At 38.6% G+C, this 248,436-nt stretch overlaps 5 protein-coding genes across 32 annotated transcripts; 3 read left to right on the forward strand and 2 right to left on the reverse strand.

The window, feature by feature from the left end:
• The first annotated feature begins 6,717 nt into the window (after window positions 1-6,717).
• On the forward strand, window positions 6,718-161,927 carry pitpnm2 (phosphatidylinositol transfer protein membrane associated 2). 15 transcript variants are annotated; one of them, XM_031896451.1, is made up of 29 exons: window positions 6,719-7,171; window positions 26,464-26,550; window positions 26,992-27,111; window positions 78,524-78,708; window positions 98,887-99,101; window positions 101,508-101,629; window positions 104,965-105,198; window positions 115,048-115,377; window positions 119,264-119,359; window positions 120,587-120,691; window positions 122,966-123,033; window positions 127,604-127,696; window positions 131,516-131,760; window positions 133,273-133,462; window positions 136,132-136,251; window positions 137,355-137,566; window positions 138,735-138,910; window positions 143,817-143,987; window positions 145,339-145,488; window positions 149,308-149,472; window positions 151,966-152,169; window positions 153,974-154,122; window positions 154,288-154,404; window positions 154,728-154,844; window positions 157,225-157,373; window positions 157,728-157,877; window positions 157,962-158,145; window positions 159,686-159,814; window positions 160,714-161,927. In XM_031896451.1, exons 4-29 carry the CDS (start codon window positions 78,631-78,633, stop codon window positions 161,050-161,052), a joined length of 4,308 nt encoding a protein of 1,435 aa, XP_031752311.1. In that variant the 5' UTR covers window positions 6,719-7,171; window positions 26,464-26,550; window positions 26,992-27,111; window positions 78,524-78,630; the 3' UTR covers window positions 161,053-161,927.
• Window positions 161,928-167,403: 5,476 nt separating this feature from the next.
• Window positions 167,404-174,604, reverse strand: arl6ip4 (ADP ribosylation factor like GTPase 6 interacting protein 4). 2 transcript variants are annotated; one of them, NM_001114257.1, is made up of 6 exons: window positions 174,399-174,499; window positions 173,714-173,894; window positions 172,533-172,859; window positions 172,179-172,296; window positions 169,376-169,445; window positions 167,404-168,234 (listed from the first exon to the last, which is right to left on the reverse strand). In NM_001114257.1, exons 2-6 carry the CDS (start codon window positions 173,892-173,894, stop codon window positions 168,181-168,183), a joined length of 750 nt encoding a protein of 249 aa, NP_001107729.1. In that variant the 5' UTR covers window positions 174,399-174,499; the 3' UTR covers window positions 167,404-168,180. The 2 variants fall into 2 exon arrangements, with proteins under 2 accessions (NP_001107729.1, XP_012809947.1); XM_012954493.3 differs by having other exon boundaries at window positions 167,797-168,234; window positions 174,399-174,604.
• Window positions 174,605-177,129: 2,525 nt separating this feature from the next.
• Window positions 177,130-187,722, reverse strand: ogfod2 (2-oxoglutarate and iron dependent oxygenase domain containing 2). 7 transcript variants are annotated; one of them, XM_012964515.3, is made up of 8 exons: window positions 187,447-187,664; window positions 186,557-186,613; window positions 182,300-182,410; window positions 181,873-181,988; window positions 181,474-181,573; window positions 180,076-180,200; window positions 178,524-178,781; window positions 177,130-177,687 (listed from the first exon to the last, which is right to left on the reverse strand). In XM_012964515.3, exons 4-8 carry the CDS (start codon window positions 181,981-181,983, stop codon window positions 177,415-177,417), a joined length of 867 nt encoding a protein of 288 aa, XP_012819969.1. In that variant the 5' UTR covers window positions 181,984-181,988; window positions 182,300-182,410; window positions 186,557-186,613; window positions 187,447-187,664; the 3' UTR covers window positions 177,130-177,414. The 7 variants fall into 7 exon arrangements, with proteins under 7 accessions (XP_012819969.1, XP_012819960.1, XP_017949602.1 ...); XM_012964506.3 differs by lacking the exons at window positions 182,300-182,410; window positions 187,447-187,664 and adding an exon at window positions 187,689-187,722; XM_018094113.2 differs by lacking the exon at window positions 181,873-181,988 and having other exon boundaries at window positions 187,492-187,665.
• Window positions 187,723-187,795: 73 nt separating this feature from the next.
• Window positions 187,796-203,893, forward strand: gin1 (gypsy retrotransposon integrase 1). 4 transcript variants are annotated; one of them, XM_012955720.3, is made up of 9 exons: window positions 187,799-188,244; window positions 190,079-190,272; window positions 192,432-192,543; window positions 193,974-194,112; window positions 194,614-194,668; window positions 196,341-196,595; window positions 198,728-198,838; window positions 199,979-200,227; window positions 203,485-203,893. In XM_012955720.3, the coding sequence occupies exons 1-8, from the start codon at window positions 188,079-188,081 to the stop codon at window positions 200,195-200,197; spliced, it is 1,251 nt and encodes a 416-aa protein (XP_012811174.1). In that variant the 5' UTR covers window positions 187,799-188,078; the 3' UTR covers window positions 200,198-200,227; window positions 203,485-203,893.
• A 2,858-nt stretch (window positions 203,894-206,751) lies between these two features.
• abcb9 (ATP binding cassette subfamily B member 9) lies at window positions 206,752-234,392 on the forward strand. 4 transcript variants are annotated; one of them, XM_002935185.5, is made up of 12 exons: window positions 206,752-206,900; window positions 211,154-211,825; window positions 212,962-213,076; window positions 214,003-214,133; window positions 215,603-215,808; window positions 217,630-217,827; window positions 223,585-223,713; window positions 226,273-226,461; window positions 228,052-228,225; window positions 228,839-228,998; window positions 231,064-231,200; window positions 233,939-234,392. In XM_002935185.5, the coding sequence occupies exons 2-12, from the start codon at window positions 211,213-211,215 to the stop codon at window positions 234,242-234,244; spliced, it is 2,358 nt and encodes a 785-aa protein (XP_002935231.2). In that variant the 5' UTR covers window positions 206,752-206,900; window positions 211,154-211,212; the 3' UTR covers window positions 234,245-234,392. The 4 variants fall into 4 exon arrangements, with proteins under 4 accessions (XP_002935231.2, XP_004910575.1, XP_004910576.1 ...); XM_004910518.4 differs by lacking the exon at window positions 206,752-206,900 and adding an exon at window positions 206,907-207,360; XM_004910519.4 differs by lacking the exon at window positions 206,752-206,900 and adding an exon at window positions 206,907-207,068.
• Window positions 234,393-248,436: the final 14,044 nt, after the last annotated feature.

Raw genomic sequence — 248,436 nt, forward strand, 5'->3', positions numbered from 1 at the left:
TAGTTACTTTTATACAGTTTCATTTTTTGGTGTTACTGTTCCTTTAAGGTCAGGACTATGACTTGGCTATTCCAGAACATTCATTTTATTCTTTTTCAACCATTCTTTGGTAGAACAACTTATGTGTTTAGGATAGTTGTCTTGCTGCATTACCCACTGTCTCTTGAGATTCAGTTCACAAACAGATGTCTTGGCATTTTCCTTTAGAATTCTTTGATACAGTTCAGAATTCATAGTTCCATCAATGATGGCAAGCCGTCCAGGCCCAGATGCAGCAAAACAGGCCCAAATCAGAACACTCCCACCACCATGTTTCACAGTTGGGATTAGGTTCTTATGCTGGAATGCATTTTATTTTCTCTAAATGTAACGCTTCTTATTTAAGCCAAAAAGTTCTATATTGGCTTCATCCGTCCACAAAACATTCTTCCAGCATCCTTCCTGTTTGTGCACATGATTTTTAGTAAAATGTAGAAAGTGAGAAATATTTTGGGGGATGAGCAGTGGCTTGCTTCTTGCTACTCTGATATACACGCCATTGCTGTTCAGTGTTTTCCAGATGGTGACTCATGAACATCAACATTCACCAATGTGAGACAGGCCTTCAGTTGCTGAGAGGTTATCCTGGGATCCTTTGTAACCTCTGAGCCTATTAGACACCTTTCAGTCCAAGTTACAATTCCTCAGTTTTTACACAATCTGTCTGACTGTTGATTGGTGGAGTTCAAACTCTTTAGAGATAGTCTTGTAACCTTTTTCAGTTTTATGGCTAATAACTCTTTTTCTGAGGTCCTCAGACAACTCCTTTGTTTGAGCCATACACATCCACAAATGAGTTGTGTGTGTGAGCAGGCTTTGTTGGATCCCCATTCTTTAAATAAAACAGGGTCTCTCACTCAAATCTGAATGTCAATCTATTGGCTGAAAACACCAGACTCTGATTTACTTACTTTTGCCACACACACAGATATGTTATTGGAACATTTTTTTTTCAATAAATACATGACCAAATAAAATAATTTTTGCTTTGTTTGCTTAACTAGGTTTTCTTTATCTACTTTTAGGACTTGTTTGAAAATCAGATGATGTTTTAGGGACCTGTTGTCCAGATTACTTGGGACCTGAAGGTTTCCAGATAAGGAGTCTTTCAGTAATTTGGATCACCTGACTGTAAAGGTGGCCATACACAGGCCAATTGGTCCTTCAGATCGATTCAGCAGCTTATCTGCCCATGTATGGGCACCAACCTCCCCGACTGACATCTGACCTGAAATCGGGCGGATCTCAATTGGGTAGGTTTGATTTTTCCATTGGAAATCGATCGAATTAGCCCGATATCGCCCACCCATAGGTGGGCATATCGGGAGAAGATCCGCTCGCTTGGCAACCTCACCAAAATAGGATTGTTTTGCCACCAATATGGATTCCTGCAGCTTAGTTACTATGAAGTACAAGGTACTGTTTTATTATTACAGAGAAAAAATGTAAAAAAGTTTGTTTTATTAAAGGAGAAGGAAAGGTAAAAACTAAGTACAGGTAAGCTTTATCAGAAAGGTCTATGTAAATACAGCCATAAGCACTCACAGAAATGCTGCACTCTCCTCTATCAAAAGAAACACATGATTTCTTGTCTCTTTTTTTGTAATCAAGATGTTCCAGTGTCTGACTTCTTCTCTCAGAAACATCCTAACTTCCCATGGCTAGAGTCTGCACAGTTCTCTCCTCTCTCCCCTCTTCTGCTCCCCCCTCCCACTAGAATGCTAAGAACTCCCTCCCCCCTCCCTTAGGAAAGTGTGATCTCAGCTATAAAGGCTAGAGCTGCAGGCAGGAAGCTGCTTCAAATGGCTGCTGGTTTCTTTAGCAAACAGAGAAAGCTTCTAAAGCTGTTTACTCTGGTATGGGAATGGTTTCTGCAGAATAAATATATTGTTCTAGCTGGCACAAACGTGGCAAATCAATTAGCATTAAAATGCAAAAATGACTTTCCTTCTCCTTTAAATAAGACATGCCGTTCCTATACTTTGAAACTTAATATAATAGGTTTTGGATAATATATCCCCATAAATAAATTCTACATCTAAAAGCTGGTGAGTTCTTTTAAAGGTCAATGGGAGTTGTATTTTCACATTTTAAGCTATTTTTTACTTTGAGATGAATTTGAAATTTGACTCATTGAAAATGAAAGGTAGAAAGTGATTTCAGTGCATTCCAGTTGTTCTTTAGTGATGAAGTTGTTAGGTTTTCTTATAAATAAGAGCACATTATAGATCTAGCCTATCTGCTATTGTACAGTTACCACTACCCAGATGCCCTCATGGCCAAGTATTGACCCATCTAATATTTGTAAAGGTACATTTTGTCAGGCATGCCCATCCTGCAATTCATTAGATGTTGCTGAATTTTTTGTCTATCTTTAAATGGCAAAAGTCAGGGGATGCTAAAAGTTACAGAACAGCTACAGCAGAGTTGTCCATACAGAGTTCATTAGGCTGGGTACAGTTACCCATGGGATTTTATTGCCTAAATCTGACCAGTTGTTTAGTATATTCTTTATATGAAATAATAATTATAATCTGGTCCTATATAATATATTTTATTTATATATATATATACTTGGCTCTTTGCATTGAAAACGCTGGACCACACTTTGTTTTGGGTAGCAAGCTAAAGGCCTAAGGATAGGCTAAGGCAGGGATCCACAACCTTTCTTACTCTTGAGCCACAATATAAAAAGACTTGGGGAGCAACACAAGCATCATAAAAGTTCATGGAAGTGCCAAATAAGGGCTAAGATTGGCTATTAGGCAGCCTCTATGCACACTATCAGCTTACAGGAGCCCATATTTTGTAGTAAATCTTGTTTTTATTCAACCTAAACTTGCCCCCAAGTCAGGAATTCAAAAATAACTACCTGGTTTGGTTAGGTGAGCAACTTGTTGCCCCCGAGCCACTGGTTAGGGATCACTGAGTTAAGGCATAAGGAAGAAAGCAGAAGCCAGAGGGCTGACCTAACCATAGAGAGAGAGATTTACTGATTCATCAAAATGACCCTTGAGTCTTTAACCTGATGGAATAATGGAATTCTTTAGTATCTTTTCATTTACAGTAGGAAACATGTCTATCTTATGATAATTATTAACTTTAGGCATTGTAACAGACAAAAAGTAATTGGTCATCTAAGAACTCTGAAGGTACATTTGGCCTGTGGATATCATGCCATTGATGGCAGAATGGATGGATTCCATACAAGGTGCCATACATATGCATGTTCAAATCTATCTGAACAGCAGAAAGTGAAGAGGAGCAGCATAGTTGTTGTTCCTTTTTAATTAAACTTTGGCTGACTGACAAAACTTTTTTGTCATGACCAATAATTGTTGGTTCTAACTAGTATAATTTTTTGGGTAATTCATCACTTTCATAAAGAGGGTTTCTAAAGACATTCTGGAGACATTGTTTTTCAAGACTGTGCTAGTTCCTTAGCTCTAATTACAAGAGAATTAGTTGCCTTGATGCATTCTTGCTCATAAAATCCAGTTAATTCTACAGAAACTTCACCTTGATAAATGTTTATTCCATAATTAATCTCTTACTAGTAACTGAAAAGCATGAAACATCCATAAAGGTTCCCCCAGCAGGAAACCCAGTGAAAGGTAGGTGGGTGTTTGCCAACAGGTCTCTCTGGCAGTACTTGGTGAGGCAAATTATCTGGGAACCGATCTGTAGTAGTGGATTCCACTGCCTCAGGAAGGATATTTGTACAGCTCTCAGTTTCCATTTGACCCATTAACATGGCCTTTAGTATAAGTTAAGGAGGCCTAGGAGACTCAAACTCTAGCTGGAACTGCCAATATCTAACCAGTCTCCTGGATGAAGGACAACTTTAATCAATGCCAAAAACTCCATCTTGAAGGCCTGGTGTCTCAGGAACTTAACATTCAAAACTGGCTTTGCCTGAAATTCTTTGAACAGTAGCAGTTACCCAAACCCCTTGAAAATGGAATAATCTTGCTCCTACAAAAGAGGAAGAGTAGAGCAGAGTGACCATCCAGGGCTGGTTGGCACCAGGATCATCTCATCTTTTTGAGAAAAATTCTGACAGCTTTTTGGAAAGGTCATAAAAACATCTGGTTTAAGGGAAAGTGCTTTTTCCTTTTGTTGATTTAGAGATTCTGTTGTGTTCCTTCTACGCAAGGAGTTTTTAGCAGCTGTGTAGTAAAGACCTTGCCCAAAGTCCTCTGCACACTGCAGCCCCTAAAGCTAAAGACCGGGTTGACCAGTGTTACTAGACAGTCTAGCAGCAGAGGCATCAGCTGAATGAGGGGTGCCCCAGATTTCCTCTCTATAGGAACAACCCTATGGGGTGTGTTTATTAACATTAGAGACAAACTTTACTGGTGATGTTGCCCATAGCAACCAGTCAGATCTTTGCTTGTAGGTGACCGTTCATATTTAATTGCTATAGACAACATTGCTGGTGGTTTGCCTCTAATGTTAATAAATCTGCCCCGTATGTATTAATTCTTTCATATCCACATGAATAGGAAAATGAGAGGCTTTCTTATTTGCCAGCTCATTGGTCTACCCTTCTGCTGGCCAGTCTGCCTGCGGTAGATGCTCCTGTTCATTTTGTATCTTGATCTGATCTCTGTTAAAAACTTTGGCCTGTTCCTGACCCTGCTTGATCACTGTCTGACCTGACTCCTTGCATGGCCTTGGAGCTACATTAACCATTGCTGTGCTGTGCCTTTGACTTTACCCTGCCTTATTTTGCCTCTACTTAGTACATGCCAGTACCTTAACTTTGCCTTCAAAAAAGTATTCCCTGTACCTGCCTTGCCTGTTTTCCAGTACAGGTTCCTCCTTTTTCTTCTATTCAAACCCTAAAAGGAACCAGGAAGCCATGGTTGTGCTTAGAAGGCTAATTGTGGTAGTACAGTACTGTTGATTCTTTGGCTTTTGATAAGCATGCCCAGGCAACACAGTTGCCATAATGAACTAGGCTGATGAGTGAAAAGAAGGGGCTGTACGAGTTAAAAAAAGAAAAAGAGATACGGGTAAACTCCACAAGCACTTTTGTTGGACAGTGTGGGTCAAAATAAATAAGGACTAATACAAAAAATGATGTTTAAACTACATGTAAACTTTTGCCTCACAACACACCTGTCAGAAGGGAATACTGCATGCTGCTCCTTCATTTGACGAGATTAAAACTGAAATAAATTGACTGTCGAATGTAGACACATGAACAAAAGAAAGCATCTGACTTTATCTGATCTGACATTACATTACAGCCTATGGAGATAAGACTTTGTAGGATCCTTCAAAATCTCATGCTATTGTGTGGTGTTGTATGGTGGATCAGATTAAATCTGAAAATGTGATCAAAAGCACACACAGAGTTTAGCCCTTAATGATACAAACTCTCGAACTGCCCTTTGCTGTGCCCAGGCTGGAACATAAGAAAGAGGCTGACAGGAACCAGAAAGGGAGGGTTTATAGCTTGGGAAAAGGAATCCTTCTGTCCAGGCTGCTGGAGCAGAGGGGAATACCCATCATTATTTTACTATCCATGTTAATGAAGGATGGCTACTGACCTGCTCCTCAACTCCTCTCCCATTCCCTCCTCACACACTCGCATTCACAAGGGCTGCCCCCCTTTTCTGGAATTCACTCCCACAAACTGTCAGACTTTCTCCTAATCTCTCTGCCTTCAAGAGATCTCTAAAAACACATTTATTTAGAGAAGCTTACCCTAATCTAGTTTAACATACCCTCAGTGTGCTGCTAAAAGCAATACCCTGTGCCACACCTCTCACAACTCTGGTCATGCCCATTCCCACATCTTGTGTCTCAACCCCTTCTCCTTGTAGATTGTAAGCTCTTTTGGGCAGGGCCCTCTTCACCTCTTGTATCTGTTATTGATTGCTTTATATGTTACTCTGTATGTCCAATGTATGAAACCCACTTATTGTACAGCCCTGCGGAATATGTTGGCGCTTTATAAATAAATGTTAATAATAATAATAATAATAATAATAGGAAACAGCAAGTGAGCAAATACAAGGGTACCAGTATTTCTTACAAGCTTTGACATTATAAGACTTTACTAATCCAGTAAATAATAGAAGAGCTGAATAAAATAGAAAATGACTGAATATTTTTGCAAATCACATATATAGGCAATCTAACCTTAGCTTGCTCTGGAACTATAACCATTTATTTGCACCTACTCACAGTCATAATATGTTATAGCATCCCTGTGAGTGTGCCAGTTTGGCATTAGCCTTAAATACCCTAGTGGCACTTGTGTCACATGTTGGATTGGAAATTTCAGCTACTTGCCCCATATTCACACATCTGTGTTTACTGAGGTTATATATAGAAAATTCATTTTTTCTGGGTGTTGCCTGCAAATACCCTAGCGCCTCTGCTGCTGCACCTTGCTCCCAAGCTGAATGCAAAGCTTTACTTGGAAGCCTAGCATCACCCATGTGGGGGACACAAACTTTTTGCCACCTCCAATGCTTTGCTGTAGCCCATGGAACAAATAGTCACTGTGCGTCTGAGCTCGTTTGAGGCATAGGCTTCCCACAATTGTATCTCCAAAACCCAGAAACGGCAGGTAAGTAGAGGATTTATAACGCACTTGCAGTGCCAGGGTACCATCAAAGGGTGGTGTTTAGAGCGACCAATTCTTCTGTGCAGTACCGGCGTTCCGCCAGCAGGTGTCAATGTGACATTGCGCTTATCGTCCGTGTCCTCTCAACCCCTCCCTGTTGTCAGTGAGGGAATGTGATGCGGGCTCAGTGTCAGCGCTGTGGGCCAGGCTTCTCTATTCATACCGAAGCTGTCAAACCAGTCTCTTTCTTGCACCGAGCAAATCCCACATTCCCTGCCGAATATCTACGGCAAAAAGGCGCCCGGTTGCGGGAGGTCGGGAGGAGGCGAAGACCAACGTGAAGAAGCAGCGACACGTCTAGTGCAATGCGAGACTTGCCCGGGATCTCCCGGCGTGCGATGTGCCAGGCCGGCTGTGCCTAGCTACGGGATGGGGTGCAGCGATCTCCCGGTGCTGTCCGAGCAGCCCTGCCAGCTGTGCCCGCTCTAGGCCTCTTTGTGCTGCTGCAGGAAGAAAGGGAGGGGGAGCAGCTTGCAGTGGCGAGCAGAGGTAGGTGGCACACTGCGCCCTATCAATATACATCTCATGCACCCACTGCTGCTTCACTTCCAGTGCATCGCACGTCTCCACCTGCTGCCGCTGCCAGCATCCTGCCATAGCCACTGAGGATGCTGGGAGTTGTAGTTTAGCAGTTGCTTGAGAACAGAAGCTATATGCTACCTGGTATCGTTTGGGCTTCGTTTTCAGATGTATGAGTGATGGGTCTGCCAGCCATCCTTTCTGTGTCCATGTAGACTCCATGCTTGGATTGCATACAGTTTATAGTAGGAGGACCTGTTGTTACATGCATGTTACTGGTATTCCTTTTGTGTTGCACATCTGTAGTCTGTCTGCAACATGATTTGTCTGGAGCAGCTGTGTGTATATAGAATATATAGAATAAATGCTGCCTTTATCAGGATTGTCCCTCATACAAATGCAACCTGTTGTGAATATAGATCACCTCTGGTATGGGGGTAGGGATGTAGGCACTTCATCCACTACTTATACAATCCACTATACTACTAGGGGCCTCGGGGCTAATGAGTAATGCGTATGAATGTGTGTGCCTAGGACTAAATTATACTGTTATATATATATATATATATATGTGAGCTTGCAGAAGCCTACTGCCTGTTAGCCTTTCCACCCACATTCCATTGCCTAGAGCTGAGTCCATACATTACATTATTACACAGAGCTGCATAACTCTCCTCCTTATGTTATGCACAACTCAAACCTATTTGCTACCTGCAATGTTACAGTCATTCAGAATTGAACAGCAAGCAGCAATGCATTTGAGTAGAAATCCTGAAAGAGTTAAATGGCCAGGGATGGCAGCAACAGGGAGAACAGCCCGAAGTGCATTGTGCAAACCCATAGTAATGCATTTTCCAAGCCTGTCTACATTGTATGCTGTTAAGTGCTACGGCCTCATTCATCAATGTATACAGGAAAAAAATTCTGTTAATGTGTGATTTGCTAAGATTTTTCCTCTTGACTGTTACAGAGGCTTTAAGAAAGGGGAGAACCATTTCTACATTGGGTTCTTGTTTGCAACCCATTTTACCCACCTGTAACTCAAACAAGATGGTTAAATTGTAGGCTCTGCAGGACAACGACTCACTAATTGGCAAATAAATCCTAGAGAAGAAAATGTAATATTTACTTAGATGGTGGTATTGCAATTAGTACTGTCCGTTTTCCATCCATTCATTCTGGTAATATTAAAGGAACAGTAACACCAAAAAATGAAAGAGCTTTAAAGTAATAAAAATATAATGCACTGTTGCCCTGCACTGGTAAAACTGGGGTGTTTGCTACAGTAACACTACTATAATTTATATAATAAGGTGCTGTGTAGCCACGGGGGCAGCCATTCAAACTGGAAAAAAGGCACAGGTTACATAGCAGATAACAGATAAGTTCTGTAGAATACAATAGTGTTTTACCTGTTATCTGCTATTTGCCTGTGCCTTTTCTCCTTTGAATGGCTGCCCCCATGGCTACATAGCAGCTTATTTATATAAATTATAGTAGACTTTCTGAAGTAAACACACAACTTTTACCAGTGCAGGGCAGCAGCACATTATATTTTAGTTACTTTTATACACTTTCATTTTTTGGTGTTACTGTTCCTTTAACTGAAATTTGGCTAAACATTAGAACTTCCAAGATTGCGGAAAATAAATGATTGTCCCAAACAGGAGCAGGGGGTATTCTAGTAATCTCACTGGAAAGGCTTACTTTTGTAAAAGGGTATAATGCTCAGATTTAGCAGAGCACTGGGATTTTCACTGCTCTATATATGAAATATGATTGTTAGGATGCAGTTTGTTCCACTTCTGCAGAAAGGGGGAAGAAAAAGTAGTCATTACCTTCCTGCTGAGTTGGCTATAATATATACATAGGTAGCCTGTGTCTCTCCTTTCAGAGGATGCTGAGGATTGAAAGGCTGCCGGTTGCCCAGTCTTGCCATAATATATTAATAAATAACAAGGATGTATACAGTCCAAAGGAAAACTGCTTGCCTGAGGCATCTGTATTTACAATTTAGGTTTTATGTACTATGTACTTTTTTGTATTATTATGTGTGTGCTTGTGCCTTGTTTCTCCCCTGCTCTCCTGCGCCAGTGATAGAATAAGTACAGGTATGGGCCCTGTAATCCAGAATGTCGGGACCTGGGGTAAAAAATTGGATCACTATACTTTAAGTCTACTACAAAAACATCTAAAGGGATTCTGGCATGATTTTTATGGTGTATTTTTTTTCTAAATTACACTATTTACATAGCAAATAATTTACATAGCAAATAATTTTCTTTACCACTTTTATTCTTGAACCAACAAGAATAAAAGTGGTAAAATTAATTCAGTTGTAAAATAGGTGTGTAGGCAGCCATCTCAGTGCATTGTGCCTGAGTCTGAGCTTTCAGAAGGAGCCAGTGCTACACATTAGAACTGCTTTCGGGTAACCTATTGTTTCTCCTACTCCCATGTAACTGGAGGAGTCCCAAGCCAGACTTTGATTTCTTACTACTGAGTGCTATTCTGATATCTACTGGGAGCTGCTATCTTGCTACCTTCCCACTCCAACTTGCAGCTCAGCAGTAAAGTGTGACTGATGTTTATCAGAGCACAAGTCACATGGCTGTGGCACCCTGGGAAATGAAGAATATGGCTAGCCCCATGTGAAATTTCAAAATTAAATATAAATAATCTGTTTGTGCTTTTAAAAACAAATTTAAATGCTGGATTCTGCTGGAGATGTGCTATTAACTGATGGATTAAAAAAAAAAAACATGACAGTATTCCTTTAAATATTAAATAAACCCAATGGGATTGCTTTAATATTACAGAGAAAAACATTTTTAAAAATATAAATTATTTGATTAAAATAGAGGCTATGGGACATGGCCTTTCTGTAATTCAGAGCTTTCTGGATAGTGGGTTTCCAGGTAATAGATCACATACCTGTACCTATGCCGTAAGGTTCTCCATTATTAATCCTGCATATTCTGGATCTTCCAATTCCCTGTTCCTTATTTATTTCTCTGGCTCTTGGAGATATAAACACCTTTCCATATAAAGGGTAGTTCAACTTAAGTTAACTTTTAGCATGTTATAGAATGGTCTATTTTTAGCAGTTTTTTTATTGGTTGTTCCTCTTTCCTGCTTCCAGTTTAAAAATGCAATATGGTTGTTAAGGGTCATTGACCCCTCTGGTCAAAAATCTATTACACTGTGAGGCTACAGTTTTAATGATTACTTTATATAATTTATCATTCTGTTCAGTTATCCTTCCATTTATATCTCTTGTTATTGCTTTTGCAAATGTAATGATATAGTTCCCTGGGGTATCAATTGGAGTTATACAAGAGCCTGTATATGTAGCTGTACTTTGATTATTGCAATTTACCACTAAGTACCGTATATACTCGAGTATAAGCCGATCCGAATATAAGCCGAGGTACCTAATTTTACCTAAGAAAACTGGAAAAACGTATTGACTCAAGTATAAGCCTAGGGTGGGAAATGCAGCAGCTACTGCTAAGTTTCATCAAAATAAATACCTATAAAATTACATTAAATGAGGCATCAGTGGGGTATATGTTTTTAAATATTTATTTCAAATAAAAACTGTAAACTAGCTTTTATCAACAATGATACCTTAAGAGTACTCAGCAACCAAGCTAAAACACAAAGAGTTAAAATCCTTCAAAACTATATATAGTTTATATAGAATATAAAGTGAAATGTCTAGTGCAGAATGGGACAGGTGAGGATGGTAGATGAAGATAAATTTGGGAGCGGGCCAGGGCACTGGAGGGTCTGGTTTCGGGTGGCCTAATTTGCACACAAAGGACAGAGGGTGCTAGTTTGGAGGGACCCATGGCACCCGACTCGAGTATAAGCCGAGGGTGACTTTTTCAGCACATTTTGGGTGCTGAAAAACTAGGCTTATACTTGAGTATATACAGTAATAAAAAACACTTAGTTTGGCCGGCTGCAGTACCCCATAACAACCAATCAGCAGGCAGTATGTATTGGTCACATGTTTAAAAGCAAACATCTTATTGGTTGCTATGGGTTACTGCCCCTGGGCAGACATAGTGCCTTTTAATACATATGGGTGTAAATTGGCAAACAAGATATGGAAATGTCTGGTAGTCAGTCCCTTACAGCTTTTTGTTTAATGGTACATAAAGCCAGCCATACATGGCAAGATGTTCTTAAAGGCAAAGTTGCCAAGCAAGCAAATCTTCATAAGGAAGCTGCATTCTCATGGCATTTACCACAAGAGGAAATGGCATCTATTGGCCAACAGTGCTTACATGTGGTTTGGTTTATACCACAGTAAATAAAATAATTATTTATAGATATTGTTTCCTAATTTATAGCTCTATTTCCTTATTGGGTATGTGACCTATATCATGCTAAACGCTATTATCATTTATAATAATTATTATTTATATTGTTTACCTCACTATCTGTGCCAGTTTGGTGCCCTTATAAGTAAGAAAACAAAGGGGCAGCCACTAGATCTGTTCAAATTTGTCAAACTGCTGTTTTGTTTATAGGGATATCATTCTATAAGTGTACGGAACATGCATAGTCACTTATCTTTCTATTTTATCCTCTGCTTCTTCCTCCTCTCTAGAAATTTCTGCCCCTGGAATGATATTTTATTAAGCTTATGGGAAATGCAAAAAATGCAAAAGCGTATTTAATACACTCATCTAGTCATCTAGAATAGAGCAACTTCAGATCTTTTTTCTTGTAATTTGATAATGGCATTGCAGCCGTGCATGTACATTCGGCAAAATAAGCGGCTTTCTAGCCATCTGAGTGCTGAAGCAAATGCTATTGCTGCACTACATTGCCGATCGAGCCCGTTCGCAGTGGAATGACTCATTCGTTGTAATGTAAAAGTGACCAAGGCTTCGCAGAGTGGTTATTTTTAGCCTGGAAAAAAAAGACCACCGTTTAGAAGAGCCTGCCTTGATTTCAATTATATTCCCTTCTACCCATAAACTGCATTAATGGATGCATGTGCAGATGTGAAGCGATTGGGGCCACAGCACCTCTTTGCTCGCTGTCATATGCTATCATTCAAACTGTCAGCTCACACAAACGCAACAATAGCATTTTGCCATCCCTGTGTATGGCCAGTCCTAAAATAGTCGTGGATTCGGCCCATGGGCCTGTTGTTCTGATGCCTTGGATGGTCAGCCAGTGTCTGCCTATCATAAATTGTGTATATCACAAAACTGCCTTTTATGTGGCTCAGTACCTTATATACCATTCTGCAAACATATGGAACCTTTCCCATAAATAATCCTCATCACTGCTTGTAAAGCAAATGATGTAGTCGGCTTATGTTGATGAGTCCAGCATGTCTAATGCACATAAGGTTTCAAGTAATCCATCCCAGTGTACGTCATACAAAAAATTAAATAAGCCACTATAGCCATTATCAGCTGTTTCTAAGAGAAAATATTACAAATTTTCCATGGCGCTCCTATGATGTGACCAGAGCCTGAGATGATTCATAATGGAGATCTAACGAGATAGGGAAGCTCAATTTACAGTATTTACCTTTTATATTTTCATAGGATATGTCTTGTGCTGTGGTTTGTGTTACTGTGCTTAGGCAAAGTGGCTTTGGATGGGATCTGAAGTAACCCTCAGGTTTTTTTTCAACAGTATGTGCATGTCACAAACATGCACATACTCACATCTCACATCTTGCAACAAACAGCCCCTGCCCATGTGGCATGGCCTTCAGAGCAGGGGTAGTAAATGTACGCCATGGCAGTTAAAGGACTTTTCCCAGCTTCCCCCACCATTTAAAAATGGAGCTGTAGCTCTATGACAGCTGGATTTGCACAGTTTCATACACAGAACACTGCGCATGGTTTGTTGTATGCTTTTTTTTTTATCCTATGGGGGTGCTTTGCATTTCCCGCAGTCATGCAATACATCTCAGTCCCCTTAAATTCTGGTAAACCTCTACTGCCACCACTAATATGTATAGAAGTTGGCACAATTACTTTACTCAGGGTAAGAGGGTAAAAAAATCAAACTAATCAGCCTATATCTATGCAGTACAATACTTAGTGGTGCTGGTATACCAAGCTCCATCTTTCTTTTTCCCTAAGAGCAGCTTCACTGATGATCTATCCTTTCACTGGCTCATCCTCGCTCATGGGGTCCTACTCAATTTTTCTGGACACATACCCACCCTTCTTTATTAGGGGGTTGCAAGTAAGAGATGTATACTTCTCCCTTGCCTCAGGGGATGGGGGTTTACACATTCCTGAAATATTTACTAGTACAGGAATGTCAAACTATAATTACAGCAAGGACTGAATTAAGTGGGGAAAATTAGACCCACATTCATTAAAATGCAATTTTAATTTTGGAGTCAACTAATATCATTAATGACTTATATGTTTAAAAATTTAGATTTGTATATTTTGCTGCAGTTTAACCTGAGTTTCAAAGAAAATTCCCAAAGGAAGTCATAACAGTTGCACAATAATGTACAACCAATACAAGAAAACAAGAAATCAAGAATGCATAAAAAAAACCACGTTCAGCATACAGTTACCAAATTGACCAAGGGCTGCAAAGTAGGCAAGAGAATACAACATTCAGCCTCAGAACCGCTTTTCTGTACTTAGGGCTGCCACAATTTGTGGAAAAAACCGGGCTTGACAATATTTATAATATTATCCTTTGTTTCTCTTCTATTAATAACATTGGCATCAGACATTACCTATATCTAACCCATACTGCAGCCTATGACAGTCCATTTCTATTAGCTTAATATTGCATTGTATGTATTTTTTCTGAGGAAGGGTTGAGGATAAATACAACATGTCACTTTTCAAGAGCTTTTTCGATCTCCCAGAAATATTGAATGGTTTTCCTAATAAACCCTGGAAAATGTCCAATCCAAGGATTTTTCAATTATTCTGGATAGTGTTCACTCAGCCCAGACAGCTCTGGCAAAGATTTCTTATTGCAAAATTAGCAAATATATCAAGGCAGTCTGGCTGCTCTGTGCATGCATCTATTACAGTGTATGTCGTAAAACAAGAATCTCTACATGGGGGACACACTGGAAACAAATTATTTTATGAATTCAAATTATGCAGCTTCAAGCAAAAATAAGGAAAAGGAAAATAAAAATAGAAATAAAACTGGTATATGTAGAGGTATGGGAACTGTTATTCAGAATGCATGGGACCTGGGTTTTTCCGGATAAGGGTTCTTTCTATAGTTTGGATCACCATACAAGTCTAATTAAAAATAATTTAAACATTATAAAAACTCAGTAGGATTGTTTTGCCTCCATTGAGGATTAATTATATATTAGGATCAAGTACAAAGCACTGTTTTATTATTACAAAGAAAAATTAAATACATTTAATTATTTAATTCATAGAGCCTATAAGAGATGGCCTTTCCATAGTTTGCAGCTTTTTGCATAATGGGTTCTTTGTTCAAGATTCACTGTTTAAAGGAGAAATAACTGATTTCAAAGAAAAATCTTTATATCTATGGCAATTAATCAAATTTGACCAGATCAAGTGCGGCCATGCTGAAGGTTTTTATTGTCCTGTAGGTAATAAGCATTTAATACATTGACCTCCTATTCTGATCCTAAAGCAAGGGTATTGATAGAGTTCTGCCTTTGGTACTATAATAGTCTGTACTTTTCTGGGAGGCACTTTTCTAGAGTTTGGAACATTGTTGTCAGCCACAGGAACATTCGTGAGGTTGGGTATTGATGTTGGGAGAAAGGTGTTTGGTTGGCTTAAGTTCAGGCCCCCTTCCCCAAACTGTTGCATCAAGATAGGAATTATGGAATTGTCAATAATGTCACTGTAGACTGCAGCCGTATAGTTTTTCAGTGGAACCATGGACATGTAAATCAACTCAGACCATTATTCCTCCTCCACCAAACTTTACTGTCAGCATTATGCATTCAGGCAAGTAATACTCTATTGGCATCAGCCAAACCTGACTTTTCTGTCAGACTGCCAGATGGTGAAATGCCATTTATCACTACAGAGACCATGTTTCCATTGCTCCAGAGTGCAGTGACCTTTACAGCACTCCAGCCAACACCTGGCATTGCACATGATGATGCTAGGTTTGTTTGCCTCTAAACACCCATAAACACCACATTCCCTATGTGCCGATATTGCTTCTGGAGAGTTTGGAACTCAGCAGTAACTGTTCTGAGGAGATCATTTAAGATGGATTATATTAAAATATAAATTACTTGGCATTCATAGTTTTAGTAATGTAAGAGTTTTTGTGGTTTAAGAAATCAGAATGTTAATATGTTTATAAATGTGCCTTTGAGTGTCAGTATGTGGCTAAAAATGTCTGGATACATTCTGTTAAATACTGTAGCTACACTTTATGCATTCTGATATAATTTTCTGGTTATTACATATTATGAAAGCAATGTTTCTCTACTCTATGAAGGTGTTCATAATATGAGTTCTTCTTTATACAGGCCGTGAGTAGCATTTATGGCTTATTTAATAGCGGTTCTTACTTTTCCCCTTAAGCAGCTCATTAAAGTAGGGTGACCAGATCCCTCGAAAATTCAGGGAATTGTCTAAAGAATCCAGCTGTCAGGCCTGATTGCAGGTTAATGTAATACAATCAGTGCTGCCCAGCAACATTTATTTATTAGATGTGTCCCTGAAGTTTCAAGTGATCTGGCAACCTTACATTAAAGGGGACCTGTCACCCTAAGAAATAATTCCAAAACCTTTTCTATCATGTTAGCTGAGCAAGATAAACTTTACTTACACTATATAAATTATTTAAATTTTTGTTTTCTTCAGTCTTCACAATCGCAGCTAGCAGACAGGTGCCATTTTGTGGACACACTGTTATTAAGGCAAGCTTTTTATCACCCCAAAATCTTGTGACTACACAAATATAGACTGTGAGAAGGGAGGTGGAAGTGATGTATGGAAAGTGAAAGTTATTGCCTGCCGCACCTTTATGTCTGACAGTTCAGATTAAATAAATTAAAAACAGGTATGTATTTTTTAAATTAAAAAAAAAAAAATTTTGTTGTTATTATATTTAATTTATAAAGGACTTTTATTATAAAGCTTTTTATGTGTGGCGAGAGGTTCCCTTTATTAGGCCAGTACTTTGAAGAAGTCTGGTATGTCTTTCACGGAACATAAAAGTAAAGGGGTAATTTTGAGTGAATCATCTGCTTTACATATGGGACAATGACAGATGTAGCTGTCACCTCTCCTGTGGATGACAATGCATTAGAAAATACCTTGTAATTCTAAAGGTTTTAAAAAACACTTCACGTTCAGTGATCCATCTAAATTGCTGGAAAATGGCTTCTTCCACATTTTCCCACAGTCTCCTGCAGATGTTTTTATTTTCTATGGGCGACAAATCTCTACATTTGTTGTAGCTCTAAAGATTTGTTTCTAAATTGTATAAGCACAGAAGGATGTAGTGATTATTTTTTCCCTAAGGAAAGGAACATTGTTATAGCATTTGCTTTCAGTTCACCTATAGAAGCAATAAGACGTATTCATGAAACCATGATTCCCCGGGACCAAAATAAAAACACTGTAAAACTATAATGTATATTATTCTACTAATTATTTCTTTAACTAAAAAGAAAATACACATGTGTTGTTTAAAGGACCACCATGTAGAGCAGCACTGTTTACTAAACTGAAGGAAAAGCCCAGGCCTTGGACACACCTTGAGATGTTATGAAACTGTTGAGAATCTGCTCACTGACAACATGAAGGAAGTGCTGTGTTTTTAAAAGTGTCAAGAACAGGTGATCTGCGTGATATACGTGACATTTAGGGTATGAGAAGCGCACAGCTATGCATTCCATATTCTGTTACTATGCAGATGTATGAAAAATGTATCCAATGGTTTACTTTTATCAACAGACGTATTTGGAGAGTTCAGTATTTCTTACTAAGGGTTTGCAGGTTGTGGCAGTCCTTGATTCCAGTTGATCAATAGTCTGTCAAAGTGGTGACTCCTGAGGGTTCTGTATGCCGGAGGAATTTCCCCTTTTAATAGAAGAGTTACAGCTTAAATATATATTTCCATTGCACCAAATGACACAAATTGCAGTAAAATTGTTATGACCTGTGGTGCATTGATGGATGCTCTTTCACTTTGCAAATGAGGCTAAAACATCCTCCTGCTCCAGATGCTGCCTGTGTGTTTGCTGCTTCTGTACAGCACGCTTTGGACTATTGACTCTTGTCTTTTATGACATTACTGACTCTTATCAGTCATTTAATTCACTGGTTTGTTCCATAAAGTTTTATGCTTGAATGGATGTGTTAATGCTGGCTACTATCTTATCTGTTTTAATTGCTCCCTACTACCGTACAAATGGCCTGAAGTAAGTACATGTCTTGCCAAGTATGTCATTTCTAGTTGAACTTCATTAATTAAATTTACATGTATATATATTTTAAAAAAATCAGATGGCTAAATATTAAACAGATTTAGCTGGAATATTATGTGGTTAATTATGTGGTTAATTTTTCTAATATAAATATGAGTGCATTTGGAACAGTTCTGAACTACCTCCATTTGTCTGGCTCTGGCTACATCAATTACCCCTGCTCCAATTGATTTTTGCAAGGGAATGGTGGTTATTTACTAACATTCCAATCAATTAGAAATGTATATTTACATTTTATTTTCCAGAAGGAGGAGCAGCTCCAAAGATCTACTCCGTATTGATTATGGGTTCAATTCTTTACATCAGCCCAGGATGCTGGGTCTCAAGCCTTTGAGCTGGAGCACTATCCATCTGTAGTATAAAGTAGCAAGGCTTTCTTTTATTCTGTAACCCAGGGGTTCTGTAAAGAGCTGGGGGTGCCAAAATGTTAGGCAGCCCAGTGAAATAAATAGCTCAGAATTTTCCTCAGGCTGCCCGTGGAATCTGAGCGCTGCATCACCATTTTACTGAATGATTTATTTTACTGGGGGGGGGGGGCTTACTCTTTTATTCTGTAACCCAGTCACGTTCTAAGTAACACTGGGGCTGTGAGAACCTAGCAAGTGCAATGTGGCTACATTTGTGTTATATTCACTTATTCTTGTGTTTGTGCTCTAGTCTGCAAATGCATGTGTATGCTCCGAATGCTAACAGTATTTAAGTGTCTTTGCTTGACTAAGTTGTCTTGGGAAGTGCAGACAGTGTGCACCCTCATGTGATTTAGCAGCAATCAAACATTTGGCACAATTTTAAGGGGAAGTTTAACTTTATATATGTTGGCTTCTTTAGAATAAAACCAACATTTTAAACATATGTCCAATATAAATTTATTGGCAGAAATATAAGGTATTTGTGTCCTGGGGCATTTCTGGGGCTGCTGCTGCCCTTTCTTATCTGGTCTGAGTTTGCCTCTTCAGTGTCAGAGTGGGTCATGGGGGGCTGCATCACTAGCGCAGGGAGTGCTGTTGCACCCTCTGCATTATAAGGCTCTCAAAGTGAGAGGTGGTTATCTGTTATACTAATTATCTTACTGAAACAAAATCATCCATACCAGCTAGGCATAGGTACTGAGACACCAAACATAATGTTTGTAGTGCAGAGTTCATTCATGGTGGCACTCATATTGCTTCCCATTACCCCACTGATCACTGCCAGCAGCAGCAGCATGAAGAATCTGCCTGTGTTCTTGCTAGTTGCAAGCATATCAGGCCTCCGTCCAGGCAGTGCTATTTAAAGACTGCTCATTAGAGCTGTGCCTTCCTACTCCGGAAAGGTTATTCTATACCATATTTCCTGCAAAGCCAGATGCTGCTCACCCTCTCTTTCAATTATAGCTATTTTGCTTTTGCCTAAGAAAAAAACTAAGCATTCCGAACCAGGGTAAAAATGTATCATCTTTTAACTACTTCTCTAAGGTAATATTTAACTGCTTCAAATCTGCTTGTGAATATTTTAGAATATTTATAGCAGTGAACCTGCCTATAATTAAAACAAACTCTACAAAGCATAAATGCCACTATGTTTTGTGGCACCTTGATGTAGGAGTTTCTTGAATTTGAATTGCCTTTGACACAAGTTACACTTGCATATCTTGTTTAATATTTTATTTCTGATGTCATTAAATGTATTAAAAAAAAACCCTTTTCATTATGGATAGAGTGATGAGCTCCAAACAGGGGCAACTGCTATGAGCCTTGCACACAGTGATGCCCTGCAGAACAGCAATTTGGACTGAAAATAGGAGATTCTGGGGCACGGGGTGGAGGAGCAGTTAGTGTTGGGGACAGTCACCCCTTGGAAGGGACTGTGGCTGTGGGATAGCAGGTATAGTAGGGAGAGATGGTGCCTATAGTAGCAGTGGGGATAATAGCCTCTGGGAAGGGATTGAGGCTGTTGGATAACAGGTATAGTAGGGAGATATGGTGCTTATAGTAGCAGTGAAATGTCAGAGACACTGCACATGCTCAATATACTCTTGGCAAAAAAATAGTTTGCCTGTCATAGAAGCTGATGCTGTTGGGCTGATTACTAAATTCTCATGCATATTGCACTGGTTACTAAGCTGATGTGTAATAATCTAAATGACTAAACAGCTATGTATTGTATATGCATTCTATATATACAGTATATTGTGAGTGGGTCCCTAAGCTCAATAACTGATAGCAGCACAGAGCATGTGCAGTGAATCGACAGACAAGATGGGAATCCATAGGGGGTATCTAAGGGGGCACAGTTTTTCATTGCTAAAGTGCTGTGATTGCCTTGGGCTGGTACAGAACCCCAAAACACTACTCAATTCTTGTTTGTTAAACTTTAGTTCCCTTTTAACTTTTCTTAGTAACAGTGTTGTGGCTTAAAACATGGAAGTATGAAACATGGTAAAACCCACTTATTTCTGCCCCCTGCGAAATAGTTCTTCATGGTCTGCACAGAGTTAAACCCTATCACACGTAGCAGACACTTTATTTTTAACTGGTAATATCAGTAGGTCAGATACTTTAATAGCTGACTTTCTATTCCCACGTGTGAGAAACAGACTCAAAACGCATGTAGAAAATATTGGTGTCTGGTTATTTATAGACTCAATTTGTATTGCTGGAGAGGGAGTTACAGAGGAGAAAAAAACATCCATCTTGTTTGCACTGAGGTCATCAGTAGTGTTGGGGCGGCAAAGCTGCGCAGAATTATCCAGGGGCCTCTTCCAGAATAAATGTTCTATTCCCTTACTCTCCGTATAGCGTACTTGTCAAGGAGATGTGTGTCTTATTATTAGCAAGCTGTCTTCGTATTTTCCCTATATAAATATATTGGTTCAAAACATACACATACAAAAACAAAGAAAAGATTGAGAAAAAAATAAATCATATTTTCTTCCTTCTGAGAAGCAGCCAGATGGCTGCAAGCATTGGCGTTAGCACAGAGCTAAAAGGGATGAGAAGCCAGCTCAGTGAAATGACTTTGTGGGTTGCTGCAACAGATGTTCATTCAAATAAGGGTCAAGAAAGGCAAGTATATCTGTCAGCAGGCAGAAAACTGGCTTGGCTTAACTAAGGTAAAAGTTGGGGTTTTGTTGTGGTCTGTCTATTAGAATTGCAACCAAAATAACATTTATTTTGTTAGTAATATATGTAACTGTGCTTTGTATGTGTTGCAGGCTTTAATAAGGATTCTAGTCTTTGGGCATTGGTATTTATCATTGGCCCCTTATTTTTCAGCCAGATATTTGTAAGGTAGGCCCATCGAAGGGCCCTTTAAATTGGCAGATAAGCTGCCAAAATGATCTGAGGGATCCAAATCAGCAGCTTAAATCTGTCCTTGTATGGCCACCTTAAAGGAAGGGGACCAAATGCATCACACATCAGCAGGCACCGCCATGTATAAAAGTAACATTTATTGAGTTATGTCTTGATTTTCAGTGACTACAAACCTCTGTGTAAAAATCCTGGCATAAGTAAGCAGCTGCTTGAAAATGCTATGGGGAAAATATGACCTTCATGCTTTGCGTTTTTAAATAATTTTTTTTCCAGAGTGACATCCACTCGTACTTACTTGAAGCTTGAATTTTCCCATTGCCTTTAATGGATTACACGAGGGTTGAAGTGGTGTAAAATAATTGCATCAAATGCGTCTTTCTGGCAATGTAAAATAAACACACCTTGATAGATTCGCCATTTATTTTACACAGCTGTTTACACCATTTTTTTCGGTGTCAGTTGTTTTAACAGCATGATAAATAGGCCCCTAAGTGTTAAATTGTTCTGTTTGCAAGTCATTAAATAGGAATTAATTTAAAGGGATGGGTTTCTTGGCATCTGCAGCATCTCAGGCTTCTCGAGCATTTCATTTGGAAATAAAGGGATACAGTTTTTTCTAGCTGATGGACCCAAACCCCATCCATTTTGTAGGTAGCTTTGCCCTTACATAGAAGTTCAGGCCTCTGAGGTTTGACTGTGCAAAATGTTTTTGTATGAGAAGTAGTAAGCTTTTTTTTTATTTTTTACTTAAAGGAAAGTTTTTCAGCAGCAGCTGAATGTCCAATTCTCTTATCTAAATGTAGTTTATCACACACATTCTCAGCTGCACAAACATCCAACATAAACACAACACAAGTGTAATGAAAGAGCAGAAAAGCACTACAGACTTGATTCAGTTAGTGACAAAGCCCTGCAACATGTGTTGAGTACATACAATTGAGCAGTCTGCTCTAAAAATAGTTTAACCGTTATGGTCAGCGAGAATTATTTATTAAAGTTCTATTTGTGTACTTTACACTGTTTCTGCTGACTCCTTTTGTCTTCTAGCCACGGGAAAACTGCTTTCCTTCGCATTTCCTTACTCCCTTTTCACCCTTACTTACATAATAGTTGTAATATACGGTAGTTGTATAATTGTATAGTAATAGCTGTCCCATGGAGTACCTGGAACGTATATAGTATATAGTGTCAACATATTTTGCATTAAAGAGATTATTTCTGCATAGGTAGAACTTAAAATCTGCGGTCCCTGCCACATTTATGCATGCTATGGTCAGTTTTGTCAGGAGCCAGTAAAGCTCCCTGAATGTTTTTGGAATGTAGGAAGAAACCAGAGTGCCTAGAGGAAGCCCACGCAGACATTAAAGAACAAACAAAATCCTTGGCCTGGCTGATAATCAAAACCTCAAGACCCCGATGCTACAAGGTAGCAATGCTTTCCAGTCTGTCCGTGAAATCATGTAATATCATCATGGAATGGAATCATCATGGAATATTTTGTAACCATACTATATAAACTAGTGCAACATGTTTCCAAATTTTATTTTGAAAAGTTCATTTTGAAACACAATATGCACAACAATTAATCTAGGGTTTGTTTATTACAATTAGTGGAGCCATTTTTGCCCTTTTTTCCAGCAAGACAGAGCCAGAATAGGAGACCGAATAAGGTGGAAGTGTTTGTGAGCATTTTGTGTATATAGAGTTTCCAAAGGAATTCATGCATCTTCTCACCTCTGTTCTCTTCTCTGGGTCACTTAGAAAAGGGGCAGTGTAGTGTTTTATGTAGAGGCAAACCTGCATAAAAAAGTAAAAAGATTTTGCAAAAGAGATTGTGTGCTGGCAGAGCATATGGAGTGCCCTCTCCAAAAAAACTAAATCCGTTATCCGTTATTTGGAAACCAGTTATCCAGAAAGTTCTGAATTATGGAAAGGCCATCTTCCATTTTAATACAATAATTCACATATTTAAAAATTATTTTCTTTTTCTCTGTAACAATGAAACAGTACCTTGAGATATAATTAATCCTTATTGGTAGCAAAACAATCCTGTTGGGTGTAAATGATGTTTAAATGATGTTTAATTAGATTTAAGGTATGGATATCCAGTTATGCAGACAGCCCTTATCCAGAAAACCCAAGGTCCTGAGCATTCTGGATAACAGGTCACATACCTATAGTAGATCAATCCATGGTGTGGTAGAGATTGGGGACATTGTTGGAATAGTAGGGCAGGGGTCAGCACATGTTATATTAGGGCATCCTTCTGACTTGTTGTTTCCTGTGGTCTCATGACCTTCCTACCCCCAGGCATCTTGCTCAGGAAGAACAACTGAGTGTTACTAATGGAAGATACTGTTAAAAAAACAGAATGTGACTGAAGAGAATAAACAACAAGCCCTGTGTAAAACATATCAGTTCTGTATAAATAAAGGATAATTGGTGTAAATAAAGGCGTTTTTATTCATGCTTAATATGCTATAATTGAGGTAGCATTCATTTACATACTCATACACACATTTCCCTTACCCACAGGAAGGAGGATACTGATATACGGATGAGGATACTGGTTAAGTTTGTGTTTAAATGTCATTTTGGTTTATTTATTAAAGAAACTACAAGCATTTTTAAATAATTTAAAGTTTAAACAGAAGACAAAAAAATGAAAACAATGTTATAATAGCTCAGTTATTGCACTAGTAAAAACAACTATACCCTGGCAGAATCTGATCTGCTAGGAATGACTTTTGTTGCATTCTGGATAAGGAAGTATAGAGAAAAGAACTTTGAGCCCCTGCAGCCTTCTAGACAGTTCTTATATGGTATCAAATTTAAGAACATATTGTTTTAGCTTGGAAGAAAAAAATAGGGAGGAATCTGGTTATAAGAAATATTTTCATTTTTAGCCATCCAAACAATCCTTTACTACATTTTTCATTAACGCTTTTCTCTTCTTTACTGTGTAAAGATTGGCATGAAGTTTGGCTTGTGACATGATAAGCAGATGCTTTATGGCGCATCTTTGGTTACACCAATGTGTGGAAATGTTCCTATATATAGCAGAGGAATGTTACAAATTCCCCTCTATGTAGTAGTGAGCTGTATTTTTAGTGCTAATCTTTTTGAAAGGGAAACTGTCACCATTATAAATATATTTCACTAATCTCTAGTGGATGTTTCATGAATCTGTTTTACAAATAGTGTTTGTTTTTATTTTCCATTACAGTTGTCTATGGATTTTATATATATATATATATATATATATATATATATATATATAATCAGGAAGCTTATTAATAAATAATTTATAGTTTAAAACCTATAAGAAAAAATGTAAAAACTAATTGTAAAAGAATTATGAAATATTGCCTGCAGTTTAAAATGTGTGTTTATACCAGTGAGAGTTTCCCTTTAAATTGGAAACACATAACCCTCCAAGGGGATCTCATTATCATTACTATCATTAAGGGAGCCATTTACTAAGGGTTTTTTTTTTTCCGATTCAGATTTTTAGCGCTAAAAGTTGCAATAAAAAAATGGCTAAAAATCTGAATCCGACAATTTTTCAGCTATAACTTGCTAAGATCATGTAGAAGTCTATGGCAGATGTCCCTTCCTTGGAGGATAGTTCTTTTACTTTGAAACCTTAGAGGATTTTTGATGCTGTTTTTTTTGTGCAACAATTCACAATGTCATAGTTTTAATGTGACAATTCATAATTATTATGACTTTTCTGCAACTTTTCCTGCGTGGACTTTTTCATTTCAGATTCTTTAGTAAATGCCAGACATTCGTGGAAACAAGTTTATTCGAATTTTAAAATAAAACAATGAGAAATGTTAGAGCTTTAGCAAAAAGCTTTTTTGTGCTAAAGCTAGTAGTTGACCTTTAAGTCAAGTATATTATATAATATCAAATTCTTGGCAAGTTTTCAATTGGTCTTCATTTTTTTTTTCATTTTGTATAGTTTTTGAATTTGCCGCCTTCTTCTTTCCAGCTTTCAGGGGAGGGACACTCACCCCTGCAGCTAAAAAACTATTGTTACTTTTTTATTACCTGTCTTTATATTCAGGCCCTCTCCTATTCATATTCCAGTCTCCCATTTAAACCACTGCCTGGTTGCTAGGATTTAAATCCTATCAACCAGATAGGTGCTGAAATTCCAAGCTAGAGAGTTGAGCAAGAAGCTGAATATTTCAAAAACCACAAATAAAAAATGAAGACCAATAGCAAATAGTCTCAGAAGAAGGTGAACAACCCATTTAACAACATTTTGCACATCTTGTGCCATTTTTATTATTGAACAAGGTTAATGTAATACATTCTCATATATTTTGCAATGGCTAGTGCTGTATCTGCTCTTCAGGAAATAATTATTGGCCATTATATTTTTATGTATGTTGATAGGTGTGAACACCACCTGATCCCTATTTATCACCGCTTTAACTGATGCAGGCTCATTTTATCAGTAATAAGAATCATGCTAGTACTTCTAGCTAACCCTCACCATCATATTTCTTTAAAAAATTCTTAGCCCACCCACTAGCCCAGTGCTATATACAGGTCTGGCACTCAAACATGCTGATCTTAATCTGTAGGGACAGCGGAATTCATCATGTTGGAGTATTGGGTCTGTAAGTAATCATTGGTAATCATTGGTACGAAACGCGCAAGGCTTCTTTTGTTCTTTTATAAATGTATTAAATAAATTTTATATATTTTTTACTTATAATATGGCTGCTTTTTGATATATACTTTTGGGAAATCAGAGTGCCTGCCAACATTTTTTGCTATGTGATTTTCTCTGTAAGTATTGATTGGAGGGTGGGATTCAAAATAATTACCTGCATTGTGAAGGATCATTTGTAGGAACATATAATTTAAAACTAAAGCTAATGTATTAGAGCATAGATTTTCTTTTCAAGAAACTTCTTCCTCTTCTACTTTTTCAGTTCAAGTCTTGGAGAGCCAACTTTTCTTATGTGTCTCTTTGACTTACAAGTGTTACAGATCTCTGAAAACATAGGCGTTTAGCCATTTAGCCATAGTTCAAATATATTTTTACCACAAATCTGACCTGGTCTTTGTGATGTATCTAGGAAAACAAATAGACTTACTCCCTCTGATCTTTCCCTTATTGGCCCCTCTTTCTAGTCCCACAGAATTACTGGAATAATTATTTCCTAAATTACAGTTCCTGAAGCAAAATGTTAGCATGTGCTGGCTAACAATGCCTTGATTTAACATGTATATGAAGTCCTGTACATTTTTGGTGTTACTAGCTTTTAAAGCATGGCATAGGATGCAACATGGCTGCTCCTTTTTATATTATAAAATGACAAATGCAGAAATCTTACTCTGCAGAGTAACCTATGCTCATATATTTAAGTGAATATATAGAGAGTCCTGCTTATAACCAGGGCATGTATATCCTATAAATTCAGCCAAAATTATTTTACCAGGCAACAACAGCACTCTAATGTATTTCAATTACTTTTCCTCAGGATGAAGCATGACGGTAATGTGAGTCAGCGCTCATGTTTGTGATTCCTTCATGTATTCTCAGCATTGAAAGAACAAGAATCGATCAGGTAAATGCTCATTAAGTCACTGGTGCCATTAATTGTTTTTTTAAAGCGGTTAGTGTTCTATTCTGAAGATTGGGAGCGATCTGAGAGTAGTAGATGGTTTCCTGTTTCCTTTGTACCCTATACTCTATCATCCTTTTGCAGCTGGACATATTCCTTAAGCAGATTATATCTATTTTGTGTGCTATTTCTAGATATCCCCATGCTGCGGCCGGCAGAGACTGTTATTGGCCATTTACTTGCAGAGTATTTTTAGTGAATTTCGCAATAAATAACTTTAATCCAATTTTGCTGTGTTGTAACCTGTTTGGACTATAAGGAAAGTTACATTAGTAATAATTCTCATTTTGTTAATGGCTTCGTCTTATGAGTTATGAGGGTTATGGCTTTGTGGTGAAACCAGATCTATTTTTATTATTGATATTATGCTTGTTCATATTGCAGTTGCTGAACTCCAGCGAACAAATCCTGTAGAGCAAAGGTTGAGGCTGCCCCTAGGGGTGAGGCTCAAAGTAGTTCAAGGGGCATCCAACCGAAAGGTCATTTTTTAACTAAAACTTAAAGGTCAGTGCTTTTATTCAGCTATAAAATACATCTGAAAACCCAGCCCGAAGATCACTACCATGTGTACCTTAAAAAAAACAAAAAAACATTTTGATAACTATATATACTTTTTTCTAAACATTTTCTTTTTTTAAGTACACATTCAGAACAAGAAGAAATGTGAGACAGAATATGTCATGGAAGATGGAATATTGGTACTAAAGGGTTAAACGACAGGGATTAAAGATATCTGAGAGGTGTCGTTATTTTCCTTCATTAATTACCAAAGTGTGAGTCACACCTCAGTGCTAAAACCCTCACTTAACAGACTTTTCGTTCTAAAAATAGTGACTCTCGTGTTCAAGCCTCGAGGCTTTTTCTCTTTGTAAAAGTGTTACTGGTGGGTGCAAGAGTTTTAATAGCACCCTTTTAGCACTAGCACCATAAATCACAATGGGCCTTACTTAGCAAGTACTAACTGCAGGGCATATTTAAAGAGCTACCATTATCATTTCTTACTTTTTAACCTTATCTTTTAGTTAAAAAAAACTAGTGAAACAAGTGTGTTTATTTTGTTAGGGAACTCCTCTGCAATTAGTATAGATATTGTTATACATAGTTTATATATGTAAGTGTATAGATAGGTCATTATGAGTGTGTGTATATATGTGAACTGGGGTTTGTTAGGAGGGGTTGGACTTGGTGGACTTTGCTATTTTTTTAACCTAGCTTAACTAGGTAACTATGCATGTGCTTTATCATCAGTTTTGTTGTTTCTGTGGGACACACTACACTAGCTACTTGTAGCCTTTGTAGCCTATGTTCTTAGCCCATTAAGAAACCATAAAACATATTAATATGTCACTATTTAGCCAGTTATTGCTTCATCTGCAGAGTAGCTGTTACAACAAATGTGAATGATTGACTGTACAGGGGCAGTTTGCATGATGGTGGGAAGCAGCAGGCCAAGCTTTAGGATCAATGGATGGTTTAATAAAAGTGAAATAAGCTTGAATGTCAGGTTTAGACACTGCTGATGGATATATAGGCAACTGTCCAGCCTAGATGCTTCTTGTTATCCTAGCATAAGTCAAGGGATATTATACATGTGTCTGCCAAGCAGTTTGGACCTACCACTTTCAATTTAGTCTATTAGGTCTGAGTTGCAAAGTCTTCACTGAGTAGTTATCTATTTTTTTTATTTTTTTTCTTAGCATAGTAAAGCAACTGCAGATAGCACAATCTAGAATGAGAGCGTATATTTGGGAAGGCAAGATTCTCATTAAGAAACTGTGACACTTCCCCCCAGAATCTCTGTATCACATGAAACAGAGTGCCTACATCACTTCTGCACTTGGGACATTGATTGGACACATTTTCATAAATTTTGGCCAGGTGATAGGGGGCTAAGTACACTCTATTTCTGTAACCAGTTTTAGGTCATTAGACCACATCTCAAGCACAGAAATATCACTCTACCATTTAATCTTGGTTTTCTCTTGAGGAGAGGGTCATTATATATTTTTAGTGAACTTTTTGTATTGGGGTCTAACCCTCATAACAAGTGTTACACTTCCATAAAAAAATGTTCCATATAAAACAGTGTACTATTTACATTTACAACAACAAAATTCTAAATAGTGGGTTGTTTGTTTGCTGTGCTATAATGTCTGCTGCCCAATCTGCTCAAAATACCTTTTGGACACCATTGAATTAGGTTTATTCTACTGTCAGACACCTTTATCCCTTTTTACAAAACTGCTTTCCTGTAAGAAAGTAATTATTTTCAGAAATGAAAATGTGTTGGCTACTCTAAAGCATATATACACTTCTTACTTCTTGATATGATTCTACAGGTTTTCTTAGATTTGGATGGCTGTATCATGACATTTAGGGCATGATTTATGAACCCTGGAGCATATGTGTTCATGTAGTCACTTGCAGAATCTGTGAGTGAGTTCCTGAATTTACAAGTTGTAAGGATACTTGTCTGTTTTTCATCCATTTCAGCAGCAAGCCAAAGCAACTGATTGCAGAAACTCACAGTTTTTGCAAGCGATTGCACAAGGGTTCATATATCGGGCCCTTAGTTCAGTGTGCAGCTTTCTTACCACAGGAATGATATCTTCATTACTTCCAAGGAACAGAAACTTGTTTTAACAAGCTTTTAGGGTAAATATAAGAAAATATCAATTTGTAGCATTTTGTATAGAATCAAACATGACAAGCCTAAGTTGTTTTTGGGTGGAGTTCCCCTTTAATTTGTGTCCTCTGAGAAAAAGGTTAAGAAACACAGAGAATAGTGGTGTCACCAGGTGTTGGTGAAATGGGAGCCTGGGGTGGCAACTACGTCGACCACGGTCCACCAGTCGATCCCCCGTGGATTTCTGTTGGACAGTCGATCGCGACCGCAAAAAGTGTGGCCACCCCTGGAGTAAACCAATTGCTTACTACTCATGGAAGAAATGATTCTTTACTGTTGGTTGTTATTTCAGTAAGGTGCAGCTTGTTCGATTCTGTGTCCATTTCTGGACATACACTCCTACAACTTAAGTTATAAATTTAACAATAGCTGATCCTTTTGTGTTTTTTTTATCCGACGTGCGTTGTTCTCATTTTCTTTGCAAAGACATTTTCTATGCTGCTGTGTTCTTTTCGGTAGGTGCAGCCATCTAATAGATGTTATTTTAGGCATGGGATACAAATTATTTTATGCAAATTATTCTATATTTGTAAGATGGTTTATATTACTTTATCCTGTTTTGCCTTTGCAAGTTGACTTGACTCATGATAAGTAAACATACTCAGCTGAGGTGAAAAGTATTGTATTGTGCTTGCAGTATTTTGTCTACCTTTTTTTTTTAGGAAAATGTAAAGCTGTTTATTGCAGGGGCTTCCTGTACATCTGTTTTTATATGAATAAGTTCTGGCTGCCACCTGCTTGGTTTTGACCCAAACAGTTCGGTTTTTCTAAAGGCTGTTCAGTTCTTAGCTCTCTATATGGGGTTCAGCCTTGTAAAACCCAAACAATAATCTGGCCAGTAACCACCTCTTTTGTCATAGCCTTGCCTCCAAAACACACAAACCTGCCATCAACAGCTTTATCTGCCCCATTTATAGCTAGGTATCCATGAGAATTATTGGAAGGCTGATTGCCAAATTCTATGCCCTCTCCTGAGACAGAATGCTGTTGGTTGTGCAGAGAAAATTAGATTTATTGGACCTGGATTTAGGGCTGTGCCCTGAAACACCTGTATGCAGAATACTACTTTCTGTGTACATAGGAAGCCAAAGAGGCATACAAGGCATCATTTACATGACTAATCCCACAGTTGTTCAAGAAAACATTATCTTTTCCTTTCTTGTGTCATAACAGGTTTATATGTACCGTATAGCAAGTTGCGAGTTAAAGGGGTGGTTCACCTTTAAACCAACTTTTAGTATGTTATAGAATGGCTAATTCTAAGCAACTTTTCCATTTTCATTCAAACATGAAATAAATCCAATAGTTTTTCCACCAATATGGATTCGCATGACTTAGTTACCATCAAGTACAAGGTACTGTTTTATTATTACAGATAAAAAGGAAATCATTTTTAGAAATTAGAATTATTTGCTTAAAATGTTCTCTATGGGAGATGTCCTTCCTGGGTTTTCTAGATAACAGCATCTTTGTAAAAATATATTAGACATCAATAATACAGGCATGGGATCTAAGTTATTACCTAAATATATTGCGCGCATTATTATTTATTTGTAGATCTTGTATAATATGTGTTATATTTAGTGCTGGGATTATAGCAGTAGTCCATTTCTCAGGACTATAATGTACTGCATTGTGGACAGCAATACAAGGTACTTTAAAGGGGAAGTAAAGGTAAAATCACTGGGGGTGCCAAAATGTTAGACACCCCCCAGTGATTGTAATTGCTTAGCTTATACCTCGGGTTGGTGCCCCTGTTAGGAGAAAACAGCACGAGGGCGGGTTAGTTGCAGTCCAAAGATCTGAGGCAAATAGTGAGAAGGCTTGTTGACAAGAGGTGTATTTCTATTAGAGGGGTGCAAGTGATGGGCTTGGCTGTTGCCTTTCTTAAGATTATAAGGCTCTAAAGATCAAAATAGTTTAAAGGATAGGAGAAAAAGAGTGATGTGGGAGGTCATTAGAAAGATTTCTCAAAAACAGACAAAAGGGAATATGTTTGTGTGCAGAAAAAGAGACTCCTGCTACTGCATTAAAAAAGAACTAAGCTTAAATAAAGGCATAGGGCAGAAATGTTGCACATTATGTTTTGGGTTTCTGTACCAGCCCAAGTCAACCATGGCCCTTTAGTAGGGAAGATCTGTGCCTCTGAAGATGCCCCCAGTAGCTCTGTGCTGTTGTCAGTTACTGAGTTTAAGGACCAACTCTGTATAATGTTACAATATAAGGCTGATTAGTAAATAATACAGAATATTAGTACATGGCAGCTCAGATACCAGAGAAATGAACATGATAATGTAATAATCAGCTCTGTAGTATCAGTTTATATGAAGGGCCATTTTTATTTTCTGCTTGATAATTTGTGACAACCCCTAAGCTTAGCTTCTCAACTGCTGCCCAAAGCGCACTGAGCATGTGAGTGTCATTGACACCTCTAACAAGATGGGGGGCTCCCGTGACAACTGTGAAAGCCTGGATCTTTAGCCTGGTGCATTACATTAAATACATTATATAAAATGTAATTTCTAGCCATATTCATTTTTAGGGGTTCTTCTTAAAGGACAGATGGAAGGGATGACAGGCCAATGTGCAGTAGCCTGCAGGGCATAATTCTACAGCAGTCAGTTTGGGAGTAAATTAGTTGCTATGTTAGCAGTAGCAGAGCAGAGACAATATCTTAGCTATGTTTTTGAAGAAGCAGTATGTTTTATTTTGTGTTTTAGTGAGACTAGATTTAAAAAAAAAACTAAAGGCTAAAATTAATCAAATTAAACTGGCAATTTTTCTATTAGTGGTTAGTGATGTCACTAGTGATGTAATTTATGTAAAAATGGAAACTTTGTTTCTTTGCTGGAATGTAGCAGGCTTCTAGAACAGAAGTTCCAGCGTGTATTGTGGTTAGGGCTGGCATGAAACCAGAATTTAACACAAATTAGAGGATATCAAGTTAATTTTCCACTTGTAGGCAAATTAGAGTTCTGATTTTGTTTAGTCTGTGGCCAAAGTTTTTGGACACGTGTATGTTGTTCAGCTGTGAGAATAGGTTTTTCTAGAAATTCAGTATATAAACTAAAAATAGTTTGACCCTGGTGCCAGAGCCAGGTAAAGTAGTATTGGTGCCCAAAAGTCTTTTTACATAGGTGTTTTTGTTGACTAAATTTGCTCCATTGCCTTTAGTGTTTAACAAGAGGCAGTTTAAATTAATTGTGTGACTTTCATTAATCTTTCAGCATGTTCAGCTACATACTTATATGTGTGTGTGTGTGTATATATTTATTAGATTTTTTTTTTATTTGTAATGATTAAACATTTTTTCTGGCTGTGACTTTCTCCATACATTCAGGCTCCAATAACCTTTACCTTGCTGTAGAAATCCTTGGAAAATATATAGTATGTGTGTATAGAATTATTAGATAGTTACCTTTGTGTTTAGATATGTGTTGATAAATGTATTCATCTTATGAATCCCACTCCTGATTTGAACACATCATAATGTTTGTGTAGATTCCAAACAGTGATAAGCACAAAGTGCTGTTTACTTAAGTAAAGGAGCAAGAAATTATTTTTAAGACGCTTAAGCCTCTTAATTGTGCCTCAGAAATGAGCCTGTGAAAGGGAGGGTTGTTGATGTGTTTGTCCTAATTGCCTGCTGAATAATTCACACGTACCTTTGTATCCCTGCTGTAAATTATCCATAAAGCCATAGCTTTCTCCTGGCCTCTGCGCACATCGTATTGTTGTGTAGGAGCAAGGAGAGCAGGCTGGTATTGACACAGGTGCCCTTATTAGATGAAAGAGGGAAATTCGCCAACACGCCAGGCTTTTTTATGCTCCTGATTGAAGCTGGAACATGTTCATCAAACAAAAAACATGCTGTAAGTATGTAACGGTTCCTTTTCTCACACTGAGTGTCGTTAAAACTGTGCTCCCCGTGGATTCCTGGTGTGCTCACTGTGGATTCCTGGTTATGAAATAACCAGCATTTATTTTTAAGGTTTGAGAAGAGGGCTGCCTGGCAATGTAATAAGGTTAGGGTTAGGGTCCACATTTGAGGGTGGAGGGGATAATATTACTTGTAAATGTCCAGTTTTGTGTACTATTGTCTGCTGGGGTCTAGCCTACTTTCTAAGCCTTTGGGAGGTTCACAGCATAGGCAAAAAGTACTTTGTTCCTGTTAAAAGAATAGTAACTCCAACAATGTTTAATATCAAGCAACCATTGTTTAAAGTAATGCCTATAATGTACTGTTGGCCTAGCCTGGTAAAAATTTTGTTCAGAAACGCTACTATGGTTCATATAAATACGCTGCTGGGTAGCCATTCAATCTAATGAAGAAACTATGTTTAGGTTACATAAAAAGTTCTGTAGAATACAACAGGAATACAAGCCGGACTTGGATTTCTTATTATTGAGTGCTATTCTTCATATAGATTGTAAGCTCTACGGGGCAGGGACCTCCATCCTCTTGTGTCTGACTCTTAACTTATTGCAATTGTATCTTTTATTTATTTGTGCTTATTGTAATACTTTGTATTTATCTATTTTAATACCCCTGTTTATATTAATGTATTCTACTGTACAGCGATGCGTACATAAGTAGCGCTTTATAAATAAAGTTATACATACATACATACATACATACTGCAGTCATTGGAGGTTATTGAATACAACTGCCAGAATCCCCCTGACATCCTTTGGGTAATTTGCCAGATACAGTCCAACATCAAATGGAGCCCTGCCCCAGAAGTACTGATTTCTTTTATACAGGTCATGAACCTCAGAGTTTACTTTTTAAATTTTAGATTTTAAAGAAGGCGGTACATTGTGTCTTATAATTAACACTTTCAATGACCCAAGTGTCATCACTAAACACTATTTAGAACTGAATGACATCCACCATAACAATATAATACACAAGAGCCAATGAATATCTTGCAAATTATATCCTTATATATGGCGTTTAGTGATATCATCGTGCTTAATGAAACTTGTGTATTATAAAAAATTGTATACCCCCTGTATTAAGATTTTAGAAATCATCTTGGAGTCCCATTAACTGTTTAACATTTATATGGTCAAGGAAATGCTCTGTGACTTATACAAATGATAACTGCTCCACAATTTATGTCTTTATATTTTTTAATGTAAATTCCTACTCCTCCAAGGTATCCCTCTGATGTTGGGGGCCCAGGGCAAGAATCCTCTTTGCCCTACCCTAAAACTGTCCAGTTGGTCCTGTTTATATTATATCGTCAGAGGCTTTTTTTTCTGTGTTTTGAGCTTGGCCTAGAAAATTAGCTTTGTTGCCCAAAGCATGGATGGTGACTGCTTGTGTTTACATAGCTCCCTGCAGTACATAAAATATTACGTGTATGAGAAAGCCAGACACAATGTTTTTTTTTCCACTTGCTTCAGACCTTCAGGGATCTCTCTGTTGTTTGCAGGCCTTCGCATTGCTACTGTGTTTGGGGTACAAACAATGTGCTTCAAATGAAGCAGGACAAATCTGGCATGGGAATCGATAATGCCAAACATAACAGCTTTGAAGCCCTACATGAAGCTACATGCAGTTGTTCAAAACAGATCACTTCCAATGTAGTAGCTAGCCAGTCATTTCCATATATGAAAATATTTAAGAGCCAGAAATGTGCAGTCTCAGTGTATTGCTGGAAGATACATATATATATATATATATATATATATATATATATATATATATATATATATATATATATATAAACCTCTGTCAAGAAGAATAAATTAGAATTTGTTTTGCTGTGGTTGTATATAAAAAAAAATTTCATATTAGATTTGTGCCTGGTAGGAATTACTGTGAACTGGCAGCAAGTGGTTTTCTTAAAGTGACACTGACACTAAAAACTACTCTTCAAAATATTAATGTACGCTAAGGGGTATATTTATCATGCTGTGTAAAAAGTGGAGTGAAGCATTATCGGTGATGTTGACCTGGGCAACCAATCAGCAATTAGATTTCAACAGTTAGAAAACCAAAGCAAATTGGCTGCTATGAGCAACATCACCGGCAATGTTTCACTCCACTTTTTACACAGCATGTTAAATATAACCATTAGAATTACCTAATTTTTGGCTGATAGGGATGCTTTTTAAAGTAATTGTTACTTGAAGTTCCTAAACCTGACTGTTTTGCCAACTTGACTATCACTTCCCAGCCTGTCTGTTACAGCTTCTAATGCTAACAGACTACTGCTGTACAAATATGGCAGCCCCCTCGTAGAGGAACATGAGAGATCTGATAGGTAATGTAAAAGCAATGGGCAAATACTTTTATAGCAAAATTATAAATTGCATGCATAGACAATGTTATGATATATAGACAATGTTATGATATATAGGATATATGGTTCTGGTTTCAGTATCTCTTTAAAGGGATGTTATCAACTTTGTTAACACAAGTGATGTTGTATGGATTTTCTTGGTGAATACTTAAGGGGCCATCTCAAAATGTATTGTTTGGCAATTAAATTAAATATATTTCCTTTATTTTCCTATATTTATATGAATAAACTTTTAAGATTTTTTTTTTCATTTAAAAGTGATTTTACAATTTTATGACTTGAGGCTTACAATTTAGAGGGAAAAATACAGAGGTAAAGACATGTCAGCAAGCTTTCTTTATTTTAAAACAGTTCCAATAACTTGGCTACTACTTTACCCACCATGACTATTGTACATCGAACAGCCTTAGGTACACGGGGTAGCTTTTGATAAGCAATGTATATGGGCTATCCTTAGCATGAGAGACCACCTGATCCTGCATGAGCTCTCTCCCATAGTTCCTTCCTGTTTTCAGTCAGTCTCATGTAGGAATTTAAGGGGGGTACATACTTGACTGAGATGTCAGTTTTCACATCTTATTTTTCTAATTATGCAGTTTATTGAAAGCAGCCAATATGCTGAAGGATCACAGTCACTATGTGGCCTTGGGTTTGAACCTTGTGTGGCTGAGAGACTCAGGATGGAGGAGTTTGATTTAAGAGCAAAATCGAGTCCAGTAAATTAGTCCATTGATTGGAGTCCGCACTTCGTGCTGCAGCTCCTTGATCTAATAAGTTTCCTGCAAAGCTTTCCAATGATTACATCAGAGCTGCTCCTCAGCCAACAACAATTAACATACAAAATGGCATTCAATCAATTAATGCTCTCATTTTGGGAAACATTAGCGTTCCAGTAAGTAATGCACGCCACGGCATCTAAATATACAGGCATTGTTTTAAGGCTCTTGGGTTTACACAAGGCTCCATAGCAGGGTGGGGCAAAGTGTATTTGAAGTACAATTTCCAGCATCCTACAACAGAATTTGGTTGTATTACAAGAGTATTCACCAAATGTGTAGTCTTTTTAAAAGGAAATTGTTTTATAGAGTGCTTGCATAATGAAATATCAGCATTTAATAAAGTGCTGCATCTAGTTCCTATGAAAACCTACATAAAAATAGGATATTTACCCACCCAGTGAATATGCAGGGGTGGTGTTACTTTCCATGGATAGTTTGTACTTTGTCATTTGTCTTGCTATATCTGTATACAGTATTTTAGTATTAGAAATGTATTATTTCCTAGACACAGAGCGAGTCCGGTCACAAGTGGCATTATTTATATATACTTATAACATCACTAAATACCATTCTACCACTAAGCTATCCTCTTCAAAGCAAGCCTTTCCCTTTTCAGCCCCAGAGCCATTCCTTTTTGTCACCACACCATCCCCATACATCAGGGATCCCCAACCTTTTTTTTACTCGTGAGCCACACAAGCTTAAAAAAGTTATTTGGGGATGCCACATAAAGACTGTGATTGGCTATTTTGTAGCCCCATGTGAACCACTAGACTGCAGGAGGCTCTAGGAGTAAAACTGTGTATGTTTGCTTATAAAAGTTGCCTCCAAGCCAGAAATGTAAAAATGGGCACCTACTTTGAGGTCACTGGGAGCAACATCAAAAGGAGGTGGTGAGCAACATGCTGCTCTTATGTCATGACCACTGTTTTTTTTTTAATTCAAAAGATTGCTCTGTGAGGCTACAATTTTATTGTTACTTTTTATTACTTGTTTTGCCCTAACCTGTTTATCCTTCAGTCTCTCATTTAAACCACTGCCTAGTTGCAAGGCTAAGTTGGATCCTAGCTACCAGATACCTGCTTTTTGTTTAGAAGCTCTCCCAAGCTGGAGAGCTTCTAAACAAAAAAAGTAAATAAATAAACAAGCTGGTTTAATTAACAAGAATGGGCTTTTCTGAACCAAATGATTCACAGCTTTGTGCTTATGCTGATTTTTTTTATCTATTTAAACAAAAATAACATTTGAGCTGGATATTTTTCTGCCTTGTCAGTTCACCTTCATTGGAACACATCAGACTGATAAGTTTTTCTATTTATGCTGTTTTTTCAACGTATTTGTATGGTATGAACACACAGCTGGCAGACACAGTCCTTGGTGTAAACTGTCCTTCACTAGAAAGGCGTTAGTCACATCTGTTGGCAGAATCAATGTGCGCTTTGTATCGGCTTGAATAAATAATGTTTGCATCAATAATTCAGCTAGTTATTAGGACAAACACAAATATTAAGCAACTACTTTCTCATTTTTTATTCATGCTTTGGTAAATGAACATTTTGGGTACGTCAAGGTCTTTGAGTTGACAGCAGAAACTCTAAGATACGTACGTCACAACTGGGACCAAAATATAATTCCAGAACATTTTGGGCAACCAACCTTCTTTATTCAGTCTTTATGCAGAAGTCAGGGACAGCTTTTAAATTACAGGTAGGCCCAATACATCTTCTAGGCCTAGGTGCAAAGGATGTATTAAACCAACTATCACTTTAAATCTAACTCCACCTCCTGCGTGAAGAGAGAAGGAAGAGCAGCGGATGCTAAGAGGGTATAGTGAAGAGTAAATAACGTTTGGTAGTACATATGCTCACAGGAAAGGATCTCACCCGTAGTATAAGTGGGCCCAGGTGCTCATGCCCCAGACCTTCAGCCAAAGGGAGCCATCATGGATACATCTCAAATATAGAGTTAAGGCAGGCACTCCGGTTATGGTCAAAAAAATGAAAAGCGATTGTTCATGAAAAGTAAAAGTAAAATCAAAAACCTTTTATTTAACACATGATACAGAGAGCCTACAGTGAAGAGTAACTTCATTATTTCATAAGCGGTACAGAATTTTGAATTGATGAAATTTAAAAAGTTTATTATTTCAGTATGATGAAGCTTGTATTACATTGTACCTCTTCATTTTTTCAGTATCAGCAGTCAGATTTCTTGTACTAATACACACATTTTCTTTGTAGTTTGTAGTACAGGTATAGGGCCCTTAATCCAGAATGCTCGGGACCAAGGGTATTCCGGATAAGGGGTCATTCCGTAATTTGGATCTCCATACCTTAAGTCTACTAAAAAATCAATAAAACATTAATTACACCCAATAGGATTGTTTTGCATCCAATAAGGATTATTTATATCTTAGTTGGGATCAATTACAAGGTACTGTTTTATTTCTACAGAGAAAAGGAAAATCATTTTTAAAATTCTGAATTATTTGATTAAAATGGAGTCTATGGGAGACAGGCTTTCCGTTATTCGGAGCTTTGTGGATAATGGGTTTCCGGATAAGGGATCCTATACCTGTACCCATAAGTTTGTTGTACCCATCATTTTTAACGTGTTATATTATTATAAACCTATGGACAGTACTGCAACAAAGCCCCCCCCCCCCCCATCCCTATTTTCCTAGATACCAGTGAGTAGGAGTAAACTGAATCTGTCGATTCTGCCAAATACCAAACTATATCTGAAAATTAAAAGATTGCATCAGATTCAGTTGTCCAGAGCTTTAATGCCTCATGACTTTGGGGGCAAATTCAAATCCTGCCAACTACTGTATTTTAGCATAACAAAGGATTAAATCCAGAATTGTATGGCGCATATGTAAAATCTTTGTTAAACTACAGCAGTTACCAGAATGCAGTGGTAATTGTAGTGATCTATTGGCATGGTGCTGAATTTGTTTGCCCATTTAAGTTGTTAGGATAAGTGATGTTAATAAAATTAGCAATTATTACACTAGTATATATTGCCATAGTGAAAAAAAAGGCAGTAGCAGGTACTTTCATATGTACAGCTCCCTACACCTACATCCCTGTGCTTATGAAAATTAGAGTCAACTGCTGAAAAAATCTATGCAAGTGATCCTGGTATCCTCATTTTGGTCAAGTTTTCCATCTAATGAAATTTTTTTTCACTATGTAAACTAGTACAGACCTGCATTATTGTAGTAGATTTGAGGCATCTGAAAAACTCCTTGTCACCAGCATCCAGATAATAGATCCCATACCTGTACAAATAAAGCATGTAAAGCTCATGAACAGTTTAAAATCCCCATTAAAATCACATCTAGGGTGGCACCCACTTGGTGTCCAGGATCTCAAGTTGGACAGTGCTGTTTCACCCCATAAAATGATACAATATGCACGCATGACATGCAGTAATCAAAATGTACCTTGTGACTGTATTAAAATGATGGAAGGAAAAACTCTCTTTGCCAGCCAAAATTTACTTTATCTGTCTGGTGGCCCCTGTCCAGTCCATTTTCAGAGTGTGTAATCTAGATTAGATACTATAGGTATAAGAAACAGATTTTAACAATAGAGACTGCTGTTATTACATTTGTTTATATCATATGTTCACTTTTTCCTGTAGCTTTTTCAGTTTCTTGAGACATAAACAAGTGAATTTCAGTTAAATTACTTAACGGAAGGAAGTGGTAAGGGAGATTCTTGTTCAAAGTAAGAACTCACCCATGTATGTGATGATGAGAGTGATGTAACATCAACAAGATAATACATTGTGATTTGCTACAGTCACTACATGTCTGTCTATTTCAGAAATGCAACCACCATCATTCCTGTAGCCTATGTAATTTCAGAATGATGAAGTTTGGGGTTCAGAAACAATTGGAGAACCATTGTTTTAGGTTATTGTCTCTGATATGCAGGCCCCGGACCGGCAATCTGTGGATTCTGTCAAATGCCAGAGGGGCTGCAGTAAGATGTGCTTGCAATGCTAGACCTATTTTGAATCCCAGTCCAAACCTGCTGATATGATAGCTAGCCTCTGGTTCTGCAACAATTTCATCAAATATCATTTTTTGTTTTAGTAAACATAACCATATGTGAAAGGAAAAGCCACTACTCTCAGAAACATTGTCTATAGCCTTATATATATTTCTATATAACATATCTGTACATTGGGTGCCTGAAATTAAACTTCTAGAGGGCTTGGACATTGATAAATATAATTTTTAATCACTTTGGTAGAATTGTCTTGATTGACCAACTAGATAGAATTGTTTAGAAAAATTGCTTACTGGCAGTTTTCCTGTGGCATTTGCAGTTTAATCTTTGATACGTCTGTCTCATCATTTCATGGTTATATCTGCTGGTGTTTGTGGTGTAAGGTTACCAGATTTTCGAAGTGAAATTCATGGATAGGAAGGAAACTGTGGTGCACAGTCACCGACTGCCATATACCAATATCACAGCCACACATTCTAATCTAATATACAGTATTTCCCTAGAAATGCTCCAAAATAATTTTATACATAATGCCAAACCTAAAACAATAGTGCAAGCAATATTTGAAGAAACTAGGTGAAAGAGCCAATGATCTCAGCTGTTTTAGACAGTGTTTATAATGCAGATCACATACCTGTTAGATGTAGTTGAGTAGGGCAACAAAGTGCAATGGAGGGGGCGCTTCATTCAGCAAGAGAAGTGCTTGCATGGGAAGTTTGGAGGAGGGAAGTGACAGAAGATCACTACTCACAGGGACAGCTGGGACAGTTTTCAGAGGCAGGGGTGCTTGCTGGGGTCAGTTTCCACGGGGACAGGGAATCTGATGTGGGGTCAGTCCCCATGAAACAGGGACTGATGGTAACCTCATTGTGGTGAGCAAACTGCCAGAAACTAATAGTGATCAGTAAATGTAAAGACTGTGGTCCACATGTATGGCATGCTTATTAATATGTGTGCGGCTGGAGTAACTGCATACACTGAGAAAAACACAGGAAATTATTATTATTGCTTATTTGGAAAGAACAATTGCACTCCTGCATTATATGTTTAGCTATTGCTTGGTAAACCCCTGCAAGCATTTTGCCATTTATAAATGATGGAAGAAACAGCGTGAGCTGTAGCATAATTGTTCAAGATAATAAAGAAAGCTTAAAAATGCCCTGCAGAGTTTTGACCCTGTACTCATAGACAGATAAAACATAGTATAAATACTGTATTAATAGCTGTATGTAATGTCCCCTTTGCAGATATCATGGATGTTACTCTGTAAGTGGCAAGGTCTTTATTTGTGCATTCTTATGTATCTGTCTCTTAATGAGTTCCGGGCTTTTAATGTTGAAATTAATATTTTAATACCCCCTTTCTGGGGATCTGAGGTAAGGCAGATTAGAGCTGTGTTCCCATGACACTCCCAACACCAATCAATAAAATCTTTCCATCTCAACTGAAATGAAAGTAGAGAGGAGTCATAATTACTGGAACACAAATCTCAATGCAGCAATTATCTTCATTAATATCCACAGGACCTCTGCTTTGCAAATAACATTAGAAATGCTTTGCCAGCACTGGCTGGGATGAACTCATCGCAAAGTTTCCCATGTTTTGATGGACTGCTAGAGCCTGGGTTTCCCTACCCCATGGTCCCTGTGAGCCCAATAGCTGGAAATTCAATCTGGGATCTTAATTGCTGTGTAAGTAATTTATGTATTCCACATTATTTTTTTTTCCAGTTTGGCATCTTTTAACTAGGAGTATAGTGTCTATATGCAGAACCATATAAGGACAAATTGGGCCAAGCAGGTGAATTAGTAGGACCAACACAATACTTATAGCACTTCTATTGTTAACATAGGTGAACAGTGTACTTCTGCCTTTGCACCTATAAATTGTGAGCATGGGTGCAAAATTTCTCAGCAGGCGCAACAAAGTCTGGGGAAAAACAGTTTTAAGTTGAATTTTCTGTTGTAAGTCCTGATCACAGACAATGGATAGGTCCCATTATCCCTCATAAACTCTTGGATTGTGTAATTTATAGTTCTACAAGTGCGTATAAAATAATTTTGAATACACTCTGCAGTTTAAAGCTGCAATAATACAAATGTGTGAATGAGATTGGAATAGGGATGTCATAACAATATGTCTTCCCGGATAGCACAACTTAATCGCTTGTGATTGAGAAAAATTAAGTCACAGTGACTTCGCAGCAGCATACTACAAGCATTTTTGCTTGTAGTATGCTGCTGTTTATAGGAATATAAAGTTATTAGAAAACTTACTTATAACAGTGTGTACTGGTCTTTTAATGGCTGCAACAAAAACGTTGGTTTGGTTGTCAGTACAGTGGCTGGTGCATATTTGACACTGCATGTGCCATTGTCCTGTATGTGTGGTTGTTAAAAGTTGTGGCTATGTCCATAGAAAGGAGCAAGTGCTATAAAAAATGCATTGATTTTGTTGTGTGTGTCTGTAGGTGTCTGTATTAGATGTGTGTCTTTTTCAGATATCATTTTTATGGTCTAGTCACCCATAGAAACCATTCATCAGGATGCATTTACTGGTTACCTGTTAAAAAATATCTTATTAGTCACCATGGGCTACTGTACCTCTTCAAACTTTGTGCCTTTTTATTGCATTGAGGGGTAATCTACTCCTCTGTTTGGGCATTTGCAAAGGATGGTGGATGGTCTTTTTGCAAAGGATGGTGCTAATATGGAGAGCTTCAGTAGATTAGTATAAAATACATACATATTTATCAACTCTGGTATATTGGAGAATTAATTTCTTACTTTGTATTATATTGGACACTTCTTGTGTGGAAAGACATTATTCACACTTATATCTGCTGCTTGAATGGTCTCAAGATTTAAAAGGTCCAGGCCAGTCAACAAATCATGGACCACCCCTGCTTCAACCAGTTATTTGTGTGTTATGTGGGAAAGGGATCTTCAAACTTTGGTACTCCATCTGTTATATGTGGTACCTAAGTATTATGAACTGGAAGAAATTCACAAAAAGTGGCGTTTGGACACATTTTGAGTTAAATTGCAGTAAAAATGTTAATTTACATCAGAAAATTGTTAAACAACAAATCTAACAATTGTCAGAACGCCATTTTTGTTTTTATTCCACTCTACTTCATAAATGTTTTTTTAACATCAAACATTTCAACCATTAACTCCATCTTTCTGAATCTAAGTTATCATCTCTAGCTAAACTGAGCAATTAGCTCTAAAAAATAATCAACTTCAGATTGGTGTTAAGTTGTACTCTGGAAACTTTATGAAGAAATTAGGTGATCCAGAATCCAGATTCGCTGAAGTGGTGTTCTGGAAAGATGATTGGACTCCAAATTGTGTAAAACAGCAGTGTTCACAAAATGGAGCAAGGCTTTTGTGAATTTCACTTTATTTTTACTGCAATTTAACTTGTGTTTTCATATGCTTTACTGCAGTTTACATTTACTCTAGTTTTGGGCATTGCACATCTAGCTGTATGGCTGGTGAAAGACAGTGTTATTAGTCAAAATGTATAATCCTCTATGGCTGCCCTTACTGAAGCAGCAACAAAACATGAAATGGTGTAGATATTTAATAATAATTACCAGTTGTGTATGACTTTACTTCCAGCCACCTCCAGGCCAAAACTTACCCCAGGTCGGTAAAAAAAAAAAATCGATATTTGTTGTATTGCACATCACACAAATGCAATGTTTCACGTTTCTCTGCTTCATATTTGTATAATTAGCTGCAGTCTGCAGAAATGGTGTGACCCTGCAAATGAGGTGTTTGCTGCTAATTATATTGTTAGTTAGGTTTATACATGTTTTTAAATAAAGTGTTTGGGGATATGGTGCTGGTATATCATGTATATCATATAGTGCTTGTGTGTAGTATTTGTTTGTATAGTAACCAGGGTGTGAATACAATAAGTGCCAAATGGGTTCCTCTCCCAAAAAATTTATAGTCTGTTTGTTTGGGTTTTATGCGCCCAAAATAGCAATGGAGGCTAGATGAAAGCAGAACTGCAGGTTGGTAAATGTAGCCACTAAATAAAGAGAGAGTGACAGAAAAAAACATTAAGTGGTATTTGACTATTAAAGGGAAAATATACACATGAACCTATTTAGTTGGGGTTATGTGAAAAAGGTACATAAACACAATATGAACATCCAAAAATAAGGTTAGCAGATCACTTGAAAAATCAAGGACACATATAATAAATGATGCTGTAGGGCTGCACTGATTGCATTTAAATTGAACTGCACAATCATTATAGCCCTTTTAACTACATTTTCTATATCAGGAATCACTTTGAGATAAAAAGTGTTGGTAAATCACACAAGCATTAAAAAAGTTCTTTGGGGATGGCAAGTAAGGGCTGTGATTGCCTATTGGGTAGCCCCATGTGGACTGCTAGTCTGCAGGAGGCTCTGCTTGGAGTAAAACAGAGACTCTGTGCTGCCAAAACTTGTCTCCAAGCCAGAAATGTAAAAATGGGCACCTACTATTTTTTTTAATTTATTTTTTAAACAGACGTACCTAATTCCACAGATTGAAAGGAAACCATAATAGTCTGTGTCTACTAATAAAGACCAGTTCCTCCCCCTTCCTTAGCCTCACAGTGTTAATGTAACCCCTCTCTCACACTTGCTTTTTTCTATTGTAAAGAGATAGATGATTTCCTTAGTGGGTGGTGCACAGATTATCTAGAAAGCAGAGGGGTTTTAAAGGAAAACTATCCCCCCAGAATGTATACTTTACCAACAGATAGTTTATATTATGGTGAGTGACCTATTAAAGAATCTCGCCAAACTGGAATATATCTATATATATCAGTAAATATTGCCCTTTTACATCTTTTCCTTTGATCCATCGTTTAGTGATGGGCTGAGTGCTCCCTCATAAATCACATGACTTTAACTGTAACAGAAAGAAGCATGGAAGCAAAAGACAGAACTCTGGCTGATGGGGCCTAACATGTATGTGTGCCTTGGCTTGTTTGTGTGCACTGTGAATCCAATGATCCCAGGGGGCAGCCCTTAATTCTTAAAATGGCAATTTTTATAGAGATCTGCATTGTTTGGGGGTATAGTTTTCCTTTAGGTCCCAGAGTTAATCACGTCACAGTGGAACATAGTGAGGGAGGGGTTGAATCACTCTGTAAGCCTCATAGGGGCAGGAGAACTGGTCCCTGTATTCACTATCTATCATGGTTTCCTTTCAATCTGTAGAATAATGTATGTCTGAGTAGGAAAAAAGACCACCTTGTACACTTTACGGTAATTAAGCCAGATCGCTGCATGTAAAGTGTTTTCTCCTTTGTTCTGGATTAACTCTTTTACTGCCAAGCACGTATGGCATACGTGCTGGCAGTAAAAGGGCTTAAACGCCAACGACGTGTCTCATACGTCGTTGGCGTTTAAGCGCTGCCCTCTGCAGCGGCGGCATGTGCCGCCGCTGCAGAGGGCTTCTAACAATGACAGCCCCCCTGGGCAATGTGCCAGGGGGGCTGTCATCAGGGTCCTGCGAGCCGATCGCTCGCAGGACCCTCCAGGAAGCAGCAGATGCGATCGCATCGCATCTGCTGCTTCCTGCTTCCTCCCTCTCCCCCAGTGCCGGCCCAAATGAGCAAGGAGCGATCGGGTCTTCAGGAACAGGTAAGGACTTTTTTTTTTATTGCATTTACACACTTTTACACACTTATACACACATTTACATACATTTATACACACTTACATACATTTACACACACTTACAGCACACATTTTAGCATTTTTTTATTTTTTTATTTTTTTATTTTTTTTTTTCATTTTTCACACTTTTATACACTTATTTACACTCATATACACACTTACACACTATCACACAACTTTTACACATGTACACACATGTATACACAAACACTTTGGCTTTTTTTTGTTTTGCTTTTTTTTTTTTTTTTTTTTTTCATATTACCACTTTGTTTTTATTTTCTTTTACCTAAAAACTGTTTATTTTGACAGCGTAACTATTGGATCAGATATTCTGGCCACTAATTACACTGTCATGTAACTTATTTTGTTGTTTCACTGATTTGCACAATTTTTGTGGTTTTATCACATTTTATCCCTATATAAGTGTTCCTGATCTGTTTTTAGCGTAGCTTTGCCAGGTGTAACTTTGGTGTACAAAAATAACTTTGCCTATTTTGAATTCATCAGAATGTGTACTTTCCAAAAATATATGGTTTTCTGGGGGTCACTGTATAGTTAGGGGGGGTTACTGCACATAATACACTGACAGGGGGCTCTGTGTGCAAAAGCTGAGCTGGCAGGCGAGAAATCCTTATGCGCTATTTTCATTTTGGGTTCAGTACATACCGCAGACTTTGGTATATCTATGCATATTGGGCATCAAACTGTTCAGTAGGCCTCTGGTGTTCCTATTTGGGGTGACTTGCCTTTGTACGCAAGAAATTGTGTGAGATAAATGCGGCAAATTGCAACATTTTTAGGCGATTTTCTGAAATGTCATAAAAACCGATAACTTTAGGAAAGCTTTGCGGCTTGGTACTTTGGTGTAGAAAGGACTCTTTACCCTTGTTGGATTTGTCAGAATGTGTACTTTCCAAAAATATATGGTTTTGTGGGGGTCTCTGTATAGTTAGGGGAAGTTTTGGCACATAATACACTGACAGGGGGCTCTGTGTGCAAAAGCTGAGCTGGCAGGCGAGAAATCCTTATGCGCTATTTTCATTTAGGGTTCAGTACATACTGCAGACTTTGGTATATCTATGCATATTGGGCATCAAACTGTTCAGTAGGCCTCTGGTGTTCCTATTTGGGGTGACTTGCCTTTGTACGCAAGAAATCGTGTGAGATAAATGCGACAAATTGCAACATTTTTAGGCGATTTTCTGAAATGTCATAAAAACCAATAACTTTAGGAAAGCTCTGCAGATTGGTACTTTGGTGTAGAAAGGACTCTTTACCCTTGTTGGATTTGTCAGAATGTGTACTTTCCAAAAATATATGGTTTTGTGGGGGATCTGTATAGTTAGGGGAAGTTTTGGCACATAATACACTGACAGGGGGCTCTGTGTGCAAAAGCTGAGCTGGCAGGCGAGAAATCCTTATGCGCTATTTTCATTTAGGGTTCAGTACATACCGCAGACTTTGGTATATCTATGCATATTGGGCATCAAACTGTTCAGTAGGCCTCTGGTGTTCCTATTTGGGGTGACTTGCCTTTGTACGCAAGAAATTGTGTGAGATAAATGCGGCAAATTGCAACATTTTTATGCGATTTTCGAAAATGTCATATAAATCTGCAAACTTAGGAAAGCTTTACAGCTTGGTACTTTGTAGCAATAAGAAATATTTACCCATTATAGATTCGGGGGGATGTGTATTTTCCAAAAATATATGGCTTTCTGGGGTGAATGTACTTTTTTTGTAGCATTATCCCACATAAAGGATGTAAATGTGTTGATTTTGCAGGAGCTGAAATGATAGATCATATGGGGGTATGTTCCCATTGGGGCCCCTACATGCCACATACTTAGGTAAACCTATACATATTGGGCATCAAACTGTTCAGTGGACCCCTGGCGTTCAAATTTAGGGTGTTTTATCTTGGTACCTAACACTATGTGGGAGATAAGATGCTGCAAAGTGGAAGCTTTGAGGGGATTTTTGGAAATGTCATCAAAATTGCTAACTTTAGAAAAGCTGTGCGGCTTGGTACTTTGGAGTAGAAAGACATGGGTACCCATTTTAGATTCGGGGGAATGTGTACTTTCCAAAAATATATGACTTTCTGGGGTGAGCGTACTTTTTTGTAGCTTTATCCCACATATAATGATGTAAATGTGTTGATTTTGCATGAGCTGAAATGACAGAAATGACAGTATATATGGGGGTATGTTCACATTGGGGCCCCTACATGCCACATACTTAGGTAAACCTATACATATTGGGCATCAAACTGTTCAGTGGACCCCTGGCGTTCAAATTCAGGGTGTTTTATCTTGGTACCTAATGCTATGTGGGAGATAAGATGCTTCAAAATGGAAGCTTTGAGGGGATTTTTGGAAATGTCATCAAAATTGCTAACTTTAGAAAAGCTGTGCGGCTTGGTACTTTGGAGTAGAAAGACATGGGTACCCATTTTAGATTCGGGGGAATGTGTACTTTCCAAAAATATATGGCTTTCTGGGGTGAGCATACTTTTTTGTAGCTTTATCTCACATATAATGATGTAAATGTGTTGATTTTGCAGGAGCTGAAATGACAGAAAGGACAGTATATATGGGGGTATGTTCACATTCGGGCCCCTACATGCCACATACTTGGGTAAACCTATACATATTGGGCATCAAACTGTTCAGTGGACCCCTGGTGTTCAAATTCAGGGTGTTTTATCTTGGTACCTAATGCTATGTGGGAGATAAGATGCTGCAAAGTGGAAGCTTTGAGGGGATTTTTGGAAATGTCATCAAAATTGCTAACTTTAGAAAAGCTGTGCGGCTTGGTACTTTGGAGTAGAAAGACATGGGTACCCATTTTAGATTCGGGGGAATGTGTACTTTCCAAAAATATATGACTTTCTGGGGTGAGCGTACTTTTTTGTAGCTTTATCCCACATATAATGATGTAAATGTGTTGATTTTGCAGGAGCTGAAATGACAGAAATGACAGTATATATGGGGGTATGTTCACATTGGGGCTACCTACATGCCACATACTTAGGTAAACCTATACATATTGGGCATCAAACTGTTCAGTGGACCCCTGGCGTTCAAATTCAGGGTGTTTTATCTTGGTACCTAATGCTATGTGGGAGATAAGATGCTTCAAAATGGAAGCTTTGAGGGGATTTTTGGAAATGTCATCAAAATTGCTAACTTTAGAAAAGCTGTGCGGCTTGGTACTTTGGAGTAGAAAGACATGGGTACCCATTTTAGATTCGGGGGAATGTGTACTTTCCAAAAATATATGGCTTTCTGGGGTGAGCGTACTTTTTTGTAGCTTTATCTCACATATAATGATGTAAATGTGTTGATTTTGCAGGAGCTGAAATGACAGAAATGACAGTATATATGGGGGTATGTTCACATTCGGGCCCCTACATGCCACATACTTGGGTAAACCTATACATATTGGGCATCAAACTGTTCAGTGGACCCCTGGTGTTCAAATTCAGGGTGTTTTATCTTGGTACCTAATGCTATGTGGGAGATAAGATGCTTCAAAGTGGAAGCTTTGAGGGGATTTTTGGAAATGTCATCAAAATTGCTAACTTTAGAAAAGCTGTGCGGCTTGGTACTTTGGAGTAGAAAGACACGGGTACCCATTTTAGATTCGGGGGAATGTGTACTTTCCAAAAATATATGACTTTCTGGGGTGAGCGTACTTTTTTGTAGCTTTATCCCACATATAATAATGTAAATGTGTTGATTTTGCAGGAGCTGAAATGACAGAAATGACAGTTCATATGGGGGTATGTTCACATTGGGGCCCCTATATGCCACATACTTAGGTAAACCTATACATATTGGGCATCAAACTGTTCAGTGGACCCCTGGCGTTCAAATTCAGGGTGTTTTATCTTGGTACCTAATGCTATGTGGGAGATAAGATGCTTCAAAGTGGAAGCTTTGAGGGGATTTTTGGAAATGTCATCAAAATTGCTAACTTTAGAAAAGCTGTGCGGCTTGGTACTTTGGAGTAGAAAGACATGGGTACCCATTTTAGATTCGGGGGAATGTGTACTTTCCAAAAATATATGACTTTCTGGGGTGAGCGTACTTTTTACTAGCTTCATCCCACATATAATGATGTAAATGTGTTGATTTTGCAGAAGCTGAAATGACAGAAATGACAGTTCATATGGGGTATGTTCACATTGGGGCCCCTACATGCCACATACTTAGGTGGGAGATAAGATGCTGCAAAGTGGAAGCTTTGAGGGGATTTTTGGAAATGTCATCAAAATTGCTAACTTTAGAAAAGCTGTGCGGCTTGGTACTTTGGAGTAGAAAGACATGGGTACCCATTTTAGATTCGGGGGAATGTGTACTTTCCAAAAATATATGACTTTCTGGGGTGAGCGTACTTTTTTGTAGCTTTATCCCACATATAATGATGTAAATGTGTTGATTTTGCAGGAGCTGAAATGACAGAAATGACAGTATATATGGGGGTATGTTCACATTGGGGCTACCTACATGCCACATACTTAGGTAAACCTATACATATTGGGCATCAAACTGTTCAGTGGACCCCTGGCGTTCAAATTCAGGGTGTTTTATCTTGGTACCTAATGCTATGTGGGAGATAAGATGCTTCAAAATGGAAGCTTTGAGGGGATTTTTGGAAATGTCATCAAAATTGCTAACTTTAGAAAAGCTGTGCGGCTTGGTACTTTGGAGTAGAAAGACATGGGTACCCATTTTAGATTCGGGGGAATGTGTACTTTCCAAAAATATATGGCTTTCTGGGGTGAGCGTACTTTTTTGTAGCTTTATCTCACATATAATGATGTAAATGTGTTGATTTTGCAGGAGCTGAAATGACAGAAATGACAGTATATATGGGGGTATGTTCACATTCGGGCCCCTACATGCCACATACTTGGGTAAACCTATACATATTGGGCATCAAACTGTTCAGTGGACCCCTGGTGTTCAAATTCAGGGTGTTTTATCTTGGTACCTAATGCTATGTGGGAGATAAGATGCTTCAAAGTGGAAGCTTTGAGGGGATTTTTGGAAATGTCATCAAAATTGCTAACTTTAGAAAAGCTGTGCGGCTTGGTACTTTGGAGTAGAAAGACACGGGTACCCATTTTAGATTCGGGGGAATGTGTACTTTCCAAAAATATATGACTTTCTGGGGTGAGCGTACTTTTTTGTAGCTTTATCCCACATATAATAATGTAAATGTGTTGATTTTGCAGGAGCTGAAATGACAGAAATGACAGTTCATATGGGGGTATGTTCACATTGGGGCCCCTATATGCCACATACTTAGGTAAACCTATACATATTGGGCATCAAACTGTTCAGTGGACCCCTGGCGTTCAAATTCAGGGTGTTTTATCTTGGTACCTAATGCTATGTGGGAGATAAGATGCTTCAAAGTGGAAGCTTTGAGGGGATTTTTGGAAATGTCATCAAAATTGCTAACTTTAGAAAAGCTGTGCGGCTTGGTACTTTGGAGTAGAAAGACATGGGTACCCATTTTAGATTCGGGGGAATGTGTACTTTCCAAAAATATATGACTTTCTGGGGTGAGCGTACTTTTTACTAGCTTCATCCCACATATAATGATGTAAATGTGTTGATTTTGCAGAAGCTGAAATGACAGAAATGACAGTTCATATGGGGTATGTTCACATTGGGGCCCCTACATGCCACATACTTAGGTAAACCTATACATATTGGGCATCAAACTGTTCAGTGGACCCCAGGCATTCATATTTAGGGTGTTTTATTTGGTTACTTTATGACCTGTAGGAGATAAGATACTATAGACTAGAAGCTTTGAAGCGATTTTTAAAAAAAATCACAAATTTTGATAAAAACCAATAACTTTAGGAAAGCATTGCGACTTGATAGTTTGGAGTAGACAGACAGTTGTGCCTATTCTGTATTCCCCAGAATCTGTTCTTTCCAAAAATGTACAATTTTCTGGGATAAACCTTCTGTTAGTGGAATTTTGGCCTTGAAATCCAAAGTATGCAGTTTTTTTGGAGCAGTGCTTTGGGAATTTGGTAGTGTACTGCTGGGAGTTTTTGACCTATACAAGTGAGAAATCTCCATAAAACTATATAAATTTGGTATTGGCACGTTCAGGAGACATGGGACTTTCCAAATCAGTTGTATATTCGTGCATAAAATAATTTTTGTTTCTAGTATGTGTGATTATATTATGGAAAATTTGATTTTTTTTGCATTTTTAGACATTTAGAAGCCTATATCTTGTTACAGAATTGGAATTACACAAAAATTCTACCATATTTTGAAAGCTTAGGTTGTTCTGAAAAAAACGATATATTGTTTTCCTTGGTAAACTAAAAGTCCCCCCGAGGAAAGGCCCCTAAAGTGAAACAGTGCAAAATGTTCAAAAACTGTCTGGCAATACAAGTTCCGCTTTGACCAAAATGGCTGGCAGTAAAAGGGTTAAAAGGTATTTTTAGATGCTGTGTTGCACATGAGCAACAAAGTCCTATGCGTAGCATTGCCCTAATGGTGAACTACCCCTTTAGGGCTTTGGCACACTTGTCGCGGGTGACTAATCTCCCCAAAATGCCATCCCACCGCCAATTTACATTCTCGCCAGTGGGATGGAATTTCGGGGAGATTAATCTTCCCGTGTGCCACAGCCCTTAAAGGAACAGTAACACCAAAAAATGAAAGTGTATAAAAGTAATTAAAATACAATGTATTGTTGCTCTGGTAAAAGTTGTGTGTTGACTTCAGAAAGTCTACTATAATTTATATAAATAAGCTGCTATGTAGCCATGGAGGCAGCCATTCAAAGGAGAAAAAGCAAAGGCACATAGCAGATAACAGATAAAACACTATTGTATTCTACAGAACTTATCTGTTATCTGCTATGTAACCTGTGCCTTTTCTCCTTTTTTTCCAGCTTCAATGGCTGCCCCCGTGGCTACACAGCAGCTTATTATATAAATTACAGTAGTGTTACTGTAGCAAACACACCAGTTTTACCAGTGCAGGGCAACAGTGCATTATATTTTTATTACTTTAAAGCTCTTTCATTTTTTGGTGTTACTGTTCCTTTAAATAGCAGTAACTGATTACATAGTAAAGAAACCTCAAAGGACAAGGAAAGGAAGCAATAAGGATTCGTTTTGTCAGTGTACATTTGTCATTTGGTCTGCAGTAACAGCTCTTTAACACGGAGGGTTTGCTCCGTAAACATAATTGATACATCTCTATTTTCCTTTGTTTGTTTGTTACTCCTCCTCTCTACCCCTGACTAACCAGACTAATGCAATATGCCCATCCACAGATGTATTGCCCTTAACCTTTTATTTTGTTTTTTTTTATGCCACTAGAGAATACACTCGTGTATGATCTGCTTTTGTTGTTAGCTGCAGGGGTCAGACAATTCATTAATTTCTGCTAACGATCCTTTTTTGGATGTACAATTTTACATATATGCAGCAGGTACAAAGTAACAGGGTACTGCCACCTCTGGGAAACTACTAGATATTTACAAGAAAAAAATCGTTAAAGTCATATGCACACAATCCCTGATAATATCTGTGCACCTGTGTTCTCATTCTGTAGTTTCATTGCTGTCTGCTGCTTTAATTGGGGACATCTGGAATGCAAAGCAGTGTTAGTATTGGATGCTAGACAAGAAAATCAAGCCTTGGTTTTATCTGAGAGTTCATTAAAGCCTGCGTGCACATCAAAGGTTTAAATAAACACGTGCAGGCATCTGCATTGTCTCTGATGGTACAAAGCTTGTTTCTTTAAAATTAGATAGGGATGGCATTAGGGTAGGGCAAAGAGGGTGTTAGCCCTGAGCTAAAAGATCTAAAGCAGCCCCATGAGGAAAACTTGTTACAAAAAATATTTTAGGAGAGTTTATAGATACATTCAGTACATACATCTGGGATATTGGTCATTCTGTCCTATGGTGTTGAATTGCAACTCCCAGGATCCCACCAATATCTTATGGCTGTTGGTGGACACAGGGGGTTGTAGTTGGAGGTTGCACATCCCCGATTGCTCAGATTAGAGCCTCATTCTTGTATTTTCCAAGGTCTCTCTTATCAAACCCTGGCCATGCAATTAGGGCAGTGGTTTCCAAGTGGTTTCATTACCCCATTAGGTGGCCCAAATTGTAGAATGTGAGCTTTGTCAGAAAGGGTTAAATTTAGGCAGTAATTGCTTATGTGCTGTTTAAAATGGAACTATAGGAGAGTGAATGTTGTGACCACGTTTTATATATTTTTGACACTGTTATCTGGTAATAGAGTTGCAGCCAAAAGCCAAGTTGTAGGGCTGCAGGCTGGATTTCCTTTTTTATTGCCATATTCTTAACCAGGGGCTTTTCTGGAGTTTGGGTCCCAGGACAGATAGTGCTCACCATCATCACTTAAATATTTTGGCTGCCATTTCTGTATTTATGGGCAGCAGGTTTGAGCGCTCTACCTTAATTGTGCTCCTTTTCAACCTCACACCAGTAATGTACAAGTTTAGAGCCCATCAGATATTATTGAACTAAAACTCCTGTCCCTAGGCAGCCACAGACTGTAGTGCCTTTAGTTGCTCATGCCTGCCTTTCACTGAGCTGGAAAGGTGTTTCCCTTATCCGTGCAGTGGTGCGATGGCCTCTTCTGTTCAGCAGAGTGACTAAAAGGCAGCATTCCATATCCATCCCCAGATTAGTCACTGTATCTGCAAGCCCTGTCATTGCATCACAGTACAGAAGATAACTAATGGCCGCTCTGCAAGGCTGGTATGTTTCTGCATCTTCTTCAGCTTCATCTCTTTTCTCTATGGCAACTTAGCTCAGTAGTTTTTAGAAGAGGGGAGCAGAGAATAATCCCCCCCATATAGCTTTTCTCTCGTCATCAGCAAGGATGGTAAGCAGTGACTGCACCAAATGGTTGGGCAGACTACATGCAGCACGCTCGTCTGCACAGTGCAACTTAATGCCTGTTACTTCTGCTTGAGGCATTCAGTCCTTTCCATAATGTCAGAGAGTGGTGCAAGGCTTTGTGGAGCAATTCAGATCAAGTTCTCTTTAGCTATGAACTGTAACAACTATGTGGCCTGCTTACAAGTCTTGGGACATGCAGCCTTAATTTGGAATGATTATTGGATTATGTGCTTACTACAGAACAGGTAGTTTAAAAGCACACTCTTGTGGTGGAAAGGGTGCAGCTGTGGATGCCAGTATTTTCAGGGCTCAAAATATTTTATTGTTTTGTATAGCGCTAGGTGTCACACTTATACAGGGACACAGTGTTTCTGATGGCAGCTCTGCTTACCATAGTAAACCTATTTCAGGTGTCTAGAACAGTGATCCCCAACCAGTGGCTCGGGAGCAACATGCTGCTTACCAACCCCTTGGATATTGCTCCCAGTGGCCTCAAAACAGGTGCTTATTTTTGGATTCCTAGCTTATGCTGGTTGCATAAAAACAGATGTACTGCCAAGCAGAGACTTCTGTAGGCTGCCATTTCATATAGGGGCTACAAAACACAGCTCATATTTGGAACCCCCAGGAACTTTTTTTTCAAGAGGTTAAGGTTGAGCCTGCTTACTTTCCAGGGACAGAGTTGCTTATATGCAGGAACTATATGCCCATAAATAAGGTGTCCTCTTTGCCTTATTTCAAAAGAGTTGTTTGATGTAAAGATAATAATGATTATCCTTTTCTGGCTCCTCTAGTTCTCAGGGCACATACCACAGTTCTTATGCTATATCTGTTTCTGCTTAGAAATCTTTTTTCATTGCTACGAGAGCTGCATGCTTACCTAATTAATTCATTTTTCTTTTTATTATGTATATTTTAATAGGCATCTGTCCTTATGAAAATGCTGATGTTTGGGGTCAAATGGCAGAAGCATTTTCCTTTGTTTTCATTTGTCCTCTTGCACTTGAACACTATACCATAGCAAAAATGGCAACAGTGGTATGAAAAATGTGTATGTAAAATTCCTCTTGCTTATCGTTTAAAAATTGGTATTGGAAAGTGCTAAATTCTGCTGCTGCTTTGGGCAGTGTCGCTTTGCAAGAGTGATCTGTGGGTGAATTTTGAGGGTATTGTACCATTAAACAAAATAGTATCTTACAACAATCACATAGTTCCATATATGTTAAAATGTCCATGACTTTGAGGAACACGAAAATTGTTGCACTTGAGACTAAATCTGAGCCCTTCCTGTGCCCTGAAGTGTCTTCCTCTGTTATCCTTGATACAAGCATTATGCAATGGGTGACAACCCACAATGTCTATCAATATAACCACAGCTCTTTAAGCACTTGACATGTTTTATAACCCAAAGGAAGTTTTACACCATCGTGCACCTGTCCAGCCTGTCAAGAACCTATGTTTCCTCTTAGTAGAGAGTCAAAACAAATGTTTAACCTTTATCTAATAACTGTGGGTAGTGGTATAATCCAGTGCTATAGCTATGGTTTAGCTTGCTGTTATCCAACCAGTTGCTGTTATTGCACACCAGTGCAATTATCATACTACTGTTGCTAGACTGTGCTGTTCGTATAATGTCTATAAAAAATGAATGCTTTAACCAAGATAACAACATGGCAACTACCACTCAGGTATTCGTGGAATAATTCACAGAATTAATAAGGGAATGTGTTATATTCCAAATAAAAATGCTTTCTGGGCAATAGTTAAGAATAAACATGTAATGTCACATAAGGAATAATAAGACACTGCAAAGAAGTCTGCAAGCTGTTGTGGCTGAGACAGGCCTGTGTTTTAGGTCTTTAGCTATTGTATAACTTAACCCAAGTCCTCTGTGTACAGGCCCCTGTGGGCTAGAATTTGGCTGTCTCTGCATTCATTTTATTAGCAACATGATTCAGACTATAATACTCACAATATTAATACAGATGAGTTGTGCAGTTTGCGTGTTTACTGAATTGTGACAAGAGTTATGGTTTTTGTATATTTTTCTTTTGGTCACTATTTGTTTTCTTTCTGGTTTATGCAAACAAGTCAGATATTGTGACTCCGAGAAGTGTGCAAATGTTTTCAGTTATCCTGAAGATTCTCCCTAGGGTCTGAATGTGTCTGTTGTTGCCAATAAGTTTATTAATGCCACGTGTCTAAATTTGAGAACTCTGGATCCTCTGTTTGTTTGGCTGACGCATCTTCCTTTTTTATCTTCAGAATCAAAGTTTTTATGCCATTTTATGCAGGCATATTGATGCCATTGGGATAAAGTAATTCATCCCACAAAGAGTAGACATAACAAGTTATAGCTCCTGCATATCCTATGGTGCTTACCTGTTGTATACTGTTATACCTCTGCATTAAGTACCTACACTTTATTTTTTTTTAAAGCAAAGAGGAGGATATGGTTTGGAGGAACACAGAATGTATGTGGCAAGCAAAAAAGTATTATGTTACACAATAAACTGTCTTCTCTAAGTTTTAAGCAGTCATCTATCATTGTCAATTTTTCAATTGTTGGCATTTATATTTTTGACCAGAATGGTACAGCATGTTATCAAGGCAGATTCACATGAGTCTCTTCTGTGACTAGTATTAATAGCTCTCTCTTCTTTAGAGTTGTGATACTAATGGCATAAATATGGTTAGTGCTTGCAAAAAAGCTGTCACTTCTGCTTCCTCTCATTTATCATAGTGAAGAGATTTTCATAATTAGAAGACGTCTAGTTACATTTATTGACTACTGCCTCGGGCATTGTTGTATGACTGGAATTTTTTCTTGCTTAATAAGCATAAATAAACATTGAGCATCTTTTACATTGTGCCATAGTGAAATACATAGGTTTAATGTTTAATGTCCATCACTGCTTGTGTTGTCCTCCATTTAGACATGCTATGTTTGCCATAATGGCAATGGCACAAGGGAAGATTAGTTGTTCATGACTACTGTGAGCGACTAATCTCCCAAAATGTCTTGCCACTGGAATTAAAATGAATCACTGGTGGGAAGGCATACACAGTGTTTCATTTTCTGAAGTTGTCTAAAGTTTCCTGCACAGGAAAACAAAGCACTGTGTATGCCTTCCCACCAGCAATTCACTTCATTGCTGGTGGGAAGGCATTTTGGAGAGATTTCTCACCAGCAGTAGCCGAGATATAACCATGGACAACTAATCTCCCTGTGTGCCATTGCCTTAAAACATTCAGTGGTTCAAACCGCTTGTTTGTATCAGAGACTTAAATGTGGTTTATAGAAATAAGCTACGATGCAGTGTAGCCATGGTACAGCCATTCAACTTGAAAGAGGGCAATAGGGCACAGGTTAACATATCAAATAACAGATAAGATCTATAGAATGCAATGGTTTTAGTCCTTAAGGGCCTTGGGGACTTGTCACCTTAATAAATAATTCCAAGTTTATTTCTATCATATTAGCTGAGCAAAATAAATTTCAAAAATGGATTCGGTGCATCCCTAATTCTTAGACAGGTAATAGCCGTCATAAGGCACAATAGCTTTATTTGAAGGTTAGAGTGTCTGTTCCTCTGTCTGTCTATATACATTCTATGCACTTCCTGTATTCAATTAACTGGTTGCTTTCAGTTTGGCCTGCTGTTAGAAGGCTAAAACTGCAAATATCACAGAAACTGTGAATGTATTGTATTTAGAGAAACATTCGGAGTTACCGTATGTACTCAAGTATAAGCTGAGTTTTTCAGCAGCCAAAATGTGCTGAAACAGTCACCCTCGGCTTATACTTGAGTCCCTCCAGAGCACCCTCTGTTACCCGATTCCCGCCCCCGCCAACCCCTGACCCCTCAGGTACCTGCGGCTGTTTTGCGCTCTTCTGCATGCCGCAGGAGCTCCTTCCTCATGTCTTTCTCCACCCCAGAAGTGACGTCACTTGCCCCTGCATATCAACCCCGACCTCCAACACAGAGCTACGGTAGGTCCTAATTATAATTACCGGTAATCATTATTGATTGAAGTTAAACTAAAAACATATCATGTGTGTTTAAATTCAATCAATCAGTAATTACCTATAATTAGTACCTAAGTACAGTATTTACCAGTATTAGCAGTACTGATCAGGTATATCCATATCATGTGATCAGCGTTGCTAATATAGGTGAATACTGTTAATTATCATTTAATTAATTTTAAATAATTAAATTGAAGTTGAACACATACAGTACAGTGAATAATATACAGTATACAATCAGGCTCAGTTAATGTACCGGTAATGTTATTGGTATTTATTGAAACTTAGCAGTAGCTGCTGCATTTCCCACCCTAGGCTTATACTCGAGTCAATAAGTTTTTCCAGTTTTCTTAGGTAAAATTAGGTACCTCGGCTTATATTCGGATCGGCTTATACTCGAGTATATATGGTAGTTTACATCAATTATTTTTTGGTGTTTGAATCCCATTTAATAGGTTTCTAAAGTACAGTAGGTAGGAGATTATAAAATATGCATATATAAATAATCAAGTTATTTAGTAGTTCCCTCTCAGCAATCTGCCTTTCTTCAGTCAGGAGGTGGTGTCAGGTTTTGATTGACAGTAAGGTAAAATACATTGATGTGTGCTCCCTTTTCCTAGAAATTGTATTAGAACTAACTGTTTCAATATAACTGACTCTGACACAAAGCTGTATGTACAGAGACAGATTGCTGAGAGGGATATAGTAAAAAATAACTTTCTTCTCAGAAACTGTTCACCATTTTTTAGTTGATTATATTTACAAAATCTCTTGTTTTCATGAGATGAAGCACATATAATTTTTTAACTTTTATGACATTAAGTAACATTCTCATCAACCCATTTACCACCGTCTCAAGGGATTGTGGCAGCATGAACTCTGCCAAAGCTGGCAGGGCCCAGGTTGGATATGCAAACACTCCACAGTGTTCACCAAATATATTGCGTTCAATAGCAACAAACCATTCCTGTTATAGGCGTGCCACATTAGTACTGAAGGCAGAAAGCATGCCAAGGGATTGGAAATCCACATTCATCAGCAAAACTACAAACACTTTATGAGACTAATTAATTAGGCTGTTACTTTAATTAATTTGCGGCAGGCGTTAAAAAAAGGCTCTTTACCATAATGCAAAGAAAACAGTGAAAACAGAGAATGTAAACACGCAGATGTGAAGCTGAAGGGTTGCCGGGATAAGGTGAAAAAGTCTTTAAAGGAGAATGCAAGTCAAAATTTAAAAAGCATACTGCCCAATAGTCCTCCTATTGTTTAGTAAAAACGCCACACTTGTGGCTCACCTAATCAAATATTTACTCACTCACACTTACTTCACATTTTCTAGAACAGGCAGCCATCTCTAAAAAGGTATTCTCCCTTCCTTTCCCTCCTTGCTTCATACTGCACATGTGTTTCATTCCCTCCCCCCCTCCCCTCTGCCAGATCCGCTTCTGATTGGCTGGTGGGCATGTGTAGCTCAGAACAGGAGACAGGATCAAGTTACACACATGCTCAGAGAATAGGAAGGCTGCCGCTGGCACCTACAGGAAGGGGAGAGAGATTTCAGTGATGTCACTAGTCTTCACACTGCTGTAGGCTGCCAGCACCATATCTCAGAGAAGCAAGCAGGGATCTGGGAATTTAGATATGCAGTAAGTACTTAAAAAGAATGCCTTTAGACTTACTTTTTATTTATATTAACCTTTCATTGTCCTTTAAGGAAGAATCCATGGATTACTATATCAGCCATCCAACAAAACAAGGAAAATTTCCTCTCTTGTGAACTAATGTTTCCAGTGGGGATGCTCCATAGCAAGTGCGTATTTGTTTGGTATCCTTTGAGTAAAGGGCATTAGTACATTCTACAGCAGCAACAGAACAGTTTTACGAATAGGTTAAAGCAGTGTGTTTTAAATAACATTGTGTATTTTGCCCTAGAAACACTAGCAACACACTCTAAAAAGGGCTAATACATTTTTTTAACAGCAAATCTGCTTTGTATTGTACAGGTATAGGACCTGTTATCCAGAATGCTTGGGACCAAGGGTATTCCGGATAAGGGGTCTTTCCGTAATTTGGATCTTCATACCTTAAGTCTCCTAAAAAAAACAATAAAACATTAATTAAACCCAACAGGATTATTTTGCATCCAATAAGGATTAATTATATCTTGGTTGGGATCAATTACAAAGTACTGTTTTATTATTACAGAGAAAAAGGCAATCAGTTTTAATATTTTGATTAAAATGGATTCTATGGGAGATAGGCTTTCCGTAATTCGGGGTTTTCTGGATAACGGGTTTCCGGATAAGAGATTCCATACCTGAATATATTTTCTGAACATATCTGCAGCCCTGAAGTCAGAATGCTTTGTTGAACTGGCTGAGTGCACCTGCAGGGCCCCTGGGACGGGAGCCCCGGTGGGCCCTTCACACCCCAGTCCGACCATGCAGATGGTCTTTAAGATGCCATGTTTAAGTGGTGATCCAAGGCATGCAGTGCCAAGGAAATTCATGATTCCAGAAGTCACAGTACCAGCTGGTTTCTCAAGTTCTTTTTCTGGACCACTGTATATATTGTCCCAATTGTCTTGCCCAGGATGCCATTATTATGATAAAAGTGAGAAACATATTACTTTTTTTCTGGCACATTTAGACTTAGCATATATGGGGATAGTTTTAAGCTAGAGAGATGTAGGATACATATACAATACTTCAGCAAGAAATTGAGTTATACAGGCTATCTGTGATGTTGCTGCCTTGCTCCAACAGAAACCACTAAAAATGATAATTGCTTACTCTTTTCATATTCCAGAAATGCACATACATGCACACATTTTATATTGAGTAAGTAAAGTACACAAACACATTAAAGTTGGTACTTAGGGACATCACCTGTATCACAATTCATAGAAACACATGTACTGAACATAATATTGTACCCATTATTTTACATATGTAGAAGCAAAGTTGGAGTTCCATGACAGGACCTAAGGCAACACTTGTTCACCACCTGCCCCCTCCTCTTGCTGTTTGGCATATATGTAGAACAATCTGAGGAATTGCAGAAGGGAGGTACACCCCTATCAGCTTTACTGCTGGACTTGGTTAAACTGTCTGGTACAACATAATGTATTTTCCCTATTTGTGTGCATGTATGAATGTCTGCATGTATGTGTTTGTGCTATATGTCTCTGCCCTCATGTTCTTATGCTGTACTGCATGATTGGAATGAGTATATGAACTTACATACTATACAGAAAGCAAATAAGTTCGATGAGTCCTAATAATGGGGAGAGACCCTTCAGGTATGCTATATGTGACTGTTTAGAAAGAGCATGGGAGCAGTCAGTAGTAACCTCGGCTGTGAAATGCAAGGTAGCAGGCTGGCGACAGCTTTATGGTTGATTCTCAGCCTGCGTTTTTCCATAGACTGAGAATCAGCCCTGTGTGCACTAGCCTTATAGCATGTGTCTATTCCAGTGAATTTAATCTTGTTTGTATAACTTTTATCTCTCTACCTACTGATAAGTAGGGTTATCTTCTATTTATTTGGTACAGTATATATTTGCATTTATACAAGACTGGGATTTGTTAGATTTCTAGTCCCTGATTCTGTACGCTCAATAGGTTTCAGTGGAACAATAGAATCCACTTATGGCCATTAATATACTGGTTCAATGAAGCATATGGAGATTGCTTGTAACAAGTGAAGCAGAATGGCAGCTCCCACTCAACAGTGTATGTAAATAAAAATACACAATATGAACATTTCAGTGCACATAAACGACACAGTACAGTTAATTTAAGAGAAAAGTTGCTAAAAACTACATTTGAATTGAATATTTACATTACATTACAATATACTACAATTTGGCCTCACTGCACAAATCTACTTCTACCTACTGTATCTCCACTGTGTATGTATTTATGCTTAAGCAGAATCACTGGCTCATTAGAAGCAAGTAACATGCCATTTTAAGTAAACACAAGATTAAATCCCTGTCAGAAATAGGCTGGATATTTTTGCCAGGGAATTCATATGATGTTTTGTATTATGTTCATGATGTCTATTCCTGTACGTCCTTCCATCAATTAGATGGAAAATGATTCATGCTCTGAAACTCTCTCCGCGGCGAGCAGTGCTACACCCACAAACTATACCCTAGCTGATTAAAGTGAAACCGCTTTGCCTCATGCTTCTTCTTTTAGTTTAGAGTTTTGCAAATGTTTCCATGGGATGGGCTGATTCCACATGTCCAACATGCCCCACCTTGTACATAGTTCTTTATGGAAACAAAGAGGCCATTGGACAGAAATAGTGGGAAATGGTTGCGCTAATAATCTATAAACCTGTGCTTATCTGCAGTAACTTTTGGACAATAAGTTTTGTTGTACTTGCAGCATAGGCATAATAAAAAAGTTTCCCTACAGTAAATAAAAATAGTGCCGTAATCTAAGATTTACTGTTTACCAAAAACATATTGAAATTGCACATAAGTTACAGAGACATATGTTGGCATCTTGGACACCTCTCCCAATCGTGCTCACATCTATACCCAGTAGTGGTGGATTTGCTTGCTTCCTGGCCAGGGGGGCAAAATGTATTCTGAGCCCCCTGTGCACCCAAGTACCCACCATCCCCACTCGCCACCCACTAATACCACCTCTGGGTCCATAGGGAGGTAGCCCTGGGTGCTGTCACACCTCCCCCCCTTCCCTCTGGTAGTTACACAAATGCTGCTCAACACTGCTAGTATTTCAGGGGTTAAAATTAATTTTGGCGCAGAATATAGAGAGCAGGGTGTTACTGCAGGTGACTGGGCCATAAAAGGGCAATTCATGAAAAATCTGAGTTAAAGTGTACGTGGTCACCACATTTCAGGGTTGCTCATAAGCCACAGGGTCTGCTGCTATTACTCTTACAGTTATAGACAGACTCTGCCTTTTTAATTACCTGACAGTGCATCACATATCCATCTGAGACAAAATATATTTCATTTTCTAAAAGAGGCCATGGCAATTAAATTAATGGCTGCTCTTTAGCCAGTAAATAAGTAAGAAACATTGCTATGTGACTCATCCCTGTAACCTTGCAAGTATTTCCTCCCATTGGAACATGTGCTTTTCATGTCTCTTGCATTGTGTCTTGTTGGAAGACGTTAAAGAGCTAAACATAGCACAGTGCATCTACTCCTCTTTGTCACTTTGTTTATTACTGGAGAGCAGGGTCCTTAGAAAGCTTTGTGTGAATGCTCTGAAGTTTAAAATAGTTTATAGAATGCCAATTTGGTGCCTTTCACGAAGGTCACTGGCTCTTAACCATCGCTCTTGTAATTATGAAGCCTTCGTGCTGTAAGGAGTTTTTACTCCAGGCTGCAAACTGTAGGATTACAGCCTATTGTCTAGTGAAGGCACATCCGTTCCATGCAGTATTAATCTGAGCAGCTCAGCAGGAATGCTCTGGAGATTAAGATGCTACTAAATAGGGAGAAGTGTTATTTGTGAAACATATTTAGTCAGTCCAAAAATAAATATATATGAGCACCTCACTGATTTCACCTTTTTAAACTGTGGCTAAATACTTATTCCTCCTCCACCCAGCATCCAATTTGTGTAATGTTTAAATTAGATTGTCAATATCTGTTTTTCATGCGGTTGGGAACTGTAGGTCCCATCATCCTCAGTCAATCAGCTGCTAAGTGAAGGCTATGAGAATGGCACATACATGGTTTTGACTAAAATGCTAATTACCTTTAGACTTTATTATGCTTTTTATATAGCAAATCTAAATGTAATATAGAAATAGCTTTGTAGTTATAGAAAAGTGTTAATGTGCATAAGGCCTTAAAGGACATGTCAACCCCAAAAATACATTTTTGCCTAATAAAAGAAAACTTAATTCTAAGCAACTTGCAATATACATTCATTACAAATCTGTAATGGTTTTTAAATTATTTTTATATATGGCTGCTATTAAAGGCAGTGTTTGTCCTTTTTCTATTCTCTGCCCTGGTGGCTCAGGCGATTGAAACAATGTAACACAAGGCAGCAGATGGACAGCCCTGACTTGCTGGAGGAGCCTGGCACTTGCAACATTGTTTAAAAGGAAACAACCAGGAGTTCAGCAAATGCTGCTCTCTATAGCAATTACATTTACAAAAAACTTTTAAAGCACAATCATTTTTAGTAAATTGAATTATGTCTTTTATTAGGCAAACAATTATGTTGTAGACCTGTAACTTCCAGCATCCTATTCCCAACATCCTGCCTGTGGGTCTACATTATTATTAAAGGGACTGTATACACTCCTTTTCAACATGAGCTCAGTGAATGGGGCTTGTGTTGAACATACTTTTTGCCTGTTTTAATTTAAATTTATCCATGGCACTAAACAAGAATATGAAGCCAGTTTTACACTTCCTGTCACTTCTGGTCCCACAGAACTTCAAAGAAGCTAATTTAACTAATGACCAGTCCACTAAGAAGCCCCTGATAATGAGGTGCTGAAAGGCTGCTACTTAGAGAAGGGAGAGGTTTACAGAGCTATAAACTCTTCTGTATAATAATCCTTGGAAACTTTTGCAAACTATTGTAACACGCAAGTAACATCACTGGGATTGCCAACATTGCCCACGGTCAGAAACATGTCTGAGATCCACTGCTCATGCGCACATTGATCCTCTGTGCTACACTTGATTTTTGTGGGGAAGCTAGAAAATTGAGTGAAAGGTAGAGTGACAGGAGACTGGGGAGGGAGTCAAGAATTAGGTGACTCCTGGGAAAATAGGGGAAGTTTACAGGTCTGGGTTTATTTGTTTAAAGGTAGAGGGTGAGATCTGAACAAATCCCCCTGTTTATAAAGGAAGGAAGAAAATATGGATTCTTTTCAATTGAAACAATAGGCAGAATGTAATTTCAGCAAAAGCCCAAATAAATGTGCTAATTTTTAACAGATGTGTTTTTAGGTGTATACTTTACTTTTAAAATGTTTTAAGCACCAAAATATTCTGCAGCACTGTTCAGTATGTTGTTGTATACACAGAATATACAGATTTACTTACAAAGCAACCGAATACCAATAAAAAGGTGAAGAGGGCCCTGCCCAAAACAGCTTACAATCTTAACATCTATTAGGGCTGCAGGCTACCTATTATAGCTTTACTTATTTCTCTCCCTAGCTCATTATCATTATTATGATCATTATAATTAGTACATATTTATAAAGCACCAACATATTCTGCAAAGTTGTACAAAGGTCATAAATCACAGGTATATAAATCAGTAATACAGGTTACATGCACATATTGACTGATGCAGGAGGTAAAAGAGAGCCCTGCTCAATAGGGTATACAATCCCATTTTTTTTGTCTGCTGCACTGCCCTGTGTGCATTGTACAGCTCTGTGAGAAATGATACCATTTTCTAAATAAGTGATAGCATTAATAAATCCTTTTTTTAAAACGTAGAAGAGTTAATGGCTACCATTCCAGCTAGCTTAGGGATTTGCAGGCTTCTTGACATCTCAGCAATATTAATCATAACATAAGGTCAGTGATTAGATGTATTCTGTATAAAAAAGGTCACCATAATTGGTTTATCCACTGTCAGATATATAGGTCTCTGTTGTTTTAAAAGGGACAGGATCAATCCAAAAGCCTTCAGGGGTGTCGATCCATCTCTATGCATAGTATGTTTTTGTTCCTTCTAAATGTCACATCCTTTTTTAGTTGTCCCAATGATTGGTTCTGTTGTCAGCCCCTGCTGGGACTTACCACCTGACTGTCTCATCATTTATATTTATTTTGTATTTTTTTTCTTTTTCGTTTTGCGGTACCTCTTTCAGTGAGTCAGAAGCCACATTGGGAAAACTGTATGGTGATTAATCACCAGCTCTTTTTAAGGTAAGACTATCGGTTATACAGGTTTCTACAGGATTTTCATTTAACCACTCTGCTATAAACCTAAAGATCTGCCTAGGTAATTCCAGAAAGAGACAGGAAAATGCAGACAACGTTTTAGCAGACCAGAACTGTATTACACAAGACAGATAGTGTGTTGAGCACTCACAATTAGAGTAACTGTATTTTATGGCTCTATCCATTATCATAATTAATAGTCCTTTTAGGCTAATCCTTTTGGTGGCATTATGATTGAGAAAATGTTTATTTAACACAGAGCCTTGTTGTGCTTTGGAGTTCTGCACTGCAGGATAAAAAGGAAACTGTTTTATAATTAGTTCGGTGTCTTTTTAGATTGGTGTCCTTTGTGCACAGAGCCACATGTGAAGTTAAGTAATATTACTTAACTACTAATTACTTAATATGCTGTTATTTTTGTTTGTCAAAATCAGGGTTGTATGAGATGCACAAATCTGTTCTTTGGGAGCAAAAAAGAAACCAGCATTCAGGGTAGGTAGTTATCATCATGTTGGCAGAAGGCAGATATTAGCGCAAATTCATTTTAGATATTCTGCTGACCTGCGCTCTAAATGCAGAAAGAAAGAACTGGATTATTTATATTTTACAAAAGGTTTCATGCAGAATTTATCATCCAGCCACTGTTGGGGCTTCTGAAAGCTGTAGTTAACACGAGTTTGAAATTATATGGGTGGTTAGGTTTTGGCTAATGATTTTGTCACTGGCTTCATAAATGGTGCTGCATGTTGCCTTAAGCTAATTCCTTGTGCAAAAATGAGTGGCCCACGATAGATTTCTGTTGTAACGGCGACTAATCTCTCCAAAATGTTTTTCCACCGGCAACAAAGGGAATCACTGGTAGAAAGGCCTATGCATCGCATTGGTTTTCCAAATTTACGCAAAGTTGCCTGCAGGAGGAAATTTTGCACGAGTTCAGGAAACCGAAGCAATGTGTAGTCCTTTCCGCTAGTGATCCCCTTGTTGCAGGTGGAAAGGCATTTCTGAGAGATTATTCGCCCGCGGTAGCAGAGATCTATCATGGGCAACTAATCTCTGCGTGGGACAGTAGCCTTAATTATGACCATCTCCAACATGATTAATGGACTTCGTATTGCCATTGCAGTCCTTAAATCATTATAATTAGGATAAAGAATCCCTATTTTATTCTGGCACACTGTAAATCTGTAGGGATGGGGTGGTAGTGGCCAGAATTGTCTTTACTGGGATGTAAGCACTGATGAACTTCCTTGGCTGCACTTTTTATGGGACAAAGGTTCTAATCATAGGCATAATCTTATCCTTAGGAACTAAAAGCCTTATTTGAGGAATAATAATTCCAATAAATACAAAGTACAGTTTGATAAAGAGCTAAGTGTATTAGTGAAAAGAGGACGGAGCTCTCTGCCTGCAATGGCCAGGGCGTTGGCTCCGCTGCTCTCAGCCTATGGATTTTTTTCACGCTAAGAGAAGCGGATTCGCTTCCTTATCCAGCTATTTTGATCTGCAATAAAAAGTACAGCTTCTGCCTACACGCAGCGAACATAAGCCCAAAAATGTGAAAGCCACTGCGCATGCCTGCACACAAGCTGAACCTGTACTTTTAAGTGCAGAACACTGGAAGTGAAAACCAGTTTTTGAGAAAAGGTCACTACACAACGGCTCTTTAGACATCCATATGATTTTGAAAGCATTTTTGATTTAAAATAACACAAATAACTAAAGAATTCTGAAAATGCTGTCACAGACAAGGAGCAAAGTGTTTCAGAAACATCTTGCACGTTGGTTTTTGTTTTGTTCTGTATTGTATTTAGAAGTCAGTTATGCTGCCAGTTATTTCTAATTAATGTGGAAGATTTCATGCAAAATACCAAAAGTAGACAAAGATTATTACCATACAATAGTTTCCTGAATTTCAGCAGGTTTTTTTTGGGAGTGGAATTGTGGTTGCTGAAATGAAATGTTATAGTTTAGAGACCTTTGAGATCTAAATCACATTGTAGGTGGTTAATCTAAATAGACAAGGCTTCAGATTGTGCCCAACAAGTAAAGTAAAAATGTGCATTTTTTTTATATATTTCTTACTGCTATACCCATAAAGTATACCTGTGATGAAAGATCTGATACCTGCAGATCTAGTCATTTAAAAAGCCAGACTGGCCAGTAAAATGTATCAGTCTGGTCATCAGGTAGCTAAGTAAGCTTTGGGATAAGTGCTCTTTGCAGCTTGTTTGGCTGAAGACTAGATAAAAGTTCTTTTGAACTGTCTCACAGCTGTGCAATAAGTGACTTTTTTGAAAACTTTATTTCTATTGCTTCTACTTACTAATTTTTGCTCTTTTTATAGTGATATAGGGGCAGATTCACTAAAGGTCGATAAAACGAGCGCTATTTATAGCATGCGTTAAAAATGTTATCACTTCTTATTTTTTGCAACTTAACGCTCGATTCACTAAAAGGACATGTGTCATAATTAAGAAGTGATGTTCTTTGCGTTATTTAACTCACAACGAGCGATTTTCTTACGTTATTTTCCAGCGTGTGTGTTATTTCCCGCGTGCGATATTAAGGGCACGTAACCATTACTTTCAGAAAACTACTGTTCAGAAAATTCCCATTTCCCTAAAAAAGGAGGATGCATCACTCTAGGGCAAACACATACTTGAAAAAAATGCGACTGCAAACTCCATGTTGTGTCTCACGAACCAAAATTTTCTTTAAGTACTGCGTACGCCAAGTAGGTGTTAATATTTGCTCAGATTAATGCAATATTTTGTGCGTTTAGCGCTTCATATGCTTTTGTGAAACATGCATTAGTACTATTTCTATTCGCTAATTAACACAATGCGTTAAAGATAATGCTTTGCAATGATGCATTTTTTTGCGCATGCGATATGTGGATTAACGAATGCAAAATGACTTTGATGAATCGGTACTTATTTATCGCATGCTTTTTAACGCAAAAAAACATGCGATAAGCGTCATCGATCTTTAGTGAATCGGCCCCATCGTGATTTATGGGGTAGGGTGACCAGATCACTTGAAAATTCAGGGACACGTTTAGAAAATCCTGCTAGCAGTGCTGCACTGATTGCACTTTAATTTAAATGCCCTGCAACATGTATTTATTAGATCTATCCCTGAATTTTTTAGGCAGTAAATGGAAAGCATTCCATCCTTTATTACAATAGTATGGTGGTCAGCCAAATTAAAAAAAATATGTATAAAACACACCCTTAATGTTTTACACATATAGGGGAACAGCCATATTATAAGTAAAGCTACTTATAATATGGCTGTTCCCCTATATGTGGAATAAAATTCATGCTTTCCTGTCTAAGAAAAACAGATGAAAGATCAGCCAACATTGTTTTTGCTTTGTAAATCAGCTTGATGTACTGTATATGGATTGCCTGCATTTGTATTGCAGCCTCATATAAGTTTAAGAAATACCACAAATTGTTGCAAGCCACTAAATGTCTTTTAAATACTTTACTTGTGGTTTACAATATTAAAATATTCTGCATTTTTGCCTTTAACTTTCTTTTTGAGCCCTGTACATTACATGATGGGGAACAGAACAGAGAACTATGTTTGGATTTTTTCTGGATATAAAACCATAGGAGGAGGAAATACAGGTCGGAACCAAGGGTATTCCGGATAAGGGGTCTTTCCGTAATTTGGATCTCTACCTTAAGTCTACTAAAAAATTAATAAAACATTAATCAAACCTAATAGGATTGTTTTGCATCCAATAAGGATTATTTACTGTATATCTTACTTGGGATCAATTACAAGGTTTTGTTTTAATACTACAGAGAAAAAGGAAATCAGTTTTAAAATTATTTGATTAAAATGGAGTCAATGGGAGACAGGCTTTCCGTAATCTGGGGCTTTCTGAATAACGGGTTTCCGGATAAGGGATCCCATACCTGTAGTATGAAAGAAATAGGTATAGCAGGAAATTACTTACCAACAAAACCATGCACATTTAAGAATTCTTGGTGTTGGGTACAATGACTTATGCCTGCACATGCCAACCAGGGAGGAAAAACAGAGATAGAACATTCTGTTTTGCACTGAAGCTCTGTTCCTGGTTTTTCTTTTTACTAAATATAAAAAAGCATGTAACAGCAGACAACAGATGCCCAGTCCGATTGTTGCTTCCAAGTTTTATAATTGTGCAAGCTTCATGTTGAGATAATCCCTATGAGTCCATTCAAGGGGAAGCATGCGTCCAATTTAGAGAGAGGGTAGACTGGCATGATGCTTTGCCCCATGCCAGTGCTCATCTGTCTGGCAATAATGGAATCCCAATGGTGTTCCAAGCAATTACATGTGTTTCATCTAGTACATATTATCCCAAGGAGGCCCAATTTAGCATATTGTAATTAATCATCTGCTCTTTACTTATTGTGCTTTTATTAATAGAAAGAAGGGAAAGTAGCATTTAACACCTTTATTTTTAATGTAAAGCTTATAAAATGATGTAGTGCTCAAAGGAACATCAGCTCACCAAAGATCAATGCAGGGGAGCAGTACCTTCTGCAGCCTGCATGAAAAGCATATCTAATTTAGCTAGGTCTCATTCAGCCAGGAGGAAAGCAGATGTATGAAGAGTGCTCACGTGGCCTCTGGGTCATATTCGACTCCCAGCTCTACAAACATACTACTTTATAGATCATGCTAACATCTCCTAAATAGTATTTTTCCTTTGTTCTAGTTTCTCTGTTGTAGCAGTGTTAAAAAGTATACTGTAAAAATGTTTGCAGCCAACTATAGACTTAATTTTAATTTCTGAGGGGATTTTTCTAAATTACCCTGGTTGACTTTGAGAGGCCTTAATGAAAAAAAGAGCACTATGGTAAATTTTATACATATTTATTTGTATGGATATAGCATTATATTGTAATAACTTGTACTCATATCTCTACTTAACATTTATTTCAAAATAAAGTGTTAGTGCAGTGTAAATAGAGTTGTGTTCTAAATGTTTAAAGGCTTAACCTGCTTTTCTTGATCCACCATGCAAATATGTGTATTTCATTCTTTATAAGTTAGTACCTATTAAAATATCACATTTCTTTTTTGGTTGGAGAGGGGTGGCATACAGTATATTGGCTGCTGACTTCTGACACTGCAATTCTGATATTCCATACATCACTTGACATAGTTTTCTAAGCTATAACACTGTAAGAACTCTCACTGGGAATGTTGTTGGCTTTAAAATGGGAGTCCCCTTCCTGTGTCTGGATGACAGCCTGTCGGTCTCAGTGAATCACTTTATAATCACAAGTTAGAAGTAAATATAGTTCAGTATAATGATGTCCTGCAAAGGTTGTCTGGGAGGTTGGGTCAATTCCACTGCTTGAGGGTTGTAGGTTGGACATTGCTGCTTTACCATATAATGCAGTTCTAATTTTTGTAGCTGTACAACATGGTAATGTACAAGTATTGGAGAAGAAGCTAAGATTGGAGCTAAGGTGTATGTTATAATATAACATATAATATAATAGCTGCTACTAGTTGCTAGCTAATATAGGCTTTATTGGTTCCCAGAAAGTAAATAATCTGTTATGCTTCATAGCACAGGGGCATAAAATGGCCGCCCCCTAGGCAAACCCATGCCGGCCTGTTTCCCACTCCTAATTTGCTCTTACTGACAGGGCGAGAGAGAGAAATTGAGACAACGTTAAAAATTTCCTGCACAGTCAGTTCTCACCGTGTCAGTAGAAACTAGGGGGCAGGGGTGACTGGGCGGAATGCTGTTGCTAAAATCATGCCACCATTGGCTTAGGCCTATATGAAAAGACCACATTTTTGCTAAATGGGATAGAGATTGTTGACTTGCATTTAAAATGTCCTATTTTGGGTATTTGGGAGGAGTTTTTTGTGCTTGTTGTTATAGCCCACAGCCTTTTGATGCAGACTGTAGACTCATAACCTCATCATAGATATAGGTTTTAAGAATGTACCATAAAAAGCAATTGTACCTAAGGAGTTAAAGCACAGCTAAAGGCCTTTTACAACTTACACTTAGTTAACTGAATTTGTACCTTTGAATCACTTAGTATTACTGTTTCAGAAATACCCTAGGCTTAAACAGCTTTCTCAGTGTAGTATGCTTAGAATATGCACTTGAATGACTGGGATACTGAGAGCTTTGCCTTTGCATAGGGAGGCAGATTCACAAGGAAGGCTTTGTCCATTACTCATAGCTGAAAGGAAAATTGACTTGTAATGAAGTGTTCAAGTCCCTGGCTCTCTTCCCAGATTATTTGTGCCAGATGACGAAAAAGAAAAATATTTTAGTCTTTTCCAGTTTTTGGGGACACTTGGTTACATGTAGAAGCAATAATTCATAATGCTTTAGAGAACTGATAGTACAATAAGTGCGGTAATAAATCCTCAAGCAAAACTTTCTCTGGGAAAGATTTGTAGCCTAATTTTAGATTGTCTTGTTTATGCCTTCCATACCTGGGAAGTTTCTGACTAAGCCAACACAGAAGTCTTATGGATGATGTTGCAGAATGATGTCTGTAACTCTTGTAACGGCAAGGTCAGAAAATCACTCAGAATTAGTAGCACCCAAAAATATTGGATAGCAAGACACTTCCACATACTTGCCTGTTCTGTCTGCCATAGTGTGTATGAATGTAATAGGGACCTTAGATTGTAAGCCCCACTGCAACAGGGAGAGATATGAATAATGTTCTGTAAAGTGCCATATAAATAAATAAAAATAATATAAATAATAAAAATAATGTGCTATCTGGCATGGGCAATGTGCAGATATTGCTGAATTACAACTTCCAATATCTTACCAGAAGGTTGCCTCTAATCACTATAGGATCGCTATAGGACCTTGGGGGTCATATGGACTTAAATAATTGGCTGCTGGGTGTTTCATGGGCCAGTACAAAGCTCCAACCAAAAGACAGTAGTGGCTAGAGGGGGTGTATTTAAGAAACTGATGGTAAATGAGAGTCTCGGGATTTAGATGCCAAGAAAGGATAGCAAAGCAGTGACCAGTTTCTATGCCATTGCCCTGCATTGTAACATCACTATCTGTGTTTAGCTCCTTGGAAAGGAGGCAGATTCTGGGGTTACCTGAAGGTGGATATGAATTTTGTCTACATAATGCTCGGGCCAGGAACCATACCTTAATATTAAAGTGAGGATAGCTAACTTCTATTTTTTTTATATAAGATCCAACATACTGAATAAAACTATAGAAGCATACCTTCCACCTTAGTGTTCCATTTTCCATTTGTAGGGCAGTCCTGATATGGTGCCCATAGTCCCAGGCTAGCAGTTTAAAGTCCTGTTCCTTGCCAGGCTTATCACAGTTTCACGAGATGAAGTGACATAACTCCTCTTGTTAAATAAATCTTAGCACCGGAATTTTCCTAAATTTTTAGTTGCAAATAAATCACAGCACAGATTCAGATAAGGGGTTCAGAGTCTGCCATGCAGACAATGTCGTATGTCTATTTCAGGTCATGGCCAGAAAATTTCAAAACTGATATTTAATAGCATACTTTGCATTGATATGTTGTTATACTTGCTGTGAAATACACTGTAGTTAAACAAAAATAGAACAAGATGCTGTATTTACTGCATGATATATACACTTAAAACTAAAGAAAGGACAATTGGTTTGATCCAAACTGCCATTTAATCCAGGCTCCAGGCCAAATTGTTTGTAGATTGCCCCAGTGTGGTACAATTATATATATATATATATATATATATATATATTCCAGTGCATCAACTCTTTCATACCACTGAATCTATATTTGCTATTAGAAATGCTGCAAATAAGATCTTGCCTTTTCTACAGCAAAAACAAAATCAATAACTTTCCAGTGTAAATGCCTTTATAGTTAGCCCATCATCATGCATTACTGTCTCTCTACTATAGCAAATTGGTTCTAAAGCAAGGTAGACTGCTGACAGTCTGCTGACTGCTTGTAGACATGCTTCCATTTTAGAATTTTTTCACTATATTATGGGATTTGGTAGAGGCCTCAATCCTTTTACTTATCATTTCGTACATTGGCTGAAGCAGCATTTACCTAGAAGACATTAAGGAGCAGCATGGACCTGTGTGAAAGATCCAGAGGAACATATGGACTCTTCCCCAAGAGAGATACTATTTTCAGCTACTAGAAATAATAGTAACTCAGGGGCCAACAGGTCACAGCTCAAACCAGGCATACTTAACCCCCTCCTAGCCAGTTGGCAGCTAGAGTAAATAATATCTATTTATGCTGAATTTATTGTCCAATTCATACTTCTTCAAAACAGTTGTATTAGTTTTATATTATGACTATGGATGCATTGAAATATTTACATTTGTTCCTTTTCTTTAACTTCCTTTGCTAAAGAGTAGATAAGAATGAAACCTAGCACTGTCTGTGTTATTGGAGGTATTCCTGTCTTTGGTAGTGAGATGTACCTGTTTAATGGCCCCAATATTATCCAGATTTGTAATTTTGTGCTCCCTCCTGCTATTTTAAATGGCATGAAATGCAGTATTATGTTACTGTGAAAGGTCATATTCTCAAATACAGTGCCCTTATTTGGTTCTGGTGTCAGCAAACAATAAGATGAAGGTTGAGTGTTAGCTGGCCTTACAAATTCCTGTCCTTTGGTTTCCAGGATATGTGTATGTTACCAGTGTTAGCGGTACAGAGCTGCTTATGCACAGCAGGATAATGCCTTAGGTTCGGACACATGTGTCTTTAATGTAAAAAATGTTGCTTGGTGGCTTCCAGCATCTGCCTTATGGTGAAACCAGTTTTAGTTCATAGCCAGAGGCCTGGCACGAGATAAGCCGTATCTTCTCTTCAGGTACAATGACTGAGAATGATGAATTGTAACAACGCAACAACTGCTCAGGATTCCTTTTGCAAATTATCCATCTTCGCACACACAACAGCTCCTCATGGGCTGTGAGTAGAATTCTTTTTTGTCATGTGCAACTGAGGTGGTGGTGATGTCTGTATTACCACGTCACGTTTTACAGTTATTATATTGAGTAACACCCTGCCCATATCAGGCATTGCATTTGCCTTAGGATATTGTTAAATCTGGCGTATAAAACTAAAAGTTGCTTAGAATAGTTGCTTAACTGAAAAGGTGCTTAGAATAGGGCAACTATAAAATGTTAAAGGTTATTCAAAGGTAAACTTTCCCTTTAATCTGATTCTACCTTTAGACAATGAATTAAATCTTTTAAGGATAAGTATTTATTATTTGTTAAAAGTTAATTAAGGTACATGTTGGTTTTTAATTGTGAGTGTGTTTATCAGTATAAATGTTTACAGTACATTGGGTTTCCTCTCAAGGCAACTTCCGCGATTTCGGGGAAATCGTGGCGCCGCATATGCCATCCCACCGGCGATTTACATTTTTGCCGGTGGGATGGTATTTCGGGGAGATTTGTCGCAGGCGACTAATCTCCCCGTGTGCCAGAGCCCTTACTGTTTGCGTTGGTTGTTTACCAGTATGAAGTGATTTCCCCCATGAAAATGTGATTTCCATGGAATTATAGACAAAGTACTTTGGTAGTTTATATGTGGCTGAGAATGCAGATGATAATCTGCATTGTGTTTGCCTTGATTTATCCATTAAATGGGGTTTTTTACTTAAAAAAACAAACTGTTCTAATGGAAAATGGAAATAGAAAAACTGGCCACTAGCCAATCAGGCTAACAGTGGTCCTGTTATTCTTTAATTCACTGTTGTACCTCTGTTTAAAATGCTGTAACTTCAAATCTCCCAGAATTGGCTCATATTAAGTAAATGGAAAATTCCTACAGTATATCTTTTTGAACATATTCTCATAGGAGATGATATAGAGGCACAAGTAATGATACAAAGTGATATATTGTCTGTGACTTCAAAGAGGAAATATATTAATATAAAGTTGCAATCAGCTCCTGAAAGGTTTTGAATAAATCAAGGCAAAATTTGAAATGTTTAATTTAACAGGTTAAAAAAAAAAACCCAATGTTTTCAAATTGAAAACCTATTAATCAGTGGCAGTCACTCTACAGCTCTGAAGCACAGACCATTGATTGCATATTAGAGAGTGGGTGCAGTCAGTAATGCAAAGTCAAGTGTTGTATGCTGTGCTTCAAACCATTGCCTAAAAAATGGACAGATCTTATTAAAAAGTGTTTTGGCATTACTACTAACACGTCTCCTATGCTGTACATCAGTGGTTCTCAACCTTCCTAATGCCACAACCCTTTAATACAGTTCCTCATGTTGTGGTGACCCCCAACCATAAAATTATTCCTAAGACCATCAGAAATATGTGTTTTCTGATGGTCTAAGGCAACCCCTGTGAAAGGGTCGTTCGACCCCCAAAGGGGTCCCGACCCACAGGTTGAGAACCGCTGCTGTACAGGCAGGTAAAGTAGAATAAATGAATCACACAACTAAGGGTCACATGACCTTACTTGTGCAAGCCCAGGAGTGGATCTCCAGTATAGATCCTAGTGTAGTTTACAATCTATGGTCCCTGTCCCTGGAGCCAATTATCCTGCCTGTATGTTTTTGGAATATGGAGGAAACCTGACTCACAAACACAAATCTATATATACATGTGTATGTGTACATACATATAAATATATACTGTATATATATAGGTTCAGAGAGTAGCACAAACCTAAAAAGAAGACCACCAAGACTTCATGTGAAAAAAAAAAAGTGCATTTGAAACAGCATGAATAGCCAGCGTAATGTTTCAGTCCATGTTTTGTTTATTTCACATGAAATCTCGGTGGTGCTGGTTTTTTTTTTTGTAGTATTGGAACCTTTTACTGGGCACCCGAGATAGGATATGTACGTGTGTGTGTGTATATTTTTGGAATATGGAAGAACTTGTGCTGGTTCACAAACATGTCTGACATGGTCTGACAAATCTCCTTTGTTGTGGGCAACTAATCTCCCCGATATGCCATCCCACCGGCGATTTACATTAAAGCTGGTGGGATGGCATATTGGGGAGATTAGTCGCCCGCAAAAAGGGAGATTTGTCACAGACGACTAATCTCCTTGTCTACCACTGCCCTAAAATGTGACTGGTCAGGTTTCCTGCCCTAAGGAAGAGGATTTCTATTCATTACTGCCTGATATTCCTGTCTATCATGTCAGGTACCCCTAAACATTATTTACACTGTAAATATACTATATGACACTGGCTTTGCTGTCTCTTTTTTGCTGGCACCACTATTAATCCTCCAAAAATAAACTCTATATAACTGTACTTGTCCATTGGGACTTTCACAATTATCTGTACAACATTCCACTGACTTGGCATGGATTGAAGTCTCTGCTTGCAAGGGCATCGGTCACTGGTTATTTGCCTGTCTGTGTGTTGCTGATGAGTTTGCAACAAAAAGGTTAAAAAAGTCTGCTGTACAGTATATTAATTCTTACTCAAAAGATCATGAGGCATTGAAGAAGACACAAGGAGATACGTTTCATCCACACAGCAGACAGAAAAATAACTGTCATGTTTTTGTCTTGTTTCAGGTTTCCCCCCAAATGACTTTCCAGGCACTCATTTAAAAACCCTTAAGCAGTTCTCTCTGTGCAACTGATTCTATCAGTTTTGGAGAAGCCGAGACGTGGTCTTCAAGATGCTAATTAAAGAATATCGCATCCCGCTTCCCATGACTGTGGAGGAATACCGGATCGCACAGCTCTACATGATCCAGGTCTGAAACTCTTGTTTTGTATTTTTGTGGAACACCTGTCTTACAGTGCAGCTTCTGGTCGCTTCTTAGTTTACCTCCCAAATTAGATTACAGGGCCCTGGAACAATAGTTTTTGTTAGCTTCTTAAAATTAATGTGTATTTTGTTGTTTAATATCATTTTTTTCATTTCATAATTTAAAAAAAAAATTTGTTTCATTTTCATACCAAGTGAAAAAAGTTCAGGAGCATTCCCAGCTAACTATTTCTGCAGAGGTTTAAAACAAAAATTGGATTTTCATGTGTAATTTTCTGCTATGGCACAATCCACTAACCACTAACACAGCATTTAATTTTTGGTTTGTCCCCCCCATCCTGTACCTTTCAGAAAAGTCCAGCTTTGTACTACTGCCTCTGATCCCAGTTAACAACCAATTATGTATCTTGGCACCTTTATCTATCCAGTGGCTGAGTTGTAAATCATAGTAGCCAGAGATTCTTTGATTTCATCTTGCATTTTTGCATTCTGTAGAGAAAAAGGGAATAAAACTTCTAAACTTTGGTGCTCTTGTTATGAAAGCTTGTGGAATACATAAAAAAGGGAGAGGTGAGATTATTGCACTTCTAAGTCTTGACAGTCTGAAGTGAGCTGTAGTGGTGTGTTTGGAGAGTCAACACTGTGTTCTGGAGCCTATTATGCTGTACTTTCAAACCTCTTGATGTTGTTGCCCTTTGAGCTTTTAATTCTTTCTGATACCATATGAAAAGGTAGAAGGCCACAGGCAAGCTCTTGCTGTCTACTGTTCAGTCAGACAAAAGATGCTAGATCACAGAATATACTGCCCTGCTTGTACACAGGTGAGGGTTCTATTATCTGAAAAACCTTTATGCAGTGTAAACAATCTTCATTTTTACCAGATACACTGTTTCTCTGTAATATAAACATAATGGACATCTTTTAATAATGCCCCTGCCCCAAATACAGGAGCACCGAGTGGCTCAAAATTGTACACCTTAGTGCTCATTCGCATTTGACTTGCTAGAGGGACATTGCTGCTCTCTGCTCCACACACTGGAATAAAAATCCATCAGCAGACACAAGGCCGTACTTTCCATCTATCCTTAACCCTGCACTAGCCACCTTTCTCTAACTTGTGCATTTAAATGATGTGAAAGTTAATAAGGTACTTCTCTGTCTTCCCCTTCCTTACCCGTATGAACACATCACTTGTGGCTCTTCTTGAAAGTGTAGGGCAAAGCGTAAAGGTAAAGCACTTTCCACTCTGCCCAGCACTTTGTTAACAAAGTCTAATGTTGTTAACTAAACTGGTATATATGCATAATAGCAAAATTATTGTATTGGGTTTAGTTACTATTTTGATGTGTTTGAGATGATGTAAGACTGATCTTAGAAAAGCACCTTATCTGGAAAAATTCCAGATACTGGATGCTTTGAAATTTCAGATAATGGATGCTTTGATAATCTCAGCATGCAAATTAAGCAATACTAAGCAAAATATTTAGTAACGGGCAGCAATTTTTTTGGAAGGTGTATAAAAAGTTTACATAGAGAGCACACCCTCTGTATATATAAATACACATATCATATTCAGGCACACAGACTGCACCATTTTTAGCACAATTCTGACTCCCTAGGTTGATTCTTTTAAGCGCTGCCTTTAACTCTTTAATGCCATATCATTCTGGAGGGTATATTTATTGGGTGGCTACCCAAGGGATTGGGGTGTCCTTGTCCTTTAAAAGGAACCTTTTATGGATCTTTACTAAATGCCCCCTAACTTATGAATATTTTATCAGCACCAACGCCTTTAAGGCAAAGCAGAAAAGTTTAATGGGTAGCAACAGTAACCGAATGCATAATCATAATATGGCAGCCCCAATAAAAAAAAGGTCTTTTGCAGTTTTTTGATAAGAGAAGTACTACTGAGCTAAGCCCACGTATGTTGCTTACTGAGATACTGTACATCCTCTTAGGGAACTAATTAGATTAACATCATCTTGTGCATGAAGGATGCACATTACAGTGGAAAGGGCAGGAACAGCCTCAGCTGTAGGTCTCCATAGTTACGGTGATGTCATTTTGTGCGGTGTAGGCAGTGGTGTGCAGGACACGTGGTTGTATGCATTGTCCTAAGCTAAACCCAATGGAGAGCTGGAGAAGTCACATTACCATGGAAACAGATGCTGGAAGCTGCTGCTGCTGCTGTGCTAAAAACAGGATTGCCAGCCTATGCTGTAGGGAGATTTTAATAGTGGTTGTATTGGGATTGCTTCAGAATTGTTTGCTTAGACCAAGGAAAAAGAGTTGGGATGTGTTCCAGAAATAGATGAGCTTACTGCTGCTTGGGTTATTAGATCAGGAGCAAACTTTGTGCCTGTTACTCCATTGCCTGCTGTAAATTGCAGCATGGCACCGCCTGCTCTATTAATTGCAGGTCAGCAAAAATTAGAGTACAGACTTGACCCAGCATTATGAACCTTTATTCTTAAACATTGCTGGTGTGCTATCAAAGAATAATAAAAATGTGTGTCTAAGCAGCCCATGTTACATTCTGCATGAAGTGAAGCAGCAGTGGCTCTAGACAAGGTATTCTTTACCATTTTTACTTGTAAGCTACACTCAGATATAGAAAGTGTTGTTGAGCCACATATGCATGAGGAAAGTTTTTTGGGGATGCCAAATAAGGACTGTGATTTACTATTTGGTAGCCTCATATGGACTGCTAGTCTGCAGGAGGCTCTGCTTGGAGTAAAACTGTGTCTCTGTGCTTCCAAAACTTGTCTCTAAGCCAGAGATTTAAAAATGGCACTTATTTTGAGGCCACTGGGAGCAACATCAACGAGGGATCACTTATTGCTTGGAGTCATAGATTGCAGCTTCTGTGGGGGTGCAGAGTTGCCAGCACCCACAGTCTAGAGTCTCGACTTTGCAGCCCTACAGAAGCTATAAACTACAAGCAATACCTAGAGAAGCATGATCTGAACTGTAATGTAGAACCATAGAGCCTTGAGGCTGACCCCTGATTTACACTGGATCTTTAGCGGAGTGTGTGCTAAAGCTCCACATTTTAAGAAATCATCTATACATAAGCATTTAATAAGGCCTTGATTCATGTTTGAATTACAGTAGTAGCCCAACAGACCATTGATAAGTTATGCTTTATTAATTTGAGCGCATAACTGTTGAGCACCTGTTTGCAGTCAGTGCAAAATGGAACAGGCCCTTTAATTAAAAAAGTCTCTTCCTGACCTTCTTAAATGATCCCTGAGAAGCAGATTTCATTCTTCCTTTGCTGGCTACAAGGGTCAATACCATTAACAGGTTTAGTAGCTCAATAAATGGAAGGTGCAATATCTGCATGTTTCGACTGCCAAATCCTTTCACTTGACCTATTTCATATTCTTTTCTGACACATTGCTGCTTGTAAGTATTGTAACTGCTGGAATGTGGTACCTTCTACTGAGCTATATTTGTACTCACCAGAGGGGGCAGAAAGTAGAGTGACTGCTTGGAATTTGACGTCAGTTGCAGTGAGCACAAAGGAGTTATTAACAGAACCCAAGCTGAATCTGGCAGCAGAGGGAGTGGGCTGCTGCAAGCATGGCTTTTATACCCCTATTATTATTTTTATTCTTCATATTGACAGTCACACAAGTAGGAGTAAAGGGGGAGTATGTATTTATCTGGATTTGCTTTCAGCTTTTCCTTTTTATTTTGTTAAAGCATTAAAAATAATATGGGTTTTAGTGTATGAGAGTATGTGCACTGGCTGGCCTATGTAGCGAGATCTATCTATGGCTGTTGTGGAACTGCAGCTTCCATCTTCTTTAAACAGATGCAGCTATGGCTACATTATATAGGTGCCCAGGCTTGGATTAAAGGTTCTCAAGATGACTTAGCCTCCATATCCCTGCCTTCCTCTGCTTAAACATTCTCGAGCTGTCTTTATTTTCAAGGCTTCTCTTCCAAAAGATAACAAGAAAATTGTAGCCTCACAGAGCAATTGTTTAGGCTTCTGGGGTCAGTGACCCCCATTTGAATGTTGGAAAGGGTTAGAAGAAGGCACATAACTCAAAAACTATGAAAATAAACAATGAAGACCAATTGAGAAGTTATTTATAATTGGCCATTCTATAACATACTAGACGTTAACGTAAAGGTGAACCACCCCTTTAATAGAAGAATACTTTGTTTAATGCTATTACCTGTTTGTGTAAGTTACCAACCCACTTAAACTGCAAGCCTTCTAGAGCAGAGCTCTCCTTCCTCTTGTTTCTCTCAGGCCATGACACACAAGTAGGTTAGTCACTATGTGATTAATCAACTCCACAAACATAAGTGTCACTTTAGCTTTCCAAAGTCACCCCAAGTTGCCTCACAAGGAAACTTTGGGCGACTTCCGAAAGCTGTAGGAAAGTAAATTGCCGGTAGGAAAACATAAGTGGCGCTACGAGAGAGAGATAAGTCTCCACAACTAAAGAAGATTTCTTGATGGAGCAACTAATCTCCTCATTTGTCACAGCCCTTAGAGCTTGCTCTGCAATTCGTCCTTAACATGTAGCATTTAATCTTGTAACCACCTTCTATACTCGTATGGGTCCATGTTCCCATATGTCTGCAAATGAACAGTGACAAAAATAATAAAAAACAGAGGCTTGAAGTGGACTGAATGAAGCGTCTCCAGAAATCGCAGGCCCATTTTTTTTAACCAGCAAAAATATCTTTGTAACATTGTAATTTTATGAAAATATTTATATTATTATATTTAACTTTCTTTTTCATGATCTTAGTCTATAATATTTCATCTGGTAAGGATACGTGAATGTATTTTCCTTGAAATGTTTATGAGTATGATCAACTTGCATGACCTTCATGGGCAATAATAGCACAACACAAAGCATAATCAGTCCCTGGAGGCTTCCTGTATAAACCTTTTAGGGATTAACCCTTAGTAACCCAAATCTTTTTTTTTTTGTGACAAAACCTCAAGCCTAAAAGGCAAAAGAATTTAAAGTGTGGCTTACTTGTGACCCTTTTAATGCAAATCTTGACACCCACAAGCTGATACAGTATCACACATAATGGCTTATACATGATTGCTGCCAGTGTGCTATTGACGCAGGCTGCTCTGAGAAACCCTGGAGCTACTTCCACCTTCCAGCAAATAAAATTTCTTTGCTTAATTTTTACAATGTTTTTTTTACTGCTGGAATTTACTGTTTCTTCCATTAACTTGAATATGTTACACCACTACTTAAAATAACCATGAAATATAGCGTGGGTGACGTAAAATCGAATGCACTGTTTATGAATTCAACATTTGTTTTATAATCATTTACACTATTATAGCGTAACAATTGTAAACAGCATGATAAATAGAGTCATAGATTCATTATGTTATTAATCATATTCACTGGAGGTAAGACTAAAATTAAAGTGAAAATATATCCCTTTTCAGTGGGTCCAAGGACTTCATGTCCCAGAATCCATTATTTAACAATAAAACAAGGTAGAGGATGCATAAAACTGGGGGGGGGGGGGGGGTGTCAGGCATTGCACATAACTTTAATTTTAGTGTTCTATTTGAAATAAAGTATTGTTGTATTAAACAGGAATCAAAGAAACTTTCCCTACATAATAAGGGCACTCATAGGAGTTTTGAGGTAGATATTAAAGCAGATTTAGCTGCTGGCTGTTCTTGAATGCCAAAAGGAAAACAAAGTTGATTGCATTAACTATTAATATGCTATATGTTATATCACTATACTATATATATATATATATATATATATTTGGCATAGCCTATCTGGATTGGGCGGATCTCTAGTGTGTGAATAACAGCTTGTGTTGCTTTTATCAAGATACTTTACACTTATCCAAATGCTTGTTTTGAGAATAACAGTGAAATACATATATCATTTGTATTAAATGTTTTTTCTTTTTTCTTATTGCCTGAGTGATATATTAGGGTAATGTGTTTTGTTGCATAAACTCTTAAGGCTGCAGAATTCTGCTCATCAGATAACAAATCTACATTACAAGTAATACTGCTTTTGTACTTGTACCAAAAATCTGTCTAGCAATGTATCCTGCTGGGGAAGGGTTCCAGGCTTCAAAGGTTTCTGGCCCACATCATGACTTGTTAAAGAGGATTTTATTTAAATGACTACTGATTGATCTTTGTTGGTATACGTTTCAAATGGGTCATAACACAGGCAGAATATATGAGGTTTATAATGCAGTGTTGCGCACAATGCCCTAATAACGTTAAAAGTACTAGAAAGTTTTTACATTTTAGTTTGTCCATTTTTTAGCCTTAATTTTAGGGATGCACCGAATCCACTATTTTGAGATTCCATTGTGAAAGATTCGCCCAAATACCACATATGTAAATGAAGATGCAAAAGTACTGCAAAAAGAACTGCGCATATAGAGGGTGCCAAAAAGTTGTCAACTTCCATGTTTATGTGACGAAAAGTCATATGATTTTAAGGATTCGGATTAAGTTCGGCCAGGACCATGGATTTGCCTGAATCCAAATCCTGCTGAAAAATCGTGGCCAAATCCTGGACCGAATCCTGGATTTGGTGCATCCCTACCTAATTCATCATATTTCATTCTCATACAACCAGTGAATTGCTTCACCTGATCAGAATCAAACCAAGCAAAACTACATTGAATAATTGGTTGTAAACCATTTATTTGGGTCCCAAAAGCTTATTCTACTGCTTATGGTGGGTCCTTAAAAAAAGCGTCTAGAAACAGATCCACTGATCTCGTTCTTACAGGTGCAGTTTTTTCTTTTTGCTCTATACAAACAATAATTAACCCAAAGTACCTGACATTGTTATGGTGGTTTAAAGAGGACCTCTGTTTTGTTTCTATGGTTGTCTTATACAATTTTAGTTTTCTTTGGAACATTAGATGTGCAGCTTTATCTCTAGCTATACTAAAGGTGCCCATACACCTTAAGATCTGCTCGCATGGCAATGTCGCCAAGCAAGTGGATCTTCTCCCAATATCTCCCACCTACGGGTGGGCGATATTGGGAGAATCCAGGCTAATTCGAACGTTTGGCCCCAGGGGGTACAGCGGGTATAGGCAAAGTCGGTCTGGGGACCGCATCAACGAGCCGATGCGGTCCCCGTTCCGACTAGATTTTTTAACCTGTCAGGCAGGCCCATCGGTAGTGCCCAGACACAGGCCGATTAGCTGCCGAATCGGTCTAAGGGACCCATATTGGCAGCTAGAATCGACCCATGTATGGGGACCTTTACACACATGCATTTTTCACTGTACAATAAGCATATATCACCAAACATCAACTGCCTACTGGAAAATAATGAAAGGACATGTCAACCCTCCAACCAAAAATTTTAGCAGTGAAAAGCCTCACAGCATTCTTTAAATACCTGCCACTCCGGAGTCTCAAAAGCAAACAGTGAAGCTGCAGCGATCCCTTGATGTTTCTCTCACTGCAGAGCTCAGTAACTCCCTCTCCCCCCTCCCTTCAGAATCTCCTTGTCTGCCTGGCGTGGTGCACATGCGCACTTCCAATCCATTTTAATGAGCCTGCATGTTCTGCAGGGCAACCGATCTGTTGGTTTTTAATAAAGCTTGTTCAAAAAAAAAATCCAGGCAGGTCAGGCAGGAGGGGCTATGCGCGCATGCGTGTTTGGAATATATACCGAGCTCTCGATGACGTCACCCGGCAAAATGGCCGCCAGGTGACAGGCGAAAAAAAGAATGCGGCAGTACAGGCTGTAGGAAGAGGTTGAGGTAGCAAAAGTTATGTGTTTGAGGTGGGGGTAAGGTGCCCTTGGCATTAGACCTAACATTAAAGTTATCGTTGACATCTTCTTTAAAGTGATACTGACACGAAAAAACTAATTTTCAAAATATGAATATACATAAAAAGTTACCTATAGGTCGTGTTCACGGTTTTTCGCTGACAGGTTTGGTTTTGTAAGTAATTGTTACTTGAAGTTCCTAAACCTGACTGTTTTGCCAACCTGACTGTCCCTTCCCAACCTGTCAGTTATAGCTTCTAATGCTAACAGACAGATATGGCCGCCCCCTCATAGAGGAACACAGGGGATCAGACAGGTAATGTAAACGCATCAGGCAAATATTTTTATGGCAAAAAAGTTCTTGCAAAGACAATGTTATGATGTAAAAAAAGAGATTTGCTTTCTGGTGTCAGTATATCTTTAAGGGGAAAACCTTTTCATAAATAGCAGGGCTGTGGAGTCGGTAGATAAATTCTCCGACTCCTCAGTTTCTGATACTTCCGACTCCACGACATCCTCTGTTTTTTTTTTTTTTATAGTATCATTTTTTATTGTTTTGTAACATAGGAGAAGGGGGGAGGGATAAGGAAGGGGAAGGGAGGAGGGAGCAACGACATCCTCTGTTTTTAATATGCTAATGTATTTTATACATTCATACAGTCAATGAAAAGCATTCTTCATGGGCACTCAACGTGTTTGTTTATGCACTGCGTGCATTGGGCTTTATTCTTATAGCAGAGAAGTAATTAATTATGACTGTTTGTGAACTGGGACATTTAAAACTTGCTTTATTTTTTTTTTCCCATTTAAATTTAGTAGGAGTCCGAGTCAGTTCATTTTTTGCCGACTCCGACTCCAGGTACCCAAAATTGACTCCGACTCCACAGCCCTGATAAATAGCACCCTTTTTACCCTTCTATCGCTTATTGAATAAGTCCCACAGAATTCAAAACAATTAAATTTGGTAAGGAAAAAGGTTGAGGGAAAATGGAAGAAAGAGATTAATAATACAAGGGTGAGTGATAATGAGAGGACTTATCAATAGTGAGGTGGGAAGTGGGAGGATAAGAAAAGGCTAAATATACTGTAGGGCCAGGAAATGAAAGATTTTTAAATAGGATATGGGGGAGGGAGGAAAGGAAAAGGTTAACTACAGAGTAAGGGAAACAGAATCATTATTTTTTAAAGGATATTTCCATCATAAAAGTTCAGTCTCTATAATTACTTTTATTTTTTGTGAGGTTAAACACAATCTGAGTATGAACAGTAAGAATTATTATTTCTTACCAACACCAGTCTCATTTTCTTCATACATTAATGAAATTGAGGGAGTGGATAAACCTGCAACTAAACTGGTAAAGAGGTGGAAGAATTAAAATTTGAGCAAAGACTGTCATGGCTGAGGTTGTTTTCTCTGGGGAAAGGCGTATGTGAGGGGACATGGTTATTGTTTAAAAGTACATCACAGGATAGATAACAGGGGATCTTTTTCATTCAGGAAGGATCAAGGAGGAGGTCAACCCTTAAGATTTGAGGAACTGAAATTTCACTTTAAACAGAACAGCTGTTTCTCCATGGCATAGGCAGTGAGGTAGTGGAATACTCACCCAGGTATTGTCTTTAAAAGTGACTTGGATGATTTTTTAGACAAGCATAATATACAAGTCTGTTGAGATCTATAGGGAGTCTTCTGTTTCTGATCATAAGCCTTGAGATGAGTGAACTGTGGGAGATGTGGTCGTTATCTTAACAGCATGCAAAAAATCTCTGCTTTAACAGTGTGCGTCAAAATGTATTTCCACTGGGCTTTGAACAGCATATAAAGCAGATGTGGTAAAAAGAATACACCAGAAATAGATACTTTCTCGTTAGAGAGGGCTCAGTCCAGTATGTCCACCCATTACCAAGAACAACTCTTTTGTCATTTCAATAACTCTGTGCGCACACACAAAAAAATGGAAAATGTTAGGAACAACGTGAGCTATATAAATATAATCAAGTTAAAATTTATTTTATATTTTACTAGTCCTTGAGGTATAAGCCAATGTGGTTATTGTGGTTCAGTGATTTTCTCTCTAGAGATTAAGCATTATGAGTTGCAGACAGAACTGTGTCATACGCCTGGCACTGCTCCCAAAAAGTCCTCACACTTTCACATTACAGTTGCAGATTAGAGTTTCTTGTACCCTGCTGCAGGGAACTTTAATTTGCAACTGTAAAACTGGCTATATACCTGAAGATTGGGGAAAGATCCACTTGAGATGGACGATATCAGGCGCTCACGCCCACCGGGCATCAACCTGCCAACCCTCCCCCCAACAGGATTTAAACCTGCTTGATAGATATCTGCCTGATTCTCAGACAGATATCTATAGCATAGGGCCTTCACAGCACTTTGTGTCATATTCTGGGACACTAAGGGGCCGATTTACTAATCCACGAACCGATCGAAAGCGTCCGAATGTGTTTTTTTTCGTAATGATCGATATTTTGTGATTTTTTTCGTCGCCGTCGCAACTTTTTCGTAAATTGTCGCGACTTTTTCGTAGCTGTTACCACTTGCGCGAATTGTCCCACCATTTACTAGCGCTCAATACGAAAAAGTCGGACAATTCGCGCAAGTCGTAACGGCTATGAAAAAGTCGTGACAATTCACTATAAAGTTTCGACGGCGACGAAAAAAATTGCAAAGAATACGAAAAAGTCACAAAATGTTCGTTTCCAATCCGATTTTTTCCCCTTCGGGATTCGGATTAGTGGATTAGTAAATCAGCCCCTAAGAGTTGTACTGCTTACATATCCTGGGGAGGCAAGGTGGAAGTTTAATAAAAAGTTGTTCCTTTCTTCGCAAATTGCCCCTAAATGAGGCGAACACTGGGCTAACATTTAAACAAACATAAACTACAGATATTTACAATTTACAAGATGTATATCTTTTGCTTCTTGAATACTAGTTCACAGAAAAAATTGTCTGAGCACCGCTCCAGCATTGACTTACATTAATTTCTTATAGCTTGGAGTAAATCTCAATTGGTATACTTTACTTCACATGCGCAAACAGGAATTGGTGCAGGGGATTCCTCGGACGCCGGCAGAAAGGCAAGTAAAAAGGCACAGGCTGTGCGGTTCTCTCCTAACAGGAGCACCAGCCTGGGAAAAAACTTAGCAATCTATTTCACTCACGGGTATCTAACATATTGGCACCCCCAGTGAAATAGACTTTACATTTCCTTTAAAGGTACTTTTGTCAAACTGTGCTCCTGCCTCCTTTTCAGAGTCAAATCAAATGCTGCTGCGCCTGTTGACACAAAGGAACCTTGTAAATACCACCACCTCCGGCCCAGCCGGTACCTTCAGGGTTCCCTCTGCACCCTGTGTCAATAGATGCAGCACAGTTGTGTCTAATGAATTGAGGGCACGCATCACTCTCATGCAAAATACCTAAAATGGAAATCTTTGCAATTGAAGTTCTAGTGCAGTAACATGAATTTTTCCGCGCCAGCTGCAGATTGTGTCAGGCAGAACCCCCCTGGCAAGCATAATGATGATCGAATTCGGAAACAAAACTGGTGATTGTTCTTGAAATTGCACTTTGGTCACTGACCCCTAGACGATTTTTTTTTATGCCTGTAACATATTCTAGATAAGAATATGGGAAACAAAGATAAAAATATAGCAATTTAATTTTGTCATTTTAACACAGCCCCAGTTTATTGGGTATATTGGGTGACTTTAAAATTAACTTTTAGTATAATGTATATAGTGGTATTCTAAAAGAATTAGCAATTGGTCTTAACCTTTAAAAAAAAGTTATATGAAAATATTTGTTGTCTAAATATATTGATTCAAAGTTTTAAAAAAGTCAACATCCCCTTTAATACAGATGCCCAGCATGAGGGGTACTTATAGTGAAATAAGTCTCACTAGCTAAAGTTGAAAGAAATTGTCTTTAGTCAGAAACCCCTGGGGAATGTATTCCCAGCTTGTAACTCTCACAGTTACAGTGTAGCTTTTACTATAAAAGGCCATATTTATTTCAGTTGTTACTTACCCGATTATTTTCCAGCTGCTTATAACAAGCATTTATATGCAGGCCAGTACCGGATCAGCGTTTCCTAGCCCACTGAACCTTTTGTAAATGCAGAAGAACTATATTTCATGCATCTCCCACACACTCAAAGACAACATTGTGTCTTTTTATAGACACTGTCAGCTTAGAAGTATATGTTTTCCCCCTTGTTATGATAACTTGTCAGATTTCTGCACGCTGCAAATGAATCCAGAATCTGCAGCAATACAAGTTTTGACAGGTTATAAGAGCTACTTATTATCAGAGAAGTGCATAGTGTATCGTCATGCCTGGATTTAACCAAAACATACCACGGGGAAAAAAACCTTACCAAAACATTACGTACTAACCAATAACAGGCTAAAACCCCTTGCCTAAAGCCATCTACTAACTTGAGGGTTATGTGCTAGTAAGATTGTCAACTGCAGGGGCTCTCTCTCTGGAGATGACACAATAAGTACAGTACAATATTTCTGTATGTGTAGATAGCTAGATAGATAGATCTTTTTCAATTAATAATTTTATATTTGATACTTAACCTGTACCCAGGCAAGCGTTTTTGCTGTACTGAGATCTATAACATGAGAAAAGGTTGTGAATGGGCTTTCCCTTTAATGTCTAAATATTTTACGATTGTGTGTTGCTTGGGGATGATTTACAGTACCTATAACCATGTATCACCACAATTCAGGAATCTGCAACCTGTGACTCTACAGTTTTTGTTTCAATATATTTCCCAGCATCTCCAGGTGACCACTGCTACAACTGACTACAGGTCTGTGTCAAATGTATATTAATAAAGGAAACTTCTGAAATGCTTGGTGCCTTTTCTGTCCTGAGGTTCTGCCTAAGATTATTTGCTCAGTTAACCAGTGATTGAACTAGAGCCTAACTTGTGTTTTATATTCTCCCACGACGAGGAGCTCTATAAGTGTGTTTATGGAGTAAATGTACAGAGGACTGAAGGTTTGCACGTTCTCCACCACAAAGGCAATGATCAAGACAACAAAGCTGAGCTGATAGAAGCTGGAATAAATTGTAACTCTGTAAGAATTGTGTTACTCAACAATTGTGGAAAATTTAAAAAACATTTCCAGAATAGCTATCTATGGCTGATATATCTATGTCTGGTATAGTGTATCTATGGCTGGTATAGTGTTCACCAATCACCAGCTCTATCAAGCAGAGTTCTAGTTTTCCCATTTCTTTAAGATATAGTAATTAAAACTGAATATTTGAGTTGACACCAGCTTTTCAATACACACAAACATGTTTCTTTGACATGAAAGTCTTCTTGATATATGTATAATTTTTTGGCCTTGTGGTTGCTTATTTCTTCTGATTCCTGGACATGTATGAAGAATAAGAAAAATAAAGATGCTTCTGGGCTTTTGGGCATTACACAAAAGTCTGTCAGACTGAATGAAATAAATTATACCATTATTGCGCCTTCCATTTGCAAAATGACATTCTGTGTGCAGAGTGATCTCTTTGCTTAAAATATCAATAATTATTTGTGTTAATTATTAAGCTGACATTATGAAAGAGCCATAAATGCTACTGTGTGGTTGAGTGCTTTCTCCTTATCAGGTTGCTAAGTGGAACCCAGTATTGTAGTTTTCCTTTTATGAGTATATGAAGTCTCATAATGGTTGCAAATCCACACCAGCATAGAGGGGCATAGTGAAAAAACTAAACTAAAAACAAAAATAATTTTGAAGGAGTTTTAGAAAATAATTTCAGAAATAATTGCTTAGTAATACATATAAAAAAAAAAAAGTTAAACTGTACTCTATCTATTTTAATAAACTTGAGAAACAAAATGGCTGCTGCATAAATCCCAGGGTGCTTGTTGGTTAATTTGGCATGGTCCTAATGTGCAGTGAATATGGCTCTTCCATGAATAGGTTTGTGTGCCCCCAGCCTAACATGCACCTGCACTAGAAGAATGTTGGAGGCTGGAAAATAAACGTATCACTGGTAAGGTGGAAGAGAGCGTGGGTTTCTTACAAAAAGAAAAGATCCAGTGTCCTATTGTGATTAATACTGATGGGATTGTTATCATGGCCTATGTTAGGCTTTTCAAATTGTGACTTGGATGCCACTGACCTCAGCCCCCCAAAAGTGTTGTATCGTGGATAATTGATTTGGTGAACAGGATGCTTGCTACAAAAAAATAATGTATTAAAAATCCACTGAATCTTTAATATAACATTTTGTTGCATCAATTGCTTGGGTTGACAACAACAATGAAAACAATGATCTAGGCTTGTGTTAATTTTTAAAAATCATAGCAAAGTGACAGAACGTGTTCCTGTTGTTTTAAACAGCACCACATCAGTTGTGTAGAGATGTGTGTCTCTCATTGTTACAACAGTCCTGTTGCCTTTTCATATTGCCGTAATACAAACTATTGACCCAGCTCTAAGGAACTGTGATAATCCTCAAATGTTTCAATGTGGCTTATTGGAGTTGGTTTAGCCTGCTCATAAATCCATTTATAAAGCAAATGAAATAATGCCCCCTCATGTTCAATAACATTGTCAAAGGGCACAAGCAATATAGTTATAACTAGGCCAAAAATAGAATATCTGTTTCAGGTCTACCGCAGATTAAAGTTTATTCCTAGTGACTCACAAAATCAGCCAAAGAAGTTTACTAGCTTCAACTTTTCAACTGTAAGCTAGTTTTTAATAATGGTCTCTGTTAGAATTTAGTTAATCCTTTTTGAAATCCATTTCTTTTCATGATCCTACAGTATGGATATAGCAACATATCTTTAGTACATGCCCAGTTTATTAAGAAACGATAAGGAAACAATTGCCTTTAGTTTTCTTTAAAATGTTATAGGGAAAATTCCCTATTTATAAGCTACTGTGCCAAAATATACATTTGGCTTAATGTAATTTTATATTTACTTAAGTCTCTTCAAAGATTTCCAGTTTGATTTGTGACAGGGTTTTGATCAGATAAATCAAAGATTTTAATTTGCTTTACTCCAAAGCATTGGTTAGATTCTAATGTTTAGCTACCTTTCAGATCTTGGGCTGGCTTGAAACTCCTAGAGAAGGCTTTACCAGGGCCTGTATGTCTTTTGTATATGGCGAAAGCTATCGCATAATACAGAAAAAATGTAGAATGCAGTATTGGCATATGTCACATGACCGCAAGGATTTTGGTTAGGTAAAGCAAGATTCAATATTAATAAATCATATCTGTGGTAATTATTAATATATGAATTAATGCATGTGTTTTTTTTTAAAGAAGCTATTAAAAATAAAAATAAGACATGCATGGGGATGGTAGTTTCTAATAGAGCAATAATGGTGGGTCATTCAGCAGTACCCTTGTTCAAAATAAATAGTGTGTTCAATCGGTTTTAAGATTGATAATTGTTTGTTTGTTTGTTAGCTCATGTCTAGTATCCTCAGTCTATATGAAGCATGTGAAATTGTTTATATTTAAATATGGAAAATATGGATGTTTTTGTATCCAAACTTGTAAAATAGATTTCCTGTCTGCTGCTAAAATAATACACAGCTCTCTGCAGTACGGGGATTCAAAAAAAATGCCCATTCCATAGGGGCCCATTTACTTACTCACGAACGGGCCGAATGCGTCCGATTGTGTTTTTTTCGTAATGATCGGTATTTTGCGATTTTTTCGGAAAATTTTCGCGACTTTTTCGTTACCAATACGATTTTTGCGGAAAAACGCGAGTTTTTCGTAGCCATTCCGAAAGTTGCGATTTTTTCGTAGCGTTAAAACTTGCGCAAAAAGTTGCGATTTTTTCGTAGTGTTAAAACTTGCGCAAAACATCTCGCCTTTTAAGTTTTAACGCTACGAAAAAAGCACAACTTTTCGCGCAAGTTTTAACGCTACGAAAAAATCGCAACTTTCGGAATGGCTACGAAAAACTCGCGTTTTTTCGCGCAAATCGTATTGGTAACGAAAAAGTCGCGATAATTTCCGAAAAGTCGTAAAGGCGCCGAAAAAATCGCAAGTCGCAAAAATGTTCGTTTTCCAATCGGAATTTTTCCAATTCGGTCGGAATTCGTGTCTTAGTAAATCAGCCCCATAGTGTAAGAAACATTATTAAACAGGTTTTCAATTGTTGTCAAGATAAAGGAGTTTAAAGGAGAAGGAAAGGTAAAAACTAAATAAATCAGAACGGTCTATGTAAATACAGCCATAAGCACTCACAGAAAAGCTGCGCTGGGAAGTTTATCAATCGAAACACAGGATTTCTTTTCTTATTTTGTGTACACATGTTCTTCTGTGTCAGGGTATGAGGTTGTAGGGGTTGATCAATTGAACTTTTGTATTTAACCTACTGTTGCGATTATCGATATGTTTATCAAGGTTATTATCTAAGAAAGCAGAAAGAAGATGCATTTCTTGGATAATGTGTAGTATTGTTGCAAACTGAGTGACTAAAATAGTGGGTGAAGTTAAGTTTAAAGCTATAGCCCAACAGGCTGCAGCTAAAATTCTTGTTAATAACACTTTATGGTGTTGTGGGTTGTGGGGTAAGGCAAATATAAGATAGCCTGTTCAAGTTTTTGGTTTATTTAAGACAGACGTTTCTACCAGTTTTTTTTCCAGAAACCAGTCATTTTCTGGAACAGCATTATAATAGTTGAGACAGTTGTTGAGATTTTGTGAAGTAACTTCCATACCTTTTCCTTTCGTTCAGTAGATACAAATCCTTCTTCCATGCTTTCATATAGTGACTTGGAATATCTAGGTTTACGTCAGTCAAACTGTTCATATATTTTAGAAATATTTCCCTTAGAGATCGATGGGGAGACAGCAACGATTTCTAAATAGAGAAAAATAAAATGTTGCTAAACAATTGGGAATATTTAAGGTGTGAAAAGGATTTTACATTTTGATGGATAAGAAGATCATAAAAATGAGGTTATGGGATGACCACCACTGGAAAGTAGTTTAGGTTTGGGGGAATGTCTTGATTTCCTGTGATTCTTTGTATATAGCTATACTTATTACATTGTTTCAAAGGTCAGAGAATAGCAAGACATCAAGAACTTAATTTATAAATTACTTTAAATCCATTGAAAATGTTTTCACTGCATTGTGAATGACATAAAAAAAAGACAAGAAAACCAATTTAGTGTAGCAGATAAATACTATTCATACATTCAAATGAAGTCAGTGTAGAACTACTCCTGATCAAACCACTCAGTATAGTAAGCTATATTAGTTACTGTCAGTGTAGACAGAACTAATACAAATTATTATTATTAAATATATATTCAAAAATGTAGTTTATTTTGAGTAAAAAAAATGCAACTACTTTTTTATGTGTACGATGTGCTTTGTGTTTGCTAGAAGCGTGACTTGTAGAGTGATCTCACATTCTGCCAGCATCCATAGTGACAGAATAACAGAATAAACAGGAAAATGTGACACTTCCTGCACTTTCAGCTTCTGACAAGATATAGAAAATAGATCTGGACAGGATCAGACACTTCCAATAGAATGACTTCTAGCAACCAATCATATTTTGCACATAAAAAGATACAAATAGAGAAAACATATTAATCTTTTAGTTCTTCTGTACTGTTCTTTCCTTTCATTTTATCCATCATTCTTCCTCTCCTGAATAGCATAAACTCTGTCACGCAAATTACAAGTAGAGACAGAGAAAGAGACATCACAAAACTGTACAAAATATGGATTCCCATGTTAAGGTTAGAATATACATCATATAAGGGCACCAGGGTCATCCACTCCTGGAGGCATATCCCATAGTAACCAATCAGCGGGAAGCATTTACCTGTTTGCTATAGGTTCTGCTCCTGGGCAAACCTAGTGCCTTTTATTACGCATGGGGGTAAATGAGCTAATGGATTTTTCTGGGAAAAAGCAGCAGCATGGTTAGGACATCTGCTCCTGAAGTCTTATATATTTATAAATTATCATGGAGAGGGATCATGGTGTTCTATTAATAAGGCGATCTTTGGTCGTTTCAAAGATTATAAAGGACGCCAGGATATTTTCTTAAAACTTAGTCTTTATTCATCCATTTAAAAACATGCCACGCCTAACGCGTTTCGTGCACAGATGCACTTAATCATAGGCAGCAATTGGTCATTTCCTCAGGTCTGAGATCTGTTGTAAAACACATTTAGCACATTTAAGGCCCATGTTGATCAAGAGGATATATATATTAAGGAAAAAATATTTTCCCCTCAGGTTTTAATTTTTATGCAATTTGCACTAACAAGAAACTGTGTATAGCAGGATTAGGTGAAAATAGAATAAGCAGTGCTTCAAACTGTCTGCATTCTGAGAGAAATCTATCTTTCTTTAACTTGGATCAGAAAGATCAGTTCTCACCAGTGTGGGAAAACTAAACCACTGATCAAGGTAAGGAGGGGCAAGAGACCCAGCTCTATTCTGTGAGGATGCAATTGGAATACCCCCACGTGTTCTGAGTCTTCCCCGAGCCTGTGGTCAAATTTTGGTAACACAACTGTTCTTGAATATATGCATATCAAAACTTTGTCATAATGTACACTCCATCACACCAATGATCCAATGCACACACCTACCTATTCTGTTTCTTGTTGCATACCCCCATCTGATGACAGTTACAAGTCTTGCATTCATTGTAACGCTCAGACTCGTATTATTTAAGCGTAATTGGATTGCAGCTCATAGAAGAACTGACAAGACAATAAATCATTGTAAAAGGATATTGGATTTTTAATTAACTATAATTAAAAGCTATATTTAAACACTGGGGAATGAACTGCTCTGTTGGAACATGATGCATTGCTTTGTAGACTGTTGATACCTTTTTAGAAAGTTTTTTGACATATAGTATGGTATTCAGGGTTTTAGTGTGTGTGCGTTTCATCCTAGGCATATTCTTAATCTATGGCTGTTCCTCCACAGCTTTTCTATACCAGGTCTGTTTGGTACATACCAGCAATATGTGTATGCTGTTTAGTTTGCAGGGGGTCTGATATGTGGCCTCTGCCTACAAATGAGTCCCGCACATTGTATTTTATGTTGGTGATAAAGCAGTACTTACAAAGTAACAAGTTGTTAAATTGACTCCCAATTTCAATGTCTCCGGCAGGTTAAATGCATGTCTCTTCTCCTTGCCTCAGATGTTTAATACATTCTCATACAGCTTTCTAGAAATACACTGTAATATGTGCATTATAGATGCTTTGTCATAGAAATAATGAATAAAGCTCCATAATTATTTGAAAATAATCTGTTGCCATTGTGTTGGCTTTTAATTGCTTGTGGCAAAGTGAATTATTTATGATCTGTGTGTGCATATAAAAACATTGTTCTCTCCATAACATATTACAGATATGCAGTGGCTGCATTTTAGACTGAGCCAAACCGTGATAGATTGCTTGCTGGGTATCAATGATAGAAGTGCTATCTAGTACAATCTATGTAATGGACTACTAATTTGATTGTTAATCCTAATGTTTGTGTGGGCCTGATGCCTTTAAATGTTTTCACACTAGAAATTCTTTAGTGGGACAGTAAGGTAAAAGGAATATAAGTTGGTAGTTAAAACCAAGCTCCCTCAAGACCAGTGATATCTCCAATAATTATAATAATAGTCCATTGGCACAGCTGTATTCTAAACAATGTGTTATTTGTAGAAAGATTTCTACTAATATTTAGTAAATTCATGTTCTCTAATATGATACGTTATAATTACTATTATTATAATGTAATAGCTCTAACTTATTCTGAAGCCCTTTACAATAGAGAGGTATATACATCAAACATTTACATTATATACAAAAAGTGATGCATGAGGTAAAGAGAGCCTTAAAGTGATACTGACACCAGAAATTAAACCTTTTTACATCTATCATAACATTGTCTTTGCATGAGCTTTCTAATTTTGCCATAAATGTATTTCCTGAGGCTTTTACATTTCCTATCTGATCCCCCATCTTTCTCTATGAGGCGGTGGCCATATTTGTGCAGCAGGAGTCTGTTAGCATTAGAAGCTGTAACTGACAGGCTGAGAAGGGACAGTCAGGTTGGCAAAATAGTCAGGTTTAGGAACTTCAAGTAACAATTACTCACAAAAGCAGCCCTATCAGTGAAAAATGATCAACATTACTATAGGTAACTTTTTATGTAGATTCATTTTAAAAAGTAGTTTTTTCGTGTCAGTATCACTTTAATGCTTTGCTATTGACTCACATGCATAGTAATACTGCATGTATTATATGAATTGTTTATATATAGCCTTATGCTTAAAGTGCAGAAGTACTATCCTGTTTTAGGACATATTAATTTCTTTTTGTAGAAGAAGAGCCGAGAAGAGACCTGCGGGGAGGGCAGTGGTGTGGAAATCCTTGAGAATAGACCCTACACGGATGGTCCTGGGGGCACCGGCCAATACACTCATAAGGTGTACCACATCGGCATGCATATACCCAGCTGGTTCCGTTCTATCCTGCCTAAAGCTGCTTTGCGGGTTGAAGAAGAGTCCTGGAATGCATATCCTTACACCAGAACCAGGTACTGTTACAGCTATTATTACTTGTCTATATAGAAACCCTTTTGGCACTGTCGCCTGGGAAACAGAAAACTAGGGTTCTTCTGTACATATACACTGCTCAAAAAAATAAAGGGAACACAAAAATAAGACATCTTAGATCTGAATGAATTAAATATTCTTATTAAATACTTTGTTCGTTACATAGTTGAATGTGCCGACAATTACACAAAATCACACAAAAATTATCAATGGAAATCAAATTTATCAACCCATGGAGGTCTGGATTTGGAGTCACACTCAAAATTAAAGTGGAAAAAAACCACTACAGGCTGATCCAACTTTGATGTAACATCGTTAAAACAAGTCAAAATGAGGCTCAGTAGTGAGTGTGGCCACGTGCCTGTGTGACTTCCCTACAACACCTGCAACACATTCACCCACACAAATGGCTCAGGTAGTGCAGCTCATCCAGGATGGCACATCAATGCGAGCTGTGGCTAGAAGGTCCAGAGCATGGAGGCACTACCAGGAGATAGGCCAGTACATCAGTAGACGTGGAGGAGGCCGTAGGAGTGCAACAACCCAGCAGCAGGACCGCTACCTCTGCCTTTGTGCAAGGAGGAACAGGAGAAGCACTGCCAGAGCCCCACAAAATGACCTAAAGCGGGCCACAAATGTCTGCTCAAATGGTCAGAAACAGACTCCATGAGGGTGGTATGAGGGCCCGACAGCCACAGGTGGGGGTTGTGCTTACAGCCCAACACCGTGCAGAACGTTTGGCATTTGCCAGAGAACACCAAGATTGGAAAATTCGCCACTGGCACCCTGTGCTCTTCACAGATGAAAGCAGGTTCACACTGAGCACATGTGACAGATGTCTGGAGACACCATGGAGAACGTTCTGCTGCCTGCAACATCCTCCAGCATGACCAGTTTGGCAGTGGGTCAGTAATGGTTTGGAGTGGCATTTCTTTGGGGGGTCGCACAGCCCCCCATTCCCCAGACCTGAATCCAGTTGAGCACATCTGGGACATCATGTCTCGCTCCATCCACCAATGCCACGTTGCACCACAGACTGTCCAGGAATTGGTGGATGCTTTATTCCAGGTCTCGGAGGAGATCCCTCAGGAGACCATCCGCCACCTCATAAGGGGCATGCCCAGGCATTGTAGGGAGGTCACACAGGCACGTGGAGGTCACACAAACTACTGAGCCTCATTTTGATTTGTTTTAAGGCCATTACATCAAAGTTGGATCAGCCTGTAGTGTTTTTTTCCACTTTAATTTTGAGTGTGACTCCAAATCCAGACCTCCATGGGTTGATAAATTTGATTTCCATTGATTTCCAATTATTTTTGTGTTCTCTTTATTTTTGTGAACAGTGTGTGTATATATATATATATATATATTTAGTCCCGAGTGGGGAGCACACCATAAGTATGTAGTGATACCTAGGTGCCAGAGCTTGTAGTAAAATATTCAAAAAAATTGTCAGCACTCATACTCCTGTACTAGGACTTTCATCAGGGAGTGACAAAAGTCCTAGTTCAGGACTGAAACGTTGGAATCAATAAATCTCACCATTTGAACTTTGAAAAAAAAATAATTTTTTTTTTCACTTTATTTGCCTGCCTGTGAAAGCCCTATGAGTGCTGACAATTTTTTGGTATATATATACATGACATATATATATATATATGTTCTGTCTCAGCATCAGTTGTACCTGCCACAAGCCCTGTGTAGACCCAGTCTGTGAGGATGAGTGCAGCAGGTTGAATGATCACCTTAACAGATAGCTTACTCAATGAATAAAGACTCCAGATGTGTTTTCCAATGCTTCTTTATGCTTCAAGGTAGCAAGGGTATAAACATAGAGACTTTTCCATAGGTAAATTTCTAATGAAGATACACAGCTTACATACACTGCAGTCTCTTCATAACACATTCAACAAACAGGGCAGTTACAACAACAAAATGGAGGGCGGGAGCAACTATCTTGCAAGAAACAGCAGGGGTGAATGGATGATACCAAATAACATTATAACAATAACATATAATAACAACTGCTAGGCAGTAAAAGCTGCGTGGCAGCACAATATATATATATACATGACAGATATATATATACCTATAAACATATACATGACAGCTATAAAAATGACCTTACAGATTGAAAAAAAGACATATCCACCAACCAGTAGATCATCGCAGTAACAAAAATCAGCTTGGGGGAAATATATATATATATCATGAGAGTGCCAGTAAACAATATAAACATGAATATTGCTGATATTGCTAACAAAAACGCCACTCAAGTTCACTTATTGATATAGATTGTTTTAAAGTATTAACCCTTTTAATAAATATGTTCTGATATGTTTATAGTCATTATCTTATATAAAATGTGCATGTATAATATTTTGCAGATATACTTGCCCCTTTGTGGAGAAGTTTTCTATAGACATAGAAACATATTATAAATCAGACTATGGAGATCTTGCCAATGTGTTCAACCTTTCTCCAGCTGAAAAACGGCAGACAACACTTGGTAAGGAAATTCAAGTATCATCCATGTTGTTTGGCTCCAAATTAGAAAATACATGTGTGATGTGTTTTTCGCTCTATTCCCAGCTAATTCTTCCTTTACCTAATAGCTGAGTGTACTTTATGCATGTAAATTAAAGGTTCCAGCCATGAACGTGGGGGCGTACTAGACATGACTCCAGATGTGCTTAAAATAAGTCTGTCCAAGAGACTCAATGATATGAGATTTAATGCAAAGTGTACAGTCTAGTCTAGATATGGGTTCATTTATTAAACTGCCATAAAGTGCAAGAACAGGTGCAAATTGTTGTTTTTACCCCAAATTAACCATTCTTGCCATACATTCTACGATAATTGCTCTATTTGTAGTCTTTTTTGGATTGGGAGGAGGGACACAGTGGTAGATTGCAAATTGCACCATAAAAAAACCATAATTGCAGCCCATTTCCAGGGACACTTTATTGCTTAAAAGGCATCAGGATATTTTCATTAGAACATTTCTTTAATTTTTAGCACCCTTTTATCATTAGAGAAGCATCAGCCTGGGCACCCCACCAGTGATTATAATCACTTATGTAACGTTTTACACCTTTCCTTCTTATTCAAGCAGGGCATAAAAATGATATGGCTGGCAACTTTTTGTGATTAAATCACTTATTGGATCAGAATTATTTGTTGAAAATTGGTACTTCTATTGGTGTTGGCTGATCATCAGCAGGACATAGCAGCGGCCCTGCTTTTTATTTGGCTCTTCTTGTGCAGTGCTTGGTAATTTAGCACCTGAACTGAACATTTATAACACACACAATATACTGACATGTATATCCAGCCTCACTTATACCCTTATAAGAAAATATGCATAAAGAAATAGATGTTGTCCACATACCGGCTGCCACTTCTCAGTGAATAAATATATGTTATAAGCTTTCATAGCACAGCTGCACTTCTCCATCTTTAACTGCATCATGTCTCCGAGGCCTAACTAATGGCCATTTATCGACCTCTGGGAAATGAGCCATTTTTATTGGCTAGATGTCTTTATCCCTGAAAACGCCATTCAGATAGACACTAATTAGCACCCAGGCAGGCAAGAGAAACATTATTCCTTGTCCCTAAAGCTGGTTGCCATGGAGAGAGAGAGATGCACACTGACATAAAAGAGGAATGTGACGCAGCTGCCTGAACCTAGTAGCACAGTTTGCTAGAAACATTCTGAATTATTCCCTCCTTAAATGACATTAGAAAAGGAAGCTGGATTGCAGACATCTAATTTTAGCCTACTCTAGGAGGTGGGCAGGTGAAGAACAAGCTAGATAAAAGGATAATTGATCTTAGACACGAAGAAGAGGGGAAAAAAAATCATGTTAAAATGAAAACTATCCAAATTGCTTCACACGGCTTAGTCAAGCTACTGAGTTTCCAGCCAGGGTCATTTTTGATACAGCAAGTATGGGCAGTGACTAGCTGACACAGGATGCTGGGAGTACAGCAACAAGAAACTGCAGCTGTCCACTGTACTACAAGATTTGTGCATATTATTCAGCTATAGTAACCATTACCAAATGTTACTTATTGAAATTGCTCAAGCCAAAAAAGCAAAAGATTTAGCAACAGTTGCTAAATAAGTAAATAAAGTCACATTTACCCTGGAACCACAGATTTATATCCTTGTGTAAATGCAGCATTAGCTTATCATAGTCTAATATATTGTTTTTCTATTGTAACTAAAAGGTTTAAAGGGTGCCCTAGGTCTTGTTACAAATACCAATCAATCTCCTGCTGGCATTCTCTTCTCAGTTTAGAAAGTAACATTTGATTGGTTAAAGTTGGTTATTAGACCTGGGCAGGTTTGGGCTGATAAATTGGACTTTTAGTGGGTTGTGGGCAACTGGTAGGCCTGCCCTTGTCACAGCCCCTGTGTCCCCCCCCCCCCAATCCCCTCATGCTGTTTATATATATATATATATATATATATATCTCCCTGATGAAAGTTCCACGCTTTAATATTTGCTTTAAAACCTTTATTTTCTTGTTTGTTTTGCTAAAAGCCCTGTGAGTGCTGGCCTTTTTTGCAATTTTTGTATTTACTATTTGCATTAGCACCCAGGCATTCAACCTTATGTAAGTGGTGTGCTACCTTTTGTCTGGACTGTATATATATATATATATATATATATATATATATGCACCCATGGAGGAAAGGCATGAGTTTACTAATCATGGTGGCACAGTAGGCTCAGTACTCCTCCATTTATATCTCACAGCCTGTAAAGATGCAACACTGACCATTATGGCCATTCTGTAAAGTCAAATGTAAATGAAAGAGAGACATCAGAAATGCCCTAAGCAGTTGAAATTATGTGTAATACTAAGGTGCATAACTAGTGTATATAAATCTCTTCTTAGGAGCAAATGGACAGATAAATATGACAGGTATATTCAAATACTGTCTAAACAACTGGTGATCAAGACTTCTCTGTAATAGTGCGAAGTCAAACACTGATCTAGAAAAGGTATCTTGAGGTCATGCATATCTGTGTTTTCTTATAGTTTTTGTTAGATATTTATATACAGTAGGTGGGTAAACTCCAATAAGACATAAAAGCCCTGGGCTGTCCTGTTAGTAGTTTGATACTTTTCCCTATACAAGTGCTTAGCAACCACCACTGGTAAAGTGAGTAGAAAACTGGGTCCTGGGATTGACTGCATGTAGGCATACTGCACATTTAATTACTAAGAGAGTAGATGCTGGGCCCTTAGTCCCATGGGAGTTGCTATTTCTGAAATGGACCTACTCAGGTCATAATGTAGGATTACTATGTATTTGTAGGTTCTGTAACATTTCTTTTCCTGGGTTTGAATTTTTGCCAACTCTTTTAGCTCAAATATATATTGTTAAATCTCCTTGTCTGTACTTTTTGAGATCAACATGTATTTTAAGACAGATTTTGCTCTTGAGACTATAAAGGTCAAATCCTCTATCTTTCTGTTTTGGATTATATTGCTTTCTGAATGGTTTTGAACTATGCTCTGCATCATTATATTGCTGAAATATCCAACCTCTTTTCTGCTCCAGTGCATTGACTGTAGGAAGCTGGGTTTCAGAATATGCTAATATTTAGTTGTTAGTTGTTTCCTTCCTTCATCCACAGAATATGTCCTCTGCTACTGGTTTCTGTAGAACCCCAAAGCATAATTGCACGAGATTTCCAGTTTGGTTAATGCCCCTGCATTAACTTAAATGATAATTGCATAGACCCTATCTGTGCCCTTATGAATTATACATTTCTTAGACAAATCAGCTAATTATTTTGTCTTTTTTCTATTCCTTTTTCTCAGATCCAATTGACATTGTGAAAGATCCAATACCCCCACATGAATACAAGCCAGAGGAGGATCCCAAACTATATAAATCCATCAAGACCAAGAGGGGCCCCTTGTCAGATGATTGGATAGAAGATCACAGGAATAACATTGGAAAATATCCTATTATGTGTGCATACAAACTCTGCAAGGTGGAATTTCGCTATTGGGGAATGCAGTCCAAAATCGAGAGGTTCATACATGATGTTGGTAAGTCTTTTTAACTGAAGCTGTAAAAAGAAAAAAGATTATAACCCTGAACACTTATAAAGCATTTGGGGCCCTCTGTAAAGGTTTTTTTTAATCTCTTCCACTGTATGACAACATGAGTAAAGTTTTACCAAGCCCAGTAAATCATAGCAACCAATTAATTGTTTTCTTTCATTATTTTCTGTAGATTAAACAGTTAATGCTAACTGCTGATTAGTAAGGGTTACAGTTTTGGTTAGTGTTACTATAGAATCCTGTTAATACATGTACTAATTCTTACATAAAAAATGACATGAGGATTTTAATGTGCTAGCCAGGAAGCCTTTAGGACATTTGTGTTGTTTAAATATCAGTAGTCGTTATGGGTGATTCTTCTATAACTGCGTTCCTGAGGAGGCCTACCTGATGTTGCCCCCCTTACCCCCCAAGCTTACCTTTTTGTGCCCCTTCGAGAAGGAGGAGAGGCTGCAGCAGTAGGAATCCTCGAATCCTCCTTTTGGCTCTTGAAGTTTTTTGCAGCCCCTGCTAACCTGGGGGCCAGCTGGCTGAGGCAAGTGTCTTAACTTGCCTCATGGCAATAGCACCCCTGGAAGTACAGCTTAAAGCATTATTCCTTCAAGCTTTATCTATCTTAGCTCTTAATAATGTAAGAAAGTTAATCTCTTGTCTAAGTGATCTGCTAATTTGTTACTTTGTTGTAAATAAATGAAAAACAAAACAAAATGTAAAACATTTGTTACTACAGATTATTCATTCTATAATGGAGTAAAAATAAATTGACGAATGTCAGAATGTCAGGATTCTACCTTATTCTACCATAGCTCCTCCTATTTTCAATATGGAGAACTGCTCTGTGCCTAAGGTGCACTAGTGGGATATGAAACCTCTTTAAGATATAGTATGCTCGTCAGTGAGAAACCTACAGGGCACTTTATGCATGCAGCAGTAACTGGGCCTTGGTACCCACATTCCTATAACCAGCTGGTGCAAGCTATCTTGCTCCATTGTGTAAATGATCATCCTAAATCCATTGCTTCACTGGCATATTTCAGATATAGTATTAAACACCTTTTGCATTGTACAAGCTAGGAGCAGAAAAATATTTAATAACATCAGAAAACATGAAACCTGAAAAAAAACATGTTGCTTATATACAAGAAATCAAAGAGAGGAGGTTCCTGAGATAGAAGGGAGATTAGTGAGAGAAGATTAATGAGGAGACAGACACTGATATACTTATGCTGGGCAGATGACTATAGCCCTGGGTCACAGCTCCTGCAGCTACAGAATGCCTTTAGCTGGCATGTCACTGTCGTCCTGCTCCCTTCAGCTAATTCTGCTTACTTCCCTCTGAATCACAACAAGGAGCACATACTTCTGCCAGACAGAACCAGCTGAAACATAGGCTTTGCCTCCCCAGGGTTCCACACAGATACAAATTTAAATTATCTAGATTTCCCAAGCTCTCTCTGAGAATGAAGAGGCTGTACTATGGGATTTGGTCAAGCTCTGACATGCTAACTAAGGTGCCAGTATGTGTACCTTTGTCAGCAAGCTGGAGCTTGAAGGGAATCCCTGGTTGCATGATACTGCATTACACTACATATTCCATGAAGTACAAAGCTGAAAATGTATAGGGTTCTGTGCTGATGGAGTGAGTGTTGTTAAAGGCAAAATATGCACTGTTTCAGTGTAGTCAATAATTTACTTTAATTTTTAAGGATTGTTCAGTTGGCAAACACATTGGCAAAGCATATCTTGCAGTGAAAGCACTTTTTATATGTGCAACACTGCTTAAAAAAAATGTTAACAAAATGCAGATTCTGCAATGAAACATTAGCCTCTCTGTTCACATTATTTTGGGAAATGGTTTTGTAACTTGAGCTAAACATTTTTCCATTAGCCTTTTTGTGTCTGCAAGAAAAATCTGACCTTTTGTTTAGAGACTGTAATGCTGCCAGTTATAGTACCCCTTTAACAAAGGAAAAACAATGTCTAGTTTGGATTCCAGAAACACCATGTTGTCACTCTGGCCTCACATTCATCATGAAGCATCTTCTGCAAGGAGCCACTGTTTGCCAGCAGGCGGGTGCCTTTGTAAGAAAGTACACTATGTAATGCTGACCTTTCATAAGAGCAGACAGAGATACGTCAGGGAAATCTTAGCTTCTCATCTATGCTCTGTCTTCCTTATACAGAGGTCATCACAGTGCACTGCTTGTAACCTAGCATTTCTATGAATAATGAGACGACCTCTCACGTGTGTGTGTGTGTGTATTTACTCACTCCTGTACTCATTTGGATGAGATGACACACAGCTCTGTCAGCTCTTGTTAAGACAGAGATTGCTATGCTAGCAAGTTCACGCGCACCCTGACAAGCATGCAAAGATCTTAGTGCCAAATCCAACAGAAACTCTGCAGGATTCACACTACAGATGTATTTATTCTAAGCATCCGTTAGTATCAAGGATGCCAAAGATCACAGTTCTTTTGCAGCAGTGAACTGCTACTCTAAGCATGAACTGGCAGGAAGAGGTTCCATTGAGTTTTGGATTACAGTATGAAAGCTGGAGAGTTGGGTTACTTTTTTTTTTAAAATAAAATGTAGTGTAATGAGCAATTAGGCAACAAAGCTGGAGTAATTTTATTACATGACTGCTGTATTTTTTATATAGCACTAAACAGGTTATAAACACTAGTGCAATGTAAAAGGTAGGAGCTTAAAGGAATACTGTCATTGGTAAACATGTTTTTTTCAAAAATGCATCAGTTAATAGAGCTTCTCCGGCAGAATCCTGCATTGAAATATGTTTTTCAAAAATGCAAACTGATTTTTTTATATTTAATTTTGAAATGTCACATGGGGCTAGCCATAATCTTTATTTCCCAGGGTACCATAGCCATGTGACGTCCAGCAGCCGATCAGCAGGACAATGGGAAGGGCGCAAGATAGCAGCTCCCAGTAGATATCAGAATAGCACTCAGTAGATATTAGGGTGAAATAATGGCTGATACAGTAATGTTTTCATATACATTATAACTCTGTTTTTGGTGGACCCTGGAAATTATTAGCCCTCAAAGCTGATTTTTGACCCAAAAAAGTCTGAAGTCCATAAGTTAAAAGGGGGATCTGCATTTATTTATATTTGTCTGTATAATGTACCTTTCATTTTTTATCTACATTAGGGGAAATTACACTTTTGTGGAAAATGTGGTTCTGCATCAACAGCACAGCCACATGTCAGATATGTTTTCCTAAAAGTCTCATTTTATTTGAGATTAACAATGTCTAAGATGACCAAATTATGCCCTCAAGCTATTATTGACTGTGATGCCCAACTGAGCACTGTCAGGGGATTCCTGGAATTGTAGTCCAACACCCACTGCAGGCTTTAGATTTCAGGGAATGAATAGAAAGTTCAGGGCTGAAGCTGAGGGGACAATAAAATGCTTAGGCAAGAGTGATTCACTACAGCACTGAACTAGGACAAAGTGCTTTTCCCCTGTACTGGAGTTGGAGAGGCATATTGCAATGCTGGAACTATAAGTAGTATAGTATTTTGCAATCCTGAAGCCCAGGAGACAATTGCAGTATTAGGGCAGGTGTAAGGAATTAATTTCAGTGCTGGAGATGAGTAGAGAGTAGTTCAGTGTTGACTGGGGGACACTGTGAAGCAGGTTGTTTAGTTATAGTGCACTGTGGACACTGTATGAGCAGTGAGATAGACATTTCTGTTTTGAGCATCATTGCTTTAAACTGGCAGAGCTGATTCTGGTACATGAGAGTGTTCCAGGCAGAGATGGTGGAGCTTGGGAGGGATCTTGGTAGAACTGGTACTGGGGCATGAGCAGTTTTGGCTTAGATAGTGCTGGGAAGTAAGGGGTTAATGGTTGTTTTTTTTTTTTTTGGAAAGTAAGGAAAATGACAACACTAGTGCAATTGTGTACAGGTACATAGCTGAGCTGGTTCCGGGAAGTTAAGGTTCATAAAAGATCAGGTGTTAGAGACTTAAAGGGGGTGTTCACCTTCAATGTCCAAATTTTATTAAACCACTAACAATGCACTCCGCATGTTAGAAAATCCTTTTTTCCCATAAAAAAAATTACAACAGCTGCTTTTTATACATGTTAAATCAGTCCTTCCATCTCTCTGATCAGTTTTCTGAAGGGATGGGAGTGGCCTATTTTGAACCTGACAAACTGAGAACTTCCTATATGCTTACATCATTACTTCCAGGCTTTGCCCTTACTTTTTTCCTATTGTACCAGTTCATTGGTTGCTTGTGCACTATAACCACTTGCATAAATTGAAAGGTCACTGGTTAATTTCTCCCTTGCAATGACATAGGCAAACAGAATCAGCAAATCACAAATTTAACGTAATGTTATGTGAGATTTGCAGCACTCTCTCACAGGCACAGGAAGCAGTGTCAGACTGACAGGAGACACAGCCAATAGGAGTTAAGTCTGATGCCAGTACTATGTGTGTAATCATATAAGGAAAAAGCAACTGTAGTGTTTATAGGGGTCTTTATAGGGGTCAATGGACCCCCCCCCTTCCCACATACACGGGCAGATAAGCTGCTGAATCAATCTGAAGGACAAGAAACCTAACCATGTATGGTCACCTTAAGGGTTCAAGGCTGCATTAGGAAGAGGGGAAAGATGATCTATGGCATTGGTAACATAATATTGTAAAGTGCAGATTGAGAGTGCCTTAAATGCCAAATAAAAAAGGCATTTTTGCTTTTGTACATAGCTACGGAGAGAAAACAGAACATCACAGAGCTGTCAACACATACTTTTTGTTTTGTTTTCATTTTCAATTCATACTTTGTGTTTCAGCCATTCATAAAAGCAATAAATATTTGCAGAACTGTGCACGCAGATATTTTTGTTGTGCTTTTATGTTGCCAGCCAGATCTTTGTCATGCTGCCGACGTCCTTATCAGCTAAAGGTTTAGTGGCACAAAGAACAAGCATGGCAGCATTTCCCTCTGTAAGGTTATTTTATTGTGTTCAAATCATGCGGGAGCAAATCCCTCAGAATGCTTGCTGATTATAACGAGATGAAATCAGCATTAGCAGACAGGACCTCCTGAGTGAGGTGGGAGCTTGAGAGTAGAATCTTCAGATGAGCTCCTTGACTACTTGCTGTTTTTTGGATATGTAACACTGAGTATTAATAAAGAATGTTATGAACCAAATGAACCATGTCTATGTCCAGACATTAGTAACTAGAAAATACACCTGTCTAGTGTGAATTAATGTGAATGCATTTACTTAGGGAGAGAATGCAGACAGAGAGCCTTCTCTTGGTATATTAGAATCAGAACTACTGTATATATTGTGGCTGTTTATGGGTCAGTCGGCTTTTGGATGTGTAATAGATATATTCTCTATCCATGGTTCTGAATATAACAAATGCAAGCTGATAGATTTCATTTTGTTATTGGGATAGCGCCCTAGTCCGTCCATGGACTTACATAGTTACATAGGGTTGAAAAAAGACCAGTGTCCATCAAGTTCAACCCATCCAAGTAAACCCAGCACACTTAACCCACACCTACCAATCTATACACTCACATACATACACTATATATACAACCACTAGTACTAACTGTAGATATTAGTATCACAATAGCCTTGGATATTCTGATTGATCAAGAACTCATCCAGGCCCCTCTTAAAGGCATTAACAGAATCTGCCATTACCACATCACTAGGAAGGGCATTCCATAACCTCACTGCCCTCACCGTGAAAAACCACCTACGCTGCTTCAAATGGAAGCTCCTTTCCTCTAATCTAAAGGGGTGACCTCTGGTGCGCTGATTGTTTTTATGGGAAAAAAGAACATCCCCCAACTGCCTATAATCCCCTCTAATGTACTTGTACAGAGTAATCATGTCCCCTCGCAAGCGCCTCTTTTCCAGAGAGAACAACCCCAACCTCGACAGTCTCACCTCATAGTTTAAATCTTCCATCCCCTTAACCAGTTTAGTTGCACGTCTCTGCACTTTCTCCAGCTCATTAATATCCTTCTTAAGGACTGGAGCCCAAAACTGCACTGCATACTCAAGGTGAGGCCTTACCAGGGACCTATAAAGGGGCAAAATTATGTTCTCATCCCTTGAGTCAATGCCCTTTTTTATACAAGACAGCACTTTATTTGCTTTAGTAGCCACAGAATGACACTGCCTGGCATTAGACAACTTGTTATCAACAAAAACCCCTAGATCCTTCTGCATTAAGGAAACCCCCAACACACTACCATTCAGTAGATAGTTTGCGTTTATATTATTTCTACCAAAGTGCATAACTTTGCACTTATCAACATTGAACCTCATTTTCCAGTTTGCTGCCCAGTTATCTAATTTTGTCAAATCGCTCTGCAAAGCGGCAGCATCCTGCATGGAACTTATAGTTTTGCACAATTTAGTGTCATCAGCAAAAATAGAAACAGTACTGTCTATGCCCACCTCCAGGTCATTAATAAACAAGTTAAAAAGCAAAGGCCCAAGGACTGACCCCTGCGGTACTCCACTAACCACACTGGCCCAATTAGAAAATGTTCCATTTACAACCACTCTTTGTACTCTATCCTTCAGCCAGTTCTCTATCCAATTACAAATATTATGTTCTAGGCCAATATTCCTTAATTTGATAATTAACCTTCTGTGAGGTACTGTATCAAACGCTTTAGCAAAGTCCAAGTAGATGACATCAACTGCCATTCCAGCATCAAGGTTCCTGCTAAATTAGGCGACTAAATTAGTCTGGCAAGATCTGTTACGCATAAAACCATGCTGGCATAAACTTAGTTTATTAAGTTTCATGGACTAAGTTTTATTTACCCCTCCAGGCACGTTGCATCAGTGGGGAAGGTGGTATTTATGATTATCATTATCGCAAACAATGTCATTTATTGAATAATTTATTCAGATTTACCATTTTGCCAAGTATCTTTTTTTTGCAATTTCACTGATGTCACAATTTAGAAGCAAGTTAGAAAATAATGTGCATATTATTTTAGACTTTTTTTTCAGTTTGCCTATAAACAGAACATTTGCAGAAGTTTTAGCAACTCCTGTACATAGGTTAAATGGCTTGCAAATGAAATATATATATTAGCAGATGATACAGTTATTAAACAAATGCTATTAAAAAAGAACTGCAAATTTATAATTAATGTAGTAAATGCCCCAAGGAGCCTAGAAAGGACAGAAAACAGTTTGTCATTTGCACCTCAGCAGCACAGGGGGTTTGTGTGCAAAGTCAATTACAAAGTGCCACAAAGAGTATAGTGTTTTATACAGAAGGCTACAGATACAGTACATTTCTTAAAAAGCTGAGAGTGCTAAAAATTGATGACAAACTGGAAACAGATCCTCAGAAGAGCTGTGTGTCTTAAAGGAATATTGACATCCCTAAATAAATGGAAACATTGGATTCCTCATCCCTTCTTTGGGTAGTTAAAAACTACATTTGCATCTATTTTTGTTCACATTGGCGATGATGGCCTGCAGCTTTCTCTTTATTAACCAGGCTGTCTGTCAGAAGGGTAAGGCTTTTTCTCATGTGCATTGCCTGTGAAAGAATTGTTTCAGTCAGAGCTGTGCATTGTCTGCAGGCAGTACACAAGGTGAAGCCCTGTCCTTGACATAAAAACCCCTCCACAGAATGAGAAACAGAGCCATGGGATACAGCTATTGGGGTGAGCATTGCTGACTTTCACATTGCCAAATGATGTGTGATAAACAGCAACATGGGGGACCACAGGCAGCATATTTCCCATTCTATAGTCAGGAATTGACTAGTCATAGAGATTAGAACTCATCAGTTTCCATGGCCTGATTTTAATAAATCAGTGAGTGAGTTGTTGCTAATAAAACTTTGTACTAGTAACAAGTAGTAGTCATGATTTCAGCAGCTTAGCCCACAGTCCCAGATTCTTATTGAAAAGTCCGTAATTTCCTTTGATCTCCTGCACTGAACACCAAAAAAGATACAAAGTTTCTAAAACTTAATGAGATAAGTAGGCTTTTGGCAGAGAGCCTACAATACTGAACACCTGCACTTAGATACACCTGTAACTAATAAGATAAACAGGTCTCTTAGGGGATCTGAGACTTCCAATTTCACCTTCATTAGCAAAACTGTAATATCACACAAAACAAGACCCCAAAAAAAGACAAAAACTCCAGAAATGTGTTCAAACTTTACATAACCTGCCATATTTTGTAAAAAAAAAAATGGGGTCAGAAACATTTTTGCCCCTCTTCACATAACATTTATTTTTGTCCTTCTTTGCATTTTTCAAATGCTGAGAGGTATGGTAAAATGTAATTTTCAGATGCAAATCATCAAGTTTAAAATACACAATGCAGTGTTCCAGCATAATTCCAGCATAATTGTGGATACATGTTTGTTTGCACCCACTGCACCTTGCAATGCATTAATATGAACATACATTTTGTTAAACTGATGCAATGGGTACATTTCCCCCATTTTTTGTGTTAGACACTGGCTTCTTAAACTCCAAACCAAAGATTTGCACCTATGCATATGGGTGGGTGAATATGAGATACAGCTGGAATTTAAACAATGCTTTTAAAAACATAATAATACATTTTGATATTTTTTCTGTAGCACAAAATTTGTTGTTGCACAAACTGTCATTTATTATTAAAAGTACTTTTGTGTTCCACATAATTTCACTGAGCACTTGTTTGTTTAAAATATATTTTGCAACTGTGCCTATTAACAAAGGGGAACCCGTGAAGGTGGCCTTGGCTCAGGGTTCCAGCATCCACTTGCCTTTATTGCTGCAGTGAACTTCTGCCTAAAGAATGGGCACAGAGGTCATTTTGACACCAAATGCTGTGACACCAATCTGCAGAATTTGTCCTACTAAATTGAAAGTGCACGCTCTAGTCTGTTCAATTGTGCATCACCCCTTTGAGCCCGCAATTAACCTGGAGTAATGGGGAAAATGCTATTGGTGAGTAAAAACATGCTGATGGCATCTGAAACTGCACACTTTGCGGAAAGTAAATTATTTCAGAATTTATGTTGGCATAAAGTAGCTTAGTTACTGCTCTCCATCCTTTATCACCTGATGATACTGTAGCAGTGCTGTTGCAATCTGTAGGTAAATCTACCTTCATATGCAAGGTTCCTATTTTTATGCTCCTTTAAACTTTGGTCCAAAAGCCTATTTCACAGTTGCTATGGTAACCTGAAAAATCAGAGGACTGTGTGGATTCTTATTTCAGAAACAGCATAACATGGATTAGGGTCCTGGAAAATCTTATTTTTGTATCCTGAAGGGACCATTACCTGCTGCAGCTTAACAATGTTTTTTTTCTTTTTTTTTTTCCTGTTGTAGCAAATAACAGCACAGGGCACAACTTAAAATATTGGGGTCCCAGTGAGCTTTTATTTATATAAATCCTTGTTGGGACATCTTAATCTCGGCCACTAAATTATGCACAGTCATTAAGCTGCTAAAGCCTCGTTTGCTTTACTATGGCCACTGCCTTTGGGTCCATACATTAAAACTGCTTTTCTTAGATAATGACTGCTGGGAGCTTTGTTTACTGATTGTGCCTTTACCTGCAGTCAGTACAACCAGTCATTACTGTAATGATTGTATGCTTGAGAAACCAAATCACTATCACACTCATTAAATGCTTTTAATCCTAATGAGTTTCCTTCTTTCATGCAATACAGTAATATATACAGTACATCTTGCTATACTGACATGTTGCTTGTTACAATAGTGTCTGCGCCTTATAGTCATTAACATTGTATTTATTTACTTTAATATTTACTTGGTTTTGCCAGGTCTGAGGAAAGTAATGGTTAGGGCTCACAGGCAAGCATGGTGTTGGCAAGATGAATGGTATGGCCTTACCATAGAGGATATCCGACAACTGGAAAAGGAAACACAGCTGATGCTTGCCCAGAAAATGGCCCAATTTAGCCTCAATGAGAACGAGGCAGAGCAGCACGGAGCCAAAGAATCTCCTTGTGAGAAAGACACAGAATCCAAGGCCATCATCTCTATTGAAACCACTGAAGAATCAGCAGGCATGACAGAATCACTGTCAGGAAGGGGCCTTACTAAGCAGTGGTCTACTTCTTCCAGGTCATCCAGATCTTCAAAAAGAGGAGGTAGGAGCAAAAGAACAATTACTATGAGCTCCTGATTCTATTCTTCAGGCAATCTTGAGTGAAGCATTTATGATTTAAGGTAAAAATTAACAAATACAGTTGTGTACATTCTTTCCGCTTCTAGGAAGAACACATGTATACCTGAATATTTCCCTTATTCACAGGAAAGGAATGCTTTTAACTCTGGTATATAGAGGAGTTTGTGTATGGTATAAGAATAATTTTACAGGGCAGGATGTTCATTTTAAAGTCCGTTTCTATCTTTGTGCAGCACAGAGAATTACAAAAGTGTAGACATCTAATGTCAGGCAGTGGCATGTCTATAAACTGCTATACACAGTCATAAAATCAACCGTAAAAAATATCAAATAAATCCTCTCACTTACATCTATGTAGATAAGCCGCTAAACAGACACAATTATAGACCCTTGGAATAACTCTTGCACACATTCCAGTTGCAGCACACAGATTTGGGTTACATAAAAAGGTGCCTTTCTGTTTAGCCATTAAAAGCAAATGCCTTTACCACACGTGCTTGAACAGTCAAGGACTTTAAAGGAATACTGTCATGGAAAAATGCATCAGTTAATAGAGCTTCTCCAGCAGAATCCTGCATTTAAAAGCACAAACAGATTTGTATATTTCATTTTGAAATTTCACATGAGGCTAGCAAGATAGCAGCTTCCTGACACCTGTTTTGTTAAAAGTGGTAGATTTCAAAATAGTACTCAAAAGTAAAAAATCCAAGTCTAACTCATGACTCCTCCAGTTACATGGGAGTAGGAGAAACAATAGCTTATCATATTATAGCTTATATTATAGCTTATCTATATTATATATATATATTATAATTAGTTCTAATGTGTAGCACTGGCAATGTCTGAAAGCTCAGAAGGCTGCAGCAGAGATAGGGAAACATCATATTTCAACATACAGGTAAGTCTAAAAACATTATATGCACTGCAGAATGTCAGCAAACATGTGACCACTCTGCAGGCCACTACAGTACAAGTTGAGCCAGAGGTTTTATTTGTCAACTTCATAATGAGTGATGCATTATGAACCAAAGCATAAGTTTCACTACATGCGGGCAGCTTGCATCTAATTTAAGCAGTTGTTTTTTGTGTTGTTGTTAAATATATACACGACAGTGATGTATTTTCTTTTGCTTTACTTCAAGGAAACTGATCCCAATTCTATAATAATAGGTTTTTCATACATATGTATTATACACACCAGCTGGGCTTCACTTTGATTTAAAGGAACCCCAAAGACTGGTTTCCATTCTACACTAAGGAGCTGTAGCATATTGGCCAACCATATAGGTTTAGTGTAGATTGTACTTGTAGCAAGCTAAAATCTAACTTCATATGACACACTGTATTTACCTCCTAGATCAGTGCTATCTATTTTATTACATGTAGTGGGCCAATTATATTTCAAACAGTATATTGGAGGGCCATAAAGAGCTTTTGGAGGGCCACGGGCCCCTGGGCCTCCAGTTGGGCAGCCCTGTCCTAGATTATCCGTAAACAATTAAATGCAACACAAAAGATCTTAGTAGAACTAATTCCTTTGTGTATGTTGCTTTGCATACCCTCATTTCACAATTCAATACAGCAAACCATGCCCTGAACTGTACAGCCTGTATTTCAAAGGTGGATTATGATTCAGACTTGATATGCGTGAGTGGAAAAGTAGAGCACTTGATCCCTGCTGCCTATTTCCACAGAATAAACACAGAGGGTTGAATGCAATTAAAGTTGTTAATGGAAAAATATGCCCAGTGCAAAAAAAAACCAAATTCCTTTGTGTCAACAATTTTTCTCGGCAAAATTTAAGATTTCATTGCGAACCTAGAATGTATTTATTGACCCCATCTTAGATGGCAAATTGGATAGTTTTTTACTGAAAACATATTTATTCTTCAAAAAATGCTGCACCTTTGTGTAAAGCAGAACCCTAAAAATGAATATGGCTTGAAATGCCGTAGTTTATACAGTGGTGCTTCTGGGACTGCTGCCCCTGATGCAGAAGCCCCACTGATACCCCCAGGTTACTGGCAGCAGAATAGAGCATATGCAGTGAATCAGCAGAAAACAGGTCAGGGAGGCTACTGGGGGAAACTTTGAAGGCGCAGATCTTCCATGCTAAAGGGCTGTGGTTAAGTACAACATTTCTGCCCTAATCTTTAGTTAAGCTTGCAATGAAATTTCATAATGTAATATCTAATTAAGCTTATTACATTGTAAAAATTAAATTATTATTTATGAATATTCATTTTACTTTTACATTTATTACATTTCCCCCTGTGGCCGATTGGCAGTGAAGGAACCAGACAGCAGTTTTACTGAGGAGCTCCTCTCACAGGCAGCCTATTCAGTGGAGGCAGACCCTTTTACAACACAGCAGCTAGGTTAACTGGACACCAATGCATCTGCTTGCCTGACAGCAAAATCCCTCACTCTGCCACACCCAACAGAACGTGGAAATTTAGTGTATATATTGTATGTAGATAGCATTGACTTCATATTAGCAACCTCTTTGCTTTTAGACAGCTAGCAGTTTGCACCTATTCATTTCTTCAGAAGAATGAGCAAATACATGTGATGAAACATGTTGCTATGGAAAAGGGAGGACACACGTAGCTCTAGGGTTGACATATTATATTTTTAAGCTTTAGTTTTCATTGATACATTTTAAGTCAGTGCTAGCCAAATGCAATTGGCCAAAAAAGCCAAAAACATGACATGGGCAAGTAAGTAAGTAAAGTCAGAAGCCACTGTAATGCCCGTCCATGGTTAAATCCCTTTTAATGGAACATGAAAGTTCAGTTGTTGAAATGAAATGTGACAGCTACTGAATACAAGGAATATAATATAACTGCTTAACATCCAATATGTATTTGTATGATTATATGTGTTAGAACTGAGAGCAGTATTTTATTTCCATTACATAAAGAAGAAGAATACAATTATGTACAGTGTGAGAGTTTTGTGTACACTGTGTATGCATTTGGAATTTTACAAGCAATTTAGAAATGTTATAGACCTTGTATTAATTCCTTTGTCTCTGCTTTTAAAAGTATTTCTTTAACCGTGTTGAACTGGGTCTAAATCCCGTCAGAGAACCTGACACCCTGGACCCTGGATTGTTCCAAACAGTATACTGCGTGTTTTTAGGCCCATTGTGAAAAATTATTTTACCTAGTCATCACCAAATGCAAGTTAATTATTACAAAAATAAAGCAAATCTGTAAAATAAATTAAAAATTCCTTCTTCAAATAGAAACCTATTAGAAATGGCAATTCATTATTTCTGATATTTCATGTATTATTTTTGTCTTGCCCCTCCTCCCCCATATATTTTTTTTGTCTTACACAAAAACACACCCCCGTGATTCCAAGCGCATCATGGGTCACCTGCATGTTTTTTGCTGGTCTCGGCTTCCTGTCTACCTATGGGTTTGTTGTCATTATTGCACCTCTGGAAATGTTTATATATAGCTATGTTTTCTGATATTGATAATTTGGGCCATTTTATGCGCATTAAATATCACAATGCATTGTATCACATGGACCCCTGTGCATTTGTTACATGAGCTGTGTCTGTGGTATTATATTTATTAGAGCTACTTTGTGTATCTGGAGATACATATGTGAATATATGTGTAGTCACAGTCATAATGTTAAGCATCACAGCAGGTAATTTTCCACTGGGAAGAATAGGAAGTGTTATGCAGTGAGAGCATGTGCAAAGAATTCACACGATGTACTTAGTGTCCAAATACAAAAAATAACCAACTCACTGCATATATTTGCAAGATAATGTTTTCCTATCAAAACCCATCCTGTTGACAATCCTCTCTCATTTCTGTTACTTGCAGCTAGCCCATCTCGCCACAGCATATCAGAGTGGAGGATGCAGAGCATCGCCAGAGACTCGGATGAAAGTTCAGATGATGAATTTTTTGATGCTTATGGTAAGTGTGGCAGATTTTCTGACAGTTGGTACAGTAATGACATCCTATCTATGGGGGAAATCACACAACATAGCACACCTGATGTTTTTCTGTCTGTCTGCTAACTTCACACTCTGTTCAGTTTTTGATGTGAGACATAAATGTGATCTTTGATCTATAGACAGCAGTCTGCTACAATCATTTTTTTGTTCCCTTGCTGTTTTGCTGCCACCACTGCTGTATACCAGGTGTCTAAAAAGGTTTTTCTTTCTGTAAGTAATACTTTCAACTATGTTCCACATTGGTTATATGAAATGACTTCAGACACACCCTGTCACGGCTAACTGGTGCTGTAGTACTGGGAGAGAATGGCACCCTCAATAATGTCAATGTACAAACAGAACCAGTGCTTCCGTGTGCTGGTGCTATTTGTGCATGAACTATGTTCCACATGCCATCTGAGGTTTCATGTACTATGTTTGAATGCAAATAATTAAGTTACAAGTGAACTGTATACTTGCTAGTCTTTAATAAGCAGTGGGTTAAGGGTGACAGATTCACCTGACGTGGCCCTAGCTTGCTTGGGTGAGATGCAGGCAACAATTTAGCTCAGTTATTGTAGCATTCAGGCAGCTGGGAGCCATTAGACCAGGGATCCCCAACCTTTTATACCAGTGAGCCCCATTTAAATGGAAAAAGTGTTGTGGAGTAACAAAAGCATGAAAAAGGTTCCTGGGGGTACCAATAAGAGCTATAATTGGCTACTTAATAGCCCCTTTGTTGACTGGCAGCCTACAGAAGGCTCTGTTTGTCGGTACACCTGGTTTTTATGCAACCAAAACTTGACTCTTTAGCAGAAATTCAAAAATAAGCACCTGCATTGAGGCCACTGGGAGCAACATCCAATGGGTTGGTGAGCAACAATGTTATTCATGTGCCACTGGTTGGGGATCACTGCATAAGGCAGTATCTGCAGGTAAGGACCCATGATGTGATAACTGACTGGTTTTGCCAAAGGAAACAAGCTACTTCTGAACTATTCAGAAGAAAACTTGTGTTATGCCTATATTATCTAAAACCTTGGATTGTTTCCAGCAATAGAGATGATTGCCTTAGGTTTTACTATGCACTTGCAAGTGTCACATTTAACACTAGATGGCCTGGCTGCAGCACTTTTGTACCCACTCCCCACCATAACAGAAGAACTCTTTATCATTAAATCACGACAACTACTTTTATTGTCTTTAGAAGATTTGTCAGACAATGAGGAAGTGTTGCCCAAAGAAATCACAAAATGGAGCTCTAATGACCTGATGGACAAGATAGAAACAGCTGAGAATGACGAACTACAAGGTAATCACACTTTCTTCTGTTTATCTCCATGTTTCATTATCTGTCCATCATCTGGGGGATTGTGCTACTGTTTGCCTAAAGAACAGAGAGGATTATTCACATATGTAGGATAAAACAGGAGATCAGGACAGAGTTCACATAAAAGGCACCTTACTTCTATATTGCATACAAAAAAAAATGTCATGATTCATAATATGTCCAGTGGTGTTGTTCTAACTCTTTTTACCCAAACATAGGCACAAACTTTTGGGGTAAAACGGAAAACAGTGAAATGGTTTAAACCCCTTGGGACAAAATATTTATTAAGGGTTAAAAAGTCTACTTACTATTCTTGCCCATAGCTAGAAATTATAACTAGTAATTTTTGTATAAATGTTAGTATACTTTCCACAAGACCACTTATGCTAATGAGCCCTTTTTGTCACACTCATTGAATTCTTTGCTTAAGCATTACTGTCACGATCACGCCACTCTCAGACGCACATGACACCGGGACGGGGAAACATGGGGCTACACTCAGGTTAGACTAATGTCAGACACCCTCAAACACACCACCGCCCCAAATATCTATTCGCTGCTACCATCTATCCTTAACAGGTGATGGAAACCTAATCTGAACCTATAACAGGTTTTATTTCCTAATACACAAATGTATCACACACTCTCTCTCACTGCAATTAGGGTTAGCGTCTACTAATTCAACAAGCACTCTAGCAGCCAAAGGGTTAAATTACAGTCAAACACACTCTCCTGCTAGCAGTCAACTAGTTAATTATCATATACACAGACAACTTTCCCGCTACACACAGACAAGAAGTTAACACATTTAGGCCCAAGCATTTATACAAGCTACGTGAGTTTGTTGTTAGAGCCAAAGGACAAAACTTATTAAATTTTATATTTAATATTACAAGAGAAACAGTGCATATAGAAAGATACTACAAAAAGAGACATACACATTACATTGCAAACAGTAAATAAAATAAAAGGGAATAAAACACAGAGAAATCCTATGTACGTTACCAAGTTAGGAATTTCCTTTGTGTCCTCCTGAGGCAAGAGTTGGAAATCTAGGCACACACCTCCAATAGAATTGGCACCTCAGGTATGAGCTCTTAGTCATTGGGCCTTTTGCCCTTTTATCCCCTGCTGAGAACCTTCCTAATTACCGTATGCATGAGGGGGGAGTGCCTAAGAACTTATCACTTATGACTCCCTGTAGAGGGCTGCAATTCTCAGGCCAGTTTCTTGTCATATAATTTGGCACTTGCCAGTATCCAATATTATTATTAAAATATGGGCTAGCTTTAATCCATATGTGGGCGATCAGAATGATACCAAACATGAGGGTGTCTCATGTTTCAGTCCCCCCGAAACTATCCCTCCAAACTGGTGGGTATAGGCTGTCCCTGTTTGGTATCATTGGGAAGCATGTGACCTCCTCATAACCAATATGTGATTTATGAGGATATGAACCCTAAAGCAAAGGAGATATGGATCCCTTTTTATAATCCATATTTTCTCATAGCTGTCCCCCCTGCAGTTCTTAGGTCCACAATTCCCTTTCTTGAGCAACAGATCAAAGAGACCAATTGCCCCAGCTTCCCTGCCCAAATGATCTGGCTCCGAATTGTCTTCTAACCCAGATAAGTGTATCACTTTCCCACAGTCCCTTGGTGCATGTTTAATTAAGGGTCTCTCTATGGACCCAAGGCCAAATGTTGCCAGGTTTAACCCTGGACATGCCAGAGAAATACTGCTCTGTCATGACAACTACATTTTTATAAACTAAGTTGGCCATAAAAGGGCTAGTAATCTCAAGCAAGTCAGTAACTTGCTGAAATAAAAGATCATCAACGTGTGTGCTTACCAGTATTTGTGCTGATCAAACTATTGTGCCATTGCACTAATTTTGTTTTCCTAAAAAAAACAACTCACCTCAATGATGAGGTGGTGTCACCTTAGCCAGGATACAATGTTTCATTTGTGGCCAAATTGTTCAGTATCTCAGTGTTTAGACTGTCTCAGTGTTTAGACTGTCAGTCATGCCAAAGTCATAATCTGTGGCCAGTTTTAAACCATTCTATATATACCTTTGCCTTAATGTTAGCTCTGTGCTGCATGCTGCAGTGTGACTAATGTAACTTCAGGGATATCAGAATTAAAGGTGTAATGTTTTGTCAACTTTTCCTTCTTGGATATTGCTTTCAGTGCTTTGACTATTTATAAACAAATTACCTATTGATTTCCGGTGTTGACTTTTCCTCATTTTAGACGATTCATACCACGAACCTGCAGAATACACAGTCAGTTCGAGTGTGGAGGGATTAAGTATAATGGAGGTAGGTGTGTCACAAGATTGTCCAAGCAGCTGAAAGTTGTTGACCAAAAAATATTAAGGGGTACGTAAATCAATAAAAATATATTTTGCCTAAGCAACATTTCAGTATACAGTACATTAACTACATCTGTCTGTACCTTAGTGTTGTGTGCCCTGCTAGTTCCAACTTTTGGAAGAAGCCAAATGATTAGCAGAGCAGGTGCAAACTATGTGGATCATTCTCTTCCTCAGCCTGCATTTTGTATGTAGGCAGAGGATAGCAGATCTACTCTTTTGTGTACCCCATGAAAGGATTTTGGCATGAAAATGCAAATTTGTGTAGCTCCACACAAGCTGAAACCATGCCTGTTAATGGGGCTAGATGAAAGAGCAGATGGCAGCAGATCCGTTTCCTCTACCTGCGTAGAAACAAAAGATGAGAAAAGCAGATGATCCACTCAGTGTGCCCCTGCCCTTAATCTAGGGAATGTTTGTAATTAATGTATTTTGGAAAGTTGCTTTGAACACCATTTTCTTTATTTTGGGGAAAAAATACTCCAATATGAAACAGTCATTTTTTATTAAAAAATATATATGCCGCTTTTTTCTTATTAAAAAGGTTAGCTATTTTAAATTGCAGAATGTACATCTTTCTGCAGTTTTTAGTAAGGGTAAAGGTTAAAGTGCGGTTGGCAATCACAGATGCTGGGAGTAGGTCAAGAGCAGCTGCAGGGCCACATACATGTTGGACATTACTTAAATAATAAAGAAAACATAACATTAATGATAAGTGATTTGTACATTTTTGTCCAAGGGGCATCCTGTGACAGAGCTGGACACATAAGCAAAACAGTACCGTGTGTGTGTGTGTGAGTCTTCTACATCACTATTCTAGAGACTTTACAAGCACAGTAAGCTCTTGGAAAGTGAGGGCTGCAAAAGAAAACTGCTTCCTCTGGTTGTTACATAACAGTAAATACAGTTTCAAAGTTCTGAAATAAATACTGTGATTATACAATTTACTAGTAGAGTTACAGCAACTTTGATAATTTGGAAATGATTTCCTTCTATCATGTTCTATATTATATTTGGAAAGTCTGTGCTAATTAGTCCTGTGAATGCTGGGGGTTGAACCGCACCTGCCAGACAGTGGAAGAGTCTGTTACATCCAGATATGGCCAGTTCACATGCATTCAGATAGCTCAAAAAAAAATGTGGACTGTGCTCATTCACCACACCGGATATCTTCTTTAAAATCTCACTTTATTTAGGATAAAACATAGGATCATGTCACAAAAGCAGTGCAAAAATGTCTGATGTATTGCAGGTAACTTGTTTATTTACCACACTGGATATCTTATATAAAATCTCACTTTATTTAGAATAAAACATCGGATCATGTCACAAAAGCAGTGCAAAAATGTATGTATTTCAAGGTAACTTGCCAATTCCTCACAAGAGCAAGATGCCATGAAACATCTCAGACTACTGATGCCGGGGCAGAAGCATGTGCATCAGTGTTTTCTTCCCCAGTGTACATACAGTACTCCAGTCTCCAGCTGGCAAAACACCTTGTATGACATGGCCATTAGTGATATCATCCCACACTTTATTCTGAATAAAATTAGTTTTTAAGGAAGATATCCAGTGTGGTGAATGGGTGCTGCCCATCTCTACATTCTCATATTCAAAGTTAGAGTCAGTTAAACCAAGGAGTGTTAAGCAATTTAAATGCCATTAGGGAGATACCAACAAGATACAGCAGTCCAGTGTATTCCAAGCACTTATGTTTTTTGTAAATATAGGATCTATGGTTCTATTGAAACCTGAATGGCAGCCTCCAGGGCTGTATAGCAGCTCATTTTTATTAACTATGTTAGAGCTTTACACCATTTGTACTAATGTAATGTTGCAGTACATTATATTCAAATACATACATGCTTTTTTTATTTTTGGTGTTACTGGTCCTTTAAGCTCAAATTCTTTGTACAAGTGATTCCTGTTGTGGCAGCCCTGCAATGGCAAAATTCTCAGCTGTTTGTTCTGCCTACTGTATTTTAGACTCTACTTCGAGATTTGATCATTTTAATTGTTGACTGCCTGAAATGGTAAATATAGTAATATTTATTGTATTTTTTGCTGTTACACAGAATCATGGAATCTTTTATCCAGAATGCACAAGACCAGGGCTTCCAGATAATGAGTTTTTGCGTAATCTGGATCTCCATACTTGCATGGGAGATGGCCATCCTGCAATTCAGAGCTTTCTGGATAATGGGTTTCTAGATAACGGATCCTATATCTGTAACAGCATTATGCAATGTGCATAGTAATTTCTTAAATGCAGGTCTCGGGATTCAGAACAATACATTGTTGTTGTGAGTTGTAGCTAAAGAAGTACACGCTGTGCACATTCCAGCTAGGTGCTATCACACTCTGTAAGTGCACATTGTGCTGCTGGCATCCATCTGCAGAACTTCTTCCAGAAAACAAAATACACTGAGTGGGTGGCAGAATTTCAGCTGCTGACCAATAAGTCAACTAGAAAACCTCAAATACAAATAAATCATTTTATTACAGCAGCAGAGTGCAATTTGACATTTGCACAATGGAGAGACAATTGTAATGCATCTTAGGAACAGCAGAAACATTGCATTTATAAAAAACAAACTTATGAACAATGTCCAGACCCTGAAATGTCAGATTTATTACAAATGATATCTTTGCCTCCACATTTTAATCTAGTAACTCCTTCCCTGTCTTAAAAAAGATATTTGCTTCAAAATAGCTTTTGGCTGCCTGCTCTAAACACATTTTACAATTCTTGTCTTAAATATGATGCATGATAGAGTTTAATGGAAACTAAATAATGATTGCAATAAGTATTCACCTTTGTTTTATTTATCTGGCTAAAATTCACTAGGTTTAGCCATTTAACCATTTAATGGCTGCTGTGTAAGACTATATAAGTACAGCAGCCCTTTGCCAACAGGAATATCCAGTTCTACTGATGCCCTCAGGGCCGATCTTATAAACTGCAGGACCATTTTGGCAGGCCTCCCGTACACAAGGTGTTGCCAGCTGGCATAGGATTCCAGGGCTGTGTGGGTAAATAGTCCCTGTGTCTAGCTCTGTGACTGATGGTGTAACCCTGCCTTTTCACCTCTCTATCTCTTGTTCAATTGGCCCTAACATTTCATGGCACAATGTAGCCCCCATGCACTGGGCACTGACATACCAAGCATACTATATACAGTGTGAGAGAGTGATTATTGGCCCCTCAAACACACTATACACAGTGAAAGACAGCATGTACCCTAGGGTAGCATTATATATAATATCATAGAACACATTGCAGTATTATTGGGTACACATTATTGGGGGCGGGCTTTATCTGCTTATTCCCCCCTGGTGCGGGCCCAATATGTCCACCTGGCCTATTGGGCCCCGCTGCCCAGGCTGGCTGCCGTGTACCTCAGATTTTTTTGAAGTTAGGTCTCCTGCCAATACTAGGTGTGTCAGTGGTTCTTCTAAAGCTGCATTGAACTGGCTATACTGCTGGGCCACCTTGCAGCAACAGGGTCTATAATTTCCTTATGGTTATTTCGGAAAAGCAAAACGTGACAGATTCGCTCATCACTAGTTTTGAGCAGAAGTGAAGTATGTTCTTAGAAGGGAGGCAATGGAGCAATAGCTTTCAGTTCATCAGATGCGTTGCTTTTTATATAAGGTGAGAGAATTCATTTCTTTCTCTAATTTAGTGCAGAACTGTCTATTTGAATGCCAAGCTCAGTTCTGCAAGATGCTTGCTGTGACATATGGAGTTCAGTTCCAGGTTATATGGGAAATACAGAATTTTACTGAAGAAATCAGTTGTTGAAAATATACTTTTAGTACACTGTAAAGTGTCCATGTGGGACTCCTGCTAACAAAACAGTCACAACAAAGGGGAAAGGGGAGGGGAATTGTATTCTGGGAATATAATTGTCTTCCTCGATAAGGCTAATAACAACATGTTTTTGTGATTAACTGCCTGCATAGGATAACCAAGTGGTTTCCATTAAAGTTCATAGGCAGTGGCAAGGGCAGATTCTCCACCACCTGACATCACCCCCCCCCCCCTTTTTCCATAGTTCTGAAGTGTATCTAAAGCAATAAGCCCTTGCAGCAATCCCATTTGCTAAAAATGTTAGCAGAGCTGCATGCCCACTCATGACAGGGATGTTGGGTATAAAGGAAAATTAAACTTGGATTTGTTTTTGATATTTAATTCACCCATCAGTCTTAGAGTTTTATGACCACACAGGGGCACCATCTAGCTGCAGTCCTACAGAGTTTAGCTGAGTTATTTAAGGAGGTTTTTACTGTGGGTCTTTCCACCTTATGTAAACTATTTCAAGGGACTCTTGGCTGGCAGTAAGTAGCACAGAGTACTTCACTAGAGCTTGAGTCCAAGATTTAGTAGCACGATGCGTATTAAAGAATGTACTCTGTACCATATTGTGTGCCCTTGTACCTACATCCCTAGTGTATAGTTCTCTTTGTTTCCAAATAGAATGGAGATCGAGTACTGTTTGTGCTTTTCTGTGCAGACACACACTACAGTAATCCACGCACAAGTCATTCCCAGAATACCTGCTGTTACCCTCACAAATGTCATTACAAGTCCCACAGATCTGGCAGCAGTAAGTATAGCAGGACATGAACACTATAGATCTCCTTGGAATGCTTTGAATTTGCAGAACGTAAAACATGTACTATTGTGGCACAAGCCAGAAGGAATGTGCATGCATCAGAAACATATAGCTGGACACTTTAACCTCTGCCATTTGTACATTGCATGCTTTGGTGTGCCTGCGCTCTACTGAGTGGAACATGTTACATACTAATGTTGCTAAAAAGGTATCCTTCTTTTCATAGAATGTTTGCCTCAAAAATACAGTGCCTTTCTTAGTTTCATACAGGAGCTAAATTTCTATTCCCAAATACAGTATGTGATATATAGGTTTGATAAACTGCATATGCAGTAGGTGTTTTAATTAAAAATGTAAACAAAATTTCTGGGTTTGGCAAGCTTGGGTTTTTGCAAGCTTTCTGAAGTTTGGATCACCTTACTGTACCTTAAAGGGGTGGTTCACCTTTTAAGTTAAATTTTAGTATGTTGTAGAATGGTCAATTCTTAGCAACTTTTCAATTGGTCTTCATTATTTACATTGTATGGTTTTTTAATTACTTGCCTTCTTTTTCTGACCCTTTGCAGTCTTCAAATGGAGCTCACTGGCCCCAGCAGCCAAAAAACTATTACTCTGTGAGGGTTTTATGGTGACTTATTTTTCTATTCAGGTCCTTTCCTATTCATATACCAGTCTCTCATTCAAACCACTCCCTGGTTACTAAGATTATTTGGATCCTAGTAACCAGATAACTGAAATTCTAAACTGGAGAGCTGCTGAACACAAAGTGAAATAACAAAAAAAAAAAAACTACAAATAATAAGAAATCAGTACCAATTGAAAATTGTCTAAAAATATTACTCTCTTCATCATACTAAAAGTTAATTTAAAGGTGAACAGCCCCTTTAAGTATACTTCAAATCAATTAGTTAATAAATAAACCCAGTAGCTTTGTTTTGCCACCTTATTAGGATCAAATACAATGTACTGTTTTATTATTACAGAGAAAAGGGAAATCACTTTTAAGAATTTGAATTCTTTGCTTAAAATGGACTCTCTGGGAGCTGGCCTTCCTGCAGTTTGGCGGTTCGGACAAGAGATCACATTCCTGTATCAGCAAATGAAGAAAGATAAAACTTTCTTAAATAAGAAGAAAAAGTTATTTCACTGGGGTAGGGGGATGCCAACTGTTATTTAGCTGATACCCTGGGGTAGTTCTAAGCTAGCACCACAGAGCAATCTTCTTGCTTCTCTTTTCTCCTTGGCCAAGACAACCACTCTGTGGCGCTCGCTCAAAAGAACCCCGGACAGGTACAGTTTTTGGCAGGAGCACCGGCCCAATGTATCAGGTATCAGACACAGGGTATCAGGTTCCTAACATTTTGCACATCCCAGTGATTTCACTTTCCTTCCTTCTCCTTTCAAATGATGTAGATCCTCGATTTTAATTCAGCATAGATTGATCTTATATTCCAAATATTTGAATACCAAAACAAAATTGTCTGTCTCTATTTGCAGTTTTTATTTCTTTTCATTTATCTTTGTATTGGTCATTTTGTTTGAAGTCACACATTAGTAAAAATATCTGTATGTGAAATCAATAAAACTCAAATGATCAGATTTGTACGGTAACTATGAAACTGCACTGAAATTTCTGATCCATTTTCATAGTCAGTAGATATGTGTTTTTTTCTATTTTTAAAACAAACATTGAAGTGGCTTTGGTATGATTTAGGTTTTTGTGGAAGGATTAGTTCCTGGTGAATGTGATGATTATTTCCAAAAATTATGATTCCTTAGAAATACCAATAGGAAATGGACAAAGACTAAAATTAGGTACATGGGAAGATAAAGTTGACTGCAATGGCAATTCTTTGTGGTGTGTGTGTGTGGGAATAAGTTTGGCCTGTTGATCACTGAGTGCATATAATTTTCTGCCTCCCATCCATAATCTGGTTCTTTGAATATCCATCCGTATTCTAGCTCTAGGCCTGGGCTGGGAAATTGTTGACACACTAACATATGCATAGTAAAACTGTCACGAGACAGTTTGTGCCAAACAGGCAGATAAGTGCATGTGCCCCAGGCTTGATAGACACATTTCACTGTGAATAACTTTCCATAACACAATGGTGTATGATCTGTTTAGATTAAGTGTTAACTAACTTGACTTGTGATCCTTTAGGCTTTACATTCTGTTGTGAGGATAATGCACCCAACCCAGTCATGGGCTATGGGTGGTGGTGCTCCAGTGGTAGAGCACAGAGCCCTCACAGCATGCGTCACAGACACAAATAAGTGCCCCGGTTTCACTCTTCCATCTGCTAGATTGGTGTGTCTGTGCATGCCCGGGTATAAATAAAGGTTGTTAACATTCTCACAGAAAAAAACATTGTCAATCAGTAGCTTGTTATGTTGCTGGTGATAATATTGCTTACCACCAAAAGGGCCCGTAATATCCACACTGCTCTTTAAAAGTATGTTATGCATGTGGTCGGTTTAAATCATTCTGTATACTTCAGCAGTCTAAACATTACATTGAACCATCCTGACGGATGGTGTTGAGTTGGGGCTTGAAGGTTTGCAAAAGTGAGTTGTCCCGTGAATGACTGCTTGTGATTCAAAAGCTTAAAAAGCATTCTCCTTTAACTTATTGCGGTGACAGTAGCATGATGTAATGTTCAGTGTCTGAGCACTGGTTGTTTTGCCACAACACACATTCCGCATGAGCATAAAAGCCAAATACATTTAAGGGGATAATATTGCTCAGTTTACAACTCTGAATTGTGCAAAGTGTTATAGTGAGTCTGTCAGAATTCGGCCCATTATTGTTAATAACTGCTGCAAATATAAGACTATCCACCAAACGATAATAGGCCGCATGCCTAATCAGGATTCCAGCATGTGGAAGAAAATTGGCTAGCAAGAAATCCAAGACCATAGTGACAGACATTAAGATGTGTAAATGCTCAAACCCCTGCAAGTGGCATATGTCTCCCTATTAAAAGGTTTTAATTGGCATATATGTTATTGTCTGAAACTTGTTTACATTCCAGGCACAGGATATCTGAACTCAACATGGCCATAAATGGTCATAGATCTTACTAACTATTCATTATGGGTCTATAAAGTATGGACCCTCTGCATCAAGGTCTGGCCCTTTAAGTCATGTCACTTTAAAGCACTTGGAAACTGACAGGAACAACTTTTTGTTAACAGTTGATACATTTTAAAAAAAAAGATTTGCAAATTTGAATGTGCAAATTTGGGTTTAAATTCAGATATGGTATGTAGCCAAATCTTTTGTGTAGGATTCAGTGCATCCCTACAATAAAGTGGGCAATTTAATTAAAAGTGCACATACCGCAGGTAACCAACCACTGGTATCCCACAGCAACCAAGAATCAGGTAACCTTTGATATTCAGCTCTTTAAACTAAACCTCAGATTTGATGCTGCTGGTTCTTAGACCCAAATAAACTTTTTTTTTTAATTATGTTACCGCATTGGTCCAATAGTAACCCACTGGAAAAAAGTTCTATACAATACAGAAACCATAGCACAGTCATGTAAGGCTATGGTAACACCAGGCCTAAATACCCTGATTGCTCCCCTCCCAAGTGATAACTTGTTATACCATATCTGCAGTTAAATTGCCCTCTGAGTGCTTTACAGCTTTATGTATATCTATCTTAATACAAATGAGCAAGGTATGCTTGTGGTCCTGCATGACTCCTGCAAAGAGCAAGGGGGTGATTTTGATACATCTAGACTTTTCACCCCGGATACAAATCTGTAACTGCTCCATTTTCTTGTTATTCTGTTCCCGCAGGATGAATCAGCACAGGTCTCTGCGCAGCCATGTAAAATCCATGTACTCATTTTGGTGCTTCATGGAGGCAATATTCTAGACACAGGCTGTGGAGATCAGAATTCAAAGCAGGGTGATGTCAACACCATCAATTCAGTGTTTGATACAGTAATGAGGGTCCATTACCCAGCTGCATTAGGGCATATTGCAGTCAAGCTTGTTCCTTGCCCAGCTATCTGTGCTGAAGCCTTTTCACTAGTATCCAGGTGAGTATCATTTGCTGGCTCCTTTATTTCTGCTCCTCTCCAAATTCTCTCATAAAGTGTTTTTCTTATTCATAGCCATTCCACATTTTTTTTTTTCAATTCGACCCCATTGAGTTTTTCTCCTTTTCTTTTGCTTTACTTGCAGTACTTTGTAGGGCGTAACACCAGACAAAAGATGAATATCAGAATTATCTGAATCTACAATGGAGTGTAATATTCTATGACTCCTTAGGCATTATTGTTTTCTATTACTGGAGAGATGTTCTCAATAAAGGAACTCTGTGGGGATAAAACAAAAAATTGAATTGGTCCAGAGTTTAGAGCAAGCTGTCATATTTTCCATTGCATAGGCGTTTAACTCCAGTGGGGCTCATTTACACTGAGCAAACTTGCTTTGGGTCAGTTAACCATAGCATCCAAACAGTGATTAGCTGTTTCAGCCAGCTACAGGTAATATATAGAAAACAAACATTTACAAGCTAGGGATTGTTTGATATGAAAACTGTTATGTGGTTGCTAGGATCACAATAACTTTAGCAACTAGACAGTATTTTGGCTATCAGACTAAAAAAATGAATGGGATAGGGTCTAAACAGAAAGTTATGTAACAAAAATCCAGCCTCAGAATGGATCTGATATCTATATCTGGTTGCTGGGCAACAGATACAGATCTGTTCCAGAATGGAAGCGAATATAATTTCAGAAACACAAAATAGGAAAGTACAAGACCGACCGTCTCTCGCTAGCAATGTCTATATCCTAGTAAAAGGTAATTTCATTGTCAACTTCCCCTTGGACCTTCAGTCGCCAAATGTCGCTAGGCTACATTTTCCAGCACCATTTAACCCTGGCGAATATGCTTTTGGGTGCTGTAAGTTTAGTCCAGCAACAACTGGAGGGAAAAATGTAAGAAACACTGATTTAGTTTATACAGTGACGTGTCCTTATTGAAGTGTTAATCTAAGATGTATGAAATGAAGCACCTGCAAGCTTCGATTTAGGAAATCCGTTAAACAGGCCATATATGCCAATATACGGTGAGATTATCTAGTTTTGGAGTGCAGTTTTGACACCTATCCTACCACCATACTGAATCAAAAAGAGGGAAACTTTAGATGAAAATGTAGCCCTTTACTGTTTCAAATATATGGTACATGGTACATCTCAGCAGCCTTTTTTTTTATTTTGCCAGTGATTATGGTTTATGGAGTAGTCTGAGGCTCTATGTTCTGGGGCTTTTGATCAGATGTATTTACATACATAAAGCACTGGCTTTTTAAGACAGTTTAGAACAGTTTTATTTTTATTTTTTTTTGCAGATGATTGCTCTTATTTAGATGTTGACACTTGTTTACATGATAGCACAAAACATCCTTCCATTATAAGCTAAATCCAAATGTTATGTGTTTACTTCCTTTCTAGGCGCCAGTACAAAATGACAATTAACTTGCTATTAATCATAATCCTTCAGACAAGTGAGACTGAATGGGATGTTTTTTTTTTTGTTTGTAGCTTGAGCCCCTACAGTTATGATGAAGGCTGCTTGTCCAATAGCCAGGATCACATACCACTGGCTGCCCTTCCACTTTTGGCCACCTCATCCCCACAATACCTTGAAGCAGTGGCCACTGTGATTCATCGAGCCAACCAGGTCTACGCTGAGTTCACCAAGTCACAGGAGGGAATGTCCTTCACTGGACAGGTAAAATATTTATATGTATATGTCCCCAGTATATTTAAGGGGGCATCAACTCTCCAAAAATTACATTTGCACACATTTCTCTCTGGGTATAGTTTTTGTATTGTGCACTATTTTAAATGATTTTTACGGTACTGCCCTTTGTTGGCAGAATGCTGTCAATTTATGTGACGTAATTGATTTGTAGACCTTTAAAGGAAAACTATACCCCTAGAATGAATACTTAGCCAACGGATAGTTTATATTATGTTAAGTTACCTATAAAATAGGGATGCGCCAAACCCATTTTTTTCGGGTTCAGCCGAACCTCTGAATCCATGTTAAGGGATTAGGCTGAATACTGAACTGATTTGGAAGGGTTAAATGTTCCTTGTTTATGCGGCGACATTAACCTTTACAAATCCAAATAATTAGCATATGCAAATTAGGATTTGGTTCTGCTGAAAAAGGCCGAATCCTGGAATCAGTGCATCACTACTATTAAAGAATCTCGCCAAACTGTAATAGCAAAAGACAAAATTCTGTCCCTTCATTGGCTGATGGGGCCTAGCATGTATGTGTGCCCTGGCTTGTTTGTGTGCACTGTGAATCCTGTGATCCCAGGAGGAGACCCTTAAGTCTTAAAATGGCAATTTTCTACTTAGGATTACCCAATAGCACATACTACTAAAAAAGTATATTTTTATAAAAATGGTTTATTTAGATGAAGCAGGGTTTTACATTTGAATTTGTGTATACAGTGTATTTTTATAGAGACCTAAATTGTTTGGGGGTATAGTTTCCCTTTAACACTAAACACATACACTAAATATAAATAATGTACAATAAATGATTCATCTCAATCATAGTATAACAATATTTTTAGTTCTTTTCACCTGAAAGGTGATCTGATCAGCAGTCAATTTAGGTGTCTTTTGTCAAATACATGATCCACCTGAAACTGCATATTCCAGATGTCTGTCCAAAGGGCTGATGAGGGATCCCAGCTGCAAATGTGTTCATGCTAAAATGTTTGAAATTGTTGCTAAAATGGTCAAAATCATTGCGTGTATTCACACTGTTTGTTAAAGGTACTTGTGTTTAAACAAGCGTGTACTTCCGTGTATTTGTGCCAAGTGCCACTGTGCTTGTCCAAATTGCACGATGAAATGTGCAAAAGTGCACCTATTGACACAGAGGAACCTTGAAACTGCCACTACCCTGAACATGGCAGACTTGGGCCTAAAGAATCACATGCAAACATCATATAAATGACACATCCCAACAATGGCAGTGTTAACTACAGTTTCTGTCCAAAACTCTCAATGCATTTTTAAAGGACAAGGAAAGTCAAAATCTATTAAGCACACTATTAAATAGTATTACTATTGCTGTGTAAAAACGCTATATTCCTGGCTTGCCTAATGAAAGATTTACAGAGATACACATACTAGAACCTACATACTTGTTTCAGTGAACGGCGCCGCCATCTTGTCCAGCATGTCTGTATGGGCTGAAAAGCACAAGCCAGCTCCCCGCTCCTGTCACAAAGATTTTGCATCTCCCCGCTCCTGCCACAAACCCCCCCCAAGCTCCACAAACCGCCCCCCCGCCACAAACCCTCCACCGATCGCAGCACCTGCCCCCCCCCCCGCTTCCCCCACCTGCATGTCACAGAGTTCGGCGACGCTGCGTCACCATGGCAACTGGACGCTCTGCTGTGTGCGCATGCACCGCCTGCATTTACAAGTTGCCAAGTCTTGAAGGAGCGATGCATTATGGGAATCTTCTCTACCCAGCTCAGCGGTTTTTTTTCTGTTTGGCTTCTGATCTTCTGAACGGGTGAAGTATGGGGAGACTTAAGGGCACTATTGAGAGAACTGAAGGTATGCCTGCAGCTTGAGATTAACTCTTTACTAGCCTTTCCTTCTCCTTTAATACTTCAAGTAGCAGTAGCAAATCTGCAAATTTCCACAATAAGACTGGAATTATGCAAGAAATACTACATTGATAAAAAAAAACATTGTCAACTGACAGCGAAATTGCATTTTGCACTTGTAGGTCATTAATGACCCCTCATGTGTTCATAAACATCCTTCTGCTTCAGTCAGTCACATGATATATCTGAATCACTTAGAGTGAAATATACCTCTGTATGAGAAATTCCTTATAAAAACTGCTTGTTGTGTCTGTACTCAAAGCAACGGCTAGTGGTCACAATACAAGTATTAGTTTGTTACTGCTCTGTAAATCCCCATGAAATTAATTTCATGTAAATTAACTGGGAAGTATGTCACTTCCGGCAACATTTGCCAGCAGGTGAAAGCTCCTTTTGTGTTATAAATATAATAACAAACATCCCCACTGCACACTGGGCTATTGTTTGAACTGCGTAGCACGACTTCTTTGCACAAATAGAACAAGGCGAATCAGATACCCCAGTTTATCTGAATGTTCTTTCTGCTCCAGTTATAAACTTATATTGCCACTGTTTATGAAATTACTCACACTATATATTCACTGTACCTGGGAGTCTTTATACTATGATGCTTTTTATCATTTATTACAGTAAAACAAAATACCATGTATATAAACAGCACTTCCTGGCAGCAGTGAGCCTGTTAAACAAAGTGCAAGTATTTATATACACAGAGCCAATGTGCACATAACATCATTTCTGCTCTGTATTTCAGGTGTGCTTAGTTGGTGATTGTGTTGGAGGAATCCTAGGATTTGATGCCTTATGTTACAGCAATCAGACTGTGTCAGAGAGCCAGAATAGCAGCCGAAGAGGAAGTGTTGTGAGTGTGCAGGTAATATACACGTCTCTGTACAACTCAAAAAATCCCCTGTACTTATACCACATCATAGTGGGTGATAAGACTGCATAGATACACACTGCCTTGTCTGTGTAATGTACCCAAGCAGGTTATGCAGGGTATCTACATTAATTTAAGATGTAGAATTATGTACTATAAAATGTAGAACAAATAACAATGTTTGTGTATCTTGTTTCTACACAGTGGAATACATATATATCAAACCAACTGATTGCAATGCATACAACTCAAGTTCATAAATGAGGGAAAATATCCCTTGCTAGGTAGAAGCAAGAGGACTCACCTATTATCAATATAAATAAGGCAATAAGCCACCAAGAGATGCCCTCCCCTTTAAGCAAAATGTATTAAGAATTCTACTGCTTCATTATATATTTTGCAAAGGGACCTGCAGCTTGCTAGGTCTCTTGTTTGTTTGAAACAGCTCATATGCACAAATCATTGGATTTTTCAGTATATATATGAGATATATATGACCCTATTGTTGCTTGCTTTTTCTACTGAAAGCAGAGGCAAGTACTGAGGCAGTTGTTATCCCTTTGTTTAAAACTTTATCTCCGTCCTGATACTTTGTCATGAGTTAAAGGGGAAATAAAAGTAATATAATTGTTATTTATATATTATTTTTCCCTTATCTGGAAAGGTCCAAATTATAGGAAGGCCATCTCCCATAGAGTCTATTTTAAGCAATAATAAAACAGTACCTTGTACTTGATGGCAACTAAGCTGCATGAATCTGTATTGGTGGCAAAGCAGTCCTATTGGGTTTATTTAATTTTTAATTGACTTTTAGCAGACATAAGGTATGATGATCCAAATTAGGGAAAGATCCTTATCCAGAAAACCCAAGACCAAGCATTCCAGATAATAGATCCTTTACTTGTAATGTAAAATGACAATTCAAATTTCTTTTAATGATTTTCCTTTTTCTCTGTAATTAATAGTCTGTATATGGAGCATTGTCCTACTGATAAACAAGTTATTTTGCACCTTAAAAGTACAAAAACGTTGCTTTTGTTGTATATAACAACCGACTCTGCTGTAATGACTGCTGTTGTATTATGCATGTATTCCAGGACACAGACCTTCTATCTCCAGGTATTAGCGTTAACAACAGCTACTGTTCCACAAGTTCAAATCTGGAAACTAGTCGCCACCTTAGTCGGAGCAATATTGACATACCTCGGAGTAATGGTGAAGACCCAAAGAGACAGCTACCACGAAAGCGGAGTGATTCCTCAACATATGAACTGGACACTATCAAGCAGCACCAAGCATTTCTTTCTAGGTAAGCGTTTGTGATGCCATTTCTCTGCAAAAGTAAATTGACTTGTAGAAATGGATATAAGAATCTCAAAGCAAAGGACAACATAAATGCATTCTGATTAGTGCAACAAAAAGACATGTTAAAAAAAGTGCAAGCAATGCTGGGTGAGCTTAGATATAATAATATATAAAGGCAATATATTCTTGTCCCTTAGTACTATTTTATGTGTAGGTTTTCCCTGTCAACCTGCGTGTACAAGCTGGCATGTAGGCAGCAGCAATCTATGGCTTATCATTTTAACCCACCTCTTTTTAATATTAACTTCTAAGTTTTATTATTTTTTACAGTTGCCCTAATATCATATTAGATTTGCTTTTAGAATTGTCATAAAACAATACAAAATATATCACAATAATCAAATATTTGCAATAGATGGAAATCAGGCTATTATATCTGCATCAATACTACAGCTGTACATGGCCTCCTTTTTGTATACGGTATCTTGGCCTGTCACACTTTATATTCATCTGTGTGCTTTGGCCTGAATAGAAAATGCTTTGGGTAAGGCTGACTAGCATAGCAGTAGAAAAAAGACAAGGAGAGCAACCATGCTCAAAAAACAATATATACAGTATAAAAAGCAAGCCTGGGCTATTCTTTCATTAATTGTAGTGAAATTAATATTATGTAACAATATAAACACATTTACCATACTCTTTTTTCCTGTGGAGTGGTAGTGATCAGTGCTGCTCAGCTTTAGAGCACTATAACTTTTCTGAATTCTTGCCTTGTATCACATGCAGGAACAAAGGATTAAGACTTGAAATCTTTTGTCTGCTGGAATCTAGTATTGTACAGAAAAGAAATTGTTAAATCTTAAATGACTTTTTTCCCCACAGTGGTAAGCAGATAAAAATATTAGCCATTGATAAACCAGCCCCGTAGATTCACATAAATTATTATACAGACCAGAGGGTTTATGCTAAATATTTTATATGGCTTAATATTTAGGGCATTATAGAAAACTAGCTGTGGATAATAGCTGTCATGTGCTCTGTTTACTCTCAGCTTCTAAAAAGATCTCTTTTGTGCATTCAGTAACAGAGTAACAGATTATGTACTGTATGTACACAGAGGTTAAGGTTGCTGGCTGCAGATCATGTATTAAGTGGCTTTGTGTGTTTTTTAGTTTACACTCTAGTGTCCTAAGGAATGACCCAGGATCGCGAAGGTCAAGTAGCTCCACAATGCTGGATGGTGGCAGTATTGGGAAGTTTGACTTTGAGATCACTGACTTCTTTCTGTTTGGGTCCCCACTCGGCCTGGTTCTGGCTCTCAGAAAAACGGTGATTCCACTATTGGATGGTAAGCACTAGAGAGACCCCTCTCTGTTTCAGTCACCTTATTAGAAAACCAGTAACATCCAAAAATTGCTTGTTTGCAGATTTTTTTTTGGATCAAAATTTTATGTCAAACCTGAGAAGTCTCCATGACGGCATAGGAAGAGACTAAATAAAGCTGGTACAGAGTTGTGGGGGTATCTAATGAGGTTCAGGGCATTGACCACGCATTCTGTCATGAAAATAAAATGCGCCAAGAAAAAGTGAAACCATGCATTTTATGTTAAAGAAATGAGTAAGGAACATAATTAACTGGCACAAACTACCCATTTACTAACACAGGCAATAGGAGAATAATAATCCCCTCAAATTCTGTTTAATACACAGCTTGGCTTATATGCCACTATACTAGTATACGGAAAAGTAGCATGCCTGAAATATTGAGTCCTTGGAATACCATGGCGCAATGATCTCAAAAGTGTCAGTATGGTATCCCTAAAGCTATACAAATTTTGAAGCTATTTGGAGCATAATTGCCATATTTTTACAGAGTTTATACATTTTTCACCTCAGTCCCTGCCCCGGTTGATCTTATTTTGCTATCAAGGGCACTTCTGCCATGAGGCAAGTTGAGAAACTAGCCTTAGACAGCAGCGCCCCATTAGTTACCATGGGCAGCAAAAAAAAACTCATGGTAACTTTAAGAAACAAATTTATTAAACTGGAAATTAAGCTCTTCTAGTGCAGAGTGCACAAATGCACTCTTTGCACTAGTGATTAGTGATGCACCCCACCCCAACCCCCTCTGGTGCAGCACAGTTACACAATGTGGTTCGTTTCACCAGCAGCCAATTACATTCCTGTATGTTTTAGGAGCACAGAAGGAAACCAAAGTACCTAGAGGAAACCACTGTGCCACCATGCTGCCCATGTAAAACATTACCATACATTATTAAAATATATTTACTCTTATATTGGAAATACTGTATTTTATGCAGTGGGTAAAATTGCTTCTTTTCAGCAGTACTCCTAGTACTGATTCAAGCCACAAACTGTGTGGGTAAAGGTACAAGTTTCTATCTACAGCCCAAAACCATTTAAGGGGGGTTCATTGGCTACTAGTTAATTTAAGCATTAGGTGTGATAGATTGTAGCCCACTGGGACAGGAACTGATGTGAATGATTTAAAATGCCTGTAAAGTGCTGCTTTGGAATGCCAGAACTATATAAACAAAGCATAATAATAACTATAGAATAGACAGACCTTACCACTGGTGATTTTAAAGCCTTTTTCTTATCTTGGATGAGAAATATTCCATGATTCTGTGCTGCTGCCCCCTAGTGTTAGAGAAGCCTTTTTGCCTTCTACAAAGAACAGAATGACCTGTTTAGGATCTGCTTTTCTTTCCCTTCCAAAACACTACTACGTCTAAATGGCAAGAATTCCACCAATTTTTATATCATGCATTATTAATATTTGTCAGTTTTTTATGTATCCACATCTTAAATTTGTTAAAGATTAGAAACAGTTGCAGACCTTGGTCAAAACTTAATTGCTTCACTTGTTTGCATTTAGCTTGTGAACTGTTCTCTACAGCCCTCCTGTGATACTGTGTCTAATCCCCCTGGGCACCTGGCAGTGCTTTTTGCTGTTATAAAATTATTAACAAACCGATGGAAGGCCTTTGGGAGTTAAGGAGGCAACAGGGAAAAGAAAAACAATGGCTGACACAAGACCATGTAGAACCTACAGAGTCAGTTAGTGGAGCCCTGGACCCCAGCAGAAATATAATTATAATTTATTTTTATGTTTCCATTATCTGAATGCTGTGACAGTAAAATGGAATGTTTAGTGGCCCATAAAATTAAGAGCTGGGTAGCAACTGCAGCTTAATCACTCAAACTCTTTGCTCTTTAACCCTTGCCAAAGGGTATAGTGAATATTCCAAAACAGCTTGCAATGTACTTCATTACATTTAGCCATAAAAATATAATTTTTATACCACCTTCTAGAACAAGATTATTCTTGCATTCTTTGTTCAGAGTGAGAGAGAAAATTAGCCAATATAAAACAAAATTGCTCTCATACAGACAAAATAAAGTTCCAGCTGAGGAAGCTGATTGTTATTTGAATCTGTGGGAGCCTGTGCTGGCAAAGAAAAACAAATCGGGGATTCTTAAAATAAATCTCATATTCACTGTTCTCATATTCGCTGGTACTAAATGTTCAGGTTATTTCAGCCTAAGTCACATTTGACCTATGGTAAAGCAACCTCATTTCATGTACAGTGCTCAGCAGGTTAGTACTAAGACTGTTGGTAGGCAGACTTTGCAGTAGAAAGAGAATACAGCAGGCTGGTGTGCAAGCCTATATGAATAATAATCAGAGGATTTAGAAAGCATCTTAGCAGAGCAGGGAGAAGAATAAGAGTGAAAAAAAGTGAATAGAAGAATAGCTAAAATAGCACTTAAAATGCCACGTTCTGTTAAATGTCAACTATGTTGGGTTCATCAAACTGTCCAGACTGCAGAATAATAATGATATCAAGAAAGGAGTACAGTACAACATATCTAATCTTGTATTATCCAACCCTCAGGTTAGGTATCAAACAATCAGAAAACTACTATTGATGATATGACTTTTTTTAGACCAGGTATTGTACATCACCTCTTCCTCCCCAGTTCAGCCATATTTATTCACTTCGCACCCTTCCGTCCTGTCTATTTGAATTGCCACTAGTCTCTGTGCTCCATCTCGGCAGCACATTATTCATAAGGCACAGGATGCTTCCCCCGCCCGTCCCCTAATTGACAGGTGCAGATGTTAGGGAGCAGCAACAGATGCAAGCAGCCCCATAATCTTGCAATCCTTAGTGCCCTTCCACTTCTACCTAGGCTCATACTAAATGATCACTTAGTTGTCTTGCAAGCTGCCTGATACTGCTAAATCCTAAAGTCACATGTCTAAGTTTTGGACAAATTGAACCAAATGAAAATTTGGTGAATCCATAGTGTACTGTAATAAGTTCAGATGTTTATGGTGCCGTTTAAATAGTGTAGATGGATATTCTTCAACAGCTATACTCTATATAGTATATAAATAGAATTTTATGTGACAAAATAGTTAATAAAACAATGCATTATGGGTTATCAGATCAATTCAGTGTTACTTTATTTTTGATGAATCAACACCTGCAATCATGGTGTCTTCTGTATATTTAATTACGGAACTGAATGGGGATTCCATACATCTATATCTTGATGTGCCTGTGCTGCACAATTCATTTATTTGCATGTGTATTTGAATGTCTAGCTTTCCATTTAGATATTGTGCAGAGTAAACTTCTCTTCTGAACAGATGGTCACATGGCACTAGATTTACCCTTTTCTTTTGCAAATTACAGTTGATTTATTCTCCATTTTTCATAAGCCAGACTCCCAGACATCAGGAATTCAGTTAACTATAGCACATACTGGCTCCCAGGTTTAGTGATACATAAAACAACACTGTGCTTCTTTCTCTCCCTGCATGCTGATGAGTACTGCAGAACCAGTGCTGCAGTGCCAGAAGCTTGGGAAGCAAGTTTAGGGATATGGCACATGGGTTATTTTGGCCCCAGAGCAAAGATAAAAACAGCTTTAAGTAATGCACTGAATCCTCCACAGAAGATACAGCTCAAATCCAATATTGGCTTGTATATGAGGGCCACACAGACGGTTCTGCTTCGTTGATATCTGGCAGATTTGATATTTGGTCAGACAAGGACCACACCAATACTGTATGTTTATATGGTCCTCATCTTAATTATCTGTAGGCCCCTCCATATGATCCAATGCTTGGCCACACTGATGATGGCAGAAGTACTACACTACACGCACAATTGCATCTGATTAGCACAGAAATCCTTGTGCAGTTGCATTAATTTTGCCAAATAGGGTGCAATCATAGTAGGTGCAGCACAATTGCATCAAGTCCAGGGCCTCCTTGCAACCGTAATATCGCTGCATTGCGAAGAAAAAACATACTGATTGTGCTGACTGGGGTTCAAAATAAGCCCTGGCATTTCAAGTACACAGAGGCCCAACAGCCCAGTAAATAGTGACTGTCTGTGGCATCTTATAGAAGCCTCTCTGGCATTTGCCAGACTGCAAGTCCGAGCCTGGATTGTACTTTGCTCACTGCACTGGTGGATGTAAATGAGCACTGGAATCACAGTGCTGTGTAAATGTGTTCGTGCTGTGTATATGTGTTTGTGCTGTGTAAATGTGTTCGTGCTGTGTAAATTATAGATACTAATTTCAGAATCACTGATTATTAATATTTTATTCTTAAAATGTCTGGCATTATTTATAAAGCAGAGTTGTTTGGAAAGTAAAGCTGGGCATAGGAGTTGGATATTGGCATATTGTCTGGGCCTAGAAAATGCTTACATCAGTGATCCCCAGCCAGTGGTTCGTTGCTCACCAGGCCCTTGGATGTTGCTCCCAGTGTCCCCAAACTTCCTGATATGGTGGCAAGTTTTGGTTGAATAAAAACAAGATTTACTACCAAATAAAGCCTCCTGTAAGCTGACAGTGTGCATAGAGGCTCCCTAATAGCCAATCTTAGCCCTTATTTGGCACCTTCATGAACCTTTATGATGGTTGTGTTGCTCCCCCTGTCTTTTTACATTTGACTGTGGCTCACGAGTAACAAAGATTGGGGACCCCTGGCCTAGATCATAATAGCAGCTGATGCAGGGCTTCATAATGGCCTAACCCTCATCTTTGGGGATTTTCAAATCTTGGCAATAGATATCTGACCAATTCCCTGCTTATATATTAGTCAGGTATGATGCTGTTTTGTGCCAGACACATGTTATTACCGTAGGATGATAAGTCACCTTATGCAATGCTCATTTCTCTATTTTGCCTCCTTTGTGTTTTTCTAGTTTTCCAGCTCAGGCCTGGCTGCCAGCAAGTTTACAACCTCTTCCACCCAGCCGACCCATCCGCCTCTCGAGTGGAACCCCTTCTGGAGAAGAAATTTCATTTGCTGCCCCCTTTCAATGTCCCTAGGTATCAAAGGTTCCCATTGGGTGATGGAAACTCTGCCCTGTTGGGTGAGTGTTTCTTGGACTGTGACCTGTCACTTTAAATTCAAATTCAGAAATGTACTTAAACTTCCTTAAGTAAGTGCCTTCCAGAGATTCAGATTCCCTGATTAGTTTCTCTTGAAAGTCATAAAGAGTACATTGGACTTACCCACCCCCCGTCAGGATTTAAACTCATTTAATCCTATAAAACCTTTACCTCAGGACATTTTTGGAAATGTTTTCTCTAGAGAAAGGCACTTTTAATCAGCTAAGCTTTGGATTTAGAATCTCATTGTAACATTTCAGTATTTCTCCGCTGTATTCTGATCTTAGAGTTTAATTCATTTCTAATCACATTCAGCCAGGCTTATGCTGAGTAATGCAAATGTCTGGGCATTTTGCACAAATGCCTTTTTGATGTTTTAAATATTGTTCATGCAGCCTTTATAGTAGTGTACAATTAATTTCACCATATATTTTGTATTGGCATTATTTAGTTGACTCCATATTTACTAAGAACAGGACCAAGATAAAATGCTAAGTCAGGGGACCGCCATCTGTGTATAATTATAGGCTTCCCATCCTCATTGGGTTCTTCCTTGGAAAGAGTTTCCTTCCAGCAGAATTGGTCTGAAAGCTTGTAATTATAACTATATGATGGTCCACTGAGAATGATTATTTTGTATACAAAATTCATCTGATCTGATTATGTTTCAAAAAAAGGCTCATTTTGGGTTTACTTTACCAATGGGTAATTCAGACTGGACCCCAATATATGAAATAGTACTTACCCTGGGAATTCTGATATCAGTAGTTCATTATATAATGGTCAGTAAGAACACAGAACCTAGCGATTAAAAATAACTTTCTGGCCATCTCAGACTGATTCAGACCATATTTCTCCCCTGACATTCAGTCAGTCCTGATAACTCTGTGCCTACTCCAGTTGTTTTCATTAGTAGTGAATCAATTATTGTCATTAAATAACACCACACGAGTTCCTCACATTACAGAGAACACTAATTATGGCACATTAGTCATTAAATCCCTTAGGTATTTGGTAGATACAAGTGTAAGAGCAATTTAGATGAAAATGTGATGGACATAAACTAATGGTATACCTTCTCTAGTTTTTCTCACCAGTAACACTTTAGATCTCACATGTCATCACATGTCATATATTTTATACTGAAGGTGATAATGAGGATAGCAGCGAATAAGGTCTAGAACTCTGAGCATATTTGTTCCCATTATATTTTTCATCATGTTCATGGTTTGAGGATAAAGAGTCCTGACTGAATGTTTGTTCTCTGTTGCATTAGTCTTGCTACATGTCTGTAGTGTTTTGTCCTTTTGTTTCCCTCTCATCCACATCCAGTCGAGGCTATACAGAACAATCCCATCCTTCTCATGGAAGGCAGCCCGGCAGTTGCTCTCCAGCGTCAAGATGGCGTCATGGAAACCAGTATCCCTGTTCCTGTCCTAAGCTGCCAAGACACTTCCAGTAAACATGCCACTTGTGTTGACTGTGTGTATATATTTCCTTTAGTCTTTTTTTCTGTGCGCCGAGATATGGTGTATTATCCCTCTTGCTGAACAGAAAGTTTTTCTATGGAGAATAAACAAACAAACAGAACTGCATTAAAGACCTGACTCCAGATAGCCAAATTAACCTCTGGAGCTCTGGGACTCTACATTCATTTACTGAATAGAAGATAACTAGCTCTTCATCATTTTTTAGAGTTCTCATACATAGTTACTAGGCCCTAAGCCATAGCAGTCAAGGATGAGGCCTGGTAATGATTGAAACTCTGCAAATAAAATGTATATTTTTTAAAAATTTATATATTTACAGTTACATTTGCAGTGAAAATCCAAGAAAAGCTTTTGAGTACAACAAGTTCATGTGAAATTAGAAATTTCCTTTGATATATTTTATTCAACTGTGCTGTGTTGTTGTTCCTGCATGGCTTTTCTGCATCTCACCACTCATCTAAAATGTGAAGGCTTTAAGAAAGAATGGTATCCACTGGTGATCTGTTTACTCTAGGGTCCCAGAGTTTCTGAAAGCAGATTGGTTAGGATAGACATTTCATATATAGGAATATACTATAGCAAGCTTAAAAGGTGCCAACTCTGATAGAAGAAAATGATTTATAACCAAAATATATCCTCCCTAAATAAGTAGAGACATGTTTTACAGTGTCAACTTTGCTGCTCATAACAGTATATCTATAAATTTATGTATTAGGCAGAACTTTCATGATAAAGGAGACATGTCCCCCTATTAGTCACAAACCTTTTAATGAAATTAATGTTATATTAATGTTTTATGTGCTCAAATCAAAGAGTGTATTGACCAGTAGTTCTAGAGCTGATGACGGAAATAGGTATCTCTCAGTGTAGTTTTTTTTAGTGCTTTTTTTTATTATTATTATTATAAGAACAGTGTTCTTATAAGGGGATATGCAGAAAGGGTCATATTTGTCCCTTTGTGCACCTTGGATTGCTCTGTAGCCTGTGTATAACTAGTGCTCCCAAACCCCTTGAGGTGTACCAGTAGACATCTTCCTGTGGATTTACAGCAGAACACATAAAGCTCTGCTGCTTTAAATCTAAGGGGAAATATCCTGCACTACAGATTTCTCTGCAAAGGGGGAAATGTACAGTGCAGCAGATCTGTTGAACAAAGAAACCACTTTGCACCTATTGCTTTGCATCCTTCTTCATGGTATTGATGGGATTATGTGAATCTTATATTTGTAAAGACTGTGAACTATTTCTCTGCACCAAGGTGAGATCACAATGTTATGCCAGGACTAGCACCCTACCTTACCTTTTAAGCACCACTTTGGATTACAGAACATGTCCCACCATAATCTGAATCAATTTGCAAGGTGGCCACATATAATTGTATTTTTAAGTGAACCTAGGAGGGCATACTATGGGAAATTAAAAGAAAGAAAGTGATCTCAGCATATTGCTTCTAGTAGAGGAGATGCATCATGGGGTGGCTAAAGAATTCTGCTTCAGGTTCTTAGCTTGTTGAAGGAGGGTAGCCAATCACAGCCCTGCATTCATACAAGCAAAGACAGGCTTCAGTCCCCTATAAGATCAGCCTAATTGTTGGTTCCTGTCCTACAATACAGGGTGTTGTGCACCACCAGCTCCCCTGCACAGCCTGGGAAAGGAAGTTATAATTATGTAAGCCAATCACACCAGCCTGTGGACCCCCAGTTGGACAGCCATAATTTAAGCAATGACTTCTGGAATTGTATTGTCAGCTCCTCTAACCTGTGTCTCTTGAGGAAATATAGATTCCATTGGAGTATAGTGTAAAGATGCATTACTCTAAGGGCCAATAGATTTTATTGAAACAGTTTAGCCATTTTTGCATTTTCCTAAGGCAGTTCATTTTCATTTTTAAGCATTTTTAAGCTTCAGTGCTGCCTACCATTCTTCTCCCAACTCCCCCACTTACGTTTTTTGCATAGGAGCAGGTTGGAGGGGGTCGTATCACTAATACAGAGCTAGCAGTTGCATTAAAATGCTGATTTCACTGGTGTTTGAGGGCCAGCCCTGTTCCTGGCACAAAAATAGCATTCTTTTCTTTTTGTCTGTTTTTCTAGAGCCAGAGGCAGCTCTATAACCTTACAAGATAGCAAGAATAGTTGTATTCTGCAATTGCAACACTGCAGGCTGGAGAGTCTTAAAAAGCCAGTATGCACCTATCTTAACAGAAAATGTGCTGAAAATCTATATATATTATATATAATTATATTATAACAGATCATTTTGTTTTGTTTTACAACTACTATATCCACCTCCCTTGTACAGTAATAAGATAAGTTAATGAGCTTTTGATAAAAAGGAACTCTTCCCACCTTGTTGTGCCCCTTTCTGCCCCCTTTGTTGTATCTGTTTTGGCTTACAGAAGAGCAGAGGTCCATTATGCAGGTTGTTTATTTGTGTGTTGGTAGTTCAGTTGACTACCTCCTCCTTCTCCGACAATTGCTTCCAAAAAGTATATAGTTGGAAACCGAAACAAGTTTTAATATCCCTATTTGGTTGCTGTTATTTTTTTGAGCTAAACAGAGCAAAAATTTTACTTAAAATTAAATAGACAATAGAAAAAAAGTATGTTCAGCACTAGTCCATTTTATTAAACTCATGTTGAACTAGATTGTTTACTTCCCCTGAAAATAAAGTTGAGTAATAAGAGTATAAAATGATATATAATAAATTCCTCTCCTTGCAGGTCTTCACGTATTCAAAAATGTGTCATTTGCATGTCTGAATTTGTTAAGGGGTGGGAGAAGCCTGCATGCCTCCGAAAAGGAATGCAGAGGCCCCTGGCTATTCACATACCCCACACAGTGTTAAAAGTGTCTAGTGGGAAAGCAGGTTGTGTACATTTATAAGTGGGCAATTATGTGGGTTAACATAGTGGGTATAGTTTAGGCCATAAGTCTGATGTACATCAAGCTTCCTACTCTGTGTGGTGCACTGCACTGCACTAATCTTAGGCTTTTTTTATTACTCCAGGCCCTGTCACACTTGCACAGGAACACAAATCCTTTAGTGCTTACCATCAGAACTAGTGCAATAGAATATTACACATGATGGGTGGGACAAATGAAAGAAATAAGATATCTTCTTACCTGCACCTATGCATTGCTCCTGCTCATTGCTTTTCCTGCAATGCAAAAAGTAATATGATAAGCTTTATTCTGTAATAAACAAATACAGTTACAGCCAGTCAGTCCCTTCTGTGGCGTTTGTTGCACCAAACTAATAAAACAATATGATTGCTTAGTAGAGGGTGCCAGAGAAACCAGGCCTACTATATTGTGCAGCATCACTCCACTTGCCTGTGCTCATACAGTGTAGTCTATTTAGCATTGAATGTAAGGCAAATCAATATCATATGAAACCATTTTCATTTTCTGTACATTTTAACTGATTCATACAATGACATATTCTGCTGTTCTATATATATATATATATATAATACAGTCATTATATATATTCTACCACTCCTTGTATGGGGCTAACAGTAGCAGCCACTGTTCTCATTACTATTCCTGTTTGTGTTTTTCTTGAGCTCCAGAATGAAATACACAGCCGAGAGTTGGTATTTCATTTGCACGTGTTTGTAGTGGGTATGAGATGACAATGAAGTACGAGTACTGTTTTCCTGAAACAATACATCTGAGCTGTCTCTCTTACATCTTCATCCTTCCTAATGCCTTGATGTTTTCTTGTTTGTTTTGGTCAAAAATTTTAATTTTTGTTTTCCCCCTGTTCTGTTTTGTTTTTGTTTTGTTTTTTTATTTCGGTTTCATAGCGGATGTTGTTCAATTTCATGGTGCAGTCTTCGTGGAAAATGCCTCCCCTTCTTCCCCTATAACAGCCCCCCACTTCAGGGGATACCGAAGAGCAAGTGAAATCAGCATTGCAAGTCAGGTCTCTGGAATGGCAGACAGTTACACGGCCTCAAACATAGCCAACAGTAAGTGCTTTATGATCAAGGATTCCAGGAAGGTGGCTGTTATGCAAGGCACAGATGATGCATTTACCTACAGCCATGGCAATTACTTGGGCAGTGTGTACTTTGCCATTCATCTGAGTTACTGTGTCGCATGAGTGAAATGGCTGCTCCAGTACCTGCACATTAGTATGATTCCACAACTCCCTTATGTTTTCTGTGCAGACATGTCCACATGTAAGGACAAAACCAAGGCGGCTGACTTGCAAACAGAATCATATCGTCATATCGTCATATGTGTATGCATGTAAATGGACATAGTTCCAGAGCTTACAGCAAACTAATGTGTTATTAATCAGTTTGACTGACAAATTTTTACCACATTCACAAACAGGCCAGTAACATCCTATGTATGTTCCTTAAGCTGGCCATACATGTAAAGATCCACTTGTTTGGCTCACGTGCCAACATTCGGATCATAATTTCAGCATAATTTCATGAGCAGGCCTGTCTGCTGACACCATAATCTGGCCAATAAGCTGCTGACTTGGTCCGTAAGGATAAGGTTGGCAGCTTTTATCGCCCAGTGTATGGCCACCATTACTCTGTATCGTAGATAGTAAAGTGCACATCAGTGCAGATATCGACATATACATAAAAGAGAATAATTACAGACTGCCTTGAGCATGATAATGAAATAATGCTGATTCCTTTAAAGGAGACATCATTTCATTGTTTTAATGTTCTTTGTTGCATTATTCTGATCCAACACAATTTTTTGGCAAAGTATACCTCATTTATTCCATTCATGTTCTTTGTTACACCATGTTAGAATGACTACCTGGGCTTTATAGCATCTCCTGACATTTTTCTGCTTCATTCTATGGCTTAGTGTGATCAGAGAGATAGAACTGAGCAGAGCAGTGTCAAAAGATGCTTCCTGCATTAGTAAATGAAGATTTTGCCTAGATATTGCCTAGATATTTAGCGGCCCTGATATTATCTGTTTTGTTTTGTCAGCCTCCAAACCTTTCTGTTGTTGGCACCAGTTTACTGCTCACTGTGGGCTGCTGCCAGAAGGCAGGTTGCAGATTCAAACAAAATGAAATGATGTAATCTCCTATAAACCTGTACCCAATGAGCAGCTGTTCCCTTACATGCTTTCATTTGCATATTGTTTTTACAGATTTTCACTTTCTTTGCCTTTTTGTATAGCAGCTGTTGCTGCTTCCCACAGATCTATATGAATATGTAAAATCTATGCCAGATGGTATGCTAGAGCAGGGCACTAGACAGCAAATAACTATTTTAAAGGGGTAGGTAAACTTTAAGTTACTGTTTAGTACGTTTAAAAAATGTCATATTTCCAATGGTCCTATTCTTAGCAACTTTTTAATTGGTTGTCAGTTTTTTTTATTTTTTAAACTATTTGCCTCTGCATGCTTTCAGATAGGGTTACTGAACATTTTGAGACTTCAATTTTATTGTTACTTTTATTACTTATGTTTCTGTTCAGGCCCTCATCTCTTCATCTTTTAGTCTCTCGGGCTGCTAGGGTAGATTGAACCCTAGCAAGCAGATAATTGCTGAAATTTCGAACCAAAGAGCTGCTGAACAAAAAAGTTAAATAATTCAGCCACCCTCTCCCCCCCAAAAAAGACCAATTACAAATAGTTTCAGAATATCAATGTTTACATACCATAACTTGTAAGCTGTGGTGAGCAGGGCCCTCTGGTCATAGTTTTATTCTGTAACCTGTTTGTTAAACTATTGTAAGACCCCTATTTGTTAAGTAAATTTAAAGCTTTGTATAACTTGCTGGGCTACATAAATAAACAATGTTGCTACTAAAATTTTACTTTAACTTTTAATTTAAAGGTGAACTATCCCTTTAACTTTGGTTGACATGAGCATGACAGAGCAGAATAAAGGAGAATTAATAAGTACCTAATGGTTGCCCTAATAAAATGCCTAAAATTTCCTGAACTGCTGCTTTCTAGCTAAAGGAACAGTCACAAGTTCCAATGGTGTCAGGTTCAGAGCCAGATTTGCTCTGTGGTCTCTGACTCTAAGGTGGTCCCTTTTGCAGAAAGCTTTCCTAGCAAAGCATCCTTTTCATTGTATAATAACTTATAGATGCTGTACCCTTGGCCAAATGCACTTACAGTTTTAGATACATCATTCCTACTGCACCTCACACACACACATAGACATTCTACCTTGCATGTATGGAGTGTTGGGCTAGTAAGGGGTGTGCAAATGGAAGCCCATGTCCATTGTCCTTTCTAAGTGCCTCTCCTTACATAACAAGTGCATTGTATTTTCCTCACAGTGCAATATTTGCTCCAGGTAGTATTGGAATAATGCTGGAAAGATATGCCCCGAATATTTCATATACTAAATGAGAGCACAAATAAATATCCTTTCTCTATTATTAGAATTTCTGAAAGATAAAATATATGATCTTATTTTGCATGGTTTGTGCTATTAACTGGTGTGTTTGCTTTGTTCCTATAGAAACAAAAAATGATCTTAAAAATTCCAGAAAGTTAAGTCTCCTATCCCAGCTTGCACTCCCCTACCAATCCCAAACAATACCGAGTACCCCACCAAACCATAGACAGTACCATTCTGAGCAGAGTAAAATAGGAAGAACAATAGAGGTGGGGGATCGGAGGCACAAGATGAACCCAGGCATCCAACCCTCGGACATCTCCAGAGGTATTCCAGATAGTCTCTTCTGCCAGATAATGTCCTACCAGGAATCCCTTCTCCTACTCTAAACTTTGCTTCTACCTGATAATACTTCCTTTTCTGGGTTCTGTAGGCAGCAACTGGACTAAACTAACTACTTAGCCAACTAACACAAGCACTTGTGTGAATAACTATTTTATGTGCATAACACTCTGCATTCTGTTTTCTTAAAGTGATTCTTGATGAAGAGTTTAAGCTGCATTGTAACATTTTCACAAGATATATAAATACCAGGCTTAAAGTAATAGCAATTTCTCTTTCTTATTGTGGATCTCTTTATTGTACTTGGAGGCTACATGTTTTGCCCCTTCCATACAAAGTTTTTGTCCTGTTTTGTTTTTTTTCATAAACAGTGTCCCTGAATCTACACAGTCCTATACATCTCAAATTTGGATAGTGATTCAGCTCTGTGGCTACCAGCTATATGGTGGCAAAAGTACATTAAAGGGACAGTATATCTTCATTTTTTATTGGATATTTTGATTTTATATTTTATGTGTATTTCTAACGGGAATATTAAAAGATGAATATATATATTTATTTATTTTAAAGGAACAATAACACCAAAAAGTGCACTGGTAAAACTGGTGTGTTTGCTTCAGGAACACTACTATAGTTTATATAAATATGCTGCTGAGTAGCCAGGGGGCAGCCATTCAAGCTGGAAAAAAGAGAAAAGGCACAGGTGAAGGTGAACATACATGGGCCGTTTCTAGCTGCCTATATTATATATATATATATATAATATTGGAGAACTCTGTTTTTACTCTACATTGAAGTATTAGGGCAATAATGAATGGATGTTTGCTTAACTGACTGCAGACTCCATGGGGACTGTACCTTTGGGAGTACATGCCTATGGGACTGCTCATGTCCAGTTGCATCTGCACAGTTCTTAATGTTGTTATTATGTTTATATCAAGAGAAGGAATGTTCTACGAATTGAATTAGCTATGCCCTAACAATTTTGTTGTATTTAGTAGAATAAAGTGTGGCCCATACATATAGACTCTTCTTCAGGACAATTAACTAATACATTTCTTGCTTTTGCCTTTCAAATAATCGGTACCATGAAAATTAGTTCTTGTCCTGTAACCTGCATGTAACCATAACAAATATGGCTTTACCTTAAAAACTGGAATGCAATAAATCCTTCCTTTTATGAAATGAAGTGAAAGAGGTAGTCCCTCTAGCAAGCAAAGTTACCCAGAAATGTTCAGTCTATACAGGTACCTTGTCTTTTTATTCTGTGTGCTGTAAAAACATGACTGTGAGATATGCTAAATAAAGTATAGGATGACCTTACATGTCACTGCATTTGGGTTTCTAGGAGAGGACTACCTCTTCAGAGAAGCATGTCTGCTAATCCTTTCTGTAACACTGAGCCATAATGCTGCTGAGGCTTTGCTCCTATTGTCATCATGAGTATTGCATTAATAACTTAAAATGACTGACAAAACCTTTCCAAAGCTTAGGGCTGGTAATACATAGCTTTGGAGGGGTGCACTGCGCCAGTAAAACTTCTTATTAAACCTTATTTTTCGGCTGCTGATGGCTGCAGCACAGAAAATCCTTATGTGCATGCAGTTGGGGGGGAGTTCTAAATTTTCATTTCTTTTATTTCTGTAATCTACAGATAGAATTAATGTGATACATTTCTAAAAGATACATACAAAATATATATATATATATATATATATATATATATATATATACACACCTACTACTGTTTTTACTGTTTAAACTTGTTGACAAAAATCTTCTTTGTTAGTTGCAGCAAAGTGGTGGGGCACAAAGCGAATTGACTATGCTCTTTACTGTCCGGATGCCCTCACAGCATTCCCCACAGTTGCCCTCCCTCATCTTTTCCATGCCAGTTACTGGGAGTCCACAGATGTTGTCTCTTTCCTCTTAAGGCAGGTAAGTGAAAAAGTCATTAGCCATTAAGTCCACATGTCCACATGTCCATGTTTTTTTTGTCATGCTGCTGTTATGTTTTATTTGAAAGTATTAGGTATGGATCACACTTGTTCAACTATAAAGCAAACTGTTAGCTAATATCATATTTGTACTATATGTTTTCAGGTCATGAGACATGAAAATTCAAGCATTCTAGATTTAGTTGGAAAAGAGGTTTCTGAGTTCAGTCCTTCAAAGCCGAGGGAGAAATGGCTGCGGAAAAGAACGCATGTAAAACTAAGGGTAATCCATTTTTCATGATATTGCTATGAGTCATTTTCCTCTGCATCTGTGCGGGGTCTGCTGGTGCTGCATTTACTGTCAGGAAGGCGCTAGCTAGGATAGGCTTACCCCATTGTGCATTCAGTGTATTTACACTGTACAATTGCATTATTCTTTAAATTGTACTGGATGCATTTTAATAGGAGATTTTCGGCACATGGCTGGTGCAGTACCTAATGTAAAGCTCATCATTTGTTATATGCTATTTGCTGTTGATCCCTATTGGAGCAGCCCAGCTAGTATGTATTGCAGTGGTAAAGACGCATCTATATTTGATCCTGCAGAATGTTGCTGCAAACCACAGAATTAATGATGCTGTTGCCAATGAAGATGGGCCTCAGACAATGACAGGAAGATTCATGTACGGCCCTCTTGACATGGTCACACTGACTGGGGAAAAGGTTTGTTTTCTTTTTTTCTGAAATGTATTTGAAGTTTTCATTTAGGCATCTATACACCCTGGGGATGCAGTCATCTACCAAACATTTTCTTTATATGCCAGTATCTTAAAGGGCAATGCTACTGCTGAAGTAAAAGCACCAACAAAAAAATACAACTGTGGTACTGCCCCCTAAGGCAGCCATGGGCACCTCCCACACTGTCAATGTGCAAAACTCAAACCGAACAAATTGCTCGCTTGAGCAATGTTTGAGCAGAGGTGGCAGAGTATTTCCTAAAAGTGATTTGACCACCTCAGTTTTGAGCTTGATTACCTCAGCAGTCAAATGTCCCCTTTGCCATAACCTTAATTTGGTGCCATCAGTCACTCGAAAAACCCCCAGTGTTTTACCCCCAGGCCCCTCCACCACTAAGTGAAAACAATACGGAACAATGCTGCTCTTTTTCTTTTTTTAACAAATAAAATGTCTTTATTGCACGCTTTATTGCATTACAGCAACGTTTTAGGCCTTACAGCTTGATAAAGGGCTGTATTGTTTCAGACTGTTTTCAGTTTCATCTACCAATGAGAAGTGGCCATTGGAGAACCTGCACTGTCCTAAAGTTTATGTGAGTTGCCTTGCTGACTACGCCTCACAAAATTGCCCTCCACAAAAATGATATCTAATAAAATATATGAAATGTTCCCCTTAGATTTTTATAATATGACCTTCATTTGTTATTGCTACGCCATTAGTATAAGCCTATAGGGGGGAATGTATTCCTGCTTTTCTGCGTACAGAAAATGAATTCTTTGTTATAGTACCCAAGAGCAGCTTTCCTTATTTACAAGGGATTAAAACTCTGGTTAAAAAAAAGTACTGAGAAGAAAATGGAAATGGCTGCATTTTTAAATCCTTGCCAGAGGCTTTTAATGCAAAATACACCCTATTTATAAGTAGGTTTTATCTTAATTTATTTTTCCTTTAAAAGCCTGTCACGCCTGACACAGCCTATTGTGTGAAAAGAGCATTCCTCCTCTGCAGAACTACCCTAATATATTAAGTGAAGAATTAAATAAAATGTGTCCTGTATATTCATGAGTGTATATAGGTGCGGGGTGTGGTGGGTGAAGCCATGCAGCTACTGAATCATGCACCATACAATATTTACAGGAAACACTGACTGCTGCTATGTATATATTGTACAAATTAACATTTTGTTGCATGATATGCTTGCCTATCAGATTCTTTGCATGCTCAGTGTTTATTCTGTTACTGCCAGTGTTGGCTTATGTGTTTGCACAAAGTCTAGAGGGAACATTGGCTGCCATTACTGCAAGCCTTAGGTGAGGCATACTATCTACACAAGAAAAGTATATGAGCTTTGAGTATGGGCATGTTTCTTTAACTGTAAAGAAAAAAGAGCTCTGTATAATCAAGGAATTAGTAAGGCTGCTTTGCTGGTATACAGAAAAAGAGAGGATGGCACTGTGGCATTGCGGTTAGCACTGCTACCATCTATAGGCGCAGTCGTTTCAGGGACTGCATCAACGAGCTGATGCAGTCCCCAATCCGACTAAATTTTTTAACCTGCCCGGCCAGATATCAGTCGGGCAGGCCCGTCTTTGTGCCCCTACATGGGCCGATAAGCTGCCGAATCGATCTAAGGGTGTATGGCCACCTTTAGGGATCAGTGAGATGCAGACGTTGGAAGGGAGGGTGGGAGTTCCAGTGCCTGTTCTTTCTTTCCCCTACACAGGAAAAGTATATCACCTTTGAGGAAAGATGCTGGGATTCCAAGCAAAAAAATTATTTTCCCCACCAGAGGTGTAGACTAATAGAGCCCACATTCTGGTAGTGGCAAATAATAGGTTTTTTTTCCACTAAATATGCCCCAAATATAGTTTAAATGAAAGACTGGCAGCTGAACAAAAGAAAGATAAGTACTGAAAAAGAATAGGAATAAAATCAGGCCCTGCTGACACTGGAAACAAGATAGATTTTAAATTGAAGGTTAAAGAGTGAATGTTAAAAAAAGCATAAAAAGCAGCACTGGCTGCAAATTGTCTCACTTATTATCCACTTATACTGCATTAAATAAATTATTATGATTATCTAAGGTGTTCATAATCTAGACCAGAGACTGGTAATCTTAGTCCTTCCAAATGTTGTTGGACTACAAATCCCAGCATCCCTCTGATAGCTGGGGATCCTAGCAGTTGCCCTTCAACAACATATGGAGGGCTACAAGTTGCCTGCTGCTGTTTTCTCTATTTAATCCAGCAATATAGTGAGATACAGTGCACAGAGCATGGTGTTCCATCCTGGATTTATAGAAGCTGCCCACAGAGAACCTTTCCCAGTAAATCTCAGATATTTATCATGCTTTCTCTTATTCTAGGTTGACATTCACATTATGACCCAGCCTCCCGCTGGAGAGTGGGTTTACTTTGACACTGAAATAAGTAATAGCAGTGGCAGAATTTCCTACGTCATTCCTGAAAACAAAAGGCTTGGGATTGGCGTTTACCCTGTGAAGATGGTTGTCAGGTAAAGTGCCTGTATATTCCATTTACGCTATACCTCATTCTTGTGTCAGTGAAAACAAACATACGTGCAGTCATGCCAGTTCCTCTTAGAATCTCGCTGTTATCATATTAACACTTGCCATTGACGTTATATATCTTATCTGATGTTAGGCCATTAACCATACCAGTTTTTCTTGCATTATTTTTCTTGTTACAATTTCAGTCGCACTGTAGATTGCACATCCTGGCTGGGCAAATAACCCAAGGCTCAGTATGGATGTGTACACATAGTAGCAGCACGCATAATGCAGCAGCTCATTGTTCTGTTTTCTGAACCTGTGATGCACAATGCACTAATTTGCTTTCTTTTCCCCAGGGGGGACCACACATATGCTGATAGCTATCTCACAGTTCTGCCGAAAGGGGCGGAATTTGTAGTGTTCAGCATTGATGGATCATTTGCGGCAAGTGTTTCTATTATGGGCAGTGATCCCAAAGTCCGAGCAGGAGCAGTCGATGTAGTGAGGTTTGTTGCTGCTAAGCATATTATACAAGTCGCTTCTGAAAGGCCAGACTTGCACTTTAACCCTTTCTATGTTTTTATCCGCAGGCACTGGCAGGACCTTGGCTACCTCATTATCTATGTCACAGGTAGACCTGACATGCAGAAGCAGAGGGTAGTGGCATGGCTTGCACAGCACAACTTTCCACATGGCATTGTGTCTTTTTGTGATGGACTGGTCCATGATCCTCTGCGACATAAAGCAAACTTTTTGAAAAGCCTAATCCACGATGTGAGTTATTCTCTTCTGTGGCTCAGTTATGACTAATGAGCCAGCCAGCACCAATCATCAGAGTTAAAAACTTTGCCTTTAAGAATGCTCTTACCCCAAGCCATGCAGATTAGTGGTTATTAGCTCAGTGCTTGATTTTGGGTTATAATGCAGGCGTTTGTCTTTTGTAAACATGCTGCCTATTAACTATGGGTTGTTGTGAATGGGTTGTTAGTAAAGGTTAAGTTTCACTGTCATGGGACAGTCCAAATTTTAACAGCTCAGCCCACAGTCCCGGATTCTTACTGAAAAGTCCCTCATTTCTCTTTGATCTCCTGCACTGAACGCTAAAAAATATACAAGGTTTCTCAAGCTTAATTAAATAAGTAGCTTTTTGCAGAGATTCCAGAAAAGTAAACTAGCTACACATGCACTTAGATATAATTGTAACTAATAAGCTAAACAGGTCTCTTGGAGGAACTGAGACTCACAGCTTAAAGGGCAATTTCACCTTTTTTAGCAAAACTGTAATAACACATTTCTTTTTCTCCCTCTTTCCACTTTTCAAATGTTGGAATGTATAAAAAGGGCCTGGACGTGTACAGAATCCCACACAGATGCTCATTGGTGTTAGAACATTATCATATTTTTGTCTTTACTAATGTGCTTTTATATATCCATGGCCCAACAAGCATAGATCCAGTTAAATGACTCTCTTGGTGTTCTAGTGCCACAGGACTGAACCCACTATATGGTGTTAGAGAAGTATTTGAAAAGGCTTTAGAATGATTTTACAAACCCAGTTCCAGCAATGGATCCTGAAGCATAAGTAACAAGGTGGAACAAGTCAATATATTTACCAGTAACTCCTACAATACTGCCCCATTTTCAGTATCTGGTAATAAAAACATAATAGCACAGCAAGGGCCCAGCTGCCATCTTATGACACTTGATATCCTTTTCCCAGTATTTGCTGACTAGGAGCATGTCTGATTTAGGAGGGAAGCCTCTAAAAGTGGCTTCCATTTTCCTTTAATAGTCACCAATGGAGAATACAGTTATTGCAGTTAGCACACCTAATTTTCCCCCAGGAAAGTCCTCACCGTCCTTTATTGAACAATTATAACCATTTTCTTTAAAATGCAATATGGTAGTAGATCTGCAGCAACAAAATTAGAGGAAAACAAGAAATATTGTGCTGCCATCTTGGTTATTTTGCTTGTCACTTCCAATCCCACTGCTCATTCTGTGCATGTAGCCGGAGACACCAGAGGGAAGGGGCATGCATAAGAACTGGGCTCATAGAATTGCACTTGCTTAGCTTTCATTTTTATCCCTATAAATTGGCTTTCCTTAACGTTGAAAGGGGAATGAAACTGCAAAGATGTTCACATAGCTGTACACAAATGTTATCCATTGAGTGTCTCAGTATTCACTGCAACTAATATATCTGTAATTCATTTTTTTCTTCCTGTAACCTGCAGTATTACATTCTTTGCCTTAAGCTCTGCATTAAACCAGTGTTATATTTTACTATATTTCTTTCATTTTGATGCCTTAGGTACACATGAAGGTGCACGCAGCATATGGTTCCACTAAGGATATCACAGTATACAGCTCTCTTGGTTTGTCACCAATGCAGATTTATATAGTTGGTCGGCCCACCAAGAAGTTACAGCATCAGTGTCAGGTAAGAGGAATCCGCTTCATGTCATAAATAGTTAATTTTTGTGTAGTAATGGAAAGTCAGAAGAAATGACTTTTTTTGTACTGCTTGGTGAAATATTTTAAATTTGAGCTAGAAACTGGGGTTTGCTAAGCACAGCTGGCCATTCAAATGATACCCAGATATATGTGGATGTTATTGCTTGCTAAAGAAAGTTCATTTAACAGTAATTTAACTGTGTGGTTTGACTCAAAAAAACACATAATGGCACCTTTCTTCTGGATGAGAAAACCTGCCATGTGTGCCATGAAGGGAAATCGGCTTTTATTCTTAGTAGCAGTGAATATTTTGAGTTACAAATATGATACATTGCAGAAAGAGTAATCCCTAAGGGGTTCATTTATTAACGCTCAAATTCAAACTTTTGCTGTGATTTGAATTTTTGTGCCCTAAAACTCCCAAATTCAAATTATGGCTTCAAAATTTTGAATGATCGATATTTGATAAGCACAAAAAATCCAAAACAATTAAACATAAAACTTCAGCATCTAAAAGCTTGCAAGTTCATGTAGAAAAGAGTAGTCCTAGGCAAAATGTATGTGGTTTATGATGGGTAGAATACAAATCCAATGCGTTTTTTTTTTTTTTTATGGTTTATTTCAATCAACTGTTTTATATTAAAAAAAAAAAAATATTCTGAGTTTATTCAAATTGAAAATTGATAAATAAGCCTGTAAACTGTAATAGCCAGGCTTTATGTTTCAGAGAGCAAGTTCTTCTACTGTGGGGGGAGCACAATGGGGGCCATAAAAGTGGTGTGGTTCTGAAAGAGATGTTGTGTGAAGGTGGCTTATCGCTTCCTGTACATAAACCATCTGTATGTATATAGCTTTCACATTAGGATATTCTTTCTGTTATTGCAGTTTATCACAGAGGGCTATGCTGCTCACCTTGCTCAACTGGAATATAATCACCGTTCTCGACCTGCTAAGAATACCAGCAGGATGGCGCTAAGAAAAGGGAGCTTCTGTCTTCCCGGCCAATCAGATTTCCTTCGAAAGAGGAACCACTTGCTTCGTACTATCTCCTCACAACCAACGGGGAGCAGCAACCACAAACCAGAGCGGACACAGAGCCAGTCAGAGAGTGAGAGGGACCGGGAGAAGGAACGTAGCCAAAGAAGCATGAGCATTGCTGCAGGGTGTTGGGGAAGGAGTGCAGCCACCACTAAGCAGGAATCTGGCGTTTTAAGTCAGAAGTAGACTCCTGCACTCTGGACATTTTCTTGTACTTGGCTCTGGCCACTAAATGGGGGCGGGGGGAAAGTTCAACAAGAAAGGAACAGAGGCAAAACTTTGCAGGAAAGTTTGGTGTCAACAACATGGTGCTACAATATGACATTAGAAGTTGTGCAGGTGATGTGATACATTGAACTGCAGGCCTTAAATATGGTAGCAATGCTACCCAACAGCACCTGAGGGGGACACATGGAGGTAAAATGTAGCCCAACATTCTTTTTTCCTTATCCAGGTTCAGAAACTTAGCAATGTAAATAGGTGCCTCCTTAACCTTCTTAGCCATCTCCAAAATGCACAACAAATAGCTGGATCAACATGAAAAAGGGATCTGTGACTTTTACTCCAGGCTAAGAGACACTGAATACTGTTATGAACAAGGGAAACATCAGGAGCATAAGCTGAAACTGCAGGACCAATAGTCTTCTTCAGTGTTCACAGGCTTTTTCCATCACTCGCAAACCAACTTTTTATTTCAATATTTCTTTTAATGCAGTGGCAGCTTTTCTACAAAATCCACTCAGAGCGCATTTCACTGCAGTAAGTCATTCAGAATCCTGATATCATTTTGTGCTCAGAGGATGCCAAAAAGGATCGCTAGCTCCCGAGGTTCTCAAAATTCTCTCCGCCCAATTGGCTCTTCTTGCATGCAGTTGCTCAACTGTTAAACCTCATTGTTTTTCTTTGCACTGATTATTAGATTGGAGATCTGTTACCATCTCACCTAGCCTCTCATTGTCTGTTGCACGTTAATGCTGTACTGCTACAGTAGGGTATAAATATTGTGTGTGGATGTTTTTTTTCTGCACTGAGCAGAAATAAAGCAGGTGTGCCAAAAATAAGTTATTTGGTACTGGGTTCTGTCGTCTTTGATTTTCCAGTTATTGCTATCAACTACAACTCCCAGCAGAGCCCAAAGTCTCTTTAAAGGGAGTTATGAAAGAATGGAAGCTGGAAAGCCAAAGGCTGCATATCCCTAGTGCAGAATTTTGTTCAAAGGCCATATCTTAATTTTTGCAGCTGCCAGACAGATTGGTGTTGCATAGAAATTTAGCTTGCTTGTTTTCTATACAGCAACCATGATGGTAGTTAACTAGGTATAAATTCAGCTCTAGAGGCAGAATGCTTTGCCCATGATAAAAGAACCACTTTGAAGCTCATTGCTAAACAAGGAGGGTCACATTAATGAACCTGATCCAGCACTGTGAAATATCCCTGTACTTTGCTTATGGGTTTGAACTAAGCGCAAAAAAATCTATCATTTAGTTTTCCTTTAAATTAGGCTTTTTGCACACTGTGATGAGACAAGTCTTGACAATAGAAATATATCTGACCAATATCTATGAATAAAACAGCTAAGGGATGTGCATGCTGTACTGGAGGTCACTAGTAAAATAGGCTTCTCATAGATTTTGCTTGGAGACATTTCAGTTGTTAGTTTCTTTTAGGAAAGTGACAGTGGCCTATCACAATGGGAGGCAATACCTTAGGCTTCAGATACACTGGCAATTATGGTGTTAGCTGGTCCAGCTACTCAAATCATATGTCTGTTACAATCAGATGGCTACACTTGATTTATGTGCCTGCATCCAGTCTGATGTGCAATACAGATACATGTGGATTTAGAGCACAACTCATTTCTTCCAATTGTTACATGCTAGTTTACTTCTTTATGGAAGCAGCTAGAACCCCATAATAAACTGGATTATTTTAAAAAATTAAGATCCAAAAGAGTTACCTGGAAATCCAGGTACATTTTACTTTCAAGGGGATCAGACAAATGCAGCAGGTGTGTGATAGAGGCCCTTTTTGGCAAAGATGGCAGCAACATTACATCCTGCAATAGAGTATAACATTCTTGATAGGAATCAGAAACCTGTCAGCTTCTAGAGACCCATAAACTGTGCAACTGAGTTGGATAAGTTACTGTATAAACCAAACATCTAGTTTGCCAAGGATCTATTTATTAGATGGGGACCTTGGCTGACATATACATTAATGACAGTACCTACTTCCCCCAAGAATGATTGATTGGTTCAGTGCAGGTTAATTGTTGCAAAACAATTAATTAGTATACAGGGCCAATTAAAGCTACTGATGCAATCCTCTATCAGAGCATCTATTTTATATGTGACCCTGCCTCAAAATGTATTTGATATAATATGACAAATCTACAAATCACCTTGACCTGGGTTGGGCTGACTTAGTCTAAGGGGCTGATTTACGAATCCGAATGGGAAAAATTCGGATTGGAAATGAACATTTTGCGACTTTTTCGTATTATTTGCGATTTTTTTCGTCGCCGTTACGACTTTTTCGTAAATTGTCGCGACTTTTTCTTAGCTGTTGCGACTCGTATTGAGCGCTCGTAAACAGCGGGCAAACCTTTCAGACTTTGCATGATTTTGGAAGCCTCCCATAGGACTCAATGGCACTCTGCAGCTCCAACCTGGCCCAAGGAAAGTCACGATACTGAAGCTTGAATGAATCCGAAACTTTCGTACGTGGCGCGATGGCTACGAAAAAGTCGTGACAATTCGCGCAAGTCGTAACGCTACGCAAAAGTCGTGACAATTTGTGAAAGAGTCGTAATGGCTACGAAAAAGTCGCGACAATTTATGAAAAAATCGCAAAATACAGATCATTACGAAAAAAACGCATTCGGACGCTTTTCGGACGTCCGTGGATTAGTAAATGTGCCCCTAAGTCTGTGCACTGTGAGTGGCAGTACATATAGAGGTAACAATGATTGGGTTTCTAAACATTAGACTGCCTCCCACAGTAGTATCCAATTCTGCACCATTTCATGCCTGTGTAGCAAGATTGCTTGTCAGAGAGAGGTGCTAATAAGCTAGTGTACTCCCCAGTGGATAGGCGCTAGGCTACTGCTTGGTAGAGCCAGTAGTTGCTGCGCCATTTTTCCCTTAAGTAAACAGCCCTGAGCAGCAGGTAACGAAGCTTGCAATGTATGTCAATTGAAAAGTGCAGTGCATCATTTATCTTCAGTATTTAGTATAGTTGCATGGAAGGTGAGTTTGGCCAAGCAGTTTGATGAAGTCAGGAAACTTGGTCAGCTCTTGCGAGACATTAAACTCTCCAGGAGCGTGAATCTACACCAAAAATGTTGTGCTCTATTAAAAGAAGGCAATATGTGAAATATGTGAAACAAAAAGTTAACAGTAGGAGCTGTCTATTTTTTTTCTAGGAAGCCACTGCCAAATAAAGGTAATAGTGGGTACACTTCATATGCCCTTGGCACTGCCTCAACACATAGCCCCTTAGTTCCAGGGTTTTGTTTGTTTTTTACAAATTACTTTTTTTAAACTGTTTTTTTTTTAAATAGCAAAATGTAATGTGTAACTCTCTTATAGAGGGATGAGCAACCTGTGCCCCAAATGTTTCTGAAGTAAAGTGCTCAGTGACAACATCTGGAAGGCTCCAAGTTGCCCATGTCTGGTTTAATGAGACTATTTGTTGTTATGTTTGTGTCTGAGACTTAGCTGCTATAGTAAAATATCTGTACAACGCTGCAGTACAAAGCACACACCACACTTTATATTCACGGTTAACTAGAATATTAGAGCAGGTTGGGAAAGGTATATCCAAGAGAGCCCAGCAGCAAATGTAGTAACTCCATGTGAAAGGAAAAATGTGATCGCAGTTGTCATAAGAGCAGCATATATATATGTGTGTATATATATATATATATATATATATATATATATAGCCTCTAGTGCACAAGTTCATCGCTCTTGTAGTATTGCAACAACAGAAGGCCCCAACACTGCCAGTTCCTAGAAAAAATCCACCCAAAGCATTGCACCAGTGTGAAGAATTAGATATGGCCTTTACTAGACTAACACTGAGTTCAAAATGCACAAGTGGGGAAAAAATGTATGTAAATTTATTGTAATGTGCAAGGAATGATAACCTATTGTGTGTAGATATTGTAAAACATACCAATGTAAATGTTCAAAAAGTGGTTATATAAAAAGTGAGTTATTTATTTATGTAGAAAATGTTTTGGGTGAGGAAGACATCCACGTTTTTATGAATATTTGAAAAAAAAAAAAAAATTAAAAATAGCTTTTTTTTGTTTGTTTCAGGCATTATGTACAAAGACATTAATTTAAAGGACCAAGTATAATGTATTTGTTATTGCAAAAGTGCAATATGATATATTCACCTCTTTAGCTCCATACTTTCAAAGTAGAATTGACAATCATACTCTGTCTCTCTCTCCATACATGATGTCTCTGTTACATGTTGCTGAGAGCACCCTGCCTTTCCTGCACTAGGATTTTTGGGTCTTTGCCACGTGGATAATAATCCTGGGACTGCAATAATATCAGATTATGCAGAATGGAGGACTGTGCTGGTCGAACAGACACAATGCATTAGACTGGGATGTCCAACCAGCTACCTTACAGCACTTGTTGATCACTAATGCCCAGAGCTGTAGTGTGACAAGAGCTAAAGGGCCGAGGACATCAGACTCAATGGGAAAAAACATTTCCCTGTGCCTGTTTACATGTAAACCATCACCTGGAGCCCTCCATTACCTGTCCTATGACCCGATAATACCATGTCAGTCTGTGTTCATTCTCCAATAGCAATAGCGCAAGTCAGTTTCAAAAGGAGTTGGAGCAACTCACTCTAAGATAGCAGTGTGTGTATTTAAGTGAAAATGCCATTTATTTATCATTTTGAAAATGCCATTTCTTTTTGTCTAGCTTGCTTCTGCAGGAATAACACCCCCTATCTTTATCCTTTTGATTTTATAACTTTAGTCTCAAAAATAACCAAAAAATAAAGTTTACAATGTTAGAAAATACAATAAGTGAAAACCAGAGGCTTGTGGTCGGTTGCTGGTTCAACAGTTCCCTGTCAGTGAGTTAAACGATGTGCTGCTCAGCGCTGCGGAGGCCACAGGCCCTTTGGCAATGAAAATGTTTAACCAGACTGCCTTCCACCATGTACAGGAACCTGCACTTTCAGAAGCCCAGACAGAAAGGTGCATCACCTTTGCTGCGTTCACTGAGTGTTCCAACAGCCTTACATTTCTCCTTTGTCCTGCTCTGTATTATTGCAACAAGTACAGTACAATAATCCCAGTGGCCTGTTTTATATCAAACAGTGTTAATATTTCATTTCTAAATAGCTCTGTGAGAGGCAACATCCTTTAAAATGGACAACATGGAGGCATGCTGGTAGAGCACAATTAGCAATGGTGGTGGCTTAAATGGAGACGAGAAAGAACTACACAAGGCGAGTGACTCTTCCAAACATCTGTCTGCAGCTTCCTGGTTTTCATTTCTTGTATTACCTTGGTGTAAGTGTGTACAGATGCTACTTGCTTGTATGTGACCGACCATACCGACCACTTGCTGTTAGTGCGTTGTTTTACTCCTTAGTGTGCTTTCTGTGCAGTACCCATTGTACGTTACACAGATTAAAGATTTGGGAAGGCAATTGGCTGGCGTGTGTTTTGTGAGAATTATGGGTATTATGGGATCTACTGGCTTACAGCTTGGAGGAGATTAATTCTCTAAATATTTAAACACACAGTGATTTCCTGCACCAAACACTGGTCTATATATCTATATACACACACATCTTGAGAAAGGTCCTAAATTGTGAAGTTTGTTGTTTTTGCATCAAGACCTGTGAGTGCTGAGTCCTCTGTTTCCTGTATTTCCAACATATTACCTGGCACCCAGGCATTTTACCTTTGTGGTGTGTGTCCTACTTCTATTACATAATATATGCAATAACATAGCTGCACTCACTCAATGAATGTCTGGGTGCACACTGCAAAAAAGTAATATAGAATATCATATACAGCACGGCATTCACAGGGCTTAAAAGTATTGTGGGAAAAAAGTTTGTTTTTTCAACATTTTGGTCCTTTTAGGCTAATAATAGATGCATTTCTTCTATAATTTTACTGGGACCACCAGCAGCAAACATACAGTATATGTTTTCTTTTTCTCCATATATATGGATAGAAATATTACAGGGTAATAAAATGAACACTATTAGGATAGAAAAACAGAAAAACAAAACAGATGAGGTGTCTGCCAGTGGTACAGTGCCAATAAAATGTAGAAAAAAATGCATCTGCTATGGGCCTAAAAGGATTCATATTCAGCTTGAAACACAACAGGACTTAATCATCTCCCTCTGCTTACACAAATGTTTGTTTTACTCCAGTCCCTATGCCTTGCAGGAAGAGGTCACACACAACTATGTGCTGACAGATTGGGCTCCAGTCTGCCAAGTCATTTATTTAGATTATTTGAGTTAAAAGGCCGCCAGTAGAAGCGAGGGGCTGATTGTTTATTTACAGCATACACACACTGCAGTCAAAGGAAGTCTTTAAGCAAACATTTATATCGCCAGAAATACCAAAATTTCACACTCTTTACAGCAGATGAGTTTTTGTATTTTTTGCTTTCTAATTAAAGCAAACTACACTTTTATTACAGTCTCTTTATAACGGCAAAAAGCAAAAGGCTGCAGTTGAGCTGTGGCTCAAAATAAAGTATGGACTGGCACTCACAGGAACAACACCTGCTTAAGTGTGATGCTAATCCGGTTCTAAATATGCACAGTATAATGATGTGCACTCACTGGCAGAGTTTAATGGCACTGACCTGCATGGACATTTATACCCATGATGTCCTTATGAGTGATACAGAGAAGCACATGTTGGGGCTGATTTATCACATTTATTTTCACAGTGGCTTTGTGACCAAACTGAAAGTTTGCAGTGTATAAACATTTACCTTACACACAGTGCTATCTGCAATGCACTTAACAAAAAAAAATGAAAAACATTTTCAAACTTTTATTTCAGATACTTATGGAAATTTTCTGGTGAAAAATATTCAATATCAGAGGACCACTGAATATTTAATTGTAACAGTAGTAGGGGAACAAGGGAAGAAATAAATCATGACAAGGTTACAAGGCAGGGTCAATATCCTAATAAGTAACTGTGTGTGTGAGAAAAAAAAACATTCATCATGGATACAGCACGCACCTGTCTTCAACCTGAAATCAATTTAAAGCAGTGTCCTACTGGGCCAGGGATCAGAACATGCCAGAGTGCATCTGGAACGCAAGGCCATCTTTCTGTGTAGATTGCTGTAGAGAGAAATACACATACATGGGGGCTTAATCATCATATCTAAAAAATAATAACTCTTACTATATTAGAATATAAAAGGGAAAAGACAAGGTTTCAAGCAATCCTGGTTTCTTTTTGTTCCCAAACTGTTCTCATTTGTATTGATGTTTAAAGAACTAACAGATGCATGTCCTTAAAAATCACTAAAATAATGCATTAGGGATTAAAGCTGATCTGAATTTCAGCAAGGCTGAAGCAATTATAAAAAAAAATAAAAAAAAAAATCTGCAAAACTAGGGCAGCAATCAGGAGGCAAAATGCACAAAGTACACATCACTTCTCTGAATATACACCAGGAAATACCAAGTAAATACTAATGCCACACGGGTGTATTCTCAGCAAGCCGAAAAACGCTTGCCGAGAATAGGCCCCGCTACGCTAGATCTACCATACCTTGTGCCTGCACCCAAATGAATGGAATACGCTTGGGTGCAGGCACACGTAGCCGATATCCGCCAAAAAGCAAGAGACTTCGGATCTTCGGCGGATATCAGCTACATGTGCCTGCACCCGAGCGTATTCCATTCATTTAGGTACAGGCACAGGTAGGAGCGTTTTTTCCGCTTGTCGAAGATATACGCCATACGCTGTGTGTGGCATCAGCCTAAACAAAGCAGTCTCTTTGCAGGTCCAGGGAGTTGTAGATCAGCAACAGCTGAAGGGGCAGGGTTTGCCTACCCCTGTAATTTTCACCCTATTTGCTGTCAGCCATATTTGCCTACCCCTGTAATATTCACCCTATTTGCTATCAGCCATATTTGCCTACCCCTGTAATATTCACCCTATTTGCTATCAGCCATATTTGCCTACCCCTGTAATATTCACCCTATTTGCTGTCAGCCATATTTGCCTACCCCTGCAATATTCGCCCTATTTGCTATCAGCCATATTTGCCTATCCCTAAAATATTCAAGTGGGTTTTCAGAGATGTGTACTAGAACAGATACCTCCTATAGGTGATTTCCAGACAATTTAAAGGAAGGAGGAGAATATACTGTGGCTATACTGCAAGATCATTATAAAATACCAAGATAACCATTTAAAAAATACTGTAATATAGACCGAGAAATAATAAAGAAATAAAGCAGGCCACTGTACCTTATTAATCTCTTTGTGTCTCTCTTTGCTTACAATCTCTTCAAGAACTTCACCATCTCCCTTGATAAGTCTGAAAATTAAAAAAATGTGTTATTTGGAAAACAATTTTTTTCAATTTGCAACAATAAATTTAAACATACCATTAGTATGTTTATTGACCAATAACAGACCGGTTGTCTTTCATACCAGTATAAAGACACAAGTACCCTTCCTCAAAGGATGGAGGACCACTAACCTCGCACCTCTCTATTTGATGAGCCACTGACAAGATACCGGCAAGTGATGCCACTTTTTAGTGAATGGGCATGGGTTGTTACCAATGGGGTTGCAGTTAGCAGAAAGTGAAGAAGTAGCAGGAAAACAATACGATAAACACACCAACACCAATGGAATTTTCTGCACTGCACAGTGAGGAATCCAGCTAATTAAACTATCTGTGCAAGAATCATATAGAAGGGCTGACATATGCAAGTCACAGCCAGCAGTGCATTTTCACTTGCCATCACATAACTTTAAAACCGCTGAATATGGTTCATGTAGATTAGAAAGTTGCTTAGAATATAACATTTTATTTTGGATTCAAATCCTCTTAGGTTACAGCACACAACATTGGAGATGGGTACTTAAAAAATCTATGTTTTATACTGGGCATGCACTAAATGCCTGGGAAAAAAAGAAACATATTCCTTGAGTGTATACAAAATACAGAACAGCTGCACATAGGCCCACCTCGGGAAGACATGGGATGCCTGGGAATAGCATGGGAGATGGTGGCTGTTCCCCAAGCAGTGCATTTTTTGAAGAGGAGGAGCTCCAGCCCAGGGTAGCAGGTTAGCATACTAGAATCACTCAGAATGCATACATATTGGCATTTTAATATCTCCATTAAACAAATCCACAGGGAATTTTTTTAAAAAAACAGACATTTGTTTCTGCTCCAAGGTGGCCATACACGTACCAATAACGATCTTTCCAGCAACCATTGGTTCATTCGTTCCCTCCATTAATGTTCAGGGCTGAATCATCAGATATGGAGGTAGAAACAATAGGGATTCTACCTCCACCTGGCAATTCAGCCCTAAACATAGATTTTGCCCGGGTGCCTTCAACGGCGCAAGACCAAAATCTTTTGTCCCGTCCAATCAAAAAGATGGGCGATATCTGACCGTTATCCGACACTCTTATGATATCAGTTGTCTGGTTGATCCGCCATACACTCACTGAATATATATATAATACTGTGCCACCTTTACACTGTGGACACAAGCACAGAGTTAGCTAGCATCTCTAGATTTACTTTTCCTCCCCTTCTATACAGCACTGCAGAACACAAAGTATCAAGATAACAACCACCTGTCTATTGTTTGCAACAAAGCATGTTAAGCAGTTACATTTTGTATACACCTCAAACTGCAAACACGGTAAAGACTTTCAGCGCAGACAGATGTATAAAAGTGGGAAACAAGACAAGTAATAGAGGCCAACACAGTGTTTTTTTAGTAAGCCTACATTGAGCCTCAGGAGCATAATGCCACACAATGGGTATAGCGTATATTTTCGAAAAGCAGAAAAACACTTGCCGAAAATACATGCCATGTGCTCCTACCTGTGCAAAGAATGCAAAGTCTTGTGATTTTATCTGAATTTTGACTACATGAGCCTCCACCCGACCATATTCCATTCATTCGGGTGCAGGCACAGGTAGGAGTGTATGGCGTGTATTCTTGGCAAGCATTTTTCAGCTTGCCGAAAATATACGCCATATGCATCATGTGGCATTAGCCTAAAGTATGCCACAGCTTATTGGTTTAGGTTTATACATCCTCCTTTCAGCCTTAGCAACATTATTGGAAGCTCTTCCAACTTAAAAATTATAAAGTGATCACTGGGGGCAAACACAGGAACTGGCCTGTAATTTCCAGAACAATCATGGAACAGCCCACTGATGGCAGTAGTGATGCAGCCGCTCCCTGGACAAATTTCGATGCTAAAGTTGTAAGCACTGAGCACGGGGGGGCTGCAGCCCCAGAATCGGCACAGACTGCAGAATCTAAATGGGACCTTAATAAGACTTCAAAAAGACTACTTTCATGAATTTTACCCCTTGCTTGCTAGCCACAATCTTACTAGCCATTGCTGGTGCTCCTTACTGGCAATAGTGTGAACAATGAGAGCTAGATAGATAACGCTACCCACACCGCAATCAGACTATATAGGTAGGAGCATCCCTACACACTGTCATCCAGTAACCTAGAGATTAATTCAGTGCCTGTGACACATGTAGATTTGGTTTCCACAGTTAAATTCACAGACACAATCTATATTTTTTAATTAATCAAGTAATAAAAGTTACGTTTTAAGATTTATTGCCAAAGGAAACTTGTCTAGTGTGTCTGAGGGATGGTGTGATGGAATGGAGTTCTTTTTGAGCCTCTGCTCTCTATAAATTTTTATCTCAGTATTGATTCAGCTCAGGTGCACATCCATTTTTTTACACAATACAAGAAGTGACTGCTGCAGGGACAGAAATGAAAAAATAGGCATCTGACTAAAAGCACCTTCATGCAGAATTGTTTTTTAAATTAAAAGCTGAACTGAAGTTGCTATGTTTATACATATTATTTTGTTACTATTGTTAAACTTGCTAGTAGTCAGCGCCAAACCAGGCTCCTTTTTACTGGGTACATGTTCCACTGTGTTCACCACCCTAAGCTTCACAATGAAATGCAACTGTACCTACCATGCTCTATACTCACATAAAAACATGCAGAAATGCAAAAATAAATAAACCGATAGAAAGTACCTCATTCTTCCTGTTTCTGGATCCACAACTTTCCTGATAACACTTTGCCGTGCATCCCACTCTTCCTTAGTCATTGGTTTCATTGCTTGAATACGAGACTTCTGTTCATCAGTCAAAGCTTGCAGAAAAAGAGATGATTATTTCTTATATAATCTTGACTGTTTTCATATAGTACACAATAATAATACAACCTAGTTACAAAATATCTCAATTTACTGAACCTTGGTAGAGCAGGAGAAATATAAATCTCATACAGATGCAAAATGAAATGAGAGTCAAAATATCAGCAAAATATGCCTAATCATGAATAGGGAAAAAGAGGGAAAAATAATGCAATAAATAATAGCAGCTTACCTGGGCCAGTGTCTTCTGGAGACTCCTTCTGGCAGGGGTTTATTGAGGGGCCAGGTAGCACTTCCTTTGCTGTGCCTTTGGCATCCTGGCATTCCAGTTTAAAAGATGTTTTTTTCTTTAGCTTTTTGCTCTTCTTTTTCGCCTTCTTTTTTTTCATTTGCTTTTTAGTCTTCTTCTTTCTATGGCTGCTTTTTTTACTCTTGCATGAACTATCAACTGAGTCATCTGAAGAGGAGCAAGAGGATGATGAAGATGAAGAGCTCTCAGAAGAAGAAGATGATGATGAAGTTGTGCTCACCGTTCTTCTTCTCTTTTTCTTTCTTCTTTCTATCATAAACAAAAATGTGGAATAAGGAGACATTTCAGACAAGAGCTCCAGCAAAACACAAAATCTGACAATTTCAAGACAAAAACACGCTTCTAATGAGAATTAATATGTTTCCATGTGGCTAGGAACACAGGCAGGAGGCAGCTGAGCAGAAGATTTATGAAACAGCCAGATGTAACTTCTTTTGAGAGGAACCTTTGCTAATGTGAAAAAGAACCTTCTTGTACTGCTGCCCATGGTACCACAGAGAACCTGTGTCACATGAAATTGTCTTTGTGTGTCTCAGTCTGCAGAAGGCAATCTTTGTGACCATAAGGATTCAGTGTGTTCAGGCTTAGCTTTTTTTTTATGAAAGCAAGTTGTAGTTGTATGCATTTGCTGGATGGCAAAAAATGAGTGAACTCATGTTAAAGATAAAATTTTATTTTGTTTGCTCTGGTCTCATATGAGAAGGTGCATAATTCTCAGGTAATTTTACATGATTTCATACTGTGCCTGTTTGCAGCCATAATTTAGCATAACAGTATTGGCTGCTTTTCTCCTTTTGGTATAGATTAATGATGTGCGGGTTGAGGTGTGTAGGTCAGGCAGATTTGGGTTGAAATTTGCGAGACCATTGCAGCTTTGGGTTGGGTGCGAGTCAGACTAGTACACTTTTCTTTTGCTTCCAAAGTTTCCCTGTCTTGCAACCTAAGGTGTGTGCAGAAGCAGCATACAGAGTAGAAAACCACAGGTAGGGGTCCTACGATGGCAACATTTGTGGGTTAAATTCCAGTGCAGGTAGATTTTTTTTCTTACCTGCACATCACTAGTATAAATGTTTATTCCCTCAGGGGACTGCATGCATACAAACCTTTTTTACGTCTGTCTGGTACCTCTGCTCGATATTTTGCGAGAGTTGAATGTTTTCTTACAGGGGAGTCACTGCTACTTCTGCATCGTGAACTTAATTTTTTCTTCTTCTTTGAAGATTTGCTTTGCGACACCTTAGGGCTCCTACTCCGGGATCTCTTTTTTAAATGTCTCTCATCCATCTATTTTATTAAGAAGCAATTAAATAAAAATTGCATTTATTTTGATAGATAAGCGAGAGAGCCTTACAAGATTAATACAAAATATATATATTCAATGTTATTATTGGCATTCATCCCTTCAAGAATAATAGGGGCATTATCTTCCCAGTATTTCATTTATTTACATCTAAAAAATGTCTGTTTAATTACTGGCAAAAATTGATTTACATTTATCACCACTTAAATGTATTTCATTAATGCTCTGCCATGAGACTGTACAGTGGCTGCTTGTATAGCATTTAATTAGGCTTGCAGAAGGCTCCTTATCTAAATTACCAATTGCTTTATGGGGAAAGTAAAGATGTATTTCAATTTTAAAATTGTTAGTATAGCAGTAGTCAAGCTGGCATTTAGTTACACAGCAGTGCAATAGCTTATACCACTAAGTTTCACCTTATTTCGATTCTGCTCATTGTTAAACTACAGCGTTTCCTTGGATACAAATGTATGGTGACCAGTTCTTACCATGAATAAGATAAGTCAGAGGTTGATTACTTCGGTCTCAGCTCATAATTGTAGCATTCGGGACTAAATACTCGACATGTGACTTAGACGCCTGTATGTCGGTATGTCTGTGTCTGTCCAACACAAACATTCCCTGCGTTTATTGGTTCAGAGGATTTCAGGCATAAACATTATGCGCATGCGCACAAGACAACTCTCGCACTTCCGCTCTAATACAGAGTGCTACAGCCGGAAGTGTACGGCTAGAAACAACTGATTGTTCTAGGTGCTTCTTTATATGTGGGGCGCGTAATAATCGTGGAAGTTGCAATTGTGATGGCTGCAGTTATAATCGGGGTATTTTTTAGTGAATGCAAGTAGTGTTTACGTTACACTTTTACTGGTCAGTTACTGGAGACTGAAGTCCTTTAGGCGTATGGCTCATCCACAAAGGACTTTGAGGGCAGAAGGGTGAAAGTGCCCCAAATGCCTCATTAGGTGCAGCACCACTGACTGTGTTTCTTTCAGAGGGAGGCACAACTTTTTAGGCTCTTAAAGGGGTTGGCGTTTATCAGTTGCCTTTTAGTATGAGAGTGTTCTGGGATAATTTGCAATTGGTCTTCATTTTTTATTTGTAGTAACTTTTTTGTGCAGGGGAGCCTTTCACAGGGGTCGCCTAAGACCATTGGAAAACATATTTCTGATGGTCTTAGGAATCATTTAATGGTTGGGGGTCACCACAACATGAGGAACTGTATTAAAGGGTCGTGGCATTAGGACTGAACTGAGCAATGAACTAAAGCCTGTGTTTGTATGACTGCAAGGCTGTGATTGGCTATCCCCCTCCTGCTGTGCTTCTGGTAGAGACCATTAGGACACGGCCACCCTTCATTTGAAACACTGAGACCTGAGAGGATCTATAGGGAGCTCCAATAAGGGGGCCATTTTTGCAGACAGTATTCAATTTTAGCCAAAAGCAAAACAATCACCATATATTATTCATAATTGCAGACAAAATTAAAGTTTTTTCTTTGTGTCCAATATGTCTCCTTTAAGGTTTATCATGTAAAGGTAAATTATGTCATACCTTGTCTTTTAGCCCAAATTCTCATTAACATTGTTTATTAAAAAATATATATAAAAAAAAAAAAAGAAGCATTCTGAGTTTAACTGAAATCATACCCCTTACAGTAAAATCACATGATGTGTTTATCTTAAGGTTAGTACCAAATGGCATCCCACGTGGCTGAGGAAGCAGCAAAACTATTTGCAATGTTGACTAACCGGGGGCACCACCAGACAAAGAAATGCTGCAAGGGACATATCCTGAGTGGGGACACTGCCTGCACAACTTACATGTAGGGCAAATGTCTTAAAAAGTTCTAAAGGAACATTGTGCTTATCCTGCCAAGACTGTTGCAACCTACTACTTAATAGGCTCCCAGCCTCACACCCCTTACTTTTTGTGCAACTCCACCCAAAAACATTTTTTTTGACTAATTAATTTTAATTCTAACAAGCTTTCTATTATACACTGAATAAGCTGTTATTCTAGGTTTAAAATGCCAAGGTTTAAAATTGACCTGGGATTTAAGGTCTATTTAAAAGGCCTGTTTTCTTTAAAAAATATCACTGTATATAACTGTATCACAATATGTACAGATTTAAAGTCCAGCACTCTTGGTCTTGGTAAAAAAAAAAAAAAAAGACGAAGTATTGATCAATATTATAAAAAAAAATATATATATATATTTTCATACTATTGCTGCATTGTAAAAATGTACAGTGCTGCATATATAAGTAGTGGTAAATAAATGATGATGATGATATACATAATAATGAAGGCCTTTGCTTTTTTTTTTTTTTTTCTCAATCTTGGGACTTGGGTGTATGACCTTGATGTCAAAATTACACAGGAACATAGCACATGAACTGTAGTTCACAGTAGCTGGAGCACTGCTAGCAAATGAAAAAAAGAAAACCCTGGGAAGGATATTATATACAGGTATAGGACCTGTTATCCAGAATGCTCGGGACCAAGGGTATTCCGGATAAGGGGTCTTTCCGTAATTTGGATCTTCATATCTTAAGTCTACTAAAAAATCAATAAAACATTAATTAAACCCAATAGGATTATTTTACATCCAGTGAGGATTAATCATATCTTAGTTGGGATCAAATACAAACCACTGATTAATTTTTACAGAGAAAAAGGATAACGGATCCCATACCTGTATAATAATTATATATTTTAATAGAACTTCCTAAGGTGGTAAAAGAATCTTCTGAACAGACATATTGTTTAAAGGAGAAGGAAAGGCTAATAAAGAGTTCATCTCAAGCTGCAGGCATACCTGCAGCTTGAGTGAGTTCTTAGCATGCTAAGTGAGTTCTTAGCATTCTTGAGGGAGGGGGGAGCAGGAGAGGGGAGAGAGCAGAGAGCTGCATGTCTCTGGCACAGGAATTACATACACAACAAATCTTTGGACAGAGAACTCTGCAGCGTTTCTGTGAGTGCTCATGGCTGTATTTACATAGACCTTTCTGATAAAGCTTACTTAGTTTTTACCTTTCTTTCTCCTTTAAGGAAAGCTCAAAGTTAAGAGCAATTATTGCCTTACAATACTGACCTCTGCATTTCCAAGCACTAACTATTCTGAAATAACGGTGCCACTTGTTATAATTGTCCCCCAAAAAATGTTGCTATAAAAATATATAAGCACCATATGATGCAAGAGAAAATAACACAACATCAGTAACAGACATTTATTCCAGACAAATTAAAAGTGATTAAAGTGCCCCCCATCGCTCTTAGGTCAGAACTGCTGCAGAAAGTCTGACAGGGCTCTTCCTTCTACCCCCAGTATGTGGGTGTTGGAACCATAGCCCTACAGCATGTATTCTTTATGTTTATTCCTCCCACTCAGCCACAACATAAGATAACTAGGCTCATAGATTTTCTTTCTTTGTTATATGTTTTCAATCAAAATCAAATTGCGTCTTAGTCATTAAAAAGTTTCCAATAACAGATTTGTTTCTAGGTTAAAGTGCAAATATCCACAGTCTGTTCCCTGTCTTCTCTAACTGAAGTGAATCCGTCTCCATCACCAAGGGTCTTCACGAGCACAGGCTCATTGTCACACATAGGGCAGCATTTATTGCGAACATCTGAAGCTCTCATCCATAGGATCAGATTCCACCTTTCTCCTGAGGAAATGGGAAGAGCTCCATGAACATGCTGTCCTCGGTGCAATATGCCCTGGCCTGTAATGTGTTCAACCTCTGCATATGTCCTCTCATTGACTGGGACCTTAACCAATAGGAAAAATACAGTATACGTTTATTCAAAAAAGTTCCAAGACAATATTTGACTATTCAGATGATATAGAGCAAAAGAAAATTCTGATGTGCTACATTACAATTTACATGGCTAGGACTGCAGTCCAGAGGAGCCTGAGCTACGGATAATCCAACAAAATATTTGTCCAACTTTTCAGGGCTGGCAAACTTGGTAGGCAATTGCCCTGAGAAGATCTACATCTTCAACCTAAATCTCTGATATTCTTGCTTGCTTTCTAAAGAACACAACTACAATGATCTAATATGTATTAGTCACTAGTCAGTATATGGTATTATATAGTAGTCCATGTCATTAGAACTGCCTATGGCTCAATGATATTGTAATATGCCCCTGAATGTATTGTGGTGCTCCACAGTTTCCCAAAGTGTTAGTAATTCCCTGAGTCTGTGCCATCTGGCTATGCAGTACATCCACAGGGTTTAATTTATTTCTTGTGGTTGTTAATTTGTTCCCCCAAAGTGTGAATACAGCAGTCATGTAGGCTGCACAAAACCCCAAGCTTACTCAAGGGTCTGCTTCTGTTTGAATTGAAAAATCAAAAGGGAATGGCAACTATGTTATGAGAAGCAAAGCACTGAAAACTTGCACCCATATAAAATAAAAGACACTAAGGTTGCCCAAATGCAGTTGCCAATAGCAAACCAAATGTTTTATGCAGGGGACCAGTAATTGCTTTCTGCTGATCGGTGACTATTGATGATTAGACCAGCAGTAGACTTTGGACCTTTTTCCCCCTATTATGTTTTTACCTTACCAATAAATAAACATGTGAAAACATAATTTACCTCTTTCATGTCTGAAAAATACAGATTTCCATCTGTAAACTCTTTTCCCAGAGAAACATTTAAAGTGACCTCTGCATTGTCATAGTGGCAACTTAAATCCAGGTCTTCCTGTAAAGCATATTTTACTACAAATGCCCTGTGGCTGTCCAGGCAGCCTCCACCCCAGTCTGGAAACAGCAAAGAGGTAAGAGGCTCAATATACTTCTCACACAGAGGGGCAGTCAATGCATCTACAAAACCAAGCTCATTCAGGAGGATCTGTAAAGAGAAACAAAAGGGAATAAAAGACAAGACTGACTTATTCCAGAGCTGAGTTTTATTGCATTGTAAAATATCTAACCTCAACCAGAGGTCAATTTACAATATAACAGGACTGCATTTAAAGCATAAAACCTAATTTGGGCACTGACAGATTAACATTGTTAACTAATTCACTTTCTGAGATTTTTTTTTTCCTTTTAGGGTAAGGCCAAGTCTTGTGTTAGGTGGAAATTGTTGGCTGCGTGTGCCTGCACCCGTGTGAATTCAATACAAAAAGTGCAGGCACAATTAGAAGATTTTTTAAGTGAAGTGTAGACGATCCGCCTATTGGGACCTTCTCCTTACAGTCTACTATAGACCTATAGTCTATAGATACGTCTGTCCTAAACTATATAACATCGGGTATGGTTTTCCTCTGCAAACAAATCACACCAAAATCACCCATGTTCCTAAATAAACAATTTCAGAATCTGTAGTGCAATCTCAATATATCTTGGTAGAATAGGTCAATTTACCAAATTTTATTTGCTGAGGGGCCCATATATTTACACCACTGATTAGCACTTCTAGATTAGATTAGAGCAGTGGGGAATTAAAATGCTCAAAATAGCAACTGTGATTTTGGTTACTTTCATTTTCTATTTAGGATTAGACTTTAAAGTTGGTTACATGATTCCTTTTATTGGCCTAACACAAACTAATACCCAAAACTTCAATCCATAGATGATATATGTGATTAAAATAGACATTCAAAAAGCTTCTAATTTTGATTTTTATACAAGATATGTGGAGGTTGTTTACTTAACCCAGGGGTGCACGTGCTAGAGCACTAAGGGACCAAAGAGCGTGTCCAGTCTGGATATAGACTGCAATAGCAGCCTTTTTCATTTTTGTTATGTTTTGCTCTAAACAGGGCACAATTTAAAAATGAAACTAAAGTTACATTCTACTTCCTAATGTAAAGAAACAAGGTCAAACAAACCAACAGTCTACTAAGAAGCCTCTGTATAAATAAAGAGAAGCTCATTATATACTGTATATATACTCCTTTGGATCAGGAAGCAGAATAAGGGCGCAGTTTTTAAATTGTGCCCTGTTTTGAGAAAAAAAAACAAAGATATTTTCTAAGTAAAACAAAACATATGTTCAGCACAAGCCCTATTCATTACACCAATGTTAAAAAAGGGGGTATACTGTCCCTTTAATTCTTATTAAATCAAGTATATTCAATAGGCTGCTCAGATGTCATTTTAACTACATTTTAGATCCTGAGATGATAAATGTACACTACCCCATAGTTGTTCATTGTGTTTGGACGCCCCTTTGGCAAGTCAGATCTTTCAAAGTTCTCAAGCTCTTCTACAAGCTTTGCACAAAATTCTGGAATAAATACTGGAAGCCGATAGATCCTTTTATCTAAAAAAATATTAAGGACTTATCTTAGGAAACAAGTTTTATGTGTGTGTAATTACACTACAGTGGAGTAGAAAGGGAATATATTTGTGAACTTCATCCTTATGGCCATTGCCCATGGGAAAATTAGTCACCCACATTTAAATTTCTGCTACTACGGGCCCCTGAAATGCCCTCCCACCGGTATTAAAGTGAATCCTAGGTGGGAAGTCAAACGCGTTGCTTCATGTTTCCAAAGTCCCCCGAAGTTTGCTGCAGGAGAAAACTTTGCACGATTTTGAAGCAATGTGTTTTCCTTCCCACAAGCGATTCACTTTCATACCGGTGAGAAGGCATTTTGGGGAGATTTACCTCAGGCAACTCATCTCCCTATTTGCCATGGCACAGTAAGGAAATAAAAAGCAGAACTAAAGCACTATGCAGTTTAGGCTAGGATAATTTCATTTCACAGTGGTAAATAAATACTGGTGTTTTTTTATTTGTTCAGCAAGTCTCCAGTTTGGAATTTTAGCTGTTATCTGGTTGCTAGGGTCCAAATTACCTTAGCAACCAGGGACTTGCTATGGTATAGCTGCAATTAGAGACTGGAATATGATTATGAGAGGGTCTGAACTGAAAGATAAGTAATAAAAAGTAACAATAACAATAAAATTGTAGCCTCACAGAACAATAGTTTTTGGTTGCTGGGGTCAGCGACCCCCATTTGAAAGCTGGAAAAAGTCTGAAGGAGGCAAATAATTCAAAAAACTATATAAAATAAATAATGAAGACCAATTAAAAAGTTGCTTAGAATTGGCCATTATACAACCTACTAAATGTTAACTTAAAGGTGAACCCTTTCATTACATTATTTTCTTTGTTCTTCAAAAGGTTATTTTTCTTAATGTATTTACTCTCCAATGTATACACTATAAACAAGGGGGATTCAGTTATATTTTATGATTATGCCATGCTATGCCACACATTTTGAGTAACACTATTAAAAAATACAATAAAACATTAAGTGAAAGGGAATAGCCTGGTCATAAAAAGACAAACAAATTCAATTCACTCCCTGGACAGACAGCACACATGCAGTTCTGACATAAATGCTTGTATTTACGGGCCAATAAATGCATACAGATGCAAATATCCTTGAAAGACTTAAATTTAGGTCACTTTCCAGTTAAACCAATTAAAATATGTACAATATGATATACTAAGATTTTGCACAACAAAACAGCAAGTTGGTAAAACAAGAATTTAAAAGTTTTAACTAGAAGGTCTATGGCATTACCTGTTATAGAGTGAAGATGGTGTAAGAGCCCCTCTACATTAGCCTGGGGAGACTTGCTGTATTTGACTGCTGTTAAAAACTCTGCTGCTAAAAAGGACTCCTGTTTAGGGCACAAAAGAAAAGTACATCTTGTACATTGAGAATCCAGCAAACACTGGACTTGGCATAGCTAAAAAAAATAAAACTTTTGTTGGAATAAGCAGGCATTGCACTATGATGTCACAAAATTAGATGCAAAACAAACTGCATGTGACCAGCTGGATTGAAGATATTAGAAAAAATATTAGAAAAGACATTATTAGATAATAATAGATATTAGATAAGACATTAGAAAACTTACTGGGAGGAAGGGGGTGCCCAATGTTAGATACCCCCTCCCCCATGATTGTAGTCCCTTACCTGGTACCCTGGGCTGGTGCTCCTGTTAGCAGAAAACTGCAGTGGCCTAGGGGACTTTTCAGTCAGCACCAAGGAGTTATCTTTTTCCTGTTTCTTCACATGGGTGTGCATGTCCACTAAAGTAAAAAAAAAAAGCCAGCCTTTTCACTCTACTGCATATGCGTCGGCCCAGGGGGCAGAAGAAGAGGATCACTGAAAAGTACCCCAGGCTGATGCAGATTTCTCAGGTAACAGGTAAGTGATTACAGTCACTGGAGGTGGTGCCTAACATTTGGCACCCACCATTGATTTACCATTTCCTTCTCACTTAAAACTAAGAAATATTGGACGGGAGTAAGCTGACCAATTCATCCAGAAGATAAGTGTTAACCACTCCCCCACTCTGCTCTATGGGGCATCAGAGCTCAGAGTCAGTTATCTGGGTTACCTGCAGCACATAAACTTCAGGGTACAATGGCTTGTAGTGGAGTGAAATTTCTCTTCTCCTGTGCAATGACTCCTCTCCCAACTTCCTCCTTCTTTCCACTTCCTTTTTAATCTAAAATTGCCAAACAATATTATACAATACACACAATCCATTTTTTTACAAATATATTTATATCAAATCTAAACAATATGTTTTAATTGCTAAGTAAGAACTGTGTTAAGAAGAGGACCATATTTTCTATGTCCAGCTTGCCCAGAACTCATTTGTTGTTCCCTTGCATAGAAAAAAGTATTGCTCATTTACACTTTTTTTCAGACAGAAAAACAGAGTATTGTCAATTTAAAATGGGTAATAAAAACATTATTATATTATTTACATTATTTTGCTAGTGTTAACTTGAGGCCAATTTATGACACAAGTACAATTTTCAGATACAAATCTCCATTGGGTTTTTTTTACCCACAATTCAGATTTTTCCCCAGACTTTCAGAGTAACTGTAGGCATGCCCTACATTGCATCCACCACAACTTGCATGCAATGCACCAATACAGACACAAAGTCCATCTAGGCAAATCACATGCAGGTTTTAGAGCATGATATTTCACCTGTATTCGTTGGAATGACATCACTTCCTGTGTGCAGCATTAATGAGGTCTTTAGCATTTAATTCACTTGGTGCAAGTCTATTGAGGGAACCCTTTAAAGGAGAAGGAAAGGCAAAGTCACGTGACTTAAATCCCCTACCTTTTACCCCGGGCTGGTACCCCTGTTGGTGCAGTAGAGTGAAAAAGCCGAATTTTAACAGAGAAGTCGGCTTTTCACTCTAATGCGCATGCGCCGGTCCCGGGAATTTGCTGGCAAAACGAAGCAGGAAGGAGGAAGCGCTACAGGTACCCCGGGCTGGTGCTGTTTTCTCCTAACAGGGGCACCAGCCCGGGGTACAAGGTGTGTATGTATATCTTTATTTATAAAGCGCTACTTATGTACGCATCGCTGTACAGTAGAATACATTAATACAAACAGGGTGTTAATAAGATAATAATAGATAAATACAAAGTACAACAATAAATACAGATAGATACAAAATAAATACAGCTGCAATAAGTTAAGAGTCGACGACACAAGAGGAAGGAGGTCCCTGCCCCGTAGAGCTTACAATCTATAAGCGATTAAAGTCACTTGGGGTTGCCTAACATTTTGGCACCCCCAAGTGACTTAGCCTTTCCTTCTCCTTTAAAGGGTTCCCTTAATAGACTTGCAATAATAATAATAATCCTGTATTTACCATGTCCAGGGCTCCCTAGCATTCACATGTACATCTGTACACTATTCATGAGAACAGGCAAGACTGCTGCACTGGGGCTCCTTTTTAAATAGCTGGGATTTGCTAGGAACATGTATGGGCACAAATACTTTTGGGAATATGGTCAAAAAGGCCTCAATTTTGCATCTAGCAAGCATTTCGTACTAGGGTTAAAGTTCACTATTACCTAATATTTTATGATAATACATACAATGTTTCATACTGACTATTAGCGAATAGACCCTTAAAGGGTTATGTGACACATGGTGCACAGTTTGCCACATGTCTAATAATCTATAGCAATCAATCAGCTGGTAGCATTTACTGGTGACCTGCTCAAAAGCAAACAAGTTATTGGTTGCTACAGGTTACTGAACCTGGGCAACTGGTGTTTTTATTAAAAGGCTAATTAACTATACAGGAAACCAGGGTGCAAAGTGCAAAAAAAAAAAAAGGCAACATTTCTGCCATTTTCTTGGCACTTTGCCCCCAGCCTTCCAGCTTAAATGAATTGCTGCAAGCCCCTGCTCTTTATTTCAGAACATATTAAGCTACCCAATGCATAATACATATAACCATATATAATACACATTAGCAGATTCTATATTGAGATGACACATGTGCCATTGCAGATAAGAAAAGCCATAGTTACTGCGTATGTACACCTTTTTATTAGAATTAGGGTTTATTCTATATACTTTTGGAACAAGTTAAATGAAGGCAAAATCTTACCCCATTAGTGTGTTTTCAGTTTGCAGTGGCTGGAATAATGTAATATCAAATTTACACAACAAAGATGTGTGACAATTCTGCTCATAGTGAGGCTGGAACTAATTCCAAAATCGTTTCTTTCATAATACTTTTAGCATCATTGCTAAACACAGAAAAGTATTTTGCTTATAATGGTCCTGCTTTAGCTTTACTGAGTTCTTAATAAGTGTAATATTTTATATTAGTAAATTAAAATATCAAAAGGACAATACATATGCATTATTATTTATTATTAACACATATCTATGCGGTACAGTAAATGGTTGTATACATGAATATACAGATTTACATACAAAGCAACCAACTGATAAAAGAGGTAAAGAGGGCCCTGCCCCAAAAAGCTTACAATCTCAAAAGAAAAGGTGTATGAGATACAAGGTGTGGAGATGGGAGAGATAGTCAGTCAGCAAGGTGAATGATGCTGCATTAAGCATTGCATTTAGCACAATATAATGTACACTGAAGCTATGTCATTGCTAGATTTGGGTAAAAAACAAAAGGTCCTCTGCACTCACCCATTATCAATATATATAGGACATTATGACATTCTGTACATTAAGCTACCAAGGAATGCCCTCCCCTTTAAGCAAAACAGGGATTGTTTGTCCATATATTGCAATATATTTCAAGCTGCCAAACTACGTCAAAGCTATCCCCAGCCCAGCCAGTACCACAGCCACTCCCATCTGATTCACCAAGAAATCCACTGCTTCATAACACATTCCACAAAGGGACAAAGAGTTTTACTGCAACTCCCTTGCTTCCTTCTAAAGTTAAAACCCCCAAATGGTTGCCCTTTATTGGCCCATTGGGATCACCTGACTGTAACTGGTAAGGATGGGAGCTATATAATGGAGCTGGCCACTGCTTCTGTATCAACTATAGCAAAAAAGGGAAAGTTGTGTTTACCACTTAATTATAAACCATTAGGTGGGAGTGCAATGAGGCTGTGATCACAAAATACATACAGACACACCAAGAGGTCCTCTGCACTCACCCATTATCAATATATATATAGATAAGACAAGGTAAGATGGTAGATGCATTTATCTCTTAAAAGCTTCCAATGAACAAGCACAAAGGGCTTGTTCCAATTAAGTCCCCATTTAGTGATATAAGGCAGTGCTGTCCAACTTCTGCGGTGCAGAGGGACGGAATTTCTCTAGCATACATGGTGGAGGGCCGCTAATGGAAGCCAGTTTTGGCCACTCCCCCTTTTTGAACCACACCCACTTCAAACCACACCCATTTTATCACAATGGTGGTAGTGCAGCAAAAACCCAAATGCTTGGTCCTCACTGCGGGGATATCAACAGTTATTCATATATGAAAGAGTTATACATAACTACACACCTTAGGGACCTTAGGGACCATTTAATGGCTGTTTCCAACTACTAACAAACTCCCGGAAAAACACACCCCTGCCAGGTTCACCTCTCACAGGCAGCATAGGGCAGGCAGAGTATGGCACACACAGGCAGCACTCTGCTTCCCTTATGCTGCCTATGTGTGCCATACTCTACCTGCCCTTTGCTGCCTGTGTGTGCCATACTCTGCCTACCCTATGCTGACTGTGTGTTCCATACCTTCCCTGCCCTATACTGCCTATGTGCCATACTTTGCCTCCCCTATGCTGCCTGTGTGTGCCATACTCTACCTGCCCTATGCTGCCTGTGTGTGCCATACTCTGCCTACCCTATGCTGACTGTGTGTTCCATACCTTCCCTACCCTATACTGTGTATGTGCCATACTTTGCCTCCCCTATGCTGCCTGTGTGTGCCATACTCTACCTGCCCTATGCTGCCTGTGTGTGCCATACTCTGCCTACCCTATGCTGACTGTGTGTTCCATACCTTCCCTGCCCTATACTGCCTATGTGCCATACTTTGCCTCCCCTATGCTGTCTGTGTGTGCCATATACACAGGCAGCATAGTCCAGGCACTACATACAATGTCTGAGGTGTGAACAGTTGAACAATGTGGGTGATTACAGCCTGAGCCTGAGGTGTGAACACTGCAGGGGGTGAAGAATGCGTAAACTAAAAGGTGTGAAAAACACAGGGGATTACATATTTAAACAATACAGGGGGATTACAGCCTGAATCTGAGGTGAGAACCATGCAGGGGGCCCGCGGGCCGCCAGGTGGACAGCACTGATATAAGGTACAAATGTGCACTTACTGTTTCCAGGACATTTCTGAACTGCTCTGAAGTCCTGCACCCCTGACTGGACAGCACCTAAACAGTAGAGGAAAATGAATATGATATTTTTTACCACCCCTTATTTCCCATACCAACAATTCTATCCTTTAATGTAAATTTAGAGTTTAGCACATAAAAACTGACCCATGTTCTATTCGATTTTGTCGTACAAATTGTCACACTAATTGTCGCAAAGCACAAAACACGATTTTGTCCCACAAGTTGTCGCTCGAATTGTCGCAAAGCACGAAAAAGTAGCAAAAATTTACGAAAAAGTTGCAAAAAATACACACAGTAGGAAAACTTTTTTTAGGAAAAAATTCTGAAACAATCGTACTTTGATAAATGTGCCCCTTAGTCTCTTTGCCCCTATCCAATTTTGGGTAGTTATCATAAAATGAGAGAAAATATCTGACTGGTTACTGCACTGTGGCTACATGACACCTATTTTTTTGTATGTACGATGTGTACACCCTCCTATTATACTGCACTTTGCAATATGCTGAAACTTTATAAATACATAATAAAAATATGTAAAGATATTCCAAAACACCATCATGTCCCTTGCTCCAGTTCTGTCCATACACTTTTCTGGTTATATCAATGCCCAGCCCAACAATATGCACACCTCCACCCAAGGGTGACTAAATAATTTGTAAATTAAGGAAAACTTCCAAAAAATGTGATTTGCAAAAGCAATTGCAAATGTTTTGCAAACAACTTACATATAAAAACACACAAAGAGCCCTTGTTATTTTGTCCCTACATAAAGCCCTGTGTTGTTAGCCTTTAGGTAAACACAAACATCAAGGCACAACTCACTAACTGATCTGTTTTTTTAAAGAAAAAAGCAAAATAGAAAACGATACCCTCTCATAGTCCCTTCTGAACTGCTGCTCGCCTGTGTATCTTACGTGTACGTGGAATTCTTGTATAAATATATTATCAGTATAAAAGCAGGCACAGCTGTAGGAAGGTTTAGGGGCTGTCATCATGAGCTGTACGGCGCACTCCGATTACATCACAGTCCCATAACACGTTGCTGTTAAACTAAACAGGAAGTTTTCCATAGCATAGTAAGGGACCGTGTACAAGTTACACTGTAACTCACGTCGCACGAAAGCAGTCATTCCCTTTAGAAGAACAAAGTTGAGAGGTTGGACATTGTGCCTCAATCCCTTATCCTACCAGCGTTACAGCCAATGAAATACCGATCCCACAGAAACACGCCCCGCGAAGAGTATTCACATGATTGGTCTGGGAACAAGCAACACTATGGGGCCTGTATTAGGACATTGTAGTGTGCTTTCTAATGGATTTCTCGTTCACTAAAGCTGCATCTGTCGCAGACCCCATGGTCTTTAGCAGAAGACAGTGAGCTTCACCCAGGGGGCAAAAGAGCTGGCCTATAGTTAATGTTATGCGAGGTGCTGCAAAGTGTCAGCAGTGGTCGGCAATGGAATAGTGGAGCGATATAGCTCCATTTTCCACCACAGCTTTAATGGTAACCATGGATCTTCTGCAGGTGGCAGAGGAGGTGGTGGAATCCAGTCCCAATAAACTGGAGGATATTTACAGGCTCTTAGCGGAGGGATCGTTTCCATCATCTTTCTGCTCCATCAAGAAAAAAAACCTTAAACGATACGCCAGAAAGTTTACCTTGGAAGGTATATACCAAATGTACTAGAGTATCTGAATGCTGTGCTGAATAAGAGGGGAATTTATAGGATGTTATCGCAGGTATCTTATTAAAGTCATTTTTGCCACTACTGCCAATTGTGTCCTTTAGAGCTGCAAGCTTTCTCTAGTATTAAAATTGTATGACACTTGGGAAATATGCAAGCTGATCTGCAATGAGATTAAACTGTTTATACTGTATAGTAAGACATTTAATCAAATCAAAATAACACATAACATAATCTTGCTTAGTTCAAATTATAGCCTTAAATAATCAAACTACAGTTTTCGTCTTTCATAGATATATAAAACTACATACTACGCTTGCACTCCAGACAACTCTGTATGCATTAATCCATTGTTTAACATTGGTTTAATTTTGCCATTATTACATTTTACTATTATTGTGTGTTATTTACCAGTAAATTAAGTTAAATACCAGCCAGATGTCAGCCCTGATTAGTAAAGGGGTTGTTTGCCTGACAGTTTGAAACTTTTATTTTTTATTATTTGTTGTTTTTTAATTATTTATCTTGTTGTTCAGCAACTCTCTAGTTTGGCATTTTAGCAGCTATATGCTTGGTAGGGTCCAAATTACCCTAGCAACCAGGCAGGGTTTGAATATAAATATATATTTATATTCCAGGCCTGGAATATAAATAGGAGAAGGCCTAAAAAGAAAGATAAGCAATACAGAATTAGCAATAACAGTTGTAGCAATTTTGAAAAACTATAAAAAATGAAGACCAATTGAAGCATTACTTAGAGCTGTGCATTCCTGAAATTATTAAAAGTTAATTTGAAGGTGAATTACCCCTTGTTGTGTATAGTGTAGATGTAGTATATTATTACAAATATACTGGATATTCCAATATTTACCACAACCAGGTAAAAGGAAACAACCACGGTTCTTTTCCAGAGATGAAGCTAATTTATTTCGATTATACAGCCCAGAGACAGCAAATGATACAGAGTTCCTTTAAATATGCCCACAGGATCTGTTCTATAGGGATCAGCCTTCAGGACTTCTCCCTAACCTAACTTCATAGAAATCAGCAATCCAGCTCCCTGGTTATACTGTTTCTATCCCATTGACCAAAATGGGGAATGGTTCTGATTGGCTCACAACAAGTTTAAACGTGTATCTTAATCTCATTGTTTTAGTTGAACCAACTAATTTCTTTAGATGTTTCTTTACCAATAACAACTGTATAAACAATTCCACTTTGAAATACAAAAGACCCCTCCTACAGATTGTTTCTCGGGGTCTCCTGCTGTTAGATCACCTTGAACATTAGCATATAAGTTAGGAATAATAGATACCAAGATAAGCATCCTGTATAGACCTAACTTATTTTGCATTTGATTAGAAGTGATTCTTTGAAGTAGGTAAAACTAGTATCTGGGTCATAAAATTAGAGATAAACATCTACTACTTGACTTGGAGTCTCTGATAATACTTTGAAGTAGTCAGGAACTACCATGAATGTGTAAATTAATTATACAGCCCTTGTATTCAAATCCTGGATGCAATATGTCTACCCCTAACACCTTTGTTTATCCCCATACATATTGCTACACCCCTTTAACAACAGATTCCACTCAAGCATTCTACTTTAATGTGTTACATGGTATAATTCAGTTATGTGCTAATCTAGGCCCTCTAGTTGCTGAACTACAATTTATGACAATTTTAGTTGTTTAGCCAGTAGTGTAATTTTATTACATTGATAGCTTGCTGTTAAAATGATACAGTTCTTGTAGCCTTACAATTATTCTTTCTTTCCATTTTGCTTTCCCTGTTGGTTGTTTGAACCACTATAGGCGGCTGCTTATATTATGTGGGATCGAAAAATGAAGAGAAACGGGAAGTGGTGGTGGATCCAGAAAGAAGGCACCAAATTTTCCTTGAAAGCCATATAACAGAATCTGGCCATCACCTAGGGCAGAAGAAAACGGCTAACAGGATTCAAAGCAGATATTACTGGCTGGGAGTTGTAAAGGATGTTATTGACTGGGTGAGTGAGTGTAGTTTAGGAGATCAATCATTTCTTTTATACCCATGATTCAACAGTAATGATTGGGTTTGTCCTTACAATTTCCACTCTGGCTTTTGACAGTGTCCTTTGGGGAGGCAGGCTCTGCAAGTTAAAATGCCTAAAGCAGCAGTGGCGATCATCCCAGTAGTGGCCAGCCCGGCAAAATTACTCCAAATATACTGCAGGCCACTCTATCCCTAGCTAAGGTCAGTGTTTATGACTTCACAATACAAAAGAGACTGGGCAACAACTGTTATTTATTGGAGAGCAGTAAGGTTGAAACCGCTGATGCTGTGAATTCACACCCATGCTCAGGCTCCCATCTCCCTTGGCACAAAACCTTGCCTTTGTTCAGTAGGTACAAATAGGTCGCACATACATTTTCTGATAATAGGTTATGCAATGTAATCATTAATGGTGACCCTAAATGGTAATAGTAGCTTTTCCTTTGGGACTAGTTTCTGTACTTATGATTATCTTGTATACTTAGTGAATGCTTTGAGTAGGTAGGTGAATCTGCACTTACATACTTAGACTTTAGATATAGCGACACAGTGCTTCCTCAGTAAAGGTATTTTTTTCTGGCCTAATATTGTGGGGACAGGTAACTTAGGATACAATCTAGCTAGGAAGTTCATAGTGACTCCTTCTCCTGATGCTTCTTTGATTCCCAAAATTTAGTTGTTTATGGCAGGAATGCATGTACTCAAAACTGCTTCCTTGCTTTCCATAACCATGGAATCAGTAATCAATACCTTAAGGCTAATGTCCCACAGAGCGAGTTAGTTGCCCGCAATAGATATCTGTTACTGTGGGTAAATAACCGCTCCGAAATTGCTTTGGCTTTTGGAAGTCATGCAAAGTTGCCTGCAGGAGAAAACTTCAGAGCGCCTAGTCACCCATGATAGCAGAGATCTATTGCGGGCAACTTACTCGCTCCTTGGGACATTATCCTTAGTATTAACATGTGTAAGGCCTCGGGCAACAAAATATCTCCACACCATCACAATACCAAGACCATGTTTGATTGTTGGTATGTTGTTGGTTTTGTATAATGTTATATTTTCTTTAGGCTATGTTTATTGGGATGTGTTCTTCTAAAAGTTATCCACTTTTGGCTCAGTTGATCAGTATCAGTAGTGTCAACCTTGCTGCTCTCCAATAAATCCCAGCTCTTGCCCAGTCTCTTTTGTATTGTGAAGTCATGAACACTGACCTTGGCTAAGGCCTGCAGTATTTTTGGAATAATTTTGTCTGGCTGGCCACTCCTGGAATGATTCACCACTGTCAAGTCTTCTCCATTTAGGGATTATGAGCAAGAGCCTTAGAAAAATAGCTTTGTAATCCTTTGCAGGTATTACCAATTACAGTTGCTCCACTGGTTGAGTAACTAAGGCTGATGCCACATGTATGGCGTATATTTTTGGCAAGCGGTTTAAATATTGCCATACGCTCCTACCTGTTCCTGCACACGAATGAATGGGATACGCTCAGGTGCAGGCACATGTAGCCAATATCCACCAGAAAACACGAGACTTCATATGTTCGGCGGATATCGGCTACATGTGCCTGCACCCGAGCGTATTCCATTCATTCGGGTGCAGGCACAGGTAGGAGGTGTATGGCGCTATTTTCGGCTTGTCGAAAATATACGCCAAACGCCACATCTGGCATTAGCCTTATGGGCAGATACTTTCTTAAATGCATGCACCAAGTCCAGTATTTTGGGATTCAGTTGAACTCCAGATCCTTTGTAAAAGATTTGGCCAAATACTGAACCAAATCTGAATCATACTAGGCTATGGAAGGGTGAAAGAGAACCATTCATGTGTTTAAAGTCTTCAACTTACTTTTTATATGACGAGAAGTCTCGTGATTTTAAGGATTCGGTTTGGCAAGGCATGTGGATTCCTGCTTTATGTGTTTGGTCAGGTTCCCTTTGTCTAACACAGTTTGTTTTAAGATCATAAACCATTCAGTGTGACATATAATAGGGGAAATCACCAGTGTATAGTAGTGTTGGGCCAGGTCTGTTGTTCGTGTTATTTTTACACTTGTTCTTGGGTTAGTAGTTTTCATATTAAAAGTCTAATTTTGATATGATCTGGATACTAAAACTGTGGTTTTATCTAAACTAGATCAAAATATGTGAGACATGTCAAAATGCAGAGCACCACAAGAACACACCCAGAAAATGCAAGCCTGTGAAAGTGGACCGCCCTTGGGAGGTGCTGAGCATTGTTTTTCATGGTAAGAAGCTGGAGTTATTTAGCCTCAGAATGTTCACCATGGGCCTTGGCATGATATTTTGTGTTGGATATATGTTCTGCTTGCTGTTGTAACAAGGAAAAATAGACACATAGAAAAAGGAACTGTGAAGCTGACCAGTTACATCAGTCATCTCCAGTCTGACCAGTCCTACACAAAGTTTTATCTGATTCAGTAAGATTTCTACTATGCTACTGCTTTAATGCATTATTACATTTTTCATGGGACTAACTTTTACCTACAACTTACTAGTTTTCAAAGAGTAATAATCCCAAATGGTTGCCCTTTTTATTGGCCACCACTGGGATCACAAGACTGTAGCTGGGAAGGGTGGGAGCTACAACAAGGACCTGTAGTTGGCCAGCTTGAATATACTGCAATATATGGACAAACAATCCCTGTTGTTTAAAGGGGAGGGCGTTTCTTAGTAGCTTTGCAGCATTGTATATTGCATCTTTCCAATTTTAGTTAGTCCCACCTTAGCTCTTCAGAGGAAACTGATCTAAAGAGACAATCTTTAAATTAGTAAAAGTGATTAGTTTGTAGCTGCATTTACAGCAGTCAGGTGCTTAACCCCATGGGTCACAAAACTGTCCCCTAGAAGAAGTCAAACTGGAGTCGGTGAATAATAAGGTTGCTGTTGCGTGTCAACTCACTTTTCCTCACTGTCTTGCCATATTTTCTGTGTATTTGATTTGCTCTTTTTGAACATAATTATGCATTGTCCCAAACATATATATGCATACTGTACTGATTTATTTTTAGTCCAAATCATAAACCCAATAGGATTGCTGTTTCTCCATTAAGGATTAAGAATATCTTAGCTACTATCAAGTACAAGGTACTGTTTTTTTATCAGAGAGGAAAAGGAAATAATTTTTAAAAACTAAAATTATTTGCTTAAATGGAGTGTATGGGAGAAGGTGTTCCTGTAATTACGTGCTTTCTGAATAACTGGTTTCCAGATAAGAAATCCCAAGCCTGTATAATGAACAGGAGATTAATGTTTTCAAACTCTAAAAAAACTTTTTTTGGTAACATAATATGGGATTTTGGAAGGTTTTTATTAAAGGTCATATGGGGCACCGCCGGGCACACTGTACACTGTTTGCCACACTACAGAAAATATTTTACAAAAAAAAAAAAAAACTAACATCATAATTGCAGAATTAAATAGTTGCTTAGGTTCTTTCTGACAAATTTCTTCTTTTTGGGTCAAGTGATAAAATAACGTTTAATTTACCCTTTGCATTTCAGTCTTTCTATGGGGTGTTTGTAGTTGCACTGCAGTAAGTGTTTGTTCCTTTGCCGATGAAACAGTTATAAGTTTTACTTAATTAACTACATTTGTTTGCATAAAAATGTTTACATGTGACTGTAAATTCAGAATAATCTGTTTTTCTTTCTGCTAGGGCCTTTCCCTCCAAGTTCTCAGAAGAACACCTATGTATTAACTGTAACAGATTTTTTTACAAAATGGACGGAAGCTGTTGCTTTGCCGAATAATGATGCTGCACAGGCTGCCAAGGTTCTGGCTAATATGTATTACAGGTAGACTCCTTTTTATATTGTAATGTAATCTTTTAGTAAGAAAAATCTCACAAGGAGAAAAAACACTTGAACACCCAGTACACATAGGTGTAATTTTAATATAAAGGTCTTGCTTTAAAACAGCATCTTCTCTTTTTTTATTATATTGGATTAATCAAGTAACATATGACATATTTTTTGCCCTCCTTGGAAATCTGCAGACTACCTGTAAGAGACAGAGGTATGGATTTGGGGTCAAGGACCTATATTGGGCTTTTACAATGGCTTCCTCCTTCTATTCCATACTTTAGTAGTAATAGCTCACTATCCAGAGGAAATAAAAAAACGTGGTTAATAGGGAATATGCCATAAACTGATTGTGTGTACATTTTAAATGTAGTTCAATTATATTCTTATAAATAAAATATAACATCTCTGTGCATTTATTTTATAAATGTGTATTATGCAAAATTAAATAACTATATATAAATGTTTATTTTCAATTCATATTTATTATTGTAGATACGGAGCTGCAAGAAATATTTATTGCAATCAAGGCTGGGACTTCTGTAAAGAGGTATGAAAGTAATGATTGGTGTGGCTGCTTTTTATATCTACATCATGTAGTGCTACATTTTCTGTGGTACTGAGTACTGAGGACACAATATTTGTGGCACACCTATAGCCTAGTAAAGCAACCCTTCCTCCATTATGCCCTGTTAGCTCACCAAGTTAAGTCAATAGTGTAGTCCAGGTTACTGGATCTCCCTCTTCTCTCCAGCTCAGAATACTCGTTTTCCTTTGAGAAAATGCCCCCATAATTTTAAAACATATGATCCAGCACTGAAAAAGCTCAGGGAGAAAGCAAGCAAAATAAATTGGTAATATATCTTTTTAAAAAGTAACAATGAAAATAAAGCTGTAGCCTTACCGATCAGTAGTTTATAGGCTGCTGGGATTAGTGACCCCTATTTGAAAGCTGGAAAGAGGCAGATGAAAAAGGACCCTAGATATAAACTATAAGAAATAAATAATGCATTCCAACCAAACCGACTACCGCCTATACCCGCCATTCTAATTCAGTCGTTTGGCCCTAGGGAATTAGCCCAATATCGACCACCCGTAGGTGGGGATATCGGGAGAATATCCGCTTGCTTGGCGACCTCGCAACCTCGCATACCGTGTATGGCCACCTTTAGTGTGTTCAACTCCTTATAACAGTATAAGGTATTTTACTTACATGCACAATTCAACTGCTGTGGTTTATCTTGTAGGGGGAAAAAGGTGGGTACTCAAAGATGTTTAAACAGTATCTTGCTTTAATTAAAACCAAATTGTTGCTGTTACTGTCAAAGAACATATAAAATGCAATATAGAGTAAAACCTTTAAACAAATATCCATTTCCAGTTGTTCCTGCCACTTAAGGAGCTGTATAGATACAGGTGATTTTCCTCTGCAGCATGTACACTCAAGGGCACACAAAGATGATATTGATCACCTCCGCCTGACACATTTCATTGCTTTCTGACTTCATCAGAGGCTCTGTACACACTGCAGAGAAAAAAACATCATCTATACAGCTCCTTAAAGAGTTACTGACAAGATAATTTTGTCTTTGCACAGGCTTTATAATTTTGCCAAAAAAGTTCTTCTTGATACTTTTAATATACAATCATACTTTAAACAGTAGTTTTGTTATTTCCGTATAACTTTAAGTGGTGGGAACTCGCCAATACTCATACATGAACCACAGAAGTGAAATGGTGTATGCAAGAAAAATACCCTATGGCAGTGCTGTCCAACTTAATAGAAGTAGTGTCCAACTATTTTTCATGTAGCATGTTTAAGGGCCAGATTTATTTAAAATGATGATGCCATATAGTGAAGTCTACGGAGCCTCAAAAGCAGGGGTGGCCAAGATGTCGATCACGGTCCATCAGTTGATCCCTCATGGATTTCTAGTGGACTGCGTCTAAGCCGGGGGACGCACAACGCATTTATTGGGAATGTGTACATACACTGTGTCTTGGGGGGGGGAGTCAAAGGTAGATTGCCTGGGGACAAAGTTTGGGAACCCTTGCTCTAAAGACCCATGGACCTCCAGTTGGATTGGTAGATTTTCAACTATTGTGCAGCCAACCAAGGCATTAGACAATAGACATTAACAAAGCCAGGTGCACAGGGAGCAACATAATTGTGTGTAAAATGCCTCTTATGGAACAAACTTCCAATCCATTCCTCTCTGTAGGTGAGCAGGAACTTGTATGAGAGGTGGAACATATCACAGACAATAACGTTGGCTGAAACAAGTGACCATGCTGGTCTGGATAAGATGACCTTTGAAGGACTGAAATCCTCCATAAGGATGGCAGTGAGTGACAATCCAAGTGAATGGGATGAATTCCTGGAACCAATTCTATTCACTTTCCGGACATCCATCAATCCTGTAACAAAGTACACACCTTATTTCCTGATGTTCAGTAGGGAAATACAGTTATCAGGGGTAAGCTGGAGAAGACATTATTATTGTATATATAGTGTATAACAGTACAGCTGTTACAAACTTCCAGGTTTCTGTCAGAAATCGTTATTTTTTTTTTTCCTTACTGTTGTTAATGTCTTCTGTATTTAAAATGCAATGCCGTGAAGCCGTGGCCCACTTCCCACTTATTACCAGCAATGGCAGAATGCTTGCTTGGTTTTACCAATAATTAAAGGGCAAGGAAAGCCTTAGAAACCTCCTGGCGAATAAGGTGCTTCATGTAGGAAAAGATGCACCAGCATTAGGAAAAGAGTAGTTCAGCACTGCGATCTTACCTTTCCCAGGGTTCCTTAGCAGTCTTACAGTAAAACTCAAAACTCTTAGGGCTCGCGAGGCATTTTCGGCGATTTGCCAAAATCGCCTGCGCAGTGTGTGCCATCCCACCGGCGACTTACATTTTCGCCGGTGGGATGGTAGTTCGGGGAGATTAGTCGACCGTGACAAGGAAGATTTGTTGCGGGCTACTAATCTCCCCGTGTGCCAGAGCCCTTACTCTACTCTAAAGAGCTGATTTAGGAACCATTAAGTGTTAGGTTTGCCATGCCAGTCATAAAACACAAGTGAGTTCTCTTGAGGGAATCCTGGGGAAGGCAAGATAGATAGCAGTGCAGTGTTACTTGCTGAGGAATGCTTGAAACTCATGTATGAAATTGTAACAGTTTAGAGAGTCAGCTACCAAGCTTTGTGAACTGCTTCTGCATGGAGAGCAGAATAAAACAACTAAAAATGGTAATGAGAAAAGAAAGAAAAAAATATAAGCTGCTGGAATTTATGACAGACAAACCTAATTTTCTGCTTGATAATTTGTGACAACCCCTAAGTTTAGCTTCACTCACTGAGCATGTGAGTGTCAGAGACAAACAACAAAATCCAAGATGAGGAGCTCCTGTGACAAATTCGAAGGCCTGGGTCATTTCTAGCTGTATTCATTTTTAGGTTTTACTTCCCGTTGTACTACAGCTACGGTTTGCTGGATAAGGGCTTTTTCCGTAATTTGATCTTTGTTTTGCCACCAATATGGATTTATGCAACTTAGTTACCATTTATTATTACAAAGAAAATGGAAAATATTTTAGAAAAATAATTATTTGCTTAAAAAGGACTCTATGGGAGATTGCCTTTCCATAATTTGAAGCTTTCTGGATAATGGGTTTCCGAATAAGTGATCCCAAACCTGTAAATTTTTTTTCCTCCGCTCTCAAATATGCGTGTGATGCCATATTTTGGTAGCTTATGGTGTAAGCGAAACGAACCCATTAGGTTGTTTATTAGAGGACTAAGTAAACCTTTTATTTTAAAATCTCTAAAAAGACTCTTAACAGCCCCCAAAATGACATACCTCTCTCCCTTTAATTAGAAAACCCTTTTAACAGTAGCTTTACCTGTTTGATTCAACTCAAAATACCAGTCCGTTCATTAATTGATGAATAAAGTAAATAAAATAAATCAAGAGAAACTGTATAGCACATGCACCTTGTTGAATTGAAGTGTTTTTTTTTAGAAAAAGGCTTTTTTAAGTGACCGTATTGAAAAAGCTAGCACCTTCTAATAATTGCACTTTTCTTATTTATTTAGCACTTTATTCACTTTATTGAATCAATTGATGAACTCCTGATTGGTATTTTGAGTTGAATCAAACAGTGGGAAGCTATTGTTAAAAGTGTTTTCTAATTCTTTTTCTTCTTTATTTTATATTTTGTATTTTATACCCCCAAGAAAACACTAATTTTGGAGAAGAGAACATCTTCTTTCCCTATTCCCCTTTTCCTGTAATAAGATACCGCTCTCCCTTCTGATGTCTTATCTAGCACATAAACTGAAAACTAATGCTCAGATTTTCCTAATATAATGTGGAGCTGCACCCTCTTTAGTATACTGAGATTACCTTCTCGTTTCAATAAGAAGCTTGTCAAAGTGTATGTTTGAGTGATTTCCATTGGAGCAGGAGGCAGCGAGCATGTACAATAGACAGCTCTTTGACTTGCTTCCTACTCATACAAGGAAAGGGGGCGGAGCTGACCTATACATGAATCATTTATTTTCTTTTGCAAATAATTCATGTTTACCAGTTTTCTTTGGTCTTTCTAATACAGACTGAAGCAAATGAAGTTCCCAGTAGCCAAGGGCCATCAACCCACAGTAACGAAAGTCTCCTCCAATACACATGTGGAGTGCAGGAGCAAAGAGCAGCAGTACGAGAAATAGTAGGCACTGACATATATTACTTGCTTTTTTTTTTTTTGCATTTACTGTATTGTTTTTCTAAACTTTTAAAATGTGTGTTTATATCTACCAATCTCCATTCTTTTCCTATGATCAGTCCTGCTTAACTGTCCCATAAACTGAAAAGATAATTCAGTTTTTATAACATTCATGTTTTTAGTTTAAGATTCCTGAAGGTATATTATTGAAGTCAGAGTGAATCACCAAGGTTTTACACTGACTCCAATGAAAAGTTATATTCAGATGTGCTGGATATTTAGCACTGGCAACAAATGTTACCATGTTCAGAGAGGCGCCCCTTTATAATAAGCATGTCATCTGAGGTTATATGCTTCTAATTAAGCATGCACTGGATCCCTCAAAAATCCCTCAAAAAATCATTGTAATTTACAGGATTTGGATTCAGTCAAATTCCAAGTGCCTGTCCGAATCTGAACCCTAAATATTTAATGACATGAAACCAACTAAAGGTGATGGTTATTTATCTATTTAATTAATTTGGGTACGCTGGTATTTTGAGGGGGCAAATTTGCTTATTTGTATAAGGATATTCAAATTCGTATTTGGTTCGGGATTCAGCTGAATCTTTTGTGTTGGATTTGGTATTTGGACAGATCCTAAAATTGTGGATGCGTTCCTTCCAACTTATTGGTGAGTATACACAGGTATTGAAGCAGAAGTGGAAGTGAACTGAATAAGATGTTACCACCTCTATAACATTTCATTACACCAACCTAAACTGTTACTAACTAGGAAAGTGCAAGAGTATCTATATTCTTGGTGGCCAGATATGGATAAAATCTATGTTTAGGGCCAGAGGGGAAGTAATGTCATAGCATTTGCAAAGTTAACAGCAGGTATAGTAACCCTTAACAAAAGTTATTTTTTTTTTTTTTCAAATTGTCGACCAGCAAATACTTCTGGTTGCTATGGGTTACTAGCCCTGGTGCTGACTTTTGTTTGGTCACCCTCAAGTATAGCATAGTTTACGTTAAAGGATTCATATAAATCTTTCTCCTTTAACTCACCATTTTTATTGTTAATAATAAATATATTTATATAAAAAGAACTTAATTTTAACCCACCCCAGTAACCATGCCATTCTATTATATTTTTTACAGGTACTAGCCAATTTATTAGCAACTGACAAACAGGAAAGGAAAAGTACACCAAGGCCCAATAGATGCTCGTCTGCAGCTTTTCAAGGGCATGATGGGATTTTTGGCAGCAGTGCTGTTCAGCCCCTGAAAAAGTTCAAACAGACCGCTGTCATGTCTTTTAAATTTGAAAATGTGTTGTTCCCTGAAGGAACTGTAGCAGTTGAAGAAGTGACAAGCTGATACTGGGAATGTTTATCACATACTAAAAAGGTGATGACCAAAATCATTTTGATGGCTGCACTGAATACTTGCATTCTAAATGTAAGATATCCGAAATGGAAATGCAATATTGGCGAGTCAGACAACATGGCTTAGCTTGAGGTTTTTTCTTGTTTTTAGAGAAAGATATTTGTCTGCCTTTTGTAAGCTACTGTCCTCGAGCGTATAGTTATGGATATTAAAGGGTAAATAAACCCTACTTATAATAGGGTTTAAGTTCCAGTAAATTTCATATTGCAGATGAAACACAGACAGGGGCATTTGTGCCATGAGAACCTTGCCTCAGAAGGCAGTGCCCCTAAGGGTACCAGGTGTGGGAAAAATACGCACCTGGTAACTTTTAGAATAGAATCTCTAATTATTAAACCAGAAATTTGGCTCTTCTAGTGGAGATAGCGAAATTGCACTAGTGATGCAACCCCCTCTAGAGCTGGAAAAAAATGGCGGCATCACAAAAGCTGCCTCAGGGCCACATGGGGTGCAGAATCACCCCTGCACACAGAAATGATAAAGTACACCAAAGCCCAACAGATGCTTTTTTTTTGTAATATTTAAAAAGCATTGGTTTTAATTTTGTTTAACTTAAAAATCTTATCTTGTATTTAGTAAAAGAAATTTGTCTTGTACGTTCTATAAACTACTGTCTTCAAACGATCATTTAAAAAGGTAAAGAAACCCTATTTATAATAGGGTTCTACTTCCAATAAATTTCACAGTATATGAACTAGAAAGGGTTAATACCCTTGCTTACATTCACTTACATTGTCATTAATAAATGGGCTATGAGCCCTTGCACAGAATTTGTATGTGCGCTGTTCCTACTTTTTATTTATAGTTTTTTGCTTGGTGTATTGGCTAAGAGCAAAGGTAAGAGCTTTTCCTTTGCTGAACATAATCCCATTTTTGGCTGTTTTTCCTATTGGGAACTTTTAAAAATGTCAGAAGCTGGTTTGCCTAGAAGTGGAGGAGCTGTGCAATCTTACAGCACTACTGTGCATGCCCTGTCCATGCCTTGCTCCTTTGTATAGCAGTATCGTGTTCCTTCCAGCCTGCTTCTGGATGGTAGTCCTTGAACCATTATTGGGGTCAGACTGGGCCACGAGGGCTCTGTGAGAAATCCTGCTTTGCACCACTGCACATGGCCTGGGGGGGGGGGGGGGTTGCTGTTGAGGGGAATAATGGGCACAGAAACCCCATTCTGACACTGCCCACTGATACTACTGGCGGGCCTGCCCTACCGATATCTGGCCTGGAATCGGCCAGACATCGATCGGGCATGTTAAAAAATCTAGTGGGATCAGGGACCGCATCGGCTCGTTGACTTTGCCTATACCCGTCGTTATAATTAGCCTGGATTCTCCCGATATCGCCCACCCGTAGGTGGGGGATATCGGGAGAAGATCCACTCGTTTGGCGACAACGCCAAGCGAGCGGATCTGAAGGTGTATGGACACCTTAACTTAGCTTTTCTTTTGGAACAGAGTCTGGCATCAGTTAGTATAATGACACTCACCAGCACTTCCTGGCCTTTCCAACAATCATACGCCTGGTGCACAGTGTTCACTGAGGGATCAGCACCCTCCAACATGAACTGAAATGTACACAAACACTGGCACAGTAAGGCTATTACAAGCGGGGCAATTACAAGCGGGGTAACCCTGCATGTTTATTAGGTGCAAACCATGTAAAGTTTCAGGGCAAGCCCCTTCATCTGACAAATGTCTGGCGTTTGTGTACATTTTTGGCATCAGTTACACAAGCTTGCCCATTATGGGGGCTAGCTTCCCTAGTTTTTCAGATACAAGCTCTCAACTAATAAATGGTACTGAAACATCATATTGTAATATCTGTCATTGACAAAAAGAGATTCATCTGTGAATGGGGACTTTTCTCAAAGAAAGAGAACAATCCCCAGGTAGGGGATTGTAATATGAAGAAATTGAAAGTCACTGATAAAAGAAGAGTGCCGAGTGCCATTTGTACGTTTCAGTCCCTGGTTTCATAAATACCTGCCCTGATCCTTTTTGTTTAGATATGTGTGCATTTTTGTGGACTGCATTCAGGCACAGAAAATCTGGAGACTCTGCCTTGAGGGTTGCTGTACACTCCCATAGACAGGTTCTTTATATCGGGCTTCTTTAGGACTTTGTGTGCAGTACTTTAAATATCACTGCCTATTTTGAATCTCAGTCTAGACATTACTGCCCTTTAATAAACCGCTAGTATGTCTGTAGCCTGTATCCTAATTATACGCTGAAGGTTGCTGCTCCATCTACATATTAACTGTTCTCTCTAAAATAAACTTTTTTCTATCCCAAGCCCATCTGGTCTATTATCCTAGAGGAGGCTTATCTGTTAAAATATTCTGCACAGAACATTCCCTTTTAGATTATTTCATGTATCTGTCATCTGTATTGACTAAAGCCTTGCCCTTGTAAATATTTTTTTTTGTTTGTACTTGTGTAAATATTTCTATAACATCATCTGATGATATAATAAAACCATAATGTGAGTTTTGTCTGTCAATTGCATTTCTAATGCAGACTCATGGAACAAAACTGAAGCTATAGCAACCACTAATTTTTAAACCATTAGGCAAGGGTGCAATGAGGTTGAGTGGTTGAAAACAACTTCCCCATTATTTTCTATAGTTTATACAGGAGCAGTGGCCAGTTCCAGGTTGTAGCTTAACAGATACAGTCAGGTGATCCCAGTGAAGCCAATAAAAGGGCAAATATTTGGGGGTTTTAACCTTGAAATTAAGTAAGTTGCAGGTAAAACTAAGTCCCTTTGTTGAATGTACAGTATATTGAAGCAGTAGAATTGTTAATGAATCAGTTAAAACTGAAGTTAATTAAGGTCTGGCATTCACAAGGCACATCAATTTTTTTTAAGGTTTTATTTATAACTGATGTGCAGCGGCCTGAGTATCACCAGGGTCGCAGTAACAGGGTACAATATCAGGACCTCCTCAAGTTGGGTAGTTGAAAGTGGCACTATAAGCAACAATGTGGCAAGCACAAGGTACAAGAAAAGGCTGGTTAGACTTTAAGCAATAGCTACATAGTTCCTACAGACAGAAATCCAGAACATGCACTTCAGTAAGATACAACCTTGTTTATATAAATGTAAGTTTACAATGACTTAAAGGAGAAGGAAAGGCTAGTAAAGAGTTAATCTCTAGCTGCAGGCTTACCTTCAGTTGTCTCAATAGTGCCCTTAAGTCTCCCCATATTTCAATCGTTCAGATGATCAGAAGCCAAACAGGAAGAAAAAACGCTGAGCTGGGTAGAGAAGATTCCCATAATGCAACGCTCCTGCACAGACCCTACGACCTTAGCAAGCACATGCGCAGTAGCAGGAGCGCTCCCCACAGCGTCCGGTTGCCATGGTGACGCCTTCATAAGAAGTGGATGCAGGCGAGCTGAGGCCATAAGAAGAGGACGCCTGCAGGTGCTGGGGGGAGTGATCGGGTGCAGCACCTTGTCTTTTACATAGCAATAGTAGAACTATTTAATAGTGTGCTTAATAGATTTTGACTTTCCTTGTCCTTTAAGGAAAACAGAAAATACAGACATTGTTTTGTAATGATTTACATGTGCTCAAGCACAACAGGACAAAAGAAAATAAAGTATTAAAGTAATCAAACAAGTAGAAGTCATTGTGCATTGTTGTCTCATCTAGCTCTCCTGTGCATGGACTAAACAGTGCCAGTCCCTGCTTAAGGTGGCTATACAAGGGAGGGCAGATTTCAGCTACCGATATGGGCCTTATGACCGACTCAACAGCTTATCTGCATATATGGGGCCCTCAGACAGACCTTCGTGAAAAATAGGCCAAATGTCGAATGGACAGGCTTGATTTTTCATTGGATCAGGGACCACATCAACGCGGTTCTCACTACAACTTTTGCTAAAACGCTATGGCCAAACAATTGCATTACCGTGATATCATCCACCCAAGGTGAGTATATCGGGGGGGGGGAAAGATTTGCTCTTTTGGCGACCTCACCAAATGAGCAAATGGCCACCTTTAGTCACCAGATCTCAGATTAGATCTCATGCATAATTGCAGAGCTTTAGTACACACCCAAATGGCCCACACTTCCTCATATTTAAGCATTATATTAGTATATAATGCTGATAGCTATTCCATTCTATTCGACTCCATATGATTATATAATTCAGCCAAGGTTGGGGATGTCCTTTGTTTCCTCAGTTGGGCTTATGAAAAAAGGGGCATAAACACTGCTTTCCAGAGGATCTGTGCACCATCCACTATGCAAAGAAGAAGGACTTCAAGAAACTTTACAATAGAAGAAGGTTGCATTATGTGTGAAGGTTAAGCGGGATGGGGAACTGGTGCCTGTGTACAGAAATAGATTAACATTGTTTTTTTCAGTCTGTGGACTCAAGTATGTTTGTGCAAAAGAAAATGTTTATATTTCTTTCTAGAAGATCAGGTGTTTATACACCTTTCCAACATGAGCCTAATTGAATGAGCTCATGTCAAAAAGGGGTGTCTGACTGCAGAAAATATGTGAGTAAGCAATCTTTGAGCAAGTTTAGTAAATAAGAGCATGGGTTTACCCAAGAGATGTAGCCACAGATCTAGTGGAAGGTGGTATAGGAGCATTTCATACAATACATGCTCAGCTTGCTTCCAAAAAAACTTTTTATGACTTTCCCAAAAAATATGTGAGAGTGCCTTTTCACCTCAACCTCTCATCGATCAGAGACATTCAGATACGTGAATTATTTTTTTTTATAATACCAATTGATCAGTATTTGATAAATATTTTATTTGTGTCTCACACAGACTGGCTTTTTTTAACATTTTCCAATAATTGCTTTGGATCTGCGATTATCTGGATATGGGATCTTTCATATTACTGATCATACTATCTGATAATGGCAAGCTATGGTCCAGTCCATTCTGTCATAACGGAGAAGGAAAGGTAGAATCTAAGTAAACTTTATCAAAAAAGTAAAAAATTTAAATACAGCCAAGCTGCACTCTTTCAGAGAAGAAATCAAAGAATCACAGGATTTATTGTCTTCTTTTTTTTTAACTTTGTTTTTATTGTTTGTTTTTCATTATTGTCTTTTTTGTAAACATGTTCTTCTGTGTCAGACTTCCAGCTTTCAGAAAAATCCTTCAGGGCATGGCAGGAGTCTTTTTAGTTTTCTCCTCTCTCCCCCTCCCATAAGAATTTGTTCTCCCCTCCCAACTCTGTGTAATCTGAGCTACCGGCAGCTAGAGCTGCAGCACAGAAGGTACTGAGACCAAGGTAAAATTGCAGCTGCTATCTTAAACAGAGGGAGATTCAATGGCTGTTTTCTCTGGTATGGTAAAGCTTTCCAAAGAATAAATATAGTGTTCTAGCTTGCACTATTGTATTTAATCTATTGGCCAAAAAATGCCAAAATGCCTTTCCTTGTCCTTTAAAGGGGCTGTTCACCTTAGATTTGTGAACGTTTTACAAACAGTTCACATTAATAGAACAATCTTTGCCATATATATAGTTAACAAAAAAATGTACAGCTGAAGAGAAATTCACCTCAGAATAATCAGTCTGCTGATCCTTTACTTTTGCACAGACCCTGTGCAGAACAGTATGTAAAATTTGTGATATGCCGAGTCTGGTTGCCTATGTCATTACAAGGGAGAAATTAACCAATGACCTTTCAATATATGCAAGTGGTTAGAGTGCACAAGCAACCAATGAATTGGCCCACTAGGAAAAAAGGAAGGGCAAAGCCTGGACGTGATGTAGGCAGGCCCGGGGGCTGCATGCCGCCCCAGCCACACTAAAATGTTGCTTGCATACAAAGCAATGGGGACCTGTGATTAAAAAAGGACACTCGAATGCGTATGTGCGAGCGGGTGGGGGGCGTAGATAACAAATCCGGCGCTGGATGTAGGCATATAGGGATTTCTTAGTGTGCCAGGCTAAAACTGCCCCCCAGTTCCAATGCTTATGAAAGGGGAGGACATTTCTTTGTAGCTTAATGCACAGAATGTCTTAATGTCCAATATACTGATAATGTGTGAGTGCAGAGGATTTCTTGTGGTCACAGCATCATTGCACCAATGGTTTAAAATTTAGTGCACAACTTTCCCTTCTTTGCTAATATTACAAAATTTCCTATCCACAACTTTTTATTGGTCTGCATTTGCATTCCATGGGAAATTTATTTGGCTAACCCCACCAGCCAAAACAATATTGGTACAGTTTATCATCTTTCCTTATAGGCCCTCTCCCATTCATTCTCTCATTCAAACTGGGTGCTGGTTGCTAGGGTAAATAGGCTTCTAGCAACCATATAGCTGCTGAAGTCCCAAACTGGAAAATATCACTGTCTTCATCAAACTTAAGGTAAAACGAAAGGTAAACACCTCCTTTAAACCTTCCCCAAAGACATGCGTGACACGATCAGCTTTAGAGACATGCAGAATACTGAAAACAGCTTCTTACAAGCGCATTTATAGGAAAACTTTTGTGGCGCTACAATTTCACCTGCCCTTAAGCCCGAGTTCCCGGATTTGCAGGAGCGCCGGTTATCGGAGATACTGAGTGGGCGGGGCACACGTGACGTAGGCACTAGCGTTTCTCGCCTCACCGCAGTGGGACTGAATTAAAGGGGAAGAGATGCGCAGCCAGGTAAGGACCATACCCCCGCCGCTTGGGGAACTGATGCTGGGATGCGCCGACTCCGAGTGAATGCAGCGCAGCTCAGAGCAGAATTTCCATTCGGCAGCGCGTACAGCGCTATTTATTGAGAAAGGCGTTGCAAGGACAGCTCTTCATTGCGTTCCAGTGTCCGCTCAGGTACTTCTGTATCGCAGGGAAACCTTTGCTGTTTGCGTACTTTAAACTTATAATGTTTCTTCAGATACGCTTGTCAAACAAAAGCCACAATAACAATGCGGGAAGGTTTTCCTTTGGTAACATGAGCTTGCGCTGAATTGCCCTAGCTCACATTATATCGCCACACACCAATAGTCATGCCTGCTTCACTACAAACTTACCCCATTTACAGTTATGGTCCCGATGGCCTTGGAATTCCCAGACTGCAACAGGAGTTCTGATATTTTTTGCTGAAGCCTCATTTGAGTATTTGGTAAGTGCTATCCCAGCCATTCAGTAATAGCTCCAGTAATATCTGGTACAGTAAGTTAGTGTCCACTAACCTCACCTAAATGGCCCTGGGGCTGGGCTTTCAGGACTGTGCTAAACAGGTTTTACCCTAATTACCCATATGGTCCCCCCACCCTTTCCACAACCACTCACTCAGGACCCCCATATATAGGGAAGGCCTACATTTTTGGAACCACCAATTACATTGTTGCATAGACTAACTATTAATCTATTTAAAATATTATTGACTGTAAAACTAAGAGAAACTATTGAGTCATCCTGAGCTCTGCATGTATTTTGCATCTACAACTCCTAGGGGGAGATTTATTAAGACACGAATGCTCAGAGCGTATTTCCGCCGATCTTTTTGCGCCCGCACGACTTTTTCATACGCTTGTGCAAAAAATTCGGTAAGGTTCTGCCACTGTTTACAACTGTTCGGTACGAAAATTTTGTGACTTTCAGATCGCCAATACGATATTATCGTGACTAATACGATTTTTTCATAAGCATTTTCGTGATATTTGCGATCTTCAGAAATTATTGCATCCAATCCGAATTTTTCCCATTCGGGATTCAAACTCGTAGCATCTACCAACAAGTTGAGTGCGCAGTCAGGTATCCTGACCTGTCTCCATTGCTGTCTCTATAGTGTATTACTATAGCCACAGTCCCACAATTACACTATTTTCCTTCAACTTATCTTGACTTACTAAACACACTATTACATTGTTACAATTCTGTAACTGCTTTACTGTACCCATCCCACAGTTACTAACTCTTTTCCCAGCACCACCTTGTTTTAAAGGAGACACATAAAATAAACTAAGAAACCTCTAATCTTGTAGGCAATTGTGAATAATATATGGTGCTGGTTTCACTTTGGTCTAAATATTAAAACTATCTGTAAAACTGGACCCTGACAGAAGGGCATTTGGAGGGGAGTAGCCAATCACAGCCCTGCAGTCAGGATTCAGTTGGCTATCAGGTCAGCCTAGCTCCTATCCCCAAAACACTACTTTTTCATTCTATATTTAGATGAGTACAGTTCATTGGCTCAATATTGTTTTTCACACAATAGTTCCCCTTTAAAGGAACAGTAACACCAAAAAATGTATATATTTTAAAGAAATTAAACTATACTGTACTGCTGCCCTGCACTGGTAAAAGTTTTGTGTTTGCTTCAGATACACTACTAGAGTTTATATAAACCCTGGTGTGTGGCCATGGGGGCAGGCATTCAAAAGAAGAAAAGGCACAGGTTATATAGCAGCTAACAGATAAACCCTGTAGAATACAATGGTGTCTTATCTGTTATCTGCTATGTAACCTGAGCCTTTTCTCCTTTTTTCCAGCTTCAATGGCTGCCCCCGGGGCTACACAGCAGCTTATTTATATAAACTATAGTAGTGTTCCTGAAGCAAACACCCCAGTTTTACCAGTGCAGGGCCACAGTACGTTATATTTGAATTACTTTAAAACACTTTCATTTTTTGGTGTTACTGTTCCTTTAACTGTATCCTTTATCCCACACTTACATCCCTGCACAAAAATATCAATACTGGCCAACAGAAAGTGGACTGCATGTGCAGGACACAATGGCAACGGCAACATTCTCCTTTACATTCTGCAGTCTTCACTCCAGTCTGTCCAGCATTCAGAACCTATAACTAACTTTTCCATTTATCAATTTCAGTCCTGAGTTTAACATAATTAGAAGTTGTCAGTGGAAAGCCCTTTGCATCGCTTCGGGTTTCCCAAAGTTGCGCAGGGTTGCCTGCAGGAGGTATTCATCCCAGTGCAGTTACTAAACAAAACTTAGCTATGTGATTGCCATATTTTGAGGTCTGGCATGGTGCCGAGAGATTGGTGAATTGCTTATATGCAGCCACTATTAAAAAGGGATCCCATTCCCAGCCTAAAAATGATAGGAACATTAGTTTGACATCTTTGGCAGGAAAGCTTTTGGAAGGAGTAAGCAAGCCCGGATTTGTGGCGAGGCCCGGGCCTAGGGCGGCACTGGAATTATTACGGAGCAATGGGAACCTCTCCCCACTGCTCCATATGTAAGTTTAACATACTTTTTTGCAGCTTAAACACAGAAGTTGAGCGTTTTTCGCCGTGCACAAAGCACACGGTTGTCTTTACTGCTTTTTTATCCTAATTTGTGTATGCAAAATTAGGACTTGGATTCGGTTAGATTCAGCCCAATCTTTTGCAATGGATTTGGGGTTCGTCTGAATCCTTAAATAGTGGATTTGGTGCATCCCTAATATGGTGCTTAAAGATAATAGCAATGCCTTACTGTATATTACCACCAGCACAACCAAAAACAAAATGGATAATCCTTTTACTCCTAATTTGTGACAGAAATATTTGTGGGTCAGATGGTATCATCTCCTATCCAATTGCAGGCTACAGTCAGACAAGGATGAGGACAGACAGGGGCTGCCCATTAAATTTGTATGTTGCTGGAGGTAATCTGATCATGGAAGAAAAGGATATTGCAAAGGATAATTAGTCGAGTGTAAACTACTGGCAAGGAAAACAGCTGTAATGTGACTGGTTTGCTGCCAGCATTAAGTGTAAGCAGTGTAAATGACACATTGGCCAATAATGGCAATAGAATATATGCATTACAGTTAACCCATTGAGTGCCACTGGTATATCCCATTGCAGATAATCTTTGTGCGCTAAAAGCCTGGTGCATGCTGTACTTAGTGCCCCATTCCCTCCCTCAAGTGTGGTGAGATTACAGGTGCTTCTTATTAATTATTGATATGTATTACCTAAGGTCTAGATATGTTGGTGGGACACAGAGGCTTCTCTTTATATTTTCCTTTGGAGAAGATATTACTAATTTCTTGTGTCCCTGTGACAAGACAAAAATATTTGTAAATGTAGGACAGAGGCCTAGATTTAATAGAGAAAATATCCATGGAATTTGTATCTTTCTTCAAAAAGCTGCTCACATAAACAGGTTTGCACAACACTTTATTAGGGGAATATTTATTATAGTGTGTTGCCTAGGGCACCCGGTCGGCTTGGCCCAGCACTGATTATAGGTCATGTAAAAACAAAGGCGCCTTTGTTATAGCATTTATTTGAATGGATGAATAGCATCTGTATTTTGTTATAGCATTTACTATAATAGCATCAGTACTATAACTGCATCTATGATATACTGACACAAAAAAACTACACTTCCAAATATTCATCTACATAAAAAGTTACCCATATATCATGTTGATGCCAACCTGACTGCCCCTTCTCAACTTGTTAGTTATAGCTTCCAATGCTAAAGGACTCCTGCTGCACAAATATGGCAGCCCCCTTATAGAGGAGCATGGTGGGATAAAAAAAAAAATACTTAAAATACTTTTAATACTTAAAAAATACTTTTAAGTAGTTTTACCATCGCAAAAGAGAACAGGGGTAATTTACAAATGCCCCAGACATACAGTAAGTGCTTTAGCCGCCCCCACCCCTCCCTTCATGAATGAAGCACTGACAAATGCAGGCAGCTCTGTATTCAGGGAATGTGCAGGTCTTTCGTTATAGAGCACCTGTGGCTGTTCACGGTGGGGAAGGGGGTAAAATACAAAAAGCATGGCACCTTGCACCTCCCCTGTAATTCATAAATGACCACTAACAGGTGGAAAAAGTCATCTGGATATAATCTAAGCAAACTCTTTTCAAAGGTGTTAGTATGCTTAATTATATTGCTTTTGTTTAGATGATGACATTTACTAACTAGTGCATTATTATCATTACAGATTATTTCCATTGGATGTGCTTGCTGTAGACATCAATGTCCTTTTAAGCAGCGCTAAAGATGACAATGTATAAAGTAACTCTCTGCACTCTTGCATTCACTGCATGTGACCTTATTTTGTCCTCCATTTTGTACATATGCAGTTGTAAAAAGCCCAGCATTATACAAGATGTACTGGGTTTTAATATGTTTTATTCAATGCTGGATGTTTGGGGGACTTCAATACTCAGGGTTTGCATATGTGTTGGTGCTGTGATTGGTGTCTTAAGAAACAGAAAACAAGGCCCCCAAAGACTTAAAGCTTCTATAATAGCAATAACCTTGTTATGCTACCTCATTGCTGCCTACACTATGATAAAGCTGCTGCTATATTCTGAGTATGAAAAGCCAGTACAGGATCACTGGTTTTGGAGTCTTCTTGCATGGACTTGGATATCATCAGCCGGTACACTTTGCTTGTGGATTCAGATGAGTAAGATTGTCCCATACTGGGAAAACTGCAGGCTGCATTCTCACAGTAATGGTAACCAGGATCAGGAGCACAGCAACAACCAAACACAGAAGACAAAAACGAAACTTTCTGGAACAAATATAGGAAAATTGTTGTCCTATTCCAAACAAGATGCTGTATACCTTATCTTAGCTTTTTTCTTTCTTCTTCTATGCACTTTAGGTAAGTAGAAGGCAATAGTGTTTTTATAGCTATAAGCAGCAACTTATGTTTGGCTGCTATGTCAGGAGCTGATTCTGTACCATGGCGTCAAGATGGTCTGTCACCTACAGGTTGGTTTCAAGGGGTTGTTTAATTAACTTTTAGTGTAATGTAGACCTTAATATTCTAAAATCATTTGCATTTGGTCTTCATTTTGTATTTGATATGGTTTTTCAGTTATTTTGCTTTTTGTTCAGCAGCTTTCCAGTTTGGTATTTCAGCAGCAATCTGGTTTTTAGAGTCTTAATTACCCCAGCAACCAGGCAGTAGTTTAAATGAGAGATGGGAATATGAATAGGAGAGGGTCTAAACAGAAAGATAAGTAAACATAAGTATCAATAGCATATAAATTGTAGTCTCACAGAGCAATAGTTATTTTTTGCTGCAAGGGTCAGTGACCCCCATTTGAAAGCTGGAAACAGTCAGAGGAGGAAGGCAAATAATTCAGAAATATAAAACATAAATAATAAAAACCAACTGCAAAGTTGCTATGAATAGGCCATTTTATAACATACTAAAAGTTAACTTATAGGTGAACCACCCCTTTAATAGCAGTAATGTGTCATTAACTAAAACAAAGGTTAAATAATGTTCATATTCCTCTAAATATTGTTGAGGCAAGTTATTTTAAAATGGATACCTTATGAGCTGCCTGCCATTGACCTATTAGGACATTTTGCAACACGTTTGATGGATGATTTCCAACATCACACAAACATGCACCTTTATATACATATGTGTATGTGTTACTACTTTATTTCCCTAGGATACATCTTTAAAAATCTGTTATGTAATATGATTAATGCCACACTACTTATTTTACTATGATTTCTTTTTGGGTTGTTATTTCTAAAAAGATATTTTAGATACTTTCTTTAGAAATGACAGAGAAAAGAGCAGTAATTGACAGAGCTTCTTTTGCTGTCACCTACTTGGTCTAAATTTCCATATGCTGCAGAAAGGGAGCATAATCCCGGTGTTCAGCCAATAAAGCTGGTATCCAGACTTCTATGTATGTGTACCTTTATGTGTGCTATGTCGCATGCCTGCCATTTGTAATTATACATGGCTACAAATATGGTTTCTGTTTACAACAGGAGAAATATTTAGTCCATATTACACAGGGCTGGTCATAGATGGGATTGTTGTCCAAAGAAGTTTGGAGCAGTTTTCCAGTGCAATTGTTCTTCTGACACTCCTGGCTGTTGCAAGGTACCTTTATAATACAGTGTAAATGAATAATACATGTAAGAATTCCTATTAATTGTCTAGATGAGTATCGAAGCTCCAGCTCTATCACACCACCACGTTTGCTGGTGTTTCTAACTCTGCTTGCTGAAGTTAGTTCCCTTCTTCTTATAATCTTCTCTCCCTTAATAGCTCAGCAACTATTAGGGCCCCACACAAGTGACTTATGTGAAAATGCCTCACAAGGCAACTTTGGGCGACTTTTCGGAAAGCCAAAGTTTTCCCACCAGCAGCGGTGTACTAAAGATATGTGGGTCCCCTAGGCTATGCTTTGTACAGGTCCCCCCTTCTAGGCTGTATCTGTGGAGAAAATACATCTGTGGAGTCCATGTAAATGGGCCCCCATGATCACTGGGCAACCAGTGTAGACAGGCAATGGAATTTTGACCAACCAAGTTCTCCCCGAGAGAACAACAAAGTTCAAAATTCTGCATGTTCTATGAGCTTTAATCATGCTTGATAAAAATATAAGGAAAGGTAAGCACCTTAAAGGATTTATTTATGTATTAAGGCTTAGTGATTTTATGATAAAAAAAAGTTTGAATGAAAGCTGTTTTTGAAGACATAAACATTCAGAGAGAATTAATTGTAGGGAAAGCATTGGCCAATAAATGTGTATTGAACAGTTGCCTATTTGTGTATAGATATATGGCAGCTTAAGTCTTAAGTAGGAGGAAAGTTAGCTGTAATGTGACATAACTGGGTTGTTAACTGAGGAAATAAGCACAGTCCTCAAATCCTACAACTATGTATTGCATATACATTCAAATGTTCTATTCACAAAAACAGTTCTGTGATGTGTTTTTATGTACAGTATGACTATGCATAGATCACTGTTACATTCTGTTTACCCATATCTTTTCTTTTCATTGGTTTTATCTTTATTTCAGTGCATTCTCCTCTGGAGTACGAGGGGGTCTATTTACCTTTACTTTTGCCAGACTGAACATCCGTATACGTAACCTGCTCTTTCGCTCACTGCTGTCTCAAGAAATTGGTTTCTTTGATGAGAACCACACTGGTACTGAACTTATGTGAATTGATGATGATCTTGATATTTGTAGCACAACAGAAAGGATAACAGAAGGTTGACAACATAGTTTGAAGAAAGTACATCCTCAGGGTGTTTGCTTTTGGAGTAGGGACATACAACACACACACACACACACACACCTCTAACCTGATTGCAAATGATTATTTGCTATTCAAATTGTGTCATACTTAGTACTCCCTTACATCTAAAATGGAACTTTCTACCAGCTTGTCAATAGTGGGCCTGCATGGCGTGGCTGCATTAGTAAATTATTAGGGAATACCTTTTCTCTGCTCAGGTAGGTATATTAAATATACCTATAAATAGTGAATTTTACTTCCTCAAGGTTCCTGCTATAGGAATAAAAGGAGAGGCAAAGGTGAAATCAATAGGGTGCCAAATGTTAGCCAATAACACCAGCTGAACTATAAGCAAAATGCTGTCTTTTCAACTTAATCTGTAACATGCTGTTTAGCAGCAACCTGTAAAATAATCTGGATAGCAGCAGTAAGGCGCATAATGTTAACCACCAGGCAGATACAGCTTTTCATTGCAATTACAATTACAAATAACTTTTAACCCACTGAAAAATTTAATGAGTGTATATTTGAAAGTTGCTTTAAATTACATTTTCTTTCAGTGTGCAATATTAGTTTTTGGGTGAAATTACTTAAAATTGAGCAGAATTTTAAGTGTCTTGAAATACACCATTTTACCACTAGATGGTAACACTGATCTAAGCCACAAAATTTTTATAACAGTATTTATAACAACCTTTCGTCTAGTTATGAGATGGACCCTGTAAACCAGTGTTTTTTTCTATTATTTTTAATTTTAATTATTTATTCCACCATGAGCATTTGATATATGAAAACATGTCACAACATCACTGTTTTATAGTCCCAGGATATAACCATTTGCACCCACACTTCATATTAATTAGTCTTCAGACTGCCAGCCATGCCCTGTATTACAGTGCCACAGGTTTGGCACAGTTTTGGCTAAGGCTTAAACTTATTTTTGTTTGTTTAACGTGATATTGATATGTTGGAAATTGTGTTGCAAAAAAAATCAACTTCTAACCATCTCATAATACAATATTAAGGAGGGTCTGACCCTTGTACACTGTGCAGACCACACTGTGCTGGGTTAGAGGTTGCACAAACCGGTATGCTGAAGTACTCTTTGCAATTACATATACATTGCTTCACATTAGATTACAAGAATATCTATCTGTCCCCAGCCAGACCTTACACGTTGTGCCTCTTGCCTTCTCTTCACTGGCTTGTCCGTATGTACACATGGAGTAGATGGATGGGGTGTAAAAGCAATGTGCATCCAGTCAGACTATCTTACAGGGAGTACAATTGTATTGCATGTATTTCTAAATGCAACATATAATATTTTCAGATAAGTAAATTGTAAAAATTATTGTTTCCCATTCTTATCAACACTAGGAGACATCATCTCTCGTTTAACCTCTGATACAACCATTGTCAGTGATGTGGTTTCTGAGAATGTAAACATCTTCCTGCGTAGCCTGGTTAAAGCAGTAGGAGTGATTGCCTTCATGTTCAGCCTGTCATGGCAGCTCTCCCTACTGACTTTTATGGGTTTCCCCCTCATCATCATGGTTTCTAGGGTGTATGGCAAATATTACAAGGTGAGGAGACAACACTTGCTTTATTTTCTGTAAGAAATCCGCACTTCCCTTCTCTCAGTAGGCATTTCCAATCTGCATCTGAAAGAATGGCTTTTGTTTATTTTTACTAAACAGAATGCAGTTGTGTAGTTAATAATGTCTCCTTGAGAAAATATACAAATACAATGTGCTTGAAAAAAAATTTACGCGCAAATTGTATCAGACTTTTTCTTTCTACTCTATTTTACCTCATAATTTGACAATGAGTTTTTTACTTGGTGCTGACATATTTTTAGTTGATAATTGCTCTTACCGTTATATACCATTGTATGATACTAGACACTTTTATTAGTGCTTAAAAATGTTTGGAGAATTAAAATTGCCTGGTATTAGTGTACTGGACAGGTGATCTCAGAAAGGCCAATGCATTGTGGATGCAAGTATAAAGTACAAAGTGATCTGTATTTAAGTTTTCTTGTGCTATATACTTTAAATGCATAGTACATTTCCCCGATTTTACATTTTGATATGACAAACACCAGAGGGTGCTATAACAGTGGCCTTGAATATACGGCCCCATTCTCAACTTGTTTGACTAATAGCCACCTGCAAGTCTCTCCACCTTTTTCCTGTTATTCGTCAGTGCCTAAAAATAACCTCGGTGCTGCTTGATGTAATGTGAGAGCACTGAGCAGGCTGGCCACACCTAATTGTACCATCTCATTACTGACTCACATAGGTCCTGGTTTCAGAAGGATGTGTTTCTTTTCATTGGTTTTTCCAGCCTTGCCAATAATTAGTAAGTTCCAGATCATCAGATCAAATTCTGATTGTCTACATTTTGGGGCATTTTACTGGAAAAGTGGGTGTTTCATGCCAGCAGAGAATATTCCATTGATTTCTATACAAAAAAAAAATCTATTTTCTGATGGGATATAGGAAGTTTGGCCAATACTTCTTTCAATAGCCAAGGAGAAAAACATACCACTTTAGACTACTATAGATTTACAGCCTGAACTGAGGCCAATCAGGCTGTTGTTTAACTACAATTCTCAGCACCCCTGACAAGACAGATTTTAGGTTCTTTAGAGGTTGCGAGAGCTCCAGTTACAGCAGATTGACATTCATTCTATGAATATTAAAAATGTCTTTTTATACCTCACAGATTCACCATAATCTGGACTTGGGATCCCTATAACTTCAGGGCCCTAAATTAAGCCCCTTTCAACATTGTAATGTTGAAGCGGAGAGTTGACCAAGTCTCTTAATACTACATTTATTATTATTATTAACATATATGTATAAAGCGCTATAAAGTGCTGTACAATGAGTGGATTTCATACATTGAACATACAGAATTACATGAAAAGCAACCAATAACTGATACAAGAGGTGAAGAGGGCCCTGCCCCAAAGAGCTTACAATCTAATTGCTTCCCTAGTATGTTTCATACTGGAAACAAAACAGCTACCCATCTCTTCCTCTCTCTGTCTTTGTTTCTCCTTTATTCAACTCCATATTCTGAGTCCATGCTTCATTTTTCCACTGTTTCTTCATCACCACCGATGCTTCATCAAATCACTCTTTATTCCTGTACATTCTCCATTGTACACATCTCTAAGCATACATCCCCACAGACTCCTTAATACCCAGGAAGTCCAAATGGCATATAAGAATATCCCCATATAATTAGTTATGGGGAATAATTATAGTTGTACATACATGCATGCATACATAAGTTATGCTGACTTTGCTACAACAAGCTAGTAGGCATGCCTATATTTGTGTCATATTCCTACAGCTGTGGGTAAGAAACTTAAACTCCTGTGTTTTATCTTTTAGAAACTTGCTAAAGAAGTCCAGACAGCTCTTGCACAAGCCAACAGCATCGCAGAGGAGACAATTTCTTCCATGAAAACTGTTCGTAGTTTTGCAAATGAAGATACTGAAGCCTGTGTGTACAAAGAGAGACTGCAGCAAGTCTATGCCCTGCACAAAAAAGAGGCCATTGCATATACATATTATGTATGGTCTACTGGGGTAAGTAGTTGCAAGCTTCTAATAAATTAGCCCTTCTATTACCACAAGCTACACCGTATTTTGTCCCGGATGAGACTGTATCCTACAGGGGTGAGCCCTTGCTTAATATGGAGGCCAGGCATATATGTGTTGTATTTCTCAATAAATGGGCGCCAGTGGTTCTTAACCTTGAAACCATGAACTGTTTATTTACACAGCCACTTAGGAGTAATTACAGCATAGAATAGGTAGGTAGTAGCATCTCACAATAACTCTTTAGTTGCAGGGCACAATGGGTTAACTCCCAGTTTTCAGGTATATGCTTCCAGTGGAACCTGGGTGATCACTATCTAACCCTAGGTCTGTACACTGTTAACCTGACACTGGGCAGTATTATACCCAGGATTATAATCGCTCCCTCCAATTCCTGGTTGGAGCCAAAATGCTGCTCACTAAATAGCCCTGCCTGTCTATCACACCTAGTGTGACCTATAACAAGAGCTGACTATTCTTTCTGAACCTACCAGTATCTTTCTGCCTGCTTGCTCAGGCAGAGAGCTTCACAAAATGGCCTCCAGCCTCATGGCTGCTCAGCCTTTTATATCACAGTGCCACAGTGCCTAATGGCCAAACTGTGGAACTGCACAAGGGGTCATGCTATGACCCAGAAAGAAGGGATTTACTTCCCATTACATTAAGGACCCTTCATAGCTGTCCAAATACTAGGGGACCACAGAGTTAGAAAAGGTACAATTTACCGGTTCCCTACATAGTTATGTTATAATGCAGGATAGAACATGTTATTTTGCATTTTTGTTTGGCCTTATCCAAATCCTCCTCTATTGGGTTTGGGGATGAAGGGCCCAGATTTCATAACTATTTGTAGTCTGGGTAAAGAGTGGGTCCTTATATAATCTGAAAGAAAAAAATGTGTAGTTTTCTTTTCTGGTCTGGTCTGTGTGATGCAACTTCCTGGTTATGTGGCACATCTTGGACAGCATATTGGACTACATAGACACCCCATGTCGAATGTGTATGTAGTATATCGGTTCAAAAACGTGGGTCTGAGTCTGCCTAAGAAATACATAAAGACACATGCCCCCTAATATGGAGTATCAGATCATATTGACATCTTAACAGCTTAAGATCCTTAGAGGTTACTATTGTAAAGATTTTAATGTACATGATTATGAAGCAGTAATTATACCCCCCTTTTTTCACAATGAGTCGGCTTTACTTCATTATTCTAAAGCAAATTATTAAGCCAAAATAAGGAACAGCAACAAAACAAAAGACAAACAAAAACATGCAGCCTGGCACCCCTCTAACCCCCATGGTTCTCTTAGTTTCCTCTAAATCTTCAAGGGAGATTGAACAGCAAGAAGATGAGGGAGGGAGAGATAAAGAACAAGGTGAAATGGGGAGGAGAAACAATATCCCTGACCTAAAGTTCATTTAAATTCCAGCGCTCTTGGAAGGGGGCAAATTGGTTGTAGGCAAGTCAGCATTTTATTACCTCACAAAATATCAATATCATACCATAATGTTGTTTGTTTTGGACACCCAAGTTAAGATTTCTCATAGTCTGGAAAGGTTTTGAATATAACTGTACCCTTTTTTCTATTTGAATTGTTGCTTCCAACCAATCAGTTCTTATAAGGAATTATGGGAAGGCAATCTCCCATAGACTTAATTATAAGCAAATAATTCTAATTTTTGAAAACAATTTTTTTTGTATTAATAAAACACATGTAGTAACTCTGCCCCTGGACTTCCATATGTTGTACAATTGTACAAATGTCATTCTCCTTCCTTCCCATTGTATGTCTATGATCTATATGCTGTCTTGGAACTGGCTTGTGGTGTTTAATATTTTTATTTTGTTTTATTTTTTTGGTGGGAGGACAACTTACTGCCTTTCCATAGCAAATAAATCAATTTTGGAAGGTGGAATATGTAAAAGTTAACCAAAGTATTTCCTATGGTTGGTCTGTTTTATAGGGTGTGAATATACTCTTTTGCTGGATCCAATACCCTGCTATTCTTAACAAGTGCATTATTTACTTTAATGTTAGGAAGATTTAGTCCCCCAAAATCACCCTTTATTTATTTTAATGAATTTATTCTGTTTAGTAGTTTTTACTGGGCATATGTTAAATGGAACAGCACAAGATTTGATAGTTCTGAGCAGTGCACCTTTCTTAATTTCTTATATAAAGATCAAGTTACTTAATTTAACATTTCATATTTTTTTCCCTGCAACACATTATTTTTGGGCTGGTGCATCATATTAAACTCACAGAGTAAGCTACACCAACCCTTCAAGCCAATTTTCTATCCTTTTTGGATACCTGGTATGTGTAGCTCAGGTCACAGAAGTAATTAGTTTTGTTTGGTTTCTGTTTTAAAAATCTAGAACAGCGGTTCTCAACCTGGGGGTCGAATGACCCTTTCACAGGGGTCGCGACAGTCCCGGTTTTTACAGCGCGTCCCGCTGTCCCGGATTGTTCAATGAATGTCCCGCATTACGGAAATGCAGAACATTCATTAAACAAGCCAGGCCAGCGGGACGCGCTGGCTGCAGCGGAGCGCTTGTCTCTTCTTGCGGCTCCTTCTTCTTATTCAGCTCCTCGTACGGCGGCGACAGTTCCTTTTATAAGGTTGCGCCCGTGCATACGTGTGACGTCACACGTACGCACGGGCGCAACCTTATAAAAGGTCCTGTGGCCGCCGTACGAGGAGCCGAATAAGGAGCGGGGAATTTGGAGGTACTCTCTATGGGGGCAATTGGGGGGCTCTGTGTATGGGGGGCTCTGTGTATGGGGGGCACTGTATGGGGGGACACTGTAAGGGGGGCTCTGTTTATGGGGGGGTACTGTGTATGGGGGGGCACTGTGTAAGGAGGGCTACTGTGTATGGGGGGCACTGTGTATGGGGGGCTCTGTGTATGGGGGGCTCTGTGTATGGGGGGGCACTGTGTAAGGAGGGCTACTGTGTATGGGGGCATTGTGTATGGAGGGTACTTTCTATGGGGGCTACTGTCTGTGGGGCAATTGAGGGCATGGTCTATGGGGTCAATTGGGGGCACTGTCTATGGGGGCAAATGAGGCACTGTGTATGGGGGGCACTGTATGGGGGTGCTGTCTATTGGGCCATCGTGGGTACTATTTTAACTATTTTAAAAATGGGGTGTGGCAATTGGGGCGTGGCCACAAAGGGGGCGTGGTCAAAAATTTTGCCGCGCTGCGCACGCCAGGTCTTTTTGTGGGGGGTCACCACAACATGAGGAAATGTATTAAAGGGTCGCGGCATTAGGAAGGTTGAGAACCACTGATCTAGAACAAATATAATGTTTGTCTTCTAATGAATTAGAGCATCGTAAACATTATTTACTGTCTGCATTCACCTACTGTCTACTTAACCTAAAAAATATGTTATTTACATATTATGGCTTCAATTTGGTCAGTATTTGAAATGACAAATATGGATTTTATTTTGGTTTCATTGTCTTTTAGGTGTATAAGCATTTCAGCATGAATGTTGTTATGCTGGTGCAGTGTAACATGTAATGGCACTAGGGGCTTGTTGGGCAGCCAGTAGGATTAGGAACCAACTCATTTAAACTTTTGACAGTGTGAAGTAAAAGGTGTAAAGATTTTGTTCATAGGAGTGTCTGTATTCTATGGTAGAGCAGGATAACATAATTGGTAAGTTAAATATTATTGTGTGAGGTTTACCAGGCTTTACAGGAACCAAAATGCTGGACACTACTGTTCTAACAGAGAAGTACTGGGAATAAAGTAGTAGAAGGAGAGCCAAACTTTTACAGGATACAGGAAAGGTCAGGCAGGAATAAGTGCATCATGCTCTCTGGCATTGAAACTACGAAGCAATAGCAGAAATGGCAGGCACAGGCTGGCAGAGATTGGGGCAGGCAGCAAGCAGCAGGAACAGAAAATAACCAGAATAATCAATCAAACTAGATGAGGCGAGATGCCAAATAAGCCAAAGTCAATATTCAGCAATGCAGCAAGCAGGAACTCTATAATGCAAGGGACGTTATCCGAGCAAGGAATGAGAAGGCCAGTTTCTCTAAATAGCTACTGCACTGATGCAGGTGTGTATCAATAAGTGTGTGGAATTCTGTCCATGCATGCACATAATTGTTTCAATCTGGGTGTGTAATTGCATCAGTTTGTGTGCTTGATCTTGTACCATTATGTGATCAACACAAGTTCCTGGCTGGCATCAATAAGTAAGCATCGATGCATCAGGTAGACCATAGGCAACTGACCGATCAGACTGTAGCATAACCCACTACAAGTGTGTGCCCCCACCCCAACCTTGTGCATGCATCTGAACCATACAAGCCTGCCTCATCGTATGTTATGACACATATAGGTTTTAAGAAAACTGAAGCCCTACAGGAAGAGAAAATCTATCTTCGACTGACTGTGGGTAAAAGGCACTTATAAGTTTTACAGTGTAAAGGCATACGAGAAACTGCAATGGAGACAGGTGTTTTTAGGGAATTCTATTTTGAAGGAGGTTGCAATAGACAAATGATCTGGTATTAAATCAGGTTTGATGTAACCTTAAATGAGAATTTATACCGTTTTACAGTTGTAAAATTGTTGGTAAATATTTATGAAGGTATTTTTATAAGGTAATCTTTAATCTTTTCAAAAATAAAAGGAAAGACAAAATCGAATTCAAAATGGAACACAGGTTTTTACAAGATTATCTGAAGGTTGAAAACTGGACGAGAGTGTAATGGAAGATTCATGTGAAATTTAAAGGTACCCTTGAAAAATCCTGAAGGTGTGCATACAAATCGGTGAATAGGAGTCTGGTTAGAACATAACAAGCAGATAAGGGACAGTGCTGCCAAAAAATGAAATATATTTAATTGACCTGTCCAACATTCTTCTTTTCCAGAACATATAGAAGTCTTTGTATTGCGGAACTTGCTTGTCTGCTTTTATGGTGCATGTTTAAATGAACAACTCATTCACTCAGGAGCTTTATGTATAGTACATATTAACGACTGGATACAAAGAGCCTTGTTTATTGAAAACAAGTGTTTTTTAAAGGAGAAGGAAAGGTAAAACCTAAGTAAGCTTTATCAGAAAGGTCTATGTAAATACAGCCATAAGCACTCAAAAGAAACAGGATTTGTTGTCTCTTTGTTTTCCTGTGCCAGAGACACGCAGCTCTCTCCCCTCTCCTGCTCCCCACTCCCTCAAGAATGCTAAGAACTCCCTCCCCCCCTTAGGAATGTGAGATCTGAGCCAATCAGCAGGAAGCTTCCTCATAGTCTTACACACTGTGCATGTACACCGGTCTGGGTCTTGGTGCAGGAGTGAAGCATTATGGGAACTTTCTTTACAGAGCTCTGCGTTTTTTTTCCCATGAGGCTTCTGATTATCTGAACTGGAGAAATATGGGGAGACTTAAGGGCACTATTAAGAGAACTGAAGGTATGCCTGCAGCTAGAGATTAACTCTTTATTAGCCTTTCCTTCTCCTTTAAATAAAAATAATATTTCTTTCTAGAAATGATGCTAAATATATGTGCCAAGTGAACTTGTGTGGAAAATGCATATGGGGCACTTTTATTTTGGTGTAATTTTCTCTCTAAAAGCGGGTCTATAGTAAAAAAAGGGTTGGTCCAAAAAGTCTCCAACCAGTAGAAACTCAACTGCTGAAGCACACAGGATGTTAACTGGTTTACTGGGGTCTGTCGGATAATGAGTTTCCCCATCTCTTTTTTTTTTAGTTCACTCAACTGGTGTTGCAGATTAGCATTTTGTACTATGGAGGTCACTTGGTTATTTCAGAACAAATGACCAGCGGTAACCTTATTTCCTTTGTTATTTATGAATTTCTCCTGGGCGGATGCATGGAGGTGAGTGCAAATTGCTAGATACTGCATGTATATTATTGTTATATTCCATTCAGTATATAAATTGGGGGTTGGTGGGATGTCATAGGGAAGGCTTGCAGATCACTGTAGCTGGTAAGGCTGCCTGGCTGCCTCAGTCACTCTCTGCTCAGCTAATACCTACATGTACATATATTTATTTTGGAATAATAACATTTAAAGTGTATAATACAGAGACAGTTTTAACACAGAGAAATACTATAATAAAGCCTAGAGGTCTCATTTATCAGAAATAATTTCTGCTGCCAAGAGCCCTGGTTTTTCTAGCCTTTCTTTTATACCTTATCCTGGTGTAGAGGGTTCTTCTCCTTGCCTGCCTGATGGTATTGGATCTATGCTAGAATATACCTTGGTAAGAACTGCCACTCTCTGTGTGTATCATCTGCTTTACTGCTGGGGTTTGTTTTGGTGGTTGCAGACCTGTCATCTCTATGTGTACCCCCTGATATAAGTAAAGCAGAGCATCTAAGCAGTACAACTGACATTATAGAACTTGGCTAACATTTCCTTCGGGATCTCAAGCAGTACCTCACAATGCCTAAATAAATTACTGGTCCTGCAGTTTCCCTATTGCCCAAAGCAGTGACCCTAGGTGCACTATGTTGCATTTTAATACAGGTTGGCATTGTGCACTCAGCGGGCTTATTTATAAAGGTGGGCGAATCATGCAAAGCCTTTAATATGGCAGCAGCTTTGTGTGTAATTTGCCAAAATCTTAGTACAGTCAGGCAGAGCTTGGGCACTTGCCTGCAAAGCTCTTTGCGCTCCTTAGATATGTGAGGTCATGTGTTCTCTGTAATTCATTCCACTGAGCAGAAGGCAGCACATTACCCATGCATCTCAGGTGTGAAAGAGGAGATGAGTTCAAGTCAAGGGAACAGATCACTTACATTGTCTCATCGAGGGGGTTTTAAATGTTGCTTGCTTCATCTCTTTAAGGTTTAATGGGATGTTACACTGACCAGCTAAGGAGTTAGAAAGAAGATCTAAATCCTAAAAGTCAAGCAGTCTAGCATTTACTGTGCTAATTTTGGCAAGTGGGGGACACAAAATAATGGAGGTCTGTGGATGATATTCCATTTAGCTTTAAATCTGTATTAAACAAACTCTGTAATCTGAAAAATGACATCTGAAAACAATTTATAATGTTAAAGCGGACCTGTCACCTTAAGAAATAATTTCAAATTGTTTTCTATTGTGTTTGGCAAGCAAAATAAACTTTACTTACACTATATAAATTATTTTAATCTTATTTTCTTCAGCCTTGGAATTCACAATTGCAGCAAGCAGGCAGGGGACATTTTGTGGACACTGTTATCAAAGCAGGCATTGCATCCTGCCAAAATCTTGTTTCTGTGCCAGTATGGAGGGGCCTAATACCCACGTCCATGCACTGGTTACACAATTACATGGTGCGGAGGGAGGGGGGATGTGAGGAGAGCAGCAACATCTAAGAAGTTCTGAATTGAAAGTGAAAGTAACTGTCTGCCCCACCTCTATGCCTAAGGCAGGCATTATATGATTGACAGCTGGGATTTTAAAATGCTTTTATAATGGGTATGGATGTGGTAATAAAAAAATTATTTTGGGTTTCATGTTTAATTTGAAAAGGGCTTTTATTATACAGCTTTTTATGTCTGGGTGACAGGTCCACTTTAAGGTAGTATAATAAGCTTGGAAAGATTGCAGAAATATTGATACTATATGTTGTAAGGGTTCCTGACCGCAGACTGTAAGGGCTGATTTACTAATCCACGAACGGTCCGAATGCGTTTTTTCGTACTGATTGGTATTTTGCGATTTTTTCGTAAAGTGTCGTGACTTTTTCGTAGCCATTACGACTGGTTTGCAAAATGTCGCGACTTTTTCGTAGCCTTCGCGCCGAGTACGAAAGTTTCGGATTCATTCAAGCTTCAGTATCGTGACTTTTCTTGGGCCATTGAGTCCTATGGGAGGCTTCCAAAATCATGCTAAGTCTGAAAGTTTTGCCCGCAGTTTACGAGCGCTCAATACGAAAAAGTCGCGACAAGATACGAGCAAATCGTAACGGCTACGAAAAAGTCGCAACAATTTGCGCAAGTCGTAATGGTTACGAAAAAGTCGCAACAATTTACGAAAAGTCATAACGGCGACGAAAAAATCGCAAAAAAATACGAAAAAGTCGCAAAATGTTCGTTTTCCAATCGGAATTTTTCCCATTCGGATTCGTGGGTTAGTAAATCAGCCCCTAAGTGTAGGGAACTTGCGGGAGCTCTCCTGCCAGGACAAAAGCGTAATTACGGGAACAAGAAGGACACTACCACAATGGAAGTTCATAATAAGATACATAATATGTATTTCGCTATGTGCAAGCCATGCAAGGACACTATTGTGCAGTTACAAAATGGAGATGTATTTCTAAAATAGAGTATGATATGCTAAGCTCCAAAGTATATCAAAGTATATGAATATATGCATATGTGATTACATTAATATGAGGATATAAAATATTATGTCAAACCTCACATATGTATTTTATTCTAGTCTGTTGGCTCTGTCTATGGCGGGTTGATGCAGGGCGTTGGAGCTGCAGAAAAAGTGTTTGAGTTCATTGATCGAAAACCAAAAATGGAAAATAATGGGACCTTGGCTCCTGAACATTTGGAGGGTAAAGTGGAGTTTAGAAATGTCACTTTCTCATACCCCACAAGGCCCACCTCTTTGGTGTTGCAGGTAAGTAATGTGGTGTATTTCTAAAAACAGTGCTTTGTTGTACATAATGGTCAAGTTACCATGCCAAGTTGATCATGCTGTGCATGTTTTTGCAGGTTATTCTAGAGCAGGAGTCCCCAAACATTTATACTCATTTGCCACACTTAGATGTAAAAATGTGTTGATGAGCCACACAGGCATGAAAAAAAAAAGTTTCTTAAAGGGATACCGTATTGATTTTTATGGTGTACTTTTATTTCTAAATTACACTGTTTACATAGCAAATAATTCACTCTACCATTTAAAATGTTATTCTTAAACCAACAAATGTATTTTTTAATAGTTGTAATATTGTTGTGTTGGCAGCCATCTTAGTGCATTGTGTCTGAGTCTGAGCTTTCTTAAAGAGCCAGCGCTAAACATTAGAACTGCTTTCAGGTAACCTATTGTTTCTCCTACTCCCATGTAACTAGAGGAGTCCCAAGCCAGACTTGGCTTTCTTACTACTGAATTCTATTCTATCTTGCTCCCTTCTCATTGTTCTGCTGATAAGCTGCTGAGAGGGGGGGATATCACTCCAACTTGCAGCTCAGCAGTAAAACATGACTGACGTTTATCAGAGCACAAGTCACATGGCTGTGGCACCCTTGGAAATTAAGACTATGGCTAGCCCCATGTGAAATTTCAAAATTAAATATAAAAAAGTCTCTTTGTGCTTTTAAAAAATGGATTTCAATGCAGGATTCTGCTGGAGAAGCTCGATTAACTGATGGATTCTGGAAAAAAACATGTTTTCCAATGACAGGAATCCTTTTAAGGATGCAAGCGATTGGCTATTTGGTAGCCCATGTGGATTGCTAGCCTGCAGGAGGCTTTGAGTAAAACTGTGTTTCCAAACCAGAGATTTAAAAATGGGCACCTGCTTTGAGGCACCACTGGGAGCAACATCCATAGGGTTGGTGAGAATGTTGCTCCTGTGCCACTGGTTAGGGATAATAAACGTGCCAAACCACCCTTATATGTCATTTGCACTGTGTTCAATTTTTTGTGCCATTTTATTAAAGAGCAAAGTTGTTTGTAATGTTAACTTTAAATTCTTGCAGAAAAGGTATTAAAGACAATTATGAGCTCTTATAACCTGTCTGTGCCTGGCGGAAGCCTTTTTTGGGGAGATTCTCAGTAGATGAACCGTTAGTGTCCAGCAGTTTCATCTGAGATGTGATAGTCATTTCTTTCATTTCAATTCCCATCAAAATACGTCTTTGTTGTACCGAGCATCAATGCCTTTTCTGTCTCGTAGCGAATGCATTGCCAGAACAGAAGGTTTCTGTTTCAGCTTCGTACACAGTTTATAAAAGAAAGTCATTTCATGCAAATAAAACTACTGTAGCTCAAAGGACTGGCCTTACCTCCTTCCTCCTGGCTCATGTTTCCCCATAAGCGTCTGGAAAAAAATAATATAAAATTGCTGCATGTTAAAAGTCCCTTGCCCAGTTTCCAATGAACTGGAATTTAGAAAAATCATGTTCCAGCATTTTCAATGAGAGTTAGCATCATCTTGTTGTTAATAAACAGATACATGTAGCATAAAGTTTTTCTTTTTCTCTGTAGAACTTGTCCTTTAATCTGTATCCTGGCAAAATTACTGCCCTGGTGGGTCCCTCTGGAAGTGGAAAAAGCTCTTGTGTGAATATCTTAGAGAATTTCTATTCTGTGCAAGATGGAGAAGTTTTACTAGACGGTCAGCCTATTAAAATGTATGACCACAAGTATCTTCATGCAAAGGTATGTACTCTCCTTTCCTTCCCTAGTCACTCGAGGGAAAAAGGAAATACGATTCATGTAGTTCTGGAGTAAGTTCAGCCCAAAGCAGGAGCGCGTTCTGAACCACATGCAAACATAGTTAAGTATATTCTATTAGAAGAATGGGTATAGCCAGAAATTGCAAGTGAAGTCTATCAACCTTCACCCCTTCCTAATCAATAATGTAACTTCATATCTCTTCATACTCATAAGGAAGTCATTAGTCCCCTTAAAAAAAATTACTACAGAAGGCAGAATGTTTGTATTAAATACAGTTGTACCAAGGGCAATAATAACTCTGCTACAGAACCAAATAAATACTTGTTGGTCTTGTTAAATGCCATCAAGATAAGTAAATATTTGTCACAGGAAAAAAGCTTTAATACTTTCCAGGATCAGCAAATTTCTGTTTTAATTAATGACCGAAAGTTGGATTTCCTGATCCTGTAAATCTAATTTGGAGGTATTTTCACTACTAGAAAGCTCCCACAAATATACTCACTGAAGGGATTTCAACTTTAGCTATTATGTAAAGTTAGTCTAACTGTTGTTGCAGCAATTGGTCACGTATAGCACACACTTATTATTCTTACAGATATCCATGGTTAGTCAAGAGCCGGTGCTCTTTGCACGTTCCATTGAGAATAATATTTCCTATGGACTGAATTCTGTGCCATTGGAATCAGTTGTAAGTGCTGCAAAAAGAGCCAATGCACACTCTTTCATCATGGAGCTTCAAGAAGGATATAACACAGGTATCATTTGTATTACTATACATCCTGTTATTTATTGAATGTCATTTTTTTTAGGCTTTTGGGATTTTCCTACATCTGATTTACGCAAAAGATAAAACTACATATATATTTCTGTGTCTATAAAGTCAAAAATATCAGTTGCTTTCTTCTACTCAGCATTCTCTAAGCTTGGGGAATAAAGGAGAATTCCAGGCAGAGCATGAAATTTAATTGTGAGATTCCCTCTAGGCACTCCCAGTTCCAAAACCACTGCTACCTCTACCAGCATTCTGCCAGAGCTGATGCTGATCTGACTCTCTATTTTGTTTTTACTCCCAGACTTTAACAGACAACCTTTTTTTTAAAAAAAAAAAAAATTAGTCAATGGAGCTTCTCTAGCAGAATCCTGCATTGAAATCTGTTTTTCAAGAATGGAAATAGATTTTCTAATATTTAATTTTGAAATTTTACATGGTGCTAGCCATATTTTGCATTTCCCAAGGTGCCACAGCCATGTGACCTGTGCTCTGATAAACTTCCGTCACACTTTACTGCTGAGCTGCAAGTTGGAGTGATATCAGCCCCCTCCCTTTACTCCCAAAATAGCAGCTCCTAGTAGATATCAGAATAGCACTCAGTAGTAAGAAATCCAAGTCTGGCTTGGGACTCCTCCAATTACATAGTAGTAGGAGAAATAATAGGTTACCGGAAAGCAATTCTCATGTGTGGTGCTGACTCAGATGCACTGACAATGCACTGAGATGGCGCCTACAAACCAATATGACAGCTAAAAAATACATTTGTTAGTTCAAGAATAAAATTTTAAATGGAAGAGTTAATTATTTGCTACTTAACGGTGTCATTTAGAAATTGAAATACACCATAAAAATCATGACAGAATCCCTTTAACACAGGAGCTTCTTTTAGTTTGCACCCCTCCACAAAATACTGCCCTGTTTCCATCCTCAGGTGCTGAGTCTCCTGTGGAAGGGTTAGAAGAAGCTGTTCCTTAACCTTCACTCCTGTCCAGGTGCAGATAGTGAATTGATTCCTAATCTGGATTTCAATATATATCAGACAAGGTTTTTTTTCCCATGCAGTTTACTAGTGGTTCTAGGAAGGAGGTTGTAATCAGGGTAAACAGAGCATTTTGCAAAAACTGCAGGGCACAGAAGAGCTCATATTCACAAGCATTTCCTGTTCTCCCTTGTGGCATTCTCCTGCATCCAACCACAGGGGAGCGCAGGAAGAATTGCGTGAGAGTATGAGGTCAAAGGGTTTTGTATAGAAATAAAAAAGTCTTTATTGAATAACTAGTAAAGTTTTGGAGCAACTTTGTGCCACTTTCTCAAAGCAAACATCCACTAAGGGTGAAGACACATGGAGCTACTAGTAGCAGTTACTTGTTCTGGCTACAAAAATACTGATCATTTACCGATAATTGTCTCTATGAGTGGTTTAGCAGAGGCAGTTTTCATTATTGTCTATGGCAGGATATTTTCTGGTGTTTAGTAGCTGTGAAAAAGTAGCTGCTACTAGAAGCTACTAGTAAAAGGTCAACCTTCATTCTCTTCATTCACTTGCTTTATTCTATCACTTCTACTTACATATTAACATCTATTATTACCTCCATTTCTTTTCTTTGTTCTTTTATGGGAAATGGAGAATATTTCTTCTTGCCAGAACTCCAATTCCTACAAAACCTGGCACACTCCAGTTATTGTTCTTTTGCATTTCTGTTAATTATAGGACATGAAAGGCATTGTGGGATTTGGAATCTTGGCTAGAGGGGAGCCAACTACCAATACAATGTTGCAGTGGTATGAGAGGCAACTGTAAAAGACTGCTTCCAGATGCACTTCCATTTACAAATAATTAAAACACTGTTGAAAATCTATTTCAAGGTTATTTCTTCTTTAAGAGAAAATGAAATCCAGGCCATGCCAACAATAAGATGACAATTGATGGTATATATTTCAACTCTTTAGTGTGCCAGGATATTTAACCTTGTTCAAATCTTGTGTTTACCTCCATGCAAAACCACTTTGTGTCTGTGTTGCTGACTGCTGTCGCTTTTCAAATTCAGAAGCCGGAGAGAAGGGTGCCCAGTTATCTGGGGGCCAGAAACAGAGAGTGGCAGTAGCACGTTCTTTAATCCGAAATCCTCAAGTGCTGATACTGGATGAAGCAACAAGTGCACTTGATGCTGAAAGCGAGCATGCTGTAAGTGACAGATAAAAGTACACATCTTGTCCAATGGGTTGGGGGCACATATGGGAAACACATTGTACATTCACATTTTGGCTGCCTTGACTGCCCACCTATTTCCTGCTAAATCTGCCACGGCAGCAACAGATGTCTGTGATAGAAAAGCAAACAATATCCACCATGATTCACTTAAAGGAAAACTATACCCCAAAACAATGTAGGTCTCTAGAGATGAGCGAATCTGTGTCGTTTCGCTTCGCCATAACATTTGCGAAATGGCAAGAAAATTCGCGAAACGCATTTGTCACACGATTTTTTTGTCACCCACGTCTTTTTTGGTCACTCGCATCCTTTTTTTTGGTCGTACTTGTTTTTTTTTTTACATGACCGCACCCTTTTTTGACACGCCCATTATTGACGCGACTCCAATTTGGCGTGCAACAAAAAATGTTGACGCACAAAGTGCGAAATAACGTGCGCTATTTTTAGACTTTTAGACTTTTCGCACGATTCACTATTAGTACACTTGCGCTATTTTACGCGCAGTATTTCATGCGATATTCTTGTCGCGATAAATAGCGTGCGCGGTATTTTCCGCATGCACGCTATTTATTGCATGCGCTAATTGTCGCGACATTACGCACGCGACAATCGGCAGCTTGAAAATGGCGACATTTTGCCCTGGGAGAGCACAGAGTGCTAGAGAGGTGCTGTATAAAAGTTTATTTGCAAAAAAAACCTGGGTGCCTGTGGCAAAACAAAATCTAAATCTTTTACTGAACGTATACTGTAAAAGCATAATAAAGTACAATAATTACCTTCCGCAATTTCAGCGACCAGTTCTGGGCTCCTGCGCTTCAGGTCGGACCACAGACGCCAGAGCTGGCGGGGGTCCACATCAAGGGCAAACCAGGCGAGCAAACCCTCTCTTAGCTCAGCCAGGATTGCCCTCTTCCTCTCGTGGACCCCTAAGTCCCCCAGCGGTGGGTGGTCATATCCTGCACGCAGGAGCACGCTGATAATGTAGCGCCTCTCCCCTGGTAGCAAGTCAGAAACCCCAGGCATCTCCTCTCAGTTTGGCTGAATGACACAAAATGGCCCCAAGTCGCACATGTCACGAGATTACAAAATCGCCACAAAATGGGCGCAAGTCGCAAGATTACAAAATCGCGATTAAAAAAATCGCCAAAATATACATAGTAATGTATTTTGCGCGAAAAAATATTCGCCGCTACAGTACAGTATATTATCGCGACAAAATATTCACCGCTATAGTACTGTATATTTTGGCGACAACATATTCACCGCTATAGTACTGTATATTAGTAGCGAAATTCCATACATGCCAAGACTTTAGTAAAATTGAGTAAAAACACACATACTTGAATAAATAACACTGTAAGTCTATATTTTATTGCAAAAAAATCATTTACTGTACTTTTCTATAATTTTTCGCCTGCCTGTAGTAGGAGTTAATTTTCGCATAGCCGAATGCGATATTTAGCGTGCAAAAGTTATAGTGAATCATTCTTTTCAGCGCGGAAATTAAACGCATGCGGTAAAACTAGCGCGACAAATACCGCATGCGAAAATGGCGACTTATCACATGCGGTAATGCTGTAGTGAATCGCGCGCTAATTATCGCATCTTTTTTACCGCAAAAAAGTGTGCGATAATTTTTACCGCACTTTAGTGAATCAGGCCCAATGTCTTTTTACACTGCAAATTTACATGGAAGTTTTGTGATTTGTGGGTTAAGGTTTTGCAGGTCATGCCCAGGTTGAGTTTTTCCTGACCCACACAACACTAACCTTTCGCTCTCATTAAATCTAGTGCATATATGTCAAACTCAAGGCCTGGGGGCCAAATCCGGCCCACTTGGCTGTTTTATGTGGCCCTTGGTGAGTGTGTCTGACCATCCAGCCTGATCAATTTCCATTTTCCTCACATAGTAACTAAGACTAAGGGGTATATTTATCATGCTGTGTAAAAAGTGGAGTGAAGCATTACCAGTAATGTTGCCCAAGGCATCCAATCAGTAATCAGATTTCAACAGTAGCAAAGCATTTATTGGCTGCTATGAGTAACATCACCGGTAATGTCTTACTCCACTTTTTACACATTGTGATAAATATACCCCTTAGTATCTTACTAAGTTTATTAATAAAACATTTGGCCCGCGACTTAGCCTGTGTTTTAGATTTCGGCCCCCTTATGTGATTGAGTTTGACACCCCTGATCTAGTGCATACAGTACCTTTCACCAATTAGTACATAACCTCAGTAATATTGTTACTGGGTAAAAAAAAATGACTCATATCCATGAATTTCAGCCTCTTTCTCTTAGCAATGACATTCCATTTAACTATGCCACAGAAAGGCAAACCAATCAAATGCAGAATCATTGAAATGTTATTGTAAGCACACTGCTGGCAAAGTCTTTGTGTAATTGAAGTATGACTGTGCCAGTGCCAAGTTTACGTAAATTATTACACTTGTTTTAAACAAAAATCACCTTTAAATCAATCAGGACTTCATTGTAGATTCCTATGCTGGGGAGTCAAATAATATGTATAAATGGTGCTGAGCATTTGAGTACTTGCATGATTCTGTCTCTTAGTAAAATTATGGGACAGAGCAGAAAGCATGCCTGCATACTGTCGCCAATTGTATGAGTTTATAGCATGACCATGTGTAATAAGGAAGGCTTTACACATGCACAATACATGAATAATCACCAGTCATTCATTTCAGATCCAGCAAGCAATGAACAGTGACCTACAGAACCGCACAGTGCTAATAGTAGCTCACAGGCTGAGCACTATAGAAAAAGCACACAACATAATTGTTCTAGACAAGGGCCAGATGGTACAGCAGGGTAGCCACAGTGAGCTGATGGAACAAGGAGGACTTTATTCACATCTTGTTCAGCGGCAAGTCTCAGGGATTGAACCTGCTTCAGAAGAAAAAGGATCATACCAGGGCACCCATCAGTGCAGAGCCCACTGCAGTATCATGGAGCTACCCCACAGTCCGTCTGCTGTAGATATACGACTATAGCACACTGCAAACATTGTTCAGTGACATAATAATGACTTCAAGGGTGTGTCAGCTTTCTAATGTACACAATGCTTTAATACTGTATCAGGATGCCCAAACGGTGGCCCTACAGCCTTAGTCCAGCAGTAAAAGTAATACTTTCCGCTAATAAGTATTGTTTTTTTCACTTACTATTTTTATTTCACAGGAGACAAGTCATTATGGGTGTGTCAGTATGGGTTTTGTCTGTATCTGTATAAAAATTATTCTGCACATTGCATTTAGTTTCTGCAGTGGTGGGCCCCGTGGCAAAATGTTAAGTGCCCCCTGGTGATTATTATCATTTACTTGAAACTGGTGCTTCTGTTAGCTAAAAACTGCACTGGCTTGGGGTACTACTATAGGATCCCCATGCTGCCATCTTCTCTCTTAATTTTCTCTAAGGTCTGGTCTGGGTGCACAAGTGCAGTAAAGCCGAACATAGACAGTGCAAAAAGACAGCGCTTTATTCTACTGCGCATGTGCACCCAGCCCGGGCCCGCTGCAAAGATTCAAGAAGTGGAAGAAGATTTTGACATGGTGTTGGCCCAGGGTCTCGGGTAAGAGATTAAAATAATTGTGGATGCCTTCTTTAGCAATTCTCAGTAATTACAATTTAAAATAAAAACCATAGCAAGGTACAACTAGAACCCTGGATTAACAAGCTTGAAATAGCAGGTAACTTCAAGGCTTCCTTTGACATTCTCTCAACTCTGTATGCAAAGTTTTACGGAGAAACTGCAGCAGAATTACTTGTATTCTCCATCATCTCCATGGAGGTATTGCTCTGAGCATGGGGAATTGTACACTTACGTTTCTTAAGGTAAGAAAAAAGTAATCATTATTTGGGTGCTATTTAAATATGTAACGCAAAAAAAAGATTCAAACAAGCACAGGCCAATGTAATATATAGAACATGTGGCCCTGAGAATTAATTTATGCATTTCATTAATACCCCTTTATTTCAAGGATGATTATAACACACACAACGGTAGTTGTAAGCTGTATCTGGTTATAGCATATAACATGCAGCAAATCAATCCTCTGCAAGTCTGAGTTTTTGTTTAAAGGAACTACTGACTATGCAGCTTATCAGCAGTGTTCTGAGCAGAGGCACTACGTGATTTAGCGATATTTACAGACTATTCCCTTTTCTTTCTGCCAGTGCAGCCATCTCATATTTCAGTTCCTCACACACTTATTAGCATGGCCTGCCAAATGAGTGGTCATTAAGAGGAGGATTTAGTAACATTCAGATTTTTGTTGTTTTCTATTTTTTTAAAACCACAACTAAACTCATTTACACAAATTTAGGTCATTTATTGAAAGATCTGAATTGAAAAAGCTTGAATGAAAAAGTTACTGAAAAAACATGAAACACACAACGTTTTCGACTTATCACACATCAACCCCAACTTTTTCTTTTAGGCGCACAAAAGCCAACGTCAGAAACCCAGAAACCTCTAAAAGCACAAAACAAAAATCTTCCAATTGTAAAAGGGAATCTGCCACTGATTTCTAGATGATCTAGACAGGTTGTAGCCAGCATACATCTGCATTTGGAATTGTTGTCATTTTGTTGCATTATAAATAAGTTTTCAGTGGTAAAAACCCAAACCGAAAAAAACAAGCCTTAGTAAATGCCCCCCTAAGTGTATCACAATCTTAGGACCTGGTCCGTGCTAATCACTGTTGCAGAGTTGTCATTTTACAAGCACTGTCAAGGGTAAGTATCTAACTATGATTTCCACTTTTGGGTTTATTGGTAAATGGTATTGGTAAAAATGTTAACTTATACTGTGGGTTTACGTAGACATTGCAAAATGTGGGCAAGACTATGGGGGGGAATTCACAAAAGTGGAGAAAGCCCTTTATTGAGTAAAAGTGGTTGTAAAACAGGTGTAGTACACTTTCTCCATATTCTCAAAAAGAAATCTGCCAAAATTCTGACTCAACCGCCACTTTTCAGTTTTTGGTGAAAGAAAGACACTTTACAGACACTTTTGTGAATTTGTCTTTAAAATGACATTTAAACGATATTGACACCATTTTCCCAGGCATTTTCAAAATGGAGTAAAGCTCGGTGTAACTCTGTCTGAACAATTCTAAGCATTTCTGTTTTGCTTTGTTTCACCCAGTCTTCATTTCACACCTCTGGTACATGCCACATTTGGGGATCATTAACATAATAATGGAGATTAGCAATCTAAAAGCCTCATTAAAAACAAAAAAGTGTAATTTATACAGTCTTGTGTATAAAAAGTTTTTACCTCCCAGGCAGATTCTTAGAGCAGAGTCCCCTCTTTTAATCACCTTACTGACACTTGCCCCCACTTATCTGTGCCCCAAGCAGAACTATGACAGCTTGACAGCATTGCCCCCCACCTTTAGCTGTGCCCCTCTGTTGCCAACATCTATCTTGCTGATCAGCATACAGCACAAGCACACGGGCACCCCAACTGGGATATTGAGGTTTGACTGGCCCAACAGGGCAATGGGGAAAAACCTGGTAGGCCCTGGTCTTGTCAGGCCCCTTTTCATTGGGCATGTTGGTGGGTGAGCCAGATTGTTGTTGACATGTTCAATACCTATTTTCCCCTCTGTATATATATATATATATAATAAAATTATAAACAACAAGTACTTTTCCTTATGCAAGGGTTAAACAAATACTGTTTTCCATGGTAAATATATTCACAAAATGAATGTAGACCAGAAGGTTGCCAAGAATGATATCATGCAAAAATAAAATCCCCTTTAAATAATAAGGTAATTGTCAATAAAACAAATGTTTTTTTCTCTATAATTGAGTTTTCTCCTTTAGTCCATTTAGCTTTCAGTTGCTCTTTTCCTATAATTTTTGTAAACATAAAAATAGTCTTTCAAGGTTTCACTCTTACATTACACCTCCGCACCACAATAACAAATACTGTTCGATTATAAATATGTGTGGATCCTTTTTTTGTTTAATGTGATACTGACACTAAAAAACTACTCTTCCAAATATGAAAGTACTTTAAACGTTGCCTATAGGTCGTGTTGCTAGTTTTTTGCTGATAGGGCTGCTTTTGTAAGTAATTGTTACTTGAACTTCCTAAATCTGACCGATTTGTCAATGTGACTGTGACTGTCCCTTCTCAGCCTGTCAGTCATAGCTTCTAATGCTAACAGACTCCTGCTGCACAAATATGGCAGCCCCCTCATAGAGGAACATGGGGGAATAGATAGGTAATGTAAAAACAGTGAGCAAATTCTTTTAAGGCGAAATTGTACATAACATGCAAAGACAATGTTTAGATAGATGGAAAAAAGGTTTAATTACTGGAAGTTGAAAATGATGATACCCATATCTGTGCAATTAATACAGACTAGCCTAACCGGTTTGTTGTATCTTTCATGAGTGCACAGCCACAATTTCCTGTAAATGAAACAAATGTTCGATCCTTTGCCAAGAACATTTCTTCTAAAAAGAGGGTTTTGATTTTCCATGAATTTAAACAGCATTTGTTACCCTTGAAATTAAGACTTTCCTGCCTTGGGGGCTTCAGTGTTGAGCACAAATAGCATTGTTATTAGCCTATAGGGATGTCATGAATCATTATAATTATTGGGGCACTTTATGAAGTGCAATGAACATGGGACTTCCATTTCACTTTAATGGCGGCTAAGGTCACAATACAGCGATCCTCATTTATATTCTGACTTCCCTAAAGTCCCTGCATCCAGCTTCTGTATGTTACGCTGAATTAAATAAATACCTATGCTTTCCTCTACTCCACTTAGCAACACTGCTTCTGAAGAGCACATCAGAGAGCTACGTATGTTTTAGCCACTGACTCTATGTATGGGGTAAATGAATCACTCCAAAAGTACAATTTATGCATGGCAGTCAGCACAGGGACCAATAGATGTCACCTGAGGGGCTAGGACTAGGAATAGCTGCAGAGATGGCGACAAGGAAAGAAAGTGGACGAAGTAGGTTTGTTTGTAGTGGTTATATGTTGTGCAAAGAAAATAAACAATGGTTAATGAAAATGTCCTTCACAAAAGGGCAATTAAACCTACAACATTTTTATTATTATAAGGTTCCCAGTCAATGGTTATTTTGCACCACCTACAGTTACTTATGCAAGACAACATAAATGACTGCACAGGAACAATTTTGTTCCTACTAGTACATCACACATTATTTGATTTGCTCGTAGTAAAAGAGGCCTATCTTTGTCTAACTCCATTTAAAGACCAATAATACTTTAAAGTGATTTTTTTTACATTTAAAGCTATGTTCCTGACCAGGCATTAATCCCCAACAAGCGGCTCACCAGCCCTTTCGGTGTTCTTCCCAACAGTCTTATAGCACATGCAGGTTTTTATAGCACCATAATACACACAACCTTACAGCCAACTGGGGGTTCTACAGGCTGGTATCCATATGGCACTAACTAAAGATAGCACTTATTTGAGGATTTCTTCATATTCAAGTGTTTACTTTCTGTATTTCAATAGGACTTACAGTGAGGGCTGTGGCACATGGGGGAGATTAGCCGCCTGCGACTAATCTCCCTTGTTGCGGGCGACTAATCTCCCCAAAATGCTATCCCACCGGAGAAAATGTAAATCGCTGGTGGGATGGCATATGCGGCGCCACGATTTCCTGAAATTGCGGAAGTTGCCTTGAGAGGAAACTTCTGCGATTTTGGGAAATCATGGCGCCGTGTATGCCATCCCACCGGCGAAAATGTAAATCAGGGAGATTAGTCACCCACGACAAGGGAGATGTCGCGGGCGACTAATCTCCCTTGTGTCACAGCCCTGAGAGATGGTTTTGAAGTTTCACTGTAGGTGTGTACTCTGAATCCATATACATATTAAACTAAAACTTATTCTGAAAGGAACTTTGGATGTTTAATATTCCTTTTCTCACTTGGAATTTCTAGCAACCCCGTGTAAAGCCGGCCATAAAAGACTGATATTATTTGCCATCTCTGACCTTAATGGTTTGTTTACAGGTCAAAACTAACAGTCTTCCCAAGCAATATTTCTGTCTAGGGAGACCTATTGTCACTGGCAGGGGTTCACTTACCAAACCAGATTGCACTTTGATAGATGTGGTGCTCCAGTTCTATGTTATGGGACTGTACTATCACATTATGTACATGACTCATCTGTTAAGAGAAATAGATAGAATAAGCTTGGAGCCTAATTTTATAGTAGGTCTGGAAGTGGAAGCCCTATATATATATACTGCTTAGACACCCAGTTCCCAAAAGACCACCGATTGATTTTCTCATCCATTTGCTACAATTTTGCCTCACGATGAACTACTTCAAATTTGAAAGATCCTATTCCCTGCAAATAAGCGGGACCAGTATGGGCTCCAATGTAGCACCTTCTTTTGCAAACCTATACATGTCGGATTACGAAAATACACATATTTTCCCGAGTTATGGCACCAATATCTACAAACTTTATCGCTATATCGACGATCTGTTCATTATATGGACAGGTACTCCGGAGCAATTTTTATCCATGATACACGAACTGAACACTCTACCTTCACCTATACGTTTTATGGCATCGATTGATGCACATCAAATCTCTTTTCTAGATCTCACCATCACATTAACCCAGGCTGGGATACATACGACTACCTACAGGAAACCCACTGAAACACCCTTCTACATCATTCTTCCTGTCACCCACCTCATTTGCTGAAAAGTATCCCATTTTCACAGATGCTACGGATGGTTAGAAACAATTCTCATCCAACACAGATGGAGGAACAACTGGATGACTTGGTTGATAGATTTCTAGCCAGAGGCTATAACCTTCAAGATCTGATGATGTGTAAAGAAAAGGCACTCTCTCACCGTCAGGATGCCCATCTTGTACTACCTGTGGCAACCTTATTGCAGGTACAGTGTTTCACCATCCACATACTGGCAAGCCATCTAAATACATTATATATTTCATCAGATGTCCCTGTGGTCTCTATTACATTGGAAAAACCATCACCGCATTTCGGGATCATATGGCCAATCATAGATCAGCAATCCGTACTGATTTGGACACTGGCAAAGCTGATACTCCGGTAGCCCAGCACTTTCTGACACACCACCACTCACTGTCAAGTATGCGGTCCATGACCATTGACCACATCCCACCCCCAATCCGGGGCGGTGATCGTGATAAGTTACTACTACGAGCAGAACTTCGCTGGATTCATAGGCTAAACACTTTAAGTCCGTGTGGATTAAATGAACTTGTTTCATATGCTCCATTCTATATGCCATAGACCTAAGAATCTTGATGCAGATGGTCCTACTAGAACGAGCACCAATGACTTTGACTTTGCTCCCCAAGGCCATACACTGCCCAATTTTGAAGATACTAACACAGGTTTATTTACACCATAGATCTCTCATATTGGCTTTGTAATGTATTATATATTAAGCAAGTCCTCAACTTATTATGAGTGTTATCCTGCTGCTTAGTCTCATAGATCATCATGGTAACCTTGTGTGTCTTCTTGTTTTTTTGCTTTTTCCTTTATTTGTCTTATATGTTGCGGTCTTTCTGGGAAGATTTACCCCTCTCTGCCTTTGTCTGTAACTCCCTATCCTTTCTGTTGGTATGATTCTCTCACACTCTGTTGGTATGATTTTCTCACACTCTGTGCGAGGTTGCAATGTTTTTTATCCGCATTAACTTGATTCTAGTACCTCTGGTATTTCCCTTGCGCTATTGGGAAGACAGTCCAATTGGAGGATTGGCTCCGCAAGCAGCCCGTATATTGTTACTCCACCATGATCTGCTTTATTGTCCTGGATATGGCCACCCCTTTATGACCTACTCTATTGCCCTAGATACAGTGGTATGGTGGTAACAGACACAGACACATCAGTGTCATCTTCATTACATAACAGGATGATCACAGTCTTCTGACAAAATCAGTTCATATATTATTAATTTAACTTTAACTGTTACTTTTTATAATAGGGAGGTACAAAGAAATGTTTTTGGATGCCATCTTGGAAGTCAGTGAGAAGTGAGCAATAGTTTATTGCACACACCAGTCAAGTACTGTGTACGGCATAGTGACATTCTAAGTCAATGTCAAGGCATCAGCTGTTGTACAAAGGGAAGAGATTCTGGGCAATACTTACCGCAGGGGTCGGGAACCTTATTGGCTGAGAGAGCCATAAGCACCACATACGGTATTTTAAAATGTAATTCCGTGAGAGCCATACAATGGCCAACGGGAGCTAGGCCGAAGGCCGCGGATGCTGCGGGGCAAGGTAGGGTGGGTGTCATCTTTAGCTGTTCAATATGGCTTGTTAGTGGTATAACTAGAGGGCTACCTAGCACAGTGCACAGTTGGCTTCTTTTTGTAGCCCCAACAGAGACATATTGGCCACATTTTATTTTCAATTCAAGCGTGACAGGTTTCTGCTCCAATGTCCCTCTCAGTTCCCTGGGCCCTGGTTCAAGTGCAACCTGGTAAGGATGCCGGACGCGGAGGAGGGCGTGGCCTGCGCTTGGCGGATAGAAGATGTGTTCTAAGGCATAGAACACATCTTCTATCCGCTAAGCGCAGGCCACGCCCCACGCTATTTTTTTTTATTAAAGATTTGGCAGGGAGCCAGATGCAGCCATCAAAAGAGCCACATCTGGCTCCCGAGCCGTAGGTTCCCTACCCCTGACTTACCGTAACTCACAAAGTGATTATTTAATTTGGTACACCACCGGCACATTTTATGTACCATAGTATGTACCAACAATAAAATATGTTCATCCGTAGTTATTGGGAACATACAAATGTGGAGCTGTGAACAGTGTCAGTTTGTGTAGGTGTATTAACTTTTTTAGAGTGTATTTAACATCAAGCACTTAATAAATTGCTGTATGAGCCATGTTAATGTGGGCAAAATATGTTGGCAAAAATTAGTAATAAAAGAAGGAGTTATGAATTTCAGACTGAAAACATTATTTTATAGCACTGCAAAATATATTCATCTTGCATATGGGAGTGACAGGGATCAGGAGACCCACCAGATTCTTGGGGAACCTAAAGGGGTGACGAACTTGACAAAGGCTTAAACTGAGTGGATTTTAGGTGAATATTTAGGAACCAAATGAAATTCTTAACCCGTTTATGAAATGGGGTATCAATGTAAAATATAGGTATAAAAACTTTGCTATTTTGGGTATTTATCTCAATTAGATATTTTGAATGTGTGCTTTTATATTTCATCTTACAGATCCAGGATGGTTGTGTAAACAGGCACTGTGAACTTGATTAAAAAACTGACAATGTAATGCTGTCTGCAACACAGGGAATCAGTCCCGAGGCTGAAATACTGAAGTCCATGACATAATGTATGCCAAGATAACAGTGGTTACCATGGAGAGATGACACCAACACAAAGGTTTTTAGATTATAAATTAGTCTGAAGTAAGTGCAAAGAGAACCTATCAGCTTACCCCAGGAATATGAATACTCACTGACAGCTCTTTAAATATGCAGTAATGCAGGTGTCTGTAAGCCAAGGGAAACGGTTGTTAAAGTATTGTGAGGAGAACCCTTATTTCCACATTAACATCCATTTGCTAAATCTGCCCAAGAGACATGGGGACTAACAGTGCACTGATATGGATATTAAGAGATTTTGGTATATTAGGTTTATTTCCTACCCCATATAAACAGTGCACTGGCATAAAGGCAAAACTTGCTCCACATACCACTGTACATGAGGGAATGTGGCAGGAGAAAAAATATGAAAGTTAGCAAACAGGCCCCACAGTTTTCATTATTGCTGACATTTCATTATCTACCTGGTATCATAGCATGCTTATCTCTTTCTCTATTCTCTACAAGCTGCGTACTGGAAAAAAACTATCTTGCCATTCCTGTTTGGCCTGGAGCCCAGAGTCCACATAAAGTGAATTCAGTGAACAAACCAGACCAACTAAATGTGTAAAAAAAAAAATCATACAGCGCTACTTAACTTTATATAACATTAACCATGATTAACAGTATAACCTCTAGCTACTAACAGTTAAGGGTAAATGTTTGATAATAATGTGGATGTGGAGTGACAAGCAGCATTTGGGAAGGACTAATGATTTTGGTATTCTAGCAGAACAGAGTTTGAAATACATTTATATATTAATATTTATATGTATGTTCAGTATTATATTTCATATGTATAATTCTATGTTAGATATAGTTGTTAATGTCATGTTATATGAAACATAGGATAGGGTCTTTTAAGTTTAATGCATTTGCCTGTTGTAGGAATTTTCCTTCAGTAACAGAAATAGACAAGGGGTATCAGCATCCATGTAGGCTTTTGTTTGACTTTGCTATGTGATACTAAAAGTCTATATATGCATAACATGCATGTGTGCATTAATACCCACTACATATAAGGCTGTGCTGATATACAGCAATATCCATAATAGAAAATGGATGGGTTTGAGTGGAATCTGACCTTTTTTTAAACAAAGCCTAATGTATAAACAAAACTTAAGGAGAAGGGGAGGGGGAGCCCCGCCAGCCCAGGTCCTCTCCCTGCATTGAACTTACACCGCTAATAAAATAAAATAAAAAAACGCCCTTGGGGTGGCAGCTCCAGTGGGCCCCGGATACCACAGTCCATGTTTTTTTTTTTTTTTTAAAGATATTTATTTTCTTTTTGCAACAATGACATTTGCAAACAGACATAAAACTACATTAAAGTACAAACAAAACTGTTTGCAGTCTGAGTACATGGTACAATACAAAAGCCTTGTTATATCTTTATATTGTTCTAATAAATGCATATCAATAATCAATTATCATAGTTCATTAGTGGTTTGGACTCATCCTTGTTAAATTTATATTTTGTGCTGCTTTGGACTAATATGTGTTACCCCTAACCTATATAGGTTAGTTTTATAAGTGGTATTATTTTGTTAACCAATGCTATCCACTCCGCTACTGTGGGTGGAGTAGGGCTCATCCATTTTATAATGATTAGTTTTTTAGCGTAGAACAATGTTGCTCTCATTAGGTTCTTGGAGTGATTCTGCGTAACCAGCTCATCTACTAGGCCTAAGAGGCATACTTCTGGCATTTTGACCCTAGGTACAGCCAGTTGTTCATCGAAATATTGCATGATTCCGGACCAATAGGTGGCTATATGTACACAGTCCCATACCATATGGGCAAATCCTGCACTCACATTCTGACAATTAGGGCTTCTGCGTTTGGTGATCTGCCTTTGATTTTAAGTCTAGTTGGTGTAATATATACTTGGGGTAAAAATTTAAATTGTATAAATCTGTCCCTTGTGGCTATAAAGAAGTCATATATATGGTCAGTTCCTCCTTCCCACTGGTCATCGTTTAATTGTGGGAATATGTTATTCTATTTGGTTTTTGCCTTGTCAAATGGGGAGGGTGCTACTTTTAGTATAGTGACCCTGCTCATGTTTACTTGTGGATTTTAAGGGGTTTACAGAGAGTACCCCCCTCTTCACCTGGAAATCTTCTGGAAAATATAAAATATGAATGAATTAATAATAATTTTACAAAACATGTATCCCCACCTATTTAAGGATGCCACACAGATGCATTATAAATAGACAATACTAATGCATTATTTTTCTATATCACATGCCCTTGTTGTGCTTCAGCAATATGTAATTTGGTCCACTGCAGTACATTCTAGTTAGCTCAATGAGAACTTTATGACTTTATCAGTGCCCTTCCCTTTAGCACATGACCAGTTGCTCTGTTTTCATTATACACAACGGATTTTGTAGCTAACAGGAAAAGAAACTTTTTGTGGCTAAATACTTACAGCCTGATGATGCATGAAGGAAGTGGTGTTCATTGGACAAGGATTGTCGATTTTATCCTCAGAACAGCTTATGACTGGCCATTTTGGAATAAAACACTGATTTGACTGATGTGGTAGTTGCTGCCTTTTTGGGGGGCTAAAGCTGCACATGCTGATTTCCAAGTACTGAGCAAATGTGATCAACTGTCTTTTTCCCCTTAAAAGGGTAATTCAGTCATTCAAACCCTGGTGCTTTCACACTGCTGGTCTCCTGCTGTGGGAAGATTAGCTTTTATAATGGTAGGCAAATGGGTTTCTTATGCAGAGAATGAGACTGTGACCAAAAACACAGGAAAACAATGCTTTGCCTTTAATTATTCACTCAAAAGCATTAACAATGTGCTTATTTTCATATGGCATCAAAATATAACATAACATATATATAGTCTCTCACATACGAGATTGTAGCCTTCCTGACTACTCCGGGCCTCTCCCAGACCACCACAGGTTAGCACCCTGTTACTCACAATTCAGAGGTAACTTCTCTCTAAAAGTCAGGCTCCACACAGCCTACTTCCAAGTCAGCTTCAGGCTCAGGTTCCTTGGTCCTCTCTCAGGTTTCCTTTCACACACCAGGAACAACTAGGACCATGTCTCTCCTTCAAACACACAGGACAGACCCATCTCCTCCAGACATCCAAGGAAGAGCCCATAGGTGTGGGAGCACACCAATCTTACCTCCACAGGCAGCTACTCTTTCAGCTGCCATTTGATTACCTGACTGAGAGGGAATAAGAGCCCAATCTGCACTAGGAATCCCCCTGCAGTCCATATCATGCACCTCAAATGCACACTTTCCAGTACATTTTCAGGCAAAACAGCTGTGTTTTCTAAACACAGTCATACTAACAAAAGAAAACTACACCAAATGATGTCTCTACTGTAGGCACATATATGGGGTCATTGGCTTAGGCAAAATGCTTGAACCTGCATGTCCATAACTATATGAGCATTTTGCAGTTGTATAGATTGATTACTATGTAGCCATATATCTTCCTTATGCAACTAAAAGGCTGTGTGCGCACCTTAGTTCTCTTGTTTGTTTTTGAAATGGGCAGCCTGGTTTTTCAAGATGTCCTGTCCAGGTTTTAGCTTTGTGAGACATGGTCACAAATCGTTTCAATCACACCCCTATAGTCATAGCCCTGCCCCCAACAGCATGAACCTGCCCATGTTGTCACAACCCAGCCCCACAGAATATCATTAGCCCGCGTTACTTACGAAAAAAACGCATTCGGACGCTTTCGATCCGTTCGTGGATTAGTAAATCGGCCCCATAATGTGTGAAAAGCAAGAAAATGTCAGTGCATTTAAATATAGAAGGAATGTGCTTTAAGAAGTAGTTTTTCGTACTGATTTATTGACTAATTTTCCCAAAACCTTACTTGTTCCACCCATCCGTTCCACAGAAATTTAAGCCTGTCTGCTTGCGTGACTGTAGGGCTGTGATTGGCTACCCCCCTCCTCATGTGCTTTTAGCAAGGACCGTTATGGCACACCCATCCCTCATTTGAAACACGGACAAGGACAGAAAGGTTTTATAGGGAGTGCCAATAAAGGGCCCATTAAAGATAATCATCATATAGTATTCATTATTGCCAATAGGATTAGGGGGTTTTAACACATGTTATATGTCTCCTTTAAGAAAAAACTGCATTATTATATAGAATGGTGTGTGGCATTTTAAAGGCTCCAGATATTGCTGTTTACAATTTGCATTGCAATAGAATTTATTGGATGGCATTTTCCATATTGATATAGCATTGATGGTGCTAGAATCATACTGGAAGCTCCCTTTAATCTTGTGCATAATGCAGGACCTTTTTCAGTGTGTCCAGTACTGTTTGCTTGTGTAGATCTGTCAAGTGAATGATCCTTCTGCAATAAGCATCTGAGCATATGAGGACAGGAAGCTGTGCAGCGCTTTACTACTGCACATATCTTAAATTCTATTTGTGAGTTTGGCACAGGTATTTTATAGACATTTTAGAGATGTAATAGCTATATCATCATTATAGCATGGCAGGATAATGTAGGGCAGCTTAAATCTTAGCTTATTAATTCCTGGGCCCATTATGTAGTTCCTTCTGTGAGACTATCTGTGGAGCTATCAAGGAGGCCATCACCTCTCTTCATAACAGCTAATGTTAAAGGGAAACGTTGTAACGTCACTGTTGAGGTGGCCATCACAGGCAGCTGTTGTGGTCCAGATATATTGACCTTAACATCACTTCAGGCATATCTAACACTCATCATATCATAGTGAGGTTGTGGGGTCACTAAAGCCCATGAGAACCTGATACAATTATAAAATATTCCTCTTGTTATATTTATGCACAATAACCCTTTCACTGTGTTAAGATAACTATTATTTAGGGTAGGCTTTTCCAGCTAGAGGCCTGCAGTACCCAGTATGGCTAAAATCTCAATAATCTTCTTTTTATGACGCCGTTATTCTAGAATAATATAGTCCCTGGATATGTATAAGGGCGTGGAAAATTTGGATAGCACCAATATAGAAAATAGTTGGCATTCTTGGCTAATGCTGTTGTGAATCTTATCTACTCTCTGTAAGCTTGAGTTTTATTTCCAAATTCCTTACACACAGTGCAGGGGCGTATTATAAGCTTTTAGATTGTAAGCCTTTTTGGGCAGGCCCTCTTTACCTCTTGTATTGGTTGTTTTGTTTGTATGCTGTATGTTTTATTTATAAATATGTGTTAAAAACAATAATAAGTGTATTATATGGGGCCCTTATATCTGTAAAATGTTGTTTTAAAAATAATAATTACTTTTTATTTTCACATTATGTGCTGACATAACACTGTCACTGCATACTAATAATATAGTGTGGACTGTGTCGGACTGGCCTGCCGGGTCCGGGAATCTTACTTGAGTGGGCCCTTAGCCATTTCTGGAGCACACAGCATTAACTCATTTCTAGCTTTTCCTGGCTCTGCTTGTGTTTTATTTACTCCCAGCAGCCAGAGTTAGTTTAGGAGTCTGTGATTGGGTCAGGGAAATGGCTGGGGCCAAATTTATTTCCACAGATAAGCAGGAGAATCCTGGGGGGAATCCTGAGCTGCCCACACAGACTTAGTAACGGTTGCCCAGTTTCTGGGCCCTTGGTGACACAGTGGCAGCGTTCTTGGTTGCTGGAACTAACCAGCAATTAGACATCTTGTCTTGGTAGAAATAAAAGCCGCAAATCAAGGACGCTGTAAAGAATCCGGCCACAATGCCAATTCAGGAAAGGCTGAGGTTAATTTCTGACACACAGCAAACAAAT

Source organism: Xenopus tropicalis, chromosome 1 (genome assembly GCF_000004195.4).
Source record: "Xenopus tropicalis strain Nigerian chromosome 1, UCB_Xtro_10.0, whole genome shotgun sequence".
NCBI lineage: Eukaryota > Metazoa > Chordata > Amphibia > Anura > Pipidae > Xenopus > Xenopus tropicalis.

Excerpts from the sequence above, each read along its gene's own strand:
- abcb9 (XM_002935185.5), top strand. The coding sequence starts at position 211,213 with ATGACAATGTATAAAGTAACTCTCTGCACTCTTGCATTCACTGCATGT. Across the intron at positions 213,077-214,002 it reads ACACTCCTGGCTGTTGCAAG|TGCATTCTCCTCTGGAGTAC; the intron begins GTACCTTTATAA and ends TCTTTATTTCAG. Across the intron at positions 228,226-228,838 it reads ACAAGTATCTTCATGCAAAG|ATATCCATGGTTAGTCAAGA; the intron begins GTATGTACTCTC and ends TTATTCTTACAG.
- pitpnm2 (XM_031896451.1), top strand. The coding sequence starts at position 78,631 with ATGCTAATTAAAGAATATCGCATCCCGCTTCCCATGACTGTGGAGGAA. Across the intron at positions 120,692-122,965 it reads TGAGAATGACGAACTACAAG|ACGATTCATACCACGAACCT; the intron begins GTAATCACACTT and ends TCCTCATTTTAG. Across the intron at positions 152,170-153,973 it reads ACCCTCGGACATCTCCAGAG|TTGCAGCAAAGTGGTGGGGC; the intron begins GTATTCCAGATA and ends CTTCTTTGTTAG.
- arl6ip4 (XM_012954493.3), bottom strand. Across the intron at positions 172,860-173,713 it reads ACCAGACAGACGTAAAAAAG|AAAGAAGAAAGAAAAAGAGA; the intron begins GTTTGTATGCAT and ends TGTTTATGATAG. Across the intron at positions 169,446-172,178 it reads CCAGAAACAGGAAGAATGAG|ACTTATCAAGGGAGATGGTG; the intron begins GTACTTTCTATC and ends TTTAATTTTCAG.
- gin1 (XM_012955720.3), top strand. The coding sequence starts at position 188,079 with ATGGTAACCATGGATCTTCTGCAGGTGGCAGAGGAGGTGGTGGAATCC. Across the intron at positions 188,245-190,078 it reads CAGAAAGTTTACCTTGGAAG|GCGGCTGCTTATATTATGTG; the intron begins GTATATACCAAA and ends GAACCACTATAG. Across the intron at positions 194,669-196,340 it reads GCTGGGACTTCTGTAAAGAG|GTGAGCAGGAACTTGTATGA; the intron begins GTATGAAAGTAA and ends TCCTCTCTGTAG.
- ogfod2 (NM_001045746.1), bottom strand. The coding sequence starts at position 187,572 with ATGATGACAGCCCCTAAACCTTCCTACAGCTGTGCCTGCTTTTATACT. Across the intron at positions 182,411-186,556 it reads TCAGAAATGTCCTGGAAACA|ATTAAAAAGGAAGTGGAAAG; the intron begins GTAAGTGCACAT and ends TGGCAATTTTAG. Across the intron at positions 178,782-180,075 it reads ACACAATGAACAACTATGGG|ATCCTCCTGAATGAGCTTGG; the intron begins GTAGTGTACATT and ends TTCTCTTTACAG.